Below are 288,358 nucleotides of genomic sequence, written 5' to 3' on the forward strand. Positions count from 1 at the left end.
GCAGACAAACGGTGAGACGATCCAAATCCACACGGAAGACGACGAACAGGAAACACCAGGCAGTAACCCGAACCAGAAGACAGGGGAACATCAAACAACGATCTGACAAAGGTGAGAGAACAGCGGTGAGTTTAAGAAGCGTGGTGAGATGAACTGCAGCTGGTGATTGTAATGATGAACAGCTGGAGTGGATCAGGTAATGACATACAGACACGCCCCTTGCACACGTGCACTCATACAACAACATAAACACAAGACTAGAAGGAACCAGCGAATACATCTACCGTGACAATAATAGGACCAACTTAGACCCATATGATAACGTTTTGTTTACGTCCTCTTTGTAACGTTGTTATGTGACCATAAGATTACCATTACGGAACGTCCCCCTAAAGTCCTATAAGGAACGTTATAATAGGACCAACTTAGACCCATATGATAACGTTTTGTTTACGTCATAGGTTCTCAAAGTGCGGCCCGCGGGCCAATGGCGGCCCGCCGAAACATTTCTGGCGGCCCGCGATAACATCTGTAAAACTGTTAAAACTATTGCTTTGAAAAAATGAATATCTCCGTTTAGTGGTGTTTAGCGGCATCCATAGGCATAAGCGGTAATTACATGGTCCGACCGACCGATCGCACTTGACCTCACTCCCAAGGCCACCAGGAACAGTGGTTGTCTACACAGGAATAGGAATTGTGGCCAACCGAAACCAGCACCACAAATCCCATTGCAATTTAAAAGGGTATGTTGACCAAGTAATCAATATTCAATGTGACTTAATAATAATCTTAACAATGTCAAGCTTATTAATAGCCGCGTTTCCATTACCTTTCAAAATGTTCGCGGGCGCGAACACTTGCATTTTCCTATCAACAGTGGAAACAACTTAAACTAGTCTATCATTTCTGGTCATACAGAAAATAATAATGCATTATTCGCAACTACTTTTATTTGTGTACACTCATAACAAGAAAACGTGCTTTTGTAAAATAAAATAAAACAATCAGTAGCCTAGGGCCTAGGCTATTACGCGCTTTCATGATCTCCGTGAACTGGAGCGCGAGAACTGAAACAAAATATAGCCTATGTAGGCTAAAGCTTAAAATGTGCACTTTTAAACAAACAAACTCGAATCGAAAGCAAATACCTGATTATGTAATCCGTATGAAATATAATTTCTTTGTATTACCGGTATATACTAAAGTATACATTTTATCATACATATTTCACAGTTGCGGATTAATTAGTTTGAATATAGCTTACAATCGAACAAACACTATAATAACATCTTAGCAAACAAGCTTATTTGATGTGGCAGTATTTTACAGTAAAAACGACATCTTGTCTTTCATATGTAACATATCGTTTTTATGATTAGGACATATAAATGTTAATTTGCAGTTTAATACGTTGCTTATACAAAAATATTTTATTTCAACATATTTCAGTCGATTTTTACTCATCTCAGTATTGGAATATAGTTAGGTAAAAGCTGTTCATTCATTCACACACAAAAACGCGATTCAAACAGTCTTTTTGGTTACAGACACTATTCCATATCTCGATTAGAACAAAGCACTTGAAAATAAAGAATGTACCTATTTCCTCGGCTGGATCCATTGCTCCTCCAAATGAAACTACCTGTAGCCTACTTCTGAGGTAATTTTTTCCAGGATTATTATTAAGATAGTACTATTATTCCTCACAGCGTCGTAAATCTGAGTCTCTTTCGGTGGGTTATTATCCAGCTGATGTGGGCGTGGATCGCCTCAGAGCATTTGTGTTTGAATAGAGCGCGCGCTCCGTGGGCGTGGTCAAATTAACTTTAATGAGCTGAGACGAGAACGACTATCATCTCTCTCTTTTCGTACAGATTACATAAAATGAGAACACATTTTTTTTTATATAAATTACTTCATTAAAAAGAAGATAATTCAGGCTTCATGCCTGTGTGCCTGTATACCTGTTTGACTGAGTATTTGCAGAGTTACAGATGATTTTTCGGACGGGTTTCAGAATGGACTTCACTGACAGAGAGAACGCAGAACGCGCATCATGTTTATTTTTCTTTATTAGGCGAAAAGCACAACACTTTTTTCTGTTTTTATTATGAGGTTCCACAAAAAAATACAAACTTAACAGGATCGAATGATGTACAACACTTATATGTAAGATCAAAATTAACAGAGTAATTTGAGTCTCTTTTGCACTGATAAGGAAAAAAGTGAGCTGGTATCGCCGGCGAGACCGCCGACCCCAGAGAGTTAAAAGAAAGGAACTTCTCTGAGACCAAATCTAAGGGCTCGAAGGGAGCCCCAGATAGGCCTTCTAGAACTATTGCAAGGTCCCAAGCCAGCACCCTAGTGCAAGTTGCAGGCCTCAGCCTCAAAGTGCCACGAAGGAAACGAGTGATCAGGGGGTCTCGACCCAAAAATGTACTACCCACCAGGGCGTGGAAAGCCGCAATGGCCGCCACGTATACCTTAAGCGTGGAAGGACATAGACCTGATTCAAAGCGTTCTTGCAGAAACTCGAATACTGTGTTTACTGAACAGTTAACCGGATCCCACTGACGCTGGTAACACCAAGAAGTGAAAAACTCTCGAAATAGTGAATATAGTTTCCTCGTAGCGGGAGCTCTGGAGCTTAGAATGGTCTCAACAACCTCGGTTGAGAGACCACTCTCTATGAGTTGGGCCCCCTCAGAGGCCAAACCCACAGTTTCCAAATCCCCTGCCGGGGGTGCAATATTGCATCCCCTGCCTGAGACGGAAGGTCTCTCCTGATCGGGACCTCCAAGGGAGGTCCGTCGAGGAGAAAAATTAGGTCCGCAAACCAAATTCAGCTCGGCCAGGGTGGTGCTACTAAATAGGCTTATTCCATCCTGGCGGAATCACTCCAGAACTCCTGGGAGCAGAGCAACAGGGGGAAATGCGTACAGACGTAGCCTCAGCCACGTCTGCACCATAGCAACCAGCCCCGAGGGGACTGGTTGAGTGAGGGATAACCAGAGTGGACAGTGCGTCGTATGCTGAGACGAGAACAAATCCACTTCTGCCTGGCCATAAAACTCCCATATTTGCTCCACCGCCTCGGGGTGGAGTCCCCTGGCCTCAGCCCCTGCCTCGACAGGGTGTCTGCTCCAATATTCTGGCCCCCCTGGAATATACACTGCCCTCAGACAGCGTAATTTCCTGAGGGACCAAAATAATAGGCCACCAACGTGTTGTCTGTGGGTCAAGAACCAGAGTTTCCTCCATATAACCAAGGCGCGGGGATACTGCCGCGTGATCTTGATCGTACGGAGTGGGTTTCCCCTCAGGGAGAACCCTCTGGTCCTGAGCCACCACTGTAAAGGTCTCACGTACAGCAGGTCAAAGGGTATCACATTGAACGCTGCTGCCCTGAGGCCTAACAGTCACAGTTTCAGAACAACACATGATGGCCCCTCAGGTCTGGGAGGAGATGTCTCAACGCATTGAAGACGACCATTCTCTAGGCAATTCATGTGCCAAGCGAGATGATGACTCCTCCCAAGCCCTGAGCTGAGCGGCCTTCCAATACCGCTCCCCAGCTGGTGAGGGAAGCATCTGTCGAGATAGCAACTCGATGGCAAAGAGCTCCCAACACCGAACCCTGGGTTAAGAACCAGTGTTTCCTCCATATAACCAAGGCACGAAGGCACGGCCACGTGATCTTGATCATACGAAGTGGGTTTCCCCTCGGGGAGAACCCTCTGGTCCTGCGCCATCACTGCAAAGGTCTCATGTACAGCAGGCCAAAAGGTATCCCGTTGGACGCTACTGCCACAAGACCCAACAGTCTCTCGAACTGTTTTACAGTGCGTGACTGGCCTAGCCTCAGCTCTTTTGTGGCTGTTAGGATAGCAGCTACACGAACGGGCGACAGAGTGGCCCGCATCGTCACTGAATCCCATACCACACCAAGGAAAGTGGTTCTCTGTACTGGAGAAAGCACACTCTTCTTGGCATTGAGCCTCAACCCCAACATCTGCATATGAGCGAGAACGACACCTCTAACGCCGAACCGCTAACTGTTCTGATTCCGCTAGAATCAGCCAGTCATCTATGCAATTCAGAATGCGTATACACTGCAGCCTGGCGGGGCCAGAGCTGCGTCTATACACTTCGTGAATGTGCGGGGTGATAGAGCTAGACCGAAAGGAAGTGCCTGATACTGGTGTTCTTTGCCCCAAAGAAAACCTCAGGAACCTCCTGGCTGAGGGAGGATGGAGATATGGAAGTATACGTCTTTTAGATCTATCGTGACAAACCAGTCCTCGGATCTGATTTGAGTCACGATCTGTTTGAGTGTCAGCATCTTGGACTTGAGTTCCAGCACCAAACACTCCAACAGACGAAGATCTAGTATGTGACGCTGCTCTCCATCCTTTTTTGGAACAATGAGATAACGACTGTAAAGACCCGACGCAATGTCGGGTGAGTACACCTGCTCTATAGCTTTCTTTGCTAACAGGGCCTTTACCCCTTGCTCCATTACCAGAGAGATTACCATTACCCATAGAGTATATATTTGGCAGTAGCTTACGCGCTGCCAGAAAATCTACCAAGGGAACCAGCCCCTCGAGGCTGGCCTCTGGTGTAATAAAGACAGCCAGTTCGGGGACCTGAAACATACTGGCAGGAACCACCCGAACTGACTGTTTTCGAACCCCCCTCAGAGGGCGCGAGTCCGACGCAATGTCGAGTTGACGCTGCGCCAGAGAGGCTGGAGAACGCTGCGCCCCGAAGCACCAAGGGTGGCGGGGTTGGCAGAACGGTCCCCTGAGGGCACAGAGATGGAAAGGGCACCGTATAATGAGGTGTACACCATTCCACCCCGGTTGGGGCTGCCCTCACCGGTCTGACGCCGTGGCGCCAGACCTTTTCTTTTGAGCCGCAGCCTTCTCAGCATGAAGAACGGTCCTCGGATCCGGCTTCTGCTTTGAAGGCTTTGGCTGCTGTGTTGTGTATGAGAAACTAGCCGGCTGGAGCTGCTCACGCCCAGCAGCCCCAGTGGGTTGGACATAGCGAGGGAGAGATTATCTTGTATCTTTCTCCATGATTCCCATCAAATTGAGCCAGAGGTGTCTCTCAGTGACCACATTTTTTTGGCTGCCATCCCTGAGAGATAAATCTGAGGCCCGACGGAGTTCTCAAACCCCATCGGGCCAAACTCCCTCACTTTTGTCCAAATACCACAGCAGGTCAGCCTGATATGCTTGCAGCACTGCTATAGTGTGCAAGCAGGCTCATGCTAGACCCACTGCCATATATGCTTTTCCCACTAGATTAAAAAATAGTTTTCTTTAATGGTTTAGTGAGAGACATAGCTCGCAAGTGTCTGTTCTACCCGGGGTATTGCCCCATAGCCATACTCTCTTAACCCCCAAATATCTGAATATACATGAATATGGGGCTAAAAAATGAGTAAGGCTTTTTCTATGATCTAGACCAGCGGTTTTCAATAGGTGAGGCGCGCCTCCCCTGGGGGGCGCCAAAGAGCCACAGGGGAGGCGCGACATGCGAAGAAAGATTAACATACATTGCTGCTAGGTAACTTCAGACTGTTAACGTTAGCTAAATATTTATTGTAGAACATCCTATGTAGCTTACTAAAAACATTCTGTGTAGGCCTACCATGAAAACGAATCCACTTTAAACCGCAGCATTTTTCTGTCAGTAATGTATGACAAGTAGTGCTGTCAACGTTGACGCATGCGATTAATTTTTGCCCAGCTTCAACGTGTTAAAGTATTTAACGCAGCATTCGTTCTTTCTTTCATCCTTCAGCAAGGGTTATATGATCACGCTCTTATTCGCGCAAATGCTCTTAAACCATTCATGCGCGACAAGACAAAAGAGAACGCGCTGTCAGTGAATGTCCTCCTGACACACACACACACACACGACTCACAGAAAGACGCGCGCCAGTATCGAGTTCTCTTTCGCGATTGAACGAACAATAACACACACATTTATGCCAAAATGTTCTCTTTGTCGAGTATCCTCACAATACCAGTCTTAAATTAATTTAAAAAAATCTTAAATGGAAGTAAAAGTGAGAATGAGATGCGTGAGATCCTGTCTGCAGATCTTAAAGTGATAGGAGCCACAATTCTCTCTGTCAGTAAAGTTAACCAAAGAGCAAAGGGAACAGAGAAAATTACTCCCTGTTCTTGACTAAAGAAGACTTGTAGCTTTAATAAGGATTAATCTATATTTCATTTATAATTTATGCAGTGCGGACTGTTTTATAACCTTATTCAATTTCTGTATATTTCATACCTGTTAGACAGGAAAGGCACAGGTAAATATGACATTTATTATGGGTTTAAGTGAGGATTGTTTTAAGTTAACTTAAATAAAAAATTGTTATATTTTTTGAAGCCTAATAAATGTTTAAAATTTGGGGAAAAATCATTTTCATGGAGACATCAGTAGCTATATTAATATCAGTGATACTGGCCTTCATTCATAAAAAGATGGCATTAACATACAGCCATAATACTTGAAAATAAATGGTTCCACTGAAGATAAGTCTGTCTGTGCAGTTTCAGCCATCGGGTGTCGTCAGCGTTGGCGCCGATTACACATGTTAAGCATGTTTTGTTAACTTGTGGTTAGGACTACTGATGTTCAATGTTCAATTTTAAAAGTAGCCTTAAGTAGGGGGGGGGGGGGGGGGTTCAAATTTTCAAATTTTTCAAATTTTCCCAATTTGAAAACCCCTGATCTAGACAGCTCGCTGTGCAGATCGGGAAAAATGGAAGGCCCCGTGATGGAGGTGGAAAAATAGAGGGAAGGAAACTCGTTCAATTTATTTTAAGGACGAGTGCCCCCTTATTTCTGCTGGCCATTAAATATTTAATTTATCTACAGCCTTAGTAAACACCTCCACCAGCTTATTATTATATATATATACTTTTTATATATACATTCTTTATATATATACACTTTATTTCATATATAATATATAAACTATCATATATATATATATATAGGCTATATATAATTCTCATACGCTGGGGAAGAGATGGCAAATCCACTTCCCCCATGATTGTGTCACTTTCAATGTCCAGCACATCTACCTCCTCGGAGGTAGAGCACTGAAGCATTGATTTCTCTCCCCGGGCGGAAGAGACCGCAGCGCGGGCTTCCGAGACCGGAGAGAGAGCACTGGATCCCTCGTGGAAAGGGAGGAGATAAGATCCGCGGACCCGTCTCCAACCCCGTAAAGAGATCCTATTCGCGATCCACAGGAATGCATTCTCCGCGCTGCCTCGGCAGACGCGGGTCCTGCACCCCGAGGATCGCGAGCCTGGCCACTTTCCTCGAAAAGTGACAGGCGGGAGTGGAGCATGCGAAGCGAAAGCTTCTCACAATGTTGCAATCAGCCCCCTCGGAGGCTGATACCGCATGCTCCACTCCCAAACAAACTACACAAAGCTCGTGTGTGTCCCCACCCGTTATATAACGCGGGCAGGGAGAAGCACAGAGTTTGTAAAGTTGTTTCACCATAACTCTTCCCAATAATATCGAACAGACAACAATAAATAGACAGAGACAGAGTAACACAGATCGCTTGCTGAGACACAGAAGCTAATGCCGCGTTTCACCGGATGTGCTCTTATGCCTTCCTGGTCATGACGTCACCCGCCCGTGACGCTCATTCTTTCCATTGGACTAGTTGACATTGATGCTCAGAGGCATTCACGCTGGGGCCGTTCCCAAAGCGTCGATGACGCATCGCGAGTTCCCTCGAAAGGGAACTACCTACCTATCTACATCTATATCTGCTCCGCCTGACGGACACATTGGCGAGAATATCAGTTTTGTACATTATTTCGTTCTGTTTACCATCTTATTTATGAGGATGAATTGTATAACATGCCAATATTATTGCAGAACATATTTCACTTTTCTTTTTGCAAACGTGTTAATTTGCATTTCTGTTGCAGATCGATCAAACGGGTGTTCGTGTAGGCTGTTAATTGTAAGACTTGCTTTGTGAAGTCTTCGTGTTATTTATGAGAGGCAGTATTGCCATTTATTTTACACAACGGTCTACAGTTTCACACACTTTCACGTGTTTTTTCCATCTGCCGACGGTGTCGTCATTTCTCATTTCACCCGTTTTTGTGCGTACGCCTGGGTCAGAGCTTGCGTGAAGGACCGCACATTTTACCGTCAAGTTTGCTTTTTATAAATACCAATTATTGCGTAGAGAGCGCCGTACGCCTTCTTTTGTGCGTATGCAACGTTTATAAATGAGGCCCCTGGGGTCTCATTTATAAAACTGTGCGTAGAATCCTTACTAAAAGTGTACGTGCGTCCGAAAGCCAAAAATGGCGTACGCAAACAAATATTCTGACTTATAAAACCGTGCGTATGCCAGAACCTGCGCAGAATTCACTTTATAAATCCCAGTCAGCGGAATAATGTGCGCACATGCGTCTCCACCCCGAAATAACCATATATGGAGCTTATAACGCCTAGTTTTACTATGCATATCCTCATCTGCATATCATTTGCATATGATTATTCATCCACGTGATAACATGTTTAACGGTACAAGACATTTGGAAAATATGAAATACGGATGTGCCGTCACATTAGTTACATTAATAAAAAATAATATAGTAGCCTATATCTTTGCCTTGTTTTTGAATAAATAAATCAAATAGTGTAAAATACATTTCAGAGAAAGTTTTTCTCAATCTTTTCCACTGGCCAAAGAGTATTTTTAATTGATTTATATTTTTAATGGAAACAGATAGACCTTGTAGTGCATTATTTGCACAAAACTATTTTCTCAGACAATCTGCTATTATCATGATAAGCAATTATCTCTGTAGTTAAAACATTAAAACACAGCATGCCAGAGGAAAAGTGTTTGAAAGCATTGCATCCACAACAAATATTTCTATTTATTGAATATAAAAAATGTTGTAACTTCTCAGTAATGATTTCATGTAATTTAAGTGTCTAACGCATTAATCAGAATGGCATATTTAATATATATGTTTATAAGTAAAACATAGTTTTATTTATTTAAACTGTTATTGTGAACATATTTCACAGAACACTGTATTTATGATTATAATGAAGATTTACAGTTTTAGATAAGCTGCGTCAGTTTCACTAAAGAACAAAGGGATGGACATTTAAAAAGGGATGGATGTTTGCTTTATGTGATAGGCTTGGTGAGTGGAATTATATTTGTATTATCTTTCTGTATACTGTATGTATAATTTTCTTTAGATTTCGGTCTAAAAGTGACCAAAAAGACATTTAGCTCCAGCTCACCATCGGTGTCGCCAAACTGCTCCGTCTCCAAAACGTGCGTACGCACGGCTCAAAGTTTGCTTAAAGGTGCGCACATTCTCCCGTCAAGTTTGTTTTTTATAGATCACATTTGCGTGGAAACTGGCGTACGTACGTTTCAGGCCCCGTTTTGTGCGTACGCACGCTTTATAAATGAGACCCCTGGAGTTTAATCTCGAGAGGGCTGTACTAGAAATGTACTTAATCCAACTCAATTTTCTTCTTCAGATGTTATTCAAAAGCATGTTTTCATATTTCATCATTATACATTGCACTGTTATTTTAGTACAGTTGACGCATAACTTGATTTCATGTTCTGTTGTCTGTGCTTTTCAAGTCCACTGTTAAGAAATACAGCCTTATGGCTTGTTTGACATGAAGCTTGTCATGGTTCTGCCTTCTTATCTGTGTATCTTCCTAGTGTTGTGGCAGGACCATGACAGACTCATGTTTTGTGTACAAGCGCATGGCCAATTGTCAAGGCCATGTGCTTGTGTTTCGTCTCTTAACCCCGCCCCCTTGTTATCCTGATTCAGTCTTGATTGCTTCACCCGTGTCACCTGTTATGTCTTGATTAGTCTCCTTATTTAATCCCCTTGTGTTTGCTGTCTTGTGTCGGTTCATTGCCAAACGTTACTTGTGAGTATCCTGTGAAAGTCTTGTCATTGAAAGTCATTGTAGGTCTAGTCATTGTTAGTTTCTCTCAAAGTGTTGTTTGTTTTCTAGTATTTTGTCAGTGTCGTTGTCTAGTTAGTCACCAGAGTCCTGTCTTGTTTTGCCCCCTCGTGGGCTTTGTTTTCCCCTTTTTGTCTTCAATAAATTGTGTGAAGAGCATTCAGTCTGCTTTTGGGTTCGTCAATCTGCATCCACATAACAAAGCTTAAATATGTTCAACAAATAAGACTGAACTTCTTTATACTCACTCATTACATCATATCTTTTACATTCTCTCTCTCACTCTCTTTAAGTTTCTCATTTCATTTTGGGAATTGTTTTACTTCTATTTTTCCCTTTTCAATTATTTTTAATTCTTCTTATTGATACTTTATCACGACTGTATCCTTACTATCTTAGATGTTACTTAACATCTCAGTTTATACGCTTATTTAAATTGAGTTTAAACCAGTTTGAATTGCAATTTAAATTAAGTTTGTCTGTTCAACCAGGTTGACCACTGAGAGGAAGTACCCGCTACTACGGCTTGCCTCCTCCTGTGTTTCATCCTGCTTTACTTATTGATACCTCTTCTTTTGGGGTTAGGTTGTTCTGATAATTAACATCATTGTCCTAATTCTCTTTTGTTTTTACCATTATTTAGTAAAGCCTTTGCCTTTTATTTCTACATACATAAGTACTCCATTTGGTTTAGACAAAGAAAGCCTGAATTCACTTTAAGTTTCACTTGTTCTTCATCCTGTGTTGTATTTATAGGTAGAACTGTGGTGATTTGACAGTCATCCCTGGTTGGTTCGCCTGGCCAGCGTTACCGACGCTTGCCGCGCATGAGTCTCGGACTCTTCCATCTCTTTCCATTGGTGCGGCACGCAAACTGCGACATCAGCAATTTGGCACTCCAAAGGTAGTCAACCACGCCCGCCACACACCAGGCAATTTCGGGACAATTACCCGAACCGAGGCCCGCTGAAGGGCCACTCTTTGAACTTCAAGGAGGGTTCCAGGGAAAACCCACTTTGCTGTGCGGTCTGGCAGTTTGACACCTTGGTGTTGCCGGTTGTGTTTAAAGTCGCAGGTTGTTTGAGAGGGCGCACCTTGGTACAGATGAACGGAAGGGCCCGGGGACACTGCGGTCGAGTGTTTGGGGACGGCGGAAAGATTGACCACGATGCTGGCTCCAACCAGAGTGACCTCAATTCACCCCATGCAAGCAAAAATAAGGTAAAAACCCATCCACTTAGTATAGGCCACAGAATATTTGATATTTCCCCGGTCATTTAAGTGTTTGGCCCATCTCCTCTTCTCCAAGCCACACATAGCAGGCTCAGGCCTCCTTATCCCCTGTAACACTTCCTGTGTTATTATTTACTCCATTTCATTACAGACTTATTCATTTTTATTGTTTCATTTTACTTCAATCTTTTCCATCTTGCTATTTTTCCGTTCTGTTGTGATCTGTTCCTTTCGTAGGTTCTGTCCGCACCTAGAGACAGAACCTACGAGAGACACCAAGGAAAGCTAAATAACAGATTGACAACCAAGCCGTCAACAGTTGACCCACTAGGCTACCGCCCTGTCAAAATCTTTATTTAGGCCCCGCGCTGACCTACGCAAATTGTCCCCACATAACTGTCTAACTGTCTGCATCAGTTAGCTGAAATTCTCATAGACGGCATAGCCCGTATTAGTATTATAGCTCGTAAACCGTAGAACGAACTTGCATTGGTCTCTTTGTGTGTGCTGTGTTCCTCTCGCCTACAGTGAGCCAGTATGTTCCGGTCGTCCAGTCCCGCAGTCCACTGGGACAACCTCGAGACATGGCTGAGAGCCATGACAACCACCTTCCTGCCCAAGGACGCCGGTGACTCAGAGCCCCCGAGCCAAGAGCAGCTGGACGCCAACTTGGACAAGCTGATGGCCCACGATCCGACCCAGAGCTACAACTACAAAGACTGGGCCAAGATTATCAGCAGCCTTGCCCACACCCTAGTCGCCCAGGCACGACTCAGCGAAAGGAGCAGCATAGGCCTGGAGCAAGAAGCAGCGACGCTAAAGCTTCAAGCTGAGGAGGCCCGGAGGAACCAGGCCCAAACCCAGAGTCGTCTAGATCAGCTACTCCTCGAGACTGAGGACCAGATTGAGGAAGTGGATGAAACAGACCCAGAGCTACAAAAGGAAGTGGAAAGACTTCAAACTGCCCTGTCTGATCTTCATCTAGACACAGACCGAAGAGAGCAGTCAGAGAAAGAAACCAGAGAGGAACTCAACAAGAAACTCCGACAAGGTGAAGCTCTCCTTGCAAGAGCAGAGACTGAACTAAAAGAAAGAGACGCTAAAGCCAAGGCCTGTAAAAAACATTTACGAGCGGCCCGAACTGAAATCCATGAACTTATTCAGCACAGAGACAATCTAATATACGAACTTGACATTGTTCACAGAGAGATGAAACCCTCGTATAGACTGCAGAGTGACCGGGAAGGGGAAACGCACACCACAGAGTTTCCCCTGACCAGCCAGTCCGCACCTTTCAGCCAAGAACCCAGAGCTGAAAAGGGGGGCGAAAGCCCACTGTTCAAGACATCACCAGCCAGCCCACAAGAACCCCCGTCAGCAGCAAGGGGGGGAGAGCCCTTCCAGAGAACCTCTCCCCCTCCAGTCACACAGGTCACCAGAGCCAGACTGGCAGGTCACAGAGTTCACGGGAACTCCCACAGCCAGCCATGAAGACACAGCCTCAGCACCAAATGGAGGTTCGAACTCGCTACCCTGCACCTTCCAGCTTACCAAAGACTATGAAAAGCCAATGAACACTATGAGAAACCACCTCTCATACCCCTCCAACCACCCACGCACGCCGTCTGAACCAACCAATAACCGGTGCCCCAGACAACTGCAGTTCACCAAGCACATGCTGCGTGCACGGGACAACATTCTGTGTTATGCACCTGGTGACATCACTGCGCCAAGGCTTGTGGTGCCACAGTGCAAAAGGGGGGTCATGCCAGTGTATGCCCATGACGCACCATGTGCTGCACACCGCAGCACCAGAACACCGAAAGCAAGTGGCATACCGGCGTCCTCGAAGCGAAAAGACTGTCCTAGCCAACCAAGGACGACACTCGCTGAGATCTTTCCTCCCTTTCTCTCTCTCTCTCCCCTTTGTGTTAACCAGGATGCTGCTGTGGATCGCCATCCTGTGCCTCCAGCCAACCAGAGGACAGCCGCAATCGGACATCATCTCATCAGGTCCGGCATCAGGCATCGTCCTGAGGGAACAACCGGGACTCCTGATCACCAACTGCAGGACCCACACCCAGAAAGTGTATGTTCGACTCGACCCCCGCAACGTCTACAGAGCACATAACCCCAGCGCAGTAGCCCAATACAGCTGGGCCAGTGCCCGATGAACAGAGGACTCCCTCACTCATGCTGAGGCCTATGTCGAGCACATGCTCAACCAACTTGAGAAAATGACTGTCACACAAGCGGAGTTAGGTGGACACAACCGCCGCTCCAAACGGTTCCTGGGAGCTTTGGTCGGAGCCGCTGCTGCCGTTGGAACTCTGTTTAACATTGGCATGTCCAGTTTCAACGCAGTGAACCTAGCCACCGTGAGGCGTCATGTGGCTGAAATTCAAACGGAGATCCCACAGCTAAAAGAGCAACTCACAACACAGAGTGCATCCCTGCAGACCATCGGCAAGACATTGAAGGGAACTGTGGTAATTCTCAACACCCACAGCGTTCTGCTGAACCAGACAGTGAACTCCATGAAACAGCTGTTCACTGTCTTCCAGAATGACTTTGCTCAAACTCAATTGGTCACAGCCCTGATGACAGACATGCTGCGGGAGGTGAGCTCCTCCATTGACAGCCTAGCCATGGGTACCTGATACCCTTAAGCCTTGTGAAAACCGTGCTGGCTTCCGCCATCACCACGCCAACTGACCCTCTACAAATACACCTGGGTAGCGCCTATTCCACTCTACGTCGACCCCGAGCAGAGGGAAGTGGGTTTTTCTCCTGAACCTACCCATCATATAGTCAATGTCGGATTTTGGAAAAGCAACACTCACATCAAGCTACGCACTCCGGACGTGGTGGCCTACCACGACAGCAACACACAGCTGTACCTGGCCCTGAACCTGTACATGTGCACCTTGACCAAAGACATTCATTATCTCTGCCCTAGCAAACCTTTCCTCAGAGACAACACTGACGGAATCTGCGGTCTGCAGCCTATGATCCAAGACACACGCTGGCCTGCTGAGGCCAAACCTTGCACTCAAGTCACCGAGACACAAGCAGAGATTGTAGGCGACAGGTGGCTCGTTAACACTCCTGTGCGCACAGCTACACTCACCTACGACCAACATGACACTGCCAACCGTGTCACCTTGCTCAACCAGAGCATGTGGATTCAAGTACCGAAAGGTGCCATCTTCCACCTGGATGACCTGGCATTGTACCATCTTCCAAGCAAAGAGTACGAATCAGAACTGGAAATCCCATCCGTCTTCTCCAGAACTACAATTTCAACCTAACTCCAGAACTGGAATTGTGGGTTGCAAAAGGGGGGTCCCAGCTAATTGACATTGCTCCTATCGACACAGCCCTCCAAGCTTTGTCTCGACTGCCCATCTTGACTACCTCACCTGTTGTCCAATCCTGGACTGCAGCTGACACTGTGCTGTGTATCTCTACGGTAATCAACTACACGCTGACACTGGGCTTGGCCTTCCTCCTGTACAGGAGGCTCAACGAGATGCGAACATCTACAGCCAAACTCACGAAAGCCGTGTCTGGAGGTTTCCGACGGAACCCCCGGAAAGAGGGTACCACGCCAGAGACCGCTTTGAACCACATCGAGCTGAGTCCTCAGCCCTAATGACCACCTGCTACACGACCATCATGATTCACCTGCCATCCGCCCATTGTAATGATTGTCGTCCGATGATGTCCACACAGGGACTTCATCCGACAAAAAGGGGGACTGTAGGGTATCTGGACTGTGTCAGTTGGGACTCATTCAATTCTACATGTAAAAAAGCTTTTAACATTTGACTCGCATCTAGTAATTCACCAGCGAGCGCCAGAAAGTCTGTTCCTAATGGCGTTCATTGACACTTTCATGGCAAACGTGAGTTAAAACAAAACACCCATAAAACCAGCGATGAGCCAGCTTCACACAGACATTATCATCTCAAAACCTTCCCCCTTTCCGGCAAGAAGGAATTCCAGACCCCCCCGTTGTGTGCTCCACACACACACGTAAAGTCAGAAGACACACACACACACATACACAGACTTTTCATGAACTTTCTCATATAAAGACATTACTAAGATATATTTGATATATTTTATGATTATTTATTTATTTTTTCAAGGTTGAACATGGTCCACATGTACGACCACAAATAACTTTGTACAAGACCAGGGTTTGCTTGTAAAATAAATAATAATAAAAATAAATAAATAAATGAATAAAGTAAAAATATGTATAGTAGATGAATAAATGAATAAATTAGGGGGTGGATTAACAACACTAGCACAGCACCAGGATTTCCACTGCTCCTCCTAGATAACATTCAGAGGCAATCAGTACAGGTGGCCTATTGAGTTATCATATGAGATAGCTTTGTAACGAATTCCGTCCAGGCCTTAAAGCTGAAGTCGGCAAGTCTGGCAGATTGAGTGGACTTAGGCAAAATTTTGAATGTTTACAACTCTCATGGCCCTCCCCCACTATCAACAAATACCCTCTCACCGTGACCGAGTTCATGCTCGTCAGTACGTGTGCACCAGATTTTCAGTGAACGCGCCCGTCTCATCAGCATCCATCAACACCATGGATTATTTGGAGGTATGCTGTCCTGGCTAATCTAATAGATTGCAATTGCTAACATCATTTATACTCTAAATGAGCTTACTTGATTTTCCGCCATCACTCTTCGTTACTGCGCGAACTTCAGGCGTGTACATGTGATTGTTGTAACGTGCGCGAGGGGTGGCGTGTGCCCGTTCTGTGATTGACAGTCAGATCTCACACCCCCCTGCGCTGATTGGACACGATGATCCGGGAGCTGTGGATTTTTGCAAAACAAATAACACGCTCCAGGTGGAGTTAGAAGCTTGGGGTTTTTTTCTAAAACCACTTTATTTATGTTGTTCTGTCGGATTATAGTGTCGATTTCACTGAATATGATCAAAAAAATGTTGCCGACGGCAGCTTTAAGTGTTTTTGGTTTGGCTTTGTTAATTCTCGCTGTAGTGAGTTCTAATAGTGCAATGTACTTAATTTCTATGAGCCACAATTTGGCTGCTGGAATTGTAGGCTCATGCCAAATCTTGAAGATTATCTTTTTGGCTGCAGTTAGAGCAGTGTGAAGAATCCTTCGCTGACTAACAGTCAGATCAAGATCCGCATCATCATTCAACAAACAGAGACTGTTTAAGAGGGTGCTTAAGAATTACCTTATCACATAGTTCTGTCACAACTTGAAATACCCCATCCCAAAAGTTACCAATACGTTGCCATTCATAAAACATGTGCACATAAGTACCCACAGTATTTGAATTACAGAGTGAGCTGAAGGGGGTAGGCAATCGCTTCATTTTGTGCAAGATATTTGGAGTAGCGTAAGCCCTATGAATTAGTTTATAGTGTATTAACTGATGGGCAAGATTTTTTGACATTGTTGGAATAGTGTCCCATATCCAGTCCCAATTTAGTTTGCAAGAAGCCAATTCCTTTGGTACGAAATTCCTTTGGTGGTAAATTGGGAGCTTTCCACAGCCGTGCTTGAGCAGTCTGTTGTAAATGATTAACACTGCTCCTCGTGCCTGTGAAAAGTTCACACAGTCCATTAGGGGGTGAGGGTCCAAGTTACAGTTCCACGGTACTCCATAAGCATGCATAGCGCTTCTCAACCTTAAATACAGAAAATAGGAATGTCCAGGAAGATTATAACACTCTTTCAGATCTTGAAAGGACCTTAAGCCCTGATTATTGAATATATCACCAAGAGTATATACACCTTGATCCGACCATGGCTTAAAAACAAAGGGTCTGTTGTCGGATTGCAAATTATGATTATGCCAGATCGGCGACTCAGATGTGAATTTAGATGAACTTCCCATGAATTTGCACACCTCGTGCCAGATTTTAAGAGAGTTGTACACAATTGTATTCCCAAACCTTAGGACTTTTTTTGGTAAACCTGTGAATAGAATATCCTGGAGCCGATGCGGAAGCACAGCTGATGCTTCCACTTCCCGCCAGACGATCTGTGAGCCAACCTGTAACCAAATCTTAAGAGAGCGCAGCTGACATGCCCAAAAGTACCATTTTAAGTTCGGAAGTGACAAGCCTCCTTTGTCAGATCTTCTCTGCAATGTTGAGAGTTTAATTCTTGGTTAAAAATAGAGTTTAAAAATAACGTCCCATCTCTGTAAATCTTGTTTGATAGTAGTAAATAAAGAACTATAATTTTCTTTAGAGATAGTCTGCATTGATGGAAAGATCTGAATTCCCAGATATTTAAATGTCTTACTAATTGGTATCGAGGAGGATGCTAATGCAGTATTTGTTGACGCAGACAAGGGCATTAATACAGATTTTCCCCAATTAATTTTGTAGCCACTTATGACGCTAAAATCATTAAATATTTTAAGACACTGAGGTAGATAAGAGGAGGTATTAGACATGTAGAGTAGGATATCATCCGCGAAAAGAGAGATAACATGCCTGGAGTCGCCAACAATAATCGGGGAAATAATATGGTCCTGCCGAATTGCCTGCGCTAAGGGCTCTAATGAAATTGCAAATAACAAGGCCAACAAAAGGCAACCCTGTCTAGTGCCTCTATTCAAAGGGATTGCATCCGAACAGCACAAACCTGTTGAGACCCGCGCAGAAGAGTTAACATAGACGGTCTGAATCATATGTATAAAACGAGGGCCAAATCCAAAACGGGTTAAGGCAGACCATAAAAATGTCCACTCGACCCGCTCAAAGGCTTTCTCAGCGTCTAGCGAGAGGATAGCACGTTGCTCATTAACCGGGTCGGGTAAGTCGATAATGTTCAAAAGGCGTCGCACGTTATTCGTTGCAAAACGTTCCTTAAGAAATCCTGTCTGGTCGTGGGCGATTAGGAAGCTGGCGACTGTTTCCAAACGACGGGCTAGAACCTTAGCATATAACTTGACATCCGTACCAATTAGTGAAATCGGCCTGTAGCTAGAGCAACATAGGGGGTCTTTCCCTTTTTTCAGAAACAGAGAAATAAGAGCGGTGTTCTGATCTCTATGAAAACAACCTGTGTCAATAGCAAAATTTATGGAGGCATGGAGGAATGGTCCAATCAGATCCCATATCGCCAGATACAGCTCCGGGGGTAAACCATCCAGACCAGGGGCCTTACCCTTATTCATAACCTCTAAAGCCTCCTTCAATTCTTTTAATTCTATTGGAGAATCAAGAAAAGCACATTGCTGCTCACTTAATTTAGGTAGATCTAAATTTAACAGGAAATCAATGACAGGTTGTTCATTCACTCCCACCTCAGATCTATATAGATGCTCATAAAATTCCTTGAATATCCTGTTTACCTCACCCGGAGCTGTATGAAGAACATCTGCATTATCCTTAATGGCAGTAATTGAGGCCAAGGCCTCACTGCGTTTCTGCCTTAAAGCCATAAGTTTGCCTGGCCGCTCTCCATTAAAGTTGTAGTTTTGTTTGGTACGGTGTATTAAAAATTCAACCCTTTTTAGTAAAATCGCCTTGTAGTCAGTTTTTAAATTCCCCAGGATTCTGCTTTTCTTTTCCGTAAAAGTTTTTTTAAGATCCATGTCTACACATTTAATCTGAGCCTCCAGATGAGTTAATTGTTTTACTCTGGATTTATTTACATAGGAGGCAAAACAAATACAGTTTCCTCTCAAAAAACACTTGGTTGTTTCCCATAGGATTTGTGGATTAGTAGATGAGCTCGAATTTTCTTTGAGAAACAGATAATTTAGAACGTAGCTGTTTTACAAAATTTTCATTTTGCAAAAAAGTTGTATTCATACGCCACCTTTTGGAGCTTAAGGTAATTATCGGAGGGGATAGATTACAAATCACAGCGGAGTGATCCGAAATCAGAATGGGTAGAATATCAATATGGTTTACGCCTTGGGTAAGGGATTTAGAAATCAGAATGTAATCTAACCTCGAAAATGATTTGTGGCGTGCTGAATAAAAAGTATAATATCTACAGCTCTCATTCTTCACTCTCCATATATCACATAAGTCGTTATCAGCAATGAGCTCGTTTAACGACTGCGAAGCCTGATCGCCATGAACAGAGACAAGGGATCTATCGATTAAGGGGTCACAAACTGGATTAGCATATTCCTACGACCAAGTTGTAGTCGACAAAGTTAAGGAGAACTTTGGTAAGAGATGGAAAAAAATCTACATCATAATTATTAGGGGAGTATACTGAGAAGAGAACCATTTTTTAATTATTCCATGAACCTGACGCATAAGTAAACCGCCCGTTTTCATCCCCTCCCGTTTTCTCTATTAGGAATGGGAATTTTCTGTTCTGAAGGATAATAACTCCTCTTGAGGCACTATTATGTGATGAGGACGCTACCAATTTAAAATGTCTATTCTGAAAACGGGTAGCATCAGAAGCCTTGAGCTGGGATTCTTGTATTAGGGCAATGTCAGCTCGTTTGCGATGCAGATAATCTAGGCATTTGGATCTTTTTATGGGAGAATTTAGACCATTGGCATTCCACGATATCACATTAAAGTCCCTCATTCTGTCACGATATAATTATACATGAGACACATAGTATACGAAACGCATCGATAAGAATTTCACCCCCATGAAACACATAGGCTAAATAGTACGACAAAATGGCAAACCCTGGTATTTCTAACATTATAATGGTCTCTCTCTCACTCTCTCCCTGTTTCTTTCACTTTCAGTTTCTTTCAGTGTCTTTTTGCTGTTTTATTGTTTGTATATACATTTATTCCATGTCTACGTAGTTTTCATTTTATTAAATACATTATTCATTGGATTGACTGTCTCGTGCACATTTCAAAGTCCCTTTAATGTTGTGATCAAAGCTACGTGCTTTACAAATTTATTGATTCTTAAAATGGTATTGTTATAGAACAGTAAAGTTAATCCTTGTGGCCAAAGGAATAGCTTCTCTTGAAAGTCTATAAAGGAGGATAATTTTGTGAGGTTTGATGGAGATCGAATGATCAGGTTTGCTGGACAAGCAGATGATTCGATCATAAATTAATCCCCTTAAAGAGTATCCTGACAATCGATCTATTTTAGACAATTGACATATCAATATTTAATTATAATTCTTGTGATTGATTATTGATAGTACAATTGTGCATTCAATCGTTCATACAGAACATTGGCAACTTATTCCCTTACGGGTAATTTTATAATTTGTAGGTGATTCCCGATCATGTTTCATGATTAGTTATTAAAATTATATTCCCTGTAATAGAGCTAATCCCGAGATTCCCTACACACGCCTCGGCTCCTTTTTCTTGAATTCAGATGCCGCTCACTCCTCAGGTCGCTCTGTGTGTGTCTTGTTAATGGTGTAATTGTCGTTGTCTACATTAAGTGCTATTGATGGTTGTTCTGTGCTTTTAATAGGTCTCCTATCTGTAATAAAATGTATATATTTTTTGTAGCCACGTCTCCTGCCACTTTACTGTGAACGAACCTGTGTTGCTTTAAATCAGAAATTCCCTTTATTGTCCCTGTCAAGATTCCAGGGTGGTGTAGTCGCTAGCTGATCACCTTAAACCCTCCGTCACCGTGTATCGCCGCAAGAGCATATGGCGTAATTTAGATATATTTTTAAGATGGAAAAATGCGGTTTTACAGATACTAGACACATGACTTTCAAATTAAAGATTGGTATCAAAGAGCACACCCAGGTTCCTAACTGACGACGAAGACTTAACAGAGCAGCCATCAAGTGTTAGACAGTATTCTAGGTTATTACGTGAGGACATTTTTTGTCCAATAATTAGAATCTCTGTTTTTTCAGAATTTAGTAGTAGGAAATTACTAGTCATCCAATTTTTTATATCAGCTATGCATTCCGTTAATTTTGTGAATTGGTAAGAGAGTTGAATAGATAGTACTATAAAATATACTACTACGTACTATTGTACATACTACAATAGAGTTTTAGAAATGCAGTCCTGGAACTGCAGCCACTGGAATTGCAGTATCATGCTACTCATCTTGGCAAATTATAGAAAACTAAACCTTTTAGTTTACAAAAAACTTTAACATCATAGCATTTTGTTATGATGAAAAACACAATAAAAATGTATCAAAGTATTGATAAGGCAAAACATATATTGCCCCAGTGAGGCTATTAAATCTAGTTGAAATCAAGTTTATAGGAATTTTAACACATTACCCATAATTATGCAGTCTACTGGTTTAAACTTTACTATTAGTGGCTCTGAAAGCAAGCCTGAAGTGTTACGCTAAGATAAGTGATCATTGTGTGTGGGTGTGGAGGGCAGCTGATTGGTAGATACTCACGTTGAAGGCTGGGTGTCTCCCTCCTGCCCTAACAGCACATTAAGATAAGCTCCTATAGCACAAACACCCACAACTACAGAACTGAATGTTCACTTCACTGGCTGCTCCAATGCCCGAAAACACTTTCATGGCCAAGCAGAAAAGCCTGTAAGTGCTGTATCTATTCATTGTAATTTCTCTCTCTCTCTCTCTCTCTCTCTCTCTCTCTCTCTCTCTCTCTCTCTCTCTCTCTCTCTCTCTCTCTCTCTCTCTCTCTCTCTCTCTCTCTCTCTCTCTCTCTCTCTCTCTCTCTCTCTCTCTCTCTCTCTCTCTCTCTCTCTCTTTTAATTATATTTTATTTTGAAATGTACTGCTTTTAAACAGTTTAGAGGAAAACAGGGGTGCTGAAGGCAAGAAGAAGAAGACAAAGAAACACAAGGACCAAACATGGGCTAAAGAGGGGCCACAGGACCCTTTCGAAATGGTAACTAATAGTCTGTCTGTGTGTATATTTTTTATGAGATGCATGAGTATATTTACCTGTTTCAAATAATTTCAAATTTGTTTCAAGCTGGACTCTCTTCCTGAGGAGAAGCAACAGGAGATTCAAAAAGCCCTGCACCTGTTTTCTTTTGGTCAGGGGCCTCCAAGAAGTCTACTGGAGGCTCATAAGCACACATACCGCTTTTGGGATACCCAGCCAGTCCCTAAGATAGGTATGATGGACAGTGCACAGCTAGAAACAACTTTACCTGTGTGCATCTCTACAAATGGCATTCATTCTCTTTTAGATGAGGAAGTGACATCATATGGACCGATTAAGTCAGAGATGCCCAGCGTTCGAGAAGAGTCGTATTCACTGCCACAGGAATTCATTTGGGACACGCTCGACCTGGACAATCAGGAACAGGTGAGAGAAAGGACTTTTTGAACTAATACAGTCCCAAAATTATTTATTGAACAGAAGTGAACAAAAATGTCATTGAAATCCAAGGATGGACTAAAATATCGATGCCTTGATGAAATATTACTCTAATAAAATGTTAAGTACTCTTTTTAATTTTCTAATGTAGTAAAAAAAAAAAAAAAAAACGTAAAGTACCGAAAGTAATTAAATGATAAGGACTACCCTTGTCAAAACACTTACTAATTATTCATTATTAATATTATATTATCTCTGTAATTATTACAGAAGTAATATACTTTAAAAGAATATAGTATGCAAACTGAATGTTTTCGGACACTGATTGCAGGTTATTTAAAATTAAAGGAAAATGTATTAGTTTAAATTTATACTCAGTGCAGTTAGTTGAAATTAAGAGTGCTTTTTTGACCCACTTAAAGGGTTAGTTCACCCAAAAATGAAAATTCTATCAGTAATTACTCACCCTCATGTTGTTCCAACCCCGTAAGACTTCGGTTCATCTTCATTTTTGGGTGAACTAACCCTTTAAGAAGAACTTTAGTACACTTTTATATGTAATTTCATAATTACTTGGTGTCTTTGAAATATGGTGACAGTATATTACCGAATGAGGTGACAAGTATTTAAAGTAAAATGTTTAATTTGACCTTTTTTTTTTAAGTAAAAGTGTTAAGTGTCTTAAGTGTTTTAAGAAACATATGAAAGTGTAGGCCTATAAGTACAAGTAAGTGGCCATTTATTCTGCAAGTACAGCTTTTTTTTTTTTTTTTTTTATATACTCTTAAGATTTTAAGAGAATTGTAAGTGCACATTCAATATAATTAAGAACATTTATTTTTTACAAGGGTACTGTTATGTTTTTGCTCTTTGGTATACTCCATCCTCCTGCTCAAAATACCTGTTTTAAGAGAAAGCAGTCTGATGACACCGTCGCACAGATAGGATAAAGCTTAAATAGATTTTTTCATTTCTGCTTTCCATTTTTCGCATTTCTGCCCATGCACCAGTTGGGAACTACAGAACCTGTAGTAAAAGACAAACGATTATCTTTATCTTCAACCCTGTAACTAGTTTCCTCCTTATGTTTCTCTATGTAATTGTAGCTGAGAGAACTTTGTGATTTGCTGAATGAAAACTACACAGAGGAGGATGACAACACACTTCGTCTGCACTACTCTCCACAGTTCTTGCTCTGGTGTGTTTGATCTCTTAATAGTTACATCAATATGATCACAAACAACTGATCATGTCTCTATGTTTTTGCATTTATTGCAGGGCTCTATGCCCCCCTGGAGGGCAATCACAGTGGCACTGTGGAGTCAGAGTAAACTCCAGTCAAAAACTAGTGGGATTCATAAATGCCATTCCTGCTACTATGAAAGTATTTGACACGTAAGTGAAGATTTTTTTTCAGTTGTTTAAAATTATTTAAATAATTTTGGTTGATACAAATGACAAAGATGCTCCACAGAGAGCTAAAGATGGTGGAAGTGAACTTCCTTTGCGTGCACAAAAAACTTCGCTCAAAAAGAGTGGCACCAGTCCTAATCAAGGAGATCACCAGACGTGTCCATCAGGAGGGTATATCTCAAGCAGTCTACAGCACCAGTGCGGTCCTACCAAAGCCTATTGCAACCTGCAGGTATAGAAATTGTCAGGATATTTCTCTTACTCTCCCAGACCACCGCTGCTGTTTTATTTGTGGTATTGTTAAAAACCAAATTCTGTTATTCTTTATGGTTGCTAAAAGGTACTGGCACAGATCGCTGAACCCACGCAAGCTGATTGAGCTGAATTTCTTCTCTCTCACTCGTAACATGACCCTGCAGCGTGCCCTCAAGCTAAATCGGCTTCCTGAGGTCAGACTGCCCTACTGAGTCCCTAATTTTTCCTGCAATAAGTTTAAATTCTGATAGTCACTGAGTTTTGATTTATTATGTCAGTGAGTATTTTTTTAAGTAGTTAATTGTTTTACAATGTTATGGAATTATTTGAAATTAATTTCTCTATAAGGTAGGTGTAAACAGTGATTAACAAGAATAGAAGTATCAATATCTTTCCAAAAATCATAGTAATCCCAAACTGTCTGAATTTTTTTTTTTTTAAACATTTGCAGCTAGTTTAGAGCAGTGGATCTCAAACCTTTTGACTTTGAACAATATTTTTTACAGGTTTATTTCATTTTAAGTTCATATTGGTTCGTTTCCAAAATAAATAAATAAATATAGTGGCATTGTCTTTGTTTGGAGTCCTTTTGAAGATGTGAGAGAAAGTATGTACATCTTTTAACTATACTAATAATCTCTCTCCTTATTTTCTATCACAACAGACAACAAAAACTACTGGCCTTCGCCCCATGACTGCGCAGGATGTTCTAGTGGTTCAGGCCCTTCTGAGAGAACATCTAAAGGCTTTTCATCTCTCTCCTGTTATGACCCTGGAGGATGTTGAACACTGGCTTCTGCCTCAAGATGGTGTGATTGACACATATGTTGTGGAGGTCAGTATGATGACAGGGACCTTTCCATTCTCATTCAGACATCTACGGTAGCTGTCATGTGCTGCATTAATGCCACTCATATGTCTGTATGCAGAGCATGACCGGTACAGTAACTGACATGGTGAGTTTCTACACTCTTCCCTCTACGGCTCTGAACCACCCTGTGCATAAAGGCCTGAAAGCAGCCTGTGTTCTCTACTGCATCAGTAAAGCCACCCCGCTGCTGCAGCTAATGGGGGACACCCTTATAATCTGTAAAGCAGTAAGTCAAAGGGCATATCAACACAATACAGCTGAATATATCGATTGTGCCTCGTATGAAGATATTTACTGCCCATCTGTCACATCCAAACTACCCTGACCTATGGAGTCATTATGCTGCTTTTAATTGTATAGCTTGTTATGGTCTCATGACTTATTATGCTGTCCATTTGTCTGTTCAGAGGGGGTTTGATGTGTTCTCTGCAATGGATGTAATGGATAATAAAGCTTTTTTGGAGCCACTTAAGTTCAGAATGGGAGAGGTACACAAGCAGTATTACCTCTTCAACTGGAGATGCCCTGAAATATCCTCTGACAAGGTAATCAAACATTCTGTGATAGTTTAAATTTCTTTTCGTTCTTTTGAAGGTTTGAAGGAAAAGTGATAGATTTAATTAACTAATACTGTGTATTCTATGTTTCAGGTGGGTGTTGTGCTGAAGTAATGGCATTTTGCGCCACAAATGTGCAGTGAAATGACATAAGCACAAAACTCAAATAGCACACTTTTCTCAATATATGAATAAATCCTCATTTCTCAATCTGAAATTTGCATCCATGTGTTTATTTAATGAACAAGCATTGAAAACGTTGCCAATAAAGATATGTAATGCTTATTTGGATTTTACAAAATTATCTTTAAAATACAGTATCCTAGTTTATATTAATTGCTTTTAATGAGTATACCAAAAAAAACACAAAACCATAAAACTATAGTACTGACATCTGTTTCGTTCAAGCTGCCAGAACTGGGTTACTAAGACCTATTAAAATGTCTGTGTAACATATAAAAACATAATGGAGAACTTTATAAATATTATAAAGAAATAAACACGTTACATACACAGAAAAGGAAAATGGAAACACAAATGCAATTGCGTTTGGATCATGTCACACAACATATGAGTCCACAAATTGAATTCCCTTTCAAGGGAACACGAGCTGCGTCGAAACGCTGTGGGAACGCCCCTGTGTGATTGCGTCATGAAGCACGTATGGAATCAGTCCAATGGCGAGACGGAACATCATAGGCAGGTGACGTCATCGACCAGGAAACTATAAAGCACCCCTCAATCATAACAGCGTTAGCTTCTGTGCCTTCAGCAAGCGCTCTGTGTGAATCATTGTCTGAAAAGTGTTATTGTCCTTCCTTAGTTGCTACTAGGCAGGAGTTTTGTCACATATATTCATTATATAAAAAAAACTATAAAAATGGCGAGCGAACAGCAATATAAGAAGTGTGTACATCCCTGAACTCGATATCTCACGGGTGGGGATGCTATGTGTTTGGGAGTGCAGCATGCCCAGTCAGCTCCCGAGGGGGCTGATTGTGAGCATTGTGAGCGTTTACCATTAAAGGAGAACTCCGGCGCAAAATGAACCTTTGGTCTAATAAAACATTGGTACCTAGTCAACCGTTCTCTGAGATTTGTTTTCATGATAATACAACAAAAACTACTGGCCTTCGCCCCATGACTGCGCAGGATGTTCTAGTGGTTCAGGCCCTTCTGAGAGAACATCTAAAGGCTTTTCATCTCTCTCCTGTTATGACCCTGGAGGATGTTGAACACTGGCTTCTGCCTCAAGATGGTGTGATTGACACATATGTTGTGGAGGTCAGTATGATGACAGGGACCTTTCCATTCTCATTCAGACATCTACGATAGCTGTCATGTGCTGCATTAATGCCACTCATATGTCTGTATGCAGAGCATGACCGGTACAGTAACTGACATGGTGAGTTTCTACACTCTTCCCTCTACGGCTCTGAACCACCCTGTGCATAAAGGCCTGAAAGCAGCCTGTGTTCTCTACTGCATCAGTAAAGCCACCCCGCTGCTGCAGCTAATGGGGGACACCCTTATAATCTGTAAAGCAGTAAGTCAAAGGGCATATCAACACAATACAGCTGAATATATCGATTGTGCCTCGTATGAAGATATTTACTGCCCATCTGTCACATCCAAACTACCCTGACCTATGGAGTCATTATGCTGCTTTTAATTGTATAGCTTGTTATGGTCTCATGACTTATTATGCTGTCCATTTGTCTGTTCAGAGGGGGTTTGATGTGTTCTCTGCAATGGATGTAATGGATAATAAAGCTTTTTTGGAGCCACTTAAGTTCAGAATGGGAGAGGTACACAAGCAGTATTACCTCTTCAACTGTAAGTTTTAATGAGTATACCAAAAAAAACACAAAACCGTAAAACTATAGTACTGACATCTGTTTCGTTCAAGCTGCCAGAACTGGGTTACTAAGACCTGTTAAAATGTCTGTGTAACATATAAAAACATAATGGAGAACTTTATAAATATTATAAAGAAATAAACACGTTACATACACAGAAAAGGAAAATGGAAACACAAATGCAATTGCGTTTGGATCATGTCACACAACATATGAGTCCACAAATTGAATTCCCTTTCAAGGGAACACGAGCTGCGTCGAAACGCTGTGGGAACGCCCCTGTGTGATTGCGTCATGAAGCACGTATGGAATCAGTCCAATGGCGAGACGGAACATCATAGGCAGGTGACGTCATCGACCAGGAAACTATAAAGCACCCCTCAATCATAACAGCGTTAGCTTCTGTGCCTTCAGCAAGCGCTCTGTGTGAATCATTGTCTGAAAAGTGTTATTGTCCTTCCTTAGTTGCTACTAGGCAGGAGTTTTGTCACATATATTCATTATATAAAAAAAACTATAAAAATGGCGAGCGAACAGCAATATAAGAAGTGTGTACATCCCTGAACTCGATATCTCACGGGTGGGGATGCTATGTGTTTGGGAGTGCAGCATGCCCAGTCAGCTCCCGAGGGGGCTGATTGTGAGCATTGTGAGCGTTTACCATTAAAGGAGAACTCCGGCGCAAAATGAACCTTTGGTCTAATAAAACATTGGTACCTAGTCAACCGTTCTCTGAGATTTGTTTTCATGATAATCGAATGTAAAGAGTTTTATCTCTAAAAACTGTTTAGCGTATAACGCTAGTAATGGGGGCATCCATTAAGTAAAAAGAAATCGCTAGTTTATACCACTAACAAGACTCAAAATAGCCCCACACTAACACAGTAACATAATGAGGGTCCCTACATGCAAAACGAAGCATTGAGAACTTTGTAAGTGTACAGACCGTTTAATAAGAAGATATTTTATGAAGACAGTCCACTTCGTGTATACAGACAGGAGCCATCTTTGGAAAACAGTCTCGACTAATCAAACCACGAACGCCATTCATACAGTTCAGAAGTTCACTGAACTTCATACAGTTCAGCTCACTTAGCACGTCGTTCGTGGTTTGACTAGTTGAGACTGTTTTCCAAAGATGGCTCCTGTCTGTATACACAAAGTGGACTGTCTTCATAAAATATCTTCTTATTAAACGGTCTGTACACTTACAAAGTTCTCAATGCTTTGTTTTGCATGTAGGGACCCTCGTTATGTTACTGTGTTAGTGTGGGGCTATTTTGAGTCTTGTTAGTGGTATAAACTAGCGATTTCTTTTTACTTAATAGATGCCCCCATTACTAGCGTTATACGCTAAACAGTTTTTAGAGATAAAACTCTTTACATTCGATTATCATGAAAACAAATCTCAGAGAACGGTTGACTAGGTACCAATGTTTTATTAGACCAAAGGTTCATTTTGCGCCGGAGTTCTCCTTTAATGGTAAACGCTCACAATGCTCACAATCAGCCCCCTCGAGAGCTGACTGGGCATGCTGCACTCCCAAACACATAGCATCCCCACCCGTGAGATATCGAGTTCAGGGATGTACACACTTCTTATATTGCTGTTCGCTCGCCATTTTTATAGTTTTTTTTATATAATGAATATATGTGACAAAACTCCTTTTTGTTTTGGGTCACCCAGGAAGGGGTGTCCTGCATCTAAGCAGAGGATGAGCAAGTGGGTGGTTGAGGCTATCTCACTTGCAGTGGTGGAAAGAGTACTAACAAATTGTGCTTAAGTAAAAGTATTGCTACTTAAGTAATAATTTACTTGAGTACAAGTAGTAGTACTGAAAATAATATGACTCAAGAAAGAGTAAATAAGTAGTTTGCTTAAAAAATACTCAAGTAACTACGTTACAAAGTACTTTAGTATTATTTTTCTATTTTTACCCAAAATGGGAAGATGATAGCGATATGGAGCACTAAACACTCAACCCTTTAATGCAATGCGAATCAACATAGCTTGTATCATATAATTTAATAAAATAATATATTCTCACTCTGTGTTAAGAAGCAACATGAAACCAATTTCAAACACGACTGACATGTATTGTGATTTTGAAAAGTAAGTCCAGGAAAGATAATTTGAATGTCTCATTTGAATCATTTCAAAATTGAAAGCAAAGAAGGTTAAGTGAGAGGACCCATAAAAAAGAGAGATTTACAACAGTAGCCTATGAATAAAAAAGTGCCAGTAAAAAAAAAAAAAAAAAATTAAGTGGGTTACAGGTTAACATTAATTAAATACTCTCTTTTTTTCCGTTCTACCGATAATGTGCTGGGAGGCCATTGTTGCTATTGTAACGAGCTACACATTTACATGCCTCTGATTGACAGATAAATCATGCGATCTTATTTCACTGTTGTTGAGTTTTTTTCAGCTTTGTACAACGTTAGGTTCGTACATTTAGTTTAACTGTATTGTTAAAGAGCTTTACCATTTAATTGAGCTGTGCATGCGTTTTAGACACTTACATTGTTCTTGCTCCGTGTTATATTCCATATAGTTTCTATACTCCATGTTATGAGCCGAGTTTTTTATTTACTTTAACTGCTCAGTGCTCTGGTATTATCAATGGGATTACGTATTTCAGGAGTTGCTAATAATTTAAATTTAAAATCAGAATATTAGCATAGCTCACTTACATTCACTGAAATATTGAAACGTTTGCGATACTGATTCAAAACACAAGTGCCAGTGATTGAATGTCAAAGCGCGGTTTGCCCCCCAGCCGAACTGAAAGTTTTGATTGGTTTTGCACCTGAGTCAGACCTGTCTGTTATTGGCTGAAGCGCTTCAGATCTGTCTGTTATTGGCTGAAGCTCAGGGCTCCACCGCAGTAGTTTTGAAAAGTGTCTGTCAAATGTCAGCTTGCCCTGTTGCTCCGTCGGCACCTTTGTCAAAGTAGTACCATAGTACTTTGTACTTTTGGTGAAAAATAAATGTAGCGAAGTTGAATACTTTATTTTTATTCTACTCAAGTAAGAGTAAAAGTACCACATTTGAATTATATTCAAGAAAGTAGAAAAAATCGAAAAATCTACTCAAGTACTGTAACGAAAGTATTTGTAATTAGTTACTTTCCACCTCTGCTCACTTGCTTATGAGTCGGCTGGTCAGCCTTCACCTTTGGCTGTACGAGCTCACTCGACTAGGAGTATGGCTGCTAAAGCTTTATTGTCAGGAGTTTCCCTACATGATGTTTGTGATGCGGCAGGCTGGTCCTCACCGCACACATTCGTGAGGTTGTACGATCTTGACTTCAGCTCCACTCCAGGGGCGCAGGTGCTTTCGTCTGAATGTGCTTCACACGGACGGACATTTGCTCTTATAGCGACATGGGTATTAGCGCTCCCACAGCGTTTCGACGCAGCTTGAGTTTCCATGAAAGGTAACGTCTCGGTTACGTATGTAACCCTAGTTCCCTGAAGAGGGAACGAGACGCTGCGTCATCCTGCCATACTCCCAGCATGCCCGTGATCGACTTGCTTTAACCTATCAGAAGCTAGCGCTGTTATGATTCAGGGGTGCCTTATAGTTTCCTGGTCGATGACGTCACCCGCCTATGACATTCCGTCTCGCCATTGGACTGATTCCATACGTGCTTCATGACGCAATCACGCAGGGGCGTTCCCGCAGCATCTTGCTCCCTCTTCAGGGAACCAGGGTTACATACGTGACCGAGACGGGGTTTCTTTTATATAGTCCGGAATATTATTCCATATAGCACCTTATCTGTTCCACAAATAATAATTAAGGTAAATTAATTAATTGATTCACTGTATTCCAAATGAGTAAAACAGATCAGAGATGTATTATTATTCACATAATTGCTATGTCTCCTCCTTTTCAGATGTCTGATAAATGCCAGCAAATTAAGCTGCCTTTTCATGCTAAAATTATGAACTTTTATCTTCAATCGTTTGACCCGTCAGACATTAAAATAATTTTTTTTAAACATATCTAATAATTTCTGTAATACATTTTAATTTTGCAACTTATAAAGCGTTAAAATATGTATTTAATTTACATATTAAAACTATTGTATGAAATGGCAAATGTAAATTATATAATTTAATTTTCATTTTCATTTTGCACCAAACATTGCACAAATGTAATGGAAAATGTAAATTTAAATACAGAAATGCATTGTCATTTTACATATTGCATTGTCATTTTGCATTTTACATTTCAAATTGAATATTGCTACCCATATGCTTCCATAATTAGCAGCAGAGGACACTCATTAGCACATTTGCCAATGCCACTTCCTAATGTAGTTCTTTTCAGTTTTACTCCCGGAATAATATTTTTGATTGCCGACTTTGCTCGAGAATCGGGCAAGAGCTCGTCTGCAAACAGCGGCAAGTTGGACGAGAGTGACGAAAGGCTGTAAGGAAAGCGTTTGCGGAAAGCCCTTATATGGAGATGGTTTGGCCATGTTTTATGCAAATGACTAACCTCGTGCACACGGCCGCTCATTTAGAATACTCCGCATTCACTAACATCACAACGAGGTAAAGAACAAATTAATGTGCGTATGAACCATAGACTGTAAAAAAATATGGACGTTGGGTCCGTGACGTCATCCGTAAGTTTCTGAAGAGCGTTTTTGAAGCCTAAAGTGGGCGGAGCCGTCCGTCGCCATCTTGCCAGCGCATCACAGTGCATCACTCCCGGATACGATATTTTTCTGGCCTCACGCTAAAGTGACAGCTGACTTGAAGAAGTAAAGCCAATAGGTAAAGTGACAGCTGACTTGAAGAAGTAAAGCCAATAGGTAAAGGTCATGTTTTTGCCCTTCGAAATACTATAATAGTTAAAAGACATAACTAAAAGTGAGACAATGTGTATCGTGATGCATTATTATTCTGCTAGTTAAAAATGTATTATCATGCAGTAACTTATTGATCTGAGCGTGTTTGTGTGTGTGACAGTGATAAATGCGCATACATGTCAGCCAGCGCATGTCAAGTTCAACTTCGTAGAGAGTATTCAGTCCATTTTAAATTTTGATTTTGTCCGCCTCTCAAATGGGTTAAACCATAGATATTACCCAAGAAGTTCAAGTAAATGCACTAGAAGTCCGCACTCATTCAAGAGTGTGCATCTATTGCATGGACAGAGAGAAAGCATTGACACCTGCATGATTTCATCTGACGGTACTTTTTATTTAACATTAAAAAGTTAAATAAGCATATATAGAACAGTACCGCAGAACGAGTGTAGTCTCTATATCTATAGATGTTTTTAAATCTGAACTCCAAAAAGAAACGAAATTGTCCGAAATCCATGAGTGCATGTTCACAGAGGAAAACAACTGAAAAACAGCGCTGGTTGTTCTCTCGATACCCGACAACGACAGAATCCAACGGCGTGGGCGAAGGTATAATGCGTATATGAAATTGTATGAAATAATCCCGAAATAAGCACAAACACGGCAGAGATGCCAAATTCAGCAGCTGGGATAAGCTGAGGTGACGTGACGCTAACAGACAGCAGACAAACGGCTAGCAGTGACAGCAGCCGCAATCCACCTGTCACTCGTGGCCATGCCCTTAATTATGCAGAACTTTAAAGCTTAATATAATTTAAACGGATGAGTTATAAAAAAATTCACCCCCCTCACAGTTGTCATGAAGGGCAAAATTAGGTATATAGACCAAAACCACTTTTTGCACCAGGCTGTAAACATTTTTTAACATGGGGAGATCTTTGCATCCAGCCTCAAGTGGCCAGTCGATGAATTGCAGTTTAATTCACTTCCGTGTTGGCTTCAAGAGAGAGATAGGGAGGTTGCCGCTTGGTACGAACCAAGCGTGCCGCACATGCCCTGAAAATGAAGCCACGATCGCCCCCATGTGGTTGATCCCAGTATATGTCGTAAACCCTGTGCTCTCCATGTAGTCTAATGGGACGTAAGGCAAACTAAACAATCAAATTACACTTCAAATAAATTTTTTTTCCCAAAGATGTTTTCTGTCATATTAGGTAGTTTTTAATCACGATGATGTAAGGTTAGGTGTTTGTTCTTTGAAATAAGTTTGGTCTTAGCTAATTATTTATTTAATTCTATAAAAAATGGAGTGTCACATCATGATTGACAGCTGTGATTGACAGCTTCTCTGAGCGAAGTAGTCACTGAGGTACCAACAGACTTTTTTGGGGATTTTCAAGAGGAGATTGGAGCTTCAACTTTAATTTCTATATTTCCATAACTGTTTATTTCACACAGACATAATTAGTTGTTCTGCAGTAAACTGAATTAATTGTGTGGGCGGGGCCTTGATAATGCAGCTACTCTTCACGGGTCCCGCGTTCACTACCTCGCAGAATCAGGTTCCAAATCACAGCAAGATGTCAGCACCATATTGGGACATGGCGGCTTCACCTTTCAACGATGGAAGAGAGTGAAGGTGCGTCGTCCATCTTTTTTTACAGTCTATGGTACGAACATGTTGTGAATTAGGCAGAGATTTTTCGGAAGTTATCCAGTGCGTACAAATACAAAATAATCCACGCAATTATTAGTGAATGAGACCCATCTTTATGTTGTTTCTACATTAATTTGGAGATTAACTGTGAAATTATTACATTATAAAATAAATTAAAAAGGTAAGTATTTTTAATCACAGAAAAAAGTGTGTGATTAATCTAGTTGTTTTAATCGATTGACAGTACTAATATATATATATATATATATATATATATATATATATAAAGCATAAACCCTACTACATTGTTAAATTAATACTTAAATTAGAATCAAATTTAATATAGCAAAATATATTTTCCCCCTATTTTGTTTTTAATAACATATAACTCTCACACAGTGGTGGCAATTTTGGGTCACAAAAAACTCCTTCCCAGATAAGGGGCACTTCAGGTGCTTTAACTGCACGCTTTATTCTCAGGTACTATGTGTGCCCGCTTGTCTGGTAGGGCTGTTGTAGCCAGGAGTGATTTTAACATGGATGAAGAGACTGGAGGGAGACATGCTAGAGCCGTCTGCTTTCAGCAGATGCACATGTCTGTAACCTGCAGAACAAATGTTACAGAATAAGTGTGTGCAGTCAAAACAGGGCAGTTTGTGTTCAGTAAAGAATGAATAAAAGTCATACCTGTCCGCATGCTTGTGAAAGGAAACGTAAACTGGCCCAGGAAATCATTACTGGTGGCGTAGTCATGGTCCTCGACCATAAAACGTACTAATACCAGCTCTGGCACATGAAGCTGGAACTTAAAGGTGCAGTCCCACCTGGGGTTAAAGCCTGAGTAGGGTAAAACATGTTTAAATCACATCTGATAAGCCAAAACATTATGTCCAATATTTTTTTAAGCGAATATCGCTGATCATCTCCTAACAAGATATTAAGGTAGATTAGATGGTAAGCAAACAATTAGTTCTCGTAATCAACATGTTGGATGCTGGAGAAATGGACAAGAATAAAGATTTAGGTGACTTTGACAAGGGGCAAATTGTTATGGCAATGTGACTGGGTCATAGTATTGCTGAAACGTCAAGGCTTGTGGGTTGTTCATGGTCAGCAGTGATGAGAATTTACCAACGGTGGTCCGAGGAGGGACAAACCACAACACTGGTGAGAAAGTGTTGTGCCCCCAAGGCTCAGCCATACATGAGGGCAACGACGGCTATCCCTTAAGAGCCAATAGAAGGTCCACTGTGGCATCATTACTGTGGCTCTTTAAGTCATTATTTTAATGATGGTTATGGGAGGAATGTGTCATAACACACAGTGCATGACACTGTTGCATAGACGCAGACCAATCAGAGTGGCTATCATGACCCCTGTCTACCGTTGAAAGCGATTACAATGGGCATGCCAGCGTCGGATTTCTGAGCAGTGTAAGAAAGTCGCCTGGTCTGATAAGTCGCATTTTCTTTTAAATGACGTGGACGATGGTGCTGTTTACAGAACGTAAATACAGAACATTTTTGTGTGTACAATCTACAAATCAGCCACGATGCAGAAAAAAATTGCACAGCAATGAAGAGGTGAAACTCTAAAACATCAAGAGTGCAAAACAGACACACCCACTCACACACCGATACACCTATGAACTGATGTGACTGTAATAGAAAAAAATATGTCAAATAAAATCAATAATTCAACCACAATGCAGTAAAAAAGTGGACAGCAAGGAAGGGGTTATACTCTAAAACATCAAGAGTGCAAAACAGACACACCCACTCACACACACGAACTGGTAGGGCTATAACCAAACAGCAAAAATGAGTCAGAAGACTGAAATAAGATGTTGAAATTAGATCAGATCCAGATGGATTAAGCTGTGATAAAGCATTTTAGTTAATTTTTGTTACACTTGTATTGAATTTTAATGTTATGTGTAACAAAATGCTTTCTCTGTATTCAGGTTTGACTGTCAAGTCAAGTCAAGTCACATTTATTTATATAGCGCTTTTTACAATACAGATTGTTTCAAAGCAGCTTTACAGAGATAACAGGAAAATATTGCAACAAAGTTTACTTCCAGAAGAAAATAGCATCACAGTCCAGCTTAAGTAAGTTCAGTGATGTTTTATTTTTTGTTGTAAAAATGTTATTAATTTAGTTAATTTATATATATAGCCGCTCTGGAGAAAACCGTGATGTCATCATCCAGCTCAGTTCAGTTCTCATATAATGGTGTCAGTGAAATTAGATCAATATTATTGTTGAATATTAAATTAATTAAATGAATTATGATTCAGGCAGCATTATAGATCAGAAGTCAGGTTGGATTGGAACAATCAGAATATTATCCAGTTCCATCTGGTTGAAGATTGGAGTAATCACGCGGTATGGAGACGGGTTTGTTGAGGATCAGTGCCGATGGCTGTCGTGTCGATAAGGCCTTCACAGGGGAGAGTCTAGTTGACACAATCTCTGCTGACACTTCAGGGATGCGTTGTGGTCATGTCTAGGCGCAGGTCCACCATCTGATCTGGATACGGCCCGGATCCGTAGTAATAATGCAAAAACGTGTATATATATATATATATAAACCTTGACAAAAAGTAGTATTTGAGAATTTCTAAAAATACGTTCAAATCCACAACTTAAAAGTAAGTCATTTTGTCTTAAAACTACTAGGGAATTCACAAGACTCTCTGTAGAGAGCTATACTAGCATCTAGTGGTTACACCATAGAATTACATGTTTTTCTTTTTTTGCTCTCACCAGGTGTCTCATTTATAAAACTGTGCATAGCATCCTTACTAAAAGTCTACATGCGCCCGAAAGCCAAAAATGGCGCACACCCAAAAATAATCAGACTTATAAAGCGCAAAATACCCTTTATAAATCCCAGTCTGCGGAAGATTTTGCACACATGCATCTCCTCCCCAAAATAAACATATATGGAGCTTACAACGCTTAGTTTTTGTCACAAGGCTAGTCTGTGTTTCTGTCTGGTTTCATGTTTGTCACAGTCTAGTTTGTGTTTCTGTCGTGTTTCTCTAGTCTGTGTTTCTGTCTTGTTTCATTTTTAGCAGCTCCCCGTTATGTTTATTAGTCTGTCACAGGTGTTTCCTATTAGCCACACCCTCTTGTTATCTTGTTAGCTCGTTTACCCTTGTATTTAAGCCTGTATGTCTAGTTCAGTCTTTGTGGGTCCTTAAAGGGTTAGTTCACCCAAAAATGAAAATTCTGTCAGTACTTACTCACCCTCATGTTGTTCCAACCCCGTAAGACTTTCGTTCATCTTCGGAACACGAATTAAGATATTTTTGATGAAATCTGAGAGCTGGATCACTCCTCCATAGGCTTCTTAAGGGATCGAAACTGGCCGGCCCAAAAGTTATGAAAGACATCGTTAAAATAGTCCGAGTGACTACAGTGGCTCAATCTTAAGTTTATCAAGCGACGAGAATACTTTTTGTGCGCAAAAAAACAAACAAAAAGAACGACTTTATTCAACTACTCTGTAAGGCCGTGATATTTCATGTAGTGAATCTACGCAAAGCTTCTAGGTTGTACGTCACGCATCACACACATGACCAGCGTCGGCCAATAGTGAGCCTACGTGTGACGTGCAACCTAGAAGCTTTGCGTAGTTTCACTACGTGAAATATCACGGCCTTACAGAGTTGTTGAATAAAGTCGTTCTTTTTGTTTGTTTTTTGCGCACAAAAAGTATTCTCGTCGCTTGATAAACTTAAGATTGAGCCACTGTAGTCACTCGGACTATTTTAACGATGTCTTTCATAACTTTTGGGCCGGCCAGTTTCGATCCCTTAAGAAGCCTATGGAGAAGTGATCCAGCTCTCAGATTTCATCAACAATATCTTAATTTGTGTTCCGAAGATGAACGAAAGTCTTACGGGGTTGGAACAACATGAGGGTGAGTAATTACTGACAGAATTTTCAATTTGGGGTGAACTAACCCTTTAATGTTGTTTGCTGGTTCTGCGATTCCTGATTCCTGATTGAATCTGTCTTTGTATATTCTGAGTGGTGTAAATAAAGTCAATCTGCAAATGGATCCTACTACCTCATCTGCTTCAACCTCACGGGACAGTTTTACTATGCATATCCTCATCTGCATATCATTTGCATATACATATTCATCCTCAAGATACCCTGTTTAACGGTACAAGACATTAGGACAATATGAGATACGGATGTGGATGTGCCATCACATTACATTGCTAAAAATCATTTAGTAGCCTATCCTTGCCTTGTTTTTGAATAAAAATAGTATAAAACACATTTCAGAGAAAGTGTTTCTCAATCTTTTCCACTGGCCAAATATATTTTTAATTGCTTTATATTTTTAATGGAAACAGATGGGACTTCTTTTGCATTATTGATCATTATTTGCGTGAAAATATTTTCTCAGACCATGAGTTGACCTGTGTGGATTATTAAAGATTACTTGTTTACTCTGATCTTCCTCTTCGTGTGTGTTTACACAACCTGCTTGTGACAGAAGACCAGACCTAAGAAAAGATAAGTGGCGTGTTTGTTGAAATGTAAAAAAAAAAAAATTAATTAATTTTTTCACTTTCTTTGAGTACGTGTTTTTGGTTTCTTTCTGCACTATAGACCTCTTGGCAGCAGTCAAACTGTTATGCCTTGAACAGAAAGACCGCTCCCTCGAGGAACATTTGGAGGAATTCCTCAGCCTTGTGCCAGCTACATCTTTCCCGGACAACTGCCTCTGCAGCTTCCTGTATGCCGGCCTCAACACCGCCACCAGACCGCCACCAGCTGTCTGGGAAGGCCCTCTGGGGAGCTTCACCAAATACGTAGAGTGGGTTCTGGTCTTTGTTATGTAATTTTAACTTTGTCATGTAATCTTAATTGTGTAAGACTACAGATGGAAATTAGCATAGTGCTAAATCTGGTGCAGCCATCTTTTTTATGTAACTGCACATTGTCCTGATATAACTAAATTAAACTAAACTAAACTAAACTAGCCCCACTAACTACCCAGTGCCCAGCCAACAACACCCAGACTGCGGAGATCGGCACCCCGAGCCCACCGCAGGCAACGAGAGCAACTCCGCCACGACATGCAGGCCAGTGCTAACAAGAGCGACCGAGCTGAACATCGCCAAGGAGCCTAAGCACAGAGTGCCTGACCAGGTGTGTGAGCCGGCTGCATTATCTGTCGCCTAGGGAGTGCTAGTGGAATACAAGGGTATGGAAGTGAGCCCCACCCAACCTCCCGCCACTGAGAGTGAGTGTTTGGCAAGCACATGGGAAAACTGTTTTGATTTTGGAGAGATTAACTTTCTACCCAGTTTGCTACCATCTGAATCTGTTATGTCTCTAATTATCTGGACCCACCTAACCTCCCTCTCCCACCACCTCTCCAAAATATTTGAGACTTTATTTTTTGTTGGATTTTGCATCACTCTCCAAGCCCCTCTCCAGTCCCCAGCCACACCTGGCACCCAGTCATCACTGCCTCCCATCAGCCCTTCAGTTTCAACTCAGCCTCCTCTCAGTGGCAAGGATCCACATTGGGACTACTGGGAGCCATCTCTTCCTGGATGTGGGAAGCCTGTGGCTCCGCCTTCTGCCTCTGTGTGCTCCACTCCTACTCGACCCGTCGCACTGGCTCCTGCACCTGCGCTCCTTCCTCCCTCGATGTCGGCAGTGACCATCGGCCATTCAGCCTCACCGGACTCCCTCAGCACGTCAGCTCCACCTGGGTCGGGCATCACTACACCTATGCAGCGGACTTGCGGGCCGTTCGTTGCTCTCCAGCCCTCCACCCCTTCAGCTTCGGCCAGCTCCTCCTTCCCTCAGGCTCCATATCCACCCTCAGTCGCTCCAGCTCTACTTTAGCCCTCCGGATCCCTACCATCTCAGGTGGTCGTCACTGCGGCTACGTCGCTAGCCACCTAGATCATCAGAGTCCCTTCGCTACATTGACTCTCCGGCTGCGCGGTGGGCTCCTTCCTCCATGACATTACCTCCAGTCGTCCTCATGGTGGCATCAGTGACAACATCTCCATGGCTCCTCCATCCTGTTGAGCCGCCATGGGGCGCAGTCTCAGCTGTGGCCTGGGTCAGTAGCCTTCTTCCTCTGCTCAAGGCTCCTCTATGGCTTTTACCACCTTCTGCACCACCCTGGACTTTTGTATTTCGTCTCCTCCTGGTCGGCCGCCCACCTCCAGAACCTCCTCCTGTGTCCTCTGCCTGTTTTGCCAACCCTTTGCCATCTCCTCCACTTTGCCTCGTCACCACGGCGCAAGGACGCGCCTTCCGGGAGGGAGCGTTCTGTCACACTCTCGCACCACATGGACTCTTGTTTTTAGTCAGTACCGTTTTTCCTTTGTTAGTTTGTTGTCATGGACACTCATTAGTTTCAGCTGTGCACTAATCAATCAACTCATTATCCTCTCACTATTAAAGTTCAGTTCTGTGTGTGTCTTTGTCTGGTCTCGTCTATACTATGGTTCTGTTGGATCGCTTAACTCTATGTTGGACTTAACTTGTGTGGATTATTAAACATTACCTGTTTACACTCCTTCCTCTTTGTGTGTTTACACAACCTAGGCTGTTTGTGAGCATATCCGATCTAAAACATAGTTTAAATTATTCTTTTATTTGTTTAAACTGTTATTGTGAACATGCACTGTTTGATTAGGACTCATAATGAAGATTTAAAGTGGTTTTCCTGCATCTGCCGTCAGTACCTCATCTCACCATCAGTGTCGCCAAACTGCTTCATCTCCAAAATGTTCATACGTATGGGTCAGAGTTTGCGTGTAGGTGCGTAATTTTTCCTGTCACGTTTGTTTTTATAATTCACAACTTATGCTTCGGAAGTGGGGTACGCCTCTTTCAGGGCCTGATCGACTAATTACAGGCTGATCTCGAATCTACCTTTTCTGTCAAAGATACTAGAAAAGGCAGTATCCTCACAACTATGTTCCTTTTTAGAAAGAAATGTTATCTGCAAGGATTTCCAGTCAGGATTTAGACCGTACCACTGAGACAGCTCTCATTAGAGTCACAAATGATTTGCTCTTATCATCCGATCGTGGTTGTATCTCTCTATTAGTGTTACTCGATCTTAGTGCTGCATTTGATACCATCAACCACAACATTCTTTTAAATAGACTCGAAAATTATGTTGGCATTAGTGGAATTGCATTAGCATGCTTTAAATCATACTTATCAGTTTGTAGCAGTAAATAAAGAGATGTTTTATCGATCACAAGTGATCCCTCCCTTGTTAAGGCCTCCTTCCCTTTACCTCTGTACAGATAATCGTTGTCGGGATAATTCCGGTTCACGTGGCTACGCCGAAGCGATAAAATTCTGTATTATAAATTTTAAGGCCAGACAAGTAGTTTGTTGAGGGTTGGTTTTTTAGGGAAGGACTACATGCCTGCGCACATATATTCACACGCGCATACAATGAACTCTTAGTACGCATGTGCACGCCATCAGCGTTCTCACAGGTTCGTGTTTTTAAGGTTTGCGTAGAGAGAACTTAAGAGTTTTCTGTTAAAACGGTGTCGTGTTAGCGGCCCCTAAGTTAATAACTAATGATCGTTGCGACGGAAGCGAATCAATCAAAACTAACTTTAGCTGGAAAATAACTTTATTTTAGAGCTGCTGTAAAGCCAAAACAATCTCTGTTACTTTAATTTCCTATTATCACTGTAAAGCCGCTTTGGAATAATCTACATTGTTAAAAGCGCTATATAAATGAAGATGACTTGACAAGTTCAGTATGGAGTACCAAAGGCTCAGTACTAGGACCGTTGCTGTTCACTCTGTACATGCTACCCTTGGGAGATATCATTAGGAAGCATTGCATTTGTTTTCACTGTTATGCTGATGATACTCAGCTTTATATTTCTTTGCGCCCTGGTTTACAAAATTTACCAATTCACAAAATTAACGGAATGCATAGCTGATGTTAAAGAACTGCATGACTAGTAATTTCCTACTACTTAACTCTAAAAAAACAGAGATTCTAATTATTGGACAAAAAACTTCCTAACGTAATAACCTAGAATACTGTCTAACACTGGCTGCTCTGTCAAATCTTCATCGTCGGTTAGGAACCTGAGTGTGCTCTTCGATACCAGTCTTTCATTTGAAAGTCATGTTTCTAGTATCTGTAAAACTGCATTTTTCCATCTTGAAAATATATCTAAATTACGTCATGTGCTCTCAATGACAAATGTGGAACAATTAGTTCATGCGTTCATGACATCAAGGCTAGATTATTGTAATGCTCTTATGGGTGGGTGCCCTGCATGCTTAATACAATTCCGGCCCGTTGATAATACCTAGAATATCAAAATCGACTGCTGGCGGTAGATCCTTTTCCTATTTAGCACCAAAACTCTGGAACAGTCTTCCTAACATTGTCCGGGAAGCAGACACACTCTGTCAGCGTTTTCACAGGTTTGGGTTTTTAACCCTCTGGGTTTTGCTTGATTTTTTTCACATAGCAGCAAAATAGACTTAAAATACTCATTTTTGGTCATACAGACTTAAAGGGGTCATATAATGGTACATGCACTTTTACAAGTTGATTGTACTGAAATGTGTGTTGGCAGTGCCTGTACACAACCATCATATAATGATAAAAAAATCTATCCAGTGTTTTTGTTTTAATCTCCTTATATGTTTTTCCCTGCCTCAAATCGAGCCGTCCGACCGTGTACGATTGTTGATTGACAACAGCGTTTCAACACAGACCCGCCCTGAGCGAGCTGTCATCATAGTCCTCATTGTTAATATCCTGGAGCAGAATGGCGTCTAAGCGATTGTGGTGTTCTGTTCTTGGGTGTAATAACGAACACATCAGTCATTTTGATGTTCCTAAATCCGAACCGCTGAAGACACAGTGGTTGAGTTTTGTTTTCAAAGGGAATATTCCCCACGATCAACGTCAATGCTTTCATGTTTGCGCGAATCATTTCTCACCCGACTGCTTTATAAACGAGGGTCAGTATGAGCTGGTTTTGCTAAGAAGCTGCTCCTGAAAAAAGAATCGGTAGCAACTATGTATGTTCCCTCTGCACCTCCAGAAGAAGTAAGTGTAAAGTTTTATTAACCTTTATATTAATCTTTGCAAATTGCGAAAAAAAGGTTTTCATGACCATTAGTTGTAACGTCAATCTGTCAATGAACTAACGTATACATCAGTAAACACATAGCGTTCGTATCTCGGTTCTCTACCCTGCCAGTGCATACAAAAATAGATCAAAGTGACATTACATTAACCAACCATTCAGAAACGTACTGTTCGAGCCTTAATTGTCGAACTTCTTTGCGGCCGTCATCTTGTTCCGGGTCCGACTCCGGTTCAAATTGATACGATTGCACAGATGTGTCCTCAGAGACTCCCGCTGTCATTCTTTCACCAAAATATACCCTCAACTGTTGTCAAGGCAACACTCCACGTGCGTTGTATCAAAACGCCCGCAGAACAGGGGGGCGGAGTGAGCGAAGCTCATTATCATTTAAAGGCATATGCACTGAAATGGCGTGCTGAAAACAGAGCTATTTTTGACCAGGTAAAATTAGTGTTTTCTTAAAATACTAATGAGAATTTTTAGAAAAGTATATTACAAAGTTTTCATTTAGACCCTAAACATTCATATTAACTTGTACAAAAATGGCATTATATGACCCCTTTAAGAAATATGAAAAAATAAACTGTTAAATGTCTTCTTTTTTATGTGTCCACTTACAATCGAAATAAAACATTGTGCTTTTGTAAAATAAAGAAAATAAACAGGGTGTGATTTCTGGCTCTCCATCTCCGTGAACTCCGTGAAGCATGTCATTCATTTCAAGGAGCAACGGATCAAGCTGATGTAGTAAGTTTTTTATTATTAAGTGGTTTGCCTCAATCGCGATATGGAATTGCCTATGTAAACCGCAAAAATACTGTTTAAATATGAATACGCGTTTCTGTGTGTGAATGAATGAACAGCTTTTACCAAACTATATTGCAATAGGCCTACTGAGATGAGTAAAACTCTACTGAAATATGTTGAAATAAAATGTATTTGTATAAGCAACGTATTAAACTGCAAATTAACATTTATATGCTCTAATATATCATAAAAACAACACGATCTCATAAAAGTGTGTATCTATAGCACGAATTTAATTTCTCGTACCATCCTACGCCAAAAATAGTGTTTGCGTGCAAATGATACGCTGGATTAGGGGTGTGGAGTGCGTGTGTATTACACGCCATAAAGTGCGTATCATATGCACGCGTAAACTGCGTATCATATGAATGCAAAATCAATTTTTGGTGTCTAAATGGTACGAGAAATTAAATTTGTGCAATAGATACGCACTTTCATGAGATCGCAATGTTACATAGATGCCTATGTTACAGACGAAATATGAAAGACAACATTTCGTTGACTAGTTTTTGATAGATTATAAACTTTTTACTGTAAAATAGACTACTGACATATCAAATAAGCTTTTGTTCGCCAATTTCTGCTCATATATTAAATATATATATTATGTTTTGTCAAAAATAAAGTCATCAACTAAGATTTTATCATAGTGTTTGTGCTAATATAGGTTTTATTTAAACTAATTAATCCTTGAAATACGTATGATAAAATGTATACTTTAGTTTTTACAAAGAAAGATTACACTTGAAATATTATTACAGTTTTAATTGTTGTTGTAATTTTTACGTTTTTAATAAAATAGCAAATAATATATTTACAAGGGAGATATAAACAAAATCTTAAAAGCTCAATATATTAAATTATTTTTGTGTTTTATTAGTGACAAATTTGGGGAGAGGATACATATCCAAAACTTTCTGAAAATACAGTATGTGAATTAACTACACAATTACTAGAAATGTTTACCTTGGATATTATACAATTTGCAAGCAAAAATACAAGTGGAAAAATTATTATTTGTCCTTGCATTCTTTCTTGTGGGTCAGTGACACACCTGTGAGAAAGGCTCATTATGCGGCTCATTATGCAGGTCATTGTCTTCTCAGGTGTGAATCAGAGCATTATTCATGATCCTCACAATCATTCACGCCCCCCAATATAATTAATGTATTGTTTTATGTGAATGATTAGGCAGGATGATTTTCAGATCATTTTGAAGAAAAAACTCTAGGCGACAACATCCATTAGTCAAAAGTCTTGTGGACACATATTTAGTATGTGTTTTGTGGCCTTATTTCAGAAACTTTAATTTTTAGTTTTTTCAATAACCATGCATAAACAATATTCTCTCAAAAATACAAACATGTACATACATGTTGCTCACATATTATGGTAGCCCTGTTTGTGCTAAATTGAGTGTAATTACTAGCCTGGTAATACCAGACTCTGCTACTTCACTTTGCTTCGTAGACAGAGTCTGGAATGGCATAATAGAGAAGTGTTTTCTCTCTCGCTAGGGGGCGCTTGTCTGAAATTTAAAATCATTGGTTACCCGTAATCAGATAAGTTTATATATGAGGTATGTTATGTGCCAACACAGCCGCATCGAACCACAGACATCATGCATCGAACTCAAATCTATGATAGAACTTCCACTGTAAACCTGCTGTAAACACTTGATGATGCGAGCGAAATACCGGAGTGAACATGGCTGTAAACGACTTTTGCAGATTATGCGAAGTTAATCTACGCATCCACGGTACAATCAGGGCCTCTAAACTGATATTTGACAGTAGAGAGAAACAAAAAAATATTTGCAGCCAACTGTCAAAGTTAAGATTAGTTCTGTTAAACACAGCTCTTTGTTCATCTCGAGTCTGTCGGAAATGCTGCAACTTAATTGCAAGATTACAGCATGTCATGGCAATATTTAAGACCTGGAAAAGAAAGGAGACACTGACCTGTCAAAAGGCTCCCCAGTTTCTCGCTGACGATCGGTAATAGTTGATAAATTAAACTTTTCCCAAAGGGAGTAGGGCCACAACATCACCTCCATTCAAAATGTTTAATACACACTCTTCTTGTTCGGGCTTCAGTTTGCTAATGCCGGTAATATTCTCCACAACTGAGCGAATTGCATCCATATCCGCGGTCGTTTTCGATTTCCCTGACCTAATCTTAAACTCGGGGCTTAGCGACTACGTCATGGCTTTCAGCCCGCCCTCTGTTCGTTGATTGGCCCGGCTGTTTTCAGGCCGGAGGAAAACGGATAGATAGGCCGCTGTCTCAGACTGAGTATAGAAGCGAAATGAAATTGAGCGGAAGTACGAAGTCTGACGTAGTCAGGCTATGTAATTACACCTTTGCCATTAATATGTTTATAAGCAACTGAAAAAAGCACAAATATCAGGGCATGTCAAAACATCTCAAGGACCCCAAAAACACCTTAGACCCCAGAGAGTTAAAGCTTGCGAAGAGATAAAAATAATTATTATTTTTATTTTATTTTTTTCAGGGCTTGCACCTTGGAACCTATTTCCGGGTTTGCGTTCTCGAGCCGCCAGACACTGTTGTTGTGCGGGTGAGCATTTCCAGGTGTCCGGTCCATGAAGACCACAAGTGTGACTCCCAAATGAGGACAACAAGAGGGACCATGATAAAGAGATCAAGGTGTTGTCCAGGGGGCGTATTAAGTTAAGATCTGACATGTTAATTTAGGATTTTTCACAAATTTGTATTACAGAAGCAAATCTTAACTTGATTTAGGATTCTTATCCTATCTTACAAAATCTCATCTTATCTGTAGTTAGGAAATCTTTAACTGTTCCATCGTGTTCGGTAATCAACTCTCAGGTCTGTTACCAAGCAACCAGAACGCGCAAGCAGCTGCTTTGAAGTAAGTGCTAGAGAATGGAGAAACTAAATAGGTGTGCTTTATATTAAGTGCTGCCGAAAGAGAAGGTTTGATAAGCTTGGTAGAAAAGGCAAAGCCTATCAGTATATTTCATGGGAGTCTTCATCTTGTATCATTAATAAATGTGACTTCATTCTCAGACAGAGATATTTTTATGTGATTTTTACAGTTGGCTTTTAAATAAATTTGAAGTTAGTACACTAAAGTTAAGACACTTTTTAGGATTTTTTTGTGGAGTTAGGATGCTTCTGTATTACCCTTTTCCTATCTGTAGTTAAAATAAGATTATGCACTTAAGAAATGTCATTTTGTTATAGCTTTTGTTCTAAATTAGGTTCTAACTAAAATTACCATGGTTTGTAGTGGAAATTTTAATATTGGCTGATGAATAATAGACATTGCAGTGAAATATCATGTGGTCTCTTTATGATATTCCTGAGTTGATCGAGAACAAAGGGCCCTGTTTCATGTTGATACAGCTGGAGGGTGTGTGTGTGAGACAATCAGGAGATGATTGGGCAGTGACCTCTGACTTCAGAGGTGAGAAAACCCCTGGGGTTAGAAGGTCTTGGGGGTGGCCATAAAGCCATTGTTCCTCCTTTCTAAGCAAATGAATGACAAGAGATAAGAACACTATAAAGCTACTAGCAAAACCCTCCTCGTTGTCTCACTCCGCCTGCAGCTGGACTGTGGTTGGACTGGGAACTATTTCTTGCAAGAAATAAATCTTTTAAAATACAATTTGGATTCTGGTGTCTCTTACGCTGTGATGCTGTTGTTAATTATTGATTTTGCCACATCAATTGGTGTCAGAAGTGGGATCTCACAGCAGTTTCTTCTGGTCCTGAAGACGTCTTGGCGAGTGATCAACCTAGAAACACCAGGTTTCTAGTCTTAAACCCGAAAATTAAGAGAAAAGAGTCAAAACTGCTTTCAGGGCCGGGAGGAACTCGACCGAGATCTGAAAGAATCCGGTGGCAGTAAAAGCATCGCAGGTAAGAGAACCTAAAAATTATTTTATTTTGTATGGTGTAATTTGATATAAATGGGACTGAACATTTAGTGGCTGAGTCTGTTTCTGTGGTGCGGGTACAAGAGGTGACCAGAATTAATTGAGATTTGGGGCCAGATCAAGAGATTTCAGGTGGACTTTAATCTGGAACTGATTGAGATCGGTCAGCCGGATCAAAAGATTTCAAGCAGAGTTACAGCACTGCCCTGATGGCACATGTGCGTCACGGAGACATCTATTTGATGTGTGTGTTTCCTGTCAGATGTCAAATGGACGTTTAGAAGATGTCTTTAAGATTTAATGATTTAGAATGTATGTTAAACTGACATCTTAAAGATGTCTATCAGATGTTAGTAAACATCAGATGCTTTCCAGGTGAAGTGATCTTTTAATTTTTTTCACACCAGGTTTCGGTCAAATGAAAAAGAATTGCGATTGTGAAAAAAGGTCAGTGAAAAGCGACAGGGGGGGTTCCGGGTGTTTTAGTCGTGTGTGTGAAAACTGCTCCACCGGAGCAGAGTACTACTAATAAACAGTGTGTTTGTGTTTTCCAAAATGAAACCGAGATTGTATCCGCACTGAGAGCCCTGAAGCTGAACCACGATCTCGACTGCTCTCCGATCCGAACGCCAGAATGAGACGCACAAGCGGCAGCACAAGAAGCAGAACGATTAGCAGAACGAGCAGAAGCGAGAAGAGCGCGAGCAGCGGCAGAAGCAGCAAAACAGACCTCAAACCGAAAACAACCCGAAATGGCAGTTGTGCAACGTGAAACAAACAAGCCTAAAACTAAACAAAAGAAGGGAAAGAAATGGCAGTGTTTTGTGTGTGCTGCAAACAACCATGCAGATTGTGCAAGAGAGACGGGCATTGGAGCAATGCGTGTCCGAATTTGAAGTCGGATTGAAACGGGAGGAATGGAGAGCAGGAGAGGATCTGGTTCGGACCGGAAAGCGAGTGTACGCAAAGACAGGGAAGTGAAATTATTTTTACTAACACACACACACACATACTTTGATTTACTTTCTGCTTGTAAATCTTTGTATGTTTTGAGCAATGTCGTGAATGATGAAGTTTTGAGCAAGTTGTGATTGATGAGCGTGTAAAATTGTACAAAAGCACAGGGTTTTTAAGAAACTTGGTTTAGTGGAGTGGAGAATAAAAAGTGAAAAGCAGTTATTGTGATTGTATTCGTAATGTGTATAAAGAATGTGAGTAGACTATAGATTGTTGGATTGAAGAAAGGCAGGTATAAGAAAAGAAAGATGGTATGTGCATGTAGGGAGCAATAAAGAGGGAACACTAGTGTTGAGAGAAAGATAATAGATGGTTAGAGAAAGTATTGGTAAGGAACTGGCATGTAAGAGAAAGAAAGTAGAAGAAAATAAAGAATTAGCATGTAGAAAATTCATGAAAACCATTGATAAAGGCCTGTTAAGGATAAGAGTTCTGCCAGTCCTGTTCCCTTTCGTTGTCACTCCGAGTTCCGTCGGATGACGACGAATGGGGTTTCGCTTAGAAAGCCTATCGACTTCGAGTATACAAAACGAGCCAATGGCAAACAAATGCCATGGGTCTGCGGAATTTGCATGGCGCAACTCCGCCCCACCTCGTGGGAATAAAAGGAGAAAGCCGGCAATATGCAGATATGTTTTTGCTTCGGAGCCAAGATGTTCTCTTCACTCCTGCAGTCTATTCTCTGACTATCTTCGAGAATCTTCAAGACGAGCAGCTTCCAGTCGGTGTTGGTGTGATGGCGTGTTCCAGCGAGTTTCACATTCCTGCCTGCTGATCTGAACAGCTGTGTGCTTCTCCCTGGGGGCTTCAGCACTGCTGCAAGCTTTTCTCACACAAAAGAGCGTGCACGCGGCGCGTCTTTTTAAAGACGATCTGCCCGTGCATTTCTGAGTGCGGTAGTCTGATAGATTCAGCTGATGGGCACGAGCGCTGTTTTGACGTGTTTGGGCTTCGATCACGTTCGAACAGCGCTCGCGGATGCGTCACGTTCTCTAAGGGGAACATGACCATCGCAATGTAACGGTCAAGACTCAATGAGCTCAACTGAGTGAGAGTCCCCTCATCCACACCCCGATCTATTTTTCTCCACGTGAGAGAATACTTTGGCTGGTGGCCAGGGTGACCTGAGATGGCTGGTGTGGAACTAAACCGCCGATTAATATCCGTGGTCCACACCCCTCTCTTTAACATTGCAAACCGCGCGGTTCTGAATGAGTTAGCTGGTCAGAGCCAGAGGACGCCGGCGGGCCGGCATCTCATTCGGTTCCCCGGCTGATGAAATCATGTCTATCGCCGCGTCACAAGGTGAGCTGGAGTCCTTTGGAAGTGAGGGCTTGTCTATGTTGCCACTCTCGGGTGTGCAACATAGCGAGTCTGATCCAGAGTTGACAGCTATGCTTCCCGGGCCGCCGCGAGTATCGGGCATGTGTGGATTACTCTGCCATGTCTCGAGCACTCAAGGCTGATGATTGGTTTTGGGGAGGCGAACCCAAAATCCTTTCTACCCGGATGTGCATGAAGAGGTTATGAGATCGTGAGAGTCTCCTTTGACTTTCGCGACTGCTCGGCAGCCTCTTCCACCTTCTCTGCCCTCGAGAGGCCCGTGGCCATGGGTACACTGGGGTTCCCCCCGTGGAGTGTTCTGTGGCAGCACATCTGTGCCCCCACAGCGCCTCCACCTGGTGTGGCGACCCTAAGCACCCCTCCAATGCCTGTAGGTTTTTTGTCTACTCCGGTGGCAAAGACCTATAGAGCAGCGGACAGGCTGCCGTCTCACTGCATGTTATTGCAATCCTTCGGGGTGCTCAATGACATGCACGAGGGTAGGGCTGATTCAGGGCTCATCTAAGAGACTGCCTGCCGCCACCGACCTCGCTCTACGAGTGACGAAGGTGACCGCACGCTCCCTGGGTCAGGTGATGTCCGCTTGTGTGGTCAGACATTTCTGGGTTAACCTGGTTGATATGCGCGAGGCTGAGCGAACCCGCTTCCTCAACTCCCCCATATCCCAGGCTGGCCCTTCGGCGGCGCGGCCGAGGACTGTTCTGCCCAACAGTTCTCGGCCGCCCAGAAGCAGACTGAGGCTACCAAACACGTTCTGACCCCGCGGCCAGCTGCTGCCGCCGGCTCAGACGCCTCAGTCAGCTTGCCGCCGAACGCGCCCTCCTGCGACTTTCACCCCCTCCCGCCCGGCCCCAGCAGCTCCGGGCCGCGCCGTGGAGGTGGTCGCAGGAAAGGGCCCCAGCCCGTACCAGCCCCGCAGCCTGCCAAATGCCGGGCAAAGCGGCGCTCCCGTTACGGGCAGCTCAGAGATGGGTTGCAGTTCTCCAGGAGGTGGTTGCAGGGCCACTCCTTTCCCCGGTGGAGGGCCGGGGGAGAACCTCTTTTTCCAGAGAGCTGACTTCCCATCTCTAAGCACACAGAGTTCTCGGACGACACGGTGCGCCGCCCCCGGCCCGTGCACCCCTCGTCCTCCTCTGTCCCAGAGCCGGATGACAGTGCGCGCCGTCCCCGGACCGTGCCGCTCTCATCCTCCTCTGTCGCCAGACCCCTGGCAGAGCAGACCCCCGTGGAACGTTCGTCCTTCCCTGGTCTCCTCTGTCAGGACGCGGTCTATGACTGTACCCCCACACCGGGCCGCTATGCCGTCCACGTCTGGGTCAGCCATACCGCCTTGCTGCTCCACCGACGGGAAGTCTGTGGTTCGCGTGACCCCGCTGGTACAGTCCTTGGGAGCCTGGCTAGAGCTTCCCAACCTGTCCCGCTGGGTCGCACGGTAACGCGCCGGTATTCGCAATAGATTGAGGCGAAGAGCACATAGTCCTCCTCTGCCTAGCATCCTACTCGCTAATGTTCAATCCTTAGAGAATAAGATGGACGATTTGAGAGCCAGGACAAACTTCCAACGGGACATCAGGGACTGTAACATCTTCTGTTTCTCTGAAACATGGCTCGCGACCTCAGCCCCGGACTCTGTTGTGACGCCGTCTGATAACTTTTTTGTGTTATGGAAGGACAGAACAGCTGAGGCTGGGAAGACAAAAGGTGGTGGGGTGTGTTTTATGATCAACAAGAAATGGTGTGACCCCAGGAACATCACAACTCTGTCGCACTCTTGCTCGCCCCATCTGGAACATTTGTCCATCTCTTGCCGTCCGTACTATCTACCCCGGGAGTTCTCATCGATCATCGCCACTGCCGTTTACATCCCTCCTCAGGCCGACACCAGTGAGGCTTTGTCAAAACTCCATGAAGAGCTTAGCGGCTACATAAACAAACATCCTGACGCTGCTTTTATCATCGCGGGGGACTTTAACAAGGCCAATCTCAGGAAAGTCATGCCGAACTTTTACCAACATGTCTCTTGTCCTACTAGGGGGAACAACACGCTGGATCATTGTTATTCTCAGTTTAAAAATGCTTACAAAGCCCGATCACAACCCGCTTTTGGCAAATCGGACCATGCCGCCATTTTCCTCACACCGGAATATAAACAAAGGCTCGTCCAAGAACCTCCGGTGCAGAAAGTAGTGACGCGCTGGTCCTCCAACTCAGAAACTTGGCTACAGGCGGCTCTTGATGACGTAGACTGGGACATGTTCCGGGCGAGCTCATCTCACGTCAGCGAGTTCACGGACGTAGCATTGAGTTTTATAAACACACTAACAGAACAAGCAACGGAAACTGTAACTATTAAGATATTTTCGAATCAGAAACCATGGGTGGATAAAACTATTCGTGCTGCAGTGAACAAACGCACTGCAACATACAACGCCGGTCTGCTGTCGGGGAATATGAGCGAGTACAAATCATCGTGCTACGCTCTTCGCCACGCAGTGAAAGACGCCAAACTCCGTTACAGGGATCGAGTGGAGTCTCATTTTCAACTAAATGAATCCAGACGCATGTGGCAGGGACTGAGGACCATCTGCACCTTCGGAACTAACTCCTCTACAAAGGTGAGAGCAGATCCGTCGCTGGCTGACGAGTTAAACTCTTTCTTTGCTCGCTTTGATTGCAAACGCACCAGCGTAACTCTGCCTCTCGACGCGCGAGAAAGTAGCGGTCAGAGTGGCGACGGCCCTGTAATCACTGTGTCGGAGGACGAGGTTAGGAGGGCGCTAAAGCAAGTGAACGTCAGGAAAGCAGCTGGGCCTGATGGCATCTCTGGTCGCGTCCTGAGGTGCTGTGCTGACCAGCTTGCTGGATTGTTTACGTCAATATTCAATGAGTCCCTGGCTACCTCCGTGGTCCCCTCATCTTTCAAAGAATCTGTCATTTTTCCTGTGCCTAAGAACAATAAACCCTCCTGCCTGAATGACTATCGTCCAGTTGCCCTCACATCCATAGTCATGAAGGTATTTGAGAGACTGGTTAAAAACTACATTTGCTCCTCCATACCTGAAACACTGGACCCTCTTCAGTTTGCTTATCGACCAAACAGATCTTGTGAGGATGCCATCTCTCACGTTCTACACTCCTCCCTTGCCCACATCGACAGTAAAAATGGGAACTATGTAAGGCTGCTTTTCATTGACTACAGCTCAGCCTTTAACACTATAATTCCCAGCAAATTAACTTCCAAACTTCTAAATCTTGGTCTGAATTCTTCTCTCTGCAATTGGATTCAGGACTTTCTTTTACACAGACCCCAGGTAGTGAAAGTAGGCCGGTTCACCTCCAACTCCATCACTCTGAGCGTGGGAGCACCACAGGGCTGTGTCCTGAGTCCGCTACTTTACTCTCTCTACACACATGATTGCGTGGCTTCTCACAACTCCACTTCTATTGTCAAATTCGCTGACGATACAGTGGTCCTGGGCCTTATCTCCAACAACAATGAGACCGCATACATGGAAGAGGTTGAGAAACTAACATCTTGGTGCCAGGACAACTGTCTCTCTCTGAATGTGACCAGAACCAAAGAGATGATTGTGGACTTCAGAAAGAGACAGCAGGCCTTCACTCCTCTTACGATCAGTGGGACCCCTGTGGAGAAGGTGAGCAGCTACAAATACCTCGGTGTGAACATCTCGGAGGATCTGACCTGGACCTCTCACATACACACACAGGTGAATAAAGCCAGGCAAAGACTATACCATCTACGGCAGCTAAGGAAATTTAGAGTCTCACCAACGATCCTAAAAACTTTCTATTCAGGGGCCATAGAGAGTGTTTTAACTCAGTGTATCACAGTGTGGTATGGGAATAGCTCTAGTCATGATTGCAAAGCCCTTCAGAGAGTCGTGCGCTTAGCTGAGCGCATCTCTGGGTCTTCTCTCCCACCCTTACAAGACATTTACCTCAAACGCTGCAAGAGCAGAGCCAACAAAATCATTAAAGACTACAACCATCCACATAACTGTCTCTTCAACTTGCTGCCATCTGGTAAGCGCTACCGCAGCTTGAGGACTAAAACAGAGAGACTTAGGAGAAGCTTCTTCCCTCAGGCCATCAGGCTCCTAAACTAGGTCTCTTAACATCATCTGTACTCAACAATGACTCAACACTGATTGCTTTATTATAATGCAGCTACTTTTCTTGCATCATTGTGCACTTTACACTGCTGTTATGTAAGTACTTCGTTACCAATGTCTGCACATTTATGTATGTAAATATTACCAGTTTAGCCTATATTACAGATTTATATTACTAGGAATTTTATCTTATTTATCTAAATTGTTAATTTATGTCTAGTATTTTATAATATTGCACTATTTTGGAGTGGACCCTATTTTACATTTCACTACAGGTTGTATTCTGTATAACTGTGTATGTGACAAATAAATCTTGAAACTTGAAACTTGAAACTTGATGAAAATGATGATGTGAATGCGCTTTATTGTATTAATGTTATAAAAACAAGGGGTATTGAAGAATAGATTGCCATATTTTTAGAGTTGAAGGTGCAAACAGCTATGTTAGCTGTCTGTGTAATTTAGGGACTGAGATATGAGTAATATAATCCTGTGGTTTCTGTGAAAACAGTACAGATAAGTGGGACTGAGGAATATTGATAATGTTAAGTTGAACCTGCAGACTTGATAGAAGAATAAGCTTTCAAACCAGTGTTAATGAAATTGATGACATGCTAAAGTTCTTTATACTGTATGGATAGTAACTGAACAGTCATTATACAAACAGAAGAGAGCAAATGCTGTAAGTAGCTCTGCTCTGAAGCTCTCACTTTAAAGAAAGTTGCAGATGATGTTTAGTTTTAGTTTGATAACCATTGTGTTTTTGAACCTTACGGGTCTATAAAAGGGGGTAGGGAAAAGATGGATTAATTATCAACCTTCGTTTATTATAAAAGGAATTGGAAAATTATAGTTTTATAAAAAACGAATGCATATATCCTGGTATTTATGATTGTAGCTGATGTCTATATCTAATAACTGAGGAGTAACTGAGGGTTCAGCAGCTATGCTGGGAGTACAGCAACAGTGCTTGCTTATTTAGACCGACTTCCAGATATTAGATATGTACTTGTTCTGTAATTAGAGTTAATGATAAGAGACAGCTATGTCTAAAGATTCTGGAAATCAATAATGTACAATGTCGGATATGATGTTGATATTAAGTCATTGAAGGGAAAAAGATATTGTCTGTTTTATAAAGGAAATGATTGGTCAGGGATAATTTCCCTGGACAAGCAACTAAAGTTAAACAGAAACCTTGTGAAAACAACTTAGAATATTTTGAGCATTTCGATGCAACTTATGAAAATTAATATGCTGCCAATGATAATGATGAAGATTATGATTTGGCTATTGTAAGTGAATCCACCATTGGTGGACTGTAAGAAGAATAGAGAGAACTGTTTATCAGTGGCTCTGTTTGCATTCCTGATTGGGACACACTGCTTCGGGGGTATGCAGTGAGTTGAAGTCGTTTGCAAGCACACAGTGAAGCCCAGGGGGGTTAAAGGGTGCCTCTAACCCCCACTGTTAAATTGCATTTCTAAAACCTGATCTGGTTTCACTGGGGTAGTGGGAAAATACAGATAAGAAATGAGTGGCAAAATACTTTTAAAAGTATTGCTAATTGCAGATTGGTAAAGAAAACATGAAAGTCAGATATTAAACTATAATTGAGAACCTGACAACTAAAATTTGGATGAAATTTGAAACATTATTATTTTTATAAAGATAAAATAGGCTAAGCAAAAGCAGTGTTACAGGATTAACAGTCGCTAAATGTAAATGACATTTGATTAAACACAAAGCTTGTTAGTATTGAACAAGAAACAACTAGAAGCTGATGTTTTGATTTTAGAAGAGAAAGGTTGTGATTTGGCTGAAACAATTTGCTTATCTGAATCTGGTGTGTGTGCTGAAGCTGCCAGAACGAGGGACTCAATCTGAGCTGAAATTTGTAATGCCTAATGTCCCTGTATGGGCAAATGAAAACTAAAAATTGTGCTTGTATTGAAAACACATGCAACTTATGGAAAAGATGCTTTAAGCTGAGCTAGAGTTAAAAGATGATAGATAAAGTCTGAAGCTAGAAGTTTATGAAAGTGCAAATGGTGCCAGCCCTGAATGCCTCAACAGTCTCTCTCTCTCAAGTCAAGTCAAGTCATCTTCATTTATATAGCGCTTTTAACAATGGATTGTTTCAAAGCAGCTTTACAGAGATAAACATATCATTTAAGGAAACAGATTGTTTTGGCGTTATAGCGGTTCTTGAATAATGTTACTTCCAGCTAAAGTTAACTTTGATTGATTCACCTCCGTCGAAATGATCAGACTTTAAACGCGAACCTGTGATTAACGCAGACGGCGTTCACATGCTCATTCAGAATTCTATAGTTATGTGCTTTTTAAAATATGTGCGCAGGTTTGTAATTCATACAACCCAGCCTAAACAAACTACTTTTCTTGCCTAAAAATTTTGATACAGAATTTTGTTTTATTTTATCACTTCGGGGTACGCGAGCCGGAATTCACAACGCTTTATCTGTAGAGCGGGAAAGGGATCCTCCATAGGGAGAGGATAGTGGATACTTCAGCACTGCATTGTCATCGGGTCCAGGCAAAGCTCCCTCGTCAGATGTGGACACGGCCTGGATCCGGCAGGCTGCGGGAAAACCTCGGGATAAACAAAGACACTAATATTAGCGTAGATGCCATTCTTCCTATGATGTAGCGAGTACATCAAGCTTTAAGGGAAGTGTTCCCAGTTCCGGCTGACCTAATCTATGCAGCCTAACATTGAATTTATAGAAGTCTATAATGTATTATGTGTATGCTAGGTCAAAGAGATGTGTTTTTAGTCTAGCTTTGAACTGACAGAGTGTGTCTGCTTCCCGGACAATGGTAGGAAGACTGTTCCAAAGTTTTGGTGCTAAATAGGAACAGGATCTACCGCCTGCAGTCGATTTAGATATTCTAGGTATTATCAACTGGCCGGAATTTTGAGATCGCAATAGACGTGAAGGACTATAATGCGTTAAGAGCTCGCTCAAGTACTGCGGAGCTAAACCATTTAGTGCTTTGTAGGTAATCAACAATATTTTAAAATTTATACGATGTTTAATAGGGAGCCAATGCAGTGTTGACAGAACCGGGCTAATATGGTCATATTTCCTGGTTCTGGTAAGAACTCGAGCTGCGGCGTTTTGAACTAGCTGTAGTTTGTTTATTAAGCGTGCAGGGCAACCACCCAGTAGAGCATTACAATAATCTAGCCTTAAGGTCATGAACGCATGGACTAATTGTTCCGCATTTCCCAATGAGAGCATATGGCGTATTTTAGATATATTTTTAAGATGGAAAAAAGCAGTTTTACAGATACTAGACACGTGGCTTTCAAAAGAAAGGTTGGTATCAAAGAGCACACCCAGGTTCCTAACCGACGACGAAGACTTGACAGAGCAGCCATTAAGTGTTAGACAGTATTCTGGGTTATTACGTGTGGAAGTTTTTTGTCCAATAATTAGAATCTCTGTCTTTTCAGAATTTAGTAGTAGGAAATTACTAGTCATCCAATTTTTTATATTAGCTATGCATTCCGTTAATTTTGTGAATTGGTAAGTTTCGTTGGGTTTTGAAGAAATATACAGCTGAGTATCATCGGCATAACACTGAAAGCTAACTCCATGTTTCCTAATGATATCTCCTAATGGTAGCATGTACAGAGTGAACAGCAGCGGTCCTAGTACTGAGCCTTGTGGTACGCCATACTGAACTTGTGATCGATAAGACATCTCTTCATTTACTGCTACAAACTGATAACGGTCAGTTAAGTATGATTTAAACCATGCTAATGCAATTCCACTAATGCCAACATAGTTTTCTAGTCTATTTAAAAGAATGTTGTGGTCAATGGTGTCAAATGCAGCACTAAGATCGAGTAACACTAATAGAGAGATACAACCACGATCGGATGATAAGATCAAATCATTTGTGACTCTAATGAGAGCTGTCTCAGTGCTATGGTACGGTCTAAATCCGGACTGAAAATCCTCGCAGATATCATTTCTTTCTAGAAAGGAACATAGTTGTGAAGATACTGCTTTTTCTAATATCTTTGACAGAAAAGGCAGCTTCGAGATCGGCCTGTAATTGACTAATTCTGTAGGATCAAGTTGTGGTTTTTTAACAAGCGGTTTTATCATAGCCAGTTTAAAGGTTTTTGGTACGTATCCTAGAGACAAAGATGAATTAATGATATTAAGAAGAGGATATATGACCTCTGGAAACATCTCTTTCAGTAGCTTAGTCGGTATAGGATCTAACATACAAGTTGTCGATTTAGATGAATTAACGAGTTTGCAGAATTCTTCTTCTCCTATAGCAACAAATAAATCCATTTTTTTCCTCAGGGACACTACAATGCACTCCCTGATGCGATACTGTGGTAGACGGTTGCATAGTTATAATTTTGTCCCTGATATTATCAATCTTATAAGTGAAGAAGTTCATAAAGTCATCACTGCTGTGTTGCTTTGACACTTCTGAGCTTGAAGCTTTCTTTTTCGTTAGTTTAGCCACTGTTTCAAATAAATACCTAGGATTATGTTTATTTTCTTCTAATAGGTTTGAAAAATAAGCAGATCTAGCAGCTTTTAAAGCCTCTCTGTAAGCAATCGAGCTCTCTTTCCACGAAATCCGAAATACCTCTAGTTTATTTTTCTTCCAGTTGCGCTCCATTTTTCTGGCTGCTCTCTTAAGGGCCTGAGTGTGCTCGCTGTACCACGGCATTGGACTATTTTCTTTAATCTTCTTTAAGTGCAACGGAGCAACTGCGTCTAAAGTGCTGGAAAAGAGAGAGTTAAATGTTTCTGTTGCAATATCAAGTTCTTCTAAGCTATCCGGGATGCTGAGATGATGAAACTGATTAGGAAGATTATTGATAAAGCAATCTTTAGTGGCAGAAGTTATAGGTCTAACGTATTTATAACACGGAGTCTGTTGTAATGTCTGTCTGTGTTCCCCCTGTCTTTGTGCTTTTGGTTCAGTCCTGTTCCGTTTTCCCGCGCCTCGTTTGTGTTCATGTACACCACGCCCCCTTGTTATCTTGTTTAGCTTGTTTGGCCTTGTATTTAAGCCCTGTGTTTCAGTCCAGTCTTTGTGAGTTCTTGTTGTTGTAACATTGATGTTGGTGGTTCTGTTCCTGAGTCTTGTGCCCTAGCCAGAGTCTTTATGTAGTTTGAGTTTATTAAATAAAGTGTGCTGCAATTGGATCCTGCTTCCTCCTTGCTTCCACCTCATCGTTACAGAAGAACTCACCAAACAATGGATCCAGCAGCAGTCAGCAACCAGGCACTAAGAAGATTTCTTGCCTCAATGTTTCAAGATGGCCAGCCGATCGAGAGGTACGTGAGGGACTTTTTGAACTGCTGCCATCTGGGATCTTTTGAAGACTCTGAGCTCATGGACCTGTTCTGGAGCGGGCTGGATGTGGATATTGCCAGGCTGATGCCGGATAACTATACTGGCTGGACCCTAGAGGGATATATTGACCTGGCCCTTTACTTAGGTGGTTCGGCATTCACTGTGGGCTTGGCTGATGAAGCACCCTGCCAGCTCACAGTCCAGCCAGAGCCTGTCCAGCCAGAGCTTCACGTCAGCCACGTCCAGCCAGAGCTTCACGTCAGCCACGTCCAGCCAGAGACTGATCACGCCACGCATTCGCCGCCTGAGCCCTTAGTGACCGCAACACTGGCCATTATGGCCACAGCCATGTGGTGTGTGTGGGCTACGCACACACTTGAGCCGGTGTCCGCCGATCCTGCGCCAGAGCCCGCTGATCCTGCGCCAGAGCCCGCCAGAGCCCGCTGATCCTGCGCCAGAGCCCGCTGATCCTGCGCCAGAGCCCGCTGATCCTGCGCCAGAGCCTGCTGATCCTGCTGATGACCCCATGGCTGCCCCTAAGAAAATTTTGGGGGGGGGGGGGGGGGGCAGTAGGATCCTGGATGGGACTGTGAAAGCCGCACCGCCGTGGCCGCCCGAGGGGTCTTCACCGCCGTGGCCACCCGAAGGGTCTTCACCGCCGTGCCGCCCGAAGGGTCTTCACCGCCGTGGCCGCCCGAGGGGTCTTCACCGCCGTGGCCGCCCGAGGGGTCTTCACCGCCGTGGCCGCCCGAAGGGCCCGAGGGGTCTTCACCGCCGTGGCCGCCCGAAGGGTCTGCTCCGCCCTGGACGCCCAAGGGTCCGACCGCTCCGCCCTGGACGCCCGAGGGTCCGACAGCTCCGCCCTGGACGCCCGAGGGTCCGACAGCTCCGCCCTGGACGCCCGAGGGTCCGACAGCTCCGCGCTGGACGCCCGAGGGTCCGACAGCTCCGCCCTGGACGCCCGAGGATCCGACAGCTCCGCCCTGGACGCCCGAGGGTCCGACAGCTCCGCCCTGGACGCCCGAGGGTCCGACAGCTCCGCCCTGGACGCCCGAGGGTCCGACAGCTTCGCCCTGGATGCCCGAGGGTCCACAGCCTGCTCCGCCCTGGTCACGCCCACAGCCTGCTCCGCCGTGGCCTCGCCCTCAGCCTGCTCCGTCGTGGACACGCCCACAGCCTGCTCCGCCCTGGCAGTCTGTTCGTCCAGCTCCGCCCATGTTCCATGGCCCAGGTCCGCCATCGCAAGACCCCGGTCCCGTTCCCTGCACGGACCTGGCCCTCCATCCCTCCCCCGGGACCGCCTCCGCTCCACCACCCTCCCGAACTATGTTTCTAGTTTTGATGGGCGTCGGGAGCCGCCCATAGAGGGGGGGCTATGTTGTAATGTCTGTCTGTGTTCCCCCTGTCTTTGTGCTTTTGGTTCAGTCCTGTTCCGTTTTCCCGCGCCTCGTTTGTGTTCATGTACACCACGCCCCCTTGTTATCTTGTTTAGCTTGTTTGGCCTTGTATTTAAGCCCTGTGTTTCAGTCCAGTCTTTGTGAGTTCTTGTTGTTGTAACATTGATGTTGGTGGTTCTGTTCCTGAGTCTTGTGCCCTAGCCAGAGTCTTTATGTAGTTTGAGTTTATTAAATAAAGTGTGCTGCAATTGGATCCTGCTTCCTCCTTGCTTCCACCTCATCGTTACAGAGTCGGCTTTGCAGCCTTGGCTAAATGTAATTTACATGAGACTAGATAATGATCTGAGATGTCATCGCTCTGCTGCAGAATTTCAACGGCATCAACATCTATTCCATGTGATAATATTAGATCTAGAGTATGATTACGACAATGAGTAGGTCCTGACACGTGTTGTCTAACTCCAATTAAGTTTACAATGTCTTTAAATGCCAATCCCAAAGCATCTTTTTCATTATCTACATGTATATTAAAATCACCAACAATTAGTACTTTATCTGCAGCCAATACTAAATCTGATAGAAAGTCCGCAAATTCTTTGATAAAATCTTTATGGTGCCCTGGTGGCCTGTATACAATAGCCAGCATAATTCTCAAATGTGATTTATCGTTTACACTATATATTTTTACATTAAGCACCAATACTTCAAAAGAAGTATATTTAAAGCTACATTTCTTAGTGGTTTTGAAAATATTACTATAAATTACAGCAACACCTCCCCCTTTGCCTTTCAGACGAGGTTCATTTTTACAACTGTAATCTTGTGGGGTTGACTCATTTAAAATAATGTAATCGTTTGGTTTTAGCCAGGTTTCTGTCAAACACAGCATATCAAGATTATAATCTGAAATCATATCATTAACTATGAGAGATTTTGAAGTAAGGGATCGAATATTCAGCAACCCAAGCTTTATCATTTGCTCATCTGTATTATATCTGTTTTTTATTTGTTGAACATCAATTAAATTTTTAACCTGACGTTTTTGGGATTTCCAAATTCGGGGAACAGACACAGTCTCTATATGATGATATCTAGGTGAAAGAGGCTCTATGTGATGGGATTTATCTGACCTTGGTGACGTGAGGCCGCTAGCAGACGGTCGGTTTAGCCAGTCTGTCTGCTTCCTGACCTTCCTCTCATTCAATGTCAGCTAAAAGCTGATATCTGAACCTGTATCATAAGTGATAGTAAAGCAGTGTTTCAGTTGAAAATCATAGACATGAAGATGTTAAAAGAAATCATTGCCATTCAGAAGGCAACTTGTATTTTAAATGTTTTAAAAGTAAAACTGAATGACTTTAAAGAAGTCTTTAAAATAATGATACAGACCTCAAACGATAGAGGTGACACTTTGATTAGCTTATTTTAGGACAAGTAACAACGCTGTCTAATTTAGTCTCCACCGTTGGCTCCGACTACAGTCATCTGTAGTCGGAGCCAACTGAATGTACGGTTGTGATCTAAATTAACTGAGTATTGTCTAAGCAGCTAGGTTTCTGCTTTTAAGATGTTTGATGGATTTAAGTGATTAAATACTGTTGTTATTAACCTGTCTCCTTGTGTTAACAACATTAGGCAGTCCAAAATGGCTCTGCTGTCTCTTGAATGTCCTTCTCCAAAAGCTCCAGAAAACAACTGATTATGTTGAAGCAAACAGTCTGTGATGGAAAAGAGCGGGTACCAGTTGTGCACGAGGTGGTCACTCAACGACAGGTAAGACTTTCTTTGGCCAGACAGAGGGCAACCTAAGACAGAGGTCCACCGTAGACACTGGGCATCTCCTGATGGAGGTGTTTATGTGAGAAAGGTATGAGAGTGGAGCAGATGTCTGCGAGGCCAACAGCATCTTACACCATTCAGGGGAGATGAGCTGTAAGGAATTATGGCAGTCTGACCCAGAAATGTGAGTTCCTCTATACCACTCACCAGAAACCGCATTCATTGTATGGCTTGTTTTTCATTGTGACAAGTGTCTGCAACGATGGCAGGGGACAACACCCTGATGGAGATTATAGAAGAAGAGTTATGGGAATGGGCTTTCCAGAGACAGCCGAGTCCACGAAGTGATTGACACTATTTGTTGTGGAGACAGTAACAAAACGTATTGGTTTAAATCAGGAACATGATGTTGGCTGCCTTAGGGGAGCAAGAAAATGTTTAGAAGTTGATTTAGAACAAATATGTCTATAACATAGTTTTGGCTACTGTAGGTTGTTAAGACGGTGGTGACTAAAGATGAAGACAGTTTTGTAGATTTAAGAAATGTCTGAGTAACAATGGTCAAAGATCAAGATGTAAGGAATTTACATTCTGTCTAAATGTCTAAATTACAGTCTTAGGAGGCTGATTGAAAAGATCATTCTTTTGTTCAAGAGAGAGAGAGAGAGAGAGAGAGAGAGAGAGAGAGAGAGACTGCTTGAAAAGGAGGAAAGGATGGTCACTTTCTGCCTTTCTGTTATGCCAAAGAAGCTGAAGCAAGGTAATGATTATGAACCAAAGCAACACAGCTGACTTTTCTAAAATCAAATGAATAATGAACAGAAATGTTTTGAAACTGGTTAAGAGGCCATTTAAAAAAACTAGATAAAGATAGAGGAAAAAGTGAGGTTAAAATATAATTTAAAATGTAAATCTTTTTAGAGAAAAGATATGAATAAGAAATACGAGCAGTTCATAGATGTGTGCGTGTTTGATGATGACTGCACTTTATGTCTTGGTAAGTGCGAGTTTAGAGAAGTTATTCTGTCTGAATAGTGTGTGTGTCATTAACCTATGGACAGAGTGTTTTTGATCATTACAGATGAGTTAAGACGAATGACAAATTTGAAAGAGGTTGACAATTCTGAGATCAAGTTTTGTTTGGTCATTTATGATGAAGAGTAGATTTGAATTATTTTCTAGGTCAGTTTAAGTACTGATGGAAGTTGGAATTGTGAAGTTGTAAATGAAGGTCAGTCATGGGTTGAGATAAACTAAAAGGTTATAGATTTTATGGCAAGAACAAAGAGACTCGGGACCGTTGCCCTTAAAATAATTTGATAAGAAGATGAGATTGTGTCTTTACATAATATTTTTGTTCCAGAGGTGAGAGAAAGTGTCTGAAAGAAAGATGGCTGAAGGAAATGTTTAGTGTTGATGGCAAATGATGATGATGCTAATTTGATGCACAAGTTGGATGGTGCATCAAAAGGGGGGATGGTCTGGGATTTGCTGAAAGCCACCGCACAGGGGGAACAATAAATGTTGAGAGAACACCGGGTTTAATTGAGCAAGGCCAAAATTTCTGTCTGTAAGCGTGCTAATAACAAAGATTGTTTCAACAGAAAACGCCAGGGCAGATGCGGCAGCGAAGGCCGCGGCAACACAGCAGACAAAATCAGGGCAGAATGTGCCCAACAAAATGATGGCTATGGATGAATTTGGCTAAATATCCTGGCCTAGGTTATTATTTTGGCAGAAAAGTGCCTAACCCTGCGCAGCGCCTAACTTAAATTTTTTTCTTTTGCAGAATGTCAGGATGGATTGCAGCAAACAGAACTGATTCTGTTCCAAATGTATATATATATATTGTCTTGTAAGCATAAGCAAAGTGCGTTGAGTGTTTTTCAGGGGACAAAAAGAACCCTGAGTGCTATTCAATGAGCAAGAAATTATCCAGTGATATGTTTCAGGTTGAAAATTCCACAGGTCACACCAAGAGAGATGACCGGCAAGACAAGCCGTCACTAACAAAATCACTTAAGGTCTCCATTCAGATGACAGCAGACAGTAAATGGTTCACTCCAGTGGGGGTGGGGTCGTGATCTAAAGGAAAATCTTGTAATGATCGGAAAATGATTGGAGATTGTGAGACCTGGGTCTAAGCTTCTCACCTCAGACTGCACTGACAAGCCTCAAACCATCCAATAGAGCAGAAAGTAAGCGGTCAAAGTATGACGAGTGTATAGTGTCTTTTCTAAGACTTCCCTAAAGAAGGAGAAGGAGCAGTCTACCCTTCCGTCGCCGTCAGTCCGTGTCAATTTTTGAATGGGATTGATAGAGACGGCAGACGACAGACCGGCGGCGACGTCACGGCGGTGTCACAGTAGGAACGTATACCTTACGGCAACGTGGTGACGGCGTATGTGAGAAATCCATCAAAAAAATCCGACGTCTGAACTAGGGACGTCGCATTATAAGACGCCTGATACACACGTCGTCCCTCTGTACGTCGCATTATAAGACATCTGATACACACGTCGTCCCTCTGTACGTCGCATTATAAGACATCTGATACACACGTCGTCCCTCTGTACGTCGCATTATAAGACATCTGATGCACACGTCGTCCCTCTGTACGTCACATTATAAGACGCCTGATACACACGTCGTCCCCATGTATGTCGCCTTTAAAACATTTTAAAGTTTGCATTAGTGGATGTAGGCCTACTTGCTATAGGCTATTGCTTTTACAGTAATTAGTTAACTTATTTCCCAAAGGGCCCCTGGTGCATAATAACTATACGTTTATTCAATGTTTGATATCATGGGTGGCGATAGGGAGGGGCTAGCGGGACTTCAGCACCCCCAAGAAAGACCAAAGCAAAAATATTTTCTGGAAGCAATTAGGCCTATATTCAGGCTGTAGGCTGTATATTACTATTCTATGGAAGCCCTGAACTGCATGGTGAAGAAAAAACGAAAAAGAAATCTTATCTTGTTATTTCGAGATATTAAGTCGTTATTTAAACATTATATCTCGTTATTTCGACATAATAATTAGTTGTTTCAACATTATATCTCCTTATTTCGACATAATAAGTCGTTATTTCGACATATAAGGGGACATTCTAATCTGCATTAAGCCGTATAATAGTTTTCTATGGGAGGAAAATGCTTAACGTGTAATTAAACACGTTGCGTTCATATTCTGGGCTCATCTGATTTTTTTTGTAATAGCCTATAGTTTATTATGATTTTTATCATAATGATTAATAAATGCACGCACAATTATCCGTGAACTTGATAAATGTTGCAGATATGTTTTATTATTCACAAACAAATGCTTTTCAACTTATGTGTGCAAAATTCAGAATTAAATGAATGTGCAGCAAATTGTACAAATACAGAGTCTGTATACCAAACACTATACGTGTTGTAGCCATTAAATAAGCGCATTTAGTTTCATATTTGTTAAAATATTATAATGTTATTTTTTTACATCTATGTTAATTTTGAAAAGTGAACAGCATAAGTAAGATATGAGTCGAAATATATCGGTAGACATGGAATGGGTCAGACATGATTTTGACCACTTCATTAAGTTTTGTTTTGTAGAACGCCTTTCTTTAAAGTGAATTTCGTTATGTATAAATTGTATCTTAATTTTAATAATTTTTACCATCAACGAATTGCCTGGATTTAATAAATAAGAAGCAAATATAGCAGATGATATAATCATGACATGGAGGCGCCCGCGCGGTCACTTGCATTGCACATAAACTGGTGCGCATCTCAATATAAATTAACAGTAGGGGTTCAACCGAAACTCAGTGTATGCCTCAGACATGAGAAATATATAGAGAGCTTGAAATGTCTTTAAACGAAACAATTCAAAACGAAAAGAAATAGGCTACTCTCTGATTATGTAATTATAGCTTATGTATTTCTCTAGGCGCGTTCACTACGGAGATGGCGATCGTCAATTGCATATTTGCAGCAGACACAGTGACTTATACTTATTAATAAAACTGAATGCACGCATGTCACCGGATTTACAAATGCACATATTGTAGGCCTATAATACGCACACATATAATGTCGAAATAATGAGATATGTTGAAATAACATTATTAATAATAAGAAATATTTGGAATATTTGGTTGAATGCTGAATGTTGTGCTTGTTCAAATTAATACAATTAAAACTTTATAATTGAATAAATAAAATAATTGAATATTAAATATTGAGTGGCCAAGTTTTGCTAATTTATTAATAGTATTGATATAATATATATATATATATATATATATATATCATAATATATATAATTGCTCAGCTCCCCCTGTCAATGATCTAGCACCCTCTCAACACCTGTAAAAAAATTATCTGGCGCCGCCCCTGTTAGATATACACTACCCGTCAAAAGTTTTTGAACGGTAAGATATTTTTGAACAGTAATATTGTGAAATATTTATACAATTTAAAATATGAATATATTTTAAAATGTAGCCTAATTTATTCCTGCGATCAAAGCTGAATTTTCAGCATACTCCAGTCTTCAGTGTCTCATGATGATGATTTAATGCTGTTGAAAATTGTTGAAAACAATTGTGTACAATTTTGTTTTCAGGATTATTTGATGAATAGAAAGTTTAAAACAAAAGCATTTATCTGAAATTTTCCAGCACAGTAATATAAAATATATTTAAATAGAAAAGTTTAAATTGTATAAATTATAAATTGTGAAAAAGTTTCAATTGTAAAAATATTTCACAATATCACTGTTTTTGCTGTATTTTGAATCAAATATAAATGAAGCCTTGGTGAGCAGAAGAGACTTCTTTTAAAAACATTTTAAAATCGTACCGTTCAAAAAACGGTAGTGTAAATATATTGGCCGTTAGTGTGTAAATAAAAATAACATATTTTGAACATCAATGGCATTCTTTTTTACTAGCCCTTAGAGCCCATGCACATATTTTTTTTTTCTTTTTGCCTTGTTTTAGTGATCTCGCCTTAATTCTCTTTAAGTAATTCAACATTTTCTTCAATATTTAATGACGTGGAGAAGAAGGTATTCTGAGAAAACATGCTTAGTTTCATATGTTTTATCAATTTATTGTCAAAATATAGTTGTTGTTGTTTTTTGTTACAACAAAGGAAAAGAAAAGATAAGAAAAGCTAGGGGGGGGGAAATAGATATTAATTTATTGTGGTGCGACGTTGGAGTCACACGTTGGTGTCACGCGTCTGTGGTATGGCGTGCTGTGGTGCGACGTTGGTGTCATGCATCTGTGGTGCGGCGTGCTGTGGTGCGACGTTGGAGTCACACGTCGGTGTCACGCGTCTGTGGTGCGGCGTACCCCTTCTGTCACGTAAAAGTACACGACTGTCGACTGCGGTAGGTTATCCGTGACACTATCCACTCGTCATATCAAAGGCTGTGCTAGTAACAGACCTCTCTCACCGACGAGGGAAGACCATGGCGATGGCACGCAAAGTGTCAACATGGTGAAGATGGAATGACCATGGGCGAACGAGATGATCATCACACCTGGAGGAAGATGCGGACCAACTAATGCTTAAGTTTAGCAGAAGAATCTGTTTTCGAGATGATTTTGATGATTTTATTTGATTGAATCAAACTAGATATTGATATAGATCTAATGATGTTGATTGGTGCAAATGTTTTCAGGAAAAGTAGAAAATCTATTAATTGTGGTGAAGTAAGATAATAAGCTAAAATGACGTTCTGTAATGGAAATATTAGGGTTAATTTTGAACAACTACATTGGTTAGATGAATGGATAAAATGATAAAACTTTTCTGGAAAGACTTTATTAAATAGGGCATCAAATAGAGCTTACTAAAGTAAAACAATTGCCTGATTGAATTAAGTTAGAATGTTAATGTGTTATTCTGATAATGTTGTTATTTATGGGTAAATAGGAGTCTGTTCAATTGGAAAATGACAGTCTAACCTAAGGATGAACAAAATTATTCAGACGATACAAGTAGCGGAATTTACAATGAAATATATTAATCGAATTAAGGTATGTTTTTCTTGAAGTGACTGAGGGTCTGATTTTATGTCAGGAACAGTGATGGGAATAACGGCGTTATAAATAACGCCGTTACTAACGGCATTACTTTTTCCAGTAACGAGGAATCTAATTGATTACTCTTCTCATCTTAATAACGCCGTTACCGTTACTGCCAAAAAATGCGGCGCGTTACTATAACTGATGAAGCTGGGTTTTTTTTTCATCAGACCAACTAGATCTCTGAGCGAGAGGCAAATACTTTTTTTACTGTTCTTCCTTGGTTAGTGGGCAGAGCACGAGACAAGCGCATAAATGCTGACGATTGGCTGAGGTAGAGTAAAATGTCATTGTAAGCCAATCAGAGGTAGAGTTGGGCGAGTGTTCGAAAGCACGCATAGTAGTGATGGGCATTCAGCTCTTTTGACTCCGCTCACTGAAAAGAGCCGGCTCTTTTGGCTCACAAACGGCTCTTTAAATGACTTTGACTATAATATTCAATTTTTATTACATAATTATTTAATTTCTATAGGCTAAGTTTGTAAAAATAGAGTCGGCTCTTCAGATATGCGAGCCAGCTCCCGACGTTCACCTAAAAGAGCCGGCTCTTAGAGTCGGCTCATTCGCGAATCGCGAACGACCCATCAAAAGCTCATGAACGAGTCGATCCATCATCACTAACGCTCATTCGCGAACGACCCATCATCACTAACGGCTAACGCTCATGAATTGCGAACGACCCATCATAACGCATAGTCGGACAGGAAAGGACACACAAGGAACAACACAAGCCAGTCAGTCAACGAGAGACAGGTATGGCGACGAGCTTAACAAGCTTAATTTCATTTTGCCCAGTTGTGGCCTGTTGAGGGGCAATAAATATCAAAAGTTCCAAAACATCTATTGTGTTATTTGCATTGATCCACTATATAAACATAATATCTACATACATGGCATTTGATTGGAGGCTAGTCTCACTTTGTCCCACAGCAACATTTTTTTTTTTTTAGATGTGTCTACAATGTTTCATGTTTCTGTTAATAATGTATTGTATTAAGTGTCCATTTCATTATAATATTCAGATTTATCATAAATAATTGAACATGCACATGTATTTTAAGTTCCGTTAAAGAGGGGTAGAGGTGGGGTCACATTTGAGCATTTAAAATGTAATTTTACTTGAAAGTAACGCAATAGTTACTTTCTTAAGTAACTAGTTACTTTTAAAATTTGTAACTGAGTAACTAATTCAGTTACTTTTTGGAAGAAGTAACTAGTAACTGTAACTAATTACTTTTTAAAAGTAACTTGCCCAACACTGGTCAGGAATGCGATAACAGTGCTTATCCATTTAGCCCGGCTTCATATAAAAATTTACTTATCTGCTACAAGTTTTATTTTTATTTTCATTTATTTATCTTTTAAAATCTTCTTTCCAAAGTTCAAGTAGAGTGATCAGATACACGAAAATCAGACAATGAAGAGTATAACTGTGATGATATGACTTTAAAATTTGTTCTAATGCTTTTATTATTATGATTAGGTAATCTGAATTATAAAAAGGGAGGAATGTAGTGGAAATTTTAATATTGGCTGATGAATAATAGACATTGCAGTGAAATATTATGTGGTCTCTTTATGATATTCCTGAGTTGATCGAGAACAAAGGGCCCTGTTTCTTCTGTTGATATGTTGATACAGCTGGAGGGTGTGTGTGTGAGACAATCAGGAGATGATTGGGCAGTGACCTCTGACTTCAGAGGTGAGAAAACCCCTGGGGTTAGAAGGTCTTGGGGGTGGCCATAAAGCTATTGTTCCTCCTTTCTAAGCAAATGAATGACAAGAGATAAGAACACTATAAAGCTACTAGCAAAACCCTCCTTGTTGTCTCACTCCGCCTGCAGCTGGACTGTGGTTGGGACTGGGAACTATTCCTTGCAAGAAATAAATCTTTTAAAATACAATTTGGATTCTGGTGTCTCTTACGCTGTGATGCTGTTGTTAATTATTGATTTTGCCACATCAGTTACCAAACAGATAAGATAGGATTCTAAAGTTAGATCTTTCTGTAATATGCCCCCTGGCCTCTAAATTCCCCAGATCTCAATCCAATTGAGCATCTGTGGGATGTGCTGGACCAACAAGTTCGATCCACGGTGGCTCCACCTCGCAACCTACAGGACCTGAAGGATCTGCTTCTAACATTGTGCCAGATACCACAGGACACATTCAGGGGTCTTGTTGAGCCCATGCCTTAGCGGGTCGGCACCGTTTTGGCAGCACGCAGAGGACCAACAGCATATTAGGCAGGTGGTCATAAAGTTTTGGCTCATCTGTGTATTAAATGTCAAACAAATTCTGAAGTACCATTATTGTCAATGCGGTGCGTCTTCTTTGTGTTGTTGTCTATGGGAGCCCCATAAGTCTGCACCCATACAAGAGGGTCCACGATGGAGCTGAGCTTCTCTTTGTCAGGTTTAGGCAGCTGCTGGGCTGATATCACCTGAAACAAGACAAATATATGATTATGTTTTTAAAAAAGAAGAGGAAACCAGGAACATCCCTGCTTAAAAATCCAATATAGAGCTGGTCTAGCTGGTGGACAGCAAGAATTGTTCTCAAGCAAAACGGAGCTGGTGAAGCTGGTTCACCAGCATGGTCTTGCAGAGTTGAGTATGAGAAGGCCAGCTGTCTGTATGCAAGCAGTGTTTTGGGGACAAACATTGTTTTTGCTTGCATATTTCTATATGTAACAACTGAGAAAAAATCAGACACAATTATTTGTTATATTTAACAAATAATCTTTAAAACTCACTCTGGGATCTATGGTACCATCCCCCCAACAAGGGCAAGAAGGGTCTTGGTTACCATGATTACGATCAGATAAGTTGGTTTTATTGCTGTGTAGCGTCTGGACCAATCAGACACACACAAATTATTCATTATATTTAATGAATAATCCAGCAAACTCACTATCCCAACAAAGGTCTGTGAAACTTCCCCCAAATCAAGCTAACACACTGGCAGAACTCGGTATCCTGTTACAGGACACAGAAAGGCTGATAAGTTTTACGATCCAAAGGAATGTGCAGGGAATTGTGACTTAATTCTTGCTTAGAAGGAGAAATTAACCCTTTTTAATCCTATATATTCTATATATATAACCATTCTATATATATAACCATGTGATAAATGTATTAACATGTATCTAATTTTCCATCTCATGATTTTACTTTTATGTGGTTTGGCCTATGTCTTCATTCTCTCTGTAGCCACATTGAGATGTGCCTTAATTAGCTCAAATTATTTATAGGGAATTTTAATAATTAATCATGAAATATGATTAATATATTTGCATATTACAGTTATATTATCGAAATTGAAAACAGATCGATCGTATGTATGAATGGTAAATCATAACGAATTATAATTCCTCATTCATATATCAATGGTCTCATTACAGATCGATTATATGAGATAACTTTAAGGGAATTAATCAGTTATCAAACAATCGGTTTGTCCAGCAAACAGCCGTAAGATTAACTTACCAACTTCTCAACAAAGTTATCCCTTTTTATAAACTCCAAGAAATCTCAATGTTCCGGCCGTGAACATTAATTTTCTTGTGTTTATAAAATTTACGTTACTGATATAGTAACAACTTGTAAAGCTTTGTAGCTATGAGATATTCATTTCATTGACTTGTAAATGAGCACTTCAGGATCAATCAAGAATATGGTTTTAATAATTGAAACTACGGATACAGAATTCTACATTTGAACACAGGATGCATGTATGTACAGTTAAACAGTAACACTAACGAGACAGACGAATAACAAACAGGAGTGAGAGAGAGAGAGGTTGCGAGAGAGAAAGAGTGGAAGGGAGAGAGAGAGAGAGAGAGAGAGAGAGTAAGAAGATGAGAGATCTTCTGGTTTGGCAAAATTCATCACAGACAGAACCTTTTGAGACAACAAGAATCACAGATCTTAAACCTCGAAAGAATGGTAAACGGTTACTTGCACAGGTAAAGCTCTTTTGTGGTTGATGTGAAGAAAGCGTGTGTGTCTCTCTCTGTCCTCGTGTCACGAGTTCGGGTTCGTCCAGCGAGCGCGGCGTGTTTGAATGTCCTTGTAGGTGAAGCTTGCCAGTCTGGCTGTGTTCATTTTCTTCGCGAGAAGACATGAAAAGAGGAGACTTCGAAAAAGATAAAATAAACTTGAAGAAAACAAAAAGAGAAACGATGGATCATCACACTAAGGCGATGTCCAGACGCACGAGGAGTCACATGATGAAGCATCGAAGAGAGCGTTCAGGAAGAGAGTTTCAGGAAGAGTTTCAGAAGAATGAAGGGAAGTTCGGCGCGTCTCTTTAAGGACACTTAGGTTCACGCCCCTTCTGGCATGAAGGCACCAATCAGCTGGGAGAAAAGTGCCCGCGGAAGATTCCTCTTTGTCTTGTCAGGATCATTTATGATGGTATAACATTTTGTCATTCCTACCCGGAAAGCTTGTACAAACCGGACAATAGATTTTACAGTAATATCCTATGTATGACTGGTTCAGTCAAAACAAGACGGTCAAACAGCTACCAAAAATGGCAGGTTAAAAGTACAAGAACATAAAGTTACATTCATATGCAGAATTACAAGCATTTTAAAGTTGGTTAACACACAATAAAATTGTCAGTACTTCCAGTATGGCATGTGACGACATCTAAGCACAAAATGAATACATTTAAAACATTTAGAGGTACTTTTCTCTGAAAAGTTCCATGGCTGGTGTTTGTGTGTGTGGAATGCGTAATTGTCCGTCAGCACTCAGGCAGCATTGTGAATTGACTTACTCATGGCACAATGCTTTGTTTGTGGGGTGATCAAATCAAGGGAGACCCTGAGGGGCCAGACTCATGAGATCTCATCTCATGAGTCACATGTCCAGAGCTGGCTCAACTCATAAGCAAAGCATTTCGTTGTTCATTCATGAAAGAAAACGCTGCATGTGCGAATCAGAGTCAATGATTTAATCAATTTAAAACAATATCCCCTTTGTTTCACGAATGGAAGTTAAGGGGAACTTAACTAAATTAGAATCTAGTTAATTCACTCCAACATACCAGAGCTGGCTCGATTACCTATCTGATTATCACTACATTCCCCCCTTTGGCGGTTTGGCAGGACCCGTGTGGGCGGCCTCGTTAAACCGTCACATTGGTCAGATGGTAGGTAAGTCTTGAAATGGACTGGTAAATGGACTGCATTTATATAGCGCTTTCACAGACCCAATGGCCACCAAAGCGCTTTACAATTTGCCTCACATTCACCCATTCACTCACTCATTCATACACCGATGGGCGACGGCAGCCATGCAAGGCGCCATCCAGCTCGTCGGGAGCAGCTGGGGTTAGGTGTCTTGCTCATGGACACCTCGACAGACCTCGACACTTGGTCAGGTGGAACCGAGGATTGAACCACCAACCTTCCGGTTTGTAGACAACCAACATGAACCACTGAGCCACTGCCGCCCAAGGTAGGATGGCAGGTGGAACCTGATGGTAGGATAGCAGGTGGATCATGATGGGAGGATAGCAGGTGGATCATGATGGTAGGATGGCAGGTGGATCGTGATGGTAGGATGGCACCTTTCGGTACTTGAATCCACACGCTCTGGTTAAGCAAGGTGACACGGGTGGCAGTGTCATGTTGGTTGTAAGTGAGAGTAGCTGTTCGCACGGGAGTGTTGACGGGCCATCTGTCACCTACAGTCTCCGCTTGTATCTCGGTGACTTGCGTGCGAGGCTTGGCTTCCGCAAGGCAGCGTGTGTCGCTGATCATAGCTGGCAAACCGCAGATTCCGTCAGTGTTGTCTCTGAGGAAGGGTTTGCTAGGGCAGAGATAGTGAATGTCTTTGGTCGTGGGCTGCACATGTGGGGCCAGGTGCAGCGGTGTGTCGCTGGTCATGTGGTAGGCCACCCCGTCCGGGGCTGTGACCAGCGGAGTTTGAGCAAAGTCTTTCTGGAAGACAGTAAACAGCTGTTTCATGGATTTTACTGTCTGGTTCAGCAGAACGCTGTGAATGTTGAGAATTACCACAGTTCCCATCAATGTCTTTTCGATGGTCTGCAGGGATGCACTCTGTGTTGTGAGTTGCAGTCTTAGCTGTGGGATCTCAGTCCGGATTTCAGTCACATGGTTCACTGCGTTGGCACTGGGCATACCAATGCTTAACAGAGTTCTGACAGCAGCGGCGGCTCCGAGCAAAGCTCCCAGGAACCGTTTGGAGCGGCGGTTGTGTCCACCTAACTCCGCTAGTGTGATAGTCAATTTCTCGAGTTGGTTGAGCATGTGCTCGACGTTGGCCTTGGCGTGAGCGAGGGAGTCCTCTGTCCATCGGGCACGGGTCCAGCTGTATTGGGCTACTGTGCTGGGGTGAGGTGCTCTGTGGACGTTGCGGGGGTTGCGTCGAACACACACTTTCTGGGTGTGGGTCCTGCAGTTGGTGATCAGGAGTTGTTGTCCTCTCCGGACGATGCCTGCTGCCGGACCTGGTGAGATGTCCGATTGCGGCTGTCCTCTGGTTGGCTGGAGGCACAGGCATCGCGAACCACAGCAGCATCCTGGTAAAAGTGAAAGAGAGAGAGAAAGAGAAAGGGAGGAAAAATTTCAGCGAGTGTCGTCCTCGGTTGGCTCGGACAGTCTTTTCGCTTTGAGGATGCCGGTATGCCACTTGCTTCGGTGTCTTGCAAGTGTCTCTGGTGCTGAGCTGTGCAGCACGTGGTGCGTCCAGGGCGTACATTGGCATGACCCCCCTTTTGCACTGTGGCATCACAAGCTTTGGCGCAGTGATGGCATCAGGTGCAGAACGCTGAATGTTGTCCTGTGCACGCAGCATGTGCTTGTTGACGTAGGTTGTCAGGGGCACTGGTTGTCGCTGGGTGCAGACGGCTTCGTGGGTGGTTGGAGGGGTATGAGAGGTGGTTTCTCATAGTGTCCATTGTTTTGTCACAGTCTTTGGTAGCTAGAAGGTTAAGGTCAGGTGAAGCAGGGGCTCTGTGACATTTGGTCATACTTGTGGTGAGAGACTAATGCATGACCCTAAAAGTTCAGAACCACGGTTTAATGGGTTCGCTAGATATGTAGCATAAAGTTAGGTGTTTCATGTGTATCTAGCTAGTGATGTGTATCTAGCTAGTGATGTGTCTCTTGTATCTTTATCATCTTAGCTGTGGATGTTGGGAGGCTAAGACTTATGTGGTTCCGGGAGTATTTCCTGGAAAGGGCATAGCCGAGATGAAATAAATGACTTAAGATGGTTCGTATGACTAAATTATTTCTCTGGACGTAAGTAGTGGTTCACTACGGCTTGACGAAGTGAATGTTGGGGAGAAAAAGGACAGCTTTTCTATTTAAATTAAGCCTATTATCAATCCTTTGGACTATAGTTGTGCCCTAGTAAATTGTTGAAGTTACTTGTGTTGCAGGGTCACAAAAATGAGTGCACTTGTTGAAAGTAAACACAATCACAACTAAAGGTGTCTCTGTTTCCTTTCTGGGCCCCAATGGGAAATGGAACCACATTCGAACAAGAGAGGAAAATAAATTAAATCATATAGATGACCAAATAGACCGGGGAATAGCTGACTGCTATTATTATCAAAGTGGAAAAAGTAAATAAATAAATAAGTAAATAATGAAAACAAAAATTTAAAAGAATAAACAAACATAAAGTAAGTAATCAAAACAGCGGTAATGATCTGAATGTGATAATAATCAGTAGCACTAGTGACTAAACTTTGGATTTGCCCAGACCAACACTCCACAGTGGGTTACAGCGGTTGCGTGTTCAAGGCCACACTCTGTGTGTCCCTCCAAATGTTAAGTCAACATGCTGATGGAAATTCTCATTACTATACGAATTCTTCTCTAGCTGCACAGTTAATATGTAGTTAAACTTAAGTTTAATTGACAGGGCATCTGCAAATTTAGCTTACAGCGCTCAGCCAGGACTATGGTTAGTTAGTGAAGGTGAAAGTTTAGCTGAGAAGAATTGAAAGTAAGGAAAGTGAGGAATTACAAACCCTAACTGGGGTAAAAGAAAGTATTCGAGAATACTTTGAATTGTGTAAACAAAAGCTGCAATTAAGGCTTCCAGTGAATGATGCTAACTGCTAACTGTAGAAGTTATTATTTAGCTTAGCCTAAGCTGGGTGAATGCTAGGGTGGGTTAGCCTAGCCATGTAGGCTGGTTTGTTTACAACGTGACATCACAAGTTAGCACTTCCTGTGACCAGTTGTTGTCATGGGAACCAGAGCATGTCAGAACAATTCAACAGTATCTGCAGAGTGTCTGCACATTTTACTGAGTTATTCATGTTTGAACGGGTTAAAAGGGGACTCCTATACTTTAAGTCTTTCAAGAACTTGGTGTTACATTCAGTAAAATGCAAATGTGTTTTGGCATTTGTTACTTTTACTCATGGAACTCTTCTCTTTACTTTAAACAACTTATTCTATTTGTTTACAGAGTAAGAAATTAGATTAGCTGTAAGTCAAAGCTTGTCTAAGCCTATATAGTTACGTCCCTCTTATGCATAAAAGCAGACTTTTCAGCTAGTGAACAGTTTTGACCGCTAGGTATCTCTCTGCTTGTAGATGCAGCTAAAATTTAAGAGTTGGTGAGCACACACAACAAAAGGTTTTGATTATCTTAGTAGATGTGCATTAAGCAGCGTCGACTGATGACTGGTTTCTTACATGTCATAACCTATTACTCAAAACAAAAACAAAAAAAATTGCTGTTGGTTCTTTTCAGATGTTACACTTCGAGAGTAACAAATAGAGTGAAACCAAAAATAAGAGATAGGATGAAACCAGAAATGAAGAGGAAGAAAGGAGTGTTTCACCTATTTAAGTTTAGCTAGGAGACATAAGTAAACTGGTGTTCCTTATGGGTAAGCTGCTAAACTTAGACTAAACTGGCAGGGACACATCAAACATCAAGATCAACAGAAGAAGAAACCACGGGAAGTGTTTGCAGTTCTGTCTGGGGCCTACTGTGCGTTTGTGTTAGCCGTACTTCATGTACTTAGCTTGGTGCTAAGGAGTGAGGAGGGGTAAAACACAAACAGGAAGTAGAATATTACTGACCTGTGTAACTCGCTAAGGAAACAACAGTCGCTAGATATTGTAATCCTATAGAGAGAAAGAAGATGAGGATAGTGACTAGTGATAGTGACTTTATCTAAAATAAAGTAAAGGTAAAGTTAGAACGTCCTTATAGCTCTAGGAGACTAAAGGGAGAGCGTATCAGGCAATGTAATTAAATTTCAAATCTAGTTAAGCTTTATTGAGCTGAATAAGGATTCAGGCTGAAACCTGAAGTAAATAAATTGAAATAAAATCAAAATAAAAGGGTAAACATCGAGTGTTCTCATAGCTCTAGTAACTAGAATGGAAATCGACTAAGCAAATTGATTTAATTAAATCCCAAATTTAATTTAATTCAACTGAACTGAGTGGGAATGTTCAGGCTCAACAGGTGTAAACACTCACAAATAAAATAGGGGTCGCCTTAAGTCAAAATAAAATAAATAACAAATGAAAACAAAAGTATCTGGGTTTCAATTTGAAAGTGAAAGCGAAAGTGAAACCAAGAGGGAGGGGGTCAAGAGGTGGTTAAGCAAAGTCTTTATTGTGCCAGAAGCCCGCATCCGCTATTTTGGTTGTTGTAAACAGCGGAGCCAGCGGAAGTGGCTCTGAGGTAGGCAGTTTAGTTCGTAAAGTTGCCAAGCAGTGTTTATTCACCTCAACCTTGAGGGTTGAAAGTGGACCCAGCTCGTTGTTTAATGCGCCAGGTTTGGCAAGGGCATGTGTTTGATCATATAGCTGCAGGTCAGTCATGACCTTTGGGCAGCAGGTGTCAAAGTCTTTTAGTGAGCTGTAAGGTGCAGGGTAGCACAGTTGAACCTTGACCTGGTGTTGAGTCTGTGTCTTTTCATGGCTGGCTGTGGGAGTTCCTGTGATCTCTGTTGCCTGCCAGTCTGGCTCTGGTGACGTGTGTGACTGAAGGGGGTCAGGTTCTCGCACTTGAGCCCAAACTTGCAGTTGTTTGAAGTCTATTAAAGGCTCAAATCGATCTAGCAGCTCTTTGCCAATTCGAAGTGAAAAAGTGTTCATCTGTGAGATGAGCACGTGATGGGCTGGACTCGAAGGACCAATTGTCAGGTGGATGTGAGCTACCTGTTCTAGCCAGATGTTGTTCTGGCTGTACGACTGCACGTTCAGCTCACACGTTTGAGATGTAAGAGTTCGATCTTGTCTCTTAGCTTTGAGTCTTTCAAAAAGTTCAGCTGATATCAAGATGAGGTCTGAGCCTGTGTCTAGCAGGGCTTTAATGCTCAAATCATTGCCTATCGTGATGGCTAGGTAGAGTTTTCGGGCCACCCCCCCTTTGGATCAGGTTTCCCAGAAGTCTTGGCGTTGGGGCTGGTGTGTTGATCGATGGGCGGTTAGGGCCGGCCTTGTGTGGGTCGCTGCGGAGGCAGGTAGCCAAAACAGCATTTCTTGGTCTTTCGGGACTTTGGTCCCAGTTATGTGACACTGTGCTGTCATGCTCAGGCTGTGCAGCGGTCAGCTGTGGTGGCTGGGTGATGCTGTCACTTTGTGATGTGACAGCTGGCTCTGTGGCCTGGGGCCAACGAGCAGTGTTCAGGGTGCTTAGACACAGGATGTCGGGCTCGTACCTCTTGTTTCTCTTGTGAGATCTCCCGTGAAGAAGCTCTTTCAGCACCTTCAGGATCTCTGCCGTCTCTGACGTGGCTGGGTGTTGTGGGGCGCCCTCTATGGGCAGCTCTGAGTAGTGTTCAGAGACAGAGTAGGTTGTTGGGTTTTTCAAAGTCTTTTTGGACACAGTCTTTTGCTTAACGTGAGCTTTGTGGGCCAAGTGTCGTAGCTGTTGGGTAGACATGCTACGGGTACAGGCCAGGACACCTAGGTGATGACTCACCGTGGGATGCAGATTTCGGAGACACAGAGTTCTGAAGTTGAAATCTTCTTCCGTACCTGGGTGATTTTGGGCTCCGAAATAGGCTTGTCGGAGTCGGTTGTTAAAGGTCTGTGGGGTTTCAAGTCGGGCCTGCTTGAGGTCCATGGCGGTGAATAACCCTTGGTCTGATTCTGGATCAGAGAATTCACGGATCAAAGCTTGTTGCAGCTGCTGGTAGTCAGTTTTGACAGTGTCTTTTTGACGATTTAGGAGGTTGCGCACCTCACTGCTGGACGTAATCCTTATCAGGTAAAATCTGTCCCACGCGGTTGCGTTGGTAACAGTCTGTAAGTGAAAGCCAATGTCTTGCAGGTAGGCGTGCACGTTGTGGCCTCTTGCAGGGTTTGGAGTGAACGTCGGGATGTTTCTGGCCAGATTGTCAAATTCTTGGGGAGCCATGCCGTGGTTAGTGGCAGGGTTTCTTTGGAAAGGCTCTCCCCCTTTCGCTGATGGGGGTTCTTGTGGGCTGGCTGGTAGTGTCTTGAACGGTGGACTTTCGCCCCCCTTTTCAGCTCTGTGCGAACAATGTCAAGTTCGTATTCAAGATCTTGTCTCTGCTGAACAAGCTCGTGGATTTTAGCTTGGGCCGCTTGCAAGTGTTTTTCGCAGGCCTTGGCTTTAGTGTCTATTTCTTTTAGTTCAGTCTCTGCTCTTGCAAGGAGAGCTTCACCGTTTTGGAGTTTCATGTTGAGCTCCTCTCTGGTTTCTTTCTCTGACTGCTCTTTTCGGTCTGTGTGTAGACGAGGATCAGACAGGGCAGTTTGAAGTCTTTCCACTTCCTTCTGTAGCTTGGGATCGGTGTCATCCTCTTCCTCGGTTTTGAGGAGTAGTTGATCTAGACGATTGACGATCTGGGCCTCCTCCGCTTGCATCTTTAGCGTTGCTCCTTCATGCTCCAGGGCGATGCGGCTCCTTTCGTGGAGGCGTGCTTGTGCGATGAGCTTGTGAGCGAGGTTTCCGACGTGTCGGGCCCAGTCTTTGTCGTTGTAGCTTTGGCTCGGTTTGTGAGCCAACAGCTTGTCCAAGTCGGCGTCCAGCTGCTCTTGGCTCGGGGGCTCTGAGTCACTGGCGACCTTGGGCAGGAGTGGAGGTGTTGTGGATCTTGGCCATGTCTCCAGGTTGTCCCAGCGGGCTGCGGGACTGGAAGACCGGAACATACTAGTTTGCTGCGGGCGAGAAGAGCACAGCACACACACACAAGAAAGCAAAACCACTGCAAGTTCGTTTACGAGTTAATTAATTATGCTAATACGGCCTAGGCCGTCTATGAGAATTTTGGCTAACTGATGCAGACAGTTAGATTGGGACAATTCGCGTAGGTCAGTGCAAGGCCTAAATAAAGATTTTGACAGGGCGGCAGCCTAGTGGGTCACATGGTGACGCTAGCTGCTCAGTGGTCGATCTGTTATTTAGCTGTCCTTTGTGTCATAGGTTCTGTCTCTAGGTGAACTGAAAGAAACACATCACAACAGAACGGAAAAATAGTGTGATAGAAAAGATTGCAGTAAAATTAAACAGAACAAATTAATAGGTCTGTAATAAAATGGGAGATATACTAACACAGAGAGTGTTACAGGGGATAAGGAGGCCTGAGCCTGCTATTCAGCTGGATTTATTGCCGGGCCCACGGGCTAGTGGGTTTACCGGTGGAAAGCCTAGAAAAAAGGGGTGTGGCTTAGAGAAGAGAAGATGGGCTCTACACTTAAATGGCCAGGGGAATATCTAATATTCTCTGGCCTAGCCTAAGTGGATGTATTTTACCTTATTTAGTTTGCCTGGGTGAATTGAGGTCACTCTGGTTGGAGCCAGCGTCGTGGTTAATCCTTCCGTCGCCCCCACGCTCAACCGCCGTGTCCTCGGGCCTCTCTGTTCATCTCTACCAAGGTGCATTCCTCTCAAACAATCTGCGACTTTGGAGTGCCAGATTTCTGATGACACAGTTTTATGTGTCGCACCAATGGAAAGAGACAGGGAAGTCCGAGACTCACTCACGGTCCGCGCCGGTAACGCCAGTCAGACAAACCAGCTTGCCGGAAACCAACCAGAGATGACCGTCAAATCACCACAGTGCCCTAGGGAATTCTACGTACAAATACAGAACAGGATTTAGCAAGTGAAACTCAAAGTGAATTAAGGTTTTCTTGTTTAACCCAATGGAGTAATTATGTATGTAGACATAAGGGCAAAGGCTTTATTAAATAATAGTAAACAAAAGGAAATTATGAAAATGTTGGTAATTATCAAAATGACCTAACCCAAAAGAGAAAATAGAAAATAACGAAAGCCAGAGGCACAAAGGAGGCAGGTAGGTAGTAGCGTGTTTGTGTCACTTGAATAGACAAACTTAATTCAAATTTAATTCAAAGAGGGTTAAATTAAATTTAAATAAGCATGTACGAAGAATTAAAAGGAAAATCAGAATAATATCAAATAATCACTAATGATAGCAGTGAAGTATCATCCATAATTATGAGATAATCAAAAACGAAAGGTAGAACTGAAGAAAGCAGGCTGAACGCAAGAGGAAGTGAACCGTAGTAGTGGGTTTTTGCCACCAGGGGGCGCACTTGTGGTTAACCTGGTTGAATCAGCCACCTTAATTTAAATTTAAATTCAAAGAAGTTGAAATCAAATCTAAATAAACGTGTAAGGAAATGTAACAATCAGAATGATATCCTACAATAGTCCAGATACACTGAAGTATCAGTCCTATTTATAAAATAATCAGGAGAGAAAGACGATATACATGCACACTCCCAGATAGTGCAAAGGGAAAAAGAGTGATACCGATTTGGTATCCACAAGGCCACACAGTGGCGCTGTTTCCTCCAAGTGGATATCAGTGGCTGACAGACCAACACAATCTAAATTTTAAGTTCAAACTGGTCTCGAACCAAATTTAAATATGCGTGTAAGGGGATTGAAAAGTCAAGATGATATCCTATAATAATTAACGACAACAGTGAAGTATCATCAATAATTATACCATAGTCAGAAGGGAGAAGTAGAAATAAAACAATTCACAACGGAATGGAAAAAAGAGAGAAGAGGAATTGACATGAGAAACTTAATTCAAATTTAAATGAGGAATTTGATATTCCAAACCAAATTTGAATAAGTGTAAGACAAGTTAAAGATCAGAATAATATCTGATGATAATCACGATTACTGTAAGGTATCAGTGATGGCACATCAAATAAAACCAACTGGAAATTGACCACTTCAAAACAGAATGAAAGCAGGAAAAGTGATAAACCGACTTAGCAGGGGATGCCACGAGGGGGCGCCCTTTTTTAAGTGGGTATCAGTGACTGAGCTGAGAGTCTTAACTTAAATTTTAATTCAAATCTTGTTTGAATCAAATTCAAAATAAGTGTACACCGTCAGAGGCAGGAAAATCTAACATCCAATAATATTAACACCAGCAAAGCTTTTCAATGCAAACATGTATTGAAAGTTAGACCGCAAAGTTCATAATCACAGAAAAATGAAGAAGAGGAAAAAACAAGAGAGAATGAGAATAGAGTGACCTGTTTGCGAATGCCCATACGATGGCGCAATTTTGCTCGCGCAGAATGATGTCACGGAGCGGAAGTGATCTGAGGCTGTTACGAAGGCTGCCCTCCAGTGTTTGTCAGCGGAATTACGACCGCTCGGCTTCAGAGTGATTTAACTCTGAGTGCGTTTCTATGCGTCAGTTGTCTGCAAAAATCACAATTATTTCAAAATCTCGGCGGATTTTTGGTGCTATATTTCACAAAAAAGTGTGGCAGGATTTCTTCACTGCACTACACGTAAATTGTGGACAACAGGAATTATTCATCTGTTGCTTCGGCTCCCGTACACACACAATCAATATAGCACTTATGATTCAAATGTGTTAGGTTTACAATTGGTTAGCTAAGCCAATTTTTACCAGGAGTTATCGTTAATCTAACGATTATATATCAGGCCTTTTACTACTGAATCAAAGGAATCAGATCTGATCAGATTTACGTCTCACACTAAAAAGAGATTTCTTCGTCTTAATAGGCGGTTTTAAACATATTAAAATGTATCACCTGCAGAGAGTTGTCTTCATCTCTAAACAGGACATTTGTAATATTAATACTGCAGTGTACTCAGGATTTAACAGTGATAAAAACATGTCTATGCATATTTTAGCAGCTGTTAACATGTAACGTTACTGACTGACGTCGGGTTTTTGCCTTGTCAGTTAGGAGTGAGTTCGCGTTGCGACTTATCTCACAATTTCATAATTCCATATCGTGCGTGCACAAAATTATTAATAACCATATAAACAAATTGAAACTGAATTTGCTCATAAAACAAAGTTTGAAATGCGTCGCGTTCTCCACCATATACTGTAGCCACATTGAGATGTGCCTTAATTAGCTCAAATTATTTATAGGGAATTTTTATAATTAATCATGAAATATGATTAATATATTTGCATATTACAGTTATATTATCGAAATTGAAAACAGATCGATCGTATGTATGAATGGTAAATCATAACGAATTATAATTCCTCATTCATATATCAATGGTCTCATTACAGATCGATTATATGAGATAACTTTAAGGGAATTAATCAGTTATCAAACAATCGGTTTGTCCAGCAAACAGCCGTAAGATTAACTTACCAACTTCTCAACAAAGTTATCCCTTTTTATAAACTCCAAGAAATCTCAATGTTCCGGCCGTGAACATTAATTTTCTCGTGTTTATAAAATTTACGTTACTGATATAGTAACAACTTGTAAAGCTTTGTAGCTATGAGATATTCATTTCATTGACTTGTAAATGAGCACTTCAGGATCAATCAAGAATATGGTTTTAATAATTGAAACTACGGATACAGAATTCTACATTTGAACACAGGATGCATGTATGTACAGTTAAACAGTAACACTAACGAGAGACGAATAACAAACAGGAGTGAGAGAGAGAGAGGTTGCGAGAGAGAAAGAGTGGAAGGGAGAGAGAGAGAGAGAGAGAGAGAGTAAGAAGATGAGAGATCTTCTGGTTTGGCAAAATTCATCACAGACAGAACCTTTTGAGACAACAAGAATCACAGATCTTAAACCTCGAAAGAATGGTAAACGGTTACTTGCACAGGTAAAGCTCTTTTGTGGTTGATGTGAAGAAAGCGTGTGTGTCTCTCTCTGTCCTCGTGTCACGAGTTCGGGTTCGTCCAGCGAGCGCGGCGTGTTTGAATGTCCTTGTAGGTGAAGCTTGCCAGTCTGGCTGTGTTCATTTTCTTCGCGAGAAGACATGAACAGAGGAGACTTCGAAAAAGATAAAATAAACTTGAAGAAAACAAAAAGAGAAACGATGGATCATCACACTAAGGCGATGTCCAGACGCACGAGGAGTCACATGATGAAGCATCGAAGAGAGCGTTCAGGAAGAGAGTTTCAGGAAGAGTTTCAGAAGAATGAAGGGAAGTTCGGCGCGTCTCTTTAAGGACACTTAGGTTCACGCCCCTTCTGGCATGAAGGCACCAATCAGCTCGGAGAAAAGTGCCCGCGGAAGATTCCTCTTTGTCTTGTCAGGATCATTTATGATGGTATAACATTTTGTCATTCCTACCCGGAAAGCTTGTACAAACCGGACAATAGATTTTACAGTAATATCCTATGTATGACTAGCCTCGTGAGACCATCCTGATCTCGCGAGCTTTCAAGGTTTCACTCGCAGATCAGTCTGGATACTTTCCGTTAAAGTAAATTTGGGAGCAGTTCACCAAACGAACGTCCAATCAGCGTTGGCTTTGAGGCGGGTTGAGGTGTGACGCAACGAGAAGCGCGACAGTTCAGTCTAAAGAACATGTCGGCTTCAGCGGATGAAACTAGCATCAGCGTGGCTATCGAGCAAGTTTTATCGGAATTACAGAGTATTTCTTCACTGAAAGAAGAGCAAAACACTGCTCTGGAGGCTTTTCTCAGAGGAAAAGATACGCTCTGTTAGTACGTCATATGCTTCGTTGATCTGATTGGTTGATTTGGCCCGTCTATCACCAACATAGGCCAATCAGCTAACCAGTATTTTCGCCCCTTACCAAAACTACTTCAACGGAAGGTTTCCAGATGGATATGCGGAGCAAATCCATCTGGCGGAGTCAGGTTAATGTATGACTGGTTCAGTCAAAACAAGACGGTCAAACAGCTACCAAAAATGGCAGGTTAAAAGTACAAGAACATAAAGTTACATTCATTTGCAGAATTACAAGCATTTTAAAGTTGGTTAACACACAATAAAATTGTCAGTACTTCCAGTATGGCATGTGACGACATCTAAGCACAAAATGAATACATTTAAAACATTTAGAGGTACTTTTCTCTGAAAAGTTCCATGGCTGGTGTTTGTGTGTGTGGAATGCGTAATTGTCCGTCAGCACTCAGGCAGCATTGTGAATTGACTTACTCATGGCACAATGCTTTGTTTGTGGGGTGATCAAATCAAGGGAGACCCTGAGGGGCCAGACTCATGAGATCTCATCTCATGAGTCACATGTCCAGAGCTGGCTCAACTCATAAGCAAAGCATTTCGTTGTTCATACATGAAAGAAAACGCTGCATGTGCGAATCAGAGTCAATGATTTAATCAATTTAAAACAATATCCCCTTTGTTTCACGAATGGAAGTTAAGGGGAACTTAACTAAATTAGAATCTAGTTAATTCACTCCAACATACCAGAGCTGGCTCGATTACCTATCTGATTATCACTACACTCTCTTCTAAACTATTTTGGTCTGAAACATGACTTGCATACTATGGTTAACCAAAATCATATGTGTAGCATGTTTAGTCTCTATAAACTCCAATCTTTGTCCCCCATTTGTTAATTTACATTACATTTTGCTAACTTTATGATGCATTAGTATTATAAGAATCTTGTAGATTCTTTTTGTAAACACCCAATGAAATTACACATTCAAATGCCCTGCTAGAACACAAAGGGTTGTAAAAACTCCCTCCAAAGAGACCGCTTCGTATTGGCTCACGCACCTCCAGAGGGTGTGACATCTTCACGCTTTAAAAATCACTGATCACAAGATTAGCTCTCTTAGCCTCTTTCTCTCTTGGTCCTTCCTAAGAAGTCCTAGGGTGTATTCACACCAGGAAAGTCCGATAGTTCACTTGCTTTGGTCCGGACCAAATATTTATTTATTTATTTATTTTTGGTACGGTTCGCTTTCACACTGCTCTTTTTGCAAGTGAACCAAAATTTGTAAACAAAACCACACGTGTGCTAAGGTCGTCCATTCATTGGACAAGGATTCTCAAGTAGGGAAATCAGGAAGTGCAAAAAAGGCTCAGCATGGAGATATTTCGTCCTGCAATATTTGTTATTTTACTAATTTTGTGTTATTCTGTACAAACGCAATATGAAGAAACTGCGCAGAAGACGGATAAGGTATAAAGTTTTCATTCAGAGGGGCTATGTTCACACATTCAAATAATGAGATTCTTATTGTATATACTGCTAACAAGTGCTGTCAATGTTAACGCTTGCGATTAAGTTTGTCCAGTTTAACGCAGCATCATCCTTGTATTGTAACTATCGTTACATTATATGAACTGCAAAAGCTTTTTTTGCATCTATGCGCGATTAGACTAAAGAGAACGCTCTGTATGTGAATGTCCTGATGCACACACTCATTCATTCATTCCATTCCAATGATGCACACACACGACGCGCAGAAAGACGCGCAACAGCGTGTGGCCAGACAGCGCGCCGGAATGGAATTCTCTTTCGCACTTGAACAACAATAACACAAACCATTATGCCAAAATCTCCGACTACGGAAGCCTGTTAACTCAAAGGCGCAGTGCTTTCTTGCAATTGGGTCGGTTCATGTTCACACCGTAAACGAACCGTACCAGAGTTCGTTTGGAACCGTACCGAGACCACCTCTTCAGCTGGGTCTCGGTTCGGTTGTTTGGTCCGCACCCGAGTTCGATTGCTGTATTCACACCTGCCCAAAAGGTCCGCACCAAGGGAGGAAAAGAACTAGAGTTCGATTCAATCGAACCAAACAAGGCAGGTGTGAATACACCCCTAATGTGAAGATGATGCTGAACTAGAAGTTCCCCAAGGACCCCCAAGCTTGCGCCAGGCTGCGGCCTTGTCTTTCCATTCACCAAAGATCCTCTGACTCCCACTGGTTCTCTCTCATCAAGACCACATCAGCAAAGATCAACTGGAGCCTCAACAAATTGCATCAGGACAGTTTAATTCAAATGGGCGAAACATGCAAGTATCAAACTTAGTCTCATTATTTGATACATTAATTATCCTTACCCCTTTTTAAGAAGGGCGTGTTATAACTAAACTGATGGTTTGCTCAGGCTGTTGATCTGCTGAACTTCAAACAATGCTATAACTTCTTGCTTTCCTGTATTCTGCTTCAGCTCTCTTTCCCTTGGTAAACTGTATGCATGTATGTATGTGTATGTTAGAGTAGTTTAAATGTTTAGTCTAGTAAATAAAGTCTTGTTCATATAACACGTAAAGTTGTCCGTGTCTCAAGCTCATGTCTGGAGTCACTAATCACTAATCATAGATCTTGACTACTTGCTCTTAGTAGTACTTAGTAAGAAAGACATTTCCCCGGAAATGTACATTTCTATGAATCAATTAATAACCCATATTAAGTGTTCACAGGATGAACCGAGTAATTGGTTGTAATGTTAATGTAGCTACATCAAGTTAACCCGATTAACTGATCCAAATATTCATAATCAATTATAACAAGTTATGATTGGTTATTAATGTTTCATAGAGCTAATTTGCAACAGCTGTTAAAAATGTGGTCATGTGGTCAAGGCAGAGGCCATAGAAAAGACAGAAACAGACCTTAAAACTGATTTTTCTGCATTTAATTATAGACGAACTGATCTATAAATGAACATGCATCCCAGAACATTCTGTGAATGATTTACTGTCTTGTGTAGTGTCTTTTAATCCTATTATTTTTTTTATTGTTGAAACAGTGTATTTTATGAGAGAACCAACGGTCAATGTAACCTCACCTATACCATGTTTGGTCTCTATAAATTGGTACTTTGAAGATCGAAACGATTGTGTACATGATATGTCGATAGCTGCGCAACATATTAGTATTACAAGAATCTTTCATAGTTTCTTCATCAGCAACCAATCCAGCTGCACATGCAAATGAGCACGCTTAAAACAAAGACCCATAAATCAACAACAGAGGAATTTTCCCACTTGAAAATTCCACCCTTCTCATTGGTCAAGCAAACCCAGAGAGGTGGGGCTTTTCTCAGGCTTTATTAGAGACAAATTCACAGTGACCCACCGTCTCTCTTCTGGTCTCTACTGCTGCTTCTTCGGGTTGATGTCTGTGGGAACCCCCACCGGGGCCGTGACCAGAGCCTGCTTTGCCTTCACTCTCCCAACAGAGTCAGACTGTATTTTCTTCAATCCAACTCAGAAGAAAACTGCAACTTTACCATCACTGAATGGGCAACCATCAACTCTTCCGACTTCCTCACTTCTTGGCTGCCTGCGTGGCCTCTCCGGCCCAGGGCCGGTAGGCCACAATCTGCATGTGCTCAGCCATGTGCTCATGGAGAGAGAGAAAACCTTCAACCAGAACAGAGTCAAACAAACCACTCAAGTTCATCAACTTTTCTTCCTTCGATTGAGAAATCGATTGAGACTAATGGAACCATCAACAACCTTCTTCAGGAACTTCAAGAAATGTTTCCACTGCAAAGGCCATGCAAGTATACATTTAATGAGGTGTTCTGAAAATAATAAGCTGGTGGTTCTTTTCATAGTTAAATGGATCTTTTCCATAGTTCCATTTCCAGCTTCCGGTTTCATTCTGTCACTCACTATTTTACCTATCCATGTATGTATGTTTGTTTAGTTTAGTTATGTTTGTGATTTAGCTAATAAAACTTGTGCTCAATACGTATTTGGTTCTGATTCTCTGCTTGCAACAAAGTTTATTTTACGATCTTGATCTTGTTACATGCTCTAAGTGCTATACATGCTAAGAAATAATTATTTTTCTGTGGCCATTAAATATACCCTTTTCTTAGAATAAATGAATAATCAAAAGAGTTCGTTGATTAATTGATTGTAATATTAATTTAGCTACATCAAGTTAATCCAATTAACTGACCCAAATATTCATAATTAATCATAACAAGTTATTATTAATATTTCCCCTTTGAGCTAACTCGTTACATATATTTAATACATTAATGATGTAAAGGAAAAACTATTAAAGGTTAAAACATATGATTTATTGAATTATATGATTATAACTTTGTAATTTCTTTTGCTCCCTCTCCTGAAAGTAGAACTGACATTTTTAATGATTACATTATAAATCAGTCACTAGTAAACTGGTAAAAGCTTCAAAGCATTAATGGTCTCCTGTTTCAAAAGATCTGTACACAAATCAGATAAAAAGAGCTTGTGTACATTGCATAAAAATATTTAAAGAATAAATGCCTAATAAAAGCATAATCATTAGCAGTTTGTTCAATAGCAGGGGTTATGAGAAGAGCGCTTTCAATGGGACAGTTAATAAAAACTTGATAATGAAAGTTTAAAACTGAAGGTTGCTGTTTTTAAAGACTTTTTCAAAGTGCATATAGTAAAAGGTATGTCAGTGCAGCCAGGAGTATGACATGTTGTTGAAATGAGCATGCACTTTCAACAATTGTTGAAAGATAATTTATTCAACCAAAGCTAATGGCCAAGTGCTCAACTAAAGGGAATCACCATAATTGCGAAACACCTTTAAACAGACTACAACAACCTTTGTACGTATCATATGAAATAAATAAAGCCAAACTGGTTTGTAATAAGTGAATATGGTAATGCTGTTTTTGGAGTTCCTCTGGTGAGATATTGATTTTATTTGCAGTTGATTTCATTTATACGGAAGCCCTGAACCGCAAAAAAAAAAAAAAAAAAAAAAAGCATTTCGAGATTAAAGTCGAAACCGCAATGTAAATTGTGCGCGTCCTCTGAGCCAGTGGACGCGCACTGTTATGAATGCACAAACTTCTATGGAAGACTGTATTATCGTAATGTTTCGACTTTATTCTCGAAATGTTTCGACTTTAATCTCGAAATGTTTCGACTTTAATCTCGAAATGTTTCGACTTTAATCTCGAAATGCTAGTTTTTTTTCTGATTTTTTTTTGTACAGATTTTTTTTTTTTTTTACGTTGCGGTTTCGACTTCAATCTCGAAATATTTCGACTTTAATCTTGAAATGCTAGGTTTTTTTTGTTTGTTTTTTAAAGATTTTTTTTTTATTTTTACGTTGCGGTTCAGGGCTTCCGTACATTTAAGGCTGTGTGGCTGTAGTCAGTTGTAGTTGTTGTGTTTCTGCTCATCTCTTCCCTTTTATCCTGTTCCCGTTGTTCCTCTTATCTTAAGTGATTCTGCTTGTTAACTGCAGGTGTCATCACCAATGTTCTATCATCAGGGAATTTTTTTTTTTGTCTATTCTATATTTCTCTCCTTCGAGTATGATACTAGTATTAAACCTGTTACTGTCTTCTCTGTTTTATTTTCTACTACTGATAGTCTCTGAGACTTCTTGGACGTCTCCCGTTTTAAGCTGTTCTTAACCTGTTGTACTGTTCTATGATGTGCTACTACGCATGGTGTTTGTGTCTTTTAATTTTGTAGTTCTGTGAAGCACTTTGGTCAGTCAGTGGCTGTTATAAAATGTGCTATATAAATAAAATGAACTTGAACTTGAACTTGATCACTTGTAGAATGAATCTACTTTATTTCACTAACTGCAACATTGCTTCAGTGTTACTTTTACACTCTATAGACTGGGACCATATGAAAACTGAGCAGTGTTTTTTTTAACACTGGGGATTTTACTGTGTAAACATGTAACCAGCAACATGTGTTTTTCTTTATTAAATAATTTATTAAAATAAAATAAATTTTAAACAAAAATTATATTTAACTACAAATACACACTAAGAAACATGATGTGTGAGACATACACAAGTTTTGTTGTGGTCTTGTTGGGATCATACCAGCACCCAAAATACAACATATTTCCACCAGCAGCCCAAGCTGGTCCCAGCATGCAAAACATACCTTATGCTGGTCCACCAGCACACCAGCATCCTATATTGGGATCCAGCAAACCAGCAACCAGCATCCCATGCTGGGGACCAGCAAACCAGCAACCAACATCCCATGCTTGTCCTATCGTGCAAAACATACCTTATGCTGGTGACCAGCAATGCTGTATTTTTCAGCAGGGATTTAAAACCCACTATAGAGGTATTGCCGTCTATTAGAGTGAAGCGCTGTATGGCAATGGAGCTTGCCAACTATTTTACTGTAATTTAGTTATATATCAGGTTGTTTTCCAACAAAACTGATTGAACATGATCAGTGAGGCAATCAATTTTTTCCCCTGACACTCTTAGTTAACTTTTTAGCAGCTTTTCCACCATTCTCTTTGATTAACCATTCCATTTCGTGCCCATACGGTTTATGGTGTCATTTTCTACTGTGGTGCTGATAACGGAGCTCTTTTAAATGTATTACAATTGCGTCAGTCGTTGCTTTTACGCAAGAGTTTACAGATGAAATGAGATGTAAATAGCGACCGCGTGATGGAGGATGATCAGATATTTCTTTTCATTTTATTATTCATTTGTGTTTACAAATCAAATAGCATGATTAGCCAGCTACAGAGAAACTAGTTGCCAAGCAACAGACAAGTGACCAATCCTGGGTTGCAAAGTCACTACATGTATTCTACCAGCACGGTTAGCCAACCGTGTCAAGAATGGGTCGAGAGCGGTTTGTAACCGTGCCGTGCAGTACCAGGCTTAAGTGGAAATACAACTGGAACCGGTCCTTACCGTTCTTAGAACCGTTCGGCCCGACGGTGGAATAGCGGCTTTTGGTTAAAGTGAATGATGATGTACTACAATTGTATTGATACGCCAATTTTCGCCAAAGATATTTGGAAGTCAAATATTGTGACATCATTGTCAACTCAAGTATTTTAATTTGTTTTCTAGCAGGAAATAGACAGGCAAATTCTTCTCAACAGAAGTTTAGTTTTCATAAAGATCCCTCTGTTCATTAACTCACCTTGATAGTAAGCAGTGTTGGGTTGTGGCCAGGGCCTCCCCCAGTGTTTTCCGGGTTAAACTCTGAATCAGACTGGCACATGAAGCTTGGTTTTAGCACATAGCCACAGCGGCCATTTGGTAAAAAACGGCCTCTGTTCAGATCCATCTCGTTACATTGGGTTTGAAAGTTTAATGCCACTGCAAAATAATTTTTCTGTCAGTAATTTATAAATGTTGACTGTGCAGTCATTTTTAAAAACGTGCAGTCTGCAAGTTTTCTTTGATTAAATGTTTACCCATCTGACAACCAGCATTCCACATGTCTTGAGGATTGTAGTTGGAGGATTGCACCCGCTGACCAGATGGGTAGATCCTGCTCAATTGCATGCTGTTGTGACGTACAAACAACTTGCCTATGAAAAAAAGAGAGAAATTTAGAACCCACGCAAACAAACAAGAACATGTTTATCTTTTTTTTATTATATATATATATATATATATAGTATTTTATATATAGTTTAACACAAATTAGTTTTTTTCAAAAGTTACTTTTATTTTTACTGCACTTTTGGAGACAAAAACGAAATATGAGACGTCGTGTGAAGAAAACAAAAAAAATCACTTTTGCATTTACAGAATATTTCAAGATTGAATTTACATTTTCACTCAGGCAGTAATTTTGTCAAATTACTATATTACTATTTAACTCTGTGTAAGGATACATAAAATGTCACCTATTTTATTCAAAAAAGATTTAAGATGCAATTCCTATCACTGATTGCTAATAAACACAATAGTAGATATAGTACCTGATTCTTTGATTAGTTTCAATGCATCACTCTCAGAGAAAGAGGACATCTCATTGGGAGGTTTCTTGGTAGATGGATCAAATTGTTTGAAGGCAACACTTCGGGTATACACCACCAGATCAGACAGCTCTGGACTCAACTTACAGTCCTTCCGAGGAAAAGAAAAAGCAAAATTTGTACTCAGATAAAATGGTCAAACTGCCAGACTGCAAAAAAAGTGATTAAATTAGTCAAATTAAAACAAAAGTAATGATATGAAATGAGTAGTGATATGAGCAAGATACACCTATCCAAACATGTGTACAGTTCAAATGTGTACAGTTCAAAGAAATTAATACTTTTATTCAGCAAGGCTGCAATAAATTGATCAAAAGGGACAGTAAAGACTTTTACATTGTTACAAAATATTTCTATTTCAAATAAATGCTGTTATTTTGAACCATATTTTCATCAAATAATCCTGGAGACAATGTATTATGGGGACTAAAAGGTAAAGCGGTCTAATTTGAATAGGAAAAGTAAGACTGATTTAGCCTGGTTAAAACCAGACCATTCTCAGTTGTAACTGAGTTATGGTCTGGCAAAGCTTCATAGACAAATCATTTCCAAAGGTGCGTCACCAATGGACGTAGCTCAAATGCCTCTGGGCGCAATTGGATAGACCTAAAACCAATCAGAGCGATGAAGGAGATGATGTATGCAGAGCGACGTTCGTCTTTTATAGAACAACCAAAGCCCGTCTCTGGAAGTTCAAACTTAGTTTGAATAAACGAGCAGACACTGATTAGCTACTTGCTCTACGTTTATTTAAAATTAACAGCAAGACAACTAGAAGTGAATGTGCTCTCCACGTAAGACAAAGAAAAGAAAACTTTTGTCTAGTGCCACCAAAAGGGCCAAATTGGAGTCAGACAGGCGTCGGAATAAGACGAGAGTCAACATCGGGAAGGCTTTCAGCAAATGGAGAGATCTCCGGTCTGCTCTAGGGCTCAAACGGGATCCTCAGTTGGCTTTTTTCTTGATAAAACGGTTCATGAACGTGTTTCCATAATAATACAATCATAAGTGGATACAGTAAACACATAAAACAGTTCAAAATGGAGATAGATGGAAACAAAAACCGAAGTTTTCTACTACCCCCGTTTTCCCCTCACACATAAGTGTGTAATTGTGTCATATATTTAAAATGACTTGCAGATTTATAACTTTATTACCTCTGAAGACATTATGACTGTAAACAAAAGATTTGTGTGGCTGATGCTCCTTTGGTTTTGAACAGCTCGTCCAAGCGTCCGTGTGGCACACCTCTGGTTGCAGTTTCGCTTGTCGCCAGAGGGGGGCATAGTTCTGCAAAAACTCAGAGACTAGCGCAATGCACCTTTAAGGACATCTCCAAGATTTCTCTTCTTGGGAGGGGGTGGTGCACAGACCTCTCCCGAATCATCTCCAGCAGTAGCAGTAGCAGCCTCCGAAGCACCACTAACTCCGCCTCCGTTTCGCTCGTAAGCTGATATTAGTATTTAAACATTCTCTATGATAAAAAATGTTTGTGAAAAAAATATTTTAATAACATGGTTTTGGTGGTTATAGAGTTCTAATGACGGTGTTCAACTATAACCGTCACACACCTAGTTCCCTTTCTTTTACTGTCTATGCTAGTTCCACGGCGGCATCCATTTTTGTAAATGTACAAAATCTGCTTCACCGTCGCTGTGCTGTCGTCATCGTGTAAAGCCCGCCCCAACGTTTCTGATTGGTGCCGCGATTTCGACGGATTAGAAATTGGCTGGAATGAGCTCTTTGCCAGACTAAGGCCCTGTCCCAAATGGCGCACTTCATGCTGACTTTCGGTCTCGTGGACTTAAATTGCGCGTGCTCGCTGAGTCTACGAGTCCGTAGGCCGTCCTATTTAGCATTTTAACGCTCTGAAGTGTGCTCAGCAGCGCCCCCTTTGTACCCTTGAAGCGGTCTTCCGCGAAGCCCGCATAGATGCAGGCTCCACGCACTTTAACTATCCAGGAATCCTTGCGAAAGGCCAATCAGACAACGGATAGGAGGAGATTTCGCTCACAGACAATTGTTAACATGGCTGAAAAGAAAATATTTAAGTGTAATTATCATTACAGTTTGTATACAAGTTTATACAAACATTATGATCATCGACCAGTGGTTGATGTCTCAAACATAGGCTAATAATAGCGAGCTGAATAATACGATCGCATTATGATTCATTAGATAAATAGAACAGAATGTCAGGGCTTTACTGAGTCATATGTAAACACAACAACAATAGGCAGCATATTTCCCCGAACCTGTAGCTCCTGTCCATAACAACAATCAGACCGTCTTCCTGTTTCCGGCGTGACGATCGAGTCTGTCCCAAAAATACCTCTCAATGCGCCCTCGCGGACTCGCGCTAAGGGCCCTATAGGTCTGCACTACATGACATCACCGAAGTGTGGACTCTGAGGAAGTCCACAAGTCTGGAGTGTGCCATTTGGGACAGGGCCTAACTTGCAGAGCAAATCTAAATTTGCCGGAAGTTGTCTGGGTTTTCCCAGGCTAAGACTGATTACCTCTTATCTAACTACTTCTTAAAGGGATAGTTCACCCAAAAATGAAAATTATTTCATTAATGTTGACTCATGTCGTTCCAAACCCTTAAGATTTTTGTTCATTTTCGTAACACAAATGAAGATCTTTTTGATGAAATCTGAGAGCTTTCTATCCCTACATAGATAGCTACGCAACTGACACTTTGACACTTCAATAAGTTCATAAAGAGATCGTAAACTAATCCATATGAGAGGTTTAGACCAAATATTCTGAAGAGACGTGATCGCTTTATATGATGAACAGATTAAACAAATCTCTTGTGGAAGCTCAAACGTGCTGCGTAACATGAGAATGAACCTCATTGGTTATCACGCGTCAAGTAAACATTCTTGAGCTTCTGTTTACCTCAACTGATGAGTGAGTTGATAAATGTTTATATGTGAATAAAAGCCTAAATTCAATCTTTGTCAGGGTTCTGTCACTTCTGTCTTGTTTATATCTTGGTTTGGTGACAGAGCTCTGACACTCCCGGTTTGTCATGTGTTTGTGTATAGTCCTGTTTGTTGTGAGCACATGGCCTGTCAGGTGTTTCCTTGTGCCATGTGCTCTCCTGTTGATTGTCTAGCCCCTCCCATCTTGTTACCTGATTATTGATTAATTTGCCCCACCTGCCTTCCTTCGTTACCCTCTTTTGTTTGCTTCCCTATTTAGTCTCCCTGTGTTTGCAGTCCTGTGCTGGTTCGTTGTCTGTTCCCTGTTCCTACAAGATGCCTGTCTTGTTTCCCCCCACGGGGAGTTTTTGTTTGCAGTTTTGTTTTATTATTACCTCTTAATAAAATATCCATTGTTACTGCATTGAGTCCTCGCTTCACTATTACACCAATCCATGACAATCTGTTCATCATATAAAGTGATCGTGTCTCTTCAGAAACTTTTGGACTAAACCGCTCAATTCATATAGATTAGTTTTACGATTTCTTTATAATTTATTTTGAAGCGTAAAAGTGTCAGTTGCGTAGCTGTCTATGTTTCTGTCTCCGGACAGAAAGCTCTCAGATTTCATCAAAAAGATCTTCATTTGTGTTCAGAAGATGAACGAAAGTCTTAAGGGGTTGGAACAACATGAGGGGGAGTAATTATTAAAATGATTTTTATTTTTGGGAGAACGTCTCGGTTACGTATGGTAACCCTCGTTCCCTGAGTAGGGAACGGAGACGTCTCGTCGGAGGAGTTTCCAACGATTTGGGATCACGCTAGGGAGACCAATTGCCTTCGAGTGAATTAAAAACGAGCCAATGAATATTGGCATGCAGGACTTGCATTCCGCGCCCCGCCTGCCAGTGCGGGTATAAAGTGGAAGCGAGCGCATACACATATGCTTTACGCTGAGGAGCCGGACGGTGTCCAGTCCTCCGCGAAGGTACAGCAAGCATGGCGACGGGACGAGACGTCTCCGTTCCCTACGTACTTCCCATACGTAACCGAGACGTTCCCTTTCGTTAGGGAACTCCTACGTCTCGTCGGAGGAGTTTCCAATGAATTGGGATCCCTAATAACACGCCATGGTGGTGGCCCCTTCCAGCGCCCAGCTTAGCTTCCCGCCAAAGCAGTTTCTTAGTTTTCTTTATGGCGGGAGCTAGCTAGGAAGAATCACACTGCTGTTCCGCAAGACCCACTCAGTGGATTTGGATAACACTGGGAAAACGTGCCAAACCTGTAGGAGGGAACATTGCGGAGCCCCTGCCCGCCCGAAGGGAGGCACTGGAATACACGTATGTACTAGCCCGTAGGGTAGTGAAACATACGGCAGTCCTTGAGGTAGTCCCAGCCCGAGGGGTGGGAGCATACTCAGCAAGGACGACAGAACGGGTCTGTCGAGGGGAAGACACGGAGCTAACCCGGAGGGTAGCTGGAGCGTGGAAGAAATGGGTCACCGTAGGGACCACTGTTAAGGCCACCCAGTCTAGTAGCAACTCCTACGAGAGGTAATAGACCTGGCGCCGGGCGATCCGCCTCGCCTGGTGCCGGAGGGGTGATGGAGGAACTCACGAGGTTAGCCGTTTGTTGGGGAACCAACGGAGCAAAAAGCGCATTTATCCGGCCCATAGGGCGGGAATGGGGAAGCAAGCCGACATGACCTAATTCCTCGCGCTACTGGCCGTAGCGAGTACACGGGAGGAAACAGGTTCAACACGTAAGCTATAAAATCTAGCGAACGTGTTAGGTGTCGCCCAGCCCGCAGCTCTACATATGTCTGCCAGCGAGGCGCCTTGCGCCAGTGCCCAGGAGGAGGCGACACTCCTAGTGGAGTGTGCCGTCAACCTAGGCGGGCAAGGCACATCCTGGGACTCATAAGCCCGGACGATAGCATCCACTAGCCAGTGGGCTAACCTCTGCTTGGAAACAGCCTTCCCCTTCTGCTGGCCTCCGTAACAGACGAAGAGCTGTTCTGAGGTCCTAAAGCTTTGCATTCTGTACACAAAACAACGTAAAGCACGTACGGGACAGAGAAAACCCAGGGCTGGGTCTGCCTCCTCCGGGGGCAGCGCTTGCAGGTTCACTACCTGATCTACAAACGGAGTGGTAGGAACCTTGGGCACATATCCGAACCGGGGTCTCAGAAGGCCCGATCCGAACTCCAGGCACGATTCGTCGACCGAAAATGCCTGCAGATCCCCTGCCCTCTTGAAAGAGGCCAGAGCCAACAGGAGAGCTGTCTTCATAGACAAGATATTCAACTCCACAGTATTTAAGGGCTCAAAAGGGGGCCTCTGAAGAGCTCTGAGCACTAGAGCTAAGTCCCAAGAGGGTAAAGGGTGCGGAATACGAGGCGGATTTAACCTCCTAGAACCCTTAAGGAATCTGATGACCAGGTCATGCTTTCCCAATGACTTACCATCTACTGCATCGTGATGAGCGGCTATTGTGGCAACATACACTTTGAGGGTGGAGGGAGACAGCCTTCGCTCCAACCCATCTTGCAGGAAGGAAAGCACGACTCTGATCGGGCAAGTTCGGGGGTCTTCCCTGCGGGAAGAGCACCAAACGACGAACAGGTTCCACTTCAACGCATAGAGCCGCCTCGTAGAGCAGAAGTGATGGTGTCTACCACAGCCTGTGGTAGGCCACCTAGAACCTCCACATCCCGTCCAGGGACCAGACATGGAGTCTCCAGAGGTCTGGACGCGGGTGCCATAGAGTGCCCCGTCTCTGAGAAAGCAGGTCCTTCCTCAGAGGAATGGGCCAAGGAGGTGCTGTCGTGAGGAGCATAAGTTCTGGGAACCAGGTCCGGTTGGGCCAATACGGCGCAACTAGCAAGACCTGCTCCTCGTCCTCCCTGACTTTGCACAGTGTCTGTGCGAAAAGGCTCACTGGGGGACACGCATATTTGCGAAGGCCCCGGGGCCAGCTGTGCGCCAGTGCATCCGTGCCGAGAGATCCTCCGGTCAGGGAATAGAACAACTGGCAATGGGTCGTGTCCGTAGAGGCAAACAGATCTATCTGAGCGGCTCCGAAGATTCCCCATATTGTTTTATTATTACCTCTTATTAAAATATCCATTGTTACTGCATTGAGTCCTCGCTTCACTATTACACCAATCCATGACAATCTGTTCATCATATAAAGTGATCGTGTCTCTTCAGAAACTTTTGGACTAAACCGCTCAATTCATATAGATTAGTTTTACGATTTCTTTATAATTTATTTTGAAGCGTAAAAGTGTCAGTTGCGTAGCTGTCTATGTTTCTGTCTCCGGACAGAAAGCTCTCAGATTTCATCAAAAAGATCTTCATTTGTGTTCAGAAGATGAACGAAAGTCTTAAGGGGTTGGAACAACATGAGGGGGAGTAATTATTAAAATGATTTTTATTTTTGGGTGAACGTCTCGGTTACGTATGGTAACCCTCGTTCCCTGAGTAGGGAACGGAGACGTCTCGTCGGAGGAGTTTCCAACGATTTGGGATCACGCTAGGGAGACCAATTGCCTTCGAGTGAATTAAAAACGAGCCAATGAATATTGGCATGCAGGACTTGCATTCCGCGCCCCGCCTGCCAGTGCGGGTATAAAGTGGAAGCGAGCGCATACACATATGCTTTACGCTGAGGAGCCGGACGGTGTCCAGTCCTCCGCGAAGGTACAGCAAGCATGGCGACGGGACGAGACGTCTCCGTTCCCTACGTACTTCCCATACGTAACCGAGACGTTCCCTTTCGTTAGGGAACTCCTACGTCTCGTCGGAGGAGTTTCCAACGAATTGGGATCCCTAATAACACGCCATGGTGGTGGCCCCTTCCAGCGCCCAGCTTAGCTTCCCGCCAAAGCAGTTTCTTAGTTTTCTTTATGGCGGGAGCTAGCTAGGAAGAATCACACTGCTGTTCCGCAAGACCCACTCAGTGGATTTGGATAACACTGGGAAAACGTGCCAAACCTGTAGGAGGGAACGTTGCGGAGCCCCCTGCCCGCCCGAAGGGAGGCACTGGAATACACGTATGTACTAGCCCGTAGGGTAGTGAAACATACGGCAGTCCTCCAGATAGTCCAGAAAAATAAAAAGCGTCCATTCAGTAAACGGGCGCGGCGATTAGGACGGGGGTTGGCGGACGAGCGCGCTGACCCCCCGAAATTTTTGGGGGGTCGGCCGACGCCGCAGGCCGACCCTCCCCGGGCGCCCGACCCACGCGGGCAGGGTCGGGGTGACCCGACCCCCTCAGGGGCCCGACGGAAGTGCCCCGAAGCCCGAGGCCACCCCAAGCAGTTCTGCCTTCGTCCTTGGTGGGGCGCCATACGTGCCCCGTCCCACTAACCCATTATTTGTCCGATTGACCACTAGAGTGACCAGACCCCCCCCCACCCCCCCCCCCCCCCGTCCCACGAACCCATTTTTTGTCCAATAACCCACTGTATTTACCAAACGTCCCGGGACCACCCCCCCCCCCACTCCCGGGCCACGCCCCCATCCCACGAACCCATTTTTTGTCCAATAACCCACTGTATTTACCAAACGTCCTGGGACCACCCCCCCCCCCCCCACTCCCGGGCCACGCCCCCATCCCACGAACCCATTTTTTGTCCAATAACCCACTGTATTTACCAAACGTCCCGGGACCACCCCCCCCCCCCCACTCCCGGGCCACGCCCCCATCCCACGAACCCATTTTTTGTCCAATAACCCACTGTATTTACCAAACGTCCCGGGACCACCCCCCCCCCACTCCCGGGCCACGCCCCCATCCCACGAACCCATTATTTGTCCAATAACCAACTGTATTTACCAAATCTCCCGGGACCACCCCCACCCCACTCCCGGGCCACGCCCCCATCCCACGAACCCATTATTTGTCCAATAACCAACTATATTTACCAAATCTCCCGGGACCACCCCCCCCCCCACTCCCGGGCCACGCCTCTAATCCCACGAACCCATTATTTGTCCAATAACCCACTATATGGCGCAAACTTCCCGTTGACCCCCCCACCCACCCCCCATCCCACGGACCCACTTTTTGTCCAATAACCCACTATATTGGGCAAACTTCCCGCTGTCCACAAAGCCACTTTTTGTCCAATAACCCACTATTTTTGAAAAGTACTAACCCCGGCCTTCATGCAAAAAGCTGCAATCGGACACAATCCCACCCTCCATAGGCCCGAACTTTGAACGGCTATAACTCGGCGACCAAGCCACCTAGAGGCACCAAACTCGGGTCAGAGTAAGGTCCCCAGGGGCCCTTTCCAACGCGCCCTAGCCCGTGCTTCTAGCTTCCCCACGGTCCGAGATACGGGGCCCAACAGGAAAGGGTGCACTTCAGAAGGAAGGGTCCCAGAGGCTCGGGACTCTGGGGTCTGAGAGGGCCCCTAGGGGCCCCTCACCACCCCAAAGGACGATCCGCTGGGACTCGTCATTTCCGAGATATTGACCGTTTTGTCCAAAAGACCCTTATGTATAAGTGGGTGTATCTCGGGAACCAAGCCGAGTTTGGACTCCAATCTCCGGGTGTGGGGAGGGCCCATGGGTCCCCTTCAGACCCCACCGTCCCCAGCTCCTAGGTCCTTCCGGTTCCGAGATACGGCCACTTCCTTTCCAGCTTTGACCGGGTTTATCTCGGGAACCAAGCCGAGTTTGGGCTCCAAACTCTTGGTGTGGGGAGGGCCCATGGGTCCCCTTCAGACCCCACCGTCCCCAGCTCCTAGGTCCTTCTGGTTCCGAGATACGGCCACTTCCTTTCCAGTTTTGACCGGGTGTATCTCGGGAACCAAGCCGACTTGGAGCTCCAAACTCTGGGTGTGTAAAGGTACCCATGGGCCCCCCAGGATCCCAGAGTATGGAGCCCAAAGTCGGCTTGGTTCCTGAGTTATGCCCGGTCAAAAAGTGCTAAGAACTAAGCCGGGTAGAGCAACTGTCCGCGAAGCCTATATTTGGTACAATGGAATAAATGCTTCGTGGGATCATCCCAAGAAGCCACTATTTGTCCAATAACCCACTATTTTTGTAAAATACTAACCCCGCCCTTCATTCAAAAAGCTGCAATCGGACACAATCCCACCCTCCATAGGCCCGAACTTTGAACGGCTATAACTCGGCGACCAAGCCACCTAGAGGCACCAAACTCGGGTCAGAGTAAGGTCCCCAGGGGCCCTTTCCAACGCTCCCTAGCCCGTGCTTCTAGCTTCCCCACGGTCCGAGATACGGGGCCCAACAGGAAAGGGTGCACTTCAGAAGGAAGGGTCCCAGAGGCTCGGGACTCTGGGGTCTGAGAGGGCCCCTAGGGGCCCCTCACCACCCCAAAGGACGATCCGCTGGGACTCGTTATTTCCGAGATATTGACCGTTTTGTCCAAAAGACCCTTATGTATAAGTGGGTGTATCTTGGGGGTGGAGCTGAGTTGGAGCTCCAAACTCCGGGTGTGAGGAGGGCCCATTGGTTCCCTTCAGACCCCACCGTCCCCAGCTTCTAGGTCCTTCCGGTTCCGAGATACGGCAACTTCCTGTGCAGCTTTGACCGGGTTTATCTCGGGAACCAAGCCGACTTGGAGCTCCAAACTCTGGGTGTGTAAAGGTACCCATAGGCCCCCCAGGACCACAGAGTATGGAGCCCAAAGTCGGCTTGGTTCCTGAGTTATGCCCGGTCAAAAAGTGCTAAGAACTAAGCCGGGTAGAGCAACTGTCCGCGAAGCCTATATTTGGTACAATGGAATAAATGCTACGTGGGATCATCCCAAGAAGCCACTATTTGTCCAATAACCCACTATTTTTGTAAAATACTAACCCCGCCCTTCATTCAACAAGCTGCAATCGGACAGAATCCCACGTGCCATCGATTGAATGGGGATTCAGAGAGTTTCTCTGATAGACATTTGAATTAAAGTTGCTGTCATGATGAAAACCATTTTACTGCACTCAGGGGCCTCCCCTGAGTCCGTAGCACCAAGTCCCATCCCATAATTCCACTGACCGCGAAACCACTGTTTTTACAATGGAACAAATGCTACGTGGGATCTGACAGTTTCTCTGATAGGCAATTTTTGAAAAGTTCCATTCTTGATAAAAACTATTTTACTGCACTCAGGGGCCTCCCCTGAGTCCATAGCACCAAGTCCCATCCCATAATTCCACTGACCACGAACCCACTTTTTTTTACTATTGAAAAAATGCTACGTGGGATGTCCAGTAGCATCCCACGTAGTACCCCTGTCGGTTTTTTCGGGTCGAGATTTTGAGTTTCTCCAATCTTCTTGAAACTCTGGATTCTGATAGAGGGTGATGAGACTTAGACCTGAGTACAAAAATGGAGGCTCTAGACCCTTCCTGACCAGAGCTATGGACATACCACGTAGCATTTATTACATTATAAAAAACTGTGGGTTCGTGGTCAGTGGAATTATGGGATGGGACTTGGTGCTGCGGACTCAGGGGAGGCCCCTGAGTGCAGTAAAATAGTTTTTATCATGATTTGGAACTTTCATTAATATGTGTTTCACAGAAAATGTGTCCCATCCCACGTAGCATTTATCACAGTACCAAAACGTGGTTTCAAGGACACCCATTTTAATGCAAACTAAACACTGAAATGACTTGAAAATTAGTGAGATGTGTTCAGTGGAGTGTGCTTAGTACAGTAGAGGTGGTTGGGCCTGAAAAAGTAGTTTTTAATCATCTGGAAGTCCCGTTGGAGACATGGGTGACAGCCAGATAACCACTGAACGCATGGGAATGTTTGTTTTTCACGAATATCTCAAAAACCACACGGCGAAAAAAATTCAAACTCGGGTCGTCTGTAGGCCTCGAGGAGCCCTATCCAACGAGCCCACCCCCGTCCCCGAGGGCCTCGGGGCCAGGGAGTTAGGTCCGGTCAAAGGCGCAGCTTTGTCGGCTTATATCTCGAGAACCCCTTGCTCAATGTTCCCCAAACTCTAATAGATTGTTGTGCTGGACGGGCCCTTTCGAATGAGCCCACCCCCGAGGTCCAACTCGCCCGGGTCCCCGAGTTATAGCCGTTCAAAGTCGGGGGCCCCAGCGAACGGCGAACCACTAGGGGGCGTCCCCGCGGCTCGCCACCGCCCTGGTTCGAGTCGGGGCCCCCGTGGGACCTCCTCACCCGAATTTGAGCTCTCTGGGTCTTCGCGTTCCCGAGATATGAGCGATTTTGTTCCCGAGATCGTGACGTCATCAGCGGGCGCCATTTTAGAACGCGCCCGACGGTTTTCGGCTAATATCTCCGCGAAAACACGGCCAAAATTCATAATTTTTTTATCAATCTTTTCAGCTCAACTAGACGGTTCCAAAGAGCCCAGCCACGGCCGGATCCGTCGCGTTTTCGCTTAGATAAATGTGTATTTTCATCTCCATCTCTGGCCCCCGGGGGCCCACGGGGCCGTGGGTGGTCTCAAAGTAAAGGTCTCGTCCCCCTCTAAACGAGATACAATTTTGGTGTCCGTAGGACCCAGTGGGACATCACAAAAAAATAAAACGTCGCTGCTCACATCAGTCACCAAGCACAATCAAAGGCCTCATCACAAACGGGGGTCGGGAAACGCTTAGAAAGCGGCTAGGGCCCTCAAACTCGGGGGCCCCACTCAGGGACGGGAGACGACGGAACTCGCCGAGTTTCGGGCCCCTGCGACCTTCCGTCTCCTTACGGGAGCGCGTTCCGTCGGTTTGACCTTTTTGACCCCGTGACGTGTTTTTCACCCTTTCGACCACCGAACGAGGCCCCAGGGCCACCAAACTTTTAGGGCCGCACCAGGGGGCCGTGGCGAGAAGGAAAATGGCGCCCCCTAGTCGATCGGACGTTTCTAAGCGGCGTCCGCGAAACCGTTGTGGTGATTCATTAAATGGGCGAGTGGGATTTTCATGGAAAGGTCCCAGGGGCCCCAAATTCGGCACGGTGACCCCTGGGCCCGCCCCGAGCGACGTACCGAAAGCACCGGGCCCTCGAGTAAAGGCAAATATATTTTAGCCTCTATGCAAAATCTCTCCCTCGAGGCTGTTTCACTCTCACACTGAAAGAGCCTTTCAGGCCTTTAAATGATTTGATGGCGGGGGAGGGGCGATTTTTTGCAAAGGCCCTCGAGTTCCAGGATTCGGGGCCCCGCGTCAGGGGCCCCTGGAGAGTCGGAATCCAAAGTCCCGGGGTGCCACGACCCTCCGTCTGCGTACGGGGGCCGTCCCACGGGCCATTTGCAGGCATGTCGGTTTTGGCCACTTTTTCGGCATTTCGGCCCCTGAACGAGGCCCCAGGGCCACCAAACTTTTCCGGGGCATCCCACAGAGTCTCGCCAAACACGTTTCATTAAAATATTTCGAAAGCCTAGCTTAAAAACCACTTTGTCCGCGAAGAAACCATTTTTCCCGCCAAAAAGTGGTTTCGAGGGCACTCGTTTTCATGCAAACCAAACACCGAAATAACTTAAAAATTAGTGTGATGTGTTCAGTGGAGTGTGCTTAGTACAGTAGAGGTGGTTTAATAAAAAAAAATTAAAAAAAATCTCCAGTCACCATCCACATTTTTCAGTCACCATCCACAATGAATGGGCTCGTAACGAACGGGGCCTAAGAAACGCTTAGAAAGCGGCCAGGGCCCCCAAACTCTGGGGCCCCGCTCGAGGTCACCAGACGACGGAGCTCGCCGAGTTTCGGGCTCCTGCGACCTTCCGTGTCCGTGTGGCAGCTCGTTTCTTTGGTTTGACCTCTTCGACTCCTGTCAGTTTCAAAATGTGCTTTTTTCACACTTTTTCGACGTTTCGACCCCTGAACGAGGGCCCAGGGCCACCAAACTTTTCCGCCCGCAACAGGGGGCCGTGGGAAGACGGAAAACGTCGCCCCCTAGTCGATCGGCCATTGCGAAGCGGTGTCCACGAAACCACAGTGGCAAAATACATTCATTCAATGGGCGAGTGGGATTTTTTCAGAAACGTCCCAGGGGCCCCAAATTCGGCAAGCTGACCCCTTGGCCCTCCCCGACCGACGTACCCAAAGCAGGGGGCGCTAGAGCAGAGTGAAATTTTTCTCAGCCTCTGTGCAGAAATCCTCTCTCAGGGCTGTTTCCCTCTCAGACTGAAAAGGCCCTTTCAGGTTTTTAAATTTTTTTCGGGGGAGGGGCGATTTTTTCTAAAGGCCCTAGGGCCCCACGCTTCGGGGCCCCGCGTCAGGGGCCCCTGGAGAGTCGGAATCTGAAGTAACGGGGTACCACGACCCTGCATCTCCGTACGGGGGCCGTCCCACGGGCCATTTAACGGCGCAACGGGTTCGCGGACGAGCGTCCCTTTTTCGACCTTTCGGCCCCTGAACGAGGCCCTAGGGCCACCAAGCTTTCCCGCCCGTCGGGACGTGGCGAGTCGGAAAACGGCGCCCCCCAGTCGGTCGGCCCTTCCGAAGCGGCGTCCGCGAAACCACTGCGGCGAATACATTCATTCAATGGGCGAGTGGGATTTTGATAGAAATGTCCCAGGGGCCCCAAACTCTGCACGGTGGCCCCTGGGCCCGCCCCGAGCGACATGCCAAAGGCGCAAGGCTCTAGACCGAAGGCAACACTTTCCCGCCCTTTTAACACTAATCTCGGCCTTGTGTGTCTCTCACTCATGCACCCTCAGAGCCTTTTGAGCGAAAGTTGGTTATAAGTGGCAAACTTTTTTTAGGAAGGTCCCAGATTTTCAAGCTTCGGGGCCGTGAGTCGGGGGCCCCTGGAGGGTCAGAATCTCAAATCTCAATGCGCCACGACCCTGCGTCTCCGTGCGGGGGCCGTCCCACGGGCCATTTAACGGCGCAACGGGTTCGCGGACGAGCGTCCCTTTTTCGACCTTTCGGCCCCTGAACGAGGCCCCAGGGCCACCAAGCTTTCCCGCCCGCACCAGGGGGCCGTGGCGAGTCGGAAAACGGCGCCCCCTAGTCGGTCGGCCCTTCCGAAGCGGCGTCCGCGAAACCATTGTGGAAAATACATTCATTTTATGGGCGAGTGGGATATTTTTCTAAATGTCCCCGGGGCCCCAAATTCGGCATGCTGACCCCTGGGCCCGCCCCGAGCGACGTGCCAAAAGCACCGGGCCCTTGAGCGAAGGCAAAACATTTTCAGAAGCTAACCCTAATTCTGACGCTAACCCTAATGCGCAGTCCCTTTTCTGACCTTTCGGCCCCTGAACGAGGCCCTAGGGCCACCAAGCTTTCCCGCCCGCACCAGGGGGCCGTGGCGAGTCGGAAAACGGCGCCCCCTAGTCGGTCGGCCCTTCCGAAGCGGCGTCCGCGAAACCACTGTGGCGAATACATTCATTCAATGGGCGAGTGGGATTTTGATAGAAATGTCCCAGGGGCCCCAAACTCTGCACGGTGAACCCTGGGCCCGCCCCGAGCGACATACCAAAAGGGCCCGGGCCTAGGGCCTGAGAAAGTATTTTTTATCAGCTTTGATCCATCTCTCTGTCTGCCATTGAGGTCAATGGCAGACACTCAGAAACAGGCCCGTTTTCAGCCGTACACTCGTCCGGACTTTAAACGCTTGGCAAGCGGCTAGGGCCCTCAAACTCGGGGGCCCGACTCGGGGCCACCAGACGACGGAACTCGCCGAGTTTCGGGCTCCCGCGACCTTCCGTCTCCGTACGGTCGCGCGTTCCGTTGATACAGTGGGTTATTGGACAAATAATGGGTTAGTGGGATGGGGGGGGGGGGGGGTTGGGGGGGGGGGTCATGGGGCAATATGCTCTCTATCACCCACTAGAGGTGTCCGAAAACCAACAGTTCCGTGGCAAGTAAGTAAGGATCCGTGAATAGGGGGGTTATTAATAAAGGCCCACTCTCTACCAAGTCTGTGGGCAATTGTCATCCAAATTCACCCTACGATCCCTCGCGCCCATAGCGCGCCAATTGGCAGCTTGTTAACATGGCCGTTTTTCCACGAACCCACGTTTTGGACTGGGGTGGGAGCATACTCAGCAAGGACGACAGAACGGGTCTGTCGAGGGGAAGACACGGAGCTAACCCGGAGGGTAGCTGGAGCGTGGAAGAAATGGGTCACCGTAGGGACCACTGTTAAGGCCACCCAGTCTAGTAGCAACTCCTACGAGAGGTAATAGACCTGGCGCCGGGCGATCCACCTCGCCTGGTGCCGGAGGGGTGATGGAGGAACTCACGAGGTTAGCCGTTTGTTGGGGAACCAACGGAGCAAAAAGCGCATTTATCCGGCCCATAGGGCGGGAATGGGGAAGCAAGCCGACATGACCTAATTCCTCGCGCTACTGGCCGTAGCGAGTACACGGGAGGAAACAGGTTCAACACGTAAGCTATAAAATCTAGCGAACGTGTTAGGTGTCGCCCAGCCCGCAGCTCTACATATGTCTGCCAGCGAGGCGCCTTGCGCCAGTGCCCAGGAGGAGGCGACACTCCTAGTGGAGTGTGCCGTCAACCTAGGCGGGCAAGGCACATCCTGGGACTCATAAGCCCGGACGATAGCATCCACTAGCCAGTGGGCTAACCTCTGCTTGGAAACAGCCTTCCCCTTCTGCTGGCCTCCGTAACAGACGAAGAGCTGTTCTGAGGTCCTAAAGCTTTGCATTCTGTACACAAAACAACGTAAAGCACGTACGGGACAGAGAAAACCCAGGGCTGGGTCTGCCTCCTCCGGGGGCAGGGCTTGCAGGTTCACTACCTGATCTACAAACGGAGTGGTAGGAACCTTGGGCACATATCCGAACCGGGGTCTCAGAAGGCCCGATCCGAACTCCAGGCACGATTCGTCGACCGAAAATGCCTGCAGATCCCCTGCCCTCTTGAAAGAGGCCAGAGCCAACAGGAGAGCTGTCTTCATAGACAAGATATTCAACTCCACAGTATTTAAGGGCTCAAAAGGGGGCCTCTGAAGAGCTCTGAGCACTAGAGCTAAGTCCCAAGAGGGTAAAGGGTGCGGAATACGAGGCGAATTTAACCTCCTAGAACCCTTAAGGAATCTGATGACCAGGTCATGCTTTCCCAATGACTTACCATCTACTGCATCGTGATGAGCGGCTATTGTGGCAACATACACTTTGAGGGTGGAGGGAGACAGCCTTCGCTCCAACCCATCTTGCAGGAAGGAAAGCACGACTCTGATCGGGCAAGTTCGGGGGTCTTCCCTGCGGGAAGAGCACCAAACGACGAACAGGTTCCACTTCAACGCATAGAGCCGCCTCGTAGAGCAGAAGTGATGGTGTCTACCACAGCCTGTGGTAGGCCACCTAGAACCTCCACATCCCGTCCAGGGACCAGACATGGAGTCTCCAGAGGTCTGGACGCGGGTGCCATAGAGTGCCCCGTCTCTGAGAAAGCAGGTCCTTCCTCAGAGGAATGGGCCAAGGAGGTGCTGTCGTGAGGAGCATAAGTTCTGGGAACCAGGTCCGGTTGGGCCAATACGGCGCAACTAGCAAGACCTGCTCCTCGTCCTCCCTGACTTTGCACAGTGTCTGTGCGAGAAGGCTCACTGGGGGACACGCATATTTGCGAAGGCCCCGGGGCCAGCTGTGCGCCAGTGCATCCGTGCCGAGAGATCCTCCGGTCAGGGAATAGAACAACTGGCAATGGGTCGTGTCCGTAGAGGCAAACAGATCTATCTGAGCGGCTCCGAAGATTCCCCATATTGTTTTATTATTACCACTTATTAAAATATCCATTGTTACTGCATTGAGTCCTCGCTTCACTATTACACCAATCCATGACAATCTGTTCATCATATAAAGTGATCGTGTCTCTTCAGAAACTTTTGGACTAAACCGCTCAATTCATATAGATTAGTTTTACGATTTCTTTATAATTTATTTTGAAGCGTAAAAGTGTCAGTTGCGTAGCTGTCTATGTTTCTGTCTCCGGACAGAAAGCTCTCAGATTTCATCAAAAAGATCTTCATTTGCGTTCAGAAGATGAACGAAAGTCTTAAGGGGTTGGAACAACATGAGGGGGAGTAATTATTAAAATGATTTTTATTTTTGGGAGAACGTCTCGGTTACGTATGGTAACCCTCGTTCCCTGAGTAGGGAACGGAGACGTCTCGTCGGAGGAGTTTCCAACGATTTGGGATCACGCTAGGGAGACCAATTGCCTTCGAGTAAATTAAAAACGAGCCAATGAATATTGGCATGCAGGACTTGCATTCCGCGCCCCGCCTGCCAGTGCGGGTATAAAGTGGAAGCGAGCGCATACACATATGCTTTACGCTGAGGAGCCGGACGGTGTCCAGTCCTCCGCGAAGGTACAGCAAGCATGGCGACGGGACGAGACGTCTCCGTTCCCTACGTACTTCCCATACGTAACCGAGACGTTCCCTTTCGTTAGGGAACTCCTACGTCTCGTCGGAGGAGTTTCCAACGAATTGGGATCCCTAATAACACGCCATGGTGGTGGCCCCTTCCAGCGCCCAGCTTAGCTTCCCGCCAAAGCAGTTTCTTAGTTTTCTTTATGGCGGGAGCTAGCTAGGAAGAATCACACTGCTGTTCCGCAAGACCCACTCAGTGGATTTGGATAACACTGGGAAAACGTGCCAAACCTGTAGGAGGGAACGTTGCGGAGCCCCTGCCCGCCCGAAGGGAGGCACTGGAATACACGTATGTACTAGCCCGTAGGGTAGTGAAACATACGGCAGTCCTTGAGGTAGTCCCAGCCCGAGGGGTGGGAGCATACTCAGCAAGGACGACAGAACGGGTCTGTCGAGGGGAAGACACGGAGCTAACCCGGAGGGTAGCTGGAGCGTGGAAGAAATGGGTCACCGTAGGGACCACTGTTAAGGCCACCCAGTCTAGTAGCAACTCCTACGAGAGGTAATAGACCTGGCGCCGGGCGATCCGCCTCGCCTGGTGCCGGAGGGGTGATGGAGGAACTCACGAGGTTAGCCGTTTGTTGGGGAACCAACGGAGCAAAAAGCGCATTTATCCGGCCCATAGGGCGGGAATGGGGAAGCAAGCCGACATGACCTAATTCCTCGCGCTACTGGCCGTAGCGAGTACACGGGAGGAAACAGGTTCAACACGTAAGCTATAAAATCTAGCGAACGTGTTAGGTGTCGCCCAGCCCGCAGCTCTACATTTGTCTGCCAGCGAGGCGCCTTGCGCCAGTGCCCAGGAGGAGGCGACACTCCTAGTGGAGTGTGCCGTCAACCTAGGCGGGCAAGGCACATCCTGGGACTCATAAGCCCGGACGATAGCATCCACTAGCCAGTGGGCTAACCTCTGCTTGGAAACAGCCTTCCCCTTCTGCTGGCCTCCGTAACAGACGAAGAGCTGTTCTGAGGTCCTAAAGCTTTGCATTCTGTACACAAAACAACGTAAAGCACGTACGGGACAGAGAAAACCCAGGGCTGGGTCTGCCTCCTCCGGGGGCAGCGCTTGCAGGTTCACTACCTGATCTACAAACGGAGTGGTAGGAACCTTGGGCACATATCCGAACCGGGGTCTCAGAAGGCCCGATCCGAACTCCAGGCACGATTCGTCGACCGAAAATGCCTGCAGATCCCCTGCCCTCTTGAAAGAGGCCAGAGCCAACAGGAGAGCTGTCTTCATAGACAAGATATTCAACTCCACAGTATTTAAGGGCTCAAAAGGGGGCCTCTGAAGAGCTCTGAGCACTAGAGCTAAGTCCCAAGAGGGTAAAGGGTGCGGAATACGAGGCGGATTTAACCTCCTAGAACCCTTAAGGAATCTGATGACCAGGTCATGCTTTCCCAATGACTTACCATCTACTGCATCGTGATGAGCGGCTATTGTGGCAACATACACTTTGAAGGTGGAGGGAGACAGCCTTCGCTCCAACCCATCTTGCAGGAAGGAAAGCACGACTCTGATCGGGCAAGTTCGGGGGTCTTCCCTGCGGGAAGAGCACCAAACGACGAACAGGTTCCACTTCAACGCATAGAGCCGCCTCGTAGAGCAGAAGTGATGGTGTCTACCACAGCCTGTGGTAGGCCACCTAGAACCTCCACATCCCGTCCAGGGACCAGACATGGAGTCTCCAGAGGTCTGGACGCGGGTGCCATAGAGTGCCCCGTCTCTGAGAAAGCAGGTCCTTCCTCAGAGGAATGGGCCAAGGAGGTGCTGTCGTGAGGAGCATAAGTTCTGGGAACCAGGTCCGGTTGGGCCAATACGGCGCAACTAGCAAGACCTGCTCCTCGTCCTCCCTGACTTTGCACAGTGTCTGTGCGAGAAGGCTCACTGGGGGACACGCATATTTGCGAAGGCCCCGGGGCCAGCTGTGCGCCAGTGCATCCGTGCCGAGAGATCCTCCGGTCAGGGAATAGAACAACTGGCAATGGGTCGTGTCCGTAGAGGCAAACAGATCTATCTGAGCGGCTCCGAAGATTCCCCATATCAGCTGAACCGCCTGGGGATGGAGTCGCCATTCTCCCGGAAGGGGCGGCTGCCGTGAGAGCTCGTCGGCTGAACGGTTGAGCACACCAGGGATGTGAATGGCCCGAAGCAACCTCAGATGCTTCTGACTCCATAGGAGGAGATGGCGGGCGAGTCGCGACATACGACGGGAGTGTAGACCACCTTGATGGTTGATGTACGCCACGGTCCGTACGGACCAGTACATGCCTGTGCAGAAGCAACCCCTTGAGGCGGCACAAGGCTAAGCGTACTGCTTGCAACTCTAGGCAATTGATGTGCCAATGCAGCTGAGGCCCGTCCACAGACCTGAGACTGCATGCCCGTTGTACGTGACCCCCCATCCGTTGGCAGAGGCATCCGTGAAAACCACAGCATGCCAGGACACCTGGACTAAGGGCACTCCGGCCCGTAGAAAGGCAGGGTCCGACCAAGGACTGAAGGTTTGGCGACAGTGCGGGGTAATGTTGACCCGGAACGTGCCGCTCTGCCACGCCCATCTCGGGACTCGATCGTGAAGCCAGCGCTGAAGCGGTCTCATGTGCAGCAGGCCGAGTGGCGTTACTGCGGCTGCGGCTGCCATTTGCCCCAGGAGCCTCTGAAACTGTTTCAGTGGGACCGCTGACCTGCCTCGAAAAGAGCTGAGGCAGTTGAGCACTGACTGGACGCGCTCCTCGGTGAGGTGCGCAGTCTGATTGACCGAGTCCAACTCCATACCGAGATAAGAGATCCTCTGCGTGGGGCAGAGTTTGCTCTTGTCCCAGTTGACCTGAAGTCCCAAACGGCTGAGGTGCCGAAGCACCAAGTCCCTGTGATCGCACAACAGATCTCGCGAGTGAGCTATTATCAGCCAGTCGTCGAGATAGTTGAGAATGCGAACGCCATGTTCTCTCATGGGAACAATGGCCACCTCCACGACTTTCGTGAAGACACGAGGCGACAGGGCCAAGCCAAAGGGTAGGACATTGTACTGATATGCCCGACCCTCGAACGCAAACCAAAGAAACGGTCTATGTCGAGGAAGAATCGAGACATGAAAGTGCGCGTCCTTCAGGTCTATCGCTGCAAACCAATCCTGGGGACGGATGCACTCGAAGATGCGCTTCTGCGTTAGCATTTTGAACGGGAGCTTGTGCAGGGCCCGATTTAAAACTCACAGGTCCAGGATCGGCCGTAACCCACCGCTCTTCTTGGGTACAATGAAGTAAGGGCTGTAGAACCCAGACCTCATCTCGGCTGGAGGGACCGGCTCGATTGCGTCCTTCGCCAGCAGGGCGACGATCTCTTTCCTCAAGACAGGGGCATCGACACTCCGTACTTTGGTGAAGAGGATGCCTCTGTACTTCGGAGGCCGGCGGGCAAACTGAATTGCATAGCCGAACCGGATGGTACGGATGAGCCAGCGGGACGGCCTCGGAAGCGCTAGCCAGGCTTCGAGAGACCGTACCAAAGAGCCGACCCGCACCACCGGCGTACCCGCGGAGGGGCAGCGAGGTGGAAGGCAGGGACCGGACTCCGGAGGCATTGCTGCGGCCGAGAAAGGGGTCTGGGTGTGCGGTGCAACACTTACCTGCTTCCACCGGGGGGCAAGAAGCAGGGAAGACCCATCTTTCTCTGGGGCGTTCGGCTACTGCCTGTCCAGAGGAGAAGGAAGGAGGGGAAACGAGGAGGGAGGCCCGGGGGCGTCAGCTCCTGGTTTCCGCGCCTCCTTGCCCGGCGGCAGATGAGAGTGACGAGGCTGTAGCGGCGACACTGACATCTGAGCGCTGGGGCGAGGGGAATGAGAGCGGCGAGGCAACGTGGCGGCGCGCACTGTCATTCTGGCCCTCTTGGACGGAGGAGACTGAGAGCGGCGAGGCAATTGAGCGTCGACCTGGGCTGCCAGTCTCGACCGTGAGTGACCCAGAGGAAGTGGAAACTGCTCTTTTATTGAGAAAGTGGGGAACAAAAACAAAAGGAAAAAGAAGATTCTCCACCCGGCCCTCCTCCGGGGGAGGGAGGGGTGCAGAGGCACCCTCCCAAAGAGCAGTCGCCGCATCCTCTGGGTCGCCCGTCTCAGGGTCGCTTACCTCTCCTCTTGCTGGGGGGTCTCGACGAACTCCGAGCGGGCTGTGCACCTCTCTTGCGGCCGGCACCCTGCTGCTTAGCTGGCTGCTGCTTGGGCTGGGCAGGGGCGGAGGCGGCGGCAGGAGGGCGCCCTCGGCGACGAGCAGCCGGAGGCACAGCCGGCGGGAACGGGGCAGCCACAGCCTGTCTCCAGGGCATGATGTACTTGATGACCTCCGACTGCTTCTGAGCGGCGGAGAACTGTTGGGCATAGCTCTCCACCGCATCGCCGAAGAGGCCACCCTGGGATATGGGGGAGTTCAGGAACCTGCTCTTGTCCGACTCCTTCATACCCGCCAGGGTGAGCCATAGATGTCGCTTACTGGACCACAAGAGTGGACATCGGCCGACCCAGGGAGCGTGCGGTGACTTTCGTCGCCTGTAGGGCGAGGTCCGTCGCCGTCCGCAGGTCTTTGAGCACCCCAGGGTCGGCACCACCCTCCTGCATGTCACAGAGCGCCTGGGCCTGGTGGACCTGTAGGAGCGCCATGGCATGCAGGGCAGAAGCAGCTTCTCCACACGCACTGTAAGCCTTTCCAGTCAGACCCGAAGATAACTTACAGGCGCGGGAGGGGAGCGAGGGGTTACCCCGCCAGGAGGACGCGGTCTTGGGACACAGCTGCATCGCCACAGACCGCTCCACTGGGGGGATGCATTCGTATCTCTTCGCAGCCCCGCCATCGAGAGTGGTGAGGGAGGAGGAGGGAGTCGACCTGTGTCTGGCCACCAGAGGGGCCGTCCATGATCTCGTCACCTCCTCATGCACCTCCGGAAAGAAAGGAACCGGGGCGGTCTGGCTCGGACAACGCTACCACACCCGAGGGGGGCAACGCAGCCGAGTCGTCATCCCCAGAAGCTGACTCTTCTCCCTCCAATGCAGCGATCGACATCTGGTCCTCCGGTGGGGCCCCGAAAGAAACGACTGGAGCCACACGAGCCCAGCGCGCTCCTCCAAGGGCCCCAGTGGCAGCGATGCAGAGGAGTGGGATGTCCGAGGGGGTCTTTCACCCGGCGGATCATTCCTCACTGTAACCCTCAGACCACCAATGGGATTAGCCGAAGTAGCCTTTTTCTGGAGTGAACCAGAAGAAGAACTAGATCAGGGAATCTCCAAAGGGACTCCCCCTCGAGTGAGGGTTCGCAGTCTAAGGCTCAATCCCAATTCACCCCTTGCCCCACCCCTCCGTTTTGCGCGTTCACGTCAAGGGGTAGGGTGTCCCGATTCCTGTTTAGATCGAGGGGTAGGGCTAAGGGGTAGGGCTACATACCCCTCAAAACGGAGATTTTTCAGAGGCACACTCCAAACGGAGGGCTACGAGAAAGTTCGCAGAATACATCGCGAATCACCGGCGAGATGGCTTCACAAATGGTTAAACATTTAAATTTAGCACCAGATGACACCACCGTGCACTTTATTTACTCTTATAATAATGATATAGTCATTTAAATTAAAAAATTGTATAATAAATTACCTTTCCGAAACAGAAAAGACATACATTTCGAGGAAGGAACCTTATAAGCATCATGTTTCCTCAAAGTTAAGAGCAGATTGTCAGTCGTTGTCATGGAGAAATCCTGTATAAACTCTGTAACGTCAGAGCCATCGCCGACGACCGATGACGTATCGGGTTCACGAAGGGTTGTTTCATTTCGTAGGGGAATATTTCAACCCCTTGGCCCTTGTAACTTTGTTTTAAGGGCCAAGGGGTACACTCGAAAACAAGGGGTAGGGCCAAGGGGTGAATTGGGATTGAGCCTAAGTTTTAGCACCGCGATGGTCATGTTCCCACAGTGAGAACATGACTCATTCACGAGCGCTGCCTCAGCGTGCGCGAGGCCCAAGCGCGAGAGGCAGCGATCATGACCATAACCCGGAGGCAGAAGTTGACCGCATCCAGAAACGAACAACGCTACCTGAAACGTCATCCTGAAAAGGACGCGATCTTCACTCGTGTTGCTCTTTCACAGAAAAACACTCTCTTTATTGTGCTGAAGCACACAGGGACCAACGCGGCAACTCAGCGGGGAAACTGCAAGCCCGCTGTGCGCACTCAACCGCATACCAGCTGTGACAACAGCTCTTTGAAAAAAAAAGGCAGATCGCATGAAGCAACAGCTGGCACCCGGGAGATCGCGAAGATCGCTGAAGCGCCGTCACACCAACACAGAGAGGTCTTCGGAGAAACAGCAGACTCATTGAGCGTGAAGATATCTCTAATCTTAAAGCTCATCACTCAGAGGACACACCGGTCGGCTCCGAAGCTAAAAGCATATATGTATGCGCTCGCTTCCGCTTTATACCCGGACTGGCAGGCGGGGCGCGGAATGCAAGTCCTACATGCCAATATTCATTGGCTCGTTTTTAATTCACTCGAAGGCAATTGGTCTCCCTAGCGTGATCCCAATTCGTTGGAAACTCCTCCGACGAGACGTAGGAGTTCCCTAACGAAAGGGAAATGAAAGCTTTAGCGCAAGTTCTGCCGGGAAGACTCAATTGTTACGTCATTCATTACCTTCTCATCTATCCAATTGCGTTCTAATATTTGTGGTATAAAAGATGGGTACTTACACATGTCTGAGTTCGCAGATGCTGACGCTTACATTCACCTCCACCCTCCCCACCACCAAGTTGGTTCCTTCCATCCATCCTCCCCACCACCACCAGGATGGTCTCTTCCTATACCTCACGGGGGTTTGACTGCGCCCCTGCCTTCATCTTCAGGCAGGAAATGCAGAATCCGTACCCTCGGATCGCGAGTTATGGACGGGGCCTACGCCAAAGAACTCTATTGCATATATTGCTTGCTGGGCTGCTAATAAATGGTTTATTGTTTCAATATTATTTTCCCGAGTCTTTCTGGTAGAACTAACCTTTTAAGACACAGTCTTTCACATTGCAACTTGCCCCTGTTTTCAACATGCATAATAATAAGAAATATTTATTGAGCACCAAATCAGAATTATTTCTAAAGGACCAAATCAGAATGATTTCTGAATTATCATGTAATACTGAAGACGGGAGTAATGGCTGCTGAAAATATATCTTTGCCATACCACAAATAAATTACATAGAAAATAGAAAACAGCTATATCAATTGTAACTAGAAAAAAAGTTTGATGAGACAAACTTTAAGTTGGCTTGAAAAAGCCGGACCAGAGAGTTTGAAGAAGTTTAAAATAGTTTGAAGTTTGATAGATGGATTAGTTAGAAAGAAAGAATAGTTAGAAAGAAAACGATACGTTAGAAAGAAAAGAAAGATTAGTTAGATAGATAGAAAGATTGGTTTCAATAAAAGAAAGATTAGTTTGAAAGAAAGATTAGTTAGGAAGAAAGATAGATAGATTAGTAAGAAAGAAAGAAAGATTAGTTAGAAAGAAAGATGGATTGGTCAGAAAGAAAGATGGATTAGTCAGAAAGAAAGAAGGATGGATTAATTAGAAAGAAAGATAGATCAATAAGAAAGAAAGATAGATTAGTAAGTAAGAAAGAAAGAAAGATAGATCAGTAAGAAAGAAAGAAAGATAGATTAGTTAGAAAGAAAGAAAGAAAGACAGAAAGATTAGTTAGAAAGAAAGATGGATTAGTCAGAAAGAAAGAAAGATGGATTAGTCAGAAAGAATGAAAGATTAGTTAGAAAGAAAGAAAGATTAGTTAGAAAGAAAGATAAGTTAGAAAGAAAGATAGATCAGTAAGAAAGAAAGAAAGAAAGAAAGAAAGAAAGAAAGAAAGAAAGAAAGAAAGAAAGAAAGAAAGAAAGAAAGAAAGAAAGAAAGAAAGAAAGATTAGTTGGAAGGAAAGAAAGAAAGAAAAAAAGAAAGATTAGGTAGAAAGAAAGAAAGATTAGTAAGAAAGAAAGAAAGAAAGAAAGAAAGATAGATAGATTAGTTAGAAAGAAAGATTAGTTAAAAAGAAATAAAAAAAGATTAGTTAGAAAGAAAGAAAGAAAGAAAGAAAGAAAGAAAGAAAGAAAGAAAGAAAGAAAGAAAGAAAGAAAGAAAGAAAGAAAGAAAGAAAGAAAGAAAGAAAGAGATTAGTTAGAAAGAAAGAAAGATTAGTTAGAAAGAAAGAAAGATTAGTTAGAAAGAAAAAAAAATGATTAGTTAGAAAGAAAGAAAGATTTGTTAGAAAGAAAGAGATTAGTTAGAAAGAAAGAAAGAAAGAGATTAGTTAGAAAGAAGGAAAGATTAGTTAGAAAGAAAGAAAGATTGGTTATAAAGAAAGAAAGATAGATTAGTTATAAAGAAAGAAAGATTAGTTAGAAAGAAAGAAAGAAAGAAAGATAGATTAGTTAGAAAGAAAGAAAGATTAGTTAGAAAGAAAAAAGATAAATTAGTTAGAAAGAAAGAGATTAGTTAGAAAGAAAAGAAAAGAAAAAGATTAGTTAGAAAGAAAGAAAGATTAGTTAGAAAGAAAGAAAGAGTAGTTTGAAAGAAAGAAAGATTAGTTTGAAAGAAAAGAAAAGTTAGAAAGAAAGATTAGTTAGAAAGAAAGAAAGAAAGATGGTTAGATAGATAGATAGATAGATAGATAGATAGATAGATAGATAGATAGATAGATAGATAGATAGATAGATAGATAGATAGATAGATAGATAGATAGATAGATAGATAGATAGATAGATAGATAGATAGATAAGTTCATTAGTACATATAGAATGGTAGTTTAATTGAGTCTAGGGCTTCAGGGAGTTTAGATTTGAGTTTTTGTGTTGTACACTTGGGCCACCGTAGCCTTGGCTCAATTTGAACTGTTGCAATGAAAGTCAATGGGATTTTTATGATTTTTAATATTAATTTTTAAGAAATCTGAAAGTCAGAAAGTCCTTCTAGAGTTAAAGCTCTAGGAGGAGTTAGAGTCAGAAAATTTTGGGTAAGAAGAAGAAGAAGAAGAAGAAGAAGAAGAAGAAGAAGAAGAAGAAGAAGAAGAAGAAGAAGAAGAAGAAGAAGAAGAAGAAGAAGAAGAAGAAGAAGAAGTTTAAATAGGATTTCAGTAAGTTGGCTTTCTCAAGCCAACTTAATAATAATAAGTTTAAATAGGATTTCAGTAAGTTGGCTTTCTCAAGCCAACTTAATAATATTTCACAAAATTACTGTTTTTACTGTATTTTTGATCAAATAAAAGCAGCCTTGGTGAGCATAACAGACTTCTTTCAAAAACATAAAAAATCTTACTAGATCCAAACTTTTGAAGTTAGCGTACATCCAAATGCAAATAGAAACATGTATACTAGGGGTGCAACGATACCCTATGTCACATTGGGTGTGGAAATGAATAGGCTTGGACTTGGTGCTGGTAACCCTCTGCACAGAAAAATAGTCATGATTCTGAAGCTGAAAATACAGAATTATTTCAGACGAATATGCTTCCACTCTGTCACTCACTGACTAGATATATTTAAAAATAATGTAGGCAACTTTTTACTGGTAACATAAGATATTTGGCATTATCAGGACCCACAAATATTCCCCAATTGCATTATTATACATTATATTCAACATTATATATAGTAGTTTAATGTAGCACTGACACTAAAACTCTGTAAACTTGAATTTTTTCACGCACAGTAATTTTCATTTTGGGTGAATTATACACAATACATATTGTCACTATCCACGATACATATTGTTGTATTTTTGTATTGTGATATATTGTGACACGATATATTGTTACACCCCTAATATTTGCACAAAGCAAGTAGCAAAAAGACAGACGCTGACCTTCCGTGCTTTAGGCTTGCTTTCAGCTTTAGATTCGTCATCTGAGGAGCTTGAGTCAGAGCTGGAGCTGTCCTGCTTCACTTTGATCTTCTTTGCTTTTATCAAGATCTTCCCTTTTAGGTCCTGTCATAAAAAAGATATCTCAATATCTTTTTTTTTATCTACCACACATCTAAATATTTGCATTATAATATTATTTCACTTGGTCATTGTTAAGCAGGACCATCGCTAGAGGGATGAAAGGTGGTTACATTGCTCAGGGCCCCTGTCTTTCAGGGGATCCCTGCTATTTAAACCTGAGGGGTACCCATCCATCCTATCCACGCCCCACCCACACCCCCAGAACCGTGATTTCAATCGAGGAAGCCCTACAGCAACAACCTGCACTGGGGCTCCAGATACAGATAAGGCCCTGGTGTTGAACATGGAATTGTATAATAGCAGAAATAGCACTTGCTAATTTCTCCATTCTGTCACCTGATGGAGTTTTGGTTCCTTGCCACTGTCACCTTTGGCTTTTGGCTTGCTTAGTTGGGGATACTTAATATTCAACAATATTATTGATCTGCCTGCATTGACACCATTATATGAGAACTGAACTGAGCTGGACGATGACATCATTGTTTTCCCCAGAGTGGCTCTATACTGTATATATACACTTATATATATATAAGAAATTTATATAAATTAACTAAATTAATAACTGTTTTTACAACAAAAATTAACCATCACTGAACTTACTTAAGCTGGACTATGACGCTATTTTCTTCTAGATCTGCTGTACAGCAGAAATCTTTGTTGTTTTATTTTCCAGTTATCACTGTAAAGCTGCTTTAAATCTATTGTAAAAAGCGCTATATAAATAAAGGTGTCTTGACTTGACATTAAAGGTAAATGAGACCAACAAATTTCAATAGAGTCTACACAAAGTATTCAAAAGCACTTTGTGGATAGCACTGTCAATGAAATCTATGTATTCTTACAGATTAGAGGTGTTAAAAATTACAAGGCATATGCTCAGATATATTCACAGTTAACCTAGAAGAACTGTTATGACAGTCAAGCACTGTCTTTTGCATAAAATTCAAAACATTACAGATAGACTGCTTTTACTGGTTTTAGAGTACATTTCATGAAAACTATTTTAAGGAAAGGCTGACTGTATTACCTCTGGTGATGGCAGCCACTGAAGCGGCTTGTCATTGAGAGGTTTGGTGAGCAGTTTGTCTCCCAGAATTGACTGCAGCAGTTGGGCCATCATTGTCTGCTGCTCCACACAGCAGTGGTTCTCCAGAGACAGAATAAGAGGATATGGAGAAGTCTAGAAAATAAGCATATATTCATGTATACATATGTATTTATGTATGTTTTCTTTTATTTTACCTTTTGGCATTTTTAAGGCAAGGCCTATTTTCAAAGGAAATACAATACAATACAATTTTATTTGTATAGCACATTTAAAAACAACTGACGTTGACCAAAGTGCTTAACAAAGCAATAAAAAACGTAAACAATACATGCACGAAACCAACAAATACACATGAAAGAGAAAAAACGGACACATCAAGGTATATTAAAAGCTAGTGAAAAGAGGTGCGTTTTCAGAGAAGTTTTAAAAAGTGTCAAGGTTTGGGCAGATCTGATATTTGAGGGTAGGCTATTCCTTAGCTTGGGTCCATAAGCTGCGAAAACACGGTCACCCCTATTTTTTAATCTGGTCCTGGGGACAGAAAGTAAGTTTGAATCCCCCGATCTTGACTTAGATTCTGGGTGAAGCAGTTCAGATAGGTACTGGGCAGCTAAATTCTGTAAAGATTTAAAAACAAAAAGCAAAACTTTAAAATCTATTCGGAATTTAATCGGTAGCCAGTGAAGCGAGATCAGAACCGGAGTAATATGTTCAAATTTACGTTTTCCTTTGAGGAGGCGTGCAGCTGCATTTTGGACTAATTGTAGACGGGTGATATGTTTCTGAGGAACTCCAATATATAAAGAATTACAATAGTCCAATATGGATGTTACAAAAGCATGCATAGCTATCTCAAAGTGTTTACCAGACAAAAATGGCTTAACCTTAGATAAGAGACGAAGATGAAAGAAGCAGGATTTTACCACAGCACTTATCTGCTTTTCAAGGTTAATGTTGTTATCAATCCAGACCCCCAGATTCTGAATACAGGTGGTACTGTAAGGTGACAACGTTTGAAGGTCACAAGCATGTGTACTACGATCACTGGGGCCAAACAGGATAATTTCCGTCTTGTTTTCATTCAGACTCAAAAAGTTACCAGTAAGCCATAGTTTTAGTTCATTTATACAGTCCAGTAGTGGCTTTAAGGCAGACTTGTCATCACGTTTTAGGGGCAAGTAAATTTGGGTATCATCGGCGTACAGGTGAAAAGAAACCCCATGTTTAGTTAAAATAGAACCCAGAGGTAACATATACAGGTTAAATAGTTCTAAATAGTATCCCAAGGATAGAACCCTGCGGAACGCCGGACCCAAGTTTCATTTTAGATGAGCACTGTTTCCCGATGCGAACAGAAAAGCTTCTGTTAGACAAATATGAGCGAAACCATTCCAACACCATGCCCCTAAAACCAAAGGAAAGAGGCTAAACACATTATGTAGACTGACAAATGGGGTCTCACTTAGGAGCCCTAATCACCTTGGTGAATTGGGGAGTGGAATTTGCATGACAAGCCACTCCCTCGTACATATGGGTATATAAGGTGGTGGCACACATCCACTTATTCAGGTTTTTGCTTCGGAACCGAGTGGTTGTCTGTTTCTCTCACAGGTCACTCTTCTATTCACATAAAAGAGCTCAAGAAAACCTCTTGCTGGAAGCCACAGTGTGTGCACAGATAAGTGCATCGATTCCCCCTGGGCATTTCATCTTAAAAGAGCAGTTTTCCCTAAAAGAGCAAGCACGGGTGGCGAGTGTTTTTTTACAGATGCCTTTCCGTCCGTGTGTTTCTGGATGCTGTCGTTTCCTGTTCTCATCTGACGGCCACGATCGTTGAATCACATGTCTGGGCCATAAGCATGCTGAGACAGCCCTCTTGGATGGTTCATGTCCACATTGCAAGAACACGACTATGTCGACACTGCGATCGTGACTTTCCTTCCTCGTAAAGGGTAGAGTCTCCTCTGTTGTTACCCAGCCTGGTTCCTCTGCACTGCAGAGGGTTGCAGTGGTTAACACTCTGGGAGCCTGTGGTTTACAGTTGGAGCACTTCCGCATGGCCAGTCCCCACCTCCCTCTCCTCCAGCATGTTGTGTGTCATCGAGCTGCCGGATGAGGGCAGGGCACGGGTCCTTCTCAGGGGGGACACAGCGTGTCATTTTGGTGCTCTGGGTGAGGACCTGATGTCGATAACTGCATTGGAAAGTGGGCTACTGTCCTCTGGAGAGGAAGATGAAGCTGTGCTTCCCCTTTCTGGAGTTATGAGTTGACGGCCATGCTTGCCCGGGCCGCCGCAGGCATCAGACTCCTGAGCACTCACGGTTGGATGATGGGTTCCTGGCTGCAGCACATGGTTCACAGACGAGTCTTGCACCAGTACTTTCTTCCCAGAGATGCACAAGGAGGATCAGAAGTCATGGAAGGAAACTTTCATTGCTTGAAGCCGCTTCGCAGCCTCCTCCACTCTCACTACCCTTGATGGTGGGGCCGCCAGGGGGTACGTGGATATTCCTCAGGTGGAGCATGCAATTGTTGTGCCCTTCCATTAAGAACTGGCAGTCACTCTGCGCCAGTTTCAGCCGTTGCGCCATTCACATTCCGGACGACCTCAATCGTGCGGACTACGTGCTCTCACGACAGCTCTTTTTACTCCTTGTCCGAGGCACCCCCTCGGCACGAACGCGCTGGCATAGCCAGGTCCTGGGGCCTAAGCAAATACGCGTTTCTCAGAGATGGGGCACCATATGGCACCCGAATCCAGACCTCTGGAACCTCTACGTGTGGCTTCTGGATGGGACATGGAGGACTTCAGTGACCTACCACCGGTGGCGGTAGACAGTTTCAATCAAGCCAGAGCCCCCTCTACTAGGCAAGCTTATGATTGAAGTGGAATCTGTTCACTGAGTGGCGCTCTTCCCACCAAGAAGACCCCCGGAGATGCCTAATCAGCTCTGTGCTTTCCTTCCTGCAAGAGAGGTTGGAGCGGAGTCTGTCCCACTCCACCTTGAAGGTATATGTTGCCGCCATTGCGGCACATCATGGTGCAGTTGATGGTAGGACACTAGGAAAGCACAACCTGGTTATTAGGTTCCTGAGAGGCACCAAAGTTCCCACCACTCCTTTTCGGGACCAGATGGTGAACTTGCAAGTGCTGCCCCCAGAGGAGGCAGACCCAGCCCTTGCGTTGCTGTGTCCCGTTCGAGCCCTGCATATTTACGTGGACCACATGCAGAGCTTCAGAAGCTCTGAGCAACTCTTTGTCTACTTTGGAGGTCAGCAGAAGGGAAAGGCTTTCTCCAATCAGAGGTGGGCCAACTGGATAGTGGATGCCATCGCCTTGGCGTACCTATCCCAAGGCTTGCCGTGCCCCCTCGGAGTGAGGGCTCACTCCACTAGGAGTATTGCCTCCTCCAGGCATTGGCACTTGTTCTGGCAGACATCTGCAGAGCTGCGGGCTGGGCGACACCTCACACCTTCTACAATCTCCGGGTTGAGCAGGTTTCATCCCTTGTGTAGGGTACACACGGGTAAAGTGCGGGAGGGCTGGCTTGGTGTCTCGCTTACAGCACTATTCCCTTCTAAAGGGGGATACGAGCACCTTCTAAGCTCTCCATGTGAGATCCCAAGTTGGCAAACCCTGGATTGAGTTCCTCCAAACATCCTCTGGCAGTCAAGCGCAGCGGAGTTGTCCGACGCGAGGCCCAGTACTTGAGATGTATGCCCATTCTGTCAGCCCTTGTACTGGGCTAGATGCCCCATATGTTGAGACTCCCCTCTGGTAATCCCATATGTGTATTCTTCCACGGTATGGTTTCACCCGGCTGAATGGGTGATGAGTGCCGTCATCTTATATACCCGTATGTATGGGGGAGGGTCTCGGCATGCAAATTCCACTCACCAATTATTCAATTTACCCTTCGCAGGGAGTTTGATTGACAGGCAATCTGACCAATCATAATCCGCCATCTGCCCATTTTTGTCCGACAAAGCAGTCAGGAGAGTTAGTAGATTAACGTCGGTGGATTTGAACTTGAAAAGCGATGTGTACTGACATCTTTCCACGGTTGAAACAACAATCCTTCTGATGTTCAATCATGTTTATTTGATTCTATAAATTAACTAGAAGGAAGAGATGATCAGTTCAAGAGCAGCTTTAACTGAGGCTCTACAGCGATCTGTCACAACACATTAAAGGACAAGTTCGGTATTTTACACTTAAAGCCCTGTTTTAAGATCGTTTCTGATGAAATAGAACAATTAAGATTGAAATTTGGATACATGCTGCTGGCCTGAGAATTTCCGGTTTCTGTGGTTGAAATCCTCACCTCCACAATGGTTGCATAGGTGCACTGGAACAATCCTACCTAAAACGCATTAAACTTTAGTTTACAAAGACGTGAAACTCACAGAGTGGTCTGGGGTGTTCACTGATAAGCTCACACAAAAATCGCAGCAAAAGATGCTTGTGTCTGCGCAAATCCTTTCACTCCAGACTTTACAGTCTCCCGACCAATACTGGTCACGGCAGTAATGAAAGGCAGTGTGCGCACTTTAACACCCCCCCCCCCCCCCCCCACCCCACCCAACCACCACCACCACATATTTGTTTACTGTTATTATTGTTGTAATGAGTGGTTTTATGTAATTCGCTGGTGTATGTTGATGATAATACAAGGGAGAGAGAGACTTTAATGCGCACTTCTTGTACTGTGTTTTATTCAGCTCTTACTGTGATTTTCTGGAGTGAAAATGGACGCTTCATCTTTTGTGTGATGTACAATAAACTTCATAAAACTGATTAGTAAAGTTTTGGCTATCATTCGGATGGGGTCCGCTACAACAGGCTTTCTATTTCTGAAATTTTATTGTGTGAGATTGTCCTCTTTTGTTTCCACCAGAGCATGAGTTCTTGAAGCTCTGCCCTCTTCTTGAAAGGGGGCTGGGATCAGCAGCTCATTTGCATTTAAAGGGAAACACACAAAAACGACGCGTTTTTGCTCACCCCAAAAAAGTGGCAATTTTAACATGTTATAAAAAATTATCTGTGGTGTATTTTGAGCTAAAACTTCACATACACACTCTGGGGACATCAGAGACTTATTTTACATCTTGTTAAAAGTAACATAATAGGTGTCCTTTAACCCTCTGGGGTCGGCAATCTGCTCGCTTTTTTTTCTTATCAGTGCAAAACAAACTCAAAATACTCTTGATCTTACATATAAGTGTTGCACATCATTCAAAACTGTTAAACTGTCTTCTTTTATTTGTGTACACTCATAATAAAAACAAAATGTTGTGTTTTTCGTAAAATAAAGAAAATAAACATGATGCGCGTTCTCCCGTCTCTCTCAATGAGAAGTTCATTCTGAAACGCGACAGAAAATGACCTATAACTTACAAAATTTTCTTACAAAAATTTTCTTACAAATTTTAAATCAATATATTGGGCCCTATCTTGCACCCGGCGCAAATAACTTTGTACACTGACGCATGTATCATTCCTATTTTGCACCCGCGCAAAGCGGGCTTTTCCCTCCACAGACGCACGTCGGTAAACTAGGAAATGAACTTGCGCTCCCTGGGCGGGTCGGCACAAAAAGGAGGCATGTTTCGGCGCAAACATTCCCTAGAGCTATTTTGGAGTTCCAGAAAACAATTCCGCCACTGACCAGAAAAAAAACTAGTCTAAAGTCAGTGGCGCGTTGCGCGTTGTTCATAATGCTATTTTAAGCGCGCATGCTTGGCCATAATGTAGCGGGTGCACAACGTGCATACACTTTGATTCTCTCATCAACACAGATGCAGCAGTTTTTATTTGTGCAAATCATACATTATAACAAGGAAAAATATTAACACATGAGGGAAATCATTGTGGTGTCCATGAAGATGTAAAAAAAATTAGGCTTAAATCTAGCTTACACATTTACCCAGATTTTTAGTAATGACGGATCAGACCTGTTTGCCCAATAGTGGCAAGACACATGTATATAAGGACATCTGACAAATTAGTTTGTCCGTCAAGAACCAGGAGAAAAAAAATCTCCCATCCCCATACAACGTCACTTCTCTGTCTTTCACTGCCCTGACAAGAACGTCGGTCTCCTCGGCCGTGAACCGCTCCTGGCGCGCGCCTGGTAAATCCGCCATAATAATAACAATCCGCCATGCAACATGCGCACCTGCTCTTAAAGGGTATGTTGGATGACGCTCTGATTGGTTTATTTCACGTTACGCCCAAACCACATCTATGAATAATGAAGCTATTTCAGACCAACCCCTTTTAAACTTGCGTCGGGCGCAAGAGTCATTTATCCCGCCGGTAAAATAGCAACAGCGCCCAAGACCCGCTCACAAAGTTACTTGTGCTTCGCGCTTGATACTTGCGTTTCAGATCGTTAAAATAGGGCCCATTGTCTTATCTGAATGAGTAGTCAAGATGATTTTCACATAGTTTTGAAGCAAATATTCTAGGCTATGTGATACAATTTTCAAAAGTCTTGTGAAGAAATAATTAGTATGGGATCCATGACCTTATTTCAGTGACAATGTTTTTTAGTTTATTCACACACAAAAAAAACATCATTATCTCACTAAAAAACGTCATTATCTCAAAACTAAAAACTTTTACATACATGCTGCTGACATATTACTGTAGCAGAGTTTGTGCTGAATACAGTGTAATCAGACTCTAGCCATGAAAATGTCACAAAAGTAAAGTATCAGAAAAAAGCATAAATGTCAGAGCATGTCAGAACACCTCCAGGGCCCAGAAAACACCTCAGACCCCAGAGGGTTAAGGTAAAAACAACCGTTTGCATTATTTCCCAAAATAAATGCATCACCCAGTGAGATGAAGATGAAGAGCCACTTCCTGTGCTCACCCTGAAAGCGTATTCAGCAATGACCTTCACCACCTCGCTAAATGGCACTTTGGATGTGAGGGTGTGCCCATGGTAAATAACTGGCTCCTTTTCCCCATCCCAGCAGTCCAGCTCCACACAGCGACAGCCTTGTCTTAGAGCTCTGTGCCACAAACAAACATAAACAATTTTACAATATTTGTTCAAGAAAAAGCATATGTGTGAAATATGTTTGTGTGAAAGATTTCACTGAAAAGGTCATCTCGTCCAGTATGCATGTAAATGTGAACACGTTATCTGCTAAAAGCGCCAGTGCTGTCTTTTTATATATATTTGAGCATTTTACCTGATATAAGCGTGAACGCTGCTCTCGCTGATGAGTTGATCTTTAGTGAGGTAGGTGTTGTGTGAGGAGGAGATAAAGTAGTGACTGAGTGGATGGTTCATGTCCTGGTAGACTCTGCTGTGCTCTGGGTTGTACACATCATTCTCCTTAGACAGCATGTACATGGTGAAACCATTGGGCGTCATAAACTGGTTCTTCTGGGCTGCAAAAGACAGAACAAAGATGCATATCTACGCTCAGTATCACATGCCTGGAAAAAAGTGCAAATTGCAATAAAATAATACTGATTATTACTGTAAATTAAGTGTACAAATACCCCATTCATTGAGTTCATAGTTGAGAATAAGGCTCTGAGCATGCACAAGTGTGTGGTCCTCGCCCTGGTCTTTCAGGAATTCTCGCAAATCCACGGTGGACAAGACACAACCATTGGCGGAGTACTGCTGAAACACTGCATCCAGCTCAGGCCGACGTAGCAACTCACGGCAAAACAGCTCAATTTCCTCATGTTCAAGCCGTCCGTCTTCTGATTTATCACACTTCTGATACACAAATTATATATTTATACACATATCAAGCAAATTTATTTATTTTCATTTTTCCACTCTAAAAAAAAAGAAAAAGGATTTTAAGAACATGAAATACATTTCATGTTCTTAAAATCCATTTCGTCTTTAGTGTTCATTATTGTCTGTGTTGCTTTTACAGAACTTTATTTGTTCTGTAAATAAAGTATTTCCAATTGAAGCATTTCAAAGCAGGTCAAGTGCTGCTGAGCAATAAGGCTGACCTTAAAGAGGTTGGCAGCATATTCGTCATTCAGGTCTATGTTGATCATCTTGAAAAGGATCTGGACCTCCTTGTATGACATCTTGCCATCTTTGTTCATATCAGCTTGTTTCAGGTAGCCATAGATCCAAGTGAGAGTGGTCAAGGGTATTAACCGGTTAAAATTGGGTTATCAGTTTAATGCATTAAAGGGATACTTCACCACTGGGAGGGAGCACCTCAGATACTCTCTGAATGTGTATTTAATATTGGTCATTTATATAGTAGAAATGTGAAATTATTTTTTGAAATTGAAGCATTCTAGACTGAGAAAAGGCAGAAAATGTATTTTTTACTCATGTGGCTGAAAGACAACAACTCCCAGAATGCACTTGCTTTGCTGCCCTTACGAGGCCACTCCCAAACCACGCCTACCGGTTACAGGCGGCAGAATCCGAAAAATGGATACAACTAGGCTTGCTTTGATACATCGTGAGTTATTTGTTAAATTTCCATCGAAATGGTGCTAAATTGCATTGTACCGGGATGTACTAGCCTAATGTATATAACACAACTTAGACTTTCACATTAAAAATATGATGCAAGGCAGGACCATTGCAACAGAGTAGTAGCTCTGCATATGAACTGTTTTCCTCCAATTGAAATCACTATTTCTCTAAGCCAATACATTATCTAGGCTAATCCATACTCTAGTAACACTAAAGGTTTAGAAAAAGAACCACAACCAATGTGAGTTATAACTTTTAATTAAAAAATAATTAATATTAACACTTTTACACTCAAAGCTCTGCGGATTCAGCGATCTCATCCAGAAGAAAATGGCATCGCTGAGATTCGCGACAGCAATAGGACTCTATATCTGTTTCCATAGGCGCACAGCGAGAGCACTGACACCGCCAGTCCGCCCCAGCTCGAGTCTGGCCGGGCTCAGGTCTCGCTCCGGCCACCTCTTGTTCCTCCATCTCCCGCAACTGTTTATCGCTGTATTGCGGCTCGTACAGGTAGCCGCGAGCATCAGATTCTCGCAACAGATCTTCGAAATCCCCTTCTGCCATTTCAACTTCAAAACTACCTTCCGCCATCGTGATTAGCCTACTATACAAACTTTCTACACAGACCAAGAGGCAAGAGCCTGTTAGCTTAGCTTCTACAGAAAGATGGCTGACACTATCTTTACATTCTGTGAGTGAGATCCCGCCCCATATGGGCGTGGTGAAAACATGCGGAACACTGGCTGTAGTCTTTAGCCTCTGGCACAAAAAATCCTCTGATGACGCAAAATGACGATTTTTTCCAGACTAAAATTTTTTTTTTTTATCTCATATCAGGGGGAGGGAGGGGGGGGGGGAGCACGGTAATTCGAAAATACTACTGGTTTTCTACTGATACAAAGCTTAAAGCTGACTCTCTGTGGTCACAAAAAATCCCAGGATGTCTTTCGAAAGAGTAGGGGTGTAACCCCGGCATCCTGGCCAAATTTGCCCAGTGGCCTCTGTCCATCATGGCCTCCTAATCATCCCCATATATATATATATATATATACCAATTGGCTTCAACACTCTGTCTCCTCTCCACCAGTAAGCTGGTGTGTGGTGGGCGTTCTGCCGCAATATGGCTGCCGTTGCATCATCCAGGTGGATGCTCACATTGGTGGTGGTTGAGGAGATTCCCCCTTCTATGTGAAGCGCTTTGAGTGTCCAGAAAAGCGCTATATAAATGGGATGATTAATTATTATTATTATTAATTAAAGGGATACTCCACTTTTTTTGGAAATAGGCTCATTTTACAACTCCCCCAGAGTTAAACTGTTGAGTTTTACCGTTTTTGAATCCATTCAGCCGATCTCCGGTTCTGGCGGTACCACTTTTAGCATAGCTTAGCATACATCATTGAAGTGGACAAGACCATTAGCATTTCTCAAACAAAAATCACCAAAGTGTTTTGATATTTTTCCTATTTAAAACTTGACTCTTCTGTAGTTACATCGTGCACTAAGACCGACGGAAAATGTAAAGTTGCGATTTTTTTAGGCTGATGGCTAGGAACTATACTCTCAATCCTGCGTAATAATCAAGAAACTTTACTGCCGTACCATGAGTGCAGCAGGCGTAATGATATGACGCAGCGCCTGAAAATAGGCTACCTTCCGTCAATAGAGCTGGGGGCTATTTTCAGGCGCTGCGTCATATCATTACGCCTGCTGCACTCATGGTACGGCAGTAAAGTTTCTTGATTATTACGCAGGATTGAGAGTATAGTTCCTAGCCATCAGCCTAAAAAAATCGCAACTTTACAGGTAGTTTCATTGCACTGAAAGGATTTTGCGATTGAGAGAGAAGCATCTCGCTGCAGCCTGCGGTGGACATCCAACCTGGCCCACATCCAAGTGTGATGTCAGAAGCCACGCCCATGTCCAAATACAGAACATTCTCATTGGCCTGATTTTTCCCAAACCAGTTCAGCGGAAACTCCGCCCTGCAGCCGATTCTTAAGATTTTATAGGTCATGTCAATCACAGTACTGATTGCCTACACCAAACACTGATCCCTAAACTGACTATGTGACTTCTTTTGTGACGGACTCAATGATTATTACCATACTAAGCTTATCTGTTATGGTCCTCAAGGGTCCCTCATTGAATTTTATGGATTATGCCCTGCTTTTGTGTGGTTCCTCTTTCACGGTTGGTGAGGTTGAGGAGGACATGTCCCCTAAAAGTTTTTTGTGGAGGGGCACCACACACCAAGATCCAGTGCCCACGGAGCTTGGCCCACCACGGTCACCAGCATCTCCGGCCATAATGGTCGCTAGTCCTGTGGTTCCAGTACCTTCCCGTCCTGAGGTTTCTACACCAGAGATTCTTCTCGTCATGCATGCCGAGCCTGAGTCAGTTCTGGAAAAGACAGCACTCATCATAGTCGCCACGGCAATTTTGAGTGTGTGGGCAGTACTCACATTGGCTCCAGCCTGTGAATCCTTGGCCAAGATGGCCGCCGCCGTTCCAGAGTCCTCGGACAAGATGGCCACCTCCACTCCTGTCTTCGGACAAGATGGCCGCCGCCACGCCTGTGTCGTCGGATCCGCCCTGGCCCCCTGAATCGTCGGATCCGCCCCGCTGAAACGTCGCGCCTGCTCCGCCCTGGACGCCTGCTCAGCATGCTTCGCCCTGGACGCCTGCTCAGCCTGCTCCACCTCAGTCTCCAGGCCCTCTTCCGCTCCACGGGCCTGGCCCTCCATCCCGCCCCAGGGTCCGCCTCCGCTCCACCTCCCTCCTGGACAATTTTAGGAGCGTTTTTAGGAGCGTCTGAAAGCCGCTCCTTTGAGGGGGGGCTATGTAACGGTCACCAGTTGGAGTGCCCTTGAGAGCCACCAGAGGGCACTCCACATCAGACTATTGTCATTCCCTCATAAAGTACATTTCCCATAACTGTCTGCCTGGACTCATCATCCCTGATTCCATCCACCTGTGTCTCATTACCTTGTTTAACTCGCCCTATAATCTGGTTTTCACAATAGGCTTGTTTGAGATGAGCAACATCTGCGCAGAACCGATCACCGGTGATCACCGCGAGATGCATGCCGGTTAGAAATGTGTCCGAGTGCAGTCTGCCTTGCTCTGATGTCATGCTGACGTATGTCAAAAAACTCTCGCAACCGCAAGGCGCACGTGTCGGATTCTGCAGTCGCGCGCAGTTGCGGGTCCACCGACTGCGCTGATCAAAAGCACGATGGGAAACGACTTACTGACGACACAGCTTAATGCTGATTGTTTAAACAACCGTGATGTATTGTTCTCTTTTAAAATGTTTGATTTTAAAACTCTGATATCGTGTTTTATGTGTATACGTTATGTGTGAATATTCCAAAACTCTCTGACAGTGCAATCTCTATGGGTTATGCAATGTAATTTTTATTTAAAAAAAAACAATAAAAAAAAAACACATATGTCTGTATTAAAGAAAAAATGATTGATAAACACGTATTTGGAATGGAATAAAATAACAAGTACTTTGGGTGTCTTGTTCATTATATTTATTTTTATATAAAAGCAACATAACTTAAATTACATCCAGTTTATTAGCAACACCGCGCTCATTCAAGGGTGTGCATCTATTGCATGGACGGAGAGAAAGCACTGTCACTTGCAGGATTTCATCTGACGATACTTTTTATTTAACACTAAAAAGTTAAATAAGCATATCTGTTCCGTGAGAGCAACAGTACCGCAACAGTACCGGTCTCTATATCTATAGACGTTTTTTAATCTAAACTCCAAAAAGCAATGGAATTGTCAGACATCCATTAGTGCATGCGAGGAAAACAACTGGAAATACAGCGCTGGTTGTTCTCTCCATACTCGACAACGACGGAATCCAACGGCGTGGGCGAAGGTATAATGCGTGTATTTAATTGTATGAAATAATCCCGAAAAAAGCACAAACACGGCAGAGATGGCAAGTACAGCAGCTGCTGGAATTAGCTGAGGGTGACGCTAACAGACAGCAGACAAACGGCTAGCAGTGACAGCAGCAGCACTCCACCGACCTGTCACTCAAGTGGCCACGCCCTTAATTATGCAGAACTTTAAGGCTTAATATAATTTAAACGGATGAGTTGTAAAAAAATTCACCACCCTCACAGTCGTCATGAAGGGCAAAATTAGCTATATAGACCAAAACCACTTTTTGCCACCAGGCTGTAAACATATTTTTTTCTGCTGTAAAGTTGGGCATTTTAACATGCGGGAGATACAGATTTGACTCACTTTTGCTGCCACCCTCAAGGGGCCAGTCGATGAAACGCAGTTTAATTCACTTCCGTGTTGGTTTCAAGAGAGAGACAGGGAGGTTGCCGCTTGTATATGGTTTATGATCTTGGATTTTCCCATTTAAAAACTGCATTTGGATTCTCAACCTTCGTGTCTCGGAGCAGTTCGTTACACTAGCGCATAAATAAAGTCTACTTTGGTTTTTACGGCAGCTGGCAAACAAAACTCAAAACTAGCATGGCACTTCATTGTCTCGTGACACTTTTTAAACATTGTGTCAAGTTATAAGAATCGTTTAAAAATGCATCTGGAGTCCATGTGTTCTTTTTAATTCTGTTGCGCCTCTCATTTTCAAGCCCAAGCACACTTATTTTAACGCTCCTTCATCACTGCTAATTTTCATAACATGTAGTTCTTGTCACAAGGCATTTTTCATTTATGTTCCATACACTGAATGATCGACAACCAGGAACACACATGCATAATCTGTGAACAGACCCTCCCAGCCCAAACCCATTTCGTGCCCCACAAATTAATTATTTGCATTTATATTCATTTTAATTCTACCTGATTACATTTTTAATTGGAATTCTGCATCAAATTGAGGAATTTAAATTTAAACTTGTTCTCAAATAAATTTGCAGTCACTTGTTCCCCACTGAAGGAAAGAAATGCTAGACACACCAACAACTGTAGTTCATTACCCTGATGCAAAAGAGTAGAGTAACTTAATCAGTAATGAATAACAGTAAGGTCTTTTTACTTGTCATTTGATTATGACCTGGATTAATGAGCTGGGACTGTAGAGTACAACTGAATCTGATTATCTGCTGAAGGATATTTGTCGAGTTTCTCTTTCTGGGTCATGTTGTTGACTCTGCCCTGGAGGGTTCGAATGCCACTGACCCAGTGCTGGGCTTCCTCTTTTGTGTCACACTGGAGATCCAAGCTCTTCCTCCCTCCTTTGAACAAAATGGTGAGACACTGATCTTCTGGAAGCGAGGTTGCCAGGTTTCTCAATGTCTCAGACTTACAGCCCTCCCAAACGCACTCCACTTCCATGACAGAGACTGAGAGGAAAGGTGGTATTTTTAATTTGACATAACCGACGTAGTTTAACCAAACATTTAAAATAATACTGCTAATATTGACAGGGGCACAACAATAAGAAAACAAACAATGATTAAGCACACATCTTTGCTTTTCCTGTGTAGAGTCAATAGTCAGTAGACCAAATGCAAAAACATCTTATAAATTTAGAAAATGTTTTAAAAGTGTGCAGAGGGTAGACAGCAGTGGCCTAAAACAGAGTATTGACTTTTTGCTCCAAAAAAGTCTCCATATTTGTGTCCTGTCAACTGTTTAAATCACTTTTAATAGAAATTAATTTGAGAGACTAAACCTAAATGTTACACTCTCAGAAAAAAAAGGTACAAAAGCTGTCACTGGGGTACACCTTTGTACCTAAAGAGTGTACATTGGTACCTTAAGGTACTAGTACCTAGTGTACTGGTACCTAAAAGATACAAAAGTGTACATTTTGAAAAGGTACCACCCCAGTGACAGCTTGTGTACCTTTTTTCCGAGAGTGTATGCATAAAATTCATTTTCATACTAATTTATAAAGAGCACACCTTACACAGCCTGTGTTAAAGGAACACTCCGACTTTTTGGGACTTTAGCCTATTCACCTTATCCCCCAGAGTTAGATAAGTCCATACATACCTTTTTCATCTCCGTGCGTGCTATAAGTCTGTTTGACGCACCCACCGCTAGCCTAGCTTAGCACAAAGACTGGATGTAAATGGTTGCAGCTAGCATACTAATCCAAATAAGTCTTTGTGCTAAGCTAGGCTAGCGGTGGGTGCGTCAAACAGACTTATAGCACGCACGGAGATGAAAAAGGTATGTATGGACTTATCTAACTCTGGGGGATAAGGTGAATAGGCTAAAGTCCCAAAAAGTCGGAGTGTTCCTTTAACAGAGATTTTCAGATCTTTATTATTACTGGGTGCAGACAGAAAGATCTTGGTAAATCATCTCTTTTTATCTATACGTTGTGGTGCCAAAACAAATAATTAAAATTTGATTAAGAACCATTTTCTGAGAAGTAAATATGTGTATGTGGAATTATTTAAGCAAATGTTGTCTAGAAGAAACAATTGAAATAACCTTTTTTTTCCCCATTCCTACAGGCACACACACACACACACACCACAGCGTTAGTGGGTGCACACGTCTCAGCCACATCACACAAAACATGATCTTTCCAACTAAAACCAATTATAGACCATAATTCTAATTTAAGACATGTGCATAGTTGCCAGGGCAATGATAATAATTCATGTACTATATGGAGCAAACCATAAAGTGAAGGGCTGCACTCTTCCCACATAGTCACAGACTGTAATTAGAGTGTAGTGAAGCTTAGAAACCCCCCGTCTGAACTACAAATAGGCCAGCCCTGTAATGACTGTCAGTGCTGTGGCCAGTAGACCTGGATCCTGCCTGTTTGGGCAGCCATAATTAGGAGGTGTATTTACCGGGAGGGGCACATACATTTCCACAGCACAGAATACAGAACATCATTTATACACACTTGCTTCTTCATGAAAATCTTATTTTGAACATTTTCACACTATGAAAAAAATAATATTCTAATCCAATACATATAAACACTATATTCTGAGCATGACAACTCACAGGACTGCTGAGTTTTGGCTTTGTTGGTGGACTTGTTGGATTCACACCAGACGGTGACTCCATCGTTCAACAGCTTTAGCATTCGCTTCCTCTTCCAGCGTGGAGAACGCACCTTCATCATTGAGGAGCCCTGCAACATTGTCTTCACATCGTCATCATCCTGGACCCCTGCAGGAGTTCATTATAAGACTGATGATTGTGGCACACAAATAAGTCTTAGGTTCCTATGAAACAAAACTGTTCAAAACAAAACTGTGTGGAACATTAATAACACCTAATGTGAGTGAAGGCAAAAAGAATGTTTATTTTCTTGAATAGTATAGGTTATATTTCAAAAAGAAAAAGAAAAACTGCCGTTTGTTCTCTTTCTCTGGCTCGTTCACTGGTTATTGAAATTTCATTGCATTATTCACAATATTTAAGCTATTTATTCCGGACATTTTATAACATGACGAGTGGGTCTTTAACTTATCTTCATTTTAAATAAAAAGCTTTTATGTAGGCCAACTCTGTTTTGTTTTTTTCCACCGGCCAGTGATGGTTCTGAAAGAGAACGCGCAGGTTTGTTATAGCTATCTGCTAGTAACAAATATAAAATATAACAAAAATGGGTCCTTTGCCCAGCCTGGAAAACATTTCTACATCCTGCTGCCTCAGGAGAACCAAGGCCATCACAAGAGACCCTTCGCACCCTGCTCACCCCCTGTTTGATCTGTTGCCCTCGGGGAGACGCTACAGGTCAACCAAATCGCACACCAGCAGGCTGACAAACAGCTTTTTCCCCTGGGCCATACGAATGGCCAACACCCATGGACACTCACACACATAAGCCCCTACCTCCATATTCTCCTTTCACTACATTCAACTCTGAACAACAGACAATCAGCCCACCTTCTTAATTGCACTACTACAACTATAGTCACTTTTAACATTTTTAACCTCTTAGATTTTATATATATGTGTGTATGAGTAGGTGTGTAAATGCGTGTACGTATTGCATATATTATATTATTTTAATGAGAGAACATTGCTCGTTTAGCCCTTTTGTCTTTTGTCCAAATGTATTTTGTTTCGTGTTGCTGTTGTTGTTGTTTATTTTATTTTTGTTATGTCTGGTGCAAGGGGCGGCTCTGTGAGCACACAAAAATTTCGTTGTACCTCGACAGTGCAATGACAATAAAGGCTATTCTATTCTATAACTTTCACGGGCATCTGACTGGGAGATAAACTGCGACAGATATGAAGTAAAATGAAATGTATACAAATAGGCTATACATAAATTAAACATAAATAATAATAATAATAGCCTAATAATGTAATGACTTACCCAATTTTTTCAGGGGATCGTCTGGTTTAAGTTGGGACGTCCCGGCTCCATTCTTCTCCTTTCTCAACATGACGCAGTATAGGACCGTATAGTTAGAGGACCTTGCGTCTTAAGCTAGAGGGTTTATGGTGTGGATAAATACACGAATGGGTGTCTAGTTAGTGTTCAGTAATGATACAGCTCTAACTAAACAGTGTAGACACTGCCCCTGTCTGATGAGCTCATGTTAAAAAGCTGCTGTGCCGTAGCTATAAGACATTACATTTCATTGGCTCCGGACTCCGGTTGTTATTTTAGTCTAAGTCTACGATAGACAAATTCTAACCTAGCTGCTACATAAATATAAAGACAAAAACTGTTACCCCTTAAAAGCACATATTTAGGTGTCCGATAAAGATGCTATTGTCCAATCTATGCTCTAAAACGGTAACAAATGTAGGGTAAATTAACGTTATCTTAATGAATGACGATTTATAATCGCAGCAGCTCTTTCAAATGAGATTAGACACAACAATGGAAAAATACAGCGACTGTATCTTCAAACTAAAACGCAAAAATCAAACCCACCGAAAATATACAGCAAACGGGTTTGATGGCTGGACTACATGACTTTGAGAAGACGATCCTGAGGTCCGGATTAATAAAATGTCTCCCTCTAGCGATGTCACATTTAAAAACAACCAACTGAATCAATCAAAGCTGAATAGCTATTTCAAGCCTAAGGTACGAATCAAGTTTAACGTTTGTAGTGTTTTCTTCTTCTTCTTCTTCTTCTTCTTCTTCTTCTTCTTCTTCTTCTTTTACCACCTATTAAAGTGATGATTGGTGTGTACATTAGATCTTTTTATTTAAATCCAAACAATTTTATAGAAAATACGTTGTGCATGCTAAACCTAGTGAGAAACGCAATTGAAAGATGTTGAAATGTAAACACTTAAAAATAATTTTCTCACAATACATTTTTTTCTGTTTGCTATAAACATTCTTACATTTAGTTCAAATTAACATGTAATTAATTGTCAAACACATTCAATAAATATCTTGATTTCACACGTTAATTTTTAATCGGATTTTTGTCAAATACATTGTTTTCTATCTCTTTCTCTTTTTTCTTTTTCTTTTTTGCGAATTTAGCAAGGCTCCTGTAGCATGGTAAATCCGCGGACATCTCTTGCTGACATTGGCTCTCGTTTTGGGACAGAGACCAATCATCACTGTGAATACTCCATCACGTGATAGAACCAGGAAGTGAACTCCTGGTCGAAATTCCAAAAGTTGAACGATCCATTTATTAGAGAACAGTAGCATACAATCCTCGAACTGATTGTGCAAGGAAAGCGTGTACCGCTTTTATAAACTCTGTTTCCAACGTGACCGGTGGTTAATATTGTTTTATTACAGTTATATGTTCGGGTGTTATGGCAGCAGGAGCACAGGGCAGGTGAGTTGAACCTAGCTAACTCAGCTTGACCTCCTGGCTAATAACCTTAAATCATAAAGGGCAGAAAATCTAAGTAATCTGGACGACTAAAAATAATTATATTAGTTAAATTAGGGGCTTTTAATTTCATAACCTTTCTAAAGTGTCGTCCAAGTAATCCGAGAGCACAATTTATTCCGAAACTTGATATCTGATCATTGTTAAGAATGGCAGAATGACACATTTGTCACCAATATAATTTACAGGTTGTCCAGTTAATGCGCATGCGGCAGCAGAAGTGTGGGAAAGATAGAGACCGCATGATATGCCAGCTCTTGCAATGTCCGAGACCGAGGACTGTCAAAGGCGCTTTCAGGCGGCTGTCGACGTCATTCAAACCCTGCCCAAAAATGGTAGCTTTGCTCACCATTGACAAAAATTACATGAATGTACATAACAGTGATGATGTCATTCAACATGACATCATCATATTGTAGAAGATGTAAAACTCGCACTGCTTGTAATTGCAAACATTTCTGTAAGTTATAAAGATGAGTCCACATCACACTGATTCACATAATTTGTAGCAGGACGTGACACCTGTGGTGAATTTAAATTGCACTTGTACAGGTTCCTACAGACCCTCTTATGAAGTGATGCTGCGGTTTTATGGCCTGTACAAACAGGCGGTCAGTGGCCCATGTACAGCGCCACGCCCTGGATTCTGGGACCCTATAGGCCGTTACAAATGGTAAAGTTTTAACCAATTTTGAACATCAAGTTCCATAATGTGCCTAACTAAAGTACATGTGATGAGAGCCATTTAAAGGACTGTTTAAAAACTTTAACGTAATGTTTTCCTGGTCTTGTGTCAGGGATGCTTGGAATCAGCTGAGAGACATGAGTCGAGAGAGTGCCATGGCTGCTTATGTGGATGAAATGAAGAAAGTTGCACAAGAGGTGTGAGAACTTCATTGAAACCTCATAAATCCATAAAGCAACTTTAGGGAAAAGAAAGTATTGGAAAATGTTCTCTAAATCATGTCGCTGTAGATAACAAGCAAATTTGTGTTCAGAGCGGCCAAGCAAACAATTTGTTTCCATATAAAATTTTTTTTTTTTATATCACTAACAGGTAATAAACACCATGCAAATCAATGAGAAGACTGCATCCTTTTTCCACTATTTTGAACCTCTCTACCATGTCATTCATGATATGCCTAGACCTCCAGAGGCAGTTTTATCTCTCAGATCAGGTGTGAAACTGTGAATTATTATTATTATCGTTTTTGTAAAATACTATGAGTTCTGTGTGATAAACCTATGATTTCGGTGTTCATTTCAAAAGATGTAAATACCAAGGAAACAATTGATGGTTTGGCTGAACATGATGTGGAGAAGGCAACTCAAGAGCCGGCTCTTCAACAGGAGGACACAGAGACAGTCCTTGACAATGAACTTCAACCTGAGAGCACAGGTAGTGGGATGGTTATCTATAAATGTTGGATGTCTATCCAGAAAATTTTGGAGTCCACCAAAACAATCTTTTTCACAATGGAAAAACTTGGGTTTTAGGCTTGTACAAACAAATATTTGCAATTTTACTTTTTACTTTTTTACTCCAATACGATTTTGGAGCCAACTATGGCTGAAATGCACCAGTCTTGATCACTATCCAGACATGTCTGACCACAGTTGCTTTTCAAACATTGACAGTTGGATATGTAATAAATGATGCTAAGATTGTGTGTGTGCTGTATTTCTTCTCTTTCATCGCTGTATGTGTAGAGCCACTTCTGTCTCGGGGTCAGGGGCCGACTAGTGACTCAGAGAGTGAAGTCTTTTGTGACTCATTGGAACAGCTGGACACTATAAGGGTCTGAAATTTGATTAAATTGAATTAAAATGTATGTGATGTATGCTTGTCCTACGTTTTGTACACTTTTTATGCCATTACAGCTTGCTGCAATGCCAGGTGGTAATTCCAGTTTCCAGAATGGGGATGCACAGACTGAGACCTCTGGAATCCAGGAGCATCATTACAGCCCCCTCTCTCAGGTGACTCAGATGGGTGCTGGACATGGTGGTGAGGGGGCAGAAGATAGGCATGGTCGTCCCATGAGGAGGAGGACCACAGAAAGACAGGAAATGCAGCAGGACAGGAGGGATCCTTCTGGTGAGCTTAATCTGGATTTTTAATTCCACATTATAAACCACAACCCCAGTCGTCTCTGGGTTCCTCAGGTCACTAATATTTCGGTTAAATTTGATAAAATTGTGTTTAAAATATCCAAACACCAGATCCCCACACTAACACTACTGTTCAAAAGTTTGGTCAGTAAGATTTGTAAAAGAAAAAAATTAAATGCACCAAGGCTCCATTTATTTGATTAAAATACAGTAAAACAGTAATGCTGTGAAATATTATTACAATTGAAAATGTTTAAATGTAATTTATTCCTGTTTACAAAGCTGTATTTTCAGAAGCCTTAAAGGAGAACTCCGGCGCAAAATGAACCTTTGGTCTAATTACACATTGTTACCTAGTCAACCGTTATCTGAGATTTGTTTTCATGATTATCGAATGTAAATAGTTTTATCTCTAAAAACAGTTTAGCCTATAAAGCTAGTATAACGCTAGTATATTGGGCATCGAGTAATGACAAATAAAAATCGCTTGTTAATACCACTAACAAGGCTCAAAATAGCCCCACACTAGCACGGTAGCATAATGAGGGTCCCTACCTTCAAACCGAAGCATTGAGAACTTTGTCAGTGTCCAGACAGTTTAATAAGAAGATATTTAATACATACAGTCAACTTCGCGTATACAGACAGAAGCCATCTTTGAAAAAGAGTCTCTACCAGTCGATCTACGAACGCCGATCCAAGCCTGCTGTTCGCGCTCACCTTATCACAACTTATAGCTCGTTCACATCTCACCAGCGCACTTGGATCGGCGTTCGTAGATCGACTGGTAGAGACTCTTTTTCAAAGATGGCTTCTGCCTGTATACGCGAAGTTGACTGTATGTTTAAAATATCTTCTTATTAAACTGTCTGGACACTGACAAAGTTCTCAATGCTTCGGTTTGAAGGTAGGGACCCTCATTATGCTACCGTGTTAGTGTGGGGCTATTTTGAGCCTTGTTAGTGGTATTAACAAGCGATTTTTATTTGTCATTGATCTATGCCCAATATACTAGCGTTATACTAGCTTTATAGGCTAAACTGTTTTTAGAGATAAAACTATTTACATTCGATAATCATGAAAACAAATCTCAGATAACGGTTGACTAGGTAACAATGTGTAATTAGACCAAAGGTTCATTTTGCGCCGGAGTTCTCCTTTAACTCCAGTCTTCAGTGTTACATGATCCTTCAGAAATCATTATAATATGCTGATTTAGTGCTCAAGAAATAAAATTGTCTTCAGGTCTGAAGCAGAATTCACTCAAATTATCTTTACCACATTAACTCCAAGTGCAGATGAAAGTTTGGATGTTGTCCCCAATATTGAAAGCATGTTGAAGACAAAAAAACAAAACAAAAAAAACATTATGTATGTATGCATATGTTTTTGTTCCAGGTTATATGTCTCACCGCAATGCCAGATGGCCGGAGCGGCTCTCCTCAGGGGCTGGTTCAGGGCAAGGGGGCAGAGACGATTCTAAAGGTGGGCCTAACGGGCTACAGGACGGCCAGGCGCAGCAGCAGATCATTCTTGCCTTACAGCAACTCAGAGAGGCCATGCAGAGTGTCATGGAGCGACTAGAGGTAGTTGAAGGTCTTGCAACTGCAAATGTAAGAAAGCTGAATAAAATAAGAACCAAAAAAGTGCATGCTATTTGTCAAAATTGAGCTGTATAAAGAATAGAGACAGGATGCTGCATGATTTAATTTAGTTAATATGAATTTGAATATACATTTTTTTGTATAGAATTTAAAAATATAAAAAATATTTTATATAATATAAAAATGTTGATCACCAGAAGTATTAATCATAACTGCTGTCATATACACTCACCGGCCACTTTATTAGGTACCCCATGCTAGTAACAGGTTGGACCCCCTTTTGCCTTCAGAACTGCCTCAATTCTTCGTGGCATAGATTCAACAAGGTGCTGGAAGCATTCCTCAGGGAGTTTGGTCCATATTGACATGATGGCATCACACAGTTGCCGCAGATTTGTCGGCTGCACATCCATGATGCGAATCTCCCGTTCCACCACATTCCAAAGATGCTCTATTGGGTTGAGATCTGGTGACTGTGGAGGCCATTTTAGTACAGTGAACTCATTGTCATGTTCAAGAAACCAATTTGAAATGATTAGAGCTTTGTGACATGGTGGAAGTAGCCATCAGAGGATGAGTACATGGTGGCCATAAAGGGATGGACATGGTCAGAAACAATGCTCAGGTAGGCCGTGGCATTTAAACGATGCCCAATTGGCACTAAGGGGCCTAAAGTGTGCCAGGAAAACATCCCCCACACCATTACACCACCACCACCAGCCTGCACAGTGGTAACAAGGCATGATGGTTCCATGTTCTCATTCTGTTTACGCCAAATTCTGACTCTAACATCTGAATGTCTCAACAGAAATCGAGACTCATCAGACCAGGCAACATTTTTCCAGTCTTCAACTGTTCAATTTTGGTGAGCTCTTGCAAATTGTAGCCTCTTTTTCCTATTTGTAGTGGAGATGAGTGGTACCCGGTGGAGTCTTCTGCTGTTGTAGCCCATCCGCCTCAAGGTTGTGCGTGTTGTGGCTTCACAAATGCTTTGCTGCATACCTCGGTTGTAACGAGTGGTTATTTCAGTCACTGTTGCCCTTCTATCAGCTCGAACCAGTCTGGCCATTCTCCTCTGACCTCTGGCATCAACAAGGCATTTCCGCCCACAGAACTGCCGCTCACTGGATGTTTTTTCTTTTTCGGACCATTCTCTGTAAACCCTAGAGATGGTTGTGTGTGAAAATCCCAGTAGATTAGCAGTTTCTGAAATACTCAGACCAGCCCTTCTGGCACCAACAATCATGCCACGTTCAAAGTCACTCAAATCACCTTTCTTCCCCCATACTGATGCTTGGTTTGAACTGCAGGAGATTGTCTTGACCATGTCTACATGCCTAAATGCACTGAGTTGCCGCCATGTGATTGGCTGCTTAGAAATTAAGTGTTAACGAGCAGTTGGACAGGTGTACCTAATAAAGTGGCCGGTGAGTGTATGTTGTGCTACTTTAAATGGCATGATACATTTTTTAATTTGTTCTGAAAAGTATTTTCTACATTAATCTTTTAGTTTTTTAGCTTTTTTTTTTTTGATGAGTGAATAAAAATTAACTCCATGATTTGACATGTATCTTTGTTTTTATTTTATCTGCATCTGTATATTTATTTTAAGGCTCAAAATTCACAATGGAGATCCCATTTACAATGCACAGCTGCAGAGGCTGAGGTAAAACTTTCTGACAGACTTGTTGAGCATCAGTTTCAAGAAGGAATTGCTGCTTGTCACTGCTTCTCTATCATACACTATTTATTTTGATCAAATACACGTGGAAAAGAAAATTCTTTAATATTTTACTTTCTGTTTTGCTGACAGGAGAAATGGTGGCCATTTGACTTCTCTGGACGCACATTGCTGCTGTTGTTGGTGTGGCCTTTTGTGACTAAGGGCTTAATGTTTTTGTTGAGACGGAAGAAGAGAAAGATTCATGCGTGCATATAAATTTACTGTACTGAGTAGAAATTAAAGTAACAGTCAAGCTAAAGAATGATCATAATTGTGACCTGGTGTTCAATGATTCAATTATAACTTGTTTGTTAGCGTCAGGTGAAGGCAAGAAATGTTCTAACCTCATATCTCTGAAATGTGATCATTTAATCTTGTATGAACAAGATGAGTGCAGTTCTGGAGTCCAGGAGCTGATTGTGTTAATCAAATGTTCATTAAGTGTTCTATGTAATGCTGGTTAAATGTAGCTGTGTGCAGAGACTTTGTCAATAATGTATGATATCCGTTCTCTGGTATTTTGAAAATAAGTCATGTTAATTAGCATGTCGTTGTTAATGGTTGAAAATGTAAATGCCTTCTGCACCACAAAGGAGTATAGACCTGCTGATCATACTTGCAGAATGCAGACATTGGCCTTTGCGTGGGGAACATAACATGCACAGATTCAGAAGCCGTCACTCTGATGATAAAAGGACCAGCAATACAATATCTTCTGACCATAAACCAGATTTATATGTGTTTTACAATGAGAGGATACAAATAAATGCAAAAAACAGTTGCATTGTGTATAATATAATGATAGTCCATTTTTTCATTTCAATTAAACATAAATTTCGACAGAACCTATATTTGCTGGGTTGTTATCTTTTGTGTAGCTGCAACTCAGTTGAGTTTTAATGTGTAGGCTACTAGATGCATTTAGTAATATCTAGGTGAGTAGATTCAAAATAAATTAAGTTCTTCATGAACTAACATCGTTTTATGTTAGATGCAGTCATCTAGGTCAAATTCACTTACAGCCCCATTGTCTCTGTGCAATTAAAGCAAATATCGGGATTCTTCCATTCGTTCTGTGGTTTGCGTTCTTAAAACAAATGCCTTCGGTGTAAAATATGACGGCCATTTCTTAGCACTACCGGTGTTTGTTGTTGTGCTTTTACTCTCTTTTGACTGAAACGGTTTTTTTAACGTAAAAATGATATCGAAATGTTTTGATTTGTTTTGTTTTTACATAAGCCTGACAGCATGCTAACTTCCCTAGCACGAATTAATTTGTGAGCAAGCGAGCCAACAATGGGGTTTCATTTGTTAAACCTACGCATTTCCATATGTTAAGAGACAATGCAGTGGTGTCTTCTAAAACTACTTAGGTAATAGCGCTAAGTTGTACATCTAATCAGCTCTTTAATATACTAGTAAGCTTTGCCAGCTAGCTTGTAGCTAAATCCATGTTATTATTTCTGGCAGAGGCAGGGAATTCCAAGTATTTAAGTATCTATATATGAAATGCATGTCAAATGATTTTGTTTCGAACTACGTTAAGTCGACAGGTTTTAGTCTTTACTTATTTTGTTTTTACCAATTTGCTTGTGCTAACTTATTCATGTTAATCTAGACTCCATTACCCAGCTAGCTGGCTATCGAACAGATTGCTAAACAATCGCTTCATAGTTAGAGATCAATACACGTAACAACGCCAGGACGTTTTATATTTTGTGTTGTGATGTGACATTTCACTTGAACAAGGGAAAATTAACTTTAGTCATTATAAATTGCAAGTTCTTCATTACCATGGACACAGTCGTCGTTACTCTTCACATTAAATTGTGAGTATGCTGTTAAAAGAACTACTTTATGCGTGAGGGGTGATCAATCCTCATAAGGGTGCAGGGTGTGGGTTTAATTGTCAAGGTAGAGATGCAAAATAAACAAACGCGATGGAATACACTATCATTGTGTGCTTTATACATACAAAATGGCATCAACACACTTTGTAGTATAATGTCTTTGTAAATCGGTGAAAGTTTAATGTGTGTTAGAATGAGGCGGATGTTTCTACCCGCTTCGGGCACGCTTGGTAGAGTCCACTAGAGTGGCCGGGACAGCTTTCTTTTTGATTGACAACAAATTCCACCAATCAGAATGCTTCTATGGTTCAGCGAGTGCACAAAAAACTTTTTATCCAATGAAAATTGCGAGTGGGCGTAACCTGCTCAGGACCGAAAACAGTTGTTGAATTGTGGGTAATGAAGTTTTTGGGGCAGAGATAATGTATGTGTCAATGCCTAGCGGGACTTCAAGTCCCACAAAGCAGGAAAAAAACTGGAGGACTGGCCGCATGCGCTTTTACGTGAGGGAGGTAATAAATTCACAAGCCCCACAGTTCCCCGTAGCAGAAGCGAATTGGAGTTTGCATTGGAGGGAAATGTTCTCGTACCCATCGAGAAACCAAGTCAATAGTAGAGGCAGAGGGAACGAAAAGAGTTAACATTAACAGTCTTAGGTAGCATAATAACTCAAATACGAGATTTGAGTTGAACGGTAAGGTAGCTCAAATTTTACTTATGCGAGTTTGTTAATGCTGTTTATTATGTATGTTAAAAATCGTTCACTTTTTGAGTAAACATTCCCTTTTGCCCCCAGTGTTTTGGTGGGTTGTTTTCAATGGCAGTGTTTAAGAAGTTGATTTCAATTCCATTTCTCAGTTTAATAAAGGAGGGTTTCCCTCATCTCACTGATCACAAACTTGTATCTCCTTCAGGTGGGAGTGTACAGTTATGGAGCTTATTAAAGAAGAAACTGTACCGGAGGATGACAGCAGAGGGCGGCAGAGAGATGGTTTGACAAGTGTCGTCCCCCCGAAACAAGTGCAAAGAAATCAACTGGAGATCTGTCCGGGTCTGGTGTCTGGAGATGTACATCCTATTTGCCGCGGCCGGGATAGGAGCGATCCGGAGCCCAAGGCTGGCGACGCAGCAAGTGACGACGGGTTTCCTGTGAACAAAACAAGTAATAAGAGAGACTCTGATTGCACGAGTCTAAACACAGAGGGGCTGTCAGATGGCCGCCAGGGCAAGAAGAAACACAGACGGCGACCCTCCAAAAAAAAGCGCCGCTGGAAGCCTTACTTCAAATTAACCTGGGAGGAAAAGAAAGAGTTGGATGAACGCGAGACTGCGCGGGCGTCGCGGGTGCGTGCCGAAATGTTCGCCAAAGGTCTCCCCGTCGCCCCATACAACACCACCCAGTTCCTGATGGAGGAACACGACCGAGAAGAACCTGACCTCAACACGGAGCTGGTCGGCCGAAAAACCGGGGTGATCCGCTCCGATGACACGGCCAGTGAGGATGAGAATTTCGAGGCCGAAGAGGAAGACGAGGAGGAAGGGGCCGGCGGCGGCGAAGGGAGCGACGGAATGGGCAGACCCGGGCACGCAGGCGGGGAGTTTTTGCAGAGAGACTTCTCTGAGACCTATGAGAGGTACCACGTCGAGACTCTCCAAAATATGTCCAAACAAGAACTGGTTAGGGAATACCTGGAGCTGGAGAAGTGCATGTCGCGGTTAGAGGAGGAGAACAACTGGCTTCGCCACGTCCGGAGAAATCCCGAGTCCCCAGCTGACGGCACTGGCGCTCAGCGCGTGCGGGAGCTGGAGATTGAGGTGGAGAGACTGAGAGCCGAGAACGAGTTATTACTCAAAACCCCCAAAAGTAAAGGGCCAGGACTCAACCTGTCTCAGTCGAGCTGAATCGATGTTTCATTTCCGTTTTACAAGTCAAATCGTTTCATTGTATTGGTGTAAACAACATCTCTATGGTAGCTAATACCCTCTCAGCCTATGCCATCTGAAAGTAATGTTTTTCTGACACAAAATTGTATTAAAATCTTTCGTGCGGACCCACATATTTGGTCAGTAATGTATGTTAGTCGTTTGTACGATTAAATTGACTTAAAGAATAGCTTGCAATGATTTTCATGTTATGTAAAAGATGTTAAAAAAAAAGAAAAGGAAAAAAAAGGCCAGAAACCGACTACTCTTATTTTTTTTTGCCATGACGTCACAATCACATCTCGGCTAATTTCGGGTGTTTTGTTAGTTTACCATAATTATTGGATGTTTGAAAGCGCAACATCCAATTCAGAAACAGCGTAAACATGCAGCGTTTCAGATTCATATTTAATCTCGCATATGATTCAGAGTGTTAATGCATGACAAGACAGTATGTTGTAAACAGTGGAAAACCGTTAATGGTGTTTTGCCCAAATATATTGTCGATTAAATTATTTCACGTTTTAGTTCTAATTTTATTTCTTTGTTTCTGTTATATTTTCTGTCAGTCTTTAGATTATAAAAATTCATATACATTTCTGAGAATTCCCTTCACTCCCCTTTATGTGGACAAACCAATAATAATGTTGTTGAAAAAGGATACTCTATATATATATATATATATATATATATATGTATGTATATATATATATTTAAATTTCAACAAGCAACCAAAAAAAAAAAAACATTGCCAAAGAGCATGAAAAAGCAGATTTCTTTTTTAGGAGATAAAAAAAGAGGGACAAAATATTTGCTTGAAAAGGAAATTAGTTTGTTCATATTTTCTTAATCTTTCAGCTGAATCTCATGGTCAAATGCAGTTGGGTCCCAATGACTTAGATCCCTTTTTCTAGAACATTTACTCGTTTAGCTCTAAAATATTTCATTGGTTTTGTGACATTTTTTATTTATTTTTAACTAAAATTCAGTAATCATTAACTGCAGAGTCATGGAAATTCTTTGGTCAGAAGATGTGATCTGGTATTTTCTCAAATATCTTTTGTGAAATTTTCACAGAACCTACCCGCGTTTAGAAACAAATTCTGTACAATACATTTCAAATGTTTAGGGTCGGTAAGATTCAATGTTTTTGAAATAAGTCTCTTATGCTGGCTTCAATTGTTTGAAGAAAAATACAGCAAAAACCATATATAAAATGTAAATTGGTTATTTAAATTGTAGTAATGTTTTAAAATGTAATTTATTTCTGCAATGGCAAAGCTGAATTTTCTGCAGTCACATGATCCTTAAGAAATCATTCTAACATGCTGATTTGCTGCTCAAGAAACATTTCTTAGTATCTGTGTTGAAAACGGTTGTGCTGCTTATTTTTGGGAAAACCTAAAAAAATGTAGGATTCTTTGATAAATAGAAAGTTAAAAAGAACAGCATTTATTTGAAATACAAACCTTTTAGAACATTCTAAATTAAATGCCCTTGTCTCTTTTGATTAATATTATGCTTCCTTGCTGAATAAAAGCATTAATTTTTTTCCACAAAAAAAAAAAAAAAACCTACTGACCCCAAACTTTTGAACGGTATGTTTTACCTTTTTTTAAACTCATTAATGTACAACATGTACCCCACAGAGAAACAAGATATTCTTTATATAACAGCACAGAGGCAAACCAGTATACTGACTTGCACAATAGGAAACAATTAAAAACAAATAATATTATATTTATCATTTGTACACAGGTTAACTTGGTACATTTGTTGCAAACGTTGGTCCACACATTCACCCATATACTTGTATGTACATGCACAGGGAAGTAAAAACAAACATGATGTTCACAGTATACATTAACTCAGGATTAGATCTTATGGGGATATTAAGTTGACACACTTCCTGGTCACAAAAGATTAACTGCACAGGTGTAATAAAGCCATCATGGAGCAAAACATACCAAAAATAGGAAGTAGAGAAAAGAGTACAGTGAGTTGGTTATTCAAGGATAATCGCTAATATATCTTGTTTTGACATCAATCTGCAGTTCTGTCAATGCAGCTTTTATTGCATTGGAAAACTGTTAAAGGGCAGGTATTGGTTTTTGCGAGGGGGAGAACAATTTCACACGGCAATCTGTTTTGAGGAACTAGTTTGTAGGCAGTTTAATATCTTTATTATGGATATGTACTACAGATGTCTTATTACACTGCTCTCTGGAATACTTGCACTATTGACCTATCATAATCAAGTGCAAGAGTGCCATTCTAAACACAATAAGCCAAAAATGATTTACCCCCCTTCCACACTTATGAAGCACTGTGAATGATGTTATTAAGTCATTCTCCCTTTGCTCTCAAACTACTTAAATATTTGTGTATATATATATATATATATATATATATATATATATATATATATATATATATATATATATATATATATTGTATGCACATATTGCAATAAACTTAAAATATATTGTTTTAAGCAGTTTTTTTTTTTCATTTTGCTTAACTGTTTAACAAAGACCTTTTAAAAATCCCTAATGGAAAAATGAATGCAAACCAAGGCTGCTGAAAAAGTGGGTGGGCACTGTTGCATTCTATATTCACTGGCGTCTGTAGCAATGTATGAAGCACAGCTCACAAAGAAGTCAAGCAGCCGAGTAGCTTTCTGTTGATCAACACTGCAAATTCGCGTGTCCAACTTAAACCTGATGCAAACGCTGTGTGGGGAAATCTTACACCCTCAAGCAAAATTCATTATCAAGCTGATTCCTATTGAAATGCCTCGATTGTGACTTTGCCTGGCTAATTGTTTTGTACATTTTATTGGACTATTATTCTTTGTGAAAGCTTTAAGATAATATTAATGTAAGATTATAAAATAAGTTAAACTTGAATAAATATTTTTGTATTTGATGAGTAGCCGTGTAGCGGGCTAATATACAGTCAGATGGTCATTGCCACAAAACTTATTTTGTGACTGACAGCCTGAATGTAAATTATCCGCTACATATTTATGCTATGTATTCTTAAAGTGGAAGCACTGAATGGCATTTTCAAACTCAGACACTCAAAGTACTTTACTGCACCTGTTTATAGGTGCCACATTGTGCTTAATAATGCTCTTGTCTTATAACCATATGACATAAAACCACTCTCATGATATCAACGAGTGACAAAAGCATTATTAAGCACAATGTGGCACCTACAAACAGGTGCAGTAAAGTACTTTGAGTGTCATTGTGGCTTTAGCTGCCAGGCTGTGCAGGAGGGGGTGAGGGGACAAAAAAGCATTAAAGTTGAGAAGGGCTGAAGTTTGCAAGGGGTTGTTTATGTTTCATGTTTTATAATGTCTTATTGCTTGGTCATTCCTCCCAGGGCATATTAACCAGAACTGTGTGGCGCCTCCAGTCTCGTCTCCAGCGGCGTGTCTCCACTGAGCCCGCTTGCTGCTTGCTCCCTGCTCCCCAAAGGCAATCGGCTGTTCGGTTGACCTGCTCTTGACACATCCAGACCTGCTGAAGAGACGGCTCCCTGCTGCTCCAACCGGGCAACACAGCCTGACGCAGCTTCTCTTGACCTCTAACGAGAGATGCTTTGACTCTTGAGAAGTCCAGATGTGTGTGAGAGGCCCGTTCCTCTCCAGTCTGGCTCCGCTCTACATATAGCGAGTGAGGTCGCACTCTTTCTTCTCTCAGTTTCCTCCGTGTGAGACTGCGAGTGATATTCAAGTGCTGTGGTGGATTGGAGCAGATGGAGGCAGAGGACTTGGTCAGCTTTAATGAGGCTCCGAGCCTCGACACACTGTGGTGGTGTGAATAAAGGAAACTCGGAGAGCGAAACCGACCCGTTTGTTCTCTCTCAGAAACCTCCACTTTTATCTCATCCTGTTCCTTCTGCAAAATGATGTCCTCCTCCTTCTCTGTCACCCTTTCTTCTTCTTGGCCCTCCACCACCTGTTTTGGTTTTCCCTCCATCTCGCTGATTTCCTCAGTCTCCTCTTCTGATTTTCTACTTTGTCTTGCTTCACTGTCCCCTTGAACCTCGCTGTTGCCTCTCATTTCCTCATAGTTGCTGGCTTTGATTGGTTCATGTTCAGAGTCTTCATCAGTGCTGCTGCCTTCGGGGAAGGTGCTTGGGTGTTTCTTTCTCTTTCGGGTCACGGCTGATATGATGGACAGGGGGAGGAAGTCTTTGGCACTTAGGTCTTTCTTGGAGGTGGAAGTTCCCTGTGATGAAAGTTGCATTTTAATGCAGAGCTCAAAAAAATGTTGCAACATTTCTTCTGATGAAGCTAAAGTCTTCTAATGAAAATGCAAAGCTTGCGCTCAGTAAAAAAAAAAGAAAAAAAAAAGTGTTATCAGAAGTTTATCCAGGAGGCATGCAAATCTGGAATTCAAAATCTTTTAAATAAATCTGGAAATAAAGTTTTAGGATTTAATTATTATTTTTTTTAAATAAACAAGGTCATGATGTAAAATTAATTTTGAAATGTAAATTTGTGGCATTGATCATGTGACTCTTTGTACATATGTTCTTCAACTGAAGCCCAATTTGCTCTTTGGATAATTTTGAAATCATGCTGGATTCCACGATCATCCGGTTTGACACAAACTTGTGGAGCTCATGCATCTCAAGTGTTGCTGTCATTAAAGCAAAAGGGTTTCCGAAATACTAAATACTAAGACATTCCTGTTCATTTTTATGTTAGACTTTTTACTCATTGTTGTGCTGATAGAATTTATAATATAATATTTTTCCATTATATATTATACTATTAGAAATAAGAAGTTGTTTTCACTAACAATCTTAGACTTGGGCACTAGTGTATGTGGAATATTCCACACATAAACCACCAAAATAAAAAATTAAATTAAAAAGGGGTATTTGCGTTAAACAACATGCAATGAAAAATAGCTATGCCACTGTTTAATACAAAACAATATATAATTAAAAATAGAAAATTACATATAATAAAAGAACTGCAAAATACCCACTAAGAAATATTTATGGCTGGTCAATTTTCTCAATTCGCAAAAGTTAATTTTAGACCCTGATCTCTTACCTTGGATTTAGCTGAGTCACTAGTGGTGAAATCTGTATAGGGGAGGAAAAGTAACAATACAGTCAGGGAGCTCATTGTTAGACACTGAGCTTTATCTGAGAATTTAAAGCAAGATAAATGGAGACATTTGGGAGTGTAATCTGTGCTGTCTTTAAAGCTGAAGTGTGTATTCCCTACAGAGCATTTTACAGCCCACCTATTTACAACCTACTTGCCAGCAGCCATATCACCCTGTAGCCCAAGACTGGTTGCCCACTGAAGCTAAGCAGGGCTGAGCCTGGTTAGTACCTGGATGGGAGACCTCCTGAGAAAACCAGGTTGCTGTTGGAAGAGGTGTTAGTGAGGCCAGCAGGGGGTGCTCACCCTGTGGTCTGTGTGGGTCCTAATGCCCCAGTATAGTGACGGGAACACTATACTGTCAAAGAGCACCGTCCTTCGGATGAGACGTTAAACCGAGGCCCTGACTCTCTGTGGTCATTAAAAATCCCATGGCACTTCTCGTAAAGAGTAGGGGTGTAACCCCGGTGCCCTGGCCACATTCCACCCATTGGCCCCTGCCAATCATGGCCTCCTAATAATCCCCATCCACTGAATTGGCTCTATCACTCTCTCTCCTCTCCAACTATAGCTGGTGTGTTGTGAGCGCATTGGCGCCGTTGTACTGTGGCTGCCGTCGCATCATTCAAGTGGATGCTGCACACTGGTGCTGGTTGAGGAGAGAATCCCTGATATGAGTGTAAAGCGCTTTGGGTGTATAGTAGTACATATGAAAGCGCTATATAAATGCCTCATTCATTCATTCATTTCTGCACTGCTAGTGTCACCAAAGGAATTTAAGATAATGTCAAACAAGTGTCCCCCTAATTGATTAGGATAGATAGTCCCACCTGAAACGTAGACTTTTGCTCTGTTGGTTGTAGTATAAAGGCAATATTGGCTCAACCAATAGCCCTACAGAGCATTTTACAGCCCACCTATTTACAGCCTACTTGTATTTGTCTTGCCTTTGTCTGTTTTTCATCTTAAACAGAGATGAGAACATGTTTTAACATTAAAAATTACACACTTCACCTTTAAGAGCTAAAACACTTCTGAAAGAATAGATGCTGTTTCTTGGTTTAAGATTACAAAATTTAATATCAGAATATGAAAACATGTTGTCATAAGCTGCAGCAGATGGTAAAATAACTATTAAAAAACTATTCCTGCGCCTACCGCAAACTTTGATCCATTGGCTCAGCTAGTAGAATGATGCAGAAAAAATCCAGAGAGAGAAAGATGAAAAGAAGAAGAGGATATGAATGTAAAGAGACAGAGAGCAGGTGTAGTAAGAGTTTGTTTGTTTTTTTTAAAGGGAAGTGTAAATAGAGATTACAGTGAAAACCATCTCCCAGTGAGAAAAAGAATACCAAATGAGAAGGATGATTTCATGAAGCTTGTTAAAACAAGCTCTTCACATCTCAACTTGTTTCTTTACAGGTTAACATAAACCTGTAAAGGCCCAACCATGGACTGGAGTTGAAAATTAGCAATAGCTATAAACTATTTTTGCATAGCATCAGTTACAGACTTGTTTTGTACTATGTTTAATTGCAATGTCCATGTCAAATAAATGAATAATAAATTAAAAAAATACACCTGTGCGAACAAGCTCATTTCATGTCAGTATCTCTCACCCGAGGAGTCTCTGAGCAGCACCGTCCTGCCAATGTTAGACAGGAGGTGGTCGATATTTGGAACAGGCTGTATGTTCTGCTGGTCCTCTGGTGTCTGCAGAAAAAAACATAAACAGATGGATGTTGGCTGATATTTGAGTTTTGAAGTGCCCTGTCCACTTTAATCAGCTAATATAGAATGATTGACCACTGAACTGTATTAAAGTAACTATTTTTTGTTTGCGCTGAAAGCATCAACCCATTAAATTGATGATGAGACAGACCGAAGACTGTCATAAATTCTGCTTGGGGGAAATCTCAAGTGTGAAATCCCTTATCAAACTTAATAAATATTTAAAATGATTAAAAAAGACAGTTTGTACCTTCTCATCCTTTTCCTGCTGATCACTGAAGAACCACATATGCTGCAACAAAGAAAGAGTACTTAAGCCCAATCCCATTTCTACCCCTTTCCCCTATCCCTCTGTTTTGCGCATTCACGTGAAGGGGTAGGGGTGTCTCGATTCTCTTTTGGTTGGAGGGGTAGGGGTAGGAGGAAGGGCCAGATAGCAGGTTTATTCTGCGATAACAACCAGTTGGATGTACATTATCCCTTACATATAGAATATACTGACTGCTCTTTTCCATATAATGAAACTGAATGGGGAATGGGTCTGTCAAGAACTAAAAAGAACATAAAAGTGGTCCATATGACTCATACTCTATGTTTCAAGACTTATGTCATAGTATAGCTTTGTATGACAATCAGTCATAGTGAAATTTAAGCCATTAACCTTGATACGTTTATGTTATTTTTGTGTCATTTTAGAACTTGAAAAAATAGCTGTAACCCACACAACTGATGGTGTAGCAGCTGACGAAGGCATGACTACAGCTGACGAAGGCATCTTGGAAGTTTGTGATAAACATCGCCGCATCTCCTTTGACGTAGGAGCTAGCGACGACGTATGATGATGTGTAGCGGTGTAGTAGTGGTGTCCCATTTCTTAGGGGAATATTTTCATCCCACCTCTTGCCACTTTGTTTCAAGGGGCAAAGGGAAGGAGTACGAGTAGTGGTAGGGGTAGGCGAAGGGGTATAAAATAAAATTAAGATTAGGCTTTAATGACAGGATATCTTTTCTTATGTTAACTTTGCTAACATTGAAGGAAAGTTACAGGTTCAATACAAGTTAAGCTCCATCAGCAGCATTTGCCCCATAATGTTGGGGGGAAAAATGTGTTAAAAAAAATCTCTTAGTTAAAAAGCAAAAACGTTGATTGCATTTCATAAATCTTTAGGATACAGAAGAGAAAAGCAATCTGAATAGGACATACATGCAAAATAAGAGTCTCTGTAATCTTGTAGCGGTCTGGCATGTGAGTGACCATGTCGGTCATGCTGTCTTCTGAGGTCCGCACCAGTGTGGGGCCAAACACCAGGGCCAGATTTCTAGGCTCCATCTGGAGAGCAAGGAGAGTCAGTTTTAGGGTAAATTTGATCAGAAATTACTCCTCAATGTGTGGCCATTTCTTAAACCTCAGAAACTTTTATGTTTCAGGGATTGATTATTATTAAAACTAACAGATTTAATCTTTCTTGTTATTAGCTAAATGAAGATTTAAAAGATCTTTAAACTTTAAACATGACTTTATTTATTTTTCATTATTTCAGTTTTTCAGTCTGACTATAGCATCAATAAAAAACATGCTTGGGATGTAGGGATGAGATGTGAGGTGTGAAGAAAACAGGAAATTCTAGGTAAATCTTATGCTGTAGTTTTGTTTAGATTATTCAGAGTAAATATATAATATTTAAATGTAATTATATCTAGGACACATAAAAAAACGTAAAAAATCATTTTTAGCAAAAGATGTAATTTTATTCCAAAATTGTTACAAATGTCACTTCCACCATCGTCCTATCCACCGCAAAACACTATTAAAATACATGACACTGTGGAGGGAATTTTTCATGACTTTCATAAAATAATGACAAAAATGAAAGAATTCTCCTATCGGTAAAAACTTTGGGTAATCGTAATCGGTAAGATATTTTTAAAATAAATTAATTTACACTTTATTTTAAGGTGTCCTTGTAATTATACATTAAAGTACTAGTATTTAAGTAGATTAATATTAATTAACAACATGTACTTAGGTGTTCGGATTAGGGTTTGTTTTAGTGTTAGTTGCATGCAATTATGCATAATTAGGGGCCAAGCCCTGAAGGGATAGCCCCTGTTGTATCTGTTAGTTTTCTTCTTATTATTTTTCCCAAATGGGAGTCAATAGCAGCCCTATCAACGGAACATAGGAAAATGATGAAATTTGGCACACTTGTAGTGATGGTAATGACCAGTAATTGGACCAATTTTTGAGTCTCTAGGACCAACTCTATAGCGCCACCACCAGTTCAAAATTTAACTTTTCTAATGGTTATAACTTTTAAACCATTTGATCTAGAAAAATTAAACTTAGTACACCTGATTCATCTCTTTATGCTAATCACATTCAACATCTTACATTAAGACTTTGTCCCTTCAGTAGTGGCCATTTTGAAAAGTACAGTATTCAGTTTTTTCACTACTTCTCATTAAAATTTTGCCCAATTCTTACGGAAATTGGCTCAGATGATCTTTGGACCGAGCCACACAGAAAAGACTGAACATATTTTTGACATTTGCTACCGTTCCCGAGAAATAACTTTCTGAAGTCGACTGTCATTGTGTTTGTTCTCATATGTGCTTAAATGCTTGCTGTGCTCACTTAGCTGCTGTGCTTACACTTGCTGTACTTTTTGCTTGGTGTATTTGCTGTGCTTACAATGCTTTTTGTGCTTAAATGCTTGCTGCGCTGCTGTGCTTACAGTACTTGCTGTGTTGCTGTACTTGATGTGCTGCTGTGCTTGCTGTACTTTTTGCTTGCTGTACTTGCTGTGCATGCAATGCCTTCGGGCTTGGCCCTGTATTGCTGCTTGGAGCTATATTTAATATTGTAATTGCTAGTTTACTTTATTAGGGGCCAAGCCCCTATTGTAATTGTTAGTTTTCCTTTTATTATTATTCTTTCCCAATGGGAGTCTTTGGCAGCCCAATGACTGACAAAAATGGTCAGAATTTGGCACACTTGTGGTGATGGCAATGAATAGGAATCTGACCAACTTTGGGGTCTCTAGGACTAATTCTACAACACCACCACCAACTTTTGGGTCTCTAAGAACGATTATACAGCACCACCAGTTAAAAAATGTACTCTTCAAATTGTTATAACTTTTGAACCCTTTGTTCTAGAAAAATGAGAGTTCACCTGATTCATCTCTTCATGCTCCTCACATGCAATCATTTTTTCACTACTTTTCTTTTTCAAAGTTTGACCAATTCTTACAAAAATTAGCTCAGATGATCTTTGGACCGAACCGTACAGAAATGACAGAACAGATGTTTTTAATTCATCTTTGTTCAAAAGTTATGATGTCATGAACTTAACGGTGTTGTCCCAAAATTGGTTCAGAGGCTGTATCTAGGTCAAACTTTGATCAATCGAAACGAAACTTGGTAGGCTTTATCAACACCATGATCTGAGGGGAGGGGGGGGGGGGGTGCCAAAGCTGGGAATAGAGCCACCTACAGGTCATGAGTTATGAAAAATGGCTATTTTTGCTAATAACTTTTGCAGTTAGTCAGAAAATCATGATTTTGGTTTCTTGCCAGGATCGAACGAACCATCGGGCCACCATTTTGAAATTTGTCATAAATTTCAATATCTTTTAAACAATTTGACATATTGTCACAAAAATTGGTAGGGATCAACAGCATGTCCTAAAGGTACCTGAGAAGTTTGAACACAGCATCACCTAGTGTTCCAGATATATAAGGATTTTTACAAATACATTTATAACTTTTGAAAACATTGTCCAAATTTAGTTTTCTCTGTCATTATGTTCCTTTTATGCCGATTTATGCCGATTCCGACAATATCTCATTTGTCATTTTCCATAATTTTGTTTATCCACCAAATTGAAGTAAATGAAACTGTTTTCTTTGCTACTCATCCAAAAAATGTTGTCCAATTTTGTCCAAAATCTGATCATATGATCTTTGAAACAAGCCGCACAGAAATGACTGAACGAATTTTTGATATTCATTACAAGTTCCCAAGAAATACTTCTCCGAAGTTGACTTGTTGTATTATGCTAGTTAACTTAGCATGCTAACCAGTTGCCATTCTTTTCAATGTGGCTCTTCAGCTATCTGGTTAAAATTAAGCTAAATTAGCAGTTAAGTTAGCTTAGCATGTTAATCGGTTAACGTACTAAGTAATACTTTTGTGGGCTCATTGCCTTGACAGCTCTCCTCAGCAGCCTGAGGAGTGTGCGTAAACTGAGTGGTGCAACTTGCTAAGCCACAAGGTTGAATCCTGTGTGGCACATGCCCAGACCGCAAGAGGTATTGTGGCCCGAAATGGTGCAAATGTTGATTCTCTTCAAGGCATTGTGTCTTTCTGAGAATGTTCTAATCTGAACGTATTAAATATAACATGTGGAGCATTTATATACAAAATCTTCATTTTAAGTTAATTCTCACTGAACCCCGGCAGTGAACGTGCACAGTGATAAGCAATGATCGTGTGATCTAAAGATTGTGGGTTCAATTTTTGCCTAATAGAACTTTATAAAAGTGTGTATAATGTTGTGTCACATCAATTTCTTTATTATCTAGGCAAGCATTGTACTAAGCTTTCTTCCACTTGGATTTGAAATGTGTTTTTTGTTCATTCTCATCTGAACTAATGTTCATTTTGAATTCATTCTCACCTGTACTTCTAAACCTATCTGTTTTTTATGTACATTCTATTTCTGCTGTTTTTGCTCTTCTGGCTCTGCACTGCTGTTGCTGCCCATTCAAAAGCTGCTTCAATTGCTGCTTGCAGCTTTATTATGTAGTTATTACTACGGTAACTACATGTAACGTGAAACAAGAACACTGTAAAATAAACTGTTACTAAAACTTACAAATTTTGAATGGTACTATATGTACATACTACTTACAAATTATGAATGGTAGTATATGTATACACTATTTAATGGGCTATATGCACGCATAACTTCCGCGTTTGACGCAAGGATGCTCGTGCGTTTCCGGTTGGGGAGATTTAAAGCGGAGGAAAACCGAGGAAAATGTATGTCAGAGTCTTCAAAATTTACTGTCCTCTCGTCTTTGAAACGAAACTTTAATACGTTTAGATGTAATTTTATATATAGTTATGTTTATTTAATATAATAAACACAGAAGCATAAACAAAATGAGGAGTGTCTGTTTTGTCTGTTTTTGTGACTAACGTTTCTTTAGTATAGCAATAGAGTATAAAAACCAATATAAATTCTCGGTATAGCATTGGACTCTACGATCGGCGGAAGTAATCCAGCATCCTTAGACCTTCACCGGAAATACCGCCGTGCATAGAGCCCATTTGTCCATTTAAACAAAGTCCAGCAAACTAGTTAGAGTAAAAAGTTTGTTTTCTAAAAGTCCCTAGGGCCAAAAGAGTTGAAGCTGAAAAAACACTAATTTATTTATTTATTTATTTATTTATTGTTTCTTTGTTTGTTTTTGTTATTGTAGAACTATTTCTAGTACAGCATGAACCTTATTCTTCTCTGAATGGTCCGCAACTGTTTTCAGGTGACTGATTAGAAACTTCAGTGTGTGGTAGTAGTGATCCGGCAGGTCAAGTATCTAAAAGAGAAACATAACCAAAGACATCACAAAACTTTGGTAAGAGACTGCAAATGCAAATTAGCTGAAACTGAATTAATAAACTGGTGGTAGGCTACATACAAGTTTCCTCATGGTCTTTAAGCGGTCCCCTGCATCCTCTAAACGGTTGGCGTCAATGAAATCATTATATTTATCTGCAGGTAGAGGACAGCAGTGAGCTGTGTTTTTAAATATATGCAACACCCATTCAACTCTGACGACCAATCAAAGGCTTTATGTGAATGAATTAAAGAGGGGGTTGAGCTGAATATACCATCTGTGAAAAGAGGTTCCGGAAGCTTCCTGAAGAAGGACTTCAGAATACTGCTGATGACGTTCAGGTCTTTCCATCTCTGTAAACAAACAGTATGATTCCTGTTCTGATTTATCCCTGCAGATTCTCTGTCTGTTTTTGTCATACTCCCACCTCACCTCCTCAGCAGTGTCTATATCCATGCCCTTGTTGAGCAGATCCTGAAGAGAAGACACCATGGCATTGTTCCCTGGCACTCTGTAGATGCCAATATATTCCAAACCCATCTCCTCCACCAGACGACAGCATGTCACCACAATCTGTGGGACAAACTACACAAACAAGCATATAATAAAAGTTCATTAGGGGACAGCGGGGCAGAGCCTACTGTAACACTTTCTGACTTTCTCAGTTTGTGTAAATCAACTCGGTTTAGAGTATTTATTTTTTTCAACATTAATTTCACACATCTAGTACAATTATGTGGTCTTGTTTCATTATGACGGTGTATACTTTTTTCTTTATTTACCCCGAAAGAATAAAAGTCAAGTCAAGTCAAGTCACCTTAATTTATATAGCGCTTTTTACAATACAGATTGTTTCAAAGCAGCTTTACAGAGATAACAGGTGTAACGAGGTGCGGCTGAAGCAGAGATTAGGCAGGATCCAAATGCAGCACACACTAACAGACCACAAACTATACAAATTAGACTGGATAGCTGCTACAGGCCTCGGGACTCAGGTAGGGATGGCTGACGCGAAACAGATGTTCCGAAGCTTTGCGAGATCCCGAAGCGCAGATGATTCGAAACACTGATCCGAAGCGTGATTCAAAACACCCACGTCACGTGACTACGGCTAAATGAAGCTTCTGAGTGTTTCATCAGGTGGAGTGGTCCGCCGAATCAGGGTTTGATTGACAGGTCGGTCGGGAAAGATCACACTATCACGCACAGTATAAAAGTGAAGTCAACGCATTTTCACATCGTGGGTTTTTGTGAAAGGAGTTTGGTTTTGAGGTTTTGAGATTTTTGGTGATATAGTGACATTTATAGTGCGATTTGTTTAGTTATATTTAGGCTTCCATTTAAATTTACACATTGACTGAGAGACACATATAGTGACACATTAATGCATAGATATAAATATATATAGACAGATACATGTATTAATAGATAGATACATATAATAGATAGATAGATAGATTATTATATATACATAAATTAATAGATAGATGCATATAATAGATTTTCATTTTCATTCAGAGCCACAAATGACAACATCAGGCCCATCATCATCATCATCAACACTAGTAGAAACACAGGACAGTTTATGGGAACATTTTGATAATCGTATCCGTGAAACCCAGATGATACACAATGCTACAGCTGATGCCATAGTAGAAGTGAAAAAATACCTCAACGATGCGTTTTGGAAAGAGAGAGCTGTAATCTTTCCTCATTTATATATGTCCTTGCTAAAAAAATATCTTTGCATGCCAGCAACAAGTGTCTCATGTGAGAGAATTTATTTAAAGGCTGGAGAAATTATCTGTAAAAAAAGAAGTAGGCTGAGTCCTTCGACAGCAGAGAAATTGATATTTTTGAATAAAAATCTATAAGAAAGTGAGACATTGTGGCTTGATTTCTTTTATTCATTTTTCATGACCAAAATAACATTATGCAATGTGAAGAGACTACAGGTTACAAGCTTCATATATTAGAAAAATACAATAATAATACAAATAAAATAAAATAAAAACAGTTTTTTTGGCTCATTGTATAAAAAATCAAAGTTGTTTCAGATCAACACCTGCAAGTGACCACTAGGTGTCACCGTGGAGACGGGTGTCGGATTGATTCGAAGCCTCGAAACAATATGGCACGTTTGCTTCAACTGTTTCACGAAGCCTCGATCTGCCCACCACTAGACTCAGGACCAGGATACGAGAACAGGAACAACCAATATCAACATTAACGTGCTACAGCGAACTGTAACCCCTAAAATCCACTGGATCCGTCTACGGCGCGGAACGTCAGCGCCACGTTTTTGATGCGTCCCTAGTTCGGCATCAAAATCCACTGGAAGCGTCTCAGACACGTTACAGCAGCGGAGCGTTGGTGACTTCTTCAGTCTCCACAGGGTGTTTTATTTTGAAAATCTACCGGATCCTCTATGCCGTTCTGTGTCTGACTTCCTGCCCGGTACGATGTGCTCTGTGCTGCTTGACGCAGCAAGCGGCGAAAATAGACCTGCTACCTATTCTCTGCGGAGCGGAGCGGAGAGACGCTTCTGACCCCCAATTTCCACCAACTGCGGAACGGCTGCGGATCCGCTCAGGAACGGCGGTGGAGTCAATAGGTTTCCATTAAAGTCAATGTGTGCATTTTCACTGACTGCGGAACGGCTGCGTTCCGACTCCGTCCCAGCTCCGGCGACCGCAGCCCTCCAGAGAAGATACGCAGAGTTTCTATTTTTGCCGGATGCCGGAGAGCGCCGCAGGAAGTCGAGCACAGAAACTAAATAAAACATCCGGTAATTTCCAAAATAAAAATATAGTTTTCCCTTTTCCAACAAGAACAATAGTTAACTTTATTTACACAGCCTACTACTTTCCCAATACATTCAAAAAGGAACCCAAATAAACATTTAGCATTTTATAAGTTGATTATATTTAATTATAAATATTGTACTAGAATCACAATAATCTCCACAAAAAAGGGAGATCGCAGGTCAGCATATAGTTGTTTCCCCTGTACACCTCTGGATGGAAACAAACTGTTGCTGGTTTTGTGGTTCTGTTTATAGAAACTACATCCTGTTATATCGCGCGATCAAACGTAAATTCGCGAGATATCGTGTGTCCTCGTGACTTCAGCTGTCAGTCATGGCCGCAGCCGTTCCGCAACAAATCCGTATCTGGTAGGTATTGAAGGACGACGGAGCACGGATCCGACACGCAGCGGAGCCGATCCGCAGCCGTTCTGCAGTTGGTGGAAATCCGGGGTGAGACGCGCTGCGTCCGCAGCTGGTGGACTTACCCCCAATTTCCACCAACTGCGGAACGGCTGCGGATCCGCTCAGGAACGGTGGCGGAGTCAATAGGTTTCCATTAAAGTCAATGTGTGCATTTTCACTGACTGCGGAACGACTGCGTTCTGACTCCGTCCCAGCTCCGTCGACCGCAGCCCTCCGGAGAAGATACGCAGAGTTTCTATTTTTGCCGGATGCCGGAGAGCGCCGCAGGAAGTCGAGCACAGAAACTAAATAAAACATCCGGTAATTTCCAAAATAAAAATATAGTTTTCCCTTTTTCCAACAAGAACAATAGTTAACTTTATTTACACAGCCTACTACTTTCCTAATACATTCAAAAAGGAACCCAAATAAACATTTAGCATTTTATAAGTTGATTATATTTAATTATAAATATTGTACCTACTAGAATCACAATAATCTCCACAAAAAAGGGAGATCAGCAGGTCAGCACATAGCCTAGTTTTTTCCCCTGTACACCTCTGGATGGAAACAAACTGTTGCTGGTTTTGTGGTTCCGTTTATAGAAACTACATCCTGTTATATCGCGCGATCAAACGTAAATTCGCGAGATATCCTGTGTCCTCGTGACTTCAGCTGTCAGTCATGGCCGCAGCCGTTCCGCAACAAATCCGTATCTGGTAGGTATTGAAGGACGGCGCAGCACGGATCCGACACGCAGCGGAGCCGATCCGTAGCCTTTCTGCAGTTGGTGGAAATCCGGGGTTAGGCCTAGGACACACTGGCTGCGTGGCGTAAGCGTCTGACCCCGGATTTCCACCAACTGCGGAACCGCTGCGGATCCGCTCAGGAACGGCGGCGGAGTCAATAGGTTTCCATTAAAGTCAATGTGTGCATTTTCACTGACTGCGGAACGGCTGCGTTCCGACTCCGTCCCAGCTCCGGCGTCCCGCAGCCCTCCGGAGAAGATACGCAGAGTTTCTATTTTTGCCGGATGCCGGAGAGCGCCGCAGGAAGTCGAGCACAGAAACTAAATAAAACATCCGGTAATTTCCAAAATAAAAATATAGTTTTCCCTTTTCCAACAAGAACAATAGTTAACTTTATTTACACAGCCTACTACTTTCCCAATACATTCAAAAAGGAACCCAAATAAACATTTAGCATTTTATAAGTTGATTATATTTAATTATAAATATAGTATTAGAATCACAATAATCTCCACAAAAAAGGGAGATCAGCAGGTCAGCACATAGTTGTTTCCCCTGTACTCCTCTGGATGGAAACAAACTGTTGCTGGTTTTGTGGTTCTGTTTATAGAAACTACATCCTGTTTTATATCGCGCGATCAAACGTAAATTCGCGAGATATCGTGTGTCCTCGTGACTTCAGCTGTCAGTCATGGCCGCAGCCGTTCCGCAACAAATCCGTATCTGGTAGGTATTGAAGGACGGCGGAGCACGGATCCGACACGCAGCGGAGCCAATCCGCAGCCGTTCTGCAGTTGGTGGAAATCCGGGGTCAGCTGCGTGGCGTGTCCGTTTTTATTTCGGCTCCCATGTTAACAGGTTAGAGCTTGCAGACTGCCTGCGTGATACGCGCGTGTCACCCCTAATTTCCACCAACTGCGGAACGGCTGCGGATCCGCTCAGGAACGGCGGCGGAGTCAATAGGTTTCCATTAAAGTCAATGTGTGCATTTTCACTGACTGCGGAACGGCTGCGTTCCGACTCCGTCCCAGCTCCGGCGACCGCAGCCCTCCAGAGAAGATACGCAGAGTTTCTATTTTTGCCGGATGCCGGAGAGCGCCGCAGGAAGTCGAGCACAGAAACTAAATAAAGCATCCGGTAATTTCCAAAATAAAAATATAGTTTTCCCTTTTCCAACAAGAACAATAGTTAACTTTATTTACACAACCTACTACTTTCCCAATACATTCAAAAAGGAAGCCAAATAAACATTTAGCATTTTAAGTTGATTATATTTAATTATAAATTGTACTAGAATCACAATAATCTCCACAAAAAAGGGAGATCAGCAGGTCAGCACATAGTTGTTTCCCCTCTACTCCTCTGGATGGAAACAAACTGTTGCTGGTTTTGTGGTTCTGTTTATAGAAACTACATCCTGTTATATCGCGCGATCAAACGTAAATTCGCGAGATATCGTATGTCCTCGTGACTTCAGCTGTCAGTCATGGCCGCAGCCGTTCCGCAACAAATCCGTATCTGGTAGGTATTGAAGGACGGCGGAGCACGGATCCGACACGCAGCGGAGCCGATCCGCAGCCGTTCTGCAGTTGGTGGAAATCCGGGGTCAGGCGCGGCTGAAGCCGCGCGGAAAACGCGTGCATGCTAGAAATAGAACCGACGCCTATTTTTCACGCGACACGCAAGCGTGTTGGAAGCGTTTCCAGGCAAAATAGAATAGGAAAATGTGTTTATATGTTATTTTGTACACGAATAAATATTAATAAATTACATTTTGATGGTTGAAAGTCTAGGTTTTGACATAAATTCAGATATACATATAATTTAAAAATAAATAATGATCAATTTTCAAATATTGCACCTGTCAATACAGAACGAAATATTATGTAGTCTATTTTGCTGGCAATACTGCTGACAGTGTCTTTATCAGTAGGCTTTATATTTATGCTTAAAGGTGCTCTAAGCGATGTCGCGCGTTTTTTAGGCCAAAACATTTTTTGTCACATACAGCAAACATCTCCTCACTTACCGCTGGCTGCCTGTCCCCTGAACACACTGTAAAGAAACGCGATCTCTGTAGACAGCCCAGGCTCCACAAACAGCAACAAAAACAAACTGCGGCGACCCGCTCCCCGAAACATAACAAACTGTTCCAGCCAATGACCGACAAGAAGGGTGTGGGGGTGGTGTTTGGGGGGTTAGTGTGCGGATGAGGAGGAGGGAGGGTCTAGCTCAGCCTTTCTCAAAGTGGGTGCCGCGGCACACTGGGGTGCCCCCTGACTGTGTCAGGGGTGCCGCCAAAAAATTACGTAGGCTAAAAAAAAAAAAAAAATCTAAAAAAAATCTGACATTTCATATATAAATATATTTACATAAATACATTCTTCTTCTTTTTAAACATATGAACGTATTAATAAAATTGTAAATTCATTTTAGATAAATATATATACGAAAATATATACGGAAAAAAAACGGTGTTGCCTACGTGTTATCCTCTTTTTAAAATTTGCACCCTGTTGACTTATACGGGGCAAGTTTTAAACCTGCTTTTAGCCTCTTAACAACCTTAATGTGTCATTACAAGTGCACAGCCATATGAGTGAACACGGTGAATCTGACTGCAGTAAATGTGAAAGATATGAATAAAAATGATGTTTATTCAGCCAGCTGCTCACATACCCGTATTTTCTTCCTGTTTTCGGTCGAAGTCCACAGTAGGCGATTGTCGAGTGCGCGCGCGCGATCATTGGTAACTAAGCAACAGTGGAGACTCAGACTGTCAGCTGTCAGCCGATGACGGTGCTGTATGGTGTTCTGAGAATATCAGCTCAAATGGATAGTTCATCCGAACCAGATGTTGAACACACGGAGGAGGTTTGATCGCGCGCGCGAACTCGACAATCAACTACTGTGGACTTCGACCGAAAACAGGATAAAGAGATTATTCCTGCCTTCGTGAAAGCTCGGATCACAGTTAAGACTGATATATCAGCCCAGGCATCCACGATCCATTGGCAGATAGTGGCGTAAGTCGCCCGGCGCTGTCTCCCCGTCTTGGTGAACGTGTGTTCACCATCCATGTATAAGGCGCTCCGAATTATAAGGCGCACTGTTGTTTTTTGAGAAAATTAAAGGCTTTTAAGTGCGCCTCATTGTGCGGAAAATACGGTATATAAAATTAACCATAAAAATCCGTCTCACAAGACCGAAGCAAGACACACACAACTTGACGCAAGTGACGCAGCGGCAACCCATAGCAACGCGTTATAGCAACAACACCTCAGACTGACAGAAACGTAAAAATAAACGTGAATTTAGCCCACTTTAGTTTTGTACACATTGTCATGTTAATTATAAGCAAATAATTTTTTTTATTGACCACAATATACCAAAAGGTGCTATAAAATTGTTATTATTTACAGTTCGTATTTTGCCCCTTTCATTACTGTTCTGTCTAAATAAACAGGACATTTGCATTTACATTTGGGTTATGCAGTGTTTTTAAATTATATTTTACACTGGGGTGCCTTGAGATTTTATGCACTTTTGAAAGGTGCCCTGACTGAAAAAAGTTTGAGAAAGGCTGGTCTAGCTAGCCTCCGTTTTGTTTGACAATACTTTAAACGTCAACAAGAAGTGACGTCACCCAGGATCGCTTAGAGAACCTTTAACATGAAGTATAGGGCTTCCACAATACGTCCTCCCTGTACATCACCTAGCAGCAGCAGCGCCGCGTCAGACACGCTTCTGGTGTGCAAAGACACAGAAAACGCGACGCAGCCGCCACGCAGCTGACACGCAACAGAAACGCCACGCTCACGCCACGCAGCCAGTGAGCATTGACTATAATGGCCGCGATTAGCTCCGGGATCCGCGACGCTGACGTTCCGCGCCGTAGACGGATCCAGTGGATTTTAGGGGTCAGGCTGAAACACAGGGCTAAATAATTAGGGACAAACCTTTTACAGTCTATGGGACAAACGAGCTAGACAAGACAACACGGGGGCGTGGTTAATCAGAAACACCTGGGATAACTAATAGACAAGACAGGGAACCATAGAACCTGACAGGACACAAAACCCACACCGTGACAACAGGAAAATAATGCAACAAAGTTTGTTTCTAGAAGAAAATAGCATCACAGTCCAGCTTAAAGGTTCTCTAAGCGATCCTGGGTGACGTCACTTCTTGTTGACATTCGAACTATTGTCAAACAAAACGGAGGCTAGCTAGACCCTCCCTCCTCCTCATCCGCACACTAACCCCCCCAAACCACCCCCCCAAACCCTTCTTGTCGGTCATTGGCTGGAACAGTTTGTTATGTTTCGGGGAGCGGGTCGCCGCAGTTTGTTTTTGTTGCCGTTTGTGGAGCCTGGGCTGTCTACAGAGATCGCGTTTCTTTACAGTGTGTTCAGGGGACAGGCAGCCAGCGGATAGTGAGGAGATGTTTGCTGTATGTGACAAAAAATGTTTTGGCCTAAAAAACGTGTGACATCGCTTAGAGCACCTTTAAGTTCAGTAATGGTTAATAAGGAAAATAATGCAACAAAGTTTGTTTATAGAAGAAAATAGTTATTAATTTAGTTAATTTATATATATACACAACCGTTCAAAAGTTTGGGGTCAGTGAGAATTTTATTTTTATTTTTTGGAGGAAAGAAATCAATACTTTTATTTATCAAGGAATAATTAATTTGATCGAAAGTGACAGTAAAGACATTTATAATGTTACAAAAGTCTTTTGAACTTCCTATTCATCAAAGAATCCTAAAAAAAAAAAAAAACTGTACAACTGACAGACCAACAACTGTTTCAACATTGATAATAATAATAAATGTTTCTTGAGCATCAAATCCTCATATTATACTGATTTGTGAAGGATTATTTGACACTGAAGACACTGACACTGGTGATGCTGAAAATTCAGCTTTGATCACAGGAATAAATTACACTTTACTATATATTCACACAGAAAACAGCTGATTTACACTGGAATAATATTTAATACTATAACTGATTTTTGTTGTATTTTTAATCAAATAAGCGCAGCCATGGTTAGCAGAAGAGAATTCTTTTAAAAGTATTTAAAATCGTACCGACCCCAAACTTTTGAACGGTAGTGTATATATATATATATATAAATTAACTAAATTAATAACTATTTTCTTCTGTTTTCTCTGTTTTCTGAGAAAACAGTGATGCCATCATCCAGCTCAGTTCAGTTCTCATATAATGGTGTCAATGCAGGCAGATCAATAAAATAGTTGATTATCAAATTAAATGTCCCCAACTAAGCAAGCCGCAAGCCAAAAGCCAAAGGCGGAAAAAGCTACACACAGTGAAATGTGACAACATGCCCAATAGATCTTATTCAGATCACGGCCATGACAGGTATGAAAGTTAGGCGGTAAGGGATAGACTTAATGTGTTTTCAATGGCATCTGCTGTAAAAAGCTGTATAGAGCTTTTTTTAATTTATTTTTTATAGATGTAGTTTTTTGTTTTTCAACTGAAATTTCTTGGGAAGATATTTTTGCCTTGCTCCATCAGCAGAACAATCCAAAAACACTTTAAATAACAGTACAACCCACTAAAGATGTCTATCCAGCCACGGCTTGTCTATAAGGGCATGCAGGTGTATTTATATATTCATCCAAAACATAAGATTTTTCAGATTTTCTAGAATATTTTAAGTCGTAAAGTGAGCAGGATATTAATTTAACGTATGGCTTTGGCAGGCGAGTATTGTGATACAGAGTGGCGCAGTTGGGACCTGAGTCCTCCGCAGCTCTACAACGCCCCCCAGTTTTCCAATGTAAATCTGTGGTGAAAAATGGAACTGCAGTACGCTCTAATTGAGAGCCTGAAATAAAAGAGGTAACACTCATCTGCCTCATCTATATGCAAGGACTAAAATAAAGCAATTTAATATTAATTAATATAAATTCTTGAAGTAAAAAAAAGTCTATTTTAAAATCGTAAAAAATAAAAAAATAAAAAAATCACTATATTTAGATGAATTGATTTTTTTTCTCTGCCCTAAGTGTTTCTAATGGTCTCTCAATAAAATTCCGTGTTACAACGTGCACCACCTGCACAACTGGCTAGTGACTTCTTCTAGATAGCTAAGCATTAAATACACATCTAAACTGATAAATAAAAGATTGGAGTTTTTTTTAAACTTTATTTTAAACACTAAAAGCTGAGATGAAAAATAAATTTCAGCAAGAAATGTACTTTTGCTATGATCAAATTTATGTTCAGGAATATCTTCCAAAAAATTTAGGATTTAGAATTTTTTCCTCAAACAGTTTTGATATGGCAACTTGTAAATGCACTAAATGTCGTCATCTAGCATGTGTGGAAATGTTTAAACCATATTTATTCCAACTAGCTCCGCATTAGGTTGTGGCCCATCACAGCTACCAATACCTTACCGTTATCTTTTAAATCTTATTTGTTTTATTTTGAGTCTTAAGAAAGTTATTTGGCAGAAAAAGGGAAATGGGGATTAGGGCATGTTGCAGGCCAGACTCGAACCTTAGCACCCACATGAGCACCATAGCTATGACAGGTGGACATGCTGCTCCACTGCTGCACCACAGCTTTTCAGCCTTAGCTTTGGATTTTGAGAGATAGCAGTATGTTTCACAAAAATGCATCAAGCCCTGAAGTAGATAAATGATATCATACCAAGGTCGCAATAATTTACATAGATAATGATGATAAGCTCTGGACATTTTTACTCGATATGGATTAATCTAACAACCTTTAACACAACAGAAATAAATGCGACAACAGCCAGTCAGTGCATGTCGCTAATAAGTGATTTCTGCGTGTCTCTGTGTGAATGAACGGCATGTGAATCTGACACACAAACTCATACACGTGACACTCACTGTGTTTTCAGAGTCTGCTGTCTCAATATATGAGGACATGAACACACAAACTTCATTTCCAGAGCTGCTTTGAGAGTCACTTCACAAGCTAATTTCACCATTTAATTTGAGGAAAAACTAATACACACTGAAACTAAAACTGAAAGATCTTCACGACTCTCTAAAATACTTATCAATGTAATACTACTACTAATAATAATAACAATAATATTTCTAAGGAATATCATACAACCAAGATATTTTTTCATCAATGTTTTAAATTTATACAATTCTGTTGTGCAGCATCTTATTTGACAAAGAAATAAAAATGCAATCTTTTAATGTAAATTAATTACATTTTAAAAGCTTGATTAAATTGTTAAAGTTGATATAAATTTGTATTAAATCATAAAATACAGAATCCCCAAAAAATAAGATAGAAAACACTTAGGGGTGGGAATCTCATGATTCGATTCTATTGGTCAATAAAATGAAAATAAATAAACAATAGGACAAACACAATAGAAAAAAATATACAAATGAAATAAACACATTTTTTCAGGTACAATAGCCTAGTTTTATTTAACATTTCTTAAAGATCCCCTATTGTCAAAACTGAAATTTCCTGGCTTTTTTCATGATAACAGAGGTCTAGGGGCTATGTAACTACCATATAAGTTTCAAAACAGTCAATCCACAGACAAATGCACACAGCCTGCATAAAGTAGTTGTGCCTTTTCACGAGCCGTTGTGACTTCCATAAAAATGTGACGTCAGAACTACTCAGTCACCGCCTTCAGTCACCACCCCGAGCACTGAGCACCGTACCTTCCTCCTTTTGCCCAAACCCCAGACAACATTGCGTCCATGCCATTGCTGAGCAACAACAACATGGAAACATGTAGAGAAAACGCTGTAGTCGATGGATGTCAGGAAACTACATCATTGCACAGGCTTCCGAACAACATTAATATAAGAGACCAGTGGCTAATGTTTATTTATTCGGAAATACCACAGCAATTAAGTTAAACCTTAACAGTCTGTTCTGCACATTTCACAAGTGACCGCTACGTCAATCAGGCACAGTTCAATGCCGGTTTTTCAAAGAAGCTATTTATTAAAGATGCTGCAGTGCCTACATTGTTCGGTCCGACCTCAAATTTGCAACCCGTAAATAAACTTCTGAGTCTGACACATTTTATGTTACATTATGGAGCCGGCATAATCTGAAATTATAGTTTGTAAACGGCCGGATAACATTTCCCTCAGCAATGTCCATCATTACAGGTGTTTTATTTACCTTACTTGTGAGCATCACCAAGCCACAGCAGGCTACAGCAGAAACTAAAACTGAAAGATCTTCACGACTCTAAAATACTCCATGTAATACTACTACTAATAGGAATATCATACAACCAAGATAATAATAACATGACTCTAGTTACCTGTGGTTGGCCTGGCCGTGCTTCACTCAGAAAACAACAGGCCAATTATGAGAGGCTCATGAATATTAATTAGACAGGCAAAAATCGACCTGTTCTTAGCAGAGCTCCTGAGAAAGGAGCTGTAAAAATATATTGAGATGGTTTTTTGTACTTATACCACAAATATATATTCTTAAGGACATCAAAACCTAAAATAAAACTACAGAAAGTTGTACAATATGGGACCTTTAAGAAATACTACAGAAATTGAATAATCAAATGTAAAAATAAAACACTGTATTTATTTTTACATTATACATTCCTATTTATACCCGCGCTGTGGGGCGGAGTGCGAGATTCATATCTCGCACGCCAATTCATATCTCGCACGCCAATGTGCATTGGCTCGTTCTGTTTACACTCGAAGATGATTGGGGCTCTCTGACATGATCCCAATATGTCGGTGATGTCGACGTAACGCCGAAAGTGACCAACTGAAAGGGAATGTCTCGGTTATGGATGTAACCCTCGTTCCCTGAGTAGGGAACAGAAACGTTACCTCTTGACGACGAAATGGGGTTTCGCTTAGAAAGCCTCTCAACTTCGAGTATTACAAAACGAGCAAATGGCAAAGAAATGCCATGGGTCTGCGGATTTTGCATAGCGTAACTCCCCCCCACCTCGTGGGTATAAAAGGAAGTACGCTGGCAACATGCAGTTATGTTACTTGCTGAGGAGCCGAGACTGAACTCAGGCTGTTCCAGCGGTACAGCGGAAGTAGCAGGGAGACGTAACGAGGGTTACATCCATAACCGAGACTTTCGTAGTCACTACGAGTTACGTTGTGACGACGAAATGGGGTTCCCAGTCTAATCACGCCACTCGGCTGTCTTCCAGTGCCCTGTGTAAGTCTGAGCTCCCTGTCGTGAGACTAGCATGGACGAAGGACTCCTACTTAACACAGGAATACCAAGGTACACTGGGGAGCATATCTCAGTGGAAATATGCAATTATTGCATGCCCGAAGGGTACACATATGACCCGGGAGGGGGCTGCATATGGAAAACACTGGGGTGTCCAGCCCGCAGGGTGGAATGTTTCAACCCCAGGGGTGGCAAGGTGGCTTGCCAAGGGAAAGACACATGCTCAGAGAGGCTTACAGTGAAAATACACATGTGGGGGTCACCCAGAGGGGGAACCATGCACATGGCGGCACCTGCCCAACGCGAAAGCTGCCGGTGGCATAACTCTGGCATTTGACGTCAACAGTGCTGGAGGAACTCAAGGCTTGTCGGGGAAGCTCACCTGAGGAAAATATTTCACGTGTCCAGTCCGTGGAGTGGAATGGCGAGCAAGCGAAGACACCTGAGCAGATCCTAGTACCAGCTGGTTGAAGTGAGTACATGAGAGGAAACTGGCTCCACTCGGAGATAGTAGAATCTGGCGAATGTGTTGGGTGTCGCCCAGCCTGCAGCTCTACAGATGTCAGTTAGTGAGGCGCCATGTGCTAGAGCCCAAGAAAAAGCCACACTCTGAGAGGACACACAAGGGGGCACGGTCGACCTTGCTGCTGGTATGCCAAGCAATGGTGTCCACTAACCAGTGAGACAACCTCTGCTTGGAGAGAGCCTTTCCCTTCAGCTTCCCACCATAACAGACAAAGAGCTGGTCAGAGGTCCTGAAACACTGCGTTCTGTCTAATAAGCACGGAGGGTGCGTACTGAACAGAGCAGTGCCAAGGCTGAGTCTGCCTCCTCCAGGGGCAGCGCTTGCAGGTTCACCTGATCTAGAAAGGGAGTGGTGGGAACCTTGGGCACATATCCAGGCCGGGGTCTCAGGATCACGTGAGAATAGGCCGGCATGATTTCCAGGCACGCTTCGTCAACGGAAAATGCGTGCAGGTCCCCTACCCTCTTAATGGAGGCCAATGCAACCAGGAGCGCTGTCTTAACTTACAGGAACTGCAGAGGCTCAAAGGGAGCACTCTGCAGGGCAGTTAAAACCACTGAGAGGTCCCAAGAGGGACCGAGAGGAGGGCGAGGAGGATTCAGTCTCCTCGCTCCTCTCAGGAACCTGATGATCGAACCTGATGATCTTACCCTCGACTGCATCGTGATGTGCGGCGATAGTGGCAACATACACCTTAGGGTGGAGGGAGACAGCCTTCGCTCCAACCCATCTTGCAGGAAGGAAGGCACGACACTGATCGGGCATTTTCTCGGGTCTTCTCGGTTCCACTTCAACGCGTAGGCATGTCTCGTGGACGATCCTCTAGCGGAAGTGATTTTAGCCACCACCGCGGATGGTAGCCACCACCACACATGGAGGTTCCAAAGATCGGGACGAGGGTGCCATAGGGTGCCCCGTCTCTGAGAAAGGGTCCAGCAACTCGTGCCCTCGGTCAGGGAGTAAAACAGGTCACAATGGGACGAGTCATGGGAGGCAAACAGGTCTACCTGCGTGTCCCCGAACTGATCCCAAATCAGCTGAACCAACTGGGGATGGAGTCTCCATTCTCCAGGAAGAGGCTGAAGCCGTGAGAGCTTGTGAGCTGCACAGTGCAGGTCTCCCGGGATATAACGGCCCGAAGCGACCTCAGATGCTTCTGACTCCATAGGAGGAGGTGGCTGGCGAGTTGCGACATACGGCGGGAGCGTATGTCGGTTGATGTATGCTACTGTCACGGTATTGTCTGATCGGCCTAGTACGTGCTGGTTCTTGAGCAACGCATGGAAGCGGTGCAGACCGAGATGTACTGCCAGCAACTCGAGGCAATTGACATTGCACATGGCACCCCAGCCCATGTTGGAGGCATCTGTTGAGACAACAACATGCCTGGAAACTCGTTCTAAGGGCACTCCGGCCCGTAGAAAGCTGAGGTTCGTCCACAGGGTGAAGGTCTGACGGCAGGTCGGAGTAACTGGTACTCGGAGATTGCCTTGTTGCCATGCCCACCACGGGACTCGATCGCGAAGGCAGAGCTGAAGCGGTCTCATATGAAGCAATCCGAGCGTCGTTGCTGCGGCTATGGATACCATATGCCCCAGGAGCCTCTGAAATAACTTCAGTGGAACCACACTCTTGCCCTCGAACTGTCTAAGGCAAGTCAGCAGTGACTGTGCGCGCTCGCTCGTAAGCTGCGCGCACATGGCGACCGAGTCAATTTCCATACCGAGAAAAGAGATCCTCTGCACGGGGCAAAGTTTGCTCTTCTCCCAGTTGACCCGATCAGCCAGTCATCGAGATAGTTCAGGATGCGAACCCCGTGTTGCCGTAGCGGCACAAGGGCTGCCTCGAAGACCTTCGTGAAGACGTGAGGAGACAGGTGTAGGATTACAAATTTATTTATTTATTAATTTATAGCTTAGAAGAACTCGATATTGCAACAGAAACTTTTAACTCTCTCTTTTCCAGCACTTTAGACGCAGTTGCTCCGTTGCGCTTTAAAGAAGATTAAAGAAAATAGTCCAACGCCGTGGTACAGCGAGCACACCCGGGCCCTTAAGAGAGCAGCCAGAAAAATGGAGCGTAGCTGGAAGAAAACTAAACTAGAGGTTTTTCGGATTTCATGGAAGGAGAGCTCGATTGCTTACAGAGAGGCCTTAAAAGCTGCTAGATCTGCTTATTTTTCAACCCTATTAGAAGAAAATAAACATAATCCTAGGTATTTATTTGAAACAGTGGCTAAACTAACGAAAAAGAAAGCTTCAAGCCCAGAAGTGTCCAAGCAACACAGCAGTAATGACTTTATGAATTTCTTCACTTATAAGATTGATAATATCAGGGATAAAATTATAACTATGCAACCGTCTACCACAGTATCGCATCAGGCAGTGCATTGTAGTCTCCCTGAGGAAATTTTTTTTTTTGCAAACTCGTTAAATCATCTAAATCAACAACTTGTATATTAGACCCTGTTCCGACTAAGCTATTGAAAGAGATGCTTCCAGATGTCATAGATCCTCTTCTTAATATCATTAATTCGTCTTTGTCTCTAGGATACGTACCAAAAACGTTTAAGCTGGCTATGATAAAACCGCTTGTTAAAAAAACGCAACTTGATCATACAAAATTAGTCAATTACAGGCCGATCCCGAATCTGCCTTTTCTGTCAAAGATACTGGAAAAAGCAGTATCCTCACAACTGTGTTCCTTTCTAGAAAGAAATGATATCTGCGAGGATTTTCAGTCCGGATTTAGACCGTACCATAGTACCGAGACTGTTATGCGGGTAAGTGAGGACCCAAAAGCGTCTTAACAGAAACAGAATTTTTTAATGTCAACACAGGGTAGTACACAGATCTTCTTCTTGAATGATAATGGAGAAAACAAACAACCCGCAGAGAGGGCGATAACAGGAACACAAAAGTCTTTCAGGTAACTTCAAAAGCTTTAGACAGCAGTAGAGAATAGCCGAGTAGCGGCGACAGGCTGCAGGTCTCTCAGAGAGGACGCGGGTCGAAGATAGACTGTGACTACCTGATCTCTCGTAGCATCAGATGAACTGGACAGAGTAAATAATAAGATGATTAGCTGAGAACAGATTGCACTTGCCAGGCGGATGCCAACAGGACAGGACAGGACAGGACTGGACAAAGTAGAAACGAACGAGACAGTAGTTTGCTTCTAGCATGAGAAACTCAAATGAGAATCTGACAAAGAAAGCAGCAAGAACAGAGAGGGAAATAGAGACCTAATCAGAGGAGAAAGGGAACAGGTGGGAAGAGAGTGAACGAGGTAGTTAGAGGAGATAAGGAACAGCTGGGAGAGCAGAGAAAGAGAAAGTAACCTATGATGACCAGCAGAGGGGGACAGAGTAACAAGAACAGGAACCAGACACAACATGACAAGACATAACAGTACCCCCCACTCAACGAGCGCCCCCTGGCGCTTCCGAGGAGGGAACCTGGCGGCTACGGAGGAAATCATCGATCAGCGAACGGTCCAGCACGTCCCGAGAGGGAACCCAACTCCTCTCCTCAGGTCCGTACCCCTCCCAATCCACCAGAAACTGATGACCACGGCCCCGAGGACGCATGTCTAGAATCCTGCGAACCCTGTAGATAGGAGCGCCTTCGACAAGAATGGGGGAAGAAGGGGGACGAGCAGGGGCGCGGAGGACGGGTTTAACACAAGAGACGTGGAATACCGGGTGGACGCGACGAAGATATCGAGGGAGAAGAAGTCGCACCGCGACAGGACTAATGACCTGAGAAATACGGAATGGACCAATGAACCGCGGGGTCAGTTTACGAGAAGCTGTCTTAAGGGGAAGGTTAAGAGTGGAGAGCCATACTCTTTGACCGCGACAATATCTAGGGCTCTTAGTTCTACGCTTGTTAGCGGCTCTCACAGTCTGAACCCTATAACGGCAAAGTGCAGACCTGACAATACTCCAGGTGCGCTTACAACGTTGGACAAAAGCCTGAGCGGACGGAACGCAGGACTCGGCGATCTGAGACGAGAACAGCGGAGGTTGGTACCCGAGGCTACTCTGAAAAGGCGATAGACCGGTCGCAGACGAAGGAAGCGAGTTGTGTGCGTATTCTGCCCAAGGAAGTTGCTCTGACCAAGACGCAGGGTTACGGAAAGAAAGGCTGCGTAGGATGCGACCGACAGTCTGATTGGCCCGTTCGGCTTGACCCTTAGACTGAGGGTGGAAGCCGGACGAGAGACTGACGGAAGCCCCAATCAAACGACAAAATTCCCTCCAAAATTGAGACGTGAACTGCGGGCCCCTGTCCGAAACGACGTCCGACGGAAGGCCATGAATTCTAAAGACATTCTCGACGATTATTTGTGCCGTCTCTTTAGCCGAAGGGAGCTTAGCGAGGGGAATAAAATGAGCCACCTTAGAGAAACGATCGATAACCGTAAGAATAACTGTCTTACCCGCCGACGAAGGCAGACCGGTGATAAAGTCTAAGGCGATGTGTGACCACGGTCGAGAGGGAATAGGAAGCGGTCTGAGAAGGCCGGCAGGAGGGGAGTTCCCAGACTTAGTCTGCGCGCAGACCGAGCAAGCGGCCACGAAACGGCGCGTGTCACGTTCCCGAGTGGGCCACCAAAAACGCTGACGGATGGAAGCCAGCGTACCCCGAACACCGGGATGGCCAGCTAACTTGGCAGAGTGAGCCCACTGAAGAACGGCCTGACGAGTAGGAACGGGAACGAAAAGAAGATTCTTAGGACAAGCGCGCGGCGACGGAGTGTGAGTGAGCGCTCGTTTTACCTGCCTCTCAATTCCCCAGACAGTCAACCCGACGACACGCCCCTTAGGGAGAATCCCCTCGGGGTCAGTGGAGACTTCTGAAGAATTGAAGAGACGAGATAAAGCATCAGGCTTGGTGTTCTTAGAGCCCGGACGATAAGAAATTACAAATTCGAAACGAGTGAAAAACAGAGCCCAACGAGCCTGACGTGCATTAAGTCGCTTGGCAGAACGAATGTACTCAAGGTTCCTATGGTCAGTCCAAACGACGAAAGGAACGGTTGCCCCCTCTAACCACTGTCGCCACTCACCTAGGGCTAAGCGGATGGCGAGCAATTCGCGGTTACCCACATCGTAGTTACGTTCTGACGGCGACAAGCGGTGGGAAAAATACGCGCAAGGATGGACCTTGTTGTCTGAGAGCGATCGCTGAGAAAGAATGGCACCCACGCCCACCTCTGACGTGTCAACCTCAACAACGAACTGTCTATAGATGTCAGGTGTAACAAGGATCGGTGCGGATGTAAAACGACTCTTGAGGAGATCAAAAGCCCCCTGGGTGGAAGCAGACCACGTAAAGCGCGTCTTGACAGAAGTAAGAGCTGTGAGGGGAGCAGCCACCTGACTGAAATTACGGATGAATCGACGATAGAAATTCGCGAAGCCGAGAAAGCGCTGAAGCTCGACGCGTGACTTAGGAACGGGCCAATCAATGACAGCTTGGACCTTAGCGGGGTCCATCCTAACGCCTTCAGCGGAAATAACGGAACCAAGAAAGGTGACGGAGGAGGCATGGAAAGTGCACTTTTCAGCCTTCACATAAAGACAATTCTCTAAAAGGCGCTGGAGAACGCGTCGAACGTGCTGAACATGAATCTGGAGTGACGGCGAAAAAATCAATATATCGTCAAGGTGAACGAAAACAAAGATGTTCAGCATGTCTCTCAGGACATCATTAATCAACGCCTGAAAGACAGCTGGAGCGTTTACGAGACCGAAAGGAAGAACACGGTATTCAAAGTGCCCTAACGGAGTGTTAAACGCCGTCTTCCACTCGTCCCCCTCCCTAATGCGCACGAGATGGTAAGCGTTACGAAGGTCCAGCTTAGTAAAAAACCTGGCTCCCTGCAGGATCTCGAAGGCTGAAGACATAAGAGGGAGCGGATAACGATTCTTAACTGTTATGTCATTCAGCCCCCGATAATCAATGCAGGGGCGCAGGCCACCGTCCTTCTTCTGAACAAAAAAAAACCCTGCTCCGGCGGGAGAGGAGGAGGTAACTATTGTACCGGCATCGAGAGCTACAGATAAATAATCCTCGAGAGCCTTGCGTTCAGGAGCCGAGAGAGAGTATAGTCTTCCCCGGGGCGGAGTGGTTCCCGGAAGAAGATCTATACAACAATCATACGAACGGTGTGGAGGGAGAGAAGTGGCCCGGGACCGACTGAACACCGTGCGCAGATCGTGATATTCCTCCGGCACCCCCGTCAAATCACCAGGCTCCTCCTGTGAAGAAGAGATAGAAGAAACAGGAGGTACAGCAGACATTAAACATTCCACATGACAAGAGACATTCCAAGAGAGGATAGTATTCCTAGACCAATTAATAGAGGGATTATGACGAACTAGCCAGGGATGGCCCAAAACAACAGGTGAGAAGGGTGACTGAAAAATTGAAAAAGAAATGGTCTCGCTATGATTACCAGAGACAGTGAGGATTAAAGGTAGCGTCTCTCGCTGAATCCTGGGGAGAGAACTACCGTCCAATGCGAATAAGGCCGTGGAATCCTCTAACTCCTGGAGAGGAATGTCATGTTCCCGAGCCCAGGTCTCGTCCATAAAACAGCCCTCCGCCCCAGAGTCTATCAACGCATTGCAGGTGGCAGACGAGCCGGTCCAGCGGAGATGGACCGAAAAGGTAGTGCAGGATCTTGAAGGAGAGACCAGAGTAGTCGCGCTCATCAGTAGCCCTCCTCTTACTGATGAGCTCTGGCTTTTACTGGACATGAGTTAACAAAATGTGCAGCAGAACCGCAATAGAGACAGAGGCGGTTGGTGATTCTCCGTTCCTTCTCCTTAGCCGAGATGCGGACGCCTCCCAGCTGCATAGGCTCAGAACTCGAACTGGCGGAGGGAGATGGTAGTGATGCGGAGAGGGGAGCAGCGGAGAAAGCGAACTCCTTTCCTCGAACTCGGCGGCGAAGGTCGAACCGTCGCTCGATGCGAATAGCGAGTTCAATCAAGGAATCCACCCTGGAAGGAACCTCCCGGGAGAGAACTTCATCTTTAACATCCACGCGGAGACCCTCCAGAAACCGGGCCAGTAAAGCCGGCTCGTTCCAGTCACAGGAGGCAGCAAGAGTGCGAAATTCTATGGAGTAATCTGTTATGGATCGATTACCTTGAGTAAGGGAACCCAGGCTGTCTGTGGGAATTTTCCCATTCATTTAAGTTGCCATCGTCATCATATGCACTCCGAAGTCCGCGTGCTCGAAAAGGACGCCAGATCCTGCTTATTCGGATGGTGAGTGGTACTCTTTCCGAAATCGCATATAAAGTAGCCAAAATCAGCATAAATTAACATAGGCTCTGTGTGGTAGCCTATAGGGGTGCCAGTGCACTACTGGGTGGTCCACCAAGTGCTTTTGGGGTCCGCCAACTACCTGCTCTTCACCATAGTCCTCCTCAGTGCCACGGAGGGCCTATTTCGACCCCTAACTACCTTTTCTCTCCTTCATCGCCACGAAGTGCCTGTGGGGTCCCCTAACCACCCAAACTTCACCATAGTCTTCCTCGTGGTCCACGAAGTGCCTGTTTCGACCCCTAAACGCCTGTCCTCTTCTTCATTGCTACGGAGTGCCTATGGGGTCCCCTAACCACCTGAACTTCACCACAGTCTTCCTCAGTGCCACGGGGAGCCTTTTTCGACCCCTAACCACCTGTCCTCTTCTTCATTGCCACGGAGTGCCTGGGGGGTCCCCTAACCACCTGAACTTCACCACAGTCTTCCTCAGTACCACGAGGAGCCTTTTTTGACCCCTAACAACCTATCCTCTTCTTCATTGCCACGGAGTGCCTGGGGGGTCCCCTGACCACCCGAACTTCACCATGGTCTTAGTCTCAGGCCACGTGCTCCTCGAAGGGTGGACAGAGAGGTCCGATCGGCCTGAAACTGACGTATGCGTCCCGTCACGGGCCCCTGGGACGGGTTCTAGAGTTCCGCGTCCCTCTGACCTTTTTTCGCGCTAATTGGCCACCAACAGCCCCATGGAACAAGTTGCACGTGGGCCGTCAAACAAACGGGGGCCAAAAGGGGTCGAAAGGTCGCAGCGGCCCCAAACTCGGCACGGCGGTAGTCCGGGGGCCCCCGGTTCTAGATCCTGGATTTGGTGGTTCTAGATCGGTTCTAAGTGTGGGTTCCAGCAAAGCGGCTTGTTGGAAAGGCCCGATCGGCCCGAAACTGACACACGCGTCTCGTCACGGGCCCCGGGGACGGGTTCTAAAGTTCCGCGTCCCTCGGACCTTTTTTCACGCTAATTGGCCACCAACAGCCCCATGGAACAAGTTGCACGTGGGAAGTCACATAAACAGGGGCCAAAAGGGGTCGAAAGGTCGCAGCGGCCCCAAACTCGACACGGTGGTAGTCCGGGGGCCCCCGGTTCTAGATCCCGGGTCGCAGGGTTCTAGATCGGTTCCGAGTGTGTTTTCAGTTTGACCCTTCGAGAGGGAATGTCAGTCTATGAGCTCACTATGAGTGCAAGATGCTTTTGAGAGAAACTTGAACAAGGGAGGCAAAAAAATGAGCCCTGAGTTCTAGAGACTCGTCCCCCTGATATGTCGTTCGGGGGCCCGAGGGGGCCCGGCACGCAGCGTTTGGGGCCCGTGGGACCTCGGGGGGCCGAACAGGGGCCACTGACACGTGCGACTTATCCCATTCATTTTCACAGGTGTTTCGTGGAACGTGTGACAGAAAGGTCCGATCGGCCCGAAACTGACTTATGTGTCCCCTCACGGGCCCCTGGGACGGGTTCTAGAGTTCCGTGTCCCTCTGACCTTTTTTCGCGCTAATTGGCCACCAACAGCCCCATGGAACAAGTTGCACGTGGGCCGTCAAACAAAGGGGGGCCAAAAGGGGTCGAAAGGTCGCAGGGGCCCCAAACTCGGCACGGCGGTAGTCCGGGGGCCCCCGGTTCTAGATCACGGGTCGCGCGGTTCTAGATCGGTTCTAGGTATGTGTTTCGGCCAAACGGTTTGAAGGAAACGCCCGATTGTCCCGACACTGACGTATGCGTCCCGCCACGGGCCCCGGGGACGGGTTCTAGAGTTCCGCGTCCGAAACAGCTCGTTTGCCCGAAAAAAGACCCCCTTGACCGGGAAGCGCCTGTGAAGTTTGCATTGAACAAGTTGCACGTGGGCGGGCGGAAATGCAGGGGTCGAAAGGTCGCACCGCCTCCAAATTCCCCGCCCTGGTAGTCGAGGGGCCCCCGGTTCTAGATCCCGGGTCGCAGGGTTCTAGATCGGTTCCAAGTGTGTGTTTTTGCAGTGCAAAAATCTCCTCACTTTGGTTCACTCTGACTGCATGTATGTCTATGTGTGAGAGAGGGCGGCCATTAATCGGACCATGTGCTCGCCGAAGGGTGGACAGAAAGGTCCGATCGGCCCGAAACTGACGTATGCGTCCCGTCACGGGCCCCTGGGACGGGCCCTAGAGTTCCGCGTCCCTCTGACCTTTTTTGGCGCTAATTGGCCACCAACAGCCCCATGGAACAAGTTGCACGTGGGCCGTCAAACAAACGGGGGCCAAAAGGGGTCGAAAGGTCGCAGCGGCCCCAAACTCGGCACGGCGGTAGTCCGGGGGCCCCCGGTTCTAGATAATGGATTTGGTGGTTCTAGATCGGTTCTAAGTATGGGTTTCAGCAAAACGGCTTGTTGGAAAGGCCCGATCGGCCCGAAACTGATACATGCGTCTCGTCACGGGCCCCGGGGACGGGTTCTAGAGTTCCGCGTCCCTCTGACTTTTTTTCGCGCTAATTGGCCACCAACAGCCCCATGGAACAAGTTGCACGTGGGCCGTCAAACAAACGGGGGCCAAAAGGGGTCGAAAGGTCGCAGCGGCCCCAAACTCGACACGGTGGTAGTCCGGGGGCCCCCGGTTCTAGATCCCGGGTCGCCGGGTTCTAGATCGGTTCCGAGTGTGTTTTCAGTTTGACCCTTCGAGAGGGAATGTCAGTCTATGAGCTCACTATGAGTGCAAGATGCTTTTGAGAGAAACTTGAACAAGGGAGGGAAAAAAATGAGCCCTGAGTTCTGGAGACCCGTCCCCCTGATATGTCGTTCGGGGGCCCGAGGGGGCCCGGCACGCAGCGTTTGGGGCCCGTGGGACCTCGGGGGGCCGAACAGGGGCCACTGACACTTGCAACTTATCCCATTCATTTTCACAGGTGTTTCGTGGAACGTGTGACAGAAAGGTCCGATCGACCCGAAACTGACTTATGTGTCCCCTCACGGGCCCCTGGGACGGGTTCTAGAGTTCCGTGTCCCTCTGACCTTTTTTCGCGCTAATTGGCCACCAACAGCCCCATGGAACAAGTTGCACGTGGGCCGTCAAACAAAGGGGGGCCAAAAGGGGTCGAAAGGTCGCAGGGGCCCCAAATTCGGCACGGCGCTAGTCCGGGGGCCCCCGGTTCTAGATCACGGGTCGCGCGGTTCTAGATCGGTTCTAGGTATGTGTTTCGGCCAAACGGTTTGAAGGAAACGCCCGATCGTCCCGAAACTGACGTATGCGTCCCGCCACGGGCCCCGGGGACGGGTTCTAGAGTTCCGCGTCCCTCGGACTTTTTTTCGCGCTAATTGGCCACGAACAGCCCCATGGAACAAGTTGCACGTGGGCCGTCAAACAAACGGGGGCCAAAAGGGGTCGAAAGGTCGCAGCGGCCCCAAACTCGACACGGTGGTAGTCCGGGGGCCCCCGGTTCTAGATCCCGGGTCGCCGGGTTCTAGATCGGTTCCGAGTGTGTTTTCAGTTTGACCCTTCGAGAGGGAATGTCAGTCTATGAGCTCACTATGAGTGCAAGATGCTTTTGAGAGAAACTTGAACAAGGGAGGGAAAAAAATGAGCCCTGAGTTCTGGAGACCCGTCCTCCTGATATGTCGTTCGGGGGCCCGAGGGGGCCCGGCACGCAGCGTTTGGGGCCCGTGGGACCTCGGGGGGCCGAACAGGGGCCACTGACACTTGCAACTTATCCCATTCATTTTCACAGGTGTTTCGTGGAACGTGTGACAGAAAGGTCCGATCGACCCGAAACTGACTTATGTGTCCCCTCACGGGCCCCTGGGACGGGTTCTAGAGTTCCGTGTCCCTCTGACCTTTTTTCGCGCTAATTGGCCACCAACAGCCCCATGGAACAAGTTGCACGTGGGCCGTCAAACAAAGGGGGGCCAAAAGGGGTCGAAAGGTCGCAGGGGCCCCAAACTCGGCACGGCGCTAGTCCGGGGGCCCCCGGTTCTAGATCACGGGTCGCGCGGTTCTAGATCGGTTCTAGGTATGTGTTTCGGCCAAACGGTTTGAAGGAAACGCCCGATTGTCCCGAAACTGACGTATGCGTCCCACCACGGGCCCCGGGGACGGGTTCTAGAGTTCCGCGTCCGAAACAGCTCGTTTGCCCGAAAAAAGACCCCCTTGACCGGGAAGCGCCTGTGAAGTTTGCATTGAACAAGTTGCACGTGGGCGGGCGGAAATGCAGGGGTCGAAAGGTCGCACCGCCTCCAAATTCCCCGCCCTGGTAGTCGAGGGGCCCCCGGTTCTAGATCCCGGGTCGCAGGGTTCTAGATCGGTTCCAAGTGTGTGTTTTTGCAGTGCAAAAATCTCCTCACTTTGGTTCACTCTGACTGCATGTATGTCTATGTGTGAGAGAGGGCGGCCATTAATCGGACCATGTGCTCGCCGAAGGGTGGACAGAAAGGTCCGATCGGCCCGAAACTGACGTATGCGTCCCGTCACGGGCCCCTGGGACGGGCCCTAGAGTTCCGCGTCCCTCTGACCTTTTTTGGCGCTAATTGGCCACCAACAGCCCCATGGAACAAGTTGCACGTGGGCCGTCAAACAAACGGGGGCCAAAAGGGGTCGAAAGGTCGCAGCGGCCCCAAACTCGGCACGGCGGTAGTCCGGGGGCCCCCGGTTCTAGATCCTGGATTTGGTGGTTCTAGATCGGTTCCAAGTGTGGGTTCCAGCAAAGCGGCTTGTTGGAAAGGCCCGATCGGCCCGAAACTGACACACGCGTCTCGTCACGGGCCCCGGGGACGGGTTCTAAAGTTCCGTGTCCCTCTGACTTTTTTTCACGCTAATTGGCCACCAACAGCCCCATGGAACAAGTCGCACGTGGGACGTCAAACAAACAGCCGCTCAAGGGGGTCAAAAGGTCGCAGGACCTCGAGATTCGCCACGGACGACCGCCACGGGCCCCCGAATCGGGCCCCAGAGTTTCGTGGCTCTAGATGCTTCCTGAGCCTAATAGGCCCTCTGATTCTAACTGCTGAATTGACCCTAGCAGACATGTGCTCCTATAGAGATCAATGTGAGACAGAGAGGTGCATAAAAAATAGCTAAAAATAAACTTGGCGCGTCTCGACCTCGCCCGCTCGGTATGTCGCAGAGGGCCACGTGACGCAACTTTTTGACGAGTTTGGGGCCCCTCGGACCCCCGGGGGCCGCACGGGAGCCACTGACACGTGCAACTTATCCCATTCATTTTCATAGGCGTTTGGTGAACCTTCCACCTGTAACTTATTTGACAGGGCCCCTTTGTGCACTCCGTGGACATGTCATTTTATGGCTAATATTGCATAATTATAAACTGTAAAGTACCCCAACATGTTGGATTGTCTTCCCTGTGCACTGTACTGGCTGTTTAGAGAAATAAAACATGTATAATTATGAAATATGACCTATTAATGCATTGACCACGGAGTGCATTAAGGGGCCCTGTCAAACAAGTTACAAGTGGAACCTGACACCTGTAACTTATTCGACAGGGCCCCTTTGTGCACTCCGTGGACATGTCGTTTTAAGGCTAATAATGCATAATTGTGAACTCTAAAGTACCCCAACGTGTTTGAATGTCTTTCCTGTGCACTTTACTGGATATTGTAAGTAATAATATATTTATATTTACGAAATATGACCTATTAATGCATTGACCACGGAGTGCATTAAGGGGCCCTGTCAAACAAGTTACAAGTGGAACCTGACACCTGTAACTTATTTGACAGGGCCCCTTTGTGCACTCCGTGGACATGCCCATTTAAGGCTAATAATGCATAATTGTGAACTCTAAAGCACCCCAACGTGTTGGATTGTATTCCCTGTGCACTGTACTCTATTTTTAAGTAATAAAAACATTAAAAATCACGAATTATGACCTATTAATGCATTGACCACGGAGTGCACAAAGGGGCCCTGTCAAATAAGTTACAGTTGGTATGTTTTTTTATATTTTGAGGTCAAGGTTGATAAAAATGAATAAAATTGATTAAATATCAATTTTAGGTTCATCTGTGGGCCCCCCTGAGCGATTTGCAGCCTTCAGAACCCAGAAATTCCACTGTCCATGAACAGCCTGAATTTTTGAATGGTATAAGTTGCAGGTGGAACGTCCAGATCTCAGCCTCTGGACAGAATTGGGAGCTGAAACCTGCACTCCTGCCCTTGTCTGGACGTGCCCCGACAGTGCTGTGCATTTCAGGGAGTTTGGAGAAACTTGAAAATCTGACTGAAAAATTCTCCAAGGGATACCCCTTTGAGATTTTTTGGGTCGAATTTTCAAGTTTCTCCAATCTCTTTGAAATTCACACCATGGACAGGGCGTGCCCAGATGAGCACAGGAGTGCAGGTTTCATCTCCCAATTCTGTCCAGAGGCTGAGATCTGGACGTTCCACCTGCAACTTATACCATTCAAAAATTCAGGCTGTTCATGGACAGTGGAATTTCTGGGTTCTGAAGGCTGCTAATTGCTCAGGGGGGCCCACAGATGAACCTAAAATTGATATTTAATCAATTTTATTCATTTTTATCAACCATGACCTCAAAATATAAAAAAACATACCAACTGTAACTTATTTGACAGGGCCCCTTTGTGCACTCCGTGGACATGTCGTTTTAAGGCTTATAATGCATAATTATGAACTGTAAAGTACCCCAACATGTTGGATTGTCTTCCCTGTGCACTGTACTGGCTGTTTAGAGTAATAAAACATTTATAATTACGAAACATGACCTATTAATGCATTGACCACGGAGTGCACAAAGGGGCCCTGTCGAATAAGTTACAGGTGGGCAAAGTAAGGGCCCACCTGTGACTTGTTCGACAGGGCCCCTTTGTGCACTCCGTGGACATGTCCATTTAAGTCTAATAATGCATAATTGTGAACTGTAAAGTACCCCAACATGTTGGATTGTCTTCCCTGTGCACTGTACTGGCTGTTTAGAGTAATAAAACATGTATAATTATGAAATATGACCTTTTAATGCATTGACCACGGAGTGCACAAAGGGGCCCTGTCGAATAAGTTACAGGTGGGCAAAGTAAGGGCCCACCTGTAACTTATTTGACAGGGCCCCTTTGTGCACTCCGTGGACATGTCCATTTAAGTCTAATAATGCATGATTGTGAACTGTAAAGTACCCCAACATGTTGGATTGTCTTCCCTGTGCACTGTACTGGCTGTTTAGAGTAATAAAACATGTATAATTATGAAATATGACCTATTAATGCATTGACCACGGAGTGCACAAAGGGACCCTGTCAAATCAGTTACAGGTGGGCCGTTACTTTGCCCACCTTCAACTTATTTGACAGAGGCCCTATAGGACAGTGGTTTTATGTGGTCAAACCTACTGTACACAACTCAGGGGACACACCACAACACACTCATGTACATTACAGCCAATAATTGTGCATAGTGTTAGACATTTTCAGCCGGTGAATCCCTGTAAGGAATTGGGGATTTCCGCATATGTGCTGAAGGCCAGTGTGTAACTTATCAAGCTACAGGTGGGATGCCGAATTTGACCGGATGTATCTCGGGAGCTAAGGGGCCCTGTCAAACAAGTTACAAGTGGGACCTGACACCTGTAACTTATTTGACAGGGCCCCTTTGTTTACTCCGTGGACATGCCCATTTAAGGCTAATAATGCATAATTGTGAACTCTAAAGTACCCCAACGTGTTGGATTGTATTCCCTGTGCACTGTACTCTATTTTTAAGTAATAAAAACATTAAAAATCACGAATTATGACCTATTAATGCATTGACCACGGAGTGCACAAAGGGGCCCTGTCAAATAAGTTACAGTTGGTATGTTTTTTTATATTTTGAGGTCATGGTTGATAAAAATGAATAAAATTGATTAAATATCAATTTTAGGTTCATCTGTGGGCCCCCCTGAGCGATTTGCAGCCTTCAGAACCCAGAAATTCCACTGTCCATGAACAGCCTGAATTTTTGAATGGTATAAGTTGCAGGTGGAACGTCCAGATCTCAGCCTCTGGACAGAATTGGGAGCTGAAACCTGCACTCCTGCCCTTGTCTGGACGTGCCCCGACAGTGCTGTGCATTTCAGGGAGTTTGGAGAAACTTGAAAATCTGACTGAAAAATTCTCCAAGGGATACCCCTTTGAGATTTTTTGGGTCGAATTTTCAAGTTTCTCCAATCTCTTTGAAATTCACACCAGGGACAGGGCGTGCCCAGATGAGCACAGGAGTGCAGGTTTCATCTCCAAATTCTGTCCAGAGGCTGAGATCTGGACGTTCCACCTGCAACTTATACCATTCAAAAATTCAGGCTGTTCATGGACAGTGGGATTTCTGGGTTCTGAAGGCTGCTAATTGCTCAGGGGGGCCCAAAGATGAACCTAAAATTGATATTTAATCAATTTTATTCATTTTTATCAACCATGACCTCAAAATATAAAAAAACATACCAACTGTAACTTATTTGACAGGGCCCCTTTGTGCACTCCGTGGACATGTCGTTTTAAGGCTTATAATGCATAATTATGAACTGTAAAGTACCCCAACATGTTGGATTGTCTTCCCTGTGCACTGTACTGGCTGTTTAGAGTAATAAAACATTTATAATTACGAAACATGACCTATTAATGCATTGACCACGGAGTGCACAAAGGGGCCCTGTCGAATAAGTTACAGGTGGGCAAAGTAAGGGCCCACCTGTGACTTGTTCGACAGGGCCCCTTTGTGCACTCCGTGGACATGTCCATTTAAGTCTAATAATGCATAATTGTGAACTGTAAAGTACCCCAACATGTTGGATTGTCTTCCCTGTGCACTGTACTGGCTGTTTAGAGTAATAAAACATGTATAATTATGAAATATGACCTTTTAATGCATTGACCACGGAGTGCACAAAGGGGCCCTGTCGAATAAGTTACAGGTGGGCAAAGTAAGGGCCCACCTGTGACTTGTTCGACAGGGCCCCTTTGTGCACTCCGTGGACATGTCCATTTAAGTCTAATAATGCATAATTGTGAACTGTAAAGTACCCCAACATGTTGGATTGTCTTCCCTGTGCACTGTACTGGCTGTTTAGAGTAATAAAACATGTATAATTATGAAATATGACCTTTTAATGCATTGACCACGGAGTGCACAAAGGGACCCTGTCAAATCAGTTACAGGTGGGCCCTTACTTTGCCCACCTTCAACTTATTTGACAGAGGCCCTATAGGACAGTGGTTTTATGTGGTCAAACCTACTGTACACAACTCAGGGGACACACCACAACACACTCATGTACATTACAGCCAATAATTGTGCATAGTGTTAGACATTTTCAGCCGGTGAATCCCTGTAAGGAATTGGGGATTTCAGCATATGTGCTGAAGGCCAGTGTGTAACTTATCAAGCTACAGGTGGGATGCCGAATTTGACCGGATGTATCTCGGGAGCTAAGCCGACTTGGGGCTCCATACTCTGGCCCGGAGTTTGGAGCTCCAACTCGGCTTGGTTCCCGAGATACACCCGGTGGTGGTGGTGGTGGACGAACAGGCCGTTCGTTGTCACACAGGTGGTCAGGGGGACGAATGAGCTGTTCGTGTCAGTGGGTGGGGCCCCGGGCCGTCTCTTAGATTGCCCGTTGGCCAACAGGCCGTTCGCTGTCACACAGGAGGTCAGGGGGACGAATGAGCTGTTCGTGTCAGTGGGCGGGGCCCCGGGCCGTCTCTTAGATTGCCCGTGGGCGAACAGGCCGTTCGCTGTCACACAGGCGGTCAGGGGGACGAATGAGCTGTTTGTGTCAGTGGGCGGGGCCCCGGGCCGTCTCTTAGATTGCCCGTGGGCGAACAGGCCGTTCGTTGTCACACAGGTGGTCAGGGGGACGAATGAGCTGTTCGTGTCAGTGGGCGGGGCCCCGGGCCGTCTCTTAGATTGCCCGTGGGCGAACAGGCCGTTCGCTGTCACACAGGCGGTCAGGGGGACGAATGAGCTGTTCGTGTCAGTGGGCGGGGCCCCGGGCCGTCTCTTAGATTGCCCGTGGGCGAACAGGCCGTTTGCTGTCACAAAGGCGGTCAGGGGGACGAATAGGCTGTTTGTGTCAGTGGGCGTGGTCAGGGGGCGGTCACAGGCTGTCTTTGGGACGAAAGGGCGCTCAGTGGACGGTGGGTGTGGTCAGGGAATTTCCCGAAAAGGCGGTCAGGGGTAGGCGCGTGCGCTCCGTGGGCGCCCGCCTGCAACCTGTTCGGCGCGCGTCGAAACGACTGCAGGCGGTCGGCGAGTCGCCCCCCTGTGGCCGATGCCCGTATTGCGAGCGAGGGGGCCGAATTTCGTCGGGCTCCCGCGGGGCCCCCGAGGCCCCCCGGCCCGAGGCGACGCCTCTGGCCCGCCCCGTCGGTCCCCCCCTGCGGCCGGGCGCGGTCGGCCGGCCCCCGAAAAATCATCTAGGGGGCGGCGCGCAGCGTTCCGCTGACCTCCTATCACGGACTACCTTTTAAGCAGCTCGCGGACCGCTGGCCTAACGTGACGGCCTAAAGAGAGTTAGGGAAGACAAGACCCGGGAAGCTTCTTCACCGAAAACAGAACGGTCAAATACCCGAATCATTTCCTCCTTAAAGTCCTGATACTGGTTAGTGCACTCAGCCTCCGCCTCCCAGATTGCCGTTCCCCACTCTCGAGCCCGTCCAGTAAGGAGAGATATCACGTAGGCGATACGAGCTCTGTTCTTGGAGTAAGTGTTGGGCTGGAGAGAAAAGACAACATCACATTGAGTGAGAAACGGGCGGCATTCTGTGGGCTCACCCGCGTAACACGGTGGGTTATTGATTCGGGGTTCAGGAGATTCGGAAGCCCTGGAAGCGACCGGTGGATCGAGGCGGAGATGATCTGTCTTGTGAGATCGGAGACTTGGGCGGCCAGGGTCTCAACGGTGTGTCGAGCAGCAGACAATTCTTCCTCGTGTCTGCCAATCATCGCTCCCTGGATCTCGACGGCTGACTGGAAATGATCCGGAGTCGCTGGGTCCATCATGGTCAGATTCTTCTGTTATGCGGGTAAGTGAGGACCCAAAAGCGTCTTAACAGAAACAGAATCTTTTAATGTCAACACAGGGTAGTACACAGATCTTCTTCTTGAATGATAATGGAGAAAACAAACAACCCGCAGAGAGGGCGATAACAGGAACACAAAAGTCTTTCAGGTAACTTCAAAAGCTTTAGACAGCAGTAGAGAATAGCCGAGTAGCGGCGACAGGCTGCAGGTCTCTCAGAGAGGACGCGGGTCGAAGATAGACTGTGACTACCTGATCTCTCGTGGCATCAGATGAACTGGACAGAGTAAATAATAAGATGATTAGCTGAGAACAGATTGCACTTGCCAGGCGGATGCCAACAGGACAGGACAGGACAGGACAGGACAGGACTGGACAAAGTAGAAACGAACGAGACAGTAGTTTGCTTCTAGCATGAGAAACTCAAATGAGAATCTGACAAAGAAAGCAGCAAGAACAGAGAGGGAAATAGAGACCTAATCAGAGGAGAAAGGGAACAGGTGGGAAGAGAGTGAACGAGGTAGTTAGAGGAGATAAGGAACAGCTGGGAGAGCAGAGAAAGAGAAAGTAACCTATGATGACCAGCAGAGGGGGACAGAGTAACAAGAACAGGAACCAGACACAACATGACAAGACATAACAGAGACAGCTCTCATCAGAGTCACAAATGATTTGCTCTTATCATCCGATCGTGGTTGTATCTCTCTATTAGTGTTACTTGATCTTAGTGCTGCATTTGACACAATTGACCACAACATTCTTTTAAATAGACTAGAAAACTATGTTGGCATTAGTGGAATTGCATTAGCATGGTTTAAATCATACTTATCTGACCGTTATCAGTTTGTATCAGTAAATGAAGAGATGTCTTATCAATCACAAGTTCAGTATGGTGTACCACAAGGCTCAGTACTAGGACCGTTGCTGTTCACTCTGTACATGCTACCATTAGGAGATATCATTAGGAAACATGGAATTAGCTTTCACTGTTATGCCGATGACACTCAGCTGTATATTTCTTCAAAACCTAACGAAACTTACCAATTCACAAAATTAACGGAATGCATAGCTGATATAAAAAATTGGATGACTAGTAATTTCCTACTACTAAATTCTGAAAAAACAGAGATTCTAATTATTGGACAAAAAACGTCCACACGTAATAACCTAGAATACTGTCTAACACTTGATGGCTGCTCTGTTAAGTCTTCGTCGTCGGTAAGGAACCTTGGTGTGCTCTTTGATACCAATCTTTCATTTGAAAATCACGTGTCTAGTATCTGTAAAACTGCATTTTTCCATCTTAAAAATATATCTAAATTACGCCATATGCTCTCATTGACAAATGCGGAACAATTAGTTCATGCGTTCATGACATCAAGACTAGATTATTGTAATGCTCTACTGGGTGTTTGCCCTACACGCTTAATAAACAAACTACAGCTAGTTCAAAACGCACCAGCTCGAGTTCTTACCAGAACCAGGAAATATGACCATATTAGCCCGGTTCTGTCAACACTGCATTGGCTGCCTATTAAACATCGTATAAATTTTAAAATATTGCTGATTACTTACAAAGCACTAAATGGTTTAGCTCCGCAGTACTTGAGCGAGCTCTTAACGCATTATAGTCTTTCACGCCTATTGCGTTCTCGAAATTCCGGCCAGTTGATAATACCTAGAATATCAAAATCGACTGCTGGCGGTAGATCCTTTTCCTATTTAGCACCAAAACTCTGGAACAATCTTCCTAACATTGTCCGGGAAGACACACTCTGTCAGTTCAAATCTAGACTAAAAACACATCTCTTTGGCCTAGCATACACATAACACACTATAGACTTCCTTAATTCAAAATTAGGCTGCATAGTTTAGATCAGCCGGAACCGGGAACACGTCCCGTAAAAGGATGGCGTCTACGCTAATATTAGTCTCTCTGTTTATCCCGAGGGACCCTCTATGGTGGACTTGCGCCTGGACCCATCCCAACTCATCCTGAAGTGCCAGCCTCATCAGCCCTGTGAAGGCCTCATCGACACGACAGCCATCGACACTGATCCTCAACAACTCGTCTCCATACCAGCGTGATTACTTCGACTTCCAACCAGATGGAAATGGATAAATGGAGGACGAGGAGCAGGTCTTGCTAGTCGCGCCTTACTGGCCCAACCGGACCTGGTTCCTGGAACTCATGCTCCTTGTGACAGCCCCTCCCTGGCGCATTCCTCTGAGGAAGGACCTACATTCTGAGAGAAGGAGCACCCTATGGCACCCACGTCCAGACCTCTGGAATCTCAACGTCTGGTCTCTGCCCCCTATAAAGGCGCCTCTATGCTTTGAAGTGGAACCCATTCGTTGAGTGGTGTTCTTCTCACTGGGAAGACCCCTGAAGATGTTCTATAAGAACCGTGATTTCCTTCCTGCAAGATGGTTTGGAGCGAAGGCGGTCTCCCTCCACCCTCAAAGTTTATGTTGCCACGATTGCCGCACATCACGATGCAGTGTTGGTAAGTGCCTGGTAAAACATGACCTGTTCGCTAGGTACCTGACGGGCGTGGAGATTAAATCCGCCTCGCCCCACCTCTATACCCTCTTGGGACTTATCTCTGGTGCTTACCACATTGCAGAGAGCTCCCTTTGAACCTCTGCAGCCAGTTGAGTTGAAAATTCTGTCTATGAAGACAGTTCCCTTTCGAGGGAACTCGCACTGCGTCGTTGAAAACGACTCTTTGGGGACGCTCCCTTAGCGTGCGCCTCTGAAGTATGAATGAAACTATTCCAATCCTGATTGGTGTTGCGTCATGACGTAACATGTGACGGCATAACCGGATGCATAAAAGCGACACCGGCACACACACACACATTAGCTTTCGCTCTTCAGCAAGCGCTCTCAGCAAGCGTTGTCTGTCAGTGAATCTATCTATATCATGGCGAGTGACCAATTCAAACTGTGTGTGCATCCCTGCCCCAGATACATCACAGGTGGGGACACACATCAGTTATGTGTGAATTGTTTGGAAGTGCAGCACGCCCGGGCAGCTCTTGAGGGAGCTGCTTGTGGTGACTGTGAAGCACTTCCTATGAGAGTGCTGCGCTCCCGCCTGGCCTTATTTGACGAACACGGCCAGGCTCGCGCTCCCCATGGTTCCGGTCCCGCGTCCGTTGAGGCGGCGTGGCGATTGAGATCATGGGGTTCGCAAAAGGATCTTGCAGACGAGAATGAGACTGCTGCGGCACTTTCTCATTCTTCATCTGAAGATTCTGAGGCTCCTGTTCATGGTGCAGAAGCCCGCGATGCGGCTTCTTCTGCCCGTGTTCAGGACCCGATGCTTGTGCTGTCTGCCTCCGAGGAGGTGGATGTGCTCAGCATCGAGGCGGATGATCGTGAACCAGACACGCCGGTTCACGTTCACGCCTATGAGGAGCTTATCGAGGTTGTGACTCGTGCTGTGGCCAGACTCAACATCAGCTGGCCACATGATGTGCAGGAAGCTCAGAATAAGAGCAAGTTAATAAGAGCACAACGTTTCTGGGCATGGTGTGGGATTCGGTTACAATGTGGGCACAAATGTCTCCCGCGCGTATCGAGTCTATTCTGGCGATGGTGTCCGGGATAAAGCTAGGCCAGGCCATCACTGTAAAGCGATTTCAAAGAATGCTAGGCCTCATGGCAGCGGCATCCAACATTATTCCTTTGGGCCTTCTACACATGAGGCCCCTTCAGTGGTGGCTGAAAGCCAATGGGTTTTCCCCCAAGGGGAATCCGTTCCATATGATCAGAGTAACGTGCAGATGCCTTCGTTCTCTAGTAATATGGAAGAAACCTTGGTTCCTGTCCCAAGGGCCAGTGTTAGGAGCATCATGTCGCCGGAAGTCCGTTTCGACAGATGCCTCCCTCACGGGTTGGGGCGCGGTCATGGAAGGCCGCTTTGCCAGGGGTCTGTGGCAGGACCATCATCATTCTTGGCATATAAATTGCCTGGAGATGTTTGCTGTGTTCAGGGCTCTGAGGAGCTTCCTCCCAGATGTCAAGGGTTACCATGTCCTGATACGATCGGACAATACATCAGTGGTAGCTTATCTGAACCGACGAGGGGGACTCAGATCGCGCCTTCAGTCCAGATTAGCGCATCAGATAATCCTTTGGTCCCAAGGGAAACTATTGTCTATCAGAGCAATGTACGTTCCGGGGGTTCAGAATCAGGGAGCAGACATCCTGTCGAGGCAGGGGCTGAGGCCCGGTGAATGGAGACTTCACCCAGATGTGGTGAAGTTGATATGGGAGAGGTTTGGACCAATGGAAGTTCTCCCTCACACATCCAGCCCCACTGGGGTTGGATGCCATGGTCCAGGCCTGGCCGAGGCTACGCCTGTATGCTTTTCCCCCGATCGCTCTGCTCCCGGGAGTCCTGGAGAGGGTCCGTCAGGAGGGCATCAGTCTTCTTGCCAGCAGCCATATCACCCTGTAGCCCAAGACTGGTTGCCCACTGAAGCTAAGCAGGGCTGAGCCTGGTTAGTACCTGGATGGGAGACCTCCTGAGAAAACCAGGTTGCTGCTGGAAGAGGTGTTAGTGAGGCCAGTAGGGGGCGCTCACCCTGTGGACTGTGTGGGTCCTAACGCCCCAGTATAGTGACGGGGACACTATACTGTCAAAGAGCACCGTCCTTCGGATGAGACGTTAAACCGAGGCCCTGACTCTCTGTGGTCATTAAAAAAATCCCATGGCACTTCTCGTAAAGAGTAGGGGTGTAACCCCGGTGTCCTGGCCACATTCCACCAATTGGCCCCTGCCAATCATGGCCTCCTAATAATCCCCATCCACTGAATTGGCTCTATCACTCTCTCTCCTCTCCAACTATAGCTGGTGTGTGGTGAGCGCACTGGCGCCGTTGTACTGTGGCTTTGAGGAGAGAACCCCTGATATGATTGTAAAGCGCTTTGGGTGTACAGTAGTACATATGAAACCGCTATATAAAATGCCTCATTCATTCATTCATTCATTCTTCTGGTAGCCCCGGTGTGGCCGGCCCGAGTATGGTTTTCAGACATAATTTCACTCGTGATAGCTCCGCTGTGGCAGATTCCTCTGAGGAGGGATCTGTTGTCTCAGGCGGAGGGCACAATATTCCACCCTCGCCCAGAGCTGTGGAAACTGTGGGTCTGGCCCCTGAGGGGGTTCAGTACCTAAATGCTGGTCTATCAGCCGGGGTGGTTGAAACCATACTTAGCTCTAGGGCTCCGTCTACTAGGAGATTATATGGCCTCAAGTGGAATGTGTTTTCCACTTGGTGTAGAGAACATGAGTTAGATCCAGTTAACTGCCCGGTGGCTTCAGTTCTGAAGTTTCTTCAAGATCGTTTCTCTGCGGGTCTCTCCCCTTCCACACTTAAGGTGTACGTGGCTGCCATTGCGGCTTTCCATGCACCACTGAGTGATGGGCCTCTGGGGAGGCACCAGCTGGTCATTCGTTTTCTCCGTGGTACATGGAGGATGAGACCGACGACCAGGTCCAGGGTTCCGGCCTGGGACCTGGCGGTGGTTCTCGAAGGGTTATCCCTGGCCCCCTTCGAACCCCTTCAGTCGGCTTCGCCCAAGGACCTGACGTTCAAGATGGCTTTTCTCTTAGCTGTTACCTCTTTAAAGAGGGTCGGAGATCTTCAAGCCCTGGCAGTAACACCAGCCTGCTTGGAGTTTGCCCCTGGCGGAGTTAAGGACATTCTGCACCCGAGACCTGGCTATGTGCCTAAGGTGCCTTCTAACACGGCACGGTCCATGGTCCTGCAGGCATTTCATCCTCCACCTCATGCGTTGGCAGAAGAAGAGAGGCTCCATTTGCTCTGCCCTGTCAGAGCTTTGAGCATTTACCTCGAGAGGTCCTCTTCTTGGAGGAGGTCGGACCAACTGTTAGTGTGTTTTGGGTCACCTAAGAAGGGGCTCCCTGCATCCAAACAAACCATTAGTAATTGGATTGTTCAGGCTATTGCCTCGGCCTACAAGGTGCGCAGTTTGCCTTCACTTTTGGCCATAAGGGCTCATTCTACTTCAGGCATGGCATCCTCTAGGGCCCTCCACTCGGGAGTGCCCCTCCAGAAGATCTGTGAGGCAGCCGGTTGGGCTACCCCGCACACTTTTATCAGGTTTTATAGTCTGCACCTCCTTAGTACGCCTGGCGCACATGTGCTCTCATCCTAGCTGAGTGCCTGAGATCAGTTTCACTCTAGGGCAGGCCTTTTTCGGTGCGTGGCCTAGTGGGCATTCGTTCCCCAAAGAGTCGTTTTCAACGACGCAGTGCGAGTTCCCTCGAAAGGGAACGTCTCGGGTTATGACTATAACCCTTGTTCCCTGAGAAGGGAACGAGACACTGCGTCGTCCTGCCACGCTCCTCAATGCCTGAGAGCGGCTTGCTTCATCGCTAGGCTAATGTGTGTGTGTGCCGGCGTCGCTTTTATGCATCCGGTTATGCCGTCACATGTTACGTCATGACGCAACACCAATCAGGATTGGAATAGTTTCATTCATACTTCAGAGGCGCACGCTAAGGGAGCGTCCCCAAAGAGTCGTTTTCAATGACGCAGTGTCTCGTTCCCTTCTCAGGGAACAAGGGTTATAATCATAACCCGAGACGTTCTCTTGCTTGCTTTGACTTCCATCAAGAGGGTAGGAGACCCGCGCCCCTCAACTGGATAGTGGATGCCATCGTCTTGGCGTACCAAACCCAAGGCGCACCATGCCCCCTCGGGTTGAGAGCCCACTCCACTAGGAGAGTTGCCGCCCACCCCAATATTAAAAGGTAGCTACTCTGTGGAGTTGTGAAAAAAAACGAATGTACATGTTTACATTCATTCTCAAGGTCTAACAAATATGTGGAAAGCATTTCCATCCCCATTAATGGTAAATTAATATTGTGATAAATAATAATAATAATAATAATAATAATAATAATAAATTATTTCTTCAGCACATTTAAACACAACACGAGTTGACCAAAGTGCTTTACAGAATCCACATTTCAATAATGTTAAAACAGACATAGATGGCTACAAATCATTCAGAACCACATATAGCTAAAAACAATTAAAAGCAACAGTAAACAGATATGTCTTCAACATAGACTTAAAACCTTCAATGGAATCGCAAGACTTGATGTAAACAGGGAGACCATTCCAAAGCCTCGGTGCAGCCACCGAGAAAGCTCGATCTCCCTTAGTTTTCAGGCGAGATTTCGTAACCTTTAACAATAAGCTTTGCGATGATCTTAATGGTCTGGAGGTGCAGTGATGCTGCAAGAGCTCGGAGATATAGACAGGGGCTTGTCCGTGTAGACCCTTATAAACCATTAAAAGGACCTTATATTGCACCCTAAACTCCACCGGGAGCCAGTGTAAAGAGGCCAGAACTGGAGTGATACTAGAATATTTACTGGTCCCAGTCAGCAATCTGGCCACTGCATTCTGCACTAGTTGCAGACGCGCCAGGGACTTTTTGGACACACCCAAATACAGGGAATTGCAATAATCTAATATGGACGAGATAAAAGCATGGATGACGGTTTCCATATCTTTAGTAGACAAAAAGCCTTTCATTCTGGCAATCCCTCTTAGCTGAAAAAAGCTACCCTTCACCACCGCATTTATCTGTTTATCAAATTTTAATTCGGCGTCAAAGATCACTCCGAGGTTTCTAACTTGAGTCTTAACATTGGAGAGTGCCAAGCTCCTCGGAAAGCTGTTCAGCTAACTTCGGTGGGCCGAACACCACCACTTCATATTTTGATTCGTTCAGCTGAAGGAAATTGTCTGCCATCCATTGTTTTATCTCATCCAAGCAATTGAACAACGCTGACCCTTTAGACTTATCCTCAGAGTTCAAAGGCAAATACAACTGGGTATCGTCAGCATAACAATGGTATGCCACTCCATGTCTCTGACAGATTAAACCCAGGGGGAGCATATATAATGAAAATAGGACTGGGCCAAGGCATGAGCCTTGAGGCACCCCACAGACAACAGGGCAAACAGAAGAGGTAGAGGTCCCTATTTCCACCGCAACTGTCCTCCCCTGAAGATTTGAGACAAACCAGGATAGCACATACCCCCCAATACCCACCCACTTACTCAATCGTTCAAGAAGAATCCCGTGGTCCACCATGTCAAAGGCCGCACTAAGATCCAGTGATACTAGCGCTGTGCAATTCCCTGAATCCACCGATAACAACAGATCATTCGATACTTTAAGAAGGGCAGTTTCTGTACTGTTTTGCGATCTAAAACCTGACTGAAAAGTATAAAAAATATTATTTTTGTTTAAAAAAGTAGAGAGTTGCTTAAGTACCATCTTCTCCAGCAATTTCGATAAGAAAGGTAACTTAGAAATTGGTCTGTAATCGCTTAACACAGAGGGGTCTAAACTCGTTTTCTTTAAAAGCGGTTGTACAAGAGCGTGTTTAAAATAAGATGGCACTATCTCCTTTGTAAGACTCTGGTTAACTAAAACTGTAATAGTGGGCCCCACCGCATCCCACACCTGAATCAACAAACGAGGCGGTAAAATATCCAGCGAACAAAAAGCTGGCTTCATGTGTAGGACAATATCCAGCAAATCATCCAAAGAAACCGGCTCAAATCAGCACACCCCGAGCACACAAATCGAGTGATGGTTCCAGGCTACCTTGGGCACTGACAGAATTCACAATGCCGGCTCTGATCATTGTGATCTTGTCCATAAAAAACTGAGCGAACTTTCCACAGGCACGCTCAAAACCAAAGGGGCTGGCAGGACTCATCACAGAATTAATCACACGGAATAAAATTTTTGGGCTATGCTGATTTTTAGAGATTAGGTCCGAGAAATGTTTCTCCTTAGCCGCTTTTACGAACTGTTGATAAGATAGCATACGCTCTCTTAGAATCTCGTAAGAGACCTGCAGTTTGTCCTTCAACCATTTCCTCTCTGCCTGCCTCCATAATTGCCTCAACAATCGACTCTCATCATTAAGCCAGGGCTGGGATACAGTTTTTGCTTTTACCTGTCTCCAGGGGGCAATACAATCCAATATATGGTTGCACTCCGTATTAAAATCTAACACACGTTCCTCTACACTCTGGTTTAAATCATTGAGTTTATTTGCTAACTTGTGGGCATTGTACTGTTCTGAAAACCTAAAAGCTGATGCAGCATTTATTGCCCGGGCACGACGGCCCACTGTCCCTGGTCCCGCAATCCGCCTGGCAATAGTGACATTAAACGATATAACAAAGTGATCTGAGAACCCCAAGTTCTCTATAGTCAGATCACCCACCGGGACACCCCAGGACAAAACTAAATCCAGAGTGTGCCCCTGTTTATGTGTTGCACCGGCCACCGATTGCGTAAGGTTAAAGGAATCCAACAATAACAGGAAATCTTGAACTAAGGGCTTCTCAGGGCAACAGATATGAATATTAAAATCACCTAATATAACAAGATTGTCATCACAAGTCATCATACAGGATAAGAACTCAGAAAACTCCCTTATAAATTCCTTGTTAAAAATGGGAGGTCTATAAATTATTGCAAATGTGACCGGCTTAATCAGGTCGACTTTAAATACTTGTACTTAAAAACTAACATAATTATCAATCGACACCAGCCTACATTTCAGAGAGTTCTTAAAAATTGACGCAATCCTTTTTTTCTGGAGCACGTCTCTAAACTTAAAAAAAAAAAACTCAGCTAATACTATTCACCCAGACATGAGCAATATATGTTTATGATCATTTAAGTTTGTACTTTTAAATTATCTAATTTAAAACTAAGATAAATATTCTCCGTTTATGTAATCTATATAAAAAGAGAGAGGTGTCAGCCGTTCTCATTATCGTTCTCTCAGCTCATTATTTTCCTAATGTGACACGCCCACGGAGACCGCGCGCTATTCAAACGCTAATGATCTGAAGCAACACATTGAGACGTGTAAACGCCCACATATCAACTCGGTAAACACACTATATTTAGTCAGATTAATGTACTGTCGTCTTGCGCGGCTGTGAGGAATAATCCTGGGACATTTACCTACCTCAGAACGAGTGCTGGTTTATTTTCACTTCGAGGAGCGAGCTGAACTGTAAGTGTTTTATTCTTGTGCTTTGTTCTAATCGCGATATAGAATAACGTTAGTGTCTGTAAATGCAAAAATAGCCTACTGTTTAAATTTGAATCATGTTTCTGTGTGTGTGTGTGTGTGTGTGTGTGTGTGTGTGTGTGTGTGTGTGTGTGTGTGTGTGTGTGTGTGACTAGTTGTTTAATAGATTATAAAGTTTTAACTCTAAAATAGACATCAAATAAGCTTTTGTTAGCAGTTTCTGCTCATATGTTAATATATAGTATGTTTTGTCAATAAACTAATCAACTAAGATGTTATAGGCTAGTGTTTGTTCCAATGCAATCTATATCAAAATAATGAATCCTTAACTTTGAAATATGTATGATAAAATGTATATGTCCTACTAAGACAGTTATGGAAAAAGACAATTTTCTTTTCAAGATGTTTCCAACTCTAACTTTGAACCAATTCTGTAGAATGGCCAAATAACCTATTTGAACAGGATTTGTTTCCAGGTATGACTAAAAATGTGCTTTTGACTTTCATTTATATTTTGATTTTATATATATATATATATGTATATGTATATGTATATGTATGTATGTATGTATGTATGTATGTGTGTGTGTGTGTGTGTGTGTGTGTGTATATTGTCCTTGCATTCTTTCTTGTGTGACACACCTGAATGAAAGGCTCATTAATATGCGGGTCGTCTTTGTCTTCTCAACCACCTAATTATTCACAATGGGGTTGGGCCGTTCACGCCCATTCGCATATTGCCTTGGATAACAAAAAAATGTTTTTCACAATTTAAAAGAATCTATTGTGTTATGTGAATAATTAGACAGGATGATTTTCACATCATTTTGAAGCCAGAACTCGAAGCGACAACATCCATTAGTCAAAAGTCTTGTGGACACATATTTAGTATGTGTTTTGTGGTCTTATTTCAGCAACTTTCATTTTTATTTTTTTCAATAACCACGCATAAACATTATTCTCTTAAAAATACAAACATGTATATACATGTTGCTCACATATTATGGTAGCCCCGTTTGTGCTATATAGAGTGAATTTGCACCTTTGCCATTAACATGTTTATAAATAACTGAAAAAAGCACAAATGTCAGTGCATGTCAAAACATCCCAAGGGCCCCAAAAACACCTTGGTCCCCAGAGGGTTAATGATTGTACCTTGGGCCGGCTCACTTCGATTACAAGGGATAGGTGCATATTCCAGGAACCGGAGATTCTCAGGGTTACTCCCTCTCTTCCTGAAACGCCGATGCGAGTCTTTGATCCCCGCTGACCACACCCAGCGCCGAGGAGAGACCACAACCAGGTAAGAGACCCTTTCGTCCCAACGACACGACAATAGATGCCAGGAAGATGGGTCGAAGAAATCCACCGCTAAGCCCGTAGACATACACAGACAAGCCGCTGATGCACGCGCTATCGCACACGCCCGTCTCCGTGTCACAGCCACACCCGCTCGCTTGCCTCGTCTCCTATTCCGTTTCCTTCTGTTGCGACAAAGATCTGATAGTCCACACAGGTAAACCGAAGCGCGTTCAGATAATGGGGGATTGCAAGACCACTGACCACCTGTATAGCCTCTGCAAACATCCACCGCCGACTCTTGAAGACTCAGAAGAAAGTTACGCTCATATACAAGAAGAGAGCTGGCTCTCTGTACCAGCAGTACTAAGAGGAGGATTATAACATAGAGGACAAACAAAGACCGAAGGCATGCCGAGTGAATCATAGGCCTTGGATAAACCAAGGCCTGTGATTATTGTCTTGGATAAACACACACACACATAAATACACACATAAATATCTAGATCGAATGATCTGGAAAAAAATATTGAGATAATACATTTTCCCATATCGCCCAGCTCTACCCGGAAGTATTTTCTCATAATTTAGTTAATGAAAACAAGCACTAGTTCACAACTCTTGCTGACCTTATTATTGGCAGCAGGCAGGCAGTCCTCCAGCCTCACTCCAAAAGCTTTTGGACCCGTTTTCTTTCCTTTTTTCATGATGTTAATGCCCCATGGTGCCTTAGTACTGTCATCTGTTAGAGATGGAGAAAGAGATGAGACAGATCTGAAAGATGCAAATGCAGACCAGAGAGTGGGCAAAGGAGCAGGGCTTAGCGTCTAAGCCTATTTGTCATGGTTCAGAGAGTTCACCTTTCCCTGGGGCTCGGTTCACACCTGACGTGTTTTCAGTTTTAGAGAGAAGGAAAGGTGGCATCATCCGATGAATCCTAGGAGAAGTGTCTAGCTTGTTGCCTGTTGGACTGCAAAACGAAAGAGATAAGACTACCACACTCACCATTCTATAAGTATGATTAAGTAGGCAAGATAATCACCTCTGTTTCCTATAATCATTCAGTTTCTTATTAATTAGAGCCTGTCTGGAGAAGCCCAGTTCCTGTTAGGGTGTCAAATATTTTAGAGTGAATTTACTGTACATTGCTGGATACTAGCTGCTGTACTTTCATAGCCATTTTTACAGTCATAGTTCTACAGTTTATTTTATTTAAAGTAAGTTAAAAACAGCAGGAAATCACTATGATATAGAATCACAATGTTTATCTGTGTCTGCATTACAGTTATTATTTGTGTAGTTATAGTACATATTAATTAGGGATGCACCGAATCCAGGATTCGGATTCGGATTCGGCCGAATATTGGGCTTTTTAACGGGGTTCGGTTTCTGCCGAACCTCAGAATTTTTTTCCACCGAACCGAACCCTAGGCTTGCACTACGCGCGCTACGTCGAAGTCACCGATCAGTGAATGACATCAAAGTACCGCGTGAACGAATAGAGAGCAGACGGCTCCATATGCTTTTGAATTGCTCTCGCGGTACTTTGATGTCATAAACTGATCTGTCTGTGCAGCGCCGGTTCAAGTCGAACAAGCCTGTAGTGTAACGCGTTGTGTCAGGAAGAAAAATAGGGATAGCTCACAGCTAAAGTTATTGCAGAGGCCAGACAGACTCACGGAGGCGATTGGCATCTCACAACTCGCACTTTATTCCACAATCGAACTTGTGTAACTGTCTGTCACACGTTCTACGTTCCACAGCGTTACTTAACAAAATAAGGTAAAAATGAGCATCAAACAGAAATAACCCGCATACATGGGCATGTGTTCGAGGCGCACGGCACAAACAATACGGACTGCAGACAGTTCAACAGGAGCGCGCAGTTCTTAAAGGTGCCACACCTTATTTCCAGTCGTTACAGTAGGTGCACCGTTCGAATGCAGTAGGCTGTGAGAAAGTGAAAATGGAACTCGTGAGCAGAAAAAGTGTTGTTTGGCAGTACTTTCAGTGAAAAGAAGGCAATTCAAGTCGAGCTACGTGTTCAATTTGCAATGCCGATTTGTCTCATGGTGGCAAGGACTCTAAACAATAGGCTACACAACATCGCCGCTGTTAAAATGCATAATGTTGCTTATTCTTTTTTTTTTTTTACAGTTATAAAAGTAAAAGTAGTGTTTATTATTTACAGTAATAAAATAAAATGAAAAATCCACTTTGTTTACTTCATTAATGTGTTTACTGTGTTAATGGACTGAGGATGAGAGTAGGATTCGGTATTCGGTTTCGGATTCGGCAGAATCTTAACCAGTGGATTCGGTATTCGGCCGAACCCCACAAATCTGGATTCGGTGCATCCCTAATATTAATACTATGATGTGTGCGGCATAAATTATGTGATTACATTTCTGAATATTTTCTGTTTGATTTTGCTGTTTTGTTGTTACTTTTAGTTGCTGTTTTGTAATGTTTATTTTTCTAAGAACAGAGATGCCTAAACTTTTTAATATAAAGGGCCAAAAATCAAACTTATTTGAGGGTCGTGGGATGTATATATCAGGTAAAATAAGTATTGAACACGTCACCATTTTTCTCAGTAAATATATTTCTAAAGGTGCTATTGACATGAAATTTTCACCAGATGTTGGTACCAACCCATGCAATCCACACATGCAAAGAAATCAAACCATAGAGTTCCATAAATTAGGTTATGTGTAATAATGTTAAATGACACAGGGAAAAAGTATTGAACGCACTTTCTGAAATTTATTTAATACTTAAATAAATATGCTTAATACTTCAAGACGCTTCCTTTATGGAGAAACTAGTTGCATGCATTGCTCAGGTGTGATTTTGGCCCATTTTTCCACACAAACAGTCTTAAAATCTTGAAGGTTCCGTGGGACTCTTCTATAAACTCTAATCTTTAGTTCCCTTTCAGTCGTTCACGTTCGACGTAGTCGATGTCGACTGAATGGGATCACGCCAGGGAGCCAGTCATCTTCAAGTACTATTGAAACGAGCCAATGGAATTGGCGTGCGTGACTTGCATCACACACTCCGCCCCCGCGGCGCAGGTATAAATACGGAAGTGGATGCATGCACTAGTTAACTTTCGCTTCGGAAGCCGATCGTTTGATGTCTCTGAAGAGTGCTGTTGTTTACAACGAGCGAGTGTGTCGGTGTTCTTCTGGAAGACTCTCCCAGTGCTGGTGGTTCTACAGCGGGAGTGCAGCGGTGATCGCGAGCTTCTGAGCTCTCAACTGCTGTTTTAACAGCATAATTTCGGTGTTTTTGTTGACAGTTGGTTAGAGGGCAAAGAAGTGAGTGCTTCACTGTTTCAGTTCACTGTTCAGTGTTGGCGCGGTCATTCCCCTGTGTGCTCCGGCACTGGTGATGGGTCCCATTTCCTGAAAGAGCAACACGGGTGCGATTGCATCTGTGCATTTCTGGATGCGGTCGTTCCCTGTCCCCCTCTGACGGTCACAATGGTTGCATCACATGTTTGAAGAGTGTGTCTATGTATATGTAAATATTAGGGCTGGGCAAGTTAACACGTTATTATCGCGTTAACTGCCGATATTAATTAAATTATTATTTCCTGCATAATTTAATTAATGCCGACAATTTTTTTATCGCACGTTAACGCAGTTTTTTTTTTATTATTATTTTGAAAGTCCGTTGCACACTGGCTCGGAATACACATAGGCCTACAGTCAAACCATGGATCACAGGAGGGGTGGGATGTTGGTCAGCCAGCAAATAACCCACCCAAACAAGCAGTGGAGAGGCCTTGGCAGGTTCTCTCAGGTGAACAGAAAGGGAGACAGCGCTCCGCAAGTGAATGACAGGCGCTCTATGGATAGTAACCATGGCAACGGCTTCTGTGCGCTACGCAGCTGTAGCCTTTTTAACTTAAATTAAAATTATACATAACTTCACCTGATAGGCCTGCGTTTAGTTTAGCGGAGATGCTCTGCCATGTGAATTCCCTTCTGTTGATGACGTCCTAATAACTATTTAGATTGTGGAAACTCACAAACAGCGAGCCGAGTATCAGTCTCTCTTCCAATAATTTGTGCTGCACGTCGTGTAGCTACAAAAAGTTAGGCTATAGACAATTCAACTTCGGCAGCGGGAGGGCGCGGGCGCGTGCGTGAGGCGAGCATGACCGCAACAGTTTCACAGGAACGCACCCGCTTGTCGCTGCACCTGTGCTCGACGACTTCACCTCACTCTAGGCTGATTTATAATTCTGCGTCGGCCATACGCCGGAGCCTCTATGCTATAGACTACGCGTTGGTTTTTATTTATACTTCTGCGTCGTTGTCCCCCTTGACGCGCAATTACACATGCAGAGGGAGCTTGCGGTACGCGTAGAATTGACGCATTGTTACAATTTTGGAGAGGTGCACGTAAAGGTACGCGCGCTACACACAGCAGGTACGTAGCTACGGCGTGAGTTCAACGCAGAAGTATAAATTGGGCTTTACATTTGTTTACATTTGATGAATCACAATAACTTCATGCGATTAATCGCGATAAAAAAATGTAATCGTTGCCCAGCACTAGTAAATATGTATATATATATGTGTGTGTGTGTGTATATATATTCAGCACGCTGACGCAGCTTTTGTGTATTGTTCATGTTCTTATTGCGAGAACATGATTATCGCGGTGTTGAGATCGAGACTAGTCTTCATGCGTGAAGGTGGAGTCCCCATTACCACGCCCCGCTACGGCACCGTGTGGGATGGGTGATCAGAGGATCATAGTGAGGCTTCCCCGCCAATTAAGCAATCCCTGTGGGCCCCTCACTCCTCTATCACACCGCAGCCAGAGAAGCTCCCCGTTGAGCATGTTGGTCCCTCTGTAATGGACCAACCAGCCGTTTCATTTGGGGCCCCTCCAGAGGACAGGATGCTGATTGCAGCATCGGAGGGTCCAGAGCATCTGGAAATGATGACTCGGCTGCGTTATCTCTCTCTGGGAGTGTAACGTTGCCCAAGCCAGATCCAGAAATGTCAGATATGCTGAAACGGGCCGCCATGGCTGTCGGGCTCGAGTGGTATTTCGGGGCGGGCCGCGCTGGTTCTCAGCACGCCGCCCCAGTGCTTTTCTTTCCCAAAGTCCATGGAGAGCTACCAGGTTGTGGACGGCACCTTTCTCTGCCAGAAACTGCCTGAGTAGCTCCTCCCCCCTCACTATCCTTGACGGAGGAGCGGTGGTGGGTTACGTGGCTATCCCTCCAGTGGAAATGGTCTGTCGCGACACAGGTGCACCTGTGTCCAGCGGCCGCTGCCTTTTGGAAGGAGGATCCTCTTCTCCCCCCTAAGGCCTGTGATTTTTCATCCGTTAAAACGGACAGAGCTTACAAAGCCTGTGGGCAAGCCGCCTCCTCTTTGCATGTCATGGTGTTGCTACAGGTCTATCAGGCCAGGGCACTCATGGACATCCCAAGGGTAGCCCAGACCGTGCGCTCATAGGTGAGCTCTGCACTGCAACCGACCTTGTCATACGGGGCACAAGTGTTGTGGCGTGCGTGATCGGTCTGGCGATGTCCACTTTAGTGGTCCAGGAGCGCCCTCGTTGGCTCAGCCTGGTTGATATGGCGGGTGCGGACAAGGTTCGGTTCCTGGACTCCCCAATATCCCAGGTTGGGCTGTTCGGCGACGTGGTGGAGAACTGCGCCCAACAGTTCTCTGCCGCCCAAGCGCAAACGGAGGCCATCCGGCACATCCTGCCCCGGCAGCCAGCTGCTGCCTCCATCCCGCCGCCGGTGGCAGTTCCTCCGCCTGCTCGTCGCCGAGGGCGTCCCCCTGCCGCCACTCCTGCTGGGCCTCTGCAGCAGCCTCCACCAAGGCCTCAGCGTGGAGCCAGCCGCAGGCAGGCCGCCCAGCCTGTGTCAGACGCTGCCAATCCAGGTGGCAAGCGTAAGGACAAGCATCCCTGACATAGGCAACCCAGGGATGGGGGAACGAGCTCTTCAGATGGCTACTGTTCCGCCGCTGGCTCCCCTACTTAAAAGAAAGAGCAAATTCCTCTGTTCCTGGGTCCCAAGAGGGCCAGACTGGCGGTGTGCGACCCTGTAAAGCCGTGCGACCCTGTAAAGCCTTGCACCCCTCAGGCCCCTCTTGTATCGCCAGCCGGCAGCTGGGTGTGGTTCGAGGACCTGGTCACGCCTTCTCCCTGGCATCTTGGAGACAGGTAAGTGTTGTGCACCACACTCAGACACCGCTTCGGGCTGCCTTTGGGCCTTCCGAGCCGGGTCCCTGTCCTCTACCTCGCTGCCCCACTCCGGGTACGTCTCTGGTACCTCTGGTTCTCTGGCCCGGTTCGTAGAACCCTAAGATGCTTCCCAACCGGTCCAGCTGGCTCCTCCATACCAGCAGACTCACCGTGCGATCAATATCGCTCGGCGTCCGCCCAAGTTCAGTGCTATTCGCTACACCTCAGTGTTGAGCAAATGTGCTCCAGTCATGCATGTGGACACCGCAGTCCTACTGGCGAAGGACGCGATGGAGCCCAGCCGATATGAAGGCCGGCTTCTATGGTAAATGGTAAATGGACTGCATTTATATAGCGCTTTCAACAGACCCATGGCCACCAAAGCGCTTTACATATTGCCTCGCATTCACCCATTCATTCACTCATTTATACACCGACAGCGGTGTCATGCAAGGCGCCATCCAGCTCGTCGGGAGCAGCTGGGGTTAGGTGTCTTGCTCATGGACACCTCGACACTTGGTCAGGTGGAATCGGGGATTGAACCACCAACCTTCCGGTTTGTAGACAACCTACATGAACCACTGAGCCACTACCTTTGTCTATAGCCCGTACTTCATTGTACCCAAGATAGGTGGTGGGTTACGGCCATCTTGCACGTGTGACTCTTGTAACGGGCCCTTTTCTTAAGCCTCCGTTTAAGTTGCTAACACAGAGATAACTCCGTCCCCGAGGTTGGTCTGCAGAGTTTGACCTGAAGGACATGTACTTCAGATCTCTATCCTTCCGCACCACATGCCATGACTGTGTTCTTGCGTTCGAAGGTTCGAAGTAGCAGTACAAAGTCCTAGCCTTCGAGTGCTCCATAGCCAGTTGGGTCTTCAGGTCAACTGGGAAAGAGTAAACTCGCCCTCGGGCTAAGGATCTCTTTTCTGCTATGGTGGACTCGGTCCAACACGTCTCTTAAGAAGAGCGTGTCCGGTCGGTGCTTTACCGAAGTGAGAAAGGGTTCCACTGAAACTTTTCAGAGGCTCCTGGGGCATATGGCAAACGCAGCCGCACGGCTTCCTCCATATGAAGACCACTTCAGCACTGTCTTCACGGCCGAGTCCCGAGGTGGCCGTGGCAGAGCGACACGCTCCGTGTGACAATCACTCTGGCCTGCCGCCAAACTCTCAGCCCGTGATCAGTCCTTTTGTTTCTCTGGGCCAACGGCTCCTAGAACGAGTGTCCATCAATACCGGCTGAGGGGCCACGTACAAAGGACATGCAGTAACGGAGGTCTGGGCGGGCCTCCGACTGCATTGGCATCCATTGCCTCGAGTTGCTTGCTGTTCACCTCGCTTTTCACTCGTCAGTTCACTCGTCCCTTCGCCAGTTGTTTTTTTCTCCTGTCTGAGTGGACATCCCTCGACAGTCTTTTCTCCGCAGGCCCCCGCAGAAATGCGTTCCCCAAGGAGCCTTCTTGCACAAAACTGTGCTAAAGTCAGGGAGGAGATTGAGTAGGTCTTGCTAGTTACCCCTTATAGGCCCAACCAGACCTCTCCTCTCGACAGCCCTTCCTGACTCCTTTAACCTCTTGAGACTTATCTCTGGTGCTACTGCACTGCAGAGACCTCCCTTGAGCCCTGCAGGCAGTGAGTTAAAAATCCTGTTTTTAGAGAAACTCTTGCTAGTTACCCCTTATTGGCCCAACCAGACCTCTCCTCTCGACAGCCCTTCCTGACTCCTTTAACCTCTTGAGACTTATCTCTGGTGCTACTGCACTGCAGAGACCTCCCTTGAGCCCTGCAGGCAGTGAGTTAAAAATCCTGTTTTTAGAGAAACAGTTCTCCTGCTTGCTTGGTCTCTATCTAGAGGGTAGGGACTTGCACGCTTTTTCAGTCAACGAATCGTTCCTGGAATTCGGGCCGACTAACTCTCATGAAATCTGAGACCCCGGCCTGGATATGTGCCCAAGGTTCCTACCTCTCCTACAGGACCAGATGGTGAGCATGCAAGCGCTGCCCCGGAGGAGGCAGTCCCAGCCCTGGCTTTTCTCTGTCCGTACGCTCCATTGTGGTTATACGTGCTCAGAATGCAAAGCCTGGACCTCAGACCAGCTCGTCTGTTACAAAGACCAGCAGAAGGGAAGGCTATTTCCAAGCAGAGGTTGGCCCACTACATGTGGTTGCCTTCATCTTAGTGAGAAAGTTTTCCCAAGATGCACGAGCCCACCTGGGTGGTGAGCTCCTCCTAAGTGAGAGTATTGCTCCCTCCTAGGCGTTGGCACAGAGTGCCTCGCTAAACAGATGTTAAATAGAGTTGGGGGCTGGGCGACACCTATCACGTTCGCTAGAGAACTAGCGAACCGCTGCTTCCTATGGGCTCCCTTCACATGAAGCCAGTTTCACTGTAAGCCCAGTTCGAAGTGTCGGCTTGCTGCGCCATTCCCCTCCCATGGACTGGATATGTGCGGAATTCTTGCTCCAGTTGAGTTCCTCTTATTAGCCGAACCCTGTCGAGTTCCTCCATACCCTTCGGTAACCAACGTGGCGGAACGTCCGAAGACAGGCCTATCACTCGTATACACTGATGGAACCTGTGTTAGGTTGGGTCCATATGATGTGATCCCTCGGCAGAGCCGTCTCTGCCGTCACTGTTTGGTTGATCCTCCCCCCTGTTTTAGGCTGGAGTCATCCCAGGGACATTCCATATGTTGTACTGCCCGGTCTTCCGCCCAGTCCATGTGTGTACTCTCCACATGTTACCTTCCTTCGGGCAGGATGTGGCTTCCTCAGCATCCCTTCCTTCCATTGATAGGGTACGCTTTCCCAGTGGTCCTGTGGAACAGCAGAGATTTCACCGGCCTAAGCCCTGCCATCTCCGCCTCAAGTTGCGGGGGGATCCGGAGGCTTTGTCTAGGCGCTGGAAGGTGGCAGCACTAATGACATTTTCAATGGTGATCCCATTCAGTCGACGTTGACTACGTCGAACGTGAACGACTGAAAGAAAACTTCCCTTTCAGTCCCTTCGCCACTATTGCTGGACCACCGCTGACTCCGAGTTACGCTCAAAAAAGCAACTAGTGCGTGCATCCACTTCCGTATTTATACCCGCGCCGCGGGGTCGGAGTGTGTGATGCAAGTCACGCACGCCAATTCTACTGGCTCGTTTCAATAGTACTCGAAGATGACTGGCCCGCTGGCGTGATCCCATTCAGTCGACGTCGACTACGTCTCCGTTCCCTCCTTCAGGGAGCTGACTAACCATTCTTTCCATAGATTTTCAATTGGATTCAAGTCAGGTGATTGGCTGGCCCACTCTAGCAGCTTTATTTTCTTTCATGTGTTTGTGATCATTGTCGTGCTGAAATGTCCACCCTCGTTTCATCTTCATCATCCTGGTAGATGGCAGCAGATTTTTTATCAAGAATGTCTCTGTACATTTTCCCACTCATCCTTCCTTCAATTATATGTAGTTTGCCAGTACCATATGCTGAAAACCCACACCAAGATGTTCCCACCTCCAAACTTCACTGTTGGTATGGTGTTTTTGGGGTGATGTGCAGTGCTATTTCTCCTTCCAAACATGGTGTGTATTATGACATCCAAAGAGTTGCTCATCTGGATCTCATCTGACCAGACTATATTCTCCTAGTATTTCACAGGCTTGTCCAAATGTTGTGCAGCAAACTTTAAACAACCTTCAACATGCTTTTTCTTCAGCAATGGAGTCTTGCGTGGTGAGCGTGCATACAGGCCATGGTGGTTAAGTGCATTACTTATTGTTTTATTTGAAACAATTGTACCTGCTAATTCCAGGTCTTTCTGAAGCGGTCCACAAGTGGTCCTTTGCTCTTGGACAACTGTTCTAATAATTCTTTTCACTCCTCTGTCAGAAAGGAGTGCCAATTTTTTGGTGAAATTATGTTCTTTCCACTTCCAGATTCCACAATCCTTCTGTAACCAATGCCATCAGTATGTTTTGTAACAAAAAGGTTGCGGAGGTCTTGAGAGAGCTCTTTGCTTTTACCCATCATGAGATGTTTCTTGTGTAAAACCTTGCACTGACAAGGGGCAGGATTGCTTTCTAATTAATGATTGTCTTGCCTTTCCATGCCTTTTTGCACCTTCTTTTCTTCATGTGTTCAATACTTTTTCCCTCTGTCAATTAACATTATTACACATAACCTAATTTATAGACATCTATGGTTTGATTTTGTTTGCATGTATGGATTGCATGGGTTGTTACCAACATATGGTGAACATTTCATGTCAATAGCACCTTTAGAAATATATTTACTGAGAAAAATGGTGAAGTGTTCAATACTTATTTTACCACTCAAATCAAATGTTATTACTTTGGACCGCAGGCCCTGGTTTAAACATCTCTGTTCAAGAGTTTTTTCCCCCCTCAACAAACCCCATTGTCAGTCTTGCTGTTCTCTCTGATGACTCTGATCCAACTTAGCATGTCATCCCTGTCCTCCGCCTGCAGCAGGTACTCGCAGAAGTCCTGAGTAGTCAGTCGCAAGGTGTGTTTACGCTTTGTCTCACTGTATGCTATGTCAATCAAGCAGCCTCGAATGCTGATTGGCTGCTCATCTTCCCCTTGCCCGTTGCCGTGACCTCCTGCCCCGGCTGCGTGAAGCACCGCCTCCCGCTTATCCTTGTAGAGGAAAAGCGAGCGGGAGCGCAGCACACAGAAGACTCGTTTCCATGGCCGCATGCCACTGCCCACTTTCTAGATACAATGCAAAAATAGAGGTCTCAGACTAGCCCACAGAAGTACTTGGCTAAAATATAGTTACATGAGTAATTAGACAGATGCATTAGTGTCAGACCTTTCCCTTCTCAGTGAGAATCTGTTTATTATGCAGCCAGCCTTCTTTCCTGATATCAGTGACAGTGATGTTCCCCAGTTCAGAGGTGGAGTGACGTTTAGAGTGAGCTTCCTCTGCCGCTCGAAGGCTCTCTAGAGACTGGAAAAAAAAACAAGACATTACCGAAAAGACTCTTAAAGGAGTTGTTCACTTTAAAATTAAAATTAGCCCATGATTTACTCACCCTCAAGCCATCCTAGGTGTATATGACTTTCTTCTTTCAGATGAATACAATCTGAGTTATATTACTAAACACCCTGACGCTTCCGATGAGTTTGTGTAAGAAAAATATTCATATTTAACACGTTACAATGTAAAATTTTAGCTTCCGGCCAAACGGCCATTCTCAGTCTACTTGCCTATAAAGCACAACTTACGTAACTTATGACGTCGGAAGTAGTGTAGTGAGTCATGGCGTAGCATAAATATTGGCAGTACGTCGCATTACTCGAATAAGTTGCGCTTTAGACTTGCGTGCAATCCATATGTTTGTTTGTTTTTTAAATATGAATATTTTTCTTACACAAATTCATTGTTTTGCGTCAGAAGGCCTTTATTAACCCCCCGGAGCCATGTGGAGTTCTTATATAATGGCTGGATGCACTTTTTTGAGCTTCATTCTGATGGTTGCAATCCACTGCCATTACAAAGCTCGGAAGCATCAGGGTGTTTTTATTAATATAACTCAGATTGTATTCGTCTGAAAGAAGAAAGTCATATACACCTAGGATGGCTTGAGGATGAGTAAATCATGGGCTAATTTTCATTTTAAAATAAACTACTCCTTTAATGGATGAAGAATTACTGTAATTGAGGTTGGATAGAGAGAACTCACGCCATCTGTGAAAAAGCTTTTGACCCGTTTTGGTAGTCTCCTGTAAAAAAAAACAATTACAAAGAACGTCCTGGTTGCGTATGCAACCCACCGTTCCCTGAAGGAGGGAACGGAGGACGTAGTCGACGTCGACTGAAATGGGATCACGCTAGGGAGCCTATTGTCTTCGAGTAATTTAGAACGAGCCAATGCACATTGGCGTGTGAGATATGCATCTCACACTCCGCCCCGCGGCGCGGGTACAAATACGGAAGTAGATGCACGCACCATTGCTTTTCGCTGAGGAGCCGAGCGTAACTCGGAGTCAGCGGTGGTCCAGCGATTGTGGCAAGGGGACTACGTCCTCCGTTCCCTCCTTCAGGGAACGGTGGGTTGCATACGCAACCAGGACGTTCCCTTTCAGTCGTGAACGTCAGACGTAGTCGACGTCGACTGAAATGGGATCAACCATTGAAAACGCCACTAAAGCTGCCACCTTCCAGTGCCTAGACAAAAGCCTCCTGATCCTCCCGACCTTTTTAGCGGAAGAGGATAGGGCTTAGGCCAGGAAGTCACTGCTGTTCCACAAGACCCACTCAGTTAGACTTGGATAACACTGGGAAAGCGTACCCTGTACATGGAAGGAAGGGACGCTGCGGAAGCCACATCCTGCCCGAAGGGAGGTAACATGTGGAGAATACACATATGAACTGGGCGGAGACCGGGCAGTGCAACATATGGAAGGTCACTGGGGAGGCTCCAGCCTAGACAGGGGGGAGACTCAACCAGCCAATGACAGCAGAGCAGGCTCTGCCGAGGGAAGACACGGGCTCACCGTAGGGAGCCGTACCGTGGAAGAATACACATATGGGATCACCGTAGGGATCACAACATATGGACCCAGCCTAACACAGGTTCCACACTGCTTACGAGTGGTAGGCCTAACACCGGGCGTTCCGCCACGTCTGATGTCGGAGGGGTGCGGAGGAACTCAACAGGGTTCGGATAAGGGAACTCTACTGGAGCAAAATGGCGCACGTATCCAGTCCATAGGAGGGGAATGGCGCAGCAAGCCGACACTTCGAACCGGGCTCATGGTGAAACTGGCTTCATATGAAGGGAGCCCACGGGAAGCCGCGGTTCGACTTAGGTGTTGCCCAGCCCCCAACTCTAGAATATCTGTCAGCGAAGCACTCTGTGTCAACGCCTAGGTGGGAGCAACACTCATAAAAGAGGAGCTCACCACGTAAGTGGACATGAGTATCTCGGGATTTTCACCAAGATAAGGCAACCACATTCAGTGGGCCAACCTCGCTTGGAAACAGCCTTCCCTCTCTGCTGACTTCCTTAACAGATAAGAGCTGGTCTGAGGTCCTATGGCTTGCGTTCTGTACACGTATAACCGCGATGAAGCGGACGGACAGAGAAAGCCAGGGCTGGGTCTGCCTCCTCCGGGGCAGTGCTTGCAGGCTCACCACCTGGTCCCAGTTTAAGGGAGAGGTAGGAACCTTGGGCACATATCCAGGCCGGGGTCTCAGCTAATGAGAGTTAGCCGGCCCGAATTCCAGGCACAAGTCATTGACCGAAAGCGAGCAAGTCCCTACCCTCTAGTAGAGACAATGCGAGCAGGAGAACTGTAAAAAACAGATTTTTAACTCACTGCCCGCAGTGGCTCAGGGGTGGTCTCTGCAGTGCAGTAGCACCAGAGATAGGCCCAAGAGGATAAAGAGGGACGCAGGGATGACCCTTGCTCCCTCAGGAACCTGACGATCAGGACGTGCTTCCCATGCTTCTGCATATGATGTTCGTCATCATATTGAGGGTGAAGGAACAGCCTACTCCAACCCAACTTGCAGGAAAGAGAGCACTGAAATGACCGAACGCTCTCAGGATCTCCTCAGGAGAGAAGACTCATTCAATGAATAGGTTCCACTTCTAACTTAGCGAAGCACAACTGCCTTATCTTAAGGGGGTGCTTGCAGAAGTGATGGTCACTACCACATTATCCTTGTGGTAACCACCTGAACCTCCACGTCCATTTTTTTTTTTTTTTTTGAACGCGGGTGCCATCATGCCCCATCCCCAAAAAGTATTCAGGGGAAGTCAGGAAGGCTGTCGAGGGAACTAGATCTGGTTGGGCCAATAAGGGGCAACTATCAGACCTGTTCCACTCCTGACTTAGCACAGTAGGTGCAAGCGACCTGCGCACTGCTCAACACTAGATGTGAAAGTCACTGAGCTTCAGGAGCATCTCTGCTCAACACTTGAGTGTGATAAGTTCACTGAGCTCAGGAGCAACTCTGCTCAACACCTAAGTGTGATCATTCACTGAGCTTCAGGAGCATTTCTGCTCAACACCTGAGTGTGATGAAATTCACTGAGTTTCAGGAGCATTTCTGCTCAACACCTGAGTGTGATGAAAATCACTGAACTTGAGCAGCGCCAAGCGATAATGAATCGCATAGTCGCTTTCTTAGAAGGCTCACTGGGGAACGCATTTCTGCGGGGCCCCGGGGTCAGCTGAGAGCTAGTGTCTGTCCAAGGGATGTCTGCTCAGACAGAAACACAACTGGCAGAGGGACGAGTCCGGAGAGGCAACAGATGTAACTGTGCGGCCCCGAAGTGGTCCCTGCCCAGCTGGACCGCCAGGGGATGGAGTCTCCACTCTCCCTGGCCATAGCTGCCGTGAGGCTCGTTGGCGGCACGATTGAGCAGGCCGGAAGAATTTTATAGTGGAAAGAAGCAACCTCAGAAGCTTCTGACTCCAAGGAGGAGGTGACAGGCGAGTTATGACATGCGAGGGAAGCTTAGCGCAACGGTCGCGATGTTGTCTTTTCAGACCAGTACCAGCTAGCTGAGCAGTGGTGGCTCAAAGCGAGGTGAACTGACAACTCGAGGTAACAAATACCAATGCAGTCGGAGGTCGCCCAGGCCTCCGTTAAAGCATGCCCTTTGTACATGGCTCCTCAGTCAGTGTTAGTGGACCTGAAGGTCTAAACACGGGCTGAGAGTTTGGCGGCAGGCCGGGGTGATCTTTTAATCACACAGGGCGTGCCGCTCTGCCACGGTCACCTCGGGACTCGATCATAAAACTAGTGCTGAAGCGGTCTTCATATGGAGGAAGCCAAGCGACTGCGACTGCCATATGCCCCAAGAGCCTCTGAAAATTTTTTCAGTTGAACCCTTTCTCACTTCTAGCACTAGCCTAACACACTCTTTTGAGAGACGTGTTGGACCGAGTCCCTCTCCTGAACTGAAAAGAGATACTCAGCCCGTGGGCGAGATTAATCTCTCCCAGTTGACCTGAAGACCCAACTGGCTATGGAGCACTCGAAGGGTAGGACCTGTACGGATACTTCGTACCCTCGACGCCAGACACAGAATGTTCTGTGGAGCGGAGGATAGAAATCTGAAGTACTGTCCTTCAGGTCGAACGCTGCAGGCCATCCTTGGGGACGGAGCATTTGAAAATGCATCTCTGTGTTAGTAATTGAACGGAGGCTTTCGAAAAAGGGCCCGTTTCAACTGACACAGGTCCAAGGTGGCCATGACACACCACATATCTAGGGTACAATAAAGAACAGGTTAAAGAAACCGGTCTTCATATCGGCTGAGGAAGAGGCTACATCGCGTCCTTCGCCAGTAGGACTGTGACGTGCGCACACAGGCCAGGAGCAGTGCTCAACACGTAGGTGTGATAATTATCACTAATTCTAGGAGCATTAGCTCAACACCTAGGTGTGAAAAATATCACTGAGCCAGGGCGGAAGCCAAGCGAAATGAATCGCAAGCCGAGTCTGCTGGTAACTCAGGGCCAATGGAGCGGTAGGAAGCACTTTAGGCTTACACACACCATACCAGGGCCCAGAGACCACAGACGTACCCGAGGTGAGGCAGCGTGGTGGAGGACAGGGACCCGGCTCGGAAGGCCCGTGGGCGGCCCGAAGCGGGGTCTGAGTGTGCAGTGCAACACCTACCTGTCTCCACGGGACAGCAGGAGATGCGTGAGAAGGCGGATGACCGGGTCCTCGAACGCGTCGTGCTGCCGGCTGGCGAACAAGAGGGGGCTGAGGGGTGCAAGGCTGTTCCACAGGGTCGCACACCGCCAACCTCGCGCTCTTGGGACCCAGGGACGGAGGAATTCGCTCTTTGACAATTTGGGAACCACTGGACTCTGGGGAGCCAGTGGTGGAACGGTAACCATCTAAAGAGCTCGTCCCCCCAACCCTGGGTGGCCTGTCTCAGGGACACTGCCCCCTGGCTGGGCAGTGCCTGAGACAGACCGGGCGACCTGCCTGCTGCTGGCTCTACGCTGGGGCCTGAGTGAAGGCTGTTGCGGGGGCCCCGCGGAACCGGAGGCAGCGGCAGGGGGACGCCCTCGGCGACGGGCAGGCGGAGGAACTGTCACTGGCGGCGGGTGGAGGCAACAGCAGGCCGCCAGGACAGGGTGTGTCGAAAACCCTCCGTCTGCTCTTGGGCTGTGAAGAGCTGTTGGGTACAGCTCTCCACCGCGTCGCCGAACAGCCCAACCCGGGAAATTGGGGAGTCCAGGGACCGAACCTTGTCCGCATCCGCCATCTCAACCAGGCTGAGCCAATGATGGCGCTCCTGGACCACTAAAGTGGACATCGCTAGACCGACCGCGCACGCTGCGACACTCGTGCCCCGTAGGGCGAGGTCAGTGGCAGTGCGGAGCTCACTCATGAGCGCACGATCTAGACTACCCTCGTGCATGTCCATGCAAAGAGGAAGCAGCTTGCCCGCCAGCTTTGTGAGCTCTGACCGTCAAATCTGACGCGAGCTCACAGGCCTGCGAGGGGAGACGAGGATCCCCCGTCCAAAATGCAGCGGCCGTTGGACACAGGTGTGTTGCAAAAGACCGCTCCACTGGAGGGATAGCCTCATAACCCTTCACCGCTCCTCCCCTCAGGAACCTAACGATCAGGTCGTGCTTCCCCAAGGACTTACCATCAACAGCATCGTGATGTGCGGCAATAGCGGCAACATACACTTTAAGGGTGGAGGGAGACAGCCTTCGCTCCAACACATCTTGCAGGAAGGAAAGCACGGCTCTGATAGAGCATGATCGGGGGTTCTCCTCGTGAGAAGAACACCATTCAACGAATAGGTTCCACTTCAATGCATAGAGGCGCCTCGTAGAGGGAGCTCTAGCGGAAGTGATGGTGTCAACTACCGCCGGGGGTAGGTCACCTAGAACCTCCGCGTCCCGTCCAGGGACCAGACATGGAGCTTCCAGAGGTCTGGACGCGGGTGCCACAGGGTGCCCTGTCTCTGAGAGAGCAGGTCCTCTCTCAGAGGGATGGGCCAGGGAGGGGCTGTCGCGAGGAGCACTAGTTCCGGGAACCAGGTCCGGTTGGGCCAATACGGCGCAACTAACAAGACCTGCTCCTTGTCCTCCCTGACTTTGCACAAGGTCTGTGCCAGAAGGCTCACTGGGGGAAACGCATACTTGCGAAGACCCCGGGGCCAGCTGTGTGCCAGAGCATCCGTGCCGAGGGTCCCCTCGGTCAGGGAATAGAACAACTGGCAGTGAGACGTGTCCGGGGCGGCAAACAGATCTATCTGTGCGGTCCCGAAGCGCCTGAAAATCAGCTGGACCACCTGGGGATGGAGTCGCCATTCTCCCGGTAGCACCTGCTGCCGTGAGAGCTCGTCGGCTGTACGGTTGAGCAGGCCCGGAATGTAAACGGCACGAAGCGACCTCAGATGCTTCTGACTCCAAAGGAGGAGATGGCGGGCGAGTTGTGACATGCGGCGGGAGCGTAGACCACCCTGACGGTTGATGTACGCAACGGTCGCAGTGTTGTCTGTACGGACCAGTACATGCTTGCCTTGTAGCGACGTTTTGAAGCGGCCCAGCGCAAGATGTACTGCTAACAACTCGAGGCAGTTGATGTGCCAATGCAGTTGAGGCCCCATCCACAGACCTGAAGCTGCATGCCCGTTGTACGTGGCCCCCCAGCCGGTGATAGAGGCATCCGTGGAGACCACAGAGTGCCTGGACACTTGTTCTAGGGGAACACCTGCCCGCAGGAACAAAGGGTCCGACCACAAGCTGAGAGTTTGGTGACAGTGCGGGGTCACTGGAACCCGGCACGAGCCGCTCTGCCACGCCCATCTCGGGACTCGATCGTGAAGCCAGTGTTGGAGCGGTCTCATATGAAGCAATCCGAGCGGCGTTACCGCGGCTGCAGATGCCATATGCCCCAGGAGCCTCTGAAATAGTTTCAGTGGTGCCGCTGTTCTGCGTCTGAGCGTACTCACGCAGTTCAACACTGACTGGACGCGGGCCTCGGTGAGACGCGCTGTCATGTTGATTGAGTCCAACTCCATACCGAGAAAAGAGATCCTCTGCCCGGGGGTGAGTTTGCTCTTCTCCCAGTTGACCCGAAGCCCTAGGTGGCTGAGGTGACTGAGCACCACATCCCTGTGTTCGCACAACTGCTCTCTCGACTGGGCAAGAATAAGCCAGTCGTCGAGATAATTGAGAATGCGAACACCACGCTCGCACATGGGAGCAATGGCAACTTTCGTGAAGACGCGGGGCGACAGGGCCAGCCCGAAGGGTAAGACTTTGTACTGATATGCCCGTCCCTCGAACGCAAAGCGAAGAAACGGTCTTTGTCGAGGGAGAATCGAGACATGAAAGTACGCGTCCTTCAGGTCGATCGCTGCAAACCAATCTTGGGGACGGATGCATTTGAAAATGCGTTTCTGCGTAAGCATCTTGAATGGCAGCCTGTGAAGGGACCGATTCAGGACGCGCAGGTCCAAGATTGGCCGTAACCCACCTCCTTTCTTGGGTACAATGAAGTACGGGCTGTAGAAGCCGGTCTTCATATCGGCTGGAGGGACCGGCTCGATTGCGTCCTTCGCCAGTTGTATAAGGCAAATCTGCAGGACCGGGCAGTTCTAGCAATGTGGTCTGTGAAGTTCAACTGATCATCCATCACAAGTCCAAGGTTCCTGTCTTTCCTGGATGGAGTTATTGATGACAAACCTAGCAGAATGGAGAAGTTGTGATGGAGTGATGTGTTGGCCGGGACCACAAGCAGTTCTGTCTTCGCAATGTTGAGTTGAAGCAGAACTAACCCAGCCACAGAAAATGAAGCCGTTTTAACAAACCAGACCAAACCATTTTATAATTACAGGGATCTCACAAAAAGTCGAATTCCATTACATCAAACTTAAAGGGGGAATATATACAGTGTATTCCAATATATATATATATATATAAACTCAAATAAACATGTGAAATCACATTCACCATAAAGCAATAATGAAACTTAATCATACAGACACAAAAAATATCCTGTTTAAACACATTCGAATTAACACACGACCCCAACACATATTGTCCCAAAAACTAAATTTCCCATAATTCCCAACCGAAGAGATAAAGGACACCAGGAAATGCCGCGCCCTTTTAATTCCAAGCCTATGTTCCATGCTGCAGTCTAGTGTAACAGTCATCAGCTGGAGTGCCCTTGAGAGCCACCAGAGGGCACTCCACATCAGACTATTGTCATTCCCTCATAAAATACATTTTCCATAACTCACTTCCTGGTCTCATCATCCCTGATAGCACCTACCTGTGTCTCATTACCTTGTCAGTCTCAGCCTATTTAAACCATGTACACTCATTCATTCCCTGTGAAGTCTTGTTTAGTGTCACACTGCAATTCCAAGCATTCTCCTGGTTTTCTTTATCTTGGTTTTCGATCTTCTGTCCGGTTTTCTTGGTTTCCTCTGTTTTTGCCTGTGCCCCTTTGACCCTGTTATTGTTTGGACTGATTTCCCGGTGTTATGACCTTTGCCTGTTTTCGACTACGATTGTGGATTACCCTTTCAATAAAACTGCATTTGGATCCTCAACCTTCGTGTCTCGGAGCAGTTTGTGACAGTAGACTTTGCCACCAATGGATCCAGCAGAGCAAATCATTTGTTTGCGGCAAGGTAATCGGTCCCTTGAGGACCATATCAAGGACTTCTTAAACATTGCAAATTTCTCTGGCCTTCCTGACTATGCTCCCGTTGACTTCTTTTGTTATGGGCTCAATGATTATTACCAGAATAAGCTTATCCGTGATGGTCCTCGAGGGTCCCTCATTGAATTTTTGGATATGCCCTGTTTTTGTGTGGTTCCTCTTTCACGGTTGGTGAGGTTGAGGAGGACATGTCCCCTAAACGTTTTTTGGGGAGGGGCACCACACACCAAGATCCAGAGCCCAAGGAGCTTGGCCCACCACGATAACCAGCATCTCCAGCCATAATGGTCCCTAGTCCTGTGGTTCCAGAACCTTCCCATCCTGAGGTTTCTACACCAGAGATTCTTCACGTCATGCCCGCTGAGCCTGAGCTTCTTCACGTCATGCCTGCCGAGCCTGAGCTTCTTCACGTCAAGCCTGCCGCGCCTCAGTCAGTTCTGGAAAAGACAGCACTCACCATAGTCGCCATGGCAATTTTTAATGTGTGGGCAGTACCCACATTGGCTCCACCCCGTGAATCCTTGGCCAATATGGCCACCGCCGTTACAGAGTCCTCAGACAAGATGTCCGTCGGATCTGCCCTGGTCCCCTGAACCGTTAGTTCCGCCCTGGCTCCCTGAACCCTGGCCCCCTGAACCATTGGATCCTGCTCCGCCCTGGACGCCTGCTTGCTCAGCCTGCTCTGCCCTGGACGCCTGCTCTGCCTGCTCCGCTCTGGATGCATGCCCCGCCCTGGACGCCTGCTCAGCCTGCTCCGCTCTGGACGCATGCTTTGCCCTGGCCGCAGGCCCGGCCTGCTCCGCCCTGGACGCCTCAGTCTCCAGGCCGTCTTCCGCTCCACGGGCCTGGCCCTCCATCCCGCCCCTGGGTCCACCTCCGCTCCACCTCCCTCCTGGACAATTTTAGGAGCATCTGGAAGCCACTCCTTTGAGGGGGGGCTATGTAATGGTCACCAGCTGGAGTGTCCTTGAGAGCCACCAGAAGGCACTCCACATCAGACTATTGTCATTCTTTCACAAACTACATCTCCCATAACTCTTCATCCATTATCACATTCACCTGTGTCTCATTATCTTGTTTAGCTCACCCCATATAAGCCTGGTTTTCTCATTCATTATCTGCAAAGTCTTCTATGTGTCTCACTGCATTTCTGAGCGTGTTTGTGTCCGGTTTCTCCCGTCTCCTGGTTTTCATGATTCTCTGCCTGTCCCCTCATATTTCTCTCTTTGCCTCAGCACTTTTCTGTTATTGTTTGGATTCTTTGTTTGTGGATGACCCTTGCCTGGATTTGGATTACGATTGAACCCTTTAAATTAATACTGCATTTGGATCCTAAACCTTCGTGTCTCAGAGCAGTTCGTGACACATGGATCCCAGCGGAACCACATTCAAACAAAATTAAATAAAATGTCAAACCCATATGTGGTTTCATTTACTCACTAGCGTGCACTCTAGAAATAAATTATTATTGGCTTTGTCGCTCTTTGATGTTTAATGCGCGCTAAAGAGACAACGTAGCACCTCCAGTTCCAATGTTTGGTTAAATAATATTTAACCCTTTAGGCGCCAGAGGTTTTTTCCTAAAACGTTCGATTTTGACATCTCAATTTCAAAAAGCTATATCTTAAAAGTGATAAAATATAGAGACTTTCTGTAATTAAGGATGACCCAAAGTTTATGTAGGGGTTACATTTTTCCATCTAATTTGCATATTATGACGTCATATGGTGGCGGCAATCTTGGATTATAGAATTTTCATGAAAAGTCACATGTTTAAATGATAAAATGCAGCACTTCTTTCCCCCCAAAATGTCCATCACCTTCTGTATGCTATATTGCACAATATTGAATGCTCAGGTATATAGTAAGTAGTAAACAAACTGTGTAAATCCTTACTAATAAATGGTAGAAACAAACCGAATGCATGTAGTGGTTAGCCTTTTGCTGTAGAGATTTTCCATTTACTAAATACAGTAGGCACTCTGATTCCATGTATGGGGCACATATATATTATTCATATGACATACAAACACAAGTAGACAAGACCTGTTTAGTTCAAACGCTCACTCGCCACGGCAAGGCACAGATCATGAGTGAGATGATACGAGCAGCGCGGCCAGATCTGCCTCTCGCGCGCCGAGTGTGCACAGCTCGGACGACTGTCATTGTCATTGCGACTCCTCACCCAGCCTCCACGTTGCCTCCTAACTGTCCTATGAATACTTCGACCTCGTCTAACATACCCAGTGGCATTAGACAAAGTCTCCACCACAATACTGTCGCCGCGATTGCGGAGAGGATCTGATAAAATGGCTCACTCGCACACTAGCTCCGCTTTTGATCGCACTGATTCAATGCGCTCTAACTCGAACATTTTGTATAGAAACATGACGTTTTTTTTGATTCGGGGATGAAGTATGACATGTCTGCCATCCAGTGGAGGGGAGGTCGAACGAAATTTGACACCCAATTTGACAAAATCGGACGTTTTATTCAGTGCCACATCTTGTCGAGTAAACTCGACCGTGGCGCCTAGAGGGTTAAAGAAACAAAATAATTACATAGAAATGTATAAATAAACAGACAAAAAAAAATAATACCTTAGAGCAAACGAAATATCAATTTCTCATACAAAAATAAAATAAAGAGAAAACTAAAACCATTCAAATGAAATGTTTATTCAGTGTGGCCTTAGCCATCAGACTGTGCAGACAGCAGACAGATCCAGCAAGATGAGTACTGAGGATTTGGAAGCTGTCTCAGAGCCTTAATAACCGAGAGCAGGCCAGTCTCAGTTGAGTGTCCGCTTTTGAAACCAGACTGGTTGTTGTCCAGGAGGTTGTTCTGTGCAAGAAAGGTAGAGACTCGTTCAAGTGTTTTAGCAATGAATGTTTGAAGGGATACCGGTTTGTAATTTTCCAGATGTGCTGGATTTAGAGTGGGTTTCTTAAGCAGTGGGGTTACCCGAGCCTGCTTAAATGCTGTGGGAAGGTACCAGTGTGAAGAGAGGTGTTGATAATGTGAGTGAGTGCGGGTACAACTGAAGAAGAAATGGCTTGAAGGAGATGAGTGGGGATAGGATCAAGCAGACAGGTAGTGGGGTGATTGGAAAGGATGAGTTTGGAGACTTCTGGCTCTGAGAGCGGAGAGAAGGAGGGGAGAATGTGTGTGTCGGCTGTTAAGATGTGTGTATCAAATTGTGTTGTGAAAAATTGCCCGCAGATGGTGGTTGTTTTATTTATGAAGAATGAGGCAATGTCGTCAGCTGTTAGGGTTGATGAGGAGGAGGAGGGTTAACCCCCTGGGGTCGGAGGTCACGCCGGCGTGACCAGCTTGCTTTTTTTCTTATCGGTGCAAAAGAGACTCAAAATAATCTGTTGATTTTGATCTTACATATAAGTGTTATACATCATTCGATCCTGTTAAGTGTCTATTTTTTTGTGTATACTCACAATAAAAACAAAGTGTTGTGCTTTTTGCCAAATAAAGAAAAATAAACATGATGCGCGTTCTGCCATCTCTCTCAATGTGAAGTCCATTCTGAAACGCGTCTGAAAATGAACTGTAACTCAGCGAAAACTCAGTCAAACAGGCATACAGGCACACAGGCATAAAGCTTGAATTCTCTTCTTTTAAATGAAGTAATTTATATTTTAAAAAAAATATTCGGTAACACTTTATAATAACTGTATGCTATTAATCATTTGTTAAGCATGAGTAAACAGTTAATTCATCATTTATAAAGCATTGATAGACATTAATAAGCAGTTTATAAATACAGCTATAAACGGTTTTTTCCTTGATTTATAAGCATATCTATAATGCGTTTAATAATTGTATTTTCATACTTTGTTAATGATCAATTCATAATTTCTAAATGAAGTATAGGATTATTTATTGAACCAGTTACTTAAGAGTTGTCAGTCATTCATTAGATCACTTAGAAAGTGTAAGTAAATGTAGTAAATACAGGTAGTTATAAAGCATTTAGTAGTGGTCAGTTAACTATTTTGTGAGCTAATCTAAAGTGAGGACTATTCATGCCTTGTAAAGCATTTATAAAGGAGATTTAAAGGCGCATCAATCTTCTAAACAGTGAAATGTAACAAACACTACACAGTGATACAGAACATAGAAATATTTAACAGCCTTTAAATCTCCTTTATAAAAGCTTTACAAGGCATGAATAGTCCTCACTTTAGATGAGCTCACAAACATAGTTAACTGACCACTACTAAATGCTTTATAACTACCCGAATTAACCCTGAATTACAGCATAAATACATGTTAATAAAGCATTTATTAACACACTAAGTAACCATCACTATATGTCTGAATAATAAGATGTATGAATGTACATTTAAATAGTTTTATAATCATTTACTTACACGTTCTAAGTAATCTTATGAACCACTGACAACTCTTAAATAACTGGTTTATAAAAAATGCAATTAATCATTTTGAAATAATAAATTGATCATTAATAAAGGATGAAAATACAATTATTAAATAAATTATAGATATGCTTGTAAATCAAGAAGAAAGCATTTATAGCTGTATTTATAAACTGCTTATTAATGTCTATTAATGCTTTATGAATGATGAATTAACTGTTTACTCATGCTTAACTAATGATTATTAGCGTGTAGTTATTATAAAGTGTTACCAAATATTCTCAGTTTATGTGACTTGCCGAGGGAAAGACACATGCTCAAAGAGGCTTACAGTGGAAAATACACATGTGGGGGTTACTCAGAGGAGGAACCATGCACACGGAGGCACCTAGCCGACGCACAGGCAATAGACACTGGCGCCAGCGTCAACAGTGCTGGAGGAACTCAGGGCTTCAGAGAGGAAGGCTACCTGAGGAAATATCGCACGTATCCAGTCCGTGGAGTGGAATGGCGAGCAAGCGAGACACTTAACAGCTCCCATGTTAGCTTGAAAAAGACAGTACATGGGCGGAGACTGGCTCCACTCGGAGATTGTAGAATCTGGCGAATGTGTTAGGTGTCGCCCAGCCTGCAGCTCTGCAGATGTCTGTTAGCGAGGCGCCACGCGCTAAAGCCCAAGAGGACGCCACACTCCGGGTGGAGTGGGCGGTCACACCAAGGGGGCATGGTCGACCTTGCTGCTGGTATGCCAAAGCAATGGCGTCCACTATCCAGTGAGACAACCTTTGTTTGGAGAGAGCCTTTCCCTTCAGCTTCCCACCATAACAGACAAAGAGCTGGTCTGAGGTCCTGAAACACTGCGTCCTGTCTACGTAAGCACGGAGTGCGCGTACTGGACAGAGCAGTGCCAAGGCTGGGTCTGCCTCCTCCCGGGGCAGCGCTTGCAGGTTCACCACCTGGTCCCGGAAGGGAGTGGTGGGAACCTTGGGCACATATCCGGGCCGGGGTCTCAGGATCACGTGAGAGAGGCCGGGCCCGAACTGCAGGCACGCTTCGTCAATGGAGAATGCGTGCAGGTCCCCTACCCTCTTGATGGAGGCCAACGCAACCAGGAGCGCTGTCTTTATTGACAGGATCTTAAGCTCAGCTGATTGCAGAGGCTCAAAGGGAGCCCTCTGCAGGGCACTTAAGACCACTGAGAGGTCCCAAGAGGGAACGAGAGGAGGGCGAGGAGGATTCAGTCTCCTCGCTCCTTTCAGGAACCTGAGGATCAGGTCGTGTTTTCCAAGAGACTTACCTTCAACTGCTTCGTGATATGCGGCGATAGCGGCCACATACACCTTCAGGGTGGAGGGAGACAGCCTTCGCTCCAACCCGTCTTGCAGGAAGGAAAGCACAACGCTGATCGAGCATCTCCTGGGGTCTTCTCGGCGAGAAGAGCACCAGTTAACGAAGAGGTTCCACTTCAACGCATAGACATGTCTCGTGGACGATGCTCTAGCGGAAGTGATGGTAGCCGCCACCGCTGGTGGCAGGGTACTCAAACCTGCCTCGTCCCGTCCAGGAGCCACACGTGGAGTCTCCAAAGATCGGGACGAGGGTGCCATAGGGTGCCCCGTCTCTGAGAAAGGAGGTCCTTCCTCAGAGGAATTGGCCAAGGAGGTGCTGTCGCGAGGAGTACCAGTTCGGAGAACCAGGTCTTGGTGGGCCAGTATGGGGCGACCAATATGACCTGCTCCTCGTCCTCCTTGATCTTGCACAGAGTACGTGCGAGAAGGCTCACTGGGGGAAACGCATACTTGCGTAGGCCCTGCGGCCAGCTGTGCGCCAGTGCATCCGTGCCGAGCGTGCCCTCGGTCAGGGAGTAATACAGGGCGCAATGGGATGAGTCGTGGGAGGCAAACAGATCTATCTGTGCGTCCCCGAACTGGTCCCATATCAGCTGGACCGACTGGGGATGGAGTCTCCATTCGCCAGAGGTTGGCCGGAGCCGTGACAGCTCGTCGGCTGCAAGGTTCCGCACTCCAGGAATGTAAATAGCACGAAGGGACCTCAGGTGCTTCTGACTCCATAAGAGGAGGTGGCGTGCGAGTTGCGACATACGGCGAGAGCGTAGACCACCCTGACGGTTGATGTACGCTACTGTCGCGGTATTGTCCGAGCGGACAAGTACGTGTTGACCCAGGAGCAACGCGTGGAAGCGGTGCAGGGCAAGGCGTACTGCCAGCAACTCGAGGCAATTGACATGCAGAAGGCGCTGGGGTCCTGTCCAGGAGCCCGCGGCTGCATGACCGTTGCACATGGCGCCCCAGCCCGTGGCAGAGGCATCTGTGGAGACGACAACATGCCTGGAAACTCGTTCTAGGGGAACTCCGGCCCGTAGAAAGCTGAGGTTCCGCCACGGGGTGAAGGTCTGACGGCAGGTCGGAGTTATTGGAACTCTGAGCGTACCGCGATGCCATGCCCACCTCGGGACCCGATCGCGAAGCCACAGCTGAAGCGGTCTCATATGAAGCAATCCGAGTGGCGTTGCCGCGGCTGCGGATGCCATATGCCCCAGGAGCCTCTGAAAAAGTTTCAGTGGGACCGCACTCTTGCCCTCGAACTGTCGAAGACAAGTCAGCAGTGAGTGTGCGCGCTCGCTCGTAAGCTGCGCGGACATGGCGACCGAGTCTATCTCCATACCGAGAAAAGAGATCCTCTGCACGGGGCAAAGTTTGCTCTTCTCCCAGTTGACCCGAAGGCCCAGACGGGCTAGGTGCCGGAGCACAAGGTCTCTGTGTTCGCAAACCTGATCTCGAGAGTGAGCTAATATTAGCCAGTCGTCGAGATAATTCAGGATGCGAACCCCGTGTTCGCGTAGGGGAACAAGGGCTGCCTCGACGACCTTCGTAAAGACGCGAGGAGACAGAGCCAACCCGAATGGGAGAACCGCATACTGGTATGCCTGCCCCTCGAAAGCAAACCGAAGAAACGGTCTGTGTCGAGGTAAAATGGAGACATGAAAGTAGGCGTCCTTCAGGTCTATCGCTGCAAACCAATCCTGTGGCCGCACGCATTCGAAAATGCGTTTGGCCGTGAGCATCTTGAACGGCAGCCTGTGAAGGGAGCGGTTCAGGACGCGCAAGTCCAGGATTGGCCGTAACCCACCGGTTTTCTTGGGGACAATGAAGTAGGGGCTGTAGAACCCTGACCTCATCTCGGCTGGAGGGACAGCCTCGATTGCACCCTTCGCCAGCAGGGTAGCAACCTCCGCTCTCATGACCGGGGCATTGCCACCGACCATAGTAAAGCGGACTCCCCTGAAGCGGGGAGGAGACCGTGCGAACTGAATCGCATAGCCGAGCCTGATAGTTCGGGCGACCCAACGGGACAGATTGGGGAGCTCTAACCAAGCCCCCAAAAACTGATCCAGCGGAATCATCCGAGCCACAGGCGTCCCCCCGGAGGGGCAGCGGAGCGGAGTGACCGGCACAGGCAAGGGTGGCATAGCGGCCCTGAGCGTGTGCACAGCCAAGCTCCGCGCCCTGACAGAGGAGACCAGGGAAGGACCAGCGTTCCACGGGGGTCTGCTCTGCCAGGGGTCTGGCGATAGAGGGGGATGAGAGTGGTGTGGTCCGGGGACGGCACGCACTGTCATCCTCGCCCTCAGAGACAGAGGAGGACGAGAGTGGCGAGGCACGGGGGCGTCGCGCACTGTCATCCGGCTCTGTGTGCTCAGTGATGGACATTTCGGTTCTTTCTTTAACCACATTAGGGTGCTGCCCACCCGTGGGTGAGCAGCGGGGAGTGGAGAACAAAAGATTCTCCCCCGGCCCTCCACCGGGGGAAGGAGGGGGCCTGCAACCGCCTCCTGGGAAAAAACCGACACCATCACTGAGCAGCCCGTCTCAGGAGCGCCGCTTGGCCTGGCGTTTAGCGGGGCGCGGGGCCTGAGGGGGCTGGGACGCCTTCCTGCGGCTTCCTCCACGACGCGGCCCGGGTGAAGGCTGCTGCTGGGGCCGTGCGGGAGGGGCGGGAGCCACAGGAGGGCGCCCTCGGCGGCGAGTAGGCTGAGGCGTCTGTGCCGACGGCTGGGTGGAGGCAGCAGCTGGCCGTTGGGGCAGAATATGTTTGATCGCCTTAGACTGCTTCTGTGCGGTTGAAAACTGCTGGGCGAAGTCTTCAACCGCTCCGCCGAAGAGGCCGGCCTGGGATATGGGAGCATCGAGCAGACGAGTCCGCTCAACGTCCCGCATATCGGCCAGGTTCAGCCATAGGTGACGCTCCTGGACCACATTAGTGGCCATCACCTGACCCAGGGAGCGTGAGGCCACTTTCGTCGCCCGGAGAGCGAGGTCAGTGGCGGCACGCAGTTCGTCGAACGTCCCTGGGTCAGTCCTGCCCTCGTGCATGTTTCTGAGCAGCTGGGCCTGGTAGACCTGCAAGGTGCTCATCGCATGCAGGGCAGCAGCCGCCTGTCCTGCAGCTCTGTGAGACCTCGCCACCATAGATGACGAGAATCTACAGGCCTTGGACGGGTGCTTAGGATTGCCACGAGAGGAGGCGCTCTGAGGACACGGTTGCATCGCAACAGAGCGCTCCAGCGGGGGAATCCCAGTGTACCCATGGGCAGCTGCGCCATCGAGGGGAGGAAAGGCGGAGAAAGCTGACGAGCGTTCACGGGAGGTCAAAGGAGCCTTCCATGATCTCGACAGCTCCTCATGCAGCTCGGGAAGAAAGGAATTGGGGTTGGCTGAGGCCGTGAGGCGGCAGCCGCACCCAAAAACCAATCGTCCAACCGCGAGCGCTCGGGGCAGGGCGGAGGGTTCCACTCTAGCCCGATGCTCACGGCTGCCCGGGACAGCATGGCTGTCATCTCGGGATCCGATACGGGCAACGCTGGGACTCCCGAAGGAGGCAACGCAGCCGCATCCTCACTTCCCGAAGACTCGAGCCCACCTTGTGATGCCGCGATCGACATCGTGTCATCCTCTGGAGCGCCGAATGAAACACGCGGGGCTTCCGAAGAAGAGCCCGCCTGAATCACCGCGGCACTCGCGGGTTGCAACACAGCGGAGGGGGGCGTGGTCCGAGGACGCATCGTCGGATTGCTCCACACCGTCACCCTCAGATCACCCTGTCCCCCAGCCGAACTACCACCTCTCGTGGAGGAAGCAGAACGGGTGGTGGACGCGGGGACTCTCACTGAAAGATCATTGAGTCTTAATCTTAGTGTTGCGATGGCCATGTTCCCACAGAAGGAACATGAGTCATCCACGAGCGCTGCTTTAGCGTGATCAAAGCCCAGACACACAAAGCAGCGCTCGTGCCCATCAGAAGACGACAAATATCGACCGCAACCAGAAGAACACGGGCGAGACATCTTTAAAAAGACGTGCCACGTGCAGCTCTTTTAGGAGAGGAAAAAACTCTGCAATGCTGAGGCGACCAGGGAGAAAACACAAAGTCAGGCAGACCACTGCACAGATCGCAGGCAATGTGAAGACTCGCTGGGTACCGCCGTCACACCAACACTGGAGAGTTCGCTCGTCTCGAAGAGGTGAGTCACTTGTAAACTCAGATGTGGCTGTGGAGTGAAGAGGTTCTCTTGGCTCCGAAGCGAAAACATGATCTGCTGTTGCAGGTGTTTCTCCTTAAGTACTCACGCGGTGAGGCGGAGATACATTATGCAAATTCCGCAGACCCATGGCATTTCATTGCCATAGGCTCGTTTTTTAATACTCGAAGAGGATTGGCTTTCTGGCGAAACCCCCATTCTCCGTCATCCGACGTAACTCGGAGTGACTACGAAAGGGAACAGCTTGCATCTGTACCGTATAAGCAAAGTATTAAACTGCAAATTAACATTTATATGCTAATATATCATAAAAACGATATGTTACAGATGAAATATGAATGTTTAGACAAGATTTCGTTTATTAGTTTTGGATAGATTATAGTTTTTACTGTAAAAAAGACTACTGTCACATCAAATAAGCTTTTGTTCGCAAATTTCTGCTCATATGTTAAATAGTATGGGATGTTTTGTCAAAAATAAAGTATATTGAATTATCAACTAAGATGTTTTTATAGTGTTTGTTCCAATATTCAAACTAATGAATCCTTAACTTTGAAATATGTATGATAAAATGTATACTTTTTACAAAGAAAGATTACACTTGAAAAATTTTTAAAATTGTAATTGTTGTTGATTTACATGTGAAAACTTTTTAATAAAATAGCAAAAGATATATTTACAAGGTAGATGTAAGCAACATCTATCAATACAGGTCCTTCTCAAAAAATTTGCATATTGTGATAAAGTTCATTATTTTCCATAATGTAATGATAAAAATTAAACTTTCACATATTTTAGATTCATTGCACACCAACTGAAATATTTCAGGTCTTTTATTGTTTTAATACTGATGATTTTGGCATACAGCTCATGAAAACCCAAAATTCCTGTCTAAAAAAATTAGCATATTTCATCCGACCAATAAAAGAAGTGTTTTTAATACAAAAAAAAAAGTCAACCTTCAAATAATTATGTTCAGTTATGCACTCAATAGTCAATACTTGGTCGGGAATCCTTTTGCTGAAATGACTGCTTCAATGCGGCGTGGCATGGAGGCAATCAGCCTGTGGCACTGCTGAGGTGTTATGGAGGCCCAGAATGCTTCGATAGCAGCCTTAAGCTCATCCAGAGTGTTGGGTCTTGCGTCTCTCAACTTTCTCTTCACAATATCCCACAGATTCTCTATGGGGTTCAGGTCAGGAGAGTTGGCAGGCCAATTGAGCACAGTAATACCAGTAAGTCCAGTGCTGCTTCTCTGTAGCCCAGGTCAGGCGCTTCTGCCGCTGTTTCTGGTTCAAAAGTGGCTTGACCTGGGGAATGCGGCACCTGTAGCCCATTTCCTGCACACGCCTGTGCACGGTGGCTCTGGATGTTTCTACTCCAGACTCAGTCCACTGCTTCCGCAGGTCCCCCAAGGTCTGGAATCGGTCCTTCTCCACAATCTTCCTCAGGCTCCGGTCACCTCTTCTCGTTGTGCAGCGTTTTTTGCCACACTTTTTCCTTCCCACAGACTTCCCACTGAGGTGCCTTGATACAGCACTCTGGGAACAGCCTATTTGTTCAGAAATTTCTTTCTGTCTTACCCTCTTGCTTGAGGGTGTCAATGATGGCCTTCTGGACAGCAGTCAGGTCGGCAGTCTTACCCATGATTGCGGTTTTGAGTAATGAAACAGGCTGGGAGTTTTTAAAAGCCTCAGGAATCTTTTGCAGGTGTTTAGAGTTAATTAGTTGATTCAGATGATTAGGTTAATAGCTCGTTTAGAGACCCTTTTCATGATATGCTATTTTTTTGAGACAGGAATTTGGGATTTTCATGAGCTGTATGCCAAAATCATCAGTATTAAAACAATAAAAGACCTGAAATATTTCAGTTGGTGTGCAATGAATCTAAAATATATGAAAGTTTAATTTTTATCATTACATTATGGAAAATAATGAACTTTATCACAATATGCTAATTTTTTGAGAAGGACCTGTATAAGCCTTCTCATTAAATTATTTATTATTGTTTTTATTAGTGACACATTTGGGGAGAGGAAATATTCCAAAACTTTCTGAAAATACAGTATGAGAATTAACTGCATAGTTACTAGAAATGTTTACATTGGATATTATACAATTTGCATGCATACAAAATAAGTCCTCACATTCTTTCTTGTGGTATCCAGTGACACACCCGAATGAAAGGCTCATTATGCAGCTCATTATGTGTGTCACTGTCTTCTCAGGTGTGATTTAGAGCATTATTCATGATCATTCACGCCCCAACGCATATTACCTTTCCAAACAAAACGTGTCTTACAAAGTTTAAATCAATGTATTGTTTTATGTGAATGATTAGGCAGGATGATTTTCAGAACATTTTGAAGCAAAAACTCTAGACGACAACATCCATTAGTCAAAAGTCTTGTGGACACATATTTAGTATGTTTTGTGGCCTTGTTACAGAAACTTTCATTTTTAGTTTTTTCAATAACCATGCATAAACATTATTCTCTCAAAAATACAAACATGTACATACATGTTGCTCACATATTATAGTATGATTATGTGTATGCACAGTGTTGGTGCACGATTACAAGATTATGTTGATGGAGTTAGGATGGTGGAGGGATGCCAAAACAGCTGATGCAAGAGCAAGGGTGCTTATATGCTCCAGCAGTTAATTGAAATATTAGATGAGTTCACTCCTCCCGAAATTACATTTGTGAACATTTGCTCGTCTCCTTTCTCTCTCTCCCATTACAGACCTCGCAGAACCACGCCCCCCTCGCCACACCAATACTTAGAGTACATTTCAAAGTGTAATCCAGAATGCAATATCTACCATGGGGGACCCCACGGAACGCGATTTGTACCGATGGGGAACGATCTACCAGGAAATGCAATTTTTAACGAGGGCGAACCCACCCAAACAACACCTTAGTTAGTCCTATAGAAGGTTTGTGGGGGGACCTGAAGAGGGCCATCCACAGGAGAAGCCCTCGCAATTTAACAGAACTAAAACGTTTTTGCAAAGAAGATTTGGAAAATATTCCCAAGTCAAGATGTGACAAGCTGATCATATCCAAGCAGACAGAGAGTACAAAACTTCTAATATGATTTATCTTTGTTTCATTTTTACATCACAAAAAACAGCTGTTTTAACAGGGATGTGTAGACTTTGTATACCCCCAGTAGAGTGTGCCTTTGAGCTCTGGTTAATATAAAACATAGGTTATATCAATTTATTTTTCCCTCATGGAATATTGAAAATTCTTTCTGTCATTACAGGAAACACAGACGATAGACATTCATTGTTTAGATTTGGTGACATGGACATGGACACAAGTGTACGTAATGTTTTTTTCCCTGAGTGACCTGATTAATCATTGAAAAAAGCATAAAAAGTGCAGCTCTTTTCCTGCACAGATAAAGGAGAATGCCTGCTGTGGAAAAGTAAATACCTGTATGTTAAGTTAGCAACACTCTCAAAACTTTATTATATTAAACTAAATCATCTGTGTTAAAAAAAAAAAAGTTCCCCTCTGGAATGGCCTTCCTGATAACATCAGCTTGACAGCTTGGGTAGAACATACCCTCCAGCTGTCAGTCTGCTGCAAGCTTTGACAGTGAGATGAATGGAACACCTACTTTCCAAGATCCAACCAATTCCCAACAGAAAAAAAAAACGTCTCGGGTTACGACTGTAACCCTTGTTCCCTTAGAAGGGAACGAGACACTGCGTTGATACGACACTTTGGGGAACGCGCCCCAGTGTAGCGCCTCTAATGCATGAATGAAACTAAGCCAATCGGGATTGGTGTTGCGTCATGACGTAACGTGTGATGGCATATACGGAAGCTTCAAAGGGACCCCGGCACACAACAGCGTTAGCTTCTGTGATGAAGCAAGTCGCTCCCAGGCAGGGGAAGGGGTGGCGAAGGGACGCAGTGTCTCGTTCCCTTCTCAGGGAACAAGAGTTACAGTCATAACCTGAGACGTTCCCTTTCGAGGGAACTTGAACTGCGTCGATACGACACTTTGGGGAACGAGTACCCACTATGCCACAACGAGCTCTGCCTGTCCCAGTGCGAAGCTGCGCACAGGCACACTTAGGAATAGAGCAATAGAGTGCAGGCGTAGAAGGGATGTCCAGACTGTAAAATCTAATAAAAGTGTGAGGGGTGGCCCATCCAGCTGCATCATGCACTTCTTGGATAGGGGCCACTGAAAGGATGGCTCTAGAGGACGCCATGCCTCTGGTTGAATGAGCCCTCACGGCCAAAGGTGAAGGCAAACTGCGCACCTGATCATAGATATAGCCTGAACAATCCAATTGCTGATGGTTTGTTTGGATGCGGGAAGCCCCTTCTTGGGCGACCCGAAACACACCAGCAACTGGTCTGACTTCTGCCATGAAGAAGACCTCTGAACATAAATTCTTAGAGCTCTGACAGGGCTAAGCAAATGAAGCCTTTCTTCATCCGCCGTCACGTGAGGTGGAGGATGAAAAGCCTGCAGAACCATAGTCTGTGCCACATTAGATGGCACTTTAAGCACATAGCCCGGCCTAGGATGCAAGACAGCCTTAATCCCCTGGGGCCGGTCGTGACCAGCTCGTTTTTTTCTTATCAGTACAAAAGAGACTCAAAATACTCTGTTGATTTTGATCTTATAAGTGTTATACGTCATTCGATCCTGTTAAGTGTCTATTTTTGTGTGTATACTCACAATAAAAACAAAGGGTTGTGCTTTTTGCCAAATAAAGAAAAATAAACATGATGCACGTTCTGCCATCTCTCTCAATGTGAAGTCCATTCTGAAACGCGTCCGAAAATGAACTGTAACTCAACGAATACTCAGTCACAGAGCATACAGGCACACAGGCATAAAGCTTGAATTCTCTTCTTTTAAATGAAGTAATTTATATAAAAAACAAATATTTTCAGTTTATGTAATCTGTATGAGAAGAGAGAGGTCAGTCGTTCTCATTTCAGCTCATTATAGCTCATTAAGTGCTAATGTGACCACGCCCACGGAGAGCGTGCGCTATTCAAACGCAAATAATCTGGGGCAAGATGCAAATGTGTCAATGCCAGTGATGGGAATAATGGCGTTATAAATAAACGGCGTTATCTTTTTCAGTAACGAGTAATCAAACGAATGACTGTTTCCCCCATTACAACGCCGTTACCGTTACTGACAAAAAAATGCGGCGTTACTATAATTGAGCTCACTGAAGCGGTTTTCATTCGAGTAGGCTCTCTCCACGCCAACCTGCAAAGTTTTAATCTGGTTTGTGTGTGTGTGTTTATAAGGCGCTGGACTGCACAAAAGCCAAGCGAACGCAGCGAGCGAGCGCGCTCGACAGTGCGCGATAGAGACCGAGGGTGTCCGAGCATTTATAGTTTGTTTATAAATCTAAAAATTAGAAGATTCTGTTTAGGTTATAAAAATAAAACCTAAAAATAACAGGGAACGTTCTGGGAACGTTCTCTTTAGATTATAAAATAAAACCCAAGAATAACCTGCAGGGAACCTTTCCAGAAAACATCTTCGTTTGACCGGATGTGAACACGTGCGGCAAACACGCTTTGAATTTGTCTTAAATAACCTCTGATGATGACGTTCTCTGTAGGTTATAAAAATAAAACCCAAAAATATTATATTTTATAATTAAGTATTATATTGAGAGCACTTCTTGTTAAACTGTTTACTTTTGTGAGGAAGGCTACAGTATGTCTACCAGTTGTGAAGTTGTGTGACAGTTTTATAATTTTAATTTGCACTACAAAGAGTGTATGTATATTTTTTATTATTATTTATTCATTTTCATACATTTCTTAAGAAGCATAATTTATTATAGACTTATTTGTTGGCTAGTTGTGGCCTGTGCAATAAATATTAAAAGTTCTAAACCATCTATTGTGTTTTATTGTTCCACTATAGTAATGATAATATTTACAATAATATATTGAATTTAATAGGTGTCTCTCACATTGTCCGAGCAACATTAAAATAGTGTAGATTAGTGTACAATATTTTATAATAATAATTATTTCTATTTAGTGTCCATTTCATTCATTTATACTATTGGGGGCATCCAAGTTATTTGACATATTTAAAAAAAAAATTAAGTAACACAATAGTTACTTTTCCTGGTAATTAGATACTTTTATAATGATTTAACTCAGTTACTATTTGTGAGAAGTAACTAGTAACTATGACTCATTACTTTTTTTAAGTAACAAGCCCAACACTGGTCAAAGCCCACATCAACTCGATAAAACACATCAAGTTTAACCCTCTGGGGTCTAAGGTGTTTTTGTGCTTTTTTCAGTTGCTTATAAACATATTAATGGCAAAGGTTTAATTACACTCTATTTAGCACAAACAGCGCTACCATAATATGTGAGCAACATGTATGTACATGTTTGTATTTTTGAAAGAATATTGTTTATGCATGGTTATTGAAAAAACTAAAAATTAAAGTTTCTGAAATAAGGCCACAAAACACATACTAAATATGTGTCCACACGACTTTTGACTAATGGATGTTGTCGCCTAGAGTTGTTGCTTCAAAATTATCTGAAAATCATCCTGCCTAATCATTCACATAAAACAATACATTGATTTAAACTTTGTAAGACACGTTTTGTTTGGAAAGGCAATATGTGTGGGGGCTGATCATGAATAATGCTCTGATTCACACCTGAGAAGACAATGACTCGCATAATGAGCTGCATAATGAGCCTTTCATTCAGGTGTGTCACTGGGTACCACAAGAAAGAATGTGAGGTCTTATTTTGTATACATGCAAATTGTATAATATCCAAGGTAAACATTTCTTGTAACTATGCAGTTAATTCTCATACTGTATTTTCAGAAAGTTTTAGAATATATCCTCTCCCCAAATGTGTCACTAATAAAAAACAATAATAAATAATTTAATGAGAAGGCTTATATTGACCTATTAAGATGTTGCTTACATCTACCTTGTAAATATATTTTTTGCTATTTTATTAAAAGGTTTTCACATGTAAATCAACAACAATTAAAATTTTAACAATATTTTAAGTGTAATCTTTCTTTGTAAAAAGTATACATTTTATTATACGTATTTCAAAGTTAAGGATTCAGTAGTTTGAATATTGGAACAAACACTATAAAAACATCTTAGTTGATAATTCAATATACTTTATTTTTGACAAAACATCCAATACGATATATTTAACATATGAGCAGAAATTGGCGAACAAAAGCTTATTTGATGTGACAGTAGTCTTTTTTACAGTAAAAACCTTATAATGTATCCTAAACGAATCAACGAAATCTTGTCTAAACACTCATATTTTGTCTGTAACATATCGTTTTTATGATATGTTAGCATATAAATGTCAATTTGCAGTTTAATACTTTGCCTATATGGCACAGATGCAAGCTGTTCTGTAGTAAACAACAGCACGCATCTGTGCAGTTCATTCATTCACACACAGACACTCGATTCATATTTAAACAGTCTTTTTGCGGTTTACAGACACTATTGCATATCGTGATTAGAATAAAGCACTTAAGAATAAAGAACTTACTATTCCACCTCAGCTGGATCCGTTGCTCCTCGAAATGAAACTAAACCAGCACTTCTGAGGTAAATTTTCCATGAGTATTATTATGATAGTATTAATCCTCACAGCGCCGTAGAGTCTGATTAATGTCGCCCGGAGCAAACTCCAGGCACCCATGAGAAATAGAAAGCGCCTGAAGATTTCCTACTCTTCTCAAAGAAGTAATGGCTATCAAAAAGGCTACCTTGAGGGAAAGGTTCTTGGCCTCAGCCGACTCCAGAGGTTCGAAGGGGGCCTCGACCAGCCCTTCGAGAACCACTGCCAGGTCCCATGTGGGAACTCTGGTACGAGCCGCAGGTCTTATCCTCCAAGCCCCACGGAGGAAACGTACGACCAGCTGATGTCTCCCCAGAGGCCCATCACCCAGAGGAGCGTGGAAAGCCGCAATGGCAGCCACGTACACCTTGAGTGTGGACGGGGTAAGACCAGCCGAGAAGCGATCTTGGAGGAACTCCAGCACTGAAGCCACCGGGCAGTTAACTGGGTCCACCTCACGCTCTCTATACCAAATGGTGAAAACATTTAAAATGTTTTCAACTTTTGCGATTTTTTCTAAATGTCGATAAAAAACTATTGCAAAATGACGGCGTTTCCATTAACCGATATTATGCGACTAAAACGTCTTTTTTTCCTCTCGCGATAAGCCATTCCAAAAATCAAAGGGATACTTCAGGATTTAGCATTAAGCTTTGTATCAGTAGAAAACCAGTAGTATTTTCGAATTACCGTGCTCCCCCCTCCCCCTCCCTCATATCCCCCTGATATGAGAGAAAAATTTATTTTTATTCTGGAAAAAATCCTCCGATGACGCAAAAATCGTCATTTTGCGTCATCGGAGGATTTTTGTGCCAGAGACTAAAGACTACAGCCAGTGTTCCGCATGTTTTCACCACACCCATATGGGGCGGGATCTCACTCACAGAATGTAAAGATAGTGTCAGCCATCTTTCTGTAGAAGCTAAGCTAACAGGCTCTTGCCTCTTGGTCTGTGTAGAAAGTTTGTATAGAAGGCTAATCACGATGGCGGAAGGTAGTTTTGAAGTTGAAATGGCAGAAGGGGATTTCGAAGATCTGTTGCGAGAATATGATGCTCGCGGCTACCTGTACGAGCCGCAATACAGCGATAAACAGTTGCGGGAGCGAGACCTGAGCCCGGCCAGACTCGAGCTGGGGCGGACTGGCGGTGTCAGTGCTCTCGCTGTGCGCCTATGGAAACAGATATAGAGTCCTATTGCTGTCGCGAATCTCAGCGATGCCATTTTCTTCTGGACGAGATCGCTGAATCCGCAGAGCTTTGAGTGTAAAAGTGTTAATATTAATTTTTTAATTAAAAGTTATAACTCACATTGGTTGTGGTAACCTTTAGTGTTACTAGAGTATGGATTAGCCTAGATAATGTATTAGCTTAGAGAAATAGAGATTTCAATTGGAGGAAAACAGTTCATATGCAGAGCTACTAAGCTACTCTGTTGACATGGTCCTGCCTTGCATCATATTTTTAATGTGAAAGTCTAAGTTGTGTTATATACATTAGGCTAGTACATCCCGGTACAACACAATTTAGCACCATTTCGATGGAAATTTATCAAATAACTCACGATGTATCAAAGCAAGCCTAGTTATATCCATTTTTCGGATTCTGGCGCCTGTAACCGGTAGGCGTGGTTTGGGAGTGGCCTCGTAAGGGCAGCCAAGCAAGTGCATTCTGGGAGTTGTTGTCTTTCAGCCACATGAGTAAAAAATACATTTTCTGCCTTTTCTCAGTCTAGAATGCTTCAATTTAAAAAATAATTTCACATTTCTACTATATAAATGACCAATATTAAATACACATTCATCTTCCCAGAGGTGAAGTATCCCTTTAATGGCAGGGAAAGACACGGAGTTCCTGGGTGTTTCTCCCTCATTTCTGCTCCGAGGTCTTAATTGTGGCATTTCTTTGAGGTTTAGAGTCCAGTAGGCTATTCCTGTAATTATTGTTTCTTTTATGAATTTAATAAAGAACTCTGACCGTTTGGACAATTATGTTTTAACGAGACAGTGTACTTTTGTGTCCATTCGTTTTCCCTTATTTAACCCGTAATTGCAAAACGAAAAATGAATGGTTGTTGTTTTTTAAAACGTAAAGTTGAACACCAAAATTTTAATTTGACCTGTACACCAAATGCTGCGCAAAAAAAAAATATATATTGACGAATTTTCAGATATTGGTTTATGACTTTTTGCCCCTTTATTAAACGTTTAAAATATTAACAAATTAATATGGAAAAAATGTAGATTTTACTGGTTTTCTAAGGCCAAATTAGAACCTGGAAATTATATTTTTCCCGCAGTGCTGAATGAGAAGAGCCATAACCACAGCCTACAGAAAGGTGATTTATAGGTGAGTTATAGGCTATAATAAATGTGTCTGAAAAAATAACGAGGCATTTTAATTGTTTATTAATAAACTATTGTTTTCTAAATCGGTGTTGGCTAAAAACATATCTCCATCTCCGGATGCACCTTTAGAGAGAAATGCACCTTTCATACTGATTACATAATCAGAAGGTATTAGCTTTCGATTCGAATTTGTTCGTTTTAAAGTGGACATTTATTATTGATCTGCCTTACTTAAGGTGGACGTTGATGTAATTTTCTTCTAGAAACAAACTTTGTTGTATTATTTTCATGTTATCACTGTGAAGCTGCTTTGATACAATCTGTATTGTAAAAAGCGCTATATAAATAAAGGTGACTTGACTTGACATTTCCAGCTTTAGCCTACATAGGCTATATTTTGTTTCAGTTCTCGCGCTTCAGTTCACGGAGACCATGAAAGCGCGCCTGATTGTTTTATTTTATTTTACAAAAGCACAACGTTTTCTGGTTATTGTGAGCTTACGCAAATAAAAGTAGTTGCGAATAATGTATTATTATTTTCTGTATGACCAGAAATGATAGAGTATTTTAAGTTGTTTCCACTGTTGATAGGAAAATGCAAGTGTTCGCGCCCGCGCCACCCTGCCATCCAGTGGGCACTCCACACTCCGCACAAACACTTGGATATGCGTCAAAATCTTGTGTTTATTTGTGATAATCTTAGCCCTGTATTATTATTGTCCAACCTGTATTATGAATGAGATGTGACGAATTGCTTTGTTCCTTTTTTGGATAAACGCGTCTTCTACACATGTAGCCTAATAAATGTTATAATAATGATGATAATTGTTATTATTATTTGCGGACACGGACCCCAAACACTTCTTTGTGGACTTTCTTCTAAGTCAGGTGACTGTAAATGCGCAAAACCTGTTTCATTGCAGTTTTGCAAAATATTCCTTTTTCGGATTGCCTGAAAAACCTCCTCATGCGAGCGTAAAAACTTTTTTGCGATAAACGGGAGTTTTTGCGAAATGGACATGTTTCCATTGTGCGTATTTTCAATTCGCAATTTCAATTTGCGCAATTTGAAGGGTAATGGAAACGCGGCTAGTGATGGCTTGGCCTTGCTATATCCTGGTCACCGAGGCCAGGATGGACCCGATCCGCGCAGGAGACAATTGTGCCCGCATCGTGCCTGAGTCCCACACCACTCCCAGGAACGTGGTTCTCTGGGCTGGTGCCAACACACTCTTTTTCGTGTTGAGTCTCAACCCCAGGCTCTGGATGTGGGCAAGGACGACATCTCGATGCCGAACTGCCAGCTCTTGTGACTGGGCCATAATAAGCCAGTCATCTATATAGTTGAGTACCCTGATACCCTGAAGCATCAACGGCGCTAGAGCTGCATTCATACAATTGGTAAATATGCGAGGGGAGAGAGCTAGGCCGAACGGAAGAACCCGATATTGGAACGCTTCGCCCCCGAAAGTGAACCTCATGAACTTCCTGTGAGATGGAAGGATGGATATGTGGAAGTTTGCATCCTTCAAATCTATTGTGACAAACCCAATCCTCAGATTAAATTTGGTTCAGGATGATGGGAATAGTGAGCATCTTTAACCTGAACCTCCTCAGAGACAGTTTCAAGTGCCTCAGATCTAATGTTGGACGCAACCCCCCATCCTTCTTGGGAACTATGAAGTAGCGGCTGTAAAAACTCTCCGGCAGGGTTCGATCGAAAACGATTCTCGGTGTGTGGACGTAAGCGCTGCCTGGCCGCAAGCCTGTGGGGCAGACAGTGCAGCGTACGTTCGCTGTAAACCTATGCGTCCCGAAGCTCACTTGACGACGGGAAGCCAACATTAAGTTCCTGCGGGCTCCGTGGAGGAGGCGACCTTGATCGCTCCTCCATGGGTGGGGTAAGCCCGTGAGAGACCCTACATTTGTTAGGCCCTCAGGTCGCCCTGCTTCAGCAATACTTCAGTTCAGCAATATCTTCAGGTGTTGGTGAGGTCCCTCGCCCTCAAAAATGTATTTAAGAAGGTCGGCCTGGTAAGCCTGCAGCACCGCCATAGTGTGCAGACTGGCACCAGCCCGACCCGCAGCCGTATAAGCCCTGCTCACCAAATTAGATGTATTACGGCAGGGTTTGGTGGGCAGCACCGGGGGCCTTCAGGCATGACGTAGTGTCGGGTGAAAGACCCGAGGCATCATCCCGTAGCCATTAGCAACATCTTGGGGGTGAGAGATATAGTCAAGGACAGGGGGGGTGTACAAACAAGATGTATATGGTGAGTTCCACGATTTACACAACTCGTTGTATGTTGTTCTGTTGTTCCGTGTATGCCGTCACACGTTACGTCATGACGCAACACCAATCCCGATTGGCTTAGTTTCATTCATGCTTCAGAGGCGCTACGCTGGGGGGTGTTCCCCAAAGTGTCGTATCGACGCAGTTCGAGTTCCCTCGAAGGGGAACAAGCCACTCCCTCTATTTTTCTCATTCAATATTCTTTTTCATTCAGAAAATTCGTCAGATTACTGTGGTAATGTCAGTCACAAATTCCGGTTCACGCTGATGCAAAGAAGTCAAGACATTACAGACAGAAGGCTGGTCTAATTTAACATCATCTTACCTGAGTGTTCCTGGGCGAATATTTTCATAATAACATGTGCCGAGTGGAATAAAGAAAGTGATCCGCATGATTGATATTCAAAATGGTAAGCACACGCTGCTTTGTTTACGGTTTGTGTATCTGCAGCCTACAGTGTCAGTTTCCCTTTTTGAATGACAAAAACTGACAAATATATCTGTAGAAATAGACAGATATCTCCTTACACACAGCAGCAGAACACCTGTGCTAGTTGACAGTAGTCTGTAGTCCTTTCGGTGCGTTCAAGCACAGCTTTTTTGCCCCGACGCAAGTGACACGAGGCGACAACACAGTCGAGTTTCATCAGTGCTAGTTCTTTGGCGTTGCCTTGGTGTGTCCCTACCTTATATCTATTCATACTGGATCCATCCATCGTAAATATGCAAAACATTTAGGTAACATTTTAAGACATTGAGAATGACTCTATAAGGTAAAATTATCACTAATGCTTTAATGTTAAATTGACTCACTTTCATGTCATGATACTGTTTACCTGTATTATTAATCAGTCCAAATTGTTAATGAATCATATAAGTCTTATAAGTGTTTCTCATCTTGAAACCAGTGAACATCAGGCTGCTTCTCTCCCACGGGGCCGCACTCTTCACACGCTGACCGATCTCAGACGACACACTCTTCCTTTTTGGAGGCCTCAGTAATTCTGGGGAGGTTCTCAGTACGTTTAGAGGTCAAGGGTTTAGAAACAGCCATGTCTATAACATTTTTCACATTTTTTCCAAACATCCCTTTTCTTTTGTGTAGGTGATGCGTGGGAATTTGACACTATAACAGGAGAATGGATAGAGAAGACCATGCACATAAAGACAAGCCCAGGTAAAATAGTTTTAGTACAGTTATTGTGTGATGCGTTTTGTGTTTTATGCTATTTTTAATCAAACAATTTCTCAGCTTTCAAATGCTGTCTACTTTATTTAAAAAAATAAACAATAAATGTCTCTTTAACATGGTGTAACAGGTCACTGTATCGCCCATATTTCAATAGGCAGCACAGAGCATGTGTGATTTAGCAAACTGTTGGAAACTCAGAAGCGAAGACTAGGAGACTTGGTTGTATCTTGTTGTGGCAAAAATTCTGTTATACATCATCACTGCGTAAGAGACAACTCAGAATCAAATTTATAAAAGAGAAGTATTTATTCTTGCAAGAATAGGCCCAGTCGCCAACACAGCAGTTACCCTGTGGAGTGAGTGAGACACAGACAGGAAGAAATGGGCAATCTTTATACTGCTCTTCAAGGTCCTTTTCCCTGCAGAGTTTCCCAGTAGTTCCCTTTCGAGGGAACTCTACACTGCGTCGAGAATCGACTCTTTGGGGACGCTCCCTTAGCGTGCGCCTCTGAAGTATGAATGAAACTATTCCAATCCTGATTGGTGTTGCGTCATGACGTAACATGTGACGGCATAACCGGATGCATAAAAGCGACGCCGGAACAAACACAAACTAGCTTTCGCTCTTCAGCAAGCGCTCTGTGTTGAAAACTGTCTGTCTTATTTGGTGTTGTTTGTCTCAGAAAGTTTGATTTAACTCTCTGGGGTCGGCAATCACGCCGGCGTGATCTGCTCGCTTTTTTTCTTATCAGTGCAAAAGAGACTCAAAATACTCGGTTGATTTTGATCTTACATTTAAGTGTTATACATCATTAGATCCTGTTAAGTTTATTTTTTTTTTGTGGATACTCACAATAAAAACAAAGTGTTGTGCTTTTCACCAAATAAAGAAAAACAAACATGATGCGAGTTCTGCATTCTCTCTGTCAGTGAAGTCCATTCTGAAACACGTCCTAAGATTAACTGTAACTCCGCGATTACTTGTCACACAGGCACGAGAGATTTTTCTTTATGAAGCTTGAATTCTCTTCTTTTAAATGAAGTAATTTATATAAAAAACAAATATTCTCAGTTTATGCAATCTGTATGAAAAGAGAGTGCTGTCAGTATTTTTTTCCCAGCTCATTACACTTCATTACGCGTTAATCTGACACGCCCACGGAGGACGCGCGCTATTCAAACGCAAATGTCAAGGCAAGCCATGACAATGCCCACATCAGCCGTTCCACCGCGGCGGTAAAATGTGTGGTGTATTTGCTGCCTTTTACCGCTAAGAGGCGCTACAATCATAGACTCTGAAAAGTGTTTGTTTATTCCGGTTTATTCTCTCTAATGCGTAATCTGCTGCCGCACCGCGGCTGATTCAGAGCGATTGAAAGCTGGTAGCAGATGTATTCAACAAGTGAAACGTAGTTAAAATAATTCATAATCACAATACTGAAATTAGGCTACTGAAATGTAATTGAATAAATAATGAAAACATTTCAACATAAAACATTGCAATAAAAACATTTAGGCTACATCAATGAGGCTTTACAACTTTAACAGCGTAGCCTACAGACGGTAGCTCAATGATCAACGCAACAACACGAGCTTCGAGGAGCTTCAATAGACCCGAGATCGAATCTCAATGTAGCCTACATGTTGTTAACCGATGTTGTCCTACAGCGTTTATATTTTCCCACCTTGATGCTTAAATAGGTAACTGTTTATATCTGTTTACTTATTTAAAGTCAAGAGTTTTGTTTGATTATCATTACAACATAAATTTGCTACATTCCTGTAGAACCGCAGCCGCTGCACAAACGACAAAAACTGATGAAGGAAGATTGTCAGCTGATTGCATCAGAAAATGAAAATGAAGAAGCTCGTCTTTAGTCTGCTAAATTATTGTGTAATGTAAAAGAACACTAAAATTACTTAAGTTTGAAACCAAGTTCGAACATTTCAAGGTTTAAATTTTTAAATTTAAAACAGGGTTGCATCGGGTTTAGAGTTTATTTCTTTTGCGATGCAAAATAAGAAACACTAGGCTAATCTTATTCTTGCGACATTTTAAATTTGTATTGCCAAAGAAATTACAGCTAAATTAAACAATTAAAACAGTACAAAACGAAAATTGTCCAAAGAAACATAATTAAATTAAAAACATGCGTTTCTCTTTGCCTCTCTCGCGCTGGATCTCTTTTTAACAAGTTTATTTAGTCTCCCTCGCTGCGCGCGCTGGGTATCTCTCGAAATTAAACATTTCAGGGTAAAAACACATCATACAGCTGATAATACTGTATATGTTGCTACGTGTCAGCCAACGCCTACAAATCACGAAAAAATTATTTAGCCTTTAATTGTTGCTTCAAAGACACAGCATGCCTTGTTGAATTCACCTTACAATAACTTCAATTGAAATTTTGTGTGAAAAAAACTTTAAATAGGCTACAATAAATAAACTACAATATTTATAATTTAATAAGATATGGGGCCTACATTTGGACACAGATTTATCCTTACAATAATTTTGCCTGCTCATCAGGCTGGCTATCCGACACTCTCCATATGAAAGAGGAACATTAACACCTTTGTCCAGCAACTGTCCCTCCAACCCCCCCACAGGCTATCGGAGTCTGAGGCTGACTTAACACAAAGAGAAGTCGCAATTCACACTTAAATCGCTATTCTAGACAGTGTTGATAATGAAGGAATTAAATGATTTAAGTTACATGTAGCCTAGTGATATTTCTGTCATAAAAGTTTATTACTAAATATTTCATTATTTCAATAATTGATGAAATAAAACTGGTTTGGGCCAGCTTTTTTCAAGCAAAACTAAATATAATCTGAAAAAACGCATGTTAATTTGTTGTCATGAACAAAATATTCAACTCAATATTAAAGTCTACAGGGATCTTTGGATCCTTACAACCAGGCATGCAATTTGTGAATTAAGTTTTTATTTTATTTTGTATTATTCAAATAAATATCGAAACACGGTGCTTCGTGGTAATGCTGCAAAATTAAATAACATTTATAGAATAATTATGAACTTAAATGAAACAATATCGCAACATTTCGACAAATACATTATTTGATCTGTTTTTACATTTTAATTCAGGGCGATTTAGCCTACATTTAATTAGAGCGAGATTTTCACCCTTGTCTTGTCATTTTCTCATTGGGAAGCGCTTACATTACATGTTTGAGTAGATCCTCTGTACCTCTCGTTTTCATATGGATTAGCCTACATAATCAGATAACATTTAGCCTAAATATTTAGACATTTAAAGGCTTTAGACATAGCCGATTTCTTATCGTGACTGAGCTGAAGTGGCTTTCGGTTCATTTTTGTGACGCGCAGTTCCCGGAGACAGAGACGACAGATATACTGTTTTTGTCGTTAGCCTAATATGAATACAAGTTTACAGTTTTGAACGATGTAAGCTACTCTACTCTTATCTGTATGACCAAAAAATTAGGTTGGATTAAAATAATTCAGCAGAAGCAGGGATGTTTAAACCAGAAGGAAATCCCAGTCCCCCTGGCAAATCACACTTTACTTAAAACCATGTTTTTAAAAACTCTAGGTTGTAGGGAACAGACCTCTCTGCCATGCGCGCGCATGGTTTGGAGCACAATATCTGTCTCGCATGCACGCTCGCTCTAGATAGATTACGGGATATTTTAACTAATTTGCGGTATAACTAGTCGATCACGAGTGGCTCAACAGGTAGATCTATAGATAAACTATATCTTTTAGGAATTTGACCGACCGGGTTGACACTTCAGCGTGAGAAATCGGGGGTGTGGCGTGATAGCGTGAGATTTGGGTCAATTGCGTGAGTGCAGCCCTGAAAAAAAAAAAAAAAAATATATATATACAGTATATATATACACTCACCGGCCACTTTATTAGGTACACCTGTCCAACTGCTCGTTAACACTTAATTTCTAAGCAGCCAATCACATGGCGGCAACTCAGTGCATTTAGGCATGTAGACATGGTCAAGACAATCTCCTGCAGTTCAAACCGAGCATCAGTATGGGGAAGAAAGGTGATTTGAGTGACTTTGAACGTGGCATGATTGTTGGTGCCAGAAGGGCTGGTCTGAGTATTTCAGAAACTGCTAATCTACTGGGATTTTCACGCACAACCATCTCTAGGGTTTACAGAGAATGGTCCGAAAAAGAAAAAACATCCAGTGAGCGGCAGTTCTGTGGGCGGAAATGCCTTGTTGATGCCAGAGGTCAGAGGAGAATGGCCAGACTGGTTCGAGCTGATAGAAGGGCAACAGTGACTGAAATAACCACTCGTTACAACCGAGGTATGCAGCAAAGCATTTGTGAAGCCACAACACGCACAACCTTGAGGCGGATGGGCTACAACAGCAAAAGACTCCACCGGGTACCACTCATCTCCACTACAAATAGGAAAAAGAGGCTACAATTTGCAAGAGCTCACCAAAATTGAACAGTTGAAGACTGGAAAAATGTTGCCTGGTCTGATGAGTCTCGATTTCTGTTGAGACATTCAGATGTTAGAGTCAGAATTTGGCGTAAACAGAATGAGAACATGGAACCATCATGCCTTGTTACCACTATGCAGGCTGGTGGTGGTGGTGTAATGGTGTGGGGGATGTTTTCCTGGCACACTTTAGGCCCCTTAGTGCCAATTGGGCATCGTTTAAATGCCACGGCCTACCTGAGCATTGTTTCTGACCATGTCCATCCCTTTATGGCCACCATGTACCCATCCTCTGATGGCTACTTCCACCATGTCACAAAGCTCTAATCATTTCAAATTGGTTTCTTGAACATGACAATGAGTTCACTGTACTAAAATGGCCTCCACAGTCACCAGATCTCAACCCAATAGAGCATCTTTGGGATGTGGTGGAACGGGAGATTCGCATCATGGATGTGCAGCCGACAAATCTGCGGCAACTGTGTGATGCCATCATGTCAATATGGACCAAACTCCCTGAGGAATGCTTCCAGCACCTTGTTGAATCTATGCCACGAAGAATTGAGGCAGTTCTGAAGGCAAAAGGGGGTCCAACCCGTTACTAGCATGGGGTACCTAATAAAGTGGCCGGTGAGTGTATATAGGCTATATATAATTAATTTTTTTACAGAACTGCTTTTGAAATTACGATTGGTAGCCTATTATTATACAGATGCAAAGTCGTTCTGTTGGATACTATTTTGTTCCTTAGTGTAAAATGGAAATGCATGATATTTGTATTTTATAAATATAAGCAAAAAAAACTGTATGGTGTAACAGAGTTTTAGAGCTAGACAAATCTAAATAAATATAAAATTTACAGCAGACCATGTTTGTGCGGGATTTGAACCCATGTCATCTTGATGATGAACCGTAAGTTCTACCGCTCGGCTATGAATTTTCTCACTGAGAAATACCCAAACGTCTTTTTCTCACATGACAGAGAAAACGTTTTGTCTTTAGCCTGTGAGTGTAGGCCTATACTTTAGCCTTTTAAAGTTTTAAAAGATTATATCTTATCTGTATGACCAACAATTACGGAGTAGGCTATAAATGTTTGTTGTAGGCTTATTTGGAAATTACCATAACTTGTAGTATTTCATCCTTAGGCTACAGACATTAGCCCCACTAAATGTCCCTTTGCGCCACCTGGCGGTCGTTTCGCGAACGACTTTGAAATGCGACTGGTTTATTTTTACCGCGGTGGATGGCTAAAAATGGTATGTGGATGGCTAAAAGGTGTGACTAAAAATGTGCTTTTGGCTTTCATTTATATTTTGATTGTTTGTATATATATATATATATATATATGTGTGTGTGTGTGTGTGTGTGTGTGTGTGTGTGTGTGTATAAATATTTATTTATTTATATATATATATGGTCCTTGCATTCTTTCTTGTGTGACACCCCTGAATGAAAGGCTCATTAGTATGCAGTCTGCTCAGGTGAGAACTGCCTAATTATTCATGAGGGGGTTGGGCCGTTCCGCCCATCCGCATATTGCCTTTGCAAACAAAAAAATGTTTTTCACAATTTAAAACAATCTATTGTTTTATGTGAATGATTAGGCAGAATGATTTTCAGATCAATTTGAAGCAAAAACTCTAGGCGACAACATCCACTAGTCAAAAGTCTTGTGGACAAATATTTAGTATGTTATTTGTGGCCTTATATTAGAAACTTTATTTTTTAGTTTTTTCAATAACCACGCATAAACAATATTCTCTCAAAAATACAAACATGTACATACATGTTGCTCACATATTATGGTAGCCATGTGTGTGCTATATAGAGTGTAATTTCACATGTGCCATTAATATGTTTATAAGCAACTGAAAAAAGCAGAAATGTCAGAGCATACCAAAACATCTCAAGGACCCCGGGGTTCAGAATCAGGGAGCAGACATCCTGTCGAGGCAGGGGCTGAGGCCCGGGGAATGGAGACTTCACCCAGAGGTGGTGAAGTTAATATGGGAGAGGTTTGGACCGATGGAAGTGGATCTATTTGCGTCTCGAGAGACGTCCCACTGTCCACTTTGGTTCTCCCTCTCACATCCAGCCCCACTGGGGTTGGATGCCATGGTACAGGCCTGGCCGAGGCTTCGCCTGTACGCATTTCCCCCGATCGCTCTGCTTCCGGGAGTCCTGGAGAGGGTCCGTCAAGAGGGCATCAGTCTACTTCTGGTTGCCCCAATGTGGCCGACCCGAGTATGGTTTTCAGACATAATATCACTCCTGATAGCTCCGCCATGGCAGATTCCTCTGAGGAGGGATCTGTTGTCTCAGGCGGAGGGCGCAATCTTCCTCACCTGTGGAAGCTGTGGGTCTGGCCTCTGAGGGGGTTCAGTACCTAAATGCTGGTCTATCAGCCGGGGTGGTTGAAACCATACTTAGCTCTAGGGCTCCGTCTACGAGGAGATTATATGGCCTCAAGTGGAATGTGTTTGTCACTTGGTGTAGAGAACATGAGTTAGATCCAGTCAACTGCCCGGTGGCTTCAGTTCTGGAATTTCTTCAAGATCGTTTCTCTGCGGTTCTCTCCCCTTCCACGCTTAAGGTGTACGTGGCTGCCATTGCGGCTTTCCACGCACCAATAAGTGATGGACCTCTGGGGAGGCACCAGTTGGTCATTCGGTTTCTCCGCGGTACTTGGAGGATGAGGCCGACGACCAGGTCCAGGGTTCTTGCCTGGGACCTGGCAATAGTTCTGGAGGGGTTATCCCTGGCCCCCTTTGAACCTCTACAGTCGGCTTCGCCTAAGGATTTAATGCTGAAAATGTTTTTTCTCTTAGCTATTACCTCACTTAAGAGGGTGGGAGATCTCCAAGCCCTGGCAGTAACACCAGCTTGCTTGGAGTTTGCCCCTGGCAGAGTAAAAGCTTTTTTGCACCCGAGTCCGGGCTATGTGCCTAAAGTTCCATCTAATACGGCTCGGTCTACAGTCCTTCAGGCATTCCATCCTCCACCTCATGTGTCGGCAGAAGAAGAGAAGCTTCATTTGCTCTGCCCCGTCAGAGCTTTGAGCGTATACCTTGAGAGGTCCTCTTCTTAGAGAAGGTCGGACCAATTATTAGTATGTTTTGGGTCACCTAAGAAGGGGCTCCCGGCATCCAAGCAAACTATTAGTAATTGGATTGTTCAGGCTATTACTGAGGCTTACAAGGTGCGTGACTTGCCTTCACCTTTAGCCGTGAGGGCTCATTCAACTAGAGGCATGGCTTCCTCTAGGGCCCTTCTTTCGGGAGTTCCTCTACAGGAGATCTGTGAGGCAGCCGGTTGGGCTACTCCACATACTTTTATTAGGTTTTACAGTCTCCACCTTCCTAGTACGCCTGGTGCACACGTGCTCAGTCCTTGTTGAGTGCCTAAACAGTTTCACTCCGGGACAGGCCTATTTCGGTGCGTGGCCTAGTGGGCACTCGTTCCCCAAAGAGTCGATTCTCGACGCAGTGTAAAGTTCCCTCGAAAGGGAACGTCTCGGGTTATGACTATAACCCTTTTTCCCTGAGAAGGGAACGAAACACTGCGTCGTTCTGCCACGCCCCTCAAGGCCTGAGAGCGGCTTGCTTCATCGCTAGGCTAGTTTGTGTTTGTTCCGGCGTCGCTTTTATGCATCCGGTTATGCCGTCACATGTTACGTCATGACGCAACACCAATCAGGATTGGAATAGTTTCATTCATACTTCAGAGGCGCACGCTAAGGGAGCGTCCCCAAAGAGTCGATTCTCGACGCAGTGTAGAGTTCCCTTCTCAGGGAACAAGGGTTATAGTCATAACCCGAGACGTTTTCCACAGACAAAAGACCCATTACTGCTAGCTTCGATTTATCACTAACTAACCCTTTAAGCCCCCCTTAACTAGATGACCATCTGACCTCAGAGGTGAGAGGTCCTTGCCCATCTGATTCTGGAATGTCTCGCTCCTGCACTTCAGGTGTATAAACATACATACATTTTAGAGAAGTTCCTCCTTCTCACATCAGACTGCAAATGATAAAACTATATGACATTCCTTTGTAATGTCCACTGAAAATCAATGAAAATCAAAAATTTCCACAACAATTCCCCCTTATTATCATTCTCTGATAACCAAAAATAGTAATAATAATGCAGCAAATTTAAGTCATCACACTTATACCCTTCATCTCTGATTTTTGTATAACTGATCACTCTTCTTAAACTTGTGAAATAAGATTTTAAAATGAAAAAGCTTAGGCTGTTTTGTGCGGATAGCCCCTTAAGTATTAGCAAGCATAGTAAAGACTTTATCTGAAGCCGGGCTAAATGAATAAACACTGTTATTGCACTCCTGACCTAGATCAGACCCTCAGTCACCTCAGTATAAACAAGAAATAGTATAGACTTTAGCACAGAAAACATATCAATTTAAAACATAATGAATAAAAGTAGAATAAAATCCCTCATTTTAAACCCTGTCCTTGTACGCCACCTCGTAACATGGATGGTCGCTGTTTGTTACCCTCTTTACATTTCATCATTCTCAGAAAAGGAAAAAATAGAAGAAAGACAAACAAAAGATACATACATTTAACACATCTCACTGTAGCTTCCGCTACTTGTATCGTTGCATAATTTTGTTCATCCTTGGGATAGACTGTCCAATTGAACAGACAGCAGGTTTTCACCTGTCTCTGTAATCGTATTCACCCATGAATAACAAAATTATCAGAATAACACATACAATCCTAACTCCTACCATTAAGCTTTTCCATTAATCCACGCCCATCTCCATATATCACCTCGATTTTCCTAACCATATTTTGTTCACTTCTAATTCAATTTAGTAAGCTCTATTTAATGCCCTATTTAACAAAATCTAACCAGAGAAGTTTGATAATTTTATCCATTCCTCTAACCAATGTAGGTGTTCAAAATTAACTCTAATATTTCTATTACGGACCGTCTTTTTTAGCTTATTACACATCAATTAATAGATTTTCTACATTTGCACCAATCAAATCAATAGTTTGAATCAAATGAAATCATCAAAATCATCACAAAAACAGATTCTTCTGCTAAACTTAAACCATTAGTAGGTTCCTTTAGGTGTGTTGATCATCTCGTTTGCCCCACGGACATTCCGTGTTCGCCAGGCTGACTCTTTGCGAGCCGTTGCAATGGTCTTTCCCTCGTTGGCAAGGGAGGCTGTTACTAGCACTAGCAACAGCCTCCCTCGTTGGCAAGGGAGGCTGTTACTAGCACTAGCCCTTGATCCCTCACTTTGTGCTTTATTGGATGGTTGAGGCCTGTTGGTGTAGTCTAAGGTGAGAGGCTTGGACCCAGGTGTCACACTCTCCAACCATTTTCTGATCCTTACAAGGTTTTCCCTTAAATCACGACCGCATCCCCACTGGAATGAATCATTTCTTGCCTGCTGTCACCTGTGAATGGAGACATTATGTATTTTGTTAGTGACCGCTTATCTAGCCACTCGTCCCTTTTGGTGTGACCTGTGGAATCAACAACCTGAAACATATTGGGCCCTATTTTAACGATCTGAAACGCAAGTGTCAAAGCGCAAAGCGCAAGTAACTTTGTGGATGGATCCCGGCGCTGTTGCTATTTTCCCGGCGGGATAAATGCCTCTTGCGCCTGGCGCAAATCTAAAAGGGGTTGGTCTGAAGTAGCTTCATTATTCATAGGTGTGGTTTGGGCGTAACGTGAAATAAACCAATCAGAGCGTCGTCCAACATACCCTTTAAGAGCAGGTGCGCATGTTGCATGGCGGATTGCTATTATAACGGCGGATTTACCAAGCGCGCGCCAGGAGCGGTTCACAGCCGAGGAGACCGATATTCTTGTCAGGGCAGTGAAAGACAGAGAAGTGACGTTGTATGGGGATGGGAGAAACCCACCCAAATCAGCGTCGCTTAAACAGGCGTGGGAGGAAAAAAACTACATTTTTTTACATCTTCATGGACACCACAATGATTTCCCTCATGGTTTAATATTTTTCCTTGTTATAATGTATGATTTGCAAAAATAAAAACTGCTGCATCTGTGTTGATGAGAGAATCAAAGTGTATGCGCGTTGTGCTCCCGCTACATTATGGCCAAGCATGCGCGCTTAAAATAGCATTATGAACAACGCGCAACGCGCCACTGACTTTAGACTAGGTTTTTTCTGGTCAGTGGCGGAATTGTTTTCAGGAACTGCAAAATAGCACTAGGGAATGTTTGCGCCGGAACACGCCTCCTTTTTTGCGCTGAACCACCCAGGGAGCGCAAGTTCATTCCCTAGTTTGCCGGCGTGCGTCTGTGGAGGGAAAAGCCCGCTTTGTGCGGGTGCAAAATACGAATGATACATGCGCCGGTGTACAAAGTCAATTGCGCTGAGTGCAAGATAGGGCCCTAGATCACCGGATAATTTCTTGCTCACTTATTAGCACAGGGTCCCTTTTTCCCCTGAAAAAAACACTCCACCCACTTTGCTTATGTTAACAAGACAATATTTATAACCTTTGGAACAGAATTAGTTATTTTTGATGCAATCCATCCTGACATTCTGTAAAAGGAAAATTTTAAGTGTGGGGTGGACAGGACAAGCTTGCTTGCTCTCTGCCTTCCCACGTTATGCTCTGCGCAGGTGTGGCACCTTTCTGCCACAATAATAACCCAGGCCAGGATAGTTAGCCAAATTCATCCATAGCCATCATTTTATTGGGCACATTCTGCCCTGTATCAAAAGTCTGCATGATCTGTAGAGAAAAACAAATGTCGAGGTAATTTTCAGATAGTAAAGTACACGTAGTTTCTTTTGTCTGCTGTGCTGCCGCGGCCTTCGCTGCTGCATCTGCCCTGGCGTTTCCTGTTGAAACAGTCCTGCAATTTTGTTATCAGTGTGTGCGGCACACTTACAGACAGCAATATATTACATTCTTCACTTAAAGGGGTCATATAATGGTACATGCACTTTTACAAATTGATTGTACTGAAATGTGTGTTGGCAGTGCCTGTACACAACCATCATATCATGATAAAAATCCATCCAGTGTTTTTGTTTTAATCTCCTTATATGTTTTTCCCAGTCTCAAATTGAGCCGTTCGACCGTGTGACGTCACACGGTCGGAAGCCCCTCCCACGATTGTTGATTGACAGCAGCATTTCAACACAGACCCGCCCTGAGCGAGCTGTCATCATAGTTCCGTCATTGTTAATACGCTGGAGCAGAATGGCGTCTAAGCGATTGTGGTGTTCTGTTCTTGGGTGTAATACCGAACACAGCAGTCATTTTGATGGTCCTAAATCCGAGCCGCTGAAGACGCAGTGGCTGAGTTTTGTTTTCGAAGTGAATAGTCCCCACGAGCAACGTCAATGCTTTCATGTTTGCACGAATCATTTCTCAACAGACTGCTTTATAAACGAGGGTCAGTATGAGCTGGTTTTGCTAAGAAGCTGCTCCTGAAAAAAGAATTGGTACCAACTGTTTATGTTCCCTCTGCACATCAAGAAGAAGTAAGTGTAAAGTTTTATTAACCTTTAAATGAATCTTTGCAAATCACAAAAAAAAGGTTTTCATGACCATTAGTTGTAACGTCAATCTGTCAATGAACTAACGTATACATCAGTAAACACATAGCGTTCGTATCTCACTACTCTACCCTGCCAGTGCATACAAAAATAGATCAAAGTGACATTACGTTAACCAACCATTCAGAAACGTCCTGTTCGAGCCTTAATTGTCGAACTTCTTCGGGCCGTTATCTTGTTCTGGGTCTGACTCCGGTTCAAATTGATACGGTTGCACAGATGTGTCCTCAGAGACTCCTGCTGCCATTCTCTCTCCAAAATACACTCACCTAAAGGATTATTAGAAACACCAGTTCAATTTCTCATTAATGCAATTATCTAATCAACCAATCACATGGCAGTTGCTTCAATGCATTTAGGGGTGTGGTCCTGGTCAAGACAATCTCCTGAACTCCAAACTGAATGTCAGAATGGGAAAGAAAGGTAATTTAAGCTATTTTGAGCGTGGCATGGTTGTTGGTGCCAGACGGGCCGGTCTGAGTATTTCACAATCTGCTCAGTTACTGGGATTTTCACACACAACCATTTCTAGGGTTTACAAAGAATGGTGTGAAAAGGGAAAAACATCCAGTATGCGGCAGTCCTGTGGGCGAAAATGCCTTGTTGATGCTAGAGGTCAGAGGAGAATGGGCCGACTGATTCAAGCTGATAGAAGAGCAACAGTGACTGAAATAACCACTCGTTACAACCGAGGTATGCAGCAAAGCATTTGTGAAGCCACAACACGCACAACCTTGAGGCGGATGGGCTACAACAGCAGAAGACCCCACCGGGTACCACTCATCTCCACTACAAATCGGAAAAAGAGGCTACAATTTGCAAGAGCTCACCAAAATTGGACAGTTGAAGACTGGAAAAATGTTGCCTGGTCTGATGAGTCTCGATTTCTGTTGAGACATTCAGATGGTAGAGTCAGAATTTGGCGTAAACAGAATGAGAACATGGATCCATCATGCCTTGTTACCACTGTGCAGGCTGGTGGTGGTGGTGTAATGGTGTGGGGGATGTTTTCTTGGCCCACTTTAGGCCCCTTAGTACAAATTGGGCATCGTTTAAATGCCACGGCCTACCTGAGCATTGTTTCTGACCATGTCCATCCCTTTTTGGCCACCATGTACCCATCCTCTGATGGCTACTTCCAGCAGGATAATGCACCATGTCACAAAGCTCGAATCATTTCAAATTGGTTTCTTGAACATGACAATGAGTTCACTGTACTAAAATGGCCCCCACAGTCACCAGATCTCAACCCAATAGAGCATCTTTGGGATGTGGTGGAATGGGAGCTTCGTGCCCTGGATGTGCATCCCACAAATCTCCATCAACTGCAAGATGCTATCCTATCAATATGGGCCAACATTTCAAAAGAATGCTTTCAGCACTTGTTGAATCAATGCCACGTAGAATTAAGGCAGTTCCAAAGGCAAAAGGGGGTCAAACACAGTATTAGGGTACGCTCACATATCGCGTCTTTTGCGCGCTCAAGTTCGTTATTTCAAATGTAGGCGCGCGGTATGCGCGCTCACAATGGAAGCGACGCGGTCGCGGTGCGACGCGCTCGTTTTTTTCCATGCGCGTCCGCGCCGCATCGAGATAAAAACATCTCAACTTTTCAGAATGCCGCAAGCGCACCATAAGCGCACAGTAGGTCACGTGACAAGAACCAACCGGAGCGCAACCGCCCTAGCGCTTTGGAAAAAGGAGAATGCGGCGCGCCCAGCGTTTTCTACGTGTTTTTAGGCGCTATATGTGAATCCGGCCTTAGTATGGTGTTCCTAATAATCCTTTAGGTGAGTGTATACCCTCAACTGTTGTCAAGGCAACACTCCACTCCACGTGCGTTGTCTAAACGCCCGCCGAACAGAGGGGCGGAGTGAGCGAAGCTCATTATCATTTAAAGGCATATGCACTGAAACGGCGTGCTGAAAACAGAGCTGTTTTTGACCAGGGCAAATTAGTGTTTTCTTAAAATACTAATGAGAATTTTAATAAAGGTATATTACAAAGTTTTCATTTAGACCCTAAACATTCATATTAACTTGTACAAAAATGGCATTATATGACCCCTTTAAGGTATCTTCTTATCGAAGTATTTGAAGGGCAACGGCCCTGAGTCTCACAGTGTATCCTGCTTTTCGGCCTGTTGTTTGGTCTCGCAAGTCAGTCATCTACACACATTTCCAAAGTCATCAATTGTTTCTATCAGGTCAGGTCGTGGTGTACAGACTTGGTCCATGTCAGTCAATCATTTTCCCCCTTTGTTTACTATAATCATAAATGTTAAGGGCTCTCTTGATAATTCGATATTGACTTAGCCAATGTGTCACTTTGTTGTTGCCGTCAAATCTATAACATTTTTGTTTATCTCAACCCATGTTGAGTACAAATACAAATTGCCCTCTGAATGGCAACGATTTCTTTTAACATCTCTGTGTCTATGATTTTCAACTGAAGCACTGTGTTTTACTATAAATAGCTTATTATCACTTATGACACAGGCTCAGATAGTAGCTTTTAGCTGATGTTGAATGAGAGAGAGACTCTGAGGCATTCAGGACTGGTACACTGCACTCTAATAACCTTTAACTACCATCTTTTAACTCTATCCCAGCTTAAGGCATCTTTGCCAGAAATGACATGCATTTTCAAATAAACATAATTGTTATATACACTCACCGGCCACTTTATTAGGTACACCTGTCCAACTACTCGTTAACACTTAATTTCTAAGCAGCCAATCACATGGCGGCAACTCAGTGCATTTAGGCATGTAGACATGGTCAAGACAATCTCCTGCAGTTCAAACCGAGCATCAGTATGGGAAGAAAGGTGATTTGAGTGACTTTGAACGTGGCATGATTGTTGGTGCCAGAAGGGCTGGTCTGAGTATTTCAGAAACTGCTAATCTACTGGGATTTTCACGCACAACCATCTCTAGGGTTTACAGAGAATGGTCCGAAAAAGAAAAAACATCCAGTGAGCGGCAGTTCTGTGGGCGGAAATGCCTTGTTGATGCCAGAGGTCAGAGGAGAATGGCCAGACTGGTTCGAGCTGATAGAAGGGCAACAGTGACTGAAATAACCACTCGTTACAACCGAGGTATGCAGCAAAGCATTTGTGAAGCCACAACACGCACAACCTTGAGGCGGATGGGCTACAACAGCAGAAGACTCCACCGGGTACCACTCATCTCCACTACAAATAGGAAAAAGAGGCTACAATTTGCAAGAGCTCACCAAAATTGAACAGTTGAAGACTGGAAAAATGTTGCCTGGTCTGATGAGTCTCGATTTCTGTTGAGACATTCAGATGTTAGAGTCAGAATTTGGCGTAAACAGAATGAGAACATGGAACCATCATGCCTTGTTACCACTGTGCAGGCTGGTGGTGGTGGTGTAATGGTGTGGGGGATGTTTTCCTGGCACACTTTAGGCCCCTTAGTGCCAATTGGGCATCGTTTAAATGCCACGGCCTACCTGAGCATTGTTTCTGACCATGTCCATCCCTTTATGGCCACCATGTACCCATCCTCTGATGGCTACTTCCACCATGTCACAAAGCTCTAATAATTTCAAATTGGTTTCTTGAACATGACAATGAGTTCACTGTACTAAAATGGCCTCCACAGTCACCAGATCTCAACCCAATAGAGCATCTTTGGGATGTGGTGGAACGGGAGATTCGCATCATGGATGTGCAGCCGACAAATCTGCGGCAACTGTGTGATGCCATCATGTCAATATGGACCAAACTCCCTGAGGAATGCTTCCAGCACCTTGTTGAATCTATGCCACGAAGAATTGAGGCAGTTCTGAAGGCAAAAGGGGGTCCAACCCGTTACTAGCATGGGGTACCTAATAAAGTGGCCGGTGAGTGTATTTCACAACAACTCACATTTGTTGGAGTTATTCATTTTACAACCTGTATTCATCAATTATTATTATAGATCTTTCCTTTTAAAGGATTTTTCGGTAACACTTTAGAATACTGTGGGCCCTATCTTGCACCCTGCGCAATTGACTTTGTACACCGACGCATATATCATTCGTATTTTGCACCCGTGCAAAGCGGACTTTTCCCTCCACAGACGCACGCCGGCAAACTAGGGAATGAACTTGCTCCCTGGGCGGTTCAGCGCAAAAAAGGAGGCGTGTTCCGGCGCAAACAATCCCTGGTGCTATTTTGCAGTTCCAGAAAACAATTGCGCCACTGACGAGAAAAAAAACTAGTCTAAAGTCAGTGGCGCGTTGCGCGTACATTCAGATGCTATTTTAAGCGCGCATGCTTGGCCATAATACAGAGTGTGAACAACGCGCATACACTGTAGAGCAGCCTTTCTCAAAGTGGGTGCCGCGGCACACTGGGGTGCCCCCTGACTGTGTCAGGGGTGCCGCCAAAAAATTACGTAGGCTAAAAAAAAAAAAAAAATCTAAAAAAAATCTGACATTTCATATATAAATATATTTACATAAATACATTCTTCTTCTTTTTAAACATATGAACGTATTAATAAAATTGTAAATTCATTTTAGATAAATATATATACGAAAATATATACGGAAAAAAAACGGTGTTGCCTACGTGTTATCCTCTTTTTAAAATTTGCACCCTGTTGACTTATACGGGGCAAGTTTTAAACCTGCTTTTAGCCTCTTAACAACCTTAATGTGTCATTACAAGTGCACAGCCATATGAGTGAACACGGTGAATCTGACTGCAGTAAATGTGAAAGATATGAATAAAAATGATGTTTATTCAGCCAGCTGCTCACATACCCGTATTTTCTTCCTGTTTTCGGTCGAAGTCCACAGTAGGCGATTGTCGAGTGCGCGCGCGCGATCATTGGTAACTAAGCAACAGTGGAGACTCAGACTGTCAGCTGTCAGCCGATGACGGTGCTGTATGGTGTTCTGAGAATATCAGCTCAAATGGATAGTTCATCCGAACCAGATGTTGAACACACGGAGGAGGTTTGATCGCGCGCGCGAACTCGACAATCAACTACTGTGGACTTCGACCGAAAACAGGATAAAGAGATTATTCCTGCCTTCGTGAAAGCTCGGATCACAGTTAAGACTGATATATCAGCCCAGGCATCCACGATCCATTGGCAGATAGTGGCGTAAGTCGCCCGGCGCTGTCTCCCCGTCTTGGTGAACGTGTGTTCACCATCCATGTATAAGGCGCTCCGAATTATAAGGCGCACTGTTGTTTTTTGAGAAAATTAAAGGCTTTTAAGTGCGCCTCATTGTGCGGAAAATACGGTATATAAAATTAACCATAAAAATCCGTCTCACAAGACCGAAGCAAGACACACACAACTTGACGCAAGTGACGCAGCGGCAACCCATAGCAACGCGTTATAGCAACAACACCTCAGACTGACAGAAACGTAAAAATAAACGTGAATTTAGCCCACTTTAGTTTTGTACACATTGTCATGTTAATTATAAGCAAATCATTTTTTTTATTGACCACAATATACCAAAAGGTGCTATAAAATTGTTATTATTTACAGTTCGTATTATGCCCCTTTCATTACTGTTCTGTCTAAATAAACAGGACATTTGCATTTACATTTGGGTTATGCAGTGTTTTTAAATTATATTTTACACTGGGGTGCCTTGAGATTTTATGCACTTTTGAAAGGTGCCCTGACTGAAAAAAGTTTGAGAAAGGCTGCTGTAGAGGATTCTCTCATCTACACAGATGCATTTTACTTTTTGCAAATGATACATTATTATAAGGAAAAATATTAAAACACGAAGGAAATCATTGTTGTGTCCATGACGATGGGAAAAATAGGCATAAAGCTTACACATTTACCCAAATTATTATATGCATGTTTAACCGAAGCTAATTTGGGTTGGCTTGTCCCATCCCCAATGTCACTTCTCTTTCTTTTACGGCCCTGACGAGAACATCGATCTCCTCGGCTGTGAACCGATTCTGAAGGCACCTGGTAAATGCGCCGTTATAATAGTATTGCGCCATGGAACAAGCGCACCTCGTTCATCATGCTCCTAAAGGGAATGTGATATGACGCTCTTATTGGTTTGTTTCCTGTTACGCCCAAACCACACCTATGAATAATGAAGCTACTTCAGACCAACCCCTTTTAGATTTGCGTCGAGCGCAAGAGTCATTTATCCCGCCGATTAAATAGCAACAGCGCCGAGATCCGCCCACAAAGTTACTTGCGCTTTGCGCTTGACACTTGCGTTTTAGATCGTTAAAATAGGGCCCTGTATCTTACTTACTGCATAACTAATAAGGAATTATTAAAGAACTAGTAGGTAATTCTTCATTAACTACTTCTTCACTGCTGTTCACTACTAAGGAAGATGTATTAACTAATCAGTATGTAATAGAATTTTAAGATTGTGTTAAGTTACAATTAGTTAATCAACAACTAATGAATTTTGTCATACCTCCTGAAGAACTACCATTAATTATCTATTAATTAAGGTTCAAGAAAAATAACTATGAAGTAACTACTAATAAACAGTCATACACAGTAGTCACTACAAAAATCCAGGTTTTTTTTAGCATTGTAGTGGTGGAAGAAGTACACAAATCAAGTGATGGAGTAAAAGTACAGATACCCCAATAAAATATTACTCCAGTAAAATTATAATTAGGCCATTTTCAAAATTACCTTAGTAAAAGTACAAAGGTAATAAATTTTTTAAGTACTTAAAAAGTAAAAAGCATATTATTATACTTTGTTCTTATACATTTTAAACTTATTTTGCACCATTCAAGTTCAGGCAATATCACGGTAGCCTACATTTTACAGTGATTTGGAGATGCAAGAGCGCAGGCATTTGCATGCTCTTCTGGAGAGTTCTCAGCGCCGCCGATTTGGTGCAATTCTTCTGCGAAATACAGGCTTGTGTACGTTTTATTTAATCTATAAAATCATTACTATGCTGTAAATCATTTTATTTTATGCAAGGCAACATACAAGGACCCGATGTCAGTTAGCCTACCTAGCTGAGTCGGTCTTTTTTGCGTGATGGAAACGCCTGATCCCTTGCATAAAACAAATTATTTTATTCATAAAGATAGTAAATCTATTTACATCAGATGTTAAAATATGTTCTTAGAGCTGTGCACTGCTTTATTTGTGGGCAGGTTATGGAGTCAGTCACAGCATATTTCCGCTATGAGTGAAACGCAGGGCGGCGGTCTGAAGTTAAAGCAGTTTCCCTGCTGAACACGAGCCCAGCTCCCGCAAGAGATCCAGCACCAGTACCGTGGAAACGAGACCAGTTGATTACTTGAATTACTTTTAAAGGTTTAACTTTTGATTTTAAAATGTTTGTTAAACGAGTTTAAATGTAGGCAGTATACATGTTAACAGGGGCGGAGTGGGACCAAAAAATCTACAGGGAAATTTCGTAGACCACCGGCCCTCGTCGCCGGCAGGGCCGGATTAAGAGTTCAGAGGCCCCTGGGCACAATGTCTTGTAGGCCCCCTCTTAGGCAGGCAGGCCAAATGTATATTATGTCCAAGGACATTTTAATATGGCATTTACAGTTTTCATGACTTAAAAGGAACTTTGTTGTACTATGCTGGATTAGAGTTCATAAATGGTTGTTCTTTCACATAGGATTTTGTAAAACTATGTTGTAATTATTCCTATGACGTAAAATCCATATAGCCTATAAATGTACTGTATAAATGAAAATGAATATTTCCAAAGTATATTTTAGCCTACATTACACTATAGTATAGGAAAATTAAAATAAGTTTGTCCTAATTTCTTCACTTGCAAGAAATAAACCCTTGAGCTTTTATTTAGGAGAAAACACCAGATCACCGTGCTGGTCGCGTGAGCAAAGAGCGCACTTTTCTTTCAATCACGCAGCACAAACAGAATGCCCATATACTTAATTAAAGTCTTGTGCTGTTTTATAAAGGCACAAAGCCATATCATTGTTTCGATTTTAGTTCGTTGTCAAAATATAACGCTAGAGACCTTTCCCAGATAGCACAAGTCTATTTGATGTTATATTTACATCTGGAAGACGTATTTTTAAGAGTGTTTGCTCATCTGCAAGACGTCTATAGGACGTTTCCTGTCAGATGTCAAATAGACGTTTAAAAGATGTCTTTAAGATGTAATGATTTAGAATGCATGTTAAACTGACATCTTCTAAACGTCTATTTGACATCTGACAGGAGACGTCCTATAGACGTCTTGCAGATGAGCAAACACTCTTAAAAATACGTCTTCCAGATGTAAATATAACATCAAATAGACTTGTGCTATCTGGGTTATGGTATAGGCGGTAGTTTACATCTCATATGTGTTGGGAAAAGGGGGAAGAGAGAGAGTTCGGCAAAAGGCGGATTCGAACTCGGGTCGAACGCGTCAAAAGCTCCAATCAAGCACTACACACCCTACCACCCACGCCACTGTAGCTATTTCACGACTAGCGTCTTTTTGCGGAAAAGACAGGCACTTAGTGCAAATACGCTCCGTTATCGAAAATGTAAAAAAACGGGGTTTTTTTTCCCTTGCTTGGGCCTCAAGTGCGCATGGCTATAACACTTAACATGGTATAACTATTATCAGACCGGCCCTCGCGGGCCTCGAAACACTACCGGCCCACCGGGGAAACTCCCGACTCTCCCGATTGCCACTCCGCCCCTGCATGTTAAAACAAAATATCATCTGAAATAAAGGAAGATATCATGTAGCTTAAACGAGTCATTGTAGTGTATTTTACAAAGGTTTAGATGATTACGTTAATAGTGTTGTTTTTTTATAGTAAGTTTTATTTGAGTCAGAAGTATGTGGTAATTCTAAGTTATTAATTACTAATGGGTTCCCTATATTTTCACTTTAGAATACTGTTTCAGGTTATAAGTAATTCCTGAAGAATTAGCTAATAATTATTTATTAATTACTAATAAGTTCCCTATATTTTCACTTTAGAATACTGTTTCAGGTTATAAGTAATTCCTGAAGAATTATCTAATAATTCTTTATTAATTACTAATAAGTTCCCTATATTTTCACTTTAGAATACTGTTTCAAATTATAAGTAGCCTAATTCCTGGATAATTATTTGATAATTCTTTATTAATTACTAATGGGTTCCCTATATTTTCACCTTAGAATACTGTTCCAGGTTATATATAATTCCTGAAGAATTATCTAATAATTCTTTATTAATTACTAATAAGTTCCCTATATTTTTCAGTTCCCCTCAGTTGCCTAAAATACATGAATTTACTCAATGGCATTCTATGCTGAGGAAAACAGAAACACACTGTATATAATATATAAAAACTAATCTGAGGTTAGTTTTGTATGACTGTTCATTAGTTACTTCTTAGTTATTTTTCTTGAACCTTAATTAGTAGATAATTAGTAGTAGTTCTTTTCAGAATGCCGCAAGCACACCGTAGGTCACGTGACAAGAACCAAGCACAGCAACGACAGACGCTAACCGCCCTAGCGCTTTGGAAAAAAACGTGTTTTCCTACGTGTTTTTAGGCGCTATATGTGAATGGCGCCTAATAAGTGTTATGACTTATCCCTTGAATGGTTTTCTTGTTTGAATGTCTAAGGTCGAAGCCGCTTGCCTGTTAAAACTAAAACAAACAAGTTCAGTCTATGCAGCTATAACCACTTACCACATACTCCTGCATAAGATCTTTAGGGTCCTCATTAAGATAGATGCAGAGTCCTCTGAAGTTATCGAGATGCATCAATGTCATCCTTAAAAAGAAGTCAGAGCAGAAACGGAAAAAGGTCAGCTATAGACACTACTCAACACTAAACAAAAAAGCTAAATGGGTCTCATTCACTAAGAATTTTATTGAAAATATTAATGAAATATTTCTGCCTCATTTCTAACATTTGATATCAGCCTGATCTGTTTGACATAGGGTGTTGTATTGATTTGTAAACTACAATGAGTGTCAGGATGCAAGAATCAATTGTTTCATCTCAAAAGTGTCATAGTGCACAACAACCGTCACTGCAACGCGTAGACTGACATGTTTCATGTCTACTACATGACAAGAATTTAGGAGTCAAAATCATAATCAGACACAGTGACTATAGTAGACAAAAACATTGCGTAGCCTGAGCCCAGCACACAAAACACCTTTAACTATCTGTTGTTCTTACTTGGATTACAGCTGACATCATTTCTTTCAGCATTCTGCCTTGCTGTCCTGGTCGCCTTTCAAAAACCTTCAGCAAATTTTCATAGTGAAGGTCAAGCTGTGATAGAAATTTTGACTGTAGAGGAATGGTCGTGATTCTTTTATGTTTCAGCCTATAATGCTGCAATAGTTTCAACCTACTTGTTACAACTACTGAACAGGCCTTGCAAGTCCACATGTACGGCAAATGTTACTGAAAAGAGAGAAAGAGCAATAATTAGTCATAAATAAAAACAATAAAATTATATAATCACAAGATATGACAAAAAAATATATATTTAACTAGGCGAGTGTACAATTCAGCAATTCTTGAAAAAATCTTTGGACAGTAATTTTATGAAATCTTCACATGTTAATAATAAAATACAAATTACTATATACTTTTGAAATACATTCATTAAAAACAATTTAAGTTATATTGCTGTTTGCAATTTGCCCATGGAGTCACAGTGCGCATTGAAATGTATGAAAAAAACACATCCTAGTGTATATCTATCCAACAGTTTATAGATCATTATTTTGTTTCTTTACAGTTTTAAATTACAGTTATTCTGCGTATGATGCCAATTAATGTAGTGTGATGGACTGAAAGTCTGAACGAGGCCTTAGAGACACCAGTAACGTAACGTTAGCGGTGACGACATCGTTTAGACACGACATTACACTTCAGCAAGACGAAGTAATTTTATGCAGATCCACAGCCCTGTATATACAGATCAAGCATTATAATGGGATTATATATCATATCAGAGAGAGTTTTACCCGGTTTTACCGTGCTGACTGTCGTAACCGTATGAGGCACGCTGGAATGCTGCAGCTGAACGGAGAATGATTGACATCCACAGCAGACGGAAGACAAGTTTCCGTGAACTTTAATTTTAGGATGTAAATATTCTTCTGTCCCTCACATTAATCTATAGAATGGCTTTAGATAACTTTGAATATAGTGGGACGAAATTTGATGGAGTCGGTCAGGCGGAAAACCTCGTAGTTTTCAAACCCTGACCAAGCGGCTAATGTTACAACACTCGACGAAATAAACAGTCGACATGATTTAAAACGTGTGGGATTATCTTAAAAAAAACTATTTATTGTATTTAAAGTTAGATGGACAGAAATTTTTAGAGTATAATATTAAATTTGTAATGATATTCTTACCTCTTAAAGTCAATCCCCTCAGATGTCCTTCTCCAGACCAACGGCCCATATAGCGCGTGGGCGGTCGCTCTCTTCCAAATACTCCCGCGCACACGAAAATTTAAAAATAAATAAAAACCTCAAAAAAGACAGACAAAAAAAAATGTGCGGCCATTTTTTTCTTCTTCCTTAGTTCAATAAAAGCCAAATTGACTTTGTGTGCAGCATTTCAACATGTCTAAAAATATGTTTTTTCCCAGCATTGACATGACACTACCCAGAAACCCGCATTTGCTAAATATTCAGATTGAGAACACATGGACGCCAAAACGTCTTGTTTTTATCATATAAAAATTATAAAATAAAATGGAATAAGCTGAAACAAACATGTACCTCTCTTGTTTAATGTAGTTTCAGAAATACACTGATGCAATATTTACATGTTGCAACAACTAAATTAGGTTAATTATACATGATGAAATTAAGTGCCATACAACACAATTGTGTTGTATTAGCTCATTTTAATTAAGTAAATGAAACAGCAGTAAAATCATTTTGAGTGAACACCATCTGTTTGATGGTAAATTGAGCCTGAATTGATTTGAACATTTTATTGCAACATGATCATATCACTTTATGATGACTGTGCTGAATTTCATTTGGAGTTTATGCAATGTAATTATGTTTGCATCTCAAACATAAATGTATTAAGTAGATTGTAAGTGTATTATTTTAGTATTCTCAATAAAGCTGCTTTCCTTTTTTTTCAGTGCAGGAGGTATGACAGAATTCATTAGTTATTGATTAACTAACTGTAACTTAACACAATCATAAAATTCTATTACATAGTGATTAGTTAACACATCTTCCTTAGTAGTTAACAGCAGTGAAGAAGTATTTAATGAAGAATTACCTACTAGTTCTTCAATAATTCCTTATTAGTTATGCAGTGTTACCGATTTTTCTTAAGAATTCAATCTTTTGACCTCGTTTTTTATCTCTTATTCTTTCTCAGACGAAAATGTTACTATCGTCATTTAAACACTGATCTACTTTCAAACCCACATCAATACCAAAAATGTTTTGTCACTTTTTTATATTTTTAAACACCTTCTCGGTGGTCATTTACGTGTTAAATTGCTGACCATAATCAAAACACTCTTTGTCATCTGGTGGGTTCGTGTGTCAGCCTCAACTACAGCATCAGACACCTTGTCTATAGTTTGGTCACTGTGAGCTTGCAAACGGCTCCAACTTACTGCACACCCTTGAAGCACTGTGTCCCATTCAGGAATGTAAACAGAGCCACTGATAAGCAGTTCTCTGTATTCCTTTGACCATCCACCAGTGGCAGATTAAATCACAATAGCCAAATCATAATCTTTATCATTATCATTATCATTGGCAGCACATTAATTTTCATAAGCAGCACGGAAAATCACTCAACATATTCTAAGCGGGTTTCACAAGTTTTTTGATTACTTTGGTCACACTTGTCCAAGGAAATTATCCCCGACCCATAATTTCCTTTATGAAACAGACAATATCTTTTTCCTTCAATGACTTAATATCAACATTATTGATTTCCAGAATCTTTAGACATAGCTGTCTTTTACATTTTACTAATTTGGTATTATCATCAACAACACTAATTACAGAACAAGTACATATCTAACATCTGGAAGCCGGGCTGAATAAGCAAGCACTGTTGCTGTACTCCCAGCATAGCTGGACCCTCAGTCACTCCTCAGATATTAGATACAGACATTGTCTACAATCATAAATACCAGGATATATGTATTAGTTTTTTATAAAACTATAATTTCCAATTCCTTTTATAATAAACGAAGATGGATGGTTAATCTATTCTTTTCACTACCCCCATTATAGACCCTTTTGGTTGTCAAACTAAAACTAAACATAATTTCAATCATTATTTTACCACCAAAATATAGAATTGTTCCTCATTTTGCTTGAAACATTCCTTATCTTCATATCATGTTAATCCCTGTTAATCATACTCAATGCCTTATTTTTTTTTTATCTGAAACTCAGTTTTCATATCATTTCAATTTAATCTGATTTAACAGGCGCTCATAAATAGTTTCATAAATTCAATCAGAATTTTTTTTCTTTTTCATAACATAATTTGTTTTCTTCTCAATCTTTCCCTATTTCCCTACATGCCAGTTCCTTCTGCATCCTTTCCTTTCTTTTCTCTTTGCCGCATCTAACCAGTACATGATTGTTTGCTTACAATCCACACACACACGTCTCACACAACAACCTTTTGTTTTTTCACTTCCTTCTTCCACCGAGTCTCTCACCCGTCATAGTGACACTTAAAGTTCCCTCTTTAAGGAATATGTGCTGTGTTAATCATTCTTCAATACTCTTGTTTTCATAACATTCATTTTAACTTTATTTTTTTCATTATAACTACTTCTCACAGTGTTCCTCTCAAATGGTTAGTCTGAGATCCAAAAAAAAAATATTATCAGTATTGTCTCAGCCCTACTTATCAGTATTGTCTCAGTCCCACTTTACTGTTTTGCAGAAACCAAAATATCATATTACAATCCCCTATTTCACACAGACAGCCTCATTGCTGCTTGCTACTTCCATCCGTATCATATAAATTTAAGTTCTCTAGACATCTAATGTCATTCATCCATTTACTGGATGAAGAAGTAAAAACTTTATTTCTCCCGGCAGTTCGACTTTTTATCTGCCTCTTTAAGCCAACAATCCATTGTTTGTCCACATTGCTTACACACATTGAACACAGCCACAACAACCTTTTTGTTTCTCACTGCCCTGTTCAACTGATTCTCGCACTACTTTTAATCTCGTAGTGCTCAATGTTCCCTCCCTGGGAAAATCATGATGTTTGATTAACTTCTCTATATCCTGCATACACTTCTGCCCGTAATTCTTTCATTTGACAGAAAAACCGGTGTATCAAATTTGGCAAGCTTGCTTTGAGACTTCCCCATGCTGTTTTCTTTTGCTGTGGATTTACCGTTCGGTGCACGTCTAATAATCTGTGGGACGTCTCCAACAGATCTGATTTCTTAACCCAAGATCAGTTAAGGGTGCACTCTCTAGTGCTTTATCGATCTGCTTGAAATCTCTTTATCCGGCTCCCCGATCTCAATTAATTCCAGATTAAAGTCCACCTGAAATCTCTTGACCCGTTGCCAGGTCTCAATTAATTCTGGACTGGAATCTGCCTGAAATCTCTTGATCTGGTCCCAGATCTCAATTAATTCCAGATTTTCACGAGAACTCAGTGCCCGCTTGAAATCTCTTGACCTGCTCTCAGGTCTCAATTAATTCCGTACAAATCTTGTACTCGCACCACAGAAATAGACTCCGCCACTTGAGTGGTTTACTTAATTTTATACCAAAATAAAATAATTTGACTGTTTTCTTACCAGAGATGGTTTTGTCGCCACGGGTTCGTTCTCTTTTCTCAATTCCAGTGGAGTTCTCCTGGCCCTGATAGCGGTCGGCCCCTCTCTCTCAAGTTTACGAGGTAGAGCTGGAACTGTTCAGTCCAGGTGGCCAAACACCGTCCGCTCTCAGGTCCAGAAGGCACATCCAAGGAATCCCACTCTTCTGACACCAAATTGTTGTGGCAAAAATTCTGTTAAACATCATCACTGCGTAAGAGACAACTCGGAATCAAATTTATAAAAGAGAAGTATTTATTTTTGCAAGAATAGGCCCAGTCACCAACACAGCAGTTACCCTGTGGAGTGAGTGAGATACAGACAGGAAGAAATGGGCATCCTTTATACTGCTCTTCAAGGTCCTTTTCCCTGCTGAGTTTCCCAGTTGTTTTCCACAGACAAAAGACCCATTACTGCTAGCTTTGATTTCAGCAGGATTCTTTATTGAGAACACGAGCTGTCCGTAGCTGCAGTCATCAAGTCTAACTAAAACAGTATACATTGTAGTTTATATACATTTCAAGGGGGTGGGATTTCATAGTGGTGGCATGTAAATGAAGTACAGGAGTCAGCCCATTTCCCCAGTCCTGATCTCATCAGCATAACAGTCTCATTCAAATACATTGATGATAATCAAATCAGCCTAACTATTCAACGACTGAGCCAGGGGCTCCCAGAGCCATTAAAGACAAAGTGTATCAGTAATCTGATTCATTTAACTTACAATAGAGAGAACAGGACTGGCAGGAATCTCATGCTTAACAGCTGATATCATCATCATCATAACCTTAAATGCTAAATTCAATTTACTCTACCTTAGTTTTTCATGTTAGGTTATGTAAGGACATAAGATCAGCAGATCTTAAACAGATTCTTAAATTTGTAATCCTACAAAAACATAAAACATGATTGTTACGTAACTGCAACTTAATCTGATGACCAAATTTTCGTTGTGGCAACGTAACCTCGGTTCCCTGAGAGTAGGGAACGAGTATTGCGTAGCTAATACGCAGTGGGGGAAACTCCTTTTCCTCGAAATATTGAAGCTTTAATTTAAAATGCTTTGCAGCTGCACAGTGAAAAGCAGCAGAGCGTCTAGCTCGCTCATTGGCTGTGCTGCGGCAACAGCACATCCAATGGCTGAGTTCCTCTGAACGCGCGACCAATCAACTGACTTGGCGCCGAATACGTCAGAGGGTGCCTAAATGGGCGTGGCCTAAGCCTATAAATATCGCTCATTTCGACCAAAATACCAGGTTTAAATAAAGGCTACACAATACTCGCTCCCTACTCTCAGGGATCCGAGGTTACGTTAGTAACTGATTACATTCCCTTTCGAGAACGGTCACTTCGTATTGTGTAGCTAATACGCAGTGGGGACGAATGTAAAACGCCACACATTAGGAATTGGCTGAATTAAATGAAGCCTAGGGAAAACACCCCGAGGCTCAACAAAACAAGCCATAATCAGTCTCCCAGTAAAATGACACTAACCAGACAGGGTCGGGTTCATGAATAACTGGGGCTCATAACCATCCTAGGACTACTTGTGCTTATGGACAGTAACATGGTAGACAGATAAAAACCAGACACCACCGGGTTAATATCATACTGAGAGGACCTTGGCCTGCAGGCAAGGAACCTCTAGATTATAAAATCGGACAAATGTGGACAGCGAGGACCAACCGGCCACCGCACAAATATCTTGAATTGGTACACCACTGGACCACGCCCACAATGAGGCCATGCCTCTCGTGGAATGGGCTTTAGCACCTATGGGACAAACCTGGCCCACAGATGCGTATGCCAGCGAGATGGCGTCCACTATCCATCTGGATAGTCTCTGCTTTGTGACCGGAACCCCTTTGGTGAGGCCGCCGAAGCAAACAAAGAGCTGTTCTGACTGCCTGAAAGGCGCAGAACGCTCTAAGTATATATTTACAGGCCTAACGGGACAAAGTAGATTAGCTCCACCATCATTCTCCGAGGGTGGGAGTGCTAACAGAGTAATGACCTGCGCTCTGAACGGGGTTGAGAGCACCTTAGGTACATAACCGTGCCTTGAATTGAGGACGACTCTGGAGTCATTTATCCCAAATTTCAGGCAGGAGGGGCTCACAGATAGCGCCTGCAAATCTCCCACTCGCTTAACTGATGCCAAAGCCAACAGCAGAGCAGTTTTCAGCGAAAGAGGCTTGAGATCAACCGACTGCAGTGGTTCGAACGGGGGACCTCTCAGGGCCCCAAGGACTGTGGAAAGGTCCCACACCGGTATGGTGGGGAGCCTGGAGGGGGGGGGGGGTTAACCTCCTGGCCTCTTTGAGAAAACGAACGATAAGGTCGTTTCTCCCCAGCGACTGGCCGGCCACAGGAGCATGGTGAGCTGCCATGGCCGCCACGTACACTTTGAGCGTGGATGGGGAGCGACCCGCATCCAAAAGCTCTTGTAGCTCTTGTAGGCTCTGTCACTTCGCATGAGTGGGGCTCGAAGTTTCTGGCTGAACACTAGCCAGCGAATACTGACCACTTCAGAGCATAGAGCCGTCTAGTAGACGGTGCTCTAGCCTCAGCGATTGTATTTATGACCTTTTCTGGGAAGTCCCCGGATACCCGTTCAGGGGCCATACATGGCCATACATAAGTCGGGGCGAGGGTGCCAGATCGTCCCATTCGCCTGTGTGAGGAGGTCCTTCCTCATTGGTACTGGCCAGGGAACAGTGTCCGTCATCTGAGCCAGCTCTGGAAACCACGCCTGGGTTTTCCAGAGGGGGGCTACTAGGAAAACTGAGCATCCGCTCTCTTTGATCTGTCTGATGACCTGAGGGATCATAGAGACCGGTGGGAACGCATACAGTGGTAGACTGGGCCATGGGTGGGCCAGCGCGTGCTTGTTCTTCGAAAATAATGTTGTGCAGTGAGCGTTGTTCCTGGAGGCGAAGAGGTCCGAACACACTCCATATCAGAAGAACCGTCTGTGTGTTGAGAGACCACTCGCCTGGGGGAGTGTTGTCTCGAGACAGCATGTCCGCACCCACATTTTGGACTCCTGGGACATGCGCAGCTCTCAGGGAGCGCAGGTTGGCATGCGACCAAAGGAGGAGCTTTCTGGCCGTGACATACAGACTGCCTGATCTGAGGCCGCCCTGGCGATTTATATAGGATTACCACTGATATTTTGTCCGTGCGGACCAAGACGTGGTGTCCCCTGAGGTCTGGCAGAAATCAGGGCTAACCAAACTGCTCTCATTTCAAACAGCATGTCCGCACCCACATTTTGGACTCCTGGGACATGCGCAGCTCTCAGGGAGCGCAGGTTGGCATGCGACCAAAGGAGGAGCTTTCTGGCCGTGACATACAGACTGCCTGATCTGAGGCCGCCCTGGCGATTTATATAGGATTAACACTGATATTTTGTCCGTGCGGACCAAGACGTGGTGTCCCCTGAGGTCTGGCAGAAATCAGGGCTAACCAAACTGCTCTCATTTCCAGGCAGTTGATATGTAAGCTGTTCTCCAGGCTCGACCAGAGGCCAGAGACAGGCTTGCCCTCATGCAGCGCTCCCCAACCTTGGTTGGAGGCGTCTGTGAAAATCACTTTCCTCCTGGAGGCCACGCCCATAATTACACCAGACTGGTACCAGTTCTGGGCTTTCCACGGGACCAGAGCCTTCACACAGCGCTGCTTCACCATAATGTGCAGGCGGCCTGACCGCCATGCATGGGCTGGCACACGGCGCTTTAGCCAATGCTGAAGGGGGCGCATATGCAGTAGCCCCAGTTGGAGTACTGATGATGCGGCAGCCATGAGACCAAGAAGCCTCTGAAACTTCTTGAGGGGTGCGCGCGCACCTGCTCTGAAGGAGGCTATCAGCTGTTGGATAGAGAGAGCGCGCTCTGGTGTGAGCTGCGCTCTCATCGTTACAGAGTCTATAACTGTTCCCAAAAAGATTACATTCTGGCTGGGTGACAGTTTGCTCTTGGAATAATTGATTCTGAGACCCAGACATTCCAAATGGCTGAGTATCATGGATCTGTGTGTTAATAGTTCGGTCCTCGACTGAGACATAACGAGCCAATCATTGAGAAAGTGCTGCTTCCATGCACTTCGTAAATGTACAGGGTGCCAGGGACAGACCGAACGGCAGGACCATGTATTGATAAGCCTGCCCCTCGAAGGCGAATCTCAAGAACGGCCTGTGGCTGGGCGTAACCTGAATGTCCACCGTGAAAAACCAATCTCCGGGGCGAACCTGCGCGAGGATTTGTTTGGTAGTTATCATTTTGAACGGCCGTCTCATGAGGGCTTTGTTCAAATGTCTCAGGTCAAAAATGGGGCGGGTGTCGCCGTCTTTCTTTGGTACAAGAAAATAACGGCTGTAAAACCCGGACCGGCTCAGCGCGGGAGGGACCAGTTCGATCGCCCCTTTTGCTAGTAGGTTTTGCACTTCGGTGCGAAGCACGTGAGCCACGCTGCTTCTCACCGAGGTCTCAATGACTGCCTGAAAACGTGGGGGTCTGTGAGCAAATTGGAGCGAGTAGCCTCGCTTTATAATGTTCACAACACAGTTTGACACATCGGGAATGGCTTGCCAGGCCTGGGCCCTTGTTGCTAGGGGCTGAACATATATTAGGGCTGGGTCGCCTGACATAGGGGAGCCTAATACCCTTGTGTTGTGTTTTGTGCACATGTTCTCTTTTGGGTTGGTATGACAACTGGGGGAGGGTCGCCTAATACATGGGGACCGGGTACCCGGGTGTTGTGTGTTTGAAACATACTCTTTTTGTGCTTTATTTGGGTCACTGTGAAAACAGCGTTTGTTTGTAGGGGCACGTGCAATGCAACTGACTACATTGTGAAAAACTGCAGCCGCCTGAGTTGAAGCGCGAGACTCAGACCCTCTATTTTTTCCCACGCAGCTAGGAGGGCTTCGGCGGCTCGGGGTCCAACACAACGCGGGGTCGGGGGCCCTGGCGCCGGGGGCCCTGGCGCCGGGGCAGTGGCTAGCACTTAATTGACCTTGAGCGACTTCGGGTGTCAGCCGCAGGGCGGGGCTGGGAGACCCGAGGCGCTGGTTTAGCTGGCTGAGGCGGCGGCATGACTCCGCGAGTTTGGGCCAGACTCATCCATTGACTGGAGAAGTTTTGCCTGATAGACTTGCAACCTTAGACCATGGTGTGCAAAGCCGATGCAGCCTGACCGGAAGCTGAAAAAGCGTGCCAGCGAGGGCTGAGGTGTTCCGGAAGGGCTCCGAGGGGTGCACCACTCTAGATCTCCAGCCAGCAGCAGTGGGTGGACGGTGGGTGGCGACTGCTTCCTCAAGCGGCGGCAATTTCTCATATCCCTTCTCTGGGATCGCACCGTCGACAGATGAGAGCGTAGCAGAAGCTGAAGCGCTCGTGCGAGCTGAGTATGGCGCACGCCATGACTTTGTGAGTTCGTCGTGAACTTCCGGGAAGAAGGGCGCTGGTTTGTGGCGGAGGGCCTGCTGACACCCTGGTGGAAACCAACCATCCAGTCGACTCCTGGACGGCTCCTCGGGTGAGGCCCATCCGAGACCGAGGTCTGAAACGGCCGCAGTGAGGATGCGCAGCATTTCGCGTCCGAATTAGTCCTCGTGGCGTTAGCTGTAGCGCTAGCACAGGACTGTCAGAGGGCGGGGTCCACCGAGCCCAACCACTTTTCCTCAGACGCAGCAATGGAGAGGCTGTCGTGTTCATCATCCGATCCGCCGAATGAGACGAAGCCCGTCGCATGAGGGGAGGGGCGCTGGTCTGCCTGAGTGAACAGAACCGGAGAAGACTGTGATGGAGAAAGCGAAGCACGCGGGGACGTGGCCGGTGTGGGCTCGCTTAACTCCATGTGCTCGGGCTGCCGTTGGCTGTGGCGCTTCTTTTTTCGCGGCTGAAGTAGCGCCGGGAAAGGAAGAGAAGAAGGAGCGGTGTCGCCATCTTGGAAAAGAGCCAACCGCATCCGCAGAGTTGAGATGGGCAGGCTCTCGCAGTGAGAACAGCCCACGGAAGAGAGTGCAGCTTCAGTGTGGACACTCCGCGTGCCCGTCATCCTCGTGTAGACGAGCTCCGCAAGAGGTGCAAGATGAACGAGGCATTTGAAACAACGCCTCGTTAGAAATTTGCTCTTTCACAAAAGCTGAGTGTCGCAGCGCGAGCACAACAGCAGCAGTAAAAGAATATATGTAGCGTTGTCTCACCGGATGGCCACAGGAGAGCAGCGACAGAAGAGGAGCGGGTTCCGGGTAAGTTGAAGGCGCTGTCCGCTGTTTTTAATGCTTGCTCTAGCTGATTCTGGCTTGGTTCAATGGCGAAAAGCTTCAGTGAGGACTCAGAGACATGAAGTGTCGCTGAAGTTGAGTAAATCTGGTATTTTGGCCGAAATGAGCGATATTTATAGGCTTTGGCCACGCCCATTTAGGCACGCTCTGACGTATTCGGCGCCAAGTCAGTCGACTGGTCGCGCGTTACGAGGCGCTGGGCCATTGGATGTGCAGTTTCCGCAGCACAGCCAATGAGCGAGCTAGACGCTCTGCTGTTTTTCACTGTGCAGCTGCACTGCGTTGTAAATTAAAGCTTCAATATTTCGAGGAAAAGGAGTTTCCCCCACTGCGTATTAGCTACGCAATACGAAGTGACCATTCTCGAAAGGGAACTAATTACATTGTTACAACCGGAAATTTTCCTAAATGACCGGAAGTAATTGCGAAGCTGTGGCAACGTTATGGATCAATAGTTTATTTTTATTTTTTATTTATTTGTCAATGGGCAGACATTCATTATAGGGCTGTGCGATATGACGATATATATCGGATGGACGAAATAAAAAGTCTATCGTTTCATATTATGCTTTATCGTTTATTTCGTGGTGTTGCAAAATATATGGTTTACATCACCATGGGGATGCAGGCAGAAACATGAATAACAGCATGGCGAGTGAAGGGGAGACAGAACCGGGAGGTTCCGAGCAGGAGAAGGACCAGCCAGGACAAATAGAGGAGCGTGTTCCTAAACATATCGCGGACATGGACATGGTTTGGTTATTAAAAGTCTGAAACGGACCAAAAAAACTGTACTTAGCATATTATGTCGGACACCAGTTCCCACAACAGGCTCAAACACCACTAACTTCACTCGCATTATCAACGTAAAACATCATCCTTCACATATAACAGCACAGTGAGGCGATGGTCACGCTGCACTCCACAGATTGTACTACAGACTATTTAAATTGAGCAGTGTAACTTTCTATATGTTTGATTGACTGTAGTTAGCAATGCTAGAATATTTGTGCGCGCGTGAGGTGCCGGCATGATCATGGGAATTTTTGTCCTTCTGAGGAACCTGTTACTCCATAGCAATCTCCCATCACAATGTACTCCCGTCACAATGAACAGAAACTCAGCAAAGTCTTTCCTTTCGTTATTTAAGTGAAATATTTAGTCTATAGGCCTATATATTAGTTTTATATATTTAGTTTTATTATGTTTTCTCCGTTCACAGAAGCGCTTTAAGTGCGTGATGTGACGTTGTGTGAATCCATTTCTATCTACACTATCCTGCAATTTACGCTGGTTTCAAAACACACAACAAGCTGCATATTAACTGCTATTTTTTCACAGAAATGTAGGCCCAATTGTTTTACAGTTGGTGACATATATATCCTTGGAAAAACTAACGCCAGCGCATTGCCATTGCGACTTACCTATGGTGACTTGACAGCTGAGCGCAGGCATTTCACTCCTGTTGGATAGACAATATTGCTATATCAAATCAAAACATAAATATCAAAACTATTAAAAAATTTGCTCTTTCACGATGGCCGCTAAGGACAGGTGTGGTTTTTTAGGCTCCACGCCCATCCTTTTATTTAGCATTTTACATCAGATTGTAACAGTTTTAGCTGATGCTTTTCAACAAAAACACCTCAATTCAAAGAAATGCATGCATCAAAGACGAGAATCAACCAAAAGGTACAGAGAAAATGGATGTATTTGGACAATGCTGCTTTGTATGTGGTTCCTGCTTGTTCCACCAGCTCAAGGCCTTTGGCTGGAAATCAATCAGTTGCTCCTGCACATCCTGTACTTTGTAATGATATACCAAGACAACATTTTTTTGGACATGGACACTATATTGCTTATTCTATTTTCTGGCAGAAAGATCCTTATACTGGAATTGCTACTAAAGACAGAAAACAATACACAAAGAGAAGCAAATGGCATGATTACAGAATTCTACTGTTTTTGCTGCTACTAAGTGGGGATATACAATTAAATCCAGGCCCATCTTTAAATATAAACCCAGATCTAAACAGTGATTTGTCCAAACACTGTTTTCAGAAAGCAGTGTTGGTTTGGCATGATTCTACTGGAAGGAAGGAACCAACAGATATATTCCCTCTGGGACTGATGGCTACTAAACAGCAAAGGTGTATTAGTGGTCTTACTCTTCATCAACATGAACATGAACTAGTGGATGAAAGAAGCAAACTGTCTGCAACCACCAGGCCAGACCTAGGTCTCAGCAGCGGCAGACCAGCAACCACCAGGCCAGGCTCAGGCATCAATGGCAGCAGTAGCAGTAGCAGCAGCCCAGCTACCATCAAGCAAGGCTTACTGTACGTTCACACCGCCGCCGACTTGAGCGTCAAAGAAGCTCTGGCCGCCCAGTCAAGGACGCTTGACAAAAAGTACGGGGAAGCTTGTTGACACTTTGGACGCTTTGAACGCTCTGACGTGTCAGGGAGAATAGAAGTGTCACAACATAAAATGTAATAAACAGGAAAAAAACTAGCAATACATTAAAGAAACCTTTTATAATGACAGCATTTTTATAACCGGTTTGGTCACATTTGGTCGGGGGAAAAAGAATAGAACTATTATTATTATTATTTGCGGTCAAATCGGTGTCACCGTGAGCAAATGAATTGCATTCCCGCTTTAAAATGAGCGATCGTAAATATTTCAAATAAAAGTTGCGCTCTCACGGTCCCTATAAGCAAACAACGTCATGTCATAAATGATAGGAAACCCAGCAACGGCGATTATTGGCTTCTCTTCCATTTTTCTCGGAACTAATGTTTTGGTAGGAACGAAAGTTTACATCGTGTGTTTCTCCGGAATCAGCCAGCGCGAGGGACGTCTATATTCCGATTGGTTGCTGGCGTTTTGCCGCTGCTTGCCGCTGAACCGCGTCACAGCTCATTACCATAAAGTTGAGCTTCTTTCAACTTTCTGATTGACGCTCAAGACGCTCAAAACGCCCAAAACGCGACGCCGATGGATTTGACGCTCCTTGCAGCTGAGAGAAGCCAGCTTCCATTGAAAATGAATGACTTCCGGCCGCTTTGGAAGCTCAAGTCGGCGGCGGTGTGAACGTACAGTTAGGCCTTAGCATCAGCAGCAGCAGCCAAGCTACCACTGGGCCAGGCCTCCGCAGCAGTAGTAGCAATAGCCTAGCTACCACCAGGCCAGGCTCAGGCCTCAGCAGCAGCAGTCCAGCTACCAACAGACCAGGCTCATGCCTCAGCAGCGGCAGTCCAGCTACCAACAGACCAGGCTCATGCCTCAGCAGTGTCAGTCCAGCTACCAACAGCCTCAGCAGCGGCAGTAGAAACAGCCCAGCAACCACCAGGCCCGGCTCAGGCCTCAGCAGCAGCAGTCCAGCTGCCAACAGACCAGGCTCAGGCCTCAGCAGTGGCAGTCAAGCTACCAACAGACCAGGCTCATGCCTCAGCAGTGTCAGTCCAGCTACCAACAGCCTCAGCAGCGACAGTAGAAACCGCCCAGCAACCACCAGGCCCGGCCCAGGCCTTAGCAGCGGCAGTCCAGCTACCAACAGGCCAGGCTCATACCTCAGCAGTGTCAGTCCAGCTACCAACAGCCTCAGCAGTGACAGTAGAAACCGCCCAGCAACCACCAGGCCCGGCCCAGGCCTTAGCAGCGGCAGTCCAGCTACCAACAGGCCAGGCTCATACCTCAGCAGTGTCAGTAGAAACAGCCCAGCTACCAACAGACCAGCCTCATGCCTCAGCAGTGTCAGTCCAGCTACCAACAGCCTCAGCAGCGGCAGTAGAAACAGCCCAGCAACCACCAGGCCTGGCTCAGGCCTCAGCAGCGGCAGTCCAGCTACCAACAGGCCAGGCCCAGGCCTCAGCAGCGACAGTCCAGCTACCAACAGGCCAGGCTCATGCCTCAGCAGTGTCAGTAGAAACTGCCCAGCAACCACCAGGCCAGGCTCAGGCCTCAGCAGTGGCAGTCCAGCAACCACCAGGCCAGGCTCAGGCCTCAGTGGCAGCAGTAGTAGCAGCCCAGCTACCATCAAGCCAGGCTTAGGCCTTAGCATCAGCATCAGCAGCCAAGCTACCACTGGGCCAGGCCTCAGCAGTAGCAATAGCCTAGCTACCACCAGGCCAGGCTTAGGCCTGAGCAGCAGCAGTCCAGCTACCACCGGGCCAGACTCCGGACCCAACTCCGGGCCCAGCAACTGCAGCAGTGTAGTTACCATCAGGTCTACTGGTCATGCGGTAGGTAAACAAAGACAATTTAGATTCTTTCAGACTGTGAATCATCCGAACGTTATATGGGATCCGAAGACTAAACCAAAGGGCATTGTCGGAGGGCATTTGAATATTCGAAGTATTACATCAAAAATAGATCAGATTCAACATTTACTGACAGACTCCAATTTGGATTACCTGTGTCTAAGTGAATCCTGGCTAAACAGCAATACTCCAACACACATGATTGATGTACCTGGTTATATTTGTTAAAATGTGTTATATTTGTTATATTTTGACTAACTGGCAGGGGTGGTGGTGTGTTCATCTATATCAAAGAAACATTTAAATGTGTGGGCATCACTGTAGTGTTGTCGACAAAAATTAAGTTTAATATTGTCACTTTATACATCAGACCAAGATGGCGCACGGTTGGTTGGGCTCCGTGCTCCTCCTGCTTTTGCCTTTAAAATCTGGCAATTTCATGTACTCTGATAGACTTTCTATCGACACCAAGATTAATAAGCAGCAAATACGTGAATATGTCAATAAACCAGAAGCCATAAGTAAGAAGGAGAGGCAACATCAACAAGTGAAATGCCGGTGTGGAGCAAACAAGCAGCGTCAGCGTTCAGACCTGCTGTTCACCTGTTTGGTGTGGCTTCTTCTTCTGCTAATATTTGGATCACTTGTTCTAAGGATTCCACAAAACGAGCCTGACAGTCTTCTGTGCCACACGCCATACCAGAACAATGTTGGATATGGCCGTTTTACCATCTACTATTCCCTCCTGAAGTTTGGAAATGCACGCGTAATAGGCTTATTACGCACCAAAGTGTAGCTGGGTGGCAGGAGGAAAGATAGTGGGCGCACGATAATGTATCTCTCTTTCCTGGTCCTGTTGTCGGGAGACATCCAGCTTAATCCCGGCCCAGGCGCTGACTGTGCGCCGCGGGTCCATGCTGCCGGCGTGGGGCCGGGTCTCGGTGCGGAGGCGGGGCGGGGAGCGGCTGGCTGGATTGGTGGGCGGGTGGGAGCCTCCACGGCGGAGCTAGTGCATCATCTGCGGCGGCCGGCGGACCTGGAGTTGGTTGGCGGAATTCCAGCGGGAGACAGCTGGGTGGGCTCTGTGCGGACGAGTGTTCAGACGCCGGTAGCGGAGGATCCGGAGGGAGTGGCTACATGTGCCCGCGTCGACCGGGCTGCGGCGGGTGCTGCGCCTGCTGATGGCCCGGCGAACTGCTGGAGCGACCTGGCCCAGAGTTGCGCCCTTCCTTGCGCGGATTCTTCGGTCGACGAGGCGGAGGAGGCCACACTGGAGACGGATTTAAAATCACTCTGCGCGCAAGGATCCAGAGGCGCTCTTAACCGTAAGACTGACTACACTAAGAGTGAACGTCACTCGTCCGCTCATAAAGCCAAGTATAAGTGAACAAACAGGGCCACTACTTACAATATAAAAACTTTGCAGTCACAAGCAATAAAATTTATTTTTCCAGACAGTAAATCATGCGAAAATAATCTGGGATCCTACAGTAAAGCCTAAGGGTATTTTGGGAGGGCATTTAAATATTAGAAGCATGTATCCAAAATGTGATGAAATTAGATTTCTGCTAATTGGTTCCAATCCTGATTATTTGTGCATAGGTGAAACATGGCTGCATGATAAAATCCCCACCTCAATGATAGATGTGCCGAGAAGTGCTATAGAAAGGATAGGGTTACTGGTAGAGGAGGAGGAGTTCTGGTTTACATTAAAGACTCCTTTAAAGGTGCCATGTGTAAGAATTGAGGTAAAAATATCCAAAAAATGAGCTACACGCATCAAAAGAATAAGAAGAAATAAGGGCGATGATGTCATTAAAAAATGACAAGTTATAGTGCTGCAGAGATATCAACCTGAATTAGCATGCTAAATTACTAGCCACGGCCCGACAGGTGTCATAATACCGGTTTCGGCCATGGGAGGCGGTAT

At 44.1% G+C, this 288,358-nt stretch overlaps 6 protein-coding genes and 1 pseudogene across 9 annotated transcripts; 5 read left to right on the plus strand and 2 right to left on the minus strand.

Annotated features, from left to right (window-relative positions):
• Positions 1 to 21,966: 21,966 nt before the first annotated feature.
• On the plus strand, positions 21,967 to 25,834 carry LOC130089661 (glycylpeptide N-tetradecanoyltransferase 1-like; the record flags this gene model as incomplete). The annotated part of the gene is made up of 11 exons (XM_056257152.1): positions 21,967 to 22,083; positions 22,171 to 22,315; positions 22,391 to 22,509; positions 23,628 to 23,719; positions 23,800 to 23,916; positions 23,996 to 24,166; positions 24,275 to 24,383; positions 24,854 to 25,024; positions 25,119 to 25,286; positions 25,468 to 25,605; positions 25,711 to 25,834. Coding segments are annotated over 11 exons (1,368 nt in total), but the record flags the coding sequence as incomplete, so codon positions are not given.
• Positions 25,835 to 26,497: 663 nt separating this feature from the next.
• Positions 26,498 to 30,903, plus strand: LOC130089735 (glycylpeptide N-tetradecanoyltransferase 1-like). The gene is made up of 5 exons (XM_056257277.1): positions 26,498 to 26,527; positions 26,713 to 26,901; positions 26,996 to 27,163; positions 27,345 to 27,453; positions 30,743 to 30,903. Exons 1-5 carry the CDS (start codon positions 26,498 to 26,500, stop codon positions 30,901 to 30,903), a joined length of 657 nt encoding a protein of 218 aa, XP_056113252.1.
• Positions 30,904 to 34,334: 3,431 nt separating this feature from the next.
• Positions 34,335 to 139,138, minus strand: plcd3b (phospholipase C, delta 3b). Of its 2 annotated transcripts, XM_056253574.1 has the most exons (15): positions 139,059 to 139,138; positions 137,732 to 137,899; positions 135,870 to 136,098; positions 130,261 to 130,390; positions 129,787 to 130,012; positions 129,471 to 129,672; positions 129,146 to 129,287; positions 122,244 to 122,396; positions 121,076 to 121,198; positions 93,863 to 94,010; positions 93,350 to 93,466; positions 93,073 to 93,251; positions 71,260 to 71,395; positions 34,647 to 34,796; positions 34,335 to 34,563 (listed from the first exon to the last, which is right to left on the minus strand). In XM_056253574.1, exons 1-15 carry the CDS (start codon positions 139,126 to 139,128, stop codon positions 34,436 to 34,438), a joined length of 2,301 nt encoding a protein of 766 aa, XP_056109549.1. In that variant the 5' UTR covers positions 139,129 to 139,138; the 3' UTR covers positions 34,335 to 34,435. The 2 variants fall into 2 exon arrangements, with proteins under 2 accessions (XP_056109549.1, XP_056109622.1); XM_056253647.1 differs by lacking the exon at positions 139,059 to 139,138 and having other exon boundaries at positions 135,870 to 135,990; positions 137,732 to 137,821.
• Positions 139,139 to 140,280: 1,142 nt separating this feature from the next.
• acbd4 (acyl-CoA binding domain containing 4) lies at positions 140,281 to 146,724 on the plus strand. Of its 3 annotated transcripts, none has more exons than XM_056253964.1 (11): positions 140,281 to 140,499; positions 140,745 to 140,891; positions 141,109 to 141,229; positions 141,354 to 141,438; positions 141,614 to 141,734; positions 141,827 to 141,955; positions 142,267 to 142,355; positions 142,438 to 142,654; positions 144,067 to 144,254; positions 145,885 to 145,938; positions 146,086 to 146,724. In XM_056253964.1, the coding sequence occupies exons 2-11, from the start codon at positions 140,804 to 140,806 to the stop codon at positions 146,209 to 146,211; spliced, it is 1,218 nt and encodes a 405-aa protein (XP_056109939.1). In that variant the 5' UTR covers positions 140,281 to 140,499; positions 140,745 to 140,803; the 3' UTR covers positions 146,212 to 146,724. The 3 variants fall into 3 exon arrangements, with proteins under 3 accessions (XP_056109939.1, XP_056110014.1, XP_056109851.1); XM_056253876.1 differs by having other exon boundaries at positions 140,282 to 140,499; positions 144,067 to 144,281; XM_056254039.1 differs by lacking the exon at positions 140,745 to 140,891 and having other exon boundaries at positions 144,067 to 144,281.
• A 1,648-nt stretch (positions 146,725 to 148,372) lies between these two features.
• hexim1 (HEXIM P-TEFb complex subunit 1) lies at positions 148,373 to 150,302 on the plus strand. The gene is made up of 2 exons (XM_056254166.1): positions 148,373 to 148,539; positions 148,760 to 150,302. Exon 2 carries the CDS (start codon positions 148,776 to 148,778, stop codon positions 149,745 to 149,747), a length of 972 nt encoding a protein of 323 aa, XP_056110141.1. The 5' UTR covers positions 148,373 to 148,539; positions 148,760 to 148,775; the 3' UTR covers positions 149,748 to 150,302.
• Positions 150,303 to 153,145: 2,843 nt separating this feature from the next.
• arhgap23b (Rho GTPase activating protein 23b) lies at positions 153,146 to 218,278 on the minus strand. Its single transcript, XM_056257400.1, has 16 exons — positions 218,241 to 218,278; positions 217,632 to 217,671; positions 216,758 to 216,895; positions 216,337 to 216,657; positions 206,750 to 206,811; positions 206,568 to 206,677; positions 206,337 to 206,449; positions 162,691 to 162,843; positions 162,533 to 162,611; positions 162,340 to 162,413; positions 162,148 to 162,237; positions 157,838 to 157,963; positions 156,884 to 156,925; positions 156,522 to 156,615; positions 154,846 to 154,877; positions 153,146 to 154,009 (listed from the first exon to the last, which is right to left on the minus strand). The coding sequence occupies exons 1-16, from the start codon at positions 218,276 to 218,278 to the stop codon at positions 153,146 to 153,148; spliced, it is 2,376 nt and encodes a 791-aa protein (XP_056113375.1).
• LOC130090928 (5S ribosomal RNA) lies at positions 198,733 to 198,849 on the plus strand (annotated as a pseudogene).
• Positions 218,279 to 288,358: the final 70,080 nt, after the last annotated feature.

Source organism: Rhinichthys klamathensis, unplaced genomic scaffold, assembly GCF_029890125.1.
Source record: "Rhinichthys klamathensis goyatoka isolate OS25496 unplaced genomic scaffold, OSU_Roscu_1.1 h1tg000001l_1, whole genome shotgun sequence".
Classification (NCBI taxonomy): domain Eukaryota; kingdom Metazoa; phylum Chordata; class Actinopteri; order Cypriniformes; family Leuciscidae; genus Rhinichthys; species Rhinichthys klamathensis.

Excerpts from the sequence above, each read along its gene's own strand:
- LOC130089735 (XM_056257277.1), top strand. The coding sequence starts at position 26,498 with ATGGCGAGCGAACAGCAATATAAGAAGTGT. Across the intron at positions 26,528-26,712 it reads AACAGCAATATAAGAAGTGT|ATTTGTTTTCATGATAATAC; the intron begins GTACATCCCTGA and ends CCGTTCTCTGAG. Across the intron at positions 26,902-26,995 it reads TTGACACATATGTTGTGGAG|AGCATGACCGGTACAGTAAC; the intron begins GTCAGTATGATG and ends GTCTGTATGCAG.
- plcd3b (XM_056253574.1), bottom strand. The coding sequence starts at position 139,128 with ATGTTGAGAAAGGAGAAGAATGGAGCCGGGACGTCCCAACTTAAACCA. Across the intron at positions 121,199-122,243 it reads AGTGGCTGCCATCACCAGAG|GACCTAAAAGGGAAGATCTT; the intron begins GTAATACAGTCA and ends TTTTTATGACAG. Across the intron at positions 94,011-121,075 it reads GCAAGCCTAAAGCACGGAAG|GACTGTAAGTTGAGTCCAGA; the intron begins GTCAGCGTCTGT and ends TTTCCTCGGAAG.
- acbd4 (XM_056253876.1), top strand. The coding sequence starts at position 140,804 with ATGCCAGCTCTTGCAATGTCCGAGACCGAGGACTGTCAAAGGCGCTTT. Across the intron at positions 141,956-142,266 it reads ACTTCAACCTGAGAGCACAG|AGCCACTTCTGTCTCGGGGT; the intron begins GTAGTGGGATGG and ends CTGTATGTGTAG. Across the intron at positions 142,356-142,437 it reads AACAGCTGGACACTATAAGG|CTTGCTGCAATGCCAGGTGG; the intron begins GTCTGAAATTTG and ends ATGCCATTACAG.
- hexim1 (XM_056254166.1), top strand. The coding sequence starts at position 148,776 with ATGGAGCTTATTAAAGAAGAAACTGTACCGGAGGATGACAGCAGAGGG.
- arhgap23b (XM_056257400.1), bottom strand. The coding sequence starts at position 218,278 with ATGTGGCTTCCGCAGCGTCCCTTCCTTCCATGTACAGG. Across the intron at positions 206,812-216,336 it reads ACAGCAAGACTGACAATGGG|GAACTGGGCTTCTCCAGACA; the intron begins GTTTGTTGAGGG and ends ACACCCTAACAG. Across the intron at positions 162,238-162,339 it reads TAAAGACCATGAGGAAACTT|ATACTTGACCTGCCGGATCA; the intron begins GTATGTAGCCTA and ends TTTCTCTTTTAG.